Consider the following 220,549-nt stretch of genomic DNA (forward strand, 5'->3'; position numbering starts at 1 on the left):
AACCTCCCGATAAAAATACACTTTATCTAGTCCTTGGCCTATATCCTAATCTGACCTTGGTGCAGGTCATGTTATTCTTCACATTACCATCTCTGGTAAACACACATTATATCAAATAAAAACATGTTTTTTGTCATATGTACAGGATACACAATGTGTAAACAGTACATTGAAACGGTTACTTGCGTAGTAGCAGTATCAAAAACAGAAAGTGTCCAGATAAAAATATTGTAGAATTATTAGATTACGCTTACCCGACACACTTGACTAAATTGATAGGTCATGTGAAGGAAATGCTATAACCACCCCTCAGCCACATCTAGCTAAGTGGATGGGTCGCTATTGTCTAGACGTACAGCTAACAGAACGCTTTAACTAGCAATGAAAATGACTTTCTGACCATATTACAAATTTATAATATCTGAAAATGTAGCTAGACTCTTTCCCTTATACTTGGATGAACGCTTCACTGCAGACTGGAACCATTTAACTCAGTTTTGTTTGTAGCTACATCTTGTTTGGACAGTATTGTGTCAAGTCACTCCGGTTCACACTGACTGGGGTGCACAGAAAGTAGCCCATCACTTTTTCCAACTGATCTGTCAGTAGCACCTGCTAAATTCAGGGCATCAATGTTGTTGAGAAAAGTAGCAAAACTTGTGTACTTCTCGATGGCTAACGTTATATCTTTCAAAAACGGCGCGGTAGAAAGGACTATCAACACATACTGAGCAGCTCACGTTATAGACATAAGCATGCTACATGGCCGACCAATCCAAACTCATCTCCCGGTATGTTTATCCATTATCTCAGCCAATCATGGCTAGCGGAAAGGTTCCTTTTCCATGGCTAAACCAACTAGGCTCGTAATTTAACAATTTTATTCTCACTTATGGATGGATACAAATTTGTTATTAAGGCACATGAGAATTGACATGTTCCAGAAGGAATTTCTAGCAAAAAAACACATTTAGATTTTTTTTAAATGATGTTTACGTCCAAATACCTCTCCTGTGAAGTAGTGACGTGCGACATACGCCTAGTTTCCTAAAACGAGTCACATTGACGTAATCATCACCAAAGAACCAGTCACCTGATACACTTACCGTAACATTTCACTCAATAGCTAAACTTCAACCTTGTCTTCTGCTCTCGGAACACGGACATGGTAGGAGTAACTATCTAAAAAAATTAAAAACAGGACAGGCTAAAGCCAAGGTTGAAGTTTAGCTCAGCTATTGAGTGAAATGTTAAGGTAAGTGTATCTGGTGACTGATTCCAATGTCCGTGTTCTGAGAGCAGAAGACAAGACATATAATAGCATGCTGTCATTTTAAATGCAATTCAATACGCTACTACGATTTTCGATTGCATCCTGGTTGTTTTGTATCCCATGGCATGGAAAATGAAGTTCACTTTGGGGTTATGGGTCCTCTTAGCAGTAATTGTCAGTCTATTATTGGCTCACAAAGACATACAGTTTTTCACGGTGTTATATTAATGGAAATCTATATACTATTTTCTTCTTTAGACCACATTATGGGAAACCATGAGTGTGCATGTAAGAGTCAATATTAATTTAACCTGGAACATAACTCACACATTAGTTTTACCGTTCCAACCAGTGTGAACTGGATTTAATTTGACTCTCTTCCAGTGCATGTGGTGTGTATTACCAACTTGGGCATGTCCTGCAGCATAGCGTCTCTTAAAGCAACGATCAAATGTAATTATAGTATGAACCTTTCATTCTGGACTTTATATTCACACCGATTTGACTGCGTTTCAAATGTAAATGAAATCACATGAGTCTGAGATCATCGCGTTTTGGTAATAAAAAGATACAGATGATCAAAACCAATGTTGTTGTTACCTTCTCTCTCTCTCTCTGTCTCATTGTGCCCTTAGGATCGTGGTTTCTGTACTCCAACCAACGGTTGTTCTGCTCTGTTTCATTTGGTTTAATAGCTGCTGTCATTGGCCTTGCTATATGAGTCCAGGAGGGTCCAGATGCGTACAATAAATAACAATAGCATGTCTAACATCTAGCAAATACCCAAAAACTATTCTGACTGGAATAGGTTGGCAAGCAAGCATTTGCCCATTTATTCATTTCAACATGATTCAAGCTCTGTGGAATTGGTTGTTGATCATTGCTAGACAACCATTTTCAGGTCTTGCCAAAGATGTTCAAGCGGATTTAAGTCAAAACTCGGGCCACTCAGGAACATTCACTGTCGTCTTGGTCAACAACTCTCGTATATATTTGGCCTTGTGTTTCAGTTTCTTGTCTTGCTGAAAGATGAATTCATCTCCCAGCGTCTGGTGGAAAGCAAACTGAACAAGGTTTTCCTCAGGGATTTTGCCTTTGCTTAGCTCCATTCCGTTTCAACGCCCCAGTCCTTAACGATTACAAGGTTTGCCATAACATGATGCAGCCACCACTATGCTTGACGATATGAATAGTGGTACTCAGTAATGTGTTGTATTGGATTTGCGCCAATCATGACACTTTGTATTCAGGACAAGAAGTAAATTGCTTTACCACATTTTTTGCAGTATTACTTTAGTTCCTTGTTTCAAACAGGATGCATGTTTTGGAATATTTTTTATTCTGTGCAGGCTTCCTTATTTTCACTCAGTGTCAGTTAGGTTAGTATTGTGGCGTAACTACAATGTTGTTGATCCATCCTTAGCTTTCTCCTATCACCGCAATTAAACGCTGTAACTGTTATGAAGTCACCATCGGCCTCATGTTGAAATCCTTGGGCGGTTTCCTTCCTTTCCAGCAACTGAGTTAGGAAGGACACCTGTATCTTTGTAGTGACTGGGTATAGTGATACACCATCCAAAGTGTAATTAATAACTTCACCATGCTCAAAGGGATATTCAATGTCGGCTTATTTATTTATTTACCCTTCTACCGATAGGGTGCCCTACTTTGCGTGAGCATTGGTAAACCTCCCTGGTCTTTGTGGTTGAATCTGTGTTTGAAATTCACCGCTCGACTGAGGGACCTTACTAGGGCTGTGGCGGTCACAAAATTTTGTCAGCCGGTGATTGTCAAGCAAATAACTGTCGGTCTCACGGTAATTGACCGTTAATTAACCAACACATTTAGCATTGCCTGGCTTCCACACAATCCACTGATGCAGACATTTGGAAAAAGTCTAATAAATCCATGTAATATAGCCTACACCTTCACAATAAATCCATTGTTTATTTTAGACAGATCTAAAGAAGCATGACATGAAGAAAATGTCATTTATTTCAGAAGAAAAGAATAGCATACTCTGAGTTGTCCTTATGTTAGGTCCTGATGTGGCTATGCCAAATGCCTGTGGGATACACTTGTTCATTTAGCAGACAAGATTTGCTTAGAATCGCATGGCATTAATTTATATTATTTTATAGTATGAAGAATACAATTGAACAAAGCTGAAAATATATATATATATATTCTTCAAACGATTTGAGGGAGTGCGCCCATGCGGCTATTCTGCGTTGAGCGCTTAACAAAGAAGTAGGTACTCCTATAAGCTAAATGTAGAGTTATTAAATGTTATTTTAGTTGTTCTACAAATGCTGGGCTATATGTTTTGTAATACATTGTAAGGCTGGGTGACGAGACCCTAATGATGATTTGAAAAAAGTAGCTTGAAAGGCATTTTGTTTTTTGCGCAGGCTGTACACTTGAATAGTCTCTCATTCACAATTTGACAAGCACTTGATAATGCCTTGAATTTCACGGCAGCATCCCCTTTGTGGCCGTAATGCACCCTAAAAAATTCCATGCCTTTAGCGGCCTGGACTGCTGAGTTGTGCCCTTCTCCTTGAGTGGTGTGCAATCCGAAGTGCCTCTCACTTACATGGCTCTCCATCACATGATCAGGTATTTCTCACAGGCTACAAGTGAAGACCGACCCATCGGGGACACGACTGTGAGTATGCTTATTCAATTCCGGGGTGCATATTGATGATATTGTAAGAACTGTCCAAATTTACTTTTCGTCAGCCAACAAGATGATTAGGCCTAACGAACAGCAAAAGCACTAGCCTATGTCAATCTACTAAAAACTATTAGGCTATTTCTTCACATTATAAGCACAGCAATGCGCACATGGCAGTATCAAATCAAATGTATTTGTCACATACACATGGTTAGCAGATGTTAATGCAAGTGTAGCAAAATGCTTGTCCTTCTAGTTCCGACCATGCAGTAATATCTAACAAGTAATATAACCTAACAATTCCACAACAGCTACCTTATACACACAAGTGTAAAGGAATTAATACGAATATGTACATAAAAATATATAAATGAGTGATGGCCGAACGGCATAGGCAAGGTGCAGTAGATGGTATAGAGTACAGTATATACATATGAGATGAGTAATGTAGGGTATGAGAACATTATATAAAGTGGCATTTTTTAAAGTGGCTAGTGATACATTTAATTACATCAAGATGGCAAGATCCAGTAGATGGTATAGCATACAGTATATTCATATGAGATGAGTAATGTAGGGTAAGTAAACATTATATAACATAAAGTGGCTAGTGATAAATTGATTACATACATTTTTCCATTATTAAAGTGGCTGGAGTTGAGTCAGTATGTTGGCAGCAGCCACTCAATGTTAGTGATGGCTGTTTAACAGTCTGATGGCCTTGAGATAGAAGCTGTTTTTCAGTCTCTCGGTCCCCGCTTTGATCCACCTGTACTGACCTCGCCTTCTGGATGATAGCGGGGTGAACAGGCAGTGGCTCCGGTGGTTGTTGTCCCTGATGATCTTATTGGCCTTGCTGTGACATCGGGTGGTGTAGGTGTCCTGGAGGGCAGGTAGTTTGCACCCGGTGATGCGTTGTGCAGACCTCACTACCCTCTGGAGAGCCTTCCGGTTATGGGTGGAGCAGCTGCCGTACCAGGCGGTGATACAGCCCAACAGGATGCTCTCGATTGTGCATCTGTAAAAGTTTGTGAGTGTTTTTGGTGACAAGCCTAATTTCTTCAGCCTCCTGAGGTTGAAGAGGCGCTGCTGCGCCTTCTTCACAACACTGTCTGTGTTGGTGGGCCATTTCAGTTTGTCCGTGATGTGTACCGGAGGAACTTAAAACTCTCCACCCTCTCCACTACTGTCCCGTCAATGTAGATAGGGGGCTGCTCCCTCTGCTGTTTCTCCTCATCTCCTTTGTTTTGTTGACATTGAGTGTGAGTTTATTTTCCTGACACCACACTCCGAGGGCCCTCACCTCCTCCCTGTAGGCCGTCTCGTCTTTGTTGGTAATCAAGCCTACCACTATAGTGTTGTCTGCAAACTTGATGATTGAGTTGGAGGCATTCATGGCTACGCAGCCGTGGGTGAACAGGGAGTACAGGAGAGGGCTGAGAACGCACGCTTGTGGGGACCCAGTGTTGAGTAGCGGGGTGGAGATGTTATTACCTACCCTCACCACCTGGGGGAGGCCCGTCAGGAAGTCCAGGACCCAGTTGCACAGGGCGGGGTCGAGACCCAGGGTCTCGAGCTTAATGACGAGTTTGGAGGGCCCTATGGCGTTAAATGCTGAGCTGTAGTCGATGAACAGCATCCTCACATAGGTATTCCTCTTGTCCAGATGGGTTAGGGCTGAGTGCAGTGTGATGGCGATTGCGTCGTCTGTGGACCTATTGGCGCGGTAAGCAAATTGGAGTGGGTCTAGGGTGTCAGGTAGGGTGGAGGTGATATGGTCATTGACTAGTCTCTCAAAGCACTTCATTATGACGGAAGTGAGTACTACAGGGCGGTAGTCATTTAGCTCAGTTACCTTAGCTTTCTTGGGAACAGGAACAATGGTGGCCCTCTTGAAGCATGTGGGGACAGGAGACGGATAAGGATTGATTGAATATGTCTGTAAACACACCAGCCAGCTGGTCTGCGCATGCTCTGATGACACGGCCGGGGATGCCGTCTGGACCTGCAGCCTTGCGAGGGTTAACACGTTTAAATGTTTTATTCACTTTGACTACAGTGAAGGAGAGCCCGCAGGTTTTGGTAGCGGGCCGTTTTTCTTTTGTAGTCCGTGATTGACTGTAGACCCTGCCACATACCTCTCGTGTCTGAGCCGTTGAATTGCGACTCCACTTTGTCTTTGTACTGACACTTAGCTTGTTTGATTGCCTTGCGGAGGGAATAGCTACACTGTTTGTATTCGGTCATGTTTCCGGTCACCTTGCCCTGATTACAAGCAGTGGTTCAAGAGTTCAGTTTTGCGCGAATGCTGCCATCAATCCATGGTTTCTGGTTGGAGAATGTTTTAATAGACGCTGTGGGTACAACATCACCAATGCACTTGTTAATAAACTCACACACCGAATCAGCATATTCATCAATGTTGTTGTTCTCCGCAATGCGGAACATATCCCAGTTCACGTGATCGAAGCAATCTTGAAGCGCAGAATCCGATTGGACGGACCAGCATTGAACAGACCTGAGCACGGGAGCTTCCTGTTTTAGTCTCTGTCTATAGGCTCGGAGCAACAAAACGGAGACGTGGTCAGCTTTTCCGAAGGGAGAGCGGGGGAGGGCCATATATGCGTCGCAGAAGTTAGAATAACAGTGGTCTAGGGCCCTGGTAGCACAGCCCTGGTAGCACAATCGATATGCTGATAGAATTTGGGGAGCCTTGTTTTCAGATTAACCTTGTTAAAATCCCCGGCTACAATAAATGCAGCCTCAGGATATGTGGTTTCCAGTTTACATATGAAGTTCTTTCAGGGCCGTCGATGTGTCTGCTTAGGGGGGAATATACACAACTGTGATTATGATCGAAGAAAATTCTCTTGGTAGATAACGCGGTCGGCATTTGATTGTGAGGAATTTTAAGTCAGGTGAACAAAAGGACTTGAATTCCTGTATGTTGTTATGATCACACCACGTCTCGTTAATCATAAGGCATACCCCCCCCCCCCCCCCCCCCCCCCCCCCCGCCCCTTTTCTTACCAGAGAGATGCTTGTTTCTGTCTGCGCAATGCGTGAAGAAACCAGGTGGCTGTACCGACTCAGATAGCATTTCTCAAGTTAGCCATGTTTCTGTGAAACAAAGAACGTTACAGTCTCGGATGTCTCTCTGGAATGCTACCCTTGCTCGGATTTCGTCTACCTTGTTGTCAAGAGACTGAACATTGGGAGCGGTGCGCGATGTGCCCGCCTATGGAGCCTGACCAGAAGACCGCTCCGTCTGCCCCTTCTTCTACGGTGTCGTTGTTTTGGGTCGCCGGCTGGCATCTGATCCATTGTCCTGGGTGGTAGGCCAAACAGAGGATCCGCTTCGAGAAAGTCGTATTCCTGGTCGTAATGTTGGTGAGTTGACGTTGCTCTTATATCCAATTCCTCCCGACTGTATGTAATAAAACCTAAGATTACCTGGGGTAACAATGTAAGAAATAACACATAAAAAACAAAATACTGCATAGTTTCCTAGGAACGCGAAGCGAGGCGGCCATCTCTAAGCTTGAATGTTCCATTAGCGGGAAAACACAATTTTCAAAAGTGACTGCAAATGTGATTATGTATGTAATGGTTTTATTATAAAGGTGCATTTTTATGGTGAAAATGATCTTCCCCAATCTTGAAACTCACACGCTGCTTATGTATGCCAGTAAGGATCAGACCCTTTTTTTCAATTTTGGCCTAAAATGACATACCCAAATCTAACTGCCTGTAGCTCAGGACCTGAAGCAAGGATATGCATATTATTGATAACATTTGAAAGGAAACAATTTTAAGTTTGTGTAAATGTGAAATTAATGTAGGAGAATATAACACATTAGATCTGGTAAAAGACAATACAAAGAAAAAAATAGCGTTTTTCTTTTGTGTACCATCATCTTTGAAATGCAAGAGAAAGGCCATAGTGTATTATACTGATCCAATGAACCATTGCATATCTGTTCAAAATTTGTATCAGGACTGCCCAAATGTGTCTAATTGGTTTATTAATTCATTTTCAAGTAATTGTGCACTGTCCTCAAACAATAGTATGGTATTTTTCACTGTAATAGCTACTGTAAATTGGACAGTGCAGTTAGATGAACAATCATTTAAGCTTTCTGCCCATATCAGATATGTTTATGCCCTGGGAAATGTTCTTGTTACATACAACCTCATGCTAATCACATTAGCTCAACTGTTCCGCGTGGGGGGGATCCTGTAGAGGTTAAGAAGTTATTTGGCCACTTGATACAAATGGGATAGGCTACATGAGATGTGCAACTATGATTAGAAAAAGTTGCAAAATGAAGACAGTTTCTTATGCTGGGCATCCATTCATAAGTGATACTATATAATTCACAAGTGATAGGCTAATATTGTCACCCCTCAGACTATTCTTGATTTAATCTTTACATATACCAAAACATATGTGTGTGACATTTGTTTTGATTTAGTATGGAGGATGCTTTTCCTGTGGTTCATTGTCATGCCTGTCAGGTAGGCTGTATACTCCTGTTGTAAAGCTAAACAATGTGCTTAATATTAGGAAAGTTGAGAAATAAATATAGTATTCCTAGTTTATAGAAAGCTGATGGGATCCTCCTCTTTTTAGTAAAGGCCATCACTCTGTTTTCTCGCGCAATTACATAGCCTATAGAAATGTTGCGCAACTTGAGCTCATGGCCTCTCATGGAGTGTTTGATTAGATTTTTGCTTACATTTGCACTGATGTCAGAGTGATTAGAGGGACAATAGAGTGCTGAGTACCAGGCAGTTAGCACGTTTGGTAGGCTACTAATGACCATCAGCAGCATCAGAGCTTGGAGAAGCCTAATTACCGTGACTAAACGGTCACATGGAATTTGACTGCCTTCATGACTCGTGACCGCCAGTGTGGCAGTAATGCTGTCACTGCAACAGCCCTAGACCTTACCGATAATTGTATGTGTGGGGTATAGTGATGAGGTAGTCATTCAAAAATCATGTTAAACACTATTATTGCACTCAGTGAGTCCATGCAACATATTATGTGACTTGGTAGGCACATTTTTAGTCCTGAACGTATTTAAGCTAGCCATAACAAAAGGGTTGAATACTTCTTGACTTATTTCAGCTTTTCATTTTTTATTAATTTGTAACTTTGACAAAAAAAATCTAAATGGAATCCATTTTAAATGCAGGCTGTAACACAACAACATGTGAAAAAAGTCAAGAGGTGAATACTTTCTGAAGGTGCTGTATATTAATAAAATATCAGACCACCTTGGTTGGTGACAGGAGGTGTTTAGCTTCATGTATTGTAATATTGCGTTCTTTGTCTTTGCTTTATATGAAGTGTGCGTGGGTTGGAAACAGGGAAGGGAAATGGGTTGAAAGCATTGAGCAATTTCTGACTCCTCTCCCATCATGAACAATGAGGTCTCTTCTCCGCTCATAACAAATTACATAACTTCTTTGCCAATTTCACGAAGCCAGGGCTTTCTGACTGGAAATGCCAGAGTTATCACCTAATGACAGGGACCACATTTATATTCAGTCCAGTTATCCACCCTTCTAAACTGTATACTGTGTATTGTACTGTTGTAAATCCACATACAGTATTCAAACTCCAGCTGTTCTGCTTGGTATAGGGCACATACCAAATGGCATAAGGCTTAGACCATAGGCTCTGGTCAAAAGTAGTGCACTATGTACACTGTACATTTTTGCTTTTTCAAGTGACTGAACTTTTGATTTCAGGTCCTCTCAACTTAAACCTTTAAAGATATCATCAGCTGAACTATACGTTTTATGTTGGATGAACTATGAAACATATTAGATGTTTGCTAAACTTTGGAAATTATGTTGTTATTAACAGATGGCTGATATTCTAATTTGTTTGAGACAAGTGTGTTGATGTTGTATCTTTGAATCCTTTCCAGTTTCAGCCATGATCCAATTAATTGACCAGACAGTGTTTAAAAAATAATAACCACAGAACAGAAAATCATGTACAACAATCTCACTAATTGTTTAAACAAATCCATATACTTTTTTGCTATATCTGGTTAAATTAAGTCTATTTTAGACTCCGAAATATGTGTTTTAATTGGAAACTGGCCCCTGACAAGTAAATTGACAAATATAAAGTAGAATACAACTTGCCAAAAGGCACACTGGGAAATGAGTCAATGAGACGCATTTATTTTCTATCCAAAACAGTATTTTAAGTTGGGGGTCTCAGCAAACGTAACTTGTGTGATCAACTCCGCTATTTATGTTGCAAAGGCATGCTTACATTTAACATTTAACAAAACTCATTGGGTTAGAGTATTCGATATCAACTCCAATGGCTTAGGTTTATGATGGAAAATGCCCCCTTATCCACTGATGGGTCATAGCGTCACAGGATCGATCACAGTTTCATCACTGGCTCTGTTTTATTGTTATTCTGTTTACCAGTCCGGCTGCTACACACGCACACTTTTGTTGTGATAGTCATCCTATCGTTCCCCGTGTCTATAAAAAGGTCTATTGATCAGCCTCTGCTGAGTTTAAAGTGTAATTTAGCCTGTCTGTGTGCCTGCCTGTCTCTCTGTCCCTCCTGACTGTATTTCCATTCATGACCCACTGTAGACTGCCAACATTCCATTCAGGTACTGCCAAGCCAATAACCTCAAGGGTATATATATATTTATCCCTCCCTCCCTCCCTCCCTCTCTCCCTCCCTCCCTCCCTCCCTAACAATTACAAAAACACATCAGCTCAGCCATTTCTCACCTGATGGTTGATGGTGTTTGGATTTATTTTGACCCAGTGGCATTTGACCTATAACAAAACAACACAAACAACAGACCCCCCCCCCCCCCCCCCCCTCTTCACCTACCTACCAGCTGACTGGGAATGTGCAGCCATCAGGCTTTTCCCCCAAGCTCCTTTCTCCCTATCTGCCTTTTCTTTGTGCTGCGCAGCCGTGTCAGTCATTCAGTCAGTCTCTGGAAGCGTGGATATTATTCAATGTGCTGAATAGGAGAGAGGAGTACTGCTAGAACCGTGCTGCAGCCAGACCAGCATGCAAAGCCATTGTCCGCTTGTTGATGCCACTTCATGAAGCAACAGGAGTCAGCCTTTTAAAACATTTTTTTTAACAGGTCTATTGTTGTTCCAATTATGTTGGTGATGGAGTGAAACTAAAGGTCATTGTTTTATGTATGCCCAAGGGACTTGTCTACTGAAAGCGATTTCAAAACCCCAGGAGCGGATTCGAAATGATAACCTTAAAGAATTGGCTGCGTAGTACTTTTTGTTGGCACAATATAGAGGAACACAGTTGAGTTTATCATCGCTGCGATAGTATAACTGTATGAATGGCTTGAGAGTGGCCTGGGTGGTCGAGCGATCTAAGTCTCTGCCTCTGAAGCACATGTACAAAGCAAATCAACGTTTGTTTGTCACGTGCACAGGATACAGCAGGTGTCAACATGTATAGTGAAACGCTTGGTTGCATGCTCCTCAACAACACAGTAATACTAAGTCATATAAAAGAAATCGAGAAATAAGAGGACACACGTACTGCAATGCCCCACTGTGTACCGCAACGTATCGCTGCCAGCATGGTTTCGAATCCGTCCCACTGTTCATTCAGCACACTCCGATCTTTCCCCTCTATCTGGCACAAATTACTTGAGGTTTGCAAACAACAACCATCAGAGAGACACATGTGGTGTGTTGTCTTCAACCATTCTAGGCTGAAGACCTGTTGCCACTCAGTACAGTACTGTTGTCACTGTGTTCAGAGTGAGTTTTATTGGCGCTCCCATTGTCTCCAAGAGAGCACAAGGAATATAAAACTGAACGCATGGCCTGGTTTCCATCAGTCCATTTAAACACTACTTTTAACTGCCTCCAACAATGGACTATAAAGGTTAATCTTTCAAATAAGAAAATCAAATAAAAAATGGTATTTGTCACATACGCCGAATACAACAGGTGTAGACTTCACCGTAAAATACTTACTTACAAGCCGTTTCCCAACGATGCAGAGTTAAAAAGTGCAAACATGTAGCTAAATAGGAAATAGGAACACAATAAAATAGCACTAATGAGGCTATGTACAAGGAGTACCGGTACCGAGTCGATGGCGGCGGAAGAAATGGCAGTTCCTCCGACACATTGAAGCGCCAAGTCTAGGACCAAAAGGCTTCTCAACAGCTTTTCCCCCCAAGCCATAAGACTCCTGAACAGCTCATCAAATGGCTACCCGGACCATGCAATGTGTCCCGCCACTCCCCCCCCCCAACCCCTCTTTTACGCTGCTGCTACTCTCTGTTTATCATCTATACTTTAACTAATCCTACATGTACATATTACCTCAAATAGCCAGACTAACCTGTCACCCGCACATTGACTCTGTACCGGTACCACCTGTATATAGCCTTGTTACTGTTATTTTTGACTGTTCATTTATTTATTTACTTATCTATTGCTTACCTGATATCTATTTTTTACTTAAAAACTGCACTGTTGGTTAAGGGCTTGTAAGGTCTACCTGTTGTATTCAGCGCACGTGACAAACTTTGATTTGATTTGCAGGGGTACAAGGTCATTGAGGTAATATATACATGTAGGTAGGGGTAAAAGGGATTAGGCAATCTAGGTAAATAATAATCAGAGTAGCAGCAGTGAATGTGAAGAGTGTGAAAGTGTATCTATGTGTAAGTGTGTGCGTAATTTCACCCACTTTTGCTTCATGGACTCTGAAAGGTGTCGAAAGCATTCCACAGGGATGCTGGCACATGTTGACTTCCGATGCTTCCCACAGTTGTGTCAGGTCGGCTGGACGTCCTTTGGGTGCTGGACCATTCTTGATAAACAGGGGAACTGTTGAATGGGGAAAAACCGAGCAGCATTGCAGTTCTTGACACACTCAAACCAGTGTGCCTGCACCTACTAACATACCCCGTTCAAAGGTACTTACATTTTTTTGTCTTGCCCATTCACCCTCTGAATGGCACACATACACAATCCATGTCTCAATTTTCTCAAGGCTCAAACATCTTTCTTTAACCTGTTTCCTCTCCTTCATCTACGCTGATTGAAATGGGTTTAACAGGTGACATCAATAAGGGATCAAAGACAGACCAGGTGAACGCTATGTCCCTCGAACTCAACTCTGGACCTCGAAGTCAGTGCCACTGCATTTTTCATTGTTCCCCTTTAATCAGGGACTGATTTAAACATGACATAAGGGGTGTGCAATTAATAATCAGATAGAACAGAAAACCAGCAGGTTCCGGACCTCGTAGGGTGGGTGTTGAGTACCTTTGGTCTATGTCATGGAAAGAGCAGGCGTTTCTCATGTTTTCTATACTCAGCATTTGTAGTGTGTGGATGTGTGTGTAAGTGTGTGTTCGTGTGTGTTGGAGTGTCAGTGTAGTATGTGGGAGTGTGTGGGAAGAGTCCAGTTAGTGTGCATAGAGCCAGTTAAAAACAAAAGGGTCAATGCAAATAGTCCGGGTAGCCATTTGATTAACTGTTCAGCAGTCTTATGGCTTGGGGGGACAATTTTTAGGGCCTTCTTCTGACACCGCCTGGTATAGAGGTCCTGGATGGCAGGGAGCTCAGCCCAAGGGTCCTTAGCTTAGTGATGAGCTTGGAGGGCACTATGGTGTTGAACGCTGAGCTGTAGTCAATGAACATTCTCGCGTAGGTCTTCCAGGGTTTGAGTTTTTTTGGAGTCGCATAACTCATATGGGCAAAATTGTAGTGGGTAATTTGGTGATTTGGGTTTCTTGAGGAACGTGGTATTAGACCAGACAGTACTCCAGGTAATATCTACTGCGGGTATATCTTTGTTCCATTTAGAATAGATTGGTAATGGTAATACGTCGGTTTGAGTAGGAATATGCAGTGCCAGTCAAAAGTTTGGACACACCTACTCATTCCATTTATTTATTTTTATTTGTACCACTGTAGAATAATAGTTAAGACATCAAAACTATGAAATACCACATGGAATGTAGTAACCAAAAAAGTGTTAAACAAGTCAAAATATATTTGAGATTTGAGATTCTTCAAAATAGCCACCCTTTGCCTTGATGAGAGCTTTAAACACGTTTCGCATTCTCTCAACCAGCTTCATGAGGTAGTGACCTGGAATGCATTTCAAATAACAGGTGTGATTTGTTAAAAGTCCATTTGTGAATTTCTTTCCTTCTTCGTGCGTTTGAGACAATCAGTTGTGTTCTGACAAGGTAGGGGTGGTATACAGAAGATTTCCCTATTAGGTAAAATACCAAGTCCATATTATGGCAAAAACAGGTAAGTCAATCTGGAAAATTTCAAGAACTTTGAACGATTCTTCAAGTAGAGATGCAAAAACCATCAAGCGCTATGGTAAATCTGGCTCTCATGAGGACCGCCACAAGAAAGGAAGACACAGAGCTGCAGACTCTGCTGCAGAGGATAAGTTTATTAGAGTTAACTGCACCTCAAATTGCAGCCCAAATAAATGCTTCACAGAGTTCAGGTAACAGACACATCTCAACATCAACTGTTCAGAGGAAACTATGTGAATCAGGCCTTCATGGTCGAATTGCTTCAAAGAAACCACTACTAAAGGACACCAATAATAAGAAGAGACTACCTTGGTTCAAGAAACACGAGCAATGGACATTAGACCAGTGGAAATCTGTCCTTTGGTCCAAATTTGAGATTCTTGGTTCCAACCGCCGTGTCTTTGTGATTACACAGAGCAGGTGAACGGATGATCTCCGCATGTGTGGTTCCCTCTGTGAAGCATGGAGGAGAAGGCGTGATGGTGCGAGGGTGCTTTGCTGGTGACACTGTCTGTGATTTATTTAAAATTCAAGGCACACTTGACCAGCATGGCTACCACAGCATTCTGCAGCAATACGCCATCCCATATGGATTGCGCTTAGTGGAACTATCATTTGTTTTTCAACAGGACAATGACCCAACACACCTCCAGGCTGTGTAAGGGCTATCTGACCAAGAAGAGTGATGGAGTGCTGCATCAGATGACCTGGCCTCCACATTCACCCAACCCCAACCCAATTAAGATGGTTGGAGATGAGGTGGACCGCAGAGTGAAGGAAAAGCAGACAAGTGCTCAGCATATGTGGGAACTCCTTCAAGACTGTTGGAAAAGCATTCCTTATGAATCTGGTTGAGAGAATGCCAAGAGTGCGCAAAACTGTCATCAAGGCGTGGCTACTTTGAAGAATCTAAAATATATTTTGATTTGTTTAACACTTTTTTGCTTACTACATGATTGCATATGTGTTACTTCATATTTTTGATGTCTTCACTATTATTCTAAAAAGTAGAAAATAGTAAAAAATAAAGAAAAACCATTGATTGACTAGGCATTTCCAAACTTTTGACTGGTACTGTATATCATTTGACTGGTACTGTATATCAAATTATGTGGATATATTGAAGCAACATCTCAAGACATCAATCTGGAAATTTAAAGCTTGGTCGCAAACTGTTTTTCTAAATGGACAATGATCCCAAGCATACCGTCAAAGTTGTGACAAAATGGCTTAAGGACAACAAAGTCAAGGTATTGGAGTGGCCATCACAAAGCCCTGACCTCAATCCTATTGAAAATTTGTGGGCAGAACTGAAAAAGCGTGTGCGAGCAAGGAGGCCTACAAACCTGATTCAGTTATACCAGCTCTATCAGGAGGAATGGGCCAAAATTCACCCAACTTATTGTGGGAAGCTTGTGGAAGGCTCCTCGAAGTTTTTGGTCCAAGTTAAACAATTTAAAGGCACTGCTACCAAATACTAATTGAGTGTATGTAAACTTCTGACCCACTGGGAATGTGATGAAAGAAATAAAAGCTGAAATAAATCATTCTCTTCTCTTCTCTTAAAATGAAGTGGTGATCCTAACTGACCTAAGACAGGGACTTTTTACTAGGATTAAATGTCAGGAATTGTGAAAAACTGAGTTTAAATGTATTTGGCTAAAATGTATGGAAACTTCCGACTTCAACTGTAGTTATTACTATTGGGTTGTAGGGGACAGGGAGGTATTTCTCATCAATTCATTGAGCGGTAATAGTGAGGATTTGGCCCAATTCATTTAATTTTTTAAAGTTGTAAAAAAATTTAAGAAGGAGAGGTAGAGAACGAGGAACGGCCCAAATATATAATACAATATCATCTGTATAAAGGAAGATATGATGGTCAGAGTTGTGAGCAGTGATTGGAACGTGTGGACTGAGCTAGGGGTTCTGAAACTAAAGCAAAGAGTAAGCTTGCTGAGAGGACATCCTTGCCTTGTCCCTTTGGCAATCACTTCCTGACAGAACTTCTCTTGACAAGAAATCCTCTATGGATTGATCCATCTATGAAAGGATGTGTGATTTAACTTTCTTTCTTTTTTACCTGCTCGAAAGACAATGAAGTCAATGGAAGATGTGTGTTTTGTTTCGTCAATTTAAAACCACTCACAGATAGGGCTTGCAAATGGCAGGCCCTTTTTCCCAAGTGAACCACAATGCGTCTGAAGCTTCCATCTCCACCCAAGCCGGCCGAATGATAGACTCCCAACTTGGCAAAAATTCCCCATAGTAAAATGGAAAAGCTAATGATGGGCAGGCGACGGTGAAACGGAAAGAAAAAGACAGAGCTGACCTTGTTCTCATTTGTGGCTAACCGCCATTAGCATGTTTGACTTTTGCTGCTGTTGCTGTGACACTTCCACACAGTCAGGATCCGCATCCCAAATGGCACCGTCTTCCCTGAATAGAGCACTACTTTTGACCAGAGCCCACTGCGGCCACTATTTTGGGAACAGGGTGCCGTTTGGAACATAACCCCAATGTTCTTCTTCAAGTAAGGAGCCAAGCATCATAAATGCTATGTCGAAACGAATCGCTGACACTCACCAAGTACGACGCATTTCCAAACAATAAACAGACTCTGGAAAATGAACACTTACCGCTGGGCTCAAACCCAGTAGGCCTTAATGTTGTTGAAAACCTGAAATAATTTTGTTGGGATGCTCATGGATCCCGCCTGAAGGCCACCCTGAGGTGGAGGAGGAAGAAACGTAGAGAGTTTGGGTGTTACAAGAATATCTTTTTTTCTGTTTAATTACATTTCTTCTCCCTTTATATATGTATTTCAAAGATGGCCCCGATAAATGTTCCCACCGGGCAGAAGTTTATGGAATAAGTCACTGATCTCTCTGATGTCAGAGACAAGGAGAGAGAGCAACTAGGTTACTGAGGATGGAGAATAAGAAAGGAGAAAGAGGAAGGCCAGTGTCATGATACAGAACGTGAGAAATCGAGAGGAAGAGGTAGACAACGACAGACAAAGGGGTTTTCTGACCTTGCCACACTGAGGTGGAGAGAGAAGGGCAGCAGGGTTATGATAAAGGAAGCGAGAGACAGAAGAGAGGAAGAGAAGGAACAAATGGAAGGACAGGGAGTTCCTGACCTAACCACACTACTCTTCCTTCTGCCTTCTGTGTTCTGTGGAACACAACACAATGATTAGGGCGAACAACAGAGCGACTGTGACCGTTGTCTCAACCGTCAGTGTGATGATTTAACTGCTTGAAAAGAGAAGTGATTTACAAAGTGAGAAGAAAAAGGAGCGAAGCTCAGCAGCAGGGAGATATAGTGCCTTAAGGTTGAGCAGGCAGGCAGGCGTCTTGGCACCAAGCGTTGGCCTGGGCAACCACATTGACAAGGCCTAATTCCCATTATAGGCAGGCTACTGAGTGAAGTCACTCCCGGTATTAAAAAACACAATTTGATCTCATTCAACTTTAAAGCCTAAATGAGTCAATGTACAGTACAAATTACAAATGTTCATCCATAGGCAATGGATGAACAATGATCTTAATGCTGAAGATGGTATTTTTGTTTTTGGGGAAAATCAAGCCAGTACTGTTGATGTATGGCTCTGAGTTGCTCCTAGGTAGATATATGATCAGTTTCCTCTCCCCAATCCTAACCTCAACTATTAGTGGGGAAAATGCTAAACTGACCCAAGGTCAGCATCTAGGGGCAACTTCACACTAACAAATTGAAATGTACTGATATGCAGCGGAGAGGCCAGGGGCATCAGTGCACATGAAAAAACAGTGAAGACGCAGCTCAAAAAATCTCCGCTGTTCATCTTGTTTAGGGATAATACCAATTATAACTGCGCAAAAGCCCTGAGATTTGAATGTTTCATTCCATTTGGATCAGTTGTGGGTCTACTCTACAGTTTAGAAGGTCTAGAAAGACACCTTAGCAGGCCAGTCTGAATCTATTTTTACTTCTGATACTGAGATGCTTTCTGTTGCAGATTATCATTCTCCCAAGTCGTCCTATCATTTATTAACTTGGCCAAATATGCTCCCGGCATTCCCAGTTATTTAGGAAAGCTTAACACGTGCTCTGCCTCCTCCCCAATCTAAGAAGCTATTCCTCACACACCAAGAACCTAACGCTTCAATGTAGTCAAAATGTGTTACCTTTTGATATGTGGCATAAACACTACCAGTCACAATGTTTTATTCTGATTAAGCTACGTCAAAAGTCTCCTGTAGGCATGTCCCCTCATACTACTCTGGTGGTAGAGCATTTTGGTGTCTGTATCTCTGTAATGCATCTGTATCTCTGTAATGCGCCTGTATCTCTGTAATGCGCCTGTATCTCTGTAATGCGCCTGTATCTCTGTAATGCGCCTGTATCTCTGTAATGCATCTGTATCTCTGTAATGCGCCTGTATCTCTGTAATACGCCTGTATCTCTATAATGCGCCTGTATCTCTGTAATGCGCCTGTATCTCTGTAAAGCGCCTGTATCTCTGTAATGCATCTGTATCTCTGTAATGCGTCTGTATCTCTGTAATGCGTCTGTATCTCTGTAATGCGTCTGTATCTACGTAATTGTATATGTATTTATGTAAAAATATAGGGACTTCAATGGAAATAAGCCCCCAACTTTATTGTGAAGTCTTTGTACTGTATATATGTATTTTGTTTACTGACAAATAAAATCAATCAATCCAAACTGTGCAGAGGCCATTTGATGAATGGAAAGAGACATCTGTTACAAAACACCAACAAGTTTAATGACATTCGGAGATTGTCAAGCCAAGCATTCGCTACTGGGTAAGCCTACAAAGTAGGGAGGGGTGTGTTTTCTGTTTGTGGAGATTGACGTAGTCTATTTATTGTGGCGTTGAAAACGCAAACCATGATATTGAAGTGCCCGAAGTCGGTATGTTTTGTTTATTGGTGGCGTGGTGCATTGGCACAGAAACCTGTTGGCGGACAATTCGTACACTTCATATATTTTACATAATTATTAATATGGCATAAAAATGTTGAAATGTCTGATTCACCCTCATTATCTACAGCCGGCTCTGATCGTGGTGTAATGAAACAGATAGGGAGAGTGAGCTCGTCTGTGGTGGTCGGCGAACCCTCAACCTTCTGGCCCATAGCCCTGCCGTTGCATCTACTGTGCCGCAAAGTCGATAGCAACGTTAATAAACGCATGGTTTTTGTATTTGTATTTATTAAGGATCCCCATTAGCTGAGGTCCGGGCAAAATTAAGGCAGTTAAATACATTTAAAAATATGGCATGACATTACAGTGGTTGCTCAACTAAAAAATGTGCGATTATGCTGCGGGACTGAGAGGTCATTTTGGGGTTTAGTACGGTACCCTGCGTCACTACTTCATTGCTACAGACCAGCGCAATGGGGAGTTAGAACACTGATTATGCTTTTCGGTCCCAAGGCGCTACTGTGTCTCTAAAAATACACTTATTTTTTTGTTACTACTCGTCAGTTTTACTTACTAAAACTGTTGTTATACTAAGGTTTTTATTCTAAGAGAAACTTAGACTACAATTAGGGTGTACATTTCATAACACTTTTCACAATACATTACGTGTGTTCCCTCAAGCCACGACTCTACTACAACATATTTACAGTACAGAATCCATATGTACGTGTGTGTTAGCATGTATAAAAATAAGGTCGCTACAGTTATTTATATTTGTGGTCGTAAACATTATTTTCACTTAATTCCATGAATGGGGAGGGTTTACAATTTATTTTACAGTAAGGAGAGGTTCGTGAAAATATTTTTTTATGTTGAGGAAGGGGGTGCATTGAGTTGTTTACGGGAAAGTATTCAGACCCCTTCCCTTTTTCCACATTTTGTTACGTTACAGCCCTATTCTAAAATGTATTAAATAAATGTTTTCCCTTTTCAATCGACACACAATTCCCCATTGTGACTAAGCGAATGAATTAAATTTGCAATTGTATTAAATATTAAAAACAGAAATGCCTTATTTACATAAGTGTTCAGACCTTTTGCTATGAGACTCGAAATGCAGCTCAGGTGCTTCCTGTTTCCATTGATCATCCTTGAGATGTTTTTACAACTTGATTGGAGTCATGATTGGACATGATTTGGAAAGGCACAAACCTGTCAATATAAGGTCCCACAGTTGACAGTGCATGTCAGAGCAAGAACCAAGCCATGAGGTTGAAGGAATTGTCCGTAGAGCTCTGAGACAGGATTGTGTTGAGGCACAGATCTGGGAAAGGGTACCAAAACAGTTCTGCAGCATTGATGGTCCCCAAGAATACAGTGGCCTCCATCATTCTTCAAATGGGAGAAGTTTGGAACCAAGACTATTGCTAGAGCAATCGGGGGAGAAGGCCTTGGTCAGGGGTGACCAAGAACCCGATGGTCAGTCTGACAGAACTCTGGAGTTCCTCTGTGGAGATGGGAGAACCTTCCAGAAGGACAACCATCTCTGCAGCACTCCACCAATCAGGTCTTTATGGTAGAGTGGCCAGACGGAAGCCACTCTTCACTAAAAGGCACATGACAGCCCGCTTGGACATTGCCAAAAGGCCCCTAAAGGACTCTCAGACCATAAGAAACAAGATTATCTGGTCTGATGAAACCAAGATTGAACTCTTTGGCCTGAATGCCAAGCGTCACGTCTGGAGGAAACCTGGCACCATCCCTATGGTGAAGCATGGTGGAGGCGACATCATGCTGTGGGAATGTTTTTCATCGGCAGGGACTGGGCGATTTGTTCAATTGGGGGGGGGGGGGGGGGTGAAAACCCTGTCAAACTGCAGCAACCTAATACCTGTTCTATGAATTATATTTAGACTAGATTAGGAAGGGGATTTCCTCTACCCAGACACAGAGACAACAAATGATAAGCATTACAGGGCTGAGCTTGCTTTATGAATGTTTGCATCGTGCAGGCCTATGTAACTGTAGGCCTTTTAAAAAATGCTACTCACATCTGTCAGCACTATTGTGTTGATTGATTAATTCCAGTTAATCATTTTGGATTGAAAACGTGTAGGCAGCCTAGCCAGCCCAATTTGGAATATAAACCAACTTTGATTACATTCACATGTTCTCCTGACACACAGATGGACTCTAAATACATGACGTTACCAACTAGTTACCCTGGCAATAGGCTGTATTAATCTGCTCTTAATAGTAGCCTACAGCTGATCAGACTGAAAAATGGTCTTGTTTTCATCCCATACAGCATGTTAAATCTCAAATTTTAAGGTGTAGCTTAGGCCGCTGCAACATTTATGTAGTGAGGTTTTGCTTGTGTCTGTCCGTAGTGATCATGTGTTATCATCATTGCTGAATAATTACAGGAGGAAAGTGGAAATGCTACTTGAGCGTTCGCCCCCAAAAAAATGCGCTGCATCAACCTCTCTCTTTAATCTAACTTTTAATGGATGATGCGATGGAAGCTATCAAATCATTCTGAATTGATTTCGACATCCCAAAAAAGACAGTCGAAAGTTCCATATGTTCAGCAAGTAAAGCATCGTAACGTGCAACTACCGCTTCAAGCTCCTTGTAGTAGCACTTGTTAGCGGAAGTTTCCCTCTCGTCGTGTACTCTAAAAGCCAATTCTTGCATGCCCAAAAATGCGGTGGTGTTTATAAGCCGCTTGAAGACATCCCTGTTCCTTCTTACTCTCTCATTGTGTTTCGTAGTTTGAATACGCAGACCTTCGTCATGATCGATGCGGCTTTTTCCCAGAAGCTTGAATCTGATGTGGGCATTTACATGCTCCCTGCTTTTGTTTTGCAGTTTAGCTGAACGATTGATGTTCTTCAGGTCACTGTACCCCCAAGGCTCAGATTTTATAAAAAGCAGGCAAGGCCAGCAATACAGGCGGCTTGATGAAAGGCTTCCTGTTAACCAGCTATAATTTTGATACCAATTGGTATTGAACACCCTCACCTTTTCATCCTTCTTCATGAAACTGATATCAGGCAGAGGTCGACCCTTGGTTTTAATTTGTTCCTTTTCCGTGTACACCAGAGAATGAAAGTGTTCTTAACACAAACTCTCTCATAATGCTCTGCGGCACAACCCCAATACAACGCACTAGGTCCGTTCTCTGATCCTAATCCTATGATTGGATGGACAACATGTCAGTCCATACTGAAAAAGCTTTGATTGGTTGAAGGGGGTACTCCGGAAGTGGTCATAATTACTATGTAGGTCTATGGAAGGTGGTGAGACCTACAAGCCTCTTAGGTTTGTATTGAAGTCAATGTACCCAGAGGAGGACAGAAGCTAGCTGTCCTTCGGCTACACCATGGTGCTACCCCAGAAAGTGCTGTTGAAGGTACTATACCTTCATTGCAAAACAGTGTGTTTTAATAAATTATTTGGTGACATATTAATATATTTAGTATCGTTTTATTTAACAAGGATAACTTTTTTAATGTTTCATTATTTTTATTTTTATTACATTTCACTGAGGAGAATGGTCCTCCCCTTCCTCTTCTGAGGAGCCTCCAATGTTGGGTGTAGATTGATGAGGAAAAAAACTATTTAATCAATTTTAGAATAAGCCTGTAACATAACAAAAGTCAAGGGGTCTGAATACTTTCCGAATGCACTGTATGCATTTCAAAACTGTGCGAGAGAGGATCTGAAAGCAAACTGGTCAGGACCTCTGAGGCGACCTCATAGTCTGATGGTAAAAACATTGTCACAGAGAAGTGAAAGAAATTCCCCTCAACAACATCCTCAAAACCGTTTCCTCAGATCCCCATTTCAAGTCCAGGCGGCACTCGAGCAATAGTTTGAGCCCATGCTCAGGGCAGAACAGAAAGCACACTGTATAACACATTACAAAACAAGTCAGACACAAGGAAAGAGTCCATACCAAGGTGTACCCATTGTCTCACAAAGCATGGCAAGGTACATTTCTCAAAGCTAAAGTGAGATTCATGCACCACTTCCCTCAGCTCTGGGACACTTAGCTGTCACAGACACTTACAGAACCTGGCACAGATCATGAGCTCCATTCACTTAATGCAGCGTTATGCCTTGCAGAGATAAATCCCGTGAGCACTGCTGCACTTGCTTTGTTGGCAGCCACTCAGTCTGTGTATACCTGGTGAGCAGCACAGTTAGATGTGGGAGTGACTGTTAGCCTATTCGTGGGTGCTTTTATATATATATAAAAAGTGGATTTTACCAAAAAGTGGAAAAGAGAATAATAATATATTGTTTCTAATGATGTCAACTTTATTTCTCAACTCCTAATATTTTGCTAATTACACTCACTGGAGTATCTGACACAGGCTTTGATAAAAAAAATATATATATATAATAAAGATTTTTTAAAACAATATAAAAAAAATAATTAAAGGGCAACAATAAAACAACAGTAACGAGGCTATATACAGAGGATACCGGTACAGAGTCAATGAGCAGGTTAGTAGAGGTAATTGAGGTGATATGTACACTACTGTTCAAAAGTTTGGGGTCACTTAGAAATGTCCTTGTTTTTGAAAGGTGTTTTTTTTTTTTGTCCATTAAAATAACATGTTGGAAATGACTATTGTAGCTGGAAATGACAGATTTTTTTAATGGAATATCTACATAGGTGTACAGAGGCCATTATCAGCAACCATCACTTCTGTGTTCCAAAGGCAGGTTGTGTTAGCTAATCCAAGTTTATCATTTTAAAAGGCTAATTTATCATTAGAAAACCCTTTTGTAATTATGTTAACACAGCTGAAAACGGTTGTTCTGAGATTTATATTAGTTGAGTATCTGGAGCGTCAGCATTTGTGGGTTCGATTACAGGCTCAAAATGGCTAGAAACAAATAACTTTCTTCTGAAACTCGTCAGTCTATTCTTGTTCTGAGAAATGAAGGCTATTTCATGCGAGAAATTGCCAAGAAACTGAAGATCTCGTACAACGCTGTGTACTACTCCCTTCACAGAACAACGCAAACTGGCTCTAACCAGAATAGAAAGAGGAGTGGGAGGCCCTGGTGCACAACTGAGCAAGAGGACAAGTACATTAGAGTGTCTAGTTTGAGAAACAGACGCCTCACAAGTCCTCAACTGGCAGCTTCATTAAATAGTACCCGCAAAACACAACTCTCAACGTCAACAGTGAAGAGGCGACTCCGGGATGCTTGCCTTCTAAGCAGAGTTCCTCTGTCCAGTGTCTGTTCTTTTGCCCATCTTAATAATTTATTTTTATTGGCCAGTCTGAGATATGGCTTTTTCTTTGCAACTTTACCTAGAGGTCCAGTTTTCAGCTGTGCTAACATAATTGCAAAAGGGTTTTCTAATGATCAATTAGTGCCTTGACACCAAGGAAATTGAAGCTCTCAACCTGCTCCACTTCATACCCGTCGATGAGAATGGGGGCATGCACGAACCTCTTTTTCCTGTGGTCCACGATCATCTCCGTTGTCTTGATCACATTGAGGGAGATGTTGCTATCATGGCACCACACAGCCAGGTTTCTGACCTCCTCCCTATTGGGGAGGAGGTCAAAATAATTAAAAACTATACACCAAATCTATTCATTTTAAAATGATTAGTTCTCCTTGCCATTATCATTCACCTGATGATAAGACAATACATTATTGGGGGTCCCTGGGTCACCATTTTGCCTGAGAGGGGGACCCTCTGCAAGAAAAGGCTGAAGACCTCTGCTATACAACAAGAAAATATAAAATATTCCACTTTACAACTGTGGCCAAATGACTGATATGCAGAGCTTTGAAAGGGTGTGGGGGGGAATCATGACCTGCCTAAAATTACCCCTTTATGACCAGAAAATGAGTTGTTCATCATCAAGCTTTTCCATAACTGCGGTAGCCTACAGTCGCACAGCCCTCTGAATTCCCTTGGGGGAAATGTCTTAATTGGAAATATTCTGTGGTCCAACTTGTTTTTCCTGAACAGCGGAGCCAAGTACACGGGGAGAAAAAGACGGTGAGTTCTAAGACATGGAGCGCTGTCATTTTAGACCAAACGGAGCCGTCTGGCAAAGGCACCAAACAGGACTTTCCAACCCTGCTGCCAGACAAGTTACTGTAATAACGGTTGCCAGTTATTTAAAAGGTTAAACGACAAAACTCCTCAGGAGGAATACAACCTTGTCCCTTGATCACAGCACAACTCCTGCTGAGATTGAAACAAGTCCTGCTGAGACTAAGGGTGTCTTAATATGGACACGTATGCACGTCTACATTGTATGTTGATCTGTATTGTTACCTTGAAATAGTAGCCTAAGTGTTATTAAATGATTTCATTATGATTTATTGGAAGATAATGATAACGCCTACAGTCCCTATTTTTCCTGACCTTCTTGGGGAAATTGGCCAGTCGTTCCCCAAAAGAGGGCGCCATTACCGTCCAATCAAGCGCTAAGAAGGTCCTACTTGTACCACCCATCAGCAGAGGGACGCATGGTTGGCTATATCTTGACTGTAATTACAAAATATTTTCACACAAGTCTCGTGCAAATAATAAATGCATACTAGTATTTTTAGGAAAAGACAGAAATATTAGACAATTCAATATCAGACATTAGCATAAGTCATTAGGAGCGCGCAAAGTGAGCGCACAAGCAGTTTATGACCGATAAGTAAAGCGTGTTTTCAACAGATTTTATGGTTGATTGTTAAAAAAAAAGTTGAATGAAAGAAACTGCCTTAGAGTGTGATATGTCCCTGTTGTGTGTCACAAAAAAGGCCATTACTATGCAGTTATTGGTGGATACCATATTCCAGAATAGAGAATACGCGCATCAACTGCGAGTCTGGCACGGCATTGTTGTGGGACTGGTGGTTTGCACTGACTGTCAAAAGCAAAACACTATATTGGTGGTGGTGAATTGGTGTGACGAGGGAGCGGGGGCAGCTCACCATCCTCTCTGAGAACGCAACTCACATTACACCTCCTCTTTCCCGGGTAGGAATGAGACCTATGTTTGCGGAGCTGGGATGACCTCAATATTTTGAACCGTGTTGCTTGTTTTAGTGGTGGCTATGGTCCTCTCTCACTCACTCACACACACATACACACACAAACAAAACACCACACATCATATTTGCCGTTTGTAAACCAGCGAACAGCGCAGACAGGTTTTTCTCTGCAAAAGGCTGTCTTGCAGACTACACTCGAGAAGAGTTACGGAGTGGAGTCTACGTTTTGGACACCCTACGACTTTGGTGTATAGAAAATACATTCTAAAAAGAGGAGCAGTGCAATCAGTCGTGAATCTCGGATATGTCGGGGGTGAAAATATTCAACCTTGTTGTTGGAGTTGTTTTAGTTTTGCAGTCTCTTGGAAATGCGTTTCAAGTGCCTGGAGGGGACCTGACAAACGGTAAGACCTCACACTACCTAATATTTGCATCATGAAGACCTCTCCATATTTGGAGAGACAATGATCAAATAAAACACTATGCATAATGTCCTGTCGAGAAACGTTTACATTGCTTTATTTATTATTGCCAAGTGCGTTGTGGTGTAATATGGTTCAATATGGTGCCATTTTTTTCACTATAGCTCTAATGGTGTACAACAATGAAACGAGGTTATTTGTAGACGCTTTTACTCTATATTTTACTGTCTTTAAGATTGCCAGAAAATGTTTTGTATGGTAAAGACCAACTTATATGATCACCTAGACTATATAGTTTTGATTAATGCTGTGATATTGCGATTTACAAAAAATCTAACCATCCGCATCCATGACCACCAGAAATAATGTCCATGTTTTTTTTATCACGTTGTAAATGGGTTATAAAGATTTGTGTGGTTGATGAGATTCGTGGCGTGCGTCCGTGTGTGTGTGCTGCGCGCGTCCGCGTTTGAAGACTGCTGTTATTGAATGTGTGCAAGCTATTGTTCTCTGCTATTTTTATTTCAGTGATCGATCCAGCTGTTATATAGGCTATGTCAGAGACTTTATTAGTCTTACTATAAAAATGAGCACAGCACAGCCTATGTCCCAACGTGCTGTCATACTTATTTATATAATAGTATATTGTAAGAAGTGTTGAACTTGTTTTTTTTCTTCTCGTTTTTCATGATCACATTTAATGTTTTAAATGTATTAGATGTGATTCATGAAGGGCTCGATGAATATAGCCATCTAGGGTAGGATTTTTGAAAATCAAATAAAAACGTTTTACATTGTGGTATCCTATAAAATCCAACAACCTGCAGTCTTTGGCCCAACTATCATGTTCACAAAATCCTTCAATAAATGATTGTCTCCATGATAGGAAATAGCAATAGGGTTTTGGCAGTGGTGCACCCCTCGAACCATCTGAGTTTAAGTGACTGGAGTGCACTTTAAGACTGGTCCCAGATAAGACCAGGCCCTGGCAGTGGTAGTGCTGTCTGGGGGGACGACGACGACTGGCCTTTCCTCTTGTGCTTCTCCATTGTTCCTCAAGCAAGGTGGGAGGTCAATGGCATCAGATTTCCATTACACAAAGTAATCAGTGCAGCTTTTTATTATTTCTATTACAGCATATTGGATGACTGTCATTCGTATTCCATTCACCCAGTTCAATGTAAAAGTGATAGGTTTAGGCTACTACATGATATTCAAAATGTCCCTATACCCATCATGAGGTTGCTACAACCTAGCCAATGAATGAAAGTTTACAACGTAAGTGCACACAGGTTGAGAGAAAAATTTGAGGTTACAGACAGTGACACATTCAATGCCGCCTTGCACACTCTTGCCATCTAGCTGATATAGGGTGTAATCATTAGTCCAACAGTTGCAAACGAGAGTTTCTATTGGACAAATTCAGGTATGTTCATTCCCGTTTTGTTCCATTTGCTTCCGTTTAAGAAACGTTTTTCAACAGAATCTGTGGAATTAATACACCGTTGATCACGTGTAAACACAGTTCACTTTCATAGCAACCACGTTGTATTCCTTCTCGCATCTATGCACTCTCCTCCTCTCACCTTGTCCCTTTGCTTCTGGACTTCAATGCACAACACATCAGGTGAAAAAACCTTTCCAAGCCAAAACATATCATAACCGCCACACATAGCCTACATCGTTGTCACCATATTAGCTAAAGTAACGTCATAGTCAACATAGCTAATAGAACTAATACAATCATGCAGTAACGTTACAGTTTACAGTGAGTAAGCAGTTACACCAGTGGGCCCAGGTGGCAATAAATTAGTAAAACCAAAAGCTTACCATGACTTGGAAGAGTTCCAGTATTGTGTTGGATAGTCATAGCCAGCTAGCTAACATAGCATCCCTCTGTTTGAGCAGGTTGTTTGAGTACGCTAAACTAGCTAACTGCATTTGCTAGCTAAGTAAGTGATACTGAAATTGAAAAAAAAATGACAATCTCTTTCGACCTCTATTTCTCTCTTGCTTCTCCTTCATTTTGGAGGAAATTAATTTGATCAAAACTGCTCTTTCTCTCTCTTTCAGTTAACTACTCACCACATTTGCACTGCAGTGCTAGTAAGCTGTAGCTTATTCTTTCAGTACTAGATTCATTTCCTGACCCTCGGTGGACAACATGTCAGTTCATGCTGCAAGAGCTCTGATAGGTTGGAGGACGTCCTCTTGAAGTTGTTAATTACTGTGTAAGTCTATGGAAGGAGTTGAGAACCACGAGCCTCCTAGGCTTTGTATTGAATTCAATGTACGCAGAGGAGGACAGAAGCTAGCTGTCCTCCAGCTACAACATGGTGCTACCATACAGAGTGCTGTTGAGGCTACTGTAGACCTTCATTGCAAAATAGTGTGTTTTAATCAATTATTTGGTGACGTGAGTATATTTGTTTTATCTAAAAAAGGATAACCTTTTGAATGTTTTAAACATTTTATTTTCATGAAATTCACTGAGGAGGATGGTCCTCCACTTCCTCCTCTGAGGAGCCTCCACTGCAAGTCATTGAATTACCTACTCCTTGAAATTTGTTGTCTAAAAAAAATATACATATATTGCTCAAAACATTTGATCCTTTAGTGTGTGGTCTCAAACCCAAACCCTAGGCAACACAGGGGAAAGGGGCTGATTTCAATGATTGACTTGGCATAGAGGAACTATGTCAATACTTTATCCACTTGATTAAAATACAAAATAGCTAGCAAGACGGAGATCACAGAGGTCATTTTTAATGAGTGAACTTCGCAAGTGGCTAGTTTACACCAACTACCTTACCTAAAACCACTGCAAAGGTTTTGCCTGCAAACTTGTTTTGAATCATGACGTTCTGCCTCGTGATTTGTTCGCAGATTTACATTTTTTCTCATTGACGAAGTTCCTCTATCCCAAAAGAGTCGCAGTGTTGCCTAGGGTTGGGGTTTCAAGACTATTTAGTGTGTGTACTTTACTATATTTATACTTGGGATATCATTTAACAGTAAAAGTTCAAACCTCACTGGAGGACGTCTGTTGTGGAGTGTAGAGAGATAAGATGTGCGGGTATTTAAGCTTTATGGGAGAGTTGCTCTTTCCTCTAAGTTTACCTAGAACAACCTGTACCAGTCTCCACTTCCAAAGTTCAACAACCACGCACTTTTAATCAATAACCATCATTTAGAGTATCAAGTATTGGTATTCCTGAAGGAGATGCACATCTTTACATTGAGTGAGGAAACTTGATAATCCACACTCTCCAGCATGGGTTCTAGTGGACAAGGTCATACTGTCCACCAGGGCCCTAGTGGGTGAGTCCACCTAGGGAAGACTACAATCTCCATAGGCCTCTAGTGGATGTATAGAAAAGGTGGACTGTAATCAGGGTTTGACTGGTGCAGAGTTCAAAGTGCCACCATGGCTCATTGATAAGATGCAGATGAAATGAGGTCAGGAGATGAAGCAGGAATCTATAGGGGGGTTTATTGCACAGACATATGAGCACATGGGGAAAGGTTGCAGGATAACGTTGTCGTTTACTAGAGAAATTCCGGAGGGAGATAAACACATGTTAACACACAAGCACGACTGACAAGTGCAACAGGGATAAATAACACATGGATCTTACTATACATGGACTGACAGGAAATGAAAAGGATCTTTATATGAACATTTATACATGTTCTTCAATAATGGAAAGTACTCACTTGTCAGTCGCACACCACATGGAAAGGAAAACATAAGCTGGCTGCCCCCATGTATTCACCAGTAGGAACAAGGAAGAACGGAGCAAAAAAACTGTTGCTAATTAAATAGTCAATGGTGCTAATGAACAATGGAGACAGGTGAAGGCAGTGGCAAGGGAGGTGCGGGAAAACCAGAGGTGTGTTGAATTTGCTTGAACGTTTGCCACTTGGTGGAACGGTTTGTACTAAACGACACGTTTCTCCAAAATGTACGTTCCTGAACAGATTCTGAGGTACGTTTGCTCCCATTTGGTGAGTGTGGCGAGGTGTGGCTTGAAACAATGAGTGATGTATTTAAAGGGCAGTAGCCATGCTGACAGCGTTCCCCAACCCACAACCCAATCCCTCCCCCATTTTCAACTGGTTGTGTAGTACGGCATCGTTTCCGTTCATTTCAACACAGCCCATGAGCCTTTGTAACAGGGAAGACTCCAATCTCCACAGGGCTCTAGTGGTTGAGTGCACACTCTCAAGTTCACTTATTGAGAAGCATGCAACTGGGGAACCTTATGCCAACACTGGTTCTGTTTACAGACATGCTCCTGTTTCCCAGAGACTATTAATTGCTGCCAGGGAAATTTCATCACATATCGGATAGTGGTTGGAGAAATGTATGGTTCCTGACAGCGACAGTAAACTAAAGCCGCCTCTGTGTGTCTGTGGGCATTTGTGGAGAGCTCTTCTGAATGTGTGTCTTTATTTGAGAGAGAAAAACTACTATTAGTATGTGATTGTTTGAAATGTACGTGCACACACACAGCTTTGTTTTCGTGAAATTTCAGTGTGAAAATGTTTGACCATTCAAAATCATATTTTCCCTAACCGCTAAAATGTAACCCTTAACCTAACCCTAACCCCAAAAACCCTAACCCTAAACCCAACCTTTAACCCTAAACCTAACCCTAACCCTAACCTTTACCAAAAACCCTAAACCTAACCCTTAAGCTTAAAATAGCATTTGAACAAATTCAGGACCTGAAAAAAGTTATTGTTTTCCTACCTTATCAGGACATTCGGGTGAATGAATTGTTAAGACATTGTGGTCCTGATAATGTAGGAAAACAAGTACTCACACACACATACACATACACATACACACACACACATACATACACACACACACATACACACACACACACACACACACACACACACACACACACACACACACACAAGCACACACAAGCACACACAATAGATGTTGTGTTGTCTTTACTGCGCTATTCACCATGTCAGGTACTTTGTCTTGGTATATGGAGCCAATCAATCTCCTTGGGTCAGCCAGTGTTGCATGTGGATCATCTGACATTAGATCCTTGTTAGAATAATCAGGAGCTCACGTTCTATCTGGAGAACTCAGGATCTGGGCCTTTCAGAGATAAGGCGTGGATTAAAGTGTCACCCTGAGGTTATAGAATCAAATAATTAACACGCCATCGATTCCAACCACTACCCGTTTTTCCTCGAATGCAGCAAAGTTTTCTAACCTCAACAGTTACTAGCAAACACATGGAAAGGGATCTATCTGTCAACCTCTAAAAGGCTGGGAGAAATTCACAACTTCAGAGATCTTTCCAGGTGCTTCTCTCTCTGCCTCTGTTCTATATAGGGCGTTATTTTTAGAGTAGCTATCCAGTGAGGTGCATCCCATGTCAGAGCATTGACTGACCATATTTTACATTGTATGGCAGGGGATTTCAACTGGGGATCTGTAGCCCCCTAGGGGTCCGCTGAGTTACTGCAGGGAGTCCGCAAAAAAATATCGCTAGCAACAACAGAATAAACTAATGTTGAATTACATACCTACGGTAGAAAAAAAGATGTCAACTTTATTTTTCAACTACACACCATGGAGCCAATTACACTCACTGGAATATCTAACATAGGCTTTGAAAAAGCACATGTGAATAGGCTACCAATGCGGCATGTGCCTATGGCTGCTTGTAAGCTTTCTACACTTGGACATACAGTGCCTTGCAAAAGTATTCATCCCCTTTGGCGTTTTTCCTATTTTGTTGCAATACAACCTGTAATTTAAATGGATTATTATTTGGATTTCATGTAATGGACATCCACAAAATAGTCCAAATTGGTGAAGTTAAATTAAAAAAAAACGGCAAAGTGTGCATGCATATGTATTCACTCCCTTTGCTATGAAGCCCCTAAATAAGATCTGGTGCAACCAATTACCTTCAGAAGTCACATAATTAGTTAAATAAAGTCCACCTGTGTGCAATCTAAGTGTCACATGATCTTTCACATGATCTCAGTATATATACGCCTGTTCTGAAAGGCCCCAGAGTCTGCAACACCACTAAGCAAGGGGCACCACCAAGCAAGGGGCACCACCAAGCAAGCGGCACCATGAATACCAAGGAGCTCTCCAAACAGGTCAGGGACAAAGTTGTGGAGAAGTACCGATCAGGGTTGGGTTATAAAAAAAATATCTGAAACTTTGAACATCTCACGGAGCACAATTAAATCCATTATTAAAAAATGGAAAGAATGTGGCACCACAACAAACCTGCAAAGAGAGGGCTGCCCACCAAAACTCACAGACCAGGCAAGGAGGGAATTAATCAGAGGCAACAAAGAGACCAAAGATAACCCTGAAGGAGCTACAAAGCTTCACAGTGGAGATTGGAGTATCTGTCCATAGGACCACTTTAAGCTGTACAATCCACAGATCTGGGCATTATGAAAGAGTGGCCAGAAAAAAGCCATTGCTTAAAGAAAAAAATAAGGAAACGCGTTTGAAGGTACTCAGATGAGACAAAAATGTAGCTTTTTGGCCATCAAGGAAAACGCTATGTCTGGCGCAAGCCCTACACCTCTCATCACCCCGAGAATAACATCCCCACAGTGAAGCATGCTGGTGGCAGCATCATGCTGTGGGGATGTTTTCATCGACAGGGACTGGGAAACTGGTCAGGATTGAAGGAATGATGGATGGCACTAAGTACAGGGAGATTCTTAAGGGAAACCTGTTTCAGTCTTCCAGAGATTTGAGACTGGGACTAAGGTTCACGATCCAGCAGTGACCCTAAGCATACTGCTAAAGCAACACTCGAGTGGTTTAAGGGGAAACATTTAAATGTCTTGGAATGGCCTAGTCAAAGCCCAGACCTCAATCCAATTGAGAATCTGCATCTTGAAAGTGGTAGGCATGTTGTGTAAATCAAATGATACAAACCCCCCCAAAAAATCTATTTTAATTCCAGGTTGTAAGGCAACAAAAATGCCAAGGGGGTGAATACTTTTGCAAGCCACTGTACATTTTTGCTATCACATGGCTAACCATCATTTAACCAGCTAAACAGCTGCTATTAGCGATAATGTGTTTGAAATAACCTTTCTAGCCAGTGCTGCGTTCACGTGCTTGTCGAAACCTGGACACTGCCGACTTGCTAACTGGTGTATAACTTCAACCAGTCGGAGATGTCATGGTTTCCTAGTTCCGACTAGCAATTGAACACGGCATAGGAGGCTATGTTAGAGTTTACACTTTCAATTATAATGTGGGGAGGTCAAAATAATTCAAAACAATCTACCAAATCTATTCATTTTAGAATGTTGATAACTTATCCTTGCCATTATCATTTACCTGATTATTAGACAAGACGTGCATTTATTTATTTTTTGCTAATATATGATGGGGGTCCCTGGGTTGCTAGTTTGCCTGGGACAGGGTCCCTGGGCAAGAACAGGTTGAAGACCCCTGTTTTATGGTGCGTAGAGTCTTTCTCCTTCCCTAGATAGTACATTAATAATAGACAGGGAGGTAAAAGACAAGAAATACGATAATGAGCATCAGCCGTGCACAGTAGATCACCTGCTGGGTGTTGATGAACGGTGGTGATTCAACATGTAGAATCATTGGAAAATTCATAGAAAATGATGGCCGATGATCTGTGGTCAGGGGCGATAGGACGGCCACCCGCTGCTTTAAACTGTCCGTCGGTGCAGTCTGTTTTGTCTCTATGGCTTTCCAATCTGAAGTTCACTGGTATCTGGGACCTTGTTGTGTACAAATCACGTGGAGACTTACTCACACACTCTGGTTCTGTCATTAGCCAGCATCCACAGCAGCAGAGGACAGGGAAAATAAACACATTTTATTGGCTACAGCCACACACGCACAGCAACACACACACACACACACACACACACACACACACACACACACACACACACACGCACGCGCACACTTCCTCTCATAGTTATCAGTGAGAGGAGCTGTGGCTTACATCTGGACGGCATTAGATGACCCCATGGGCTTAACACATTTCTTTGAAACATTCCCACTCATCCTCATAGCCATGTGATGTGATGCCTGTGGGGATGCCAGTGGCACGCTCACACTGATCAAAACAGAACGCGGAGGTATGATTTTGGGGTTAATTCTCACTCTGGTTCCCTCTCAGAGAGAGATAGTGTAGGCCACTTCAGTGTGTGCTGCTCGCTAACTATGTGGTCTGATTTAAATGCCTGCGTTGAGGACTGTCAATGTGCTAAGATTGGGGTTGTTTGTGGAATGCCATGTGGAAGTGGAGTGCTCTGTTGTATGGGATTCAGGGACAGTGTTGTTCAGTGCTGCGTTGTGCTATGCAGAGTTGAATGGGTTCTCAGTTAGCGAGTGACTTAACCATGACAGGCAGTTATCCACGACACTAGTTCTGGGACCCCTGCTTCTCATCCATCATAGTGCCACAGGCTGCCTCCGTTCTCACACACACACACACTGATACACACACTGACACACACTGACACAGACACACACAGATACAAGCCACACTTGTACGCACTCAGACACAGAGTTGATGCAGTGGTTTCTTAGCAGCGCCACACATAACCTTCAAAAAGCTAATACAGTTTTGACCTTCACGGCTAATACAGTCTATCGAACTTTTCTGGCGAGGTGTCTTCGGTGTCTTACTGGCAAAACTGGTCACAAAAGAGCTCTTTCTGTCTGTTCTGAAAGAAAATTATGTTGAGTCAGAAAGAGGAGAAGTGCGGGAAGTTTATAAGCCTTCTCGGAAGGAATTTCTCTCTCTTTCTCTCTCTCTCTCTCTGTCTCTCACTGCACATTCTCTATCTGGTCATAATGAACCAGGATGAGTGCCAAATGGCATCATATTCCCTATGCAGTGTACTACTTTTAACCAGGGCCAATAGGGCTGTTTGGGCAATTTGTGACTCAAGTCCAGTCGCTTTATTGGCTCTCTGAAGCTTCCATGAATGGGCGGACGGACGGGGGTGGGGTGGTTGGAGCCGAGGAATGGCTGGTGTGGGTCATTGTCTTTCTTTGCTCTATATATGGTGTCAAGCCCTTTATGCCACACAGGACCTCGAACGGTGCGGTCCCATACCGCAACAGGGCAACACCAGGCTCTCGCGTTGGTCACACCTCAGACCCTGTCATCTCGGGTCCACCCCTTCTCTCCGTGAAGAACCCGTCTGGATGTAGGGGGGTAGGGGACATGGGGTAGAGCACATGGGGTAGATCTTTAAGGGTAGAGCCAGAGAGAGAGAGAGGGGCGAGAGGTGCTCAATAGGTACAGAGACAAAGTAAAGAAGGCAGTGGTTAAGGAAACCCGGTGCAGATAAGCTGCTCTTTATGTACAGCTATTGTCTTCCGTGCCGTTTCCAGTCTCTTTCATGTCCGTCTCTGCCCTTTGTCTCACACAGTCATTTTCTTAGCCTTTTCTTAGAATTACAGTAATCACTCTCAGTGGGGCATGTTTTGTGCTTTAATCTTGTGTTTATTAGATAAATGTAAGCACTTAAGACTGGATTGGGTTGATTAGGCCCCCTATAAAATGTTGAGAAAGCAGGAATTGGTGGATTGAAGGATTGGTGTTGGCTATAAGTGACTTTTATTGAATAAACTGGATCTGAATGGGCTTAACTGAGTGCTCTCTCTGTTAATAGAACTGAATGGTTAGAATTCAATTCGCCATGCATGATAAACCTTTTGATAAACAGCCCAGCAGGAAAGGCTTATCATAGTCTATGACAACTGATCTCAGACCAGCCACCGAAACGGAGATGAATCCACAGGTAGAGCCTTATCTGTCGCCTGGCTGTCCCAGCAGCTGTACAATGCTTCCTTTGGCTCAGCTGGATAGTCTTAACAAGAAAGATAAATGTGTTTCTGAGATGGAAGGATTTTCACCAGGCTTTATTCGCATGCAGGGCAGATGTGAGTGTGGGATGACAAAGGAGGAGAGGAGATTTGGGGAGAGTGCACTCCCTTACCTCTCCCCCACACTCTGCTTTCTTTCCTGAGCATGCAATGGTACTAGTGTAGAGGGGTGATAGTGTGGAGTGAGTTAGGGATGGTAGTATGTAAGACCACATGGTAAAAGGGCATGGGCTATAAAGGGAAGTATGTTGCACCTGTATAGGCAGTACCTGAACACATCAGTCGTCCTGTCGGAGGAAAGACTTCTCCAAAAATGACACTTTTCCCGGAATTTTGGGGAAAAACATAATTTGAACCTACATTAATGAAGCGTTAGGAGCAACGTTGGATACGTTTCCTTGGTCCTACAGTCATTACATTGTCCGAGTACATAAAGGGGAGTGGGTAGTTCTTCAGACAGTGATACAGCGTTGCTTTGATCTTAGCTAAAGCAACATCTTAAAGCAGCCAGCCAGTCACAGAGAGATTAAGGAGCATGGCTCTGAAACATGATACACTTCAGCAAGTATAACACATATCCCCGAGTTAAACTAAGAGTCAGCTCAGCAGACTACTGGTTCTTACAAGAGCAGAGAGAGCAGCTTGCTGCCTCAGAGGAACTGTCTGCCTGTGTAACGGTATATCAGCCTGTGTTGTGTTGTCTACTTTGTATACTCCGTGTTAGTGGTCCCAGGTGGGTAGCGTCAGTTAGCACGCCGCCTCAATGAGGTAATGCATACAAAACGTATACTCACTCACGTATACTCATGACTGTTATTTGCTTTGGATAAAAGCGTTTGCCTGATGGCATATTATACAGTACCAGTCAAAAGTTTGGACACAAACTCATTCAAGGGTTTTTCTTTAGTTGTACTATTTTCTACATTGTAGAATAATAGTGAAGACATCACAACTATGAAACTATAACACATATGAAATCATGTAGTAACTAAACAAAGTGTTAAACAAGACAAATTAGAGATGCTTCAAAGTAGCCACCCTTTGCCTTGATGACAGCTTTGCACACTCTTGGCATTCTCTCAACCAGAGGTAGTCACCTGGAATGCATTTCAATTAACAGGTGTTAATTGAAATTTCTTGAAGTTCTTGAAATTTTCTTCAAGTGCAGTCGTAAAAACCATCAATCGCTATGATGAAACTGGCTCTTGAGGAACGCCATAAGTTCATTAGAGTTAACTGCACCTCAGATTGCAGTCCAAATAAATGCTTCACAGAGTTCAAGTAACAGACACGTCTCAACTTCAAGTGTTCAGAGGAGACTGCGTGAATCAGGCCTTCATGGTCGAATTGCTGCAAAGAAACCACTACTGAAGGACACCAAGAAGAAGAAGAGACTTGCTTGGGCCAAGAAACAAGAGCAATGGACATTAGACCGGTGGAAATCTGTCCTTTGGTCTGATGAGTCCAAATTTGAGATATTTGTTTCCAACCACCGTGTCTTTGTGAAACGCAGAATAGGTTAACGAATCATCTCTGCATGTGTGGTTCCCACTGTGAAGCATGGAGGAGCATGGCTAAAACAGCATGGCTATCACAGCATTCTGTAGCGATACGCCTCCCATCTGGTTTACATTTGGTGGGACTCTCATGTTTATCAGGACAATGACTCAACACACCTCCAGGCTGTGTAAGTGCTATTTGACCAAGAAGGAGAATGGTGGAGTGCTGCATCAGATCACCTGGCCTCCACAATCACCTGACCTCAACCCAATTGAGATGGTTTGGGATGAGTTGGACCGCAGAGTGAAGGAAAACAGACAACAATTGCGCAGCATATGTGGCAACTCCTTCAAGACTGTTGGAAAAGCATTCCAGATGAAGCTGGTTGAGAGAATGCCAAGAGTGTGCAAAGCTGTCATCAAGGCAAAGAGTGGCTACTGAAGAATTTAAAATCTGAAACATATTTTGATTTGTTTAACACTTTTTATGGTTACTACTGTATTCCTTATGTGTAATTACATAGTTTTGATGTCTTCACTATTATTCTACAATGTCAAAAATAGTAAGAATAAAGAAAAACTCTTGAATGAGTAAGTGTGTCCAAACTTTTGACTGGTACTGTCAATTTATCTTTTTATTAATGTTGTGGAACATAGATGGGACGCCGGGTTGTTTGTTTGGGACGGACCCCGTGGAGAGGGAAACCGAAAACGTCCTGTTAAGTGTGTGTCTGTGTATTTGTGTGCGTGTATGTGTGTGTGTATGTGTGTCTGTCTGTTTGTCTGTCTTTTCTCTCTCACTTTGTGTATGTGTGCGTTTCTGTATGTGCATATGTACACCACTCTCTCTCTCTCTCTCTCCATCTATTTTGTGTGTGTTTAGTGTTGACAGTTGTACACCACTCTCTCTCTCCATCTCCCTCTCTCGTGCTCCGTTTTGTGTGTGTTGTGTTGACAGTTATATACCGCTCTCTCTCTGTCTCTGTATTTCTCTCTTTCTCTCTCTCTCATAATTCAATTCAGTTCCATTCAAAGGGGCTTTATTGGCATGGGAAACATGTGTTTACATTTCGAAAGCAAGTGACTCTGTCTCTCTAACTATCTCTCTCTTTGTGTGTTTGGTGTGTGTGTTGAGTGTTGATAGTCATGGGAGAGTGTGGAGTGTTGAATAACCGCTCTGGGTGTTTCATGAAGGAGGGCCAGGGCCTTCAGGGGCCTTTCAGTGTGCCCAGGCATGCTGAACGGAACACAAAGGGCCAGGGAAGGACCATCTCACCACGGCATGTCAGCAGGCTTCATTTCCCCAGCCCAGCGGGAGCAGTGGCTCCCCTTTGTACCAGACCAAGCTGTGTCACTATCTGGGGATAACAACATGCTGCTCTACATGTCTTTGTAGCATGTGTGTGTGTGTGTGTGCGTGCGTGTAAGAGACAGAGTATTTAGGTGTGTGTTTGGTGTTGTCATTCTCTCAAAGTTTTATTTTCCTCTCTCTCTCTCTTCTCTTCTCCAGCACTTAATAGCCTTTTCTGTAAAGTTCAACAGAAACCTCTCTCCTGATCCACTGCCAACTGTATCCTGATCTGTTATTTGAGTTTTAATATCAAACTCGAAATGATAATCATCAGTTATTTTCATATCTCATTTTTTTATTTTTTTTCCCTTTGCTGTAATATGACATGAAACCTGCCAGGAATAATAATTCAGTGTAAAGGTAGAAAGGTTTCCAACAAAGTTCCAAGGGTATTCCGCTTGCCAGCTTCTCACTTAGAGTTGTTCTACTGTTGATGCTGCTCTGTACTCAGCAATATTAGTGGTAAAGATGTTTTGAACTGTCTGCAAGTCCAAGCAGAACTATGGGATTGCTCCGTTCTGAGAGCAACAACACCAGTCGTTGTTTCTGTGCCTGGAAAGAGGCTGTGTTGCTGGCCAAATGTCTCTCCCTCTCCCAAACAAACTCATCCTTACAACCAGCAAACATGCCATGTGGCAATAACAGTCAATGAATGTGTCTTGGGTTAAAAGAAAATCATTCACACTACCACAAGTACATTTTTGGGGGTCAGAAATGGGGAGGACAGATGCTGAAATCAAAGTCATGTTTTTGTGAACTACCACCTCTGTCAGCAAATGGGTAAATATGGTCTCTCTCTATAACTTTTAAGACATTTTCCTTACGGATAACAAGGACGATTCCCATAGTCAGTTAGCTTTGAGATGATATTTCATTGTCATATGGGTGTTTACTGTATGGGTGTAATTTTGGTCGTCGTCAGATTCTCCATTCACAGAGATGGGCGGGTGCTCCTCTTCATGTCATTTGTGTTAAATTGATTTGATGGAGTACTAGATGCAGCAGAAAATAAATGAGCTCCGATTTAGTGTCTGCCTGCCTCTGGGGGAGAACTGAGAAAGTGTGTCGCCTGTCGTGTGTGTGGGAAAGCAAGAGGAAAACGTTTGTTTGGTCATTTGTTTGTGCATACTGTATACTGCGGGCTAAATGACTAGATGGATTACGAGCGCAGCTCTGCTTGTAGGGGCTCCAAAGTTAGGCTTGGAGTTTTCCCTAGTCACAGGGCTAGAAAAAAACTCCTGTCCCTAAAAGTGTGATAGTTTCACTGGTGATCTACTTAGTGGTTGTTGTTTTGGTGTAGGCCAGCAGATCAGGAGATACTTAGTGCTCTGAGGAGCTGCCTGGAAAGGGTTCAAGGACTCTCCCATCAGCCAACAGTGTTTGTTTGAGCGAATGCTCACTGCCTGGCGCTTCTGATCTGTCCTGATGTTTCCCAGCTGTTGGGACCCTGCCCCTGTCTAAATGGGTCTCAAATGGCACCCTAGTCCCTATACTACTTTGGACCATGACCCATAGGGAATGGGATGCCATTTGGGACATGGTCTGTCGGCAGAGAACTCATCCCTCCCTCCCCACAATCCACAGGATGTGTGTTTCTCTTGGACTCTCACTCAAACCAAATATCTACTCTGGGATTCTTACTTAGCCTAATGATCATTAACTTAATGATTAGAAATATTTACACAATGTAGAGGAGTGATCAACCTCTGGCGGACATTATGACACCATGGCAAAAAAAAGAAAAATTAAGCAAAAAAAACTTCCCTGGGAGTCTTTCGTTAACACGATGACTGTGATTGTTTACCTGAGTCGCATTCGAAAAAGGAAAATGACCGTTTCTTATTATATAAGTTCAGGCTAGAGAGCTGCATTGCACCTGCGTGTCCCGACAGAAAGTATTGGGTCACCGTCAGTATATTTCAAGCACCTCTTTGTCGCACTAATCACACACGCTCATAGGATAATTATGCTGCAAGTTCAGTAGCCTTCCTCTCTTCTCTTGGGTGTGCGAGAGAAAATATGCTTCTGCGTGGTGCCAATGAAATAGCCTGTAGGCTATATGCATGATCAGAGAAGCATACACAGTTGTCTTTCCATGTTAATTAACTTCCTAAATATTATAGGCAATAGTTTAGGCTCCGACATCGACTGGAAATAAATATTGATAACACGTTTATTTTTTCTCTGCCTGCAAGATTGTGCAAGATTATTTCGAAACGGTTGTCTTATCTGTTTTGAGGGCAATTTGCATTATCGTTTGCATTAAAAACACCTCTGTTGAAATATTCATAAACTCTAATAGCCTAATCCTTGATGATTTATGTTCAGTATCCTATCTTTCTTCTCTTTTGCTGGGCGTGCGAGATCAAGTGCGCCTGTATGTGTAGTGTCAACTAAATAGCCTGTAGACTAGGATATATGGGCGGAGAAACACCGTGCAGTTGTCTTTAACTCCCCAAATGTGATAGGCTTTAGTTTAGACTCTGACATTGACTGGACGTGAATATATTTTACTCTGCTTGCAAATCGTCCTGCTCCTAAAAATTATACAAAATGTAGCTCAAGTCAGATAAGTGTCCACTCTCCTCCTATTTCCTGGCCCAACTCCACTCTGTTTCAAACTATGTCTACCCTATTGGCAGATGTAGGCCAATAATATCTATGGCCTAACATAATGGGTAAGAAAAATTCTGGGACCGGGGCTGCAAAGTAAACTACACATCTAAAATAACATTGCGGGACTGCGGTTGGGTTCGGAACCAGTTCCGATGGGTGTCGGACAAGAAGTCAGCGGAAACTGTCGGGCGCAGTATGAAAAGAAGCGGGGCGGGACGATTAAATCAGTCCCGTGCAGACCTCTAGTTCAGACATTCCCTCCCTGTCTCAGTCCGTTTCCTTCCGTTTGGTGCCTAATGTACAGTGGGGCAAAAAAAGTATTTAGTCAGCCACCAATTGTGCAAGTTCTCCCATCTAAAAAAGATGAGAGAGGCCTGTCATTTTCATCACAGGTACACTTCAACTATGACAGACAAAATGAGAAAAAAAATCCAGAAAATCACATTGTAGGATTTTTTATGAATTTATTTGCACATTATGGAGGAAAATAAGTATTTGGTCACCTACAAACAAGCAAGATTTCTGGCTCTCACAGACCTGTAACTTCTTCTTTAAGAGGCTCCTCTGTCCTCCACTCGTTACCTGTATTAATGGCACCTGTTTGAACTTGTTATCAGTATAAAAGACACCTGTCCACAACCTTAAACAGTCACACTCCAAACTCCACTATGGCCAAGACCAAAGAGCTGTCAAAGGATACCATAAACAAAATTGTAGACCTGCACCAGGCTGGGAAGACTGAATCTGCAATAGGTAAGCAGCTTGGTTTGAAGAAATCAACTGTGGGAGCAATTATTAGGAAATGGAAAACATACAAGACCACTGATAATCTCCCTCGATCTCTGGCTCCACGCAAGATCTCACCCCGTGGGGTCAAAATGATCACAAGAACGGTTAGCAAAAATTCCAGAACCACACGGACCTAGTAAATGACCTGCAGAGAGCTGGGACCAAAGTAACAAAGCCTACCATCAGTAACACACTACGCCGCCAGGGACTCAAATCCTGCAGTGCCAGATGTGTCCCCCTGCTTAAGCCAGTACATGCCCAGGCCCATCTGAAGTTTGCTAGAGAGCATTTGGATGATCCAGAAGAAGATTGGGAGAATGTCATATGGTCAGATGAAACCAAAATATAATTTTTTGGTAAAAACTCAACTCGTCGTGTTTGGAGGACAAAGAATGCTGAGTTACATCCAAAGAACACCATACCTACTGTGAAGCATGGGGGTGGAAACATCATGCTTTGGGGCTGTTTTTCTGCAAAGGGACCAGGACGACTGATCCGTGTAAAGGAAAGAATGAATGAGGCCATATATCGTGAGATTTTGAGTGAAAACCTCCTTCCATCAGCAAGGGCATTGAAGATGAAACGTGGCTGGGTCTTTCAGCATGACAATGATCCCAAATACACTGCCCGGGCAACGAAGGAGTGGCTTCGTAAGAAGCATTTCAATGTCCTGGAGTGGCCTAGCCAGTCTCCAGATCTCAACCCCATAGAAAATCTTTGGAGGGAGTTGAAAGTCTGTGTTGCCCAGCAATAGCCCCAAAACATCACTGCTCTAGAGGAGATTTGCATGGAGGAATGGGCCAAAATACCAGCAACAGTGTGTGAAAACCTAGTGAAGACTAACAAAAAACGTTTGACCTCTGTCATTGCCAACAAAGGGTATATAACAAAGTATTGAGATAAACTTTTGTTATTGACCAAATACTGATTTTCACCAAGATTTGCAAATAAATTCATAAAAAAATCCTACAATGTGATTTTCTTGATTTTTTTCCCCTCATTTTGTCTGTCATAGTTGAAGTGTACCTATGATGAAAATTACAGGCCTCTCTCATCTTTTTAAGTGGAGAACTTGCACAATTGGTGGCTGACTAAATACTTTTTTGCCCCACTGTATACGACCCGGATAAACCATGCATGTGGAATGCTGATGAAGATGTATGACAAGGATGGGAATCTCAACAACAGGAGTTTCTGGTAAAGGCTGTGTGGTTGCTGCCAAGTGCTCTCAGGCTCACGCCTCTTCTTACTGGCTGCCTGGGAGGCTTCCTGGAGCTCAACTCCGACACAGAGTCTTATTTTTAGGCTTTGTACTGTAAAGGTAGGTGTGTGCATGTGACTGGTAGTGACTGGCAGGAAGCTCTGCCCAGGTAACCGGAGACTTTCTCAGTGAGGCCTGTGTTAATCCTGTGGAATGCCCCGTGGCGTTTCTGAGAGTTAATTGTGTTCTGTGGAGAGATCATTTGTCCCCATTGGCACCCTACTTCCTTCATAGTAAAGTACTTTTGACCAGAGCCCATAAAGTGCCAGTTGGGACGTAGATTGGGTGCCATTTGGGACGCAAATTTGTACAGTCTGAGTTGAACAAACAACACCCCTCTTGAGCCATAGGTGTGGTAGAGTTTACACATGACTCAGAGGTCCACACTATTTCAATTGCACAGGAACACTAAATCAAAGTTTGTGGTGGAGTGAAGACATTTCATAATGAATTGGCTGGTCTGAATGAGAAACATTGGTTGTGAAAACATGGGTTGTTTTTCCTCGCAGCTAGCACCTTTATTTGCCTCAGGTTTTTGATGTTTTCAGCAATTGCCTTGGGCATGTGCTGTTGAATATTGGAAGGAGGATGTTCAAAGGCCGCTTTTGTGGTTTCCCTTTGCTTAACGTTTATTTAACCAGGTAAAACGAGCTGAATAGTATGCCTGGGTCTGTAGAGCTGTTCAAGGTTAGTGTATTTTCTAAGCAAGATACAGTTGAAGTCGGAAGTTCACAATTCCTGACATTTAATCCTAGTAAAAATGTCTTGTTTTTAGGCCAGTTAGGATCACCACTTTATTTGAAGAATGTGAAATGTCAGAATAAGAGTAGAGAGAATGATTTGTTTCATTCATCACATTACCAGTGGGTCAGACGTTTACATACACTCAATTAGTATTTGGTAGTGTTGCCTTTAAATGGTTTAACTTGGGGTCAAACGTTTTGGGTAGCCTTCCACAAGATTCCCACAATAAGTTGGGTCAATTTTGGCTCATTCCTCCTGACAGAGCTGGTGTAACTGAGTCAGGTTTGTAGGCCTCCTTGCTCGCACACGCTTTTTCAGTTCTGCCCACAAATTTTCTATAAGATTGAGGTCAGGGCTTTGTGATGGCCACTCCAATACCTTGACTTTGTTGGCCTTAAGCCATTTTGCCACAACTTTGGAAGTATGCTTGGGGTCATTGTCCATTTGGAAGACCAATTTGCGACCAAGCTTTAACTTTCTGACTGATGTCTTGAGATGTTGCTCCAATATATCCACATAATTTTCCTGCTTCATGATGCCATCTATTTTGTCCCCATGTGCAGTTGCAAACAGCAGTCTGGCTTTTTTATGGTGGTTTTGGAGCAGTGGCTTCTTCCTTGCTGAGCGGCCTTTCAGGTTATGTCGATACTGTGGATATAGAAACTTTTGTATCTGTTTCCTCCAGCATCTTCACAAGGTCTTTTGCTGTTGTTCTGGGATTGATTTGCACTTTTTGCACCAAAGTACGTTCATCTCTAGGAGACAGAATGCGTTTCCTTTCTGAGCAGTATGATGGATGCGTGGTCCCATGGTGTTTATACTTGCGTACTATTGTTTGTACAGATGAACGTGGTACCTTCAGGCATTTGGAGATTGCTCCAATGATGAACCAGACTTGTGGAGGTCTACAATTTTGTTTCTGAGGTCTTGGCTGATTTATGTCAAGCAAAGAGGCACTGAGTTTCAACTTAGTGTATGTAAACTTCTGACCCACTGGAATTGTGATACAGTGAATTATAAGTGAAATAATCTGTCTGTAAACAATTGTTGGAAAAATGACTTGTGTCATGCACAAAGTAGATGTCCTAACCAACTTGCCAAAACTATAGTTTGTTAACAAGACATTTGTGGAGTGGTTGGAAAACAAGTTTTATCGACTCCAACCTAAGTGTATGTAAACTTCCGACTTCAACTGTAAATGAAGAGGAGGTCACAGGACTAACCCTGTGTGCTAGGTCTTCATATGCATAGTGCACAACATGGGGAATCGGGTCCCATTTGTGACACACACTATGGGTCAGTTGTAATGTCCCTCTGGTCTGGTGTATATTTCAAGTGGTTTTGATGAGTGGGAAGTTCTCAGGTGGTGGTGAGCCACACTAATCTCATTCACAATACTCCTAATTGACTCTGATTAACTGTCTTTTGTCTACCTGGACCCCGGATGACACTAATTGCGATAGAGAGCAAATGAATCCTGGCAGATTAATTACGAATTCATTAGTCATGCCATTACACACCAGTAATTGATGCGCCCTCCTCCAATGAAGGGGCCACGACAGGTTGTAGACGTGACGTCACTCAACCATCAGTGCTGACTGGTCCGTGGGCGGTGAGGGGAAGAGGGCGTGGCTGGTGGGCAGAGATATCGGAGGACAGGCTCACCGTAAAGGCTGGAACAGAATACATGGAACAGCATCAAACACAAAGATGTGGTCTCCTTGTTTTTGATACCGTTTCCTTCAATCTGTAATCTTTTCCAGCCATTATTATTAGCCGTCGTCCCTCCCTCATCCACACCAGCCTCTATGATCTATGGGGACAGAGGATGACTCGTCTCTTAAAACATCCAGTTCCTGCTGAGCCTAGGGGGGTGTCTGGATGGAGATATTGATGAAGTGTCAGCCTGACTCTCTCCCTCTTGGGTTCTCTCCCTTCTGATAGCACTGCCGGGCAAAGTAGCGAAGGTGCCAATGCAATGTGCATTATCACGGCTCTGGCGTTGTGAGCTGCTAACCAAACTCCGTCTCGGCGCCTTTTATTCATGCAATAAATAAAGGTTTGTGGGGGATTTAATCCAAGATCTGTCGGTCTATCAATTTATCCTCTGTTTAAATCTTTTTGGCCCTAGCTTTGTAGGGCTGCCAGTAGGCCTATCAGAGGCGCCGGTCAAACATTAAGTGTCCAATCCAAAGAACTGTCTGCTCCTTGATGCATGCTGTACAAGTCTCGTCTATTGACTTTGGCTGAATATATCGACCAACCGATGAGGAGAAACGACATACATTTCTTGTTTGGCATTCTTTTTTGCCTTTCCCAGTAAGGGAAGTGTATGCTTTCTAAGCAAATGAGTGATTCTCTGATAACAACAAAATCCCCACTGTAGATGCTATTTCCCTTTTTCTGGATGAGATGTAAAAAATGTCCGCATGCAGAGAAGTCATTTTCCTGGCAACATTTTCCTCTGTGAGTTGTTGTGGAGATGAGACCAAACAGAGCCTGGAGAGAAATACAGATGCCGAAGGAACGACTGTTTTATTGTCTGCACATTATTTCTGGAAGTAATTAGGATTCAACAAACTAAATAGATGGATGAACACACAGAGCTTATTAAAAGGTCAGTCTCCCTCACTCGGATGGCATTGACTGACTCTCTCTGTGTGTGTGTGTGTGTGTGTGTGTGTGAGAGAGAGAGAATATTGAGTAGTCACTCTACACGGAGACATCCACAGCTGCCAAATATTGACGATGTTTCTCCTAACAGGTAAACTGATGGCACAGATGAGTTATTAGGGGATAATTCTTGAGAGAGCGATAGAAAGAGATGGATAAAGATGAGGGGGAGAAGACAGATGGTGAATGAAAGAGAGAAGAGAGCGATAGAGAGAGAGAGAGAGAGAGAGAGAGGGAGAAAGTATTTTCCTACTAGCACTGACTGCTGATAACTACTTTGAGGGAAAATGTATGTGTGGTACGTGGTTGTCTCACCCAGCTATCTTAAGATGAATGTTCCAATTTCAGTCGCTCTGGATAAGAGCATCTGCTAACTGACAAAAATGTATGTATTATTTATTTTCCTATATTTTCCTATATGCACTGCTGCTAACTATACTGAACAAAAATATACAATGCAACATGCAGCAATTTCAAAGAGTTTAGTGAGTTACAGGAAATCAGTCAGTATCTAGTGTGACCACCATTTGCCTCATGAAGCGTGACACATCTCCTTCGCATGGAGTTGTTCAGGCTGTTGGTTGTGGCCTGTGGAATGTTGTCTCACCCCTCTTCAATGGCTGTGCGAAGTTGCTGGATATTGGCATGAACTGGAACACGCTGTCGTTCACGTTGATCCAGAGCATCCCAAACATGCTGATTGGGTGACAGCTTACCAGAATTGTGTACAGATCCTTGCGAAATGGGCTATGCATTATCATGCTGAAACATGAGGTGAAGGTAGCGGGTGAATGGCACAACAATGGGCCTCAGGATCATTTCATGGTATCTCTCTGCATTCAAATTGCCATCGATAAAATACAATTGTGCATATTGTCCTTAGCTTATGTCTGCCCATATCATAACTCCCCTGCCACCAGTGGGCACTCTGTTCACAACGTTGACATCAGCAAACCGATTCCACACACAACGCCATCCACATGGTCTGCGGTTGTGAGGCCAGTTGGATGTACTGCCAAATTCTCTAAAACAACATTGGAGGTGGCTTATGGTAGAGATATGAACATTACATTCTCTGCCAACAGCTCTGGTGGACATACCTGCAGTCAGCATGCGAATCGCACACTCCCTCAACTTGAGACATCTGTAGCATTGTGTTGTGTGACAAAACTGCACATTTTAGTGTGGCCTTTTATTGTTCACAGCACAAGGTGTACCTGTGTAATGATCATGCTGTTTAATCAGCACCCTACAGTGCATTCGGTAAGTATTCAGACCCCTTTCTCCACATTTTGTTACGTTACAGCCTTATTCTAAAATGTATTCAATTGTGTTTGTTTTATCATCAATCTACACACAATACTCCATAATGACAGAGCAAAAAAAGGTTTTTGGAAATGTTTGCAAATGTATAAAAAAATGTACTGAAATATCACATTTACATAAGTATTCAGACCCTTTACTGAGTACTTTGTTGATGCACCTTTGGCAATGATTACAGCCTCGATTCTTCTTGGTTATGACACTACAAGCTTGGCACACCTGTATTTGAGAAGTTTATCCTATTCTTCCCTTCAGATCCTCTCAAGCTCTGTCAGGTTGAATGGGGAGCGTCGCTGCACAGCTATTTTCAGGTCTCTCCAGAGATGTTCGATCGGGTTCAAGTCCGGGCTTTGGCTGGGCCACTCAAGGACATTCAGAGACTTGTCCCGAAGCCCCTCCTGCATTGTCTTGGCTGTGTTCTTAGGGTTGTTGTCCTGTTAGAAGGTGAACCTTCGCCCCAGTCTGAGGTCTTGAGCGCTCTGGAGCAGGTTTTCATCAAGGATCTCTCTGTACTTTGCTCCGTTCATCTTTCCCTCGATCCTGACTAGTCTCCCAGTCCCTGCCGCTGAAAAACATCCCCACAGCATGATGCTGCCACCACCATGCTTCACCGTAGGGAGGTTGCCAGGTTTCCTCCAGACATGACGCTTGGCATTGAGGCCAAAGAGTTCAATCTTGGTTTCATCAGACCAGAAAATATTTTCTCATGGTCTGATAGTCCTTTAGGGGCCTTTTGGCAAACTCGAAGCGGGCTGTCATGATTTTTACAGAGGAGTGGCGTCCTTCTGGCCACTACCATAAAGGCCTGATAGTTTTCTTCTGGAAGGTTCTCCCGTCTCCACAGAGGAGCTCTGTCAGAGTGACCATCGGGTTCTAGGTCAACTCCCTGACCAAGGCCCTTCTCCCCTGATTGCTCTAGGAAGACTCTTGGTGGGTCCAAACTTCTCCCATTTTAAGAATGATGGAGGCCACTTGGTTCTTGGAAACCTTCAAAGCTGCAGAAATGTTTTGGTACCCTTCGGACAATTCCTTCGACCTCATGGCTTCACTTTTGCTCTGACATGCATTGTCAACTGTGGAACCTTCTATACACAGGTGTGTGCCTTTCCAAATCATGTCCAATCAATTTAATTTACTACTCCAATCAAGTTGTAGAAAAATGTCACGGATGATCAATGGAAACAGGATGCACCTGAGCTCAATTTTTGAGTCTCATAGCAATGGGTCTGAATACAGTTGCAAATATTTCTAAACCTGTTTTGTTTCGTCATTATAGGGTATTGTGTGTAGATTGATGAGGAAAAACATTTATTTAGTCCATTTTAGAATAAGGCTGTAATGGATTTTTTTGCTGTTGAAATAGTCAAGGGGTCTGAATACTTTCCGAAGGCGCTGTATATTCCCTATATGGTGCACTACTTTTGACCACTATGTCAGGAATAGGGTGCCATTTGGGATGGGGCCCTCAGTAATATATGACCTTGTGACACCTCTGATTCCATCTGTATGATCGTAGACGAGGGGGCCATTGTGTCACTGTCAGAGTTCTGCTTTGCACATACAAAATGAACCATTCTGCAACAGTCACTTGTAATCCTTACATCAGTATTTCCATATAGAGACAAGCGTCGTATTAGTGCACACATGTTTCTCAACGGAAAATGAAAACTCCAATGTCTTATTGGACACATTCAGGTAGTCCCTCATTTCGGCCCAACTGGTTCCATTTAATTTGTAGTGAAAACGATCAAGTTCAACCATGGATATAAATCAACTTCCTTCAGCCCTCACATCTGCAGTGAAACCCATGGGGTGCCCAGCCAGCCTTAGAATCATTCCTCCACAGACCAGAGTGTACGCAGTTCCGTTCCTTGGCTCTCCACTCTGTCTGAATGTGATTAGTTAGCCCTAGTTCTGTTTCCCCAGTTTCCTGCCTTAACGTTCAGGTGTCACATGTGATTAGAAGGAAGCTCTTAATGATTGGCCAATCTTGCTGTTTTCTCTGGACCGACTGGGCCAATGCGATGTGTGTGAGGTTGGTCGAGTATATGGCTGGCTGGGGATGTGAGTGTGGCTGGCTGGCTGGCTGGCTGGCTGGCTGGCTGGCTGGCTGGCTGGCTGGGGATTTGAATGTGGTTGGTTGGGTGGATGACTGGCTGGCTGGCTGGGGATGTGAGTGTGGTTGGTTGGGTGGATGACTGGCTGGCTGACTGGGGATGTGAGTGTGGTTGGGTGGATGGCTGGCTGGCTGGGGATGTGAGTGTGGTTGGTTGGGTGGATGGCTGGCTGGCTGGCTGGGGGATGTGAGTGTGGTTGGTTGGGTGGATGGCTGGCTGGGGATGTGAGTGTGGTTGGTTGGGTGGATGGCTGGCTGGGGATGTGAGTGTGGTTGGTTGGGTGGATGGCTGACTGGCTGGCTGGGGATGTGTGTTTGGTTGGTTGGGTGGATGGCTGGCTGGCTGGCTGGGGGATGTGAGTGTGGTTGGTTGGGTGGATGGATGGATGGCTGGGGATGTGAGTGTGGTTGGGTGGATGGATGGATGGCTGGGGATGTGAGTGTGGTTGGTTGGGTGGCTGGCTGGCTGGCTGGGGATGTGAGTGTGGTTGGTTGGGTGGATGGATGGTTGGCTGGCTGGCTGGGGATGTGAGTGTGGATGGTTGGGTGAATGGCTGGCTAGCTGGCTGGGGATGTGAGCGTGGTTGGTTGGGTGGATGACTGGCTGGCTGGCTGGGGATGTGAGTGTGGTTGGTTGGGTGGATGGCTGGCTGGCTGGGGATGTGAGTGTGGTTGGTTGGGTGGATGGCTGGCTGGCTGGCTGGCTGGGGATGTGAGTGCAGTTGAGTGCAATCAGTTTCTCACATCATATCACAACTCTCCATTTAGCCTTCCAGATAACTGTGGAGTAAGAAAGACAGACCTTGAGACAACTAAATCACCCATTTTCAGTCAGAGTAGGGTTGCAAAATCCTGTTAACTTTCCCAAAATGCTCAGTTTGAAGATTCCCATAATCAGAAGGGAATGAGCAGGAAATCTGTCCATCAACCAGGATTTTAGGAAAACCTGGAGATTTTGGGAAAATTCTTGGAATTATTTAACCCTGTTGTGGAGTCCATCTATAGGAGAATGGATCAGTATTCGAGCATGCAGGTGTCATAGTGTGTACAGGTGTGTCACCGGAGCTGGCTAAGGGGCTTTTATGGGATATTATTCACTGTGTTAGACACAGTGTTGTGCGTGACTCGGCAAGTGTTCCGGAGATTTGCACGCCGTTAAACACTGCTCTACTGCTCTCCTTCAGTGTCTGGCAGAAACAGACTGGCCATAGGGCAGTTTGGGCAATATCCAGATGGGCTGGTCTATCTTTAGCCCAGTGGGCTTGTCTTATTTGAGGGTTTGCGCAGAATTATAATTATTTGGCTAAAAATGGGCCGGTATGTTAGAAATGCCCTGGTAGATTTCTGTTCCCAATCTGTCCCTGGTTTCTGTGACCGTGTTAATTTGGCAGCTATTTAATGTTTAGTTTCAGTCTTAGTTTTAGTGGTAAAATACCTTTTAGTCTTAGTCACCTTTTTAATCATTTAATTTAATTAATTGTTGAAATGGAACAGTCATCTCGGTCATGTTGTCAACAAGGCATCATAATCAATCGTTCAGAATCAATCGTTCAGAATCTCTTTTGCATAAAATACTCTGTTTGAATTTTCAAACTGGTTTTCATTGGGAAAGCAGATAAAGGCTTTTTATTAAAAGCAATTACTCTTGTATGTGAAAACACAGAATCCTACTCATTACTACACGTGCTTAATCTACGTCACTTTTGAGTGGCAGGTAGTCTAGCGGTTAGAGCATTGGGCCAGTAACCGAAAGGTCATTGGTTTGAATATCCGAGCTGACAAGGTGAAAAATCTTTATTGATTCATTTTTTTTTCAAATGCAATCAATGTTCACCCGGGGCATTGATGGAACGCCCTCATTTCTACGTTCATAGGGGTCAAATACTAACCAATATTGAAATGTATTAATAATCAGCCATAGGAGCTTGGACAAAAACATGACCGAACAGCAGAAGATTTACATAATCATTGCAGGCATAGAACACAATCTAACAATTAGTAGATTTAAAGGGGCAATCTGGGATTCTAGTCCTTTATGGATTTAACAGTAAATCATTTGTGTTGTTCTCTAATGGTTATGAACATGTTGTATGTTTGGAGATGAAGTGACCAAAGAATGCTTTTTTTCCTGCTGTAACCACAAGGCTCGGGGTTTAGGGTCAGCCGAACCCATAAAGGGTCATCCTTCCCCCACAGTCAGAGGCTGCATCCCAAATGGCACAGTATTTCCTAGAAAGTGCACACATTTTGACCAGGCTCTGGTTAAAACATTTTTTTAAGTGATATGTGTATATGTGTGTCACATGATTTGTTAAAACGTGTTCATGAATAGATTTTTTGTTTTACGTGTGATTTTTTTTTCAAGTTAGATAAAATAAAGCTTTTTTCAGTGCAGTTTAGTTAACCGTCTTAGTGCATCTCAAATGGCACCCTACCATATACAGTGCCTTGCGAAAGTATTCGGCCCCCTTGAACTTTGCAACCTTTTGCCACATTTCAGGCTTCAAACATAAATATATAAAACTGTATTTTTACAGGGGCTGAATAATTTTGCACGCCCAATTTTTCAGTTTTTGATTTGTTAAAAAAGTTTGAAATATCCAATAAATGTCGTTCCACTTCATGATTGTGTCCCACTTGTTGTTGATTCTTCACAAAAAATAGTTTTATATCTTTATGTTTGAAGCCTGAAATGTGGCAAAAGGTCGCAAAGTTCAAGGGGGCCGAATACTTTCGCAAGGCACTGTATAGTGCACTACTTTTGACCAGAGCCCTGTCAAAAGAAGTGCACTATATAGGGAATAGGGTGATATTTGGGACGCCAGATGTATGTACACACACTTTGAGGTAAGCAAGGCTTTTTGTGTGCAGAGCCATAAAGCAACATGTGATAGCTGGAAGTAGATAGCAGGGAGAGTATGGTCAGCCATTCCGTCTGTTACTGCCTCCCTGTTACAGTTATGACCTGATCTGGTGGTTTTAGATCATTGCAGGGTTGCTGTGACCCCTGTCTCTGGTGTTTGTTCCCAGCTAGCACATAACGTTCTGAGAACCATATGCTTCTTAGAGCTTGGTGAGAGCCATGTTTTTCTATGGTTATTTTTGCATAAAACCTTCCCAAAACTTTCTGGGAATGGTGCATGATAGTTTCTTAGCTTAGAAACAAAAAAAACAAAAGAAATCTTGGTATTTCATTCCTTTAACAGAGGGTTTCCTAAAAGATCAATCATTGTTACATGTAACAGTTCTCCAACTGTTTTGACATTGGGAATGTTCTCAAATAGTTTGAAGAACATTAAGAAATATTGTTCTTCTATGGGAATTTCGGTACTTCAGCATAATGTTTCCTCATGGTTCTGATTTTAAAGTAATGTTCTCAAATTGTTCTGAGAACATTGAGAAACAACGTTCTTCTGTGAGAATTTCAATACTTCCATAGAACGTTCCACACAAGTTCCCATGTGGTTCTATTTAATGTCATATTTTTACTATTCTTGGAACATAAAAAAAAGATGTGACTTAACCTTTTCACACGTACCAACAAACAGGTGTGATCATTCTACAGTAGTCCCAATCAAACCGGTGTGATTAGAACGCTTATTTAGAATGGCCAGTTTCGAATGATGCAACAATCAGCATTTGAGCTGGCCACACTCTTTTTTTCAGAAACATTTTGCACAAACACAGTCCATACAAAGTTGTCCAGAATGTGAGCAGTTTATTTTTGGATGCAATGTTCAGACATTCACAGAAGTATCTACAGCATAACACAATCATCCCAAACCGGAAAAAATGTAGGCTACATTTGTCCTAGCGCTAACTGAAGAAAGATTGACCTAACACAAGCGGTTATAACTCTCGGCTGACAAACTGCAATATGAATTAGCTAATAGCAATTACTATTTATAATTAATCACAATACGGATGAGCTCAACGTTGATCGAAATAATTGAGTAAAACTTTCTAGAAATCGAAAGTAATCGACGATGGGTAGTTTCTGCACACCCCCGTGCTTTTTTCTCTCACAGAAACCGAAGATAAGAGAAGACAAGATGAGTTTGGTCTGTTTATAGTATGCATGTTGAAGGGGGTGTGTCATCTACCGTCGTTCACATCCCACCATTCACTTCTGGAAGTTCTCCAAAAAATGAGTGAACCCTTACTCACCTCATTTTGTTATAACATCTTTGGTCCGACAGACGATTACGTGACACCCAGAATGCATTGCATGTCAACAAACATGGCTCAGACACACAGCTGGAATTAGCTTAGCTCATCTTAATCAGTACAACCTTCAAACAAGTATTTTACACACATAATATATGCCCATTACAATCTATGCAAGAATCAGAATGCATGATTTGTCTCTAGAACTTGAGAACGTGAGTAAAACAGTAAATATATCAATAATTACCACACAAAACATTTTCTGATAGTGATTTATTGAAACAAGTGGCGCGTGCCGGCAGTCAATCACGTAAACTCTCACTCCCACTCTGAGCCACTCAGTGTTGGTTATTTATGTATGTAGCTAGTGAGATAAGCTGTAGCATTAGCAATGTCTTTCAAATGGAGACAAATCACAAATGCGGAAATTCTGGAGATTTTTAAAATTCTGACAAGTCTGAGATTCTGACAGTGAGGAGCTGCCCCCTAACCTTGTAGCCATTGAGAACCCTGAATCTGAGGACCTCTTGTCCACTGACAAAGTTCTGGTTCCCTTTGAAGATGCTGGTGGTGATGGAGGTAGACTGACAGTGGATGAAGAACAGGGGTTCTGTGGTAGCTGGAAGGCCGCCAGCCATTTCACCCCTCCTGGCCCTGCTGTTTGCTTTGATGAGTCCCAGTCTGGAGGGCAACGCCCCTTGCCATTTCCATCGGAGGCAGAGTGCTTCAAGTTGTTTCTGACAGAGGAGCTGGTGGGAGACATAGTAGAGGAGACCAATCGCTATGCCTTGGAGCTACAGGAGAAGAGAGAAACTCGCTAAATGGGTGACAACCACAATTAGTGAAATGTATACCTTCCTGGTGACAGTCCTTCTCATGGGGATAGTAAAGAAGAACTCCCTAAGAGAATACTGGAGCACAGATCCTATGTTTGCAACTTCCTTCTTTGCCACCCTCTTTTCCCAATACAATTTCCTAGTTCTGCTGCGATGCCTGCATTTCGTCAACAGTGCTACTGCCATCCTAAATGTCCCGTTGTACAAAATAAGAAATGTTCTTACCAGCCTGGCATCAGTATTTGGTCGGGTCTTTGTGCCATACAAGGACCTATGCATTGATGAGTCCCTGATGTTATGGAAAGGTAGGCTGGCGTTCCGTCAATATATTCCCTCCAAAAGGCACAGGTTTGGAGTGAAGTTCTTTATAATGTGTGACGTGAAGACAGAATTTGTCCAGGACATTATAGTTTACACAGGGTTCACCACTGACATCCAACATTACGAGGGGCTTGGGGTGTCAGGGTCCGTGCTGATGACCATGCTGGCTCCTCATCTCGGCAAGGGACACTCTTTGTATGTCGACAGTTGTTACAGCAGTCCCACACTCCTCCAGCATCTGCTCTCCAACAGCACAGGTGCCTGTGGCACATTCAGGTCAAACAGGAAGGGGATGCCGGCATTCAGATGCAGGAAGATGCAGAGAGGGGAGGTGGAGTTCAAGGAGAACGGTCAACAGCTGGCAGTATAGTGGCATGACAAACGAGATGTCCATAACCTCTCCCCTGTCCATACAGCAACCATGTCAGCCACAGGGAAGGTGGACCACCTGACGGGAGAGTTAAAGATCAAACCAGACTGCGTGCTTGACTATAACCTCAAAAAGGGGGAAGTGGATAAGGCGGACATGATAAACAGCTTTGTGGAATGCACTCGGAAAACGACCAAGTGGTATAAGAAGATATTTTTCCATCTGATCGACACTGCTCCCCGTAATGGCCACATAGTTCACCGCCAACTAACAGGTTAGATGATAACTGAAAAATGTATTTTTTTGTAATTGGACATACAGTTCCCACAGAAACTATTATAACGTAAAAAGGCACTTACTTTGAGAGAAACACAGCCTGGATTTGAACCAGGGTGTCTGTAGTGACGCCTCTAGCACCGAGACGCTGTGCCTTAGACAGCTGCACCACTAGGGCGCAATTAGCATTGTTTACAGAGCTAATGGGAGAATGTAGCTAGCTACATTAGCTCGATTCAATATAACACCATAAAGGTTATGAAATGAGTAACGTTACCTCGCGTGTCTGCCGTTATAAGGAATATGCACAAATATATTATGCTCCATACATAGTGAGCTACAGTAGAAATTACATAACATGACATACAGAAATTATTATAACGCAATACGGCACTTTGATATAAACGCACACATTTCCAAAGTTATTATTGGTAACGAAAACAACAATGACTGCGATGTGGGCAACAGGCGGAAAATGTGAACATGTGTGTGCAGATCCTGTTCTGATGGGAGATGCGCAAATGTCTGCAGACTTGAACTGCACAAACAATTGGGAATTGCTTGGGGAATTTTGTCCGGGTCAAAAATGTCAAAAAATATATATTGTCTACTAAAGTAAAAAAGGACTACTTTTATGTGAATGAATGAGGAGGTGGAACACACCTCAATTCAAACTGTTCTTAGAGAATGATCCGCAGCGCAGATGAAATGTACTGTTGCGTAACAATCACATTGTAAATGGAGAGAATATTCACGCTGGGGGTGACTGTCTCACGCATGAAAAGGTTAAGCAATGTTCTCAGAACATTCAGAGGTGTCTGTTCTTGCCAATATTCTGGGAATGTTCAAAGAAATGTAATTGTACACATTAACATCAATAAGCTCTAAATTCCATTCTCTGAACATGAAGAAAATGTTCCATAAAAAAAATCACAACTTTAGTAACGGTCAGAGAACATTTATTTAAAAACATATGCATTCCGTTCTCTGCAGCAACAAAACCCTCTATCATCTATCTTGTTAAGCGTATTGGCCGCGCCCACTAATTAGCCACACCTGATCTTAATGAGCTCATGTTTCCTTTGAAATGAGGTCTGTTCAAATTGACTGCAATGAACAGCTTTGAATGTGTAAAAAAACATAGCATGCTAGCTCCATGCTGGTGGCACAGTGGACTAATTTAGTGGATAGAAAATAGAAGATCATAGGTTCTGATACCATGTTACAATAAAAAATAAATTAATTTGCATGATTAATGCCTAAGGAATTTAATTTCCATGTGTCCTATTTTTTTTTTCAATGAATGCAAAATAAGCTAGCAGTGTTATTAATAGCAGGGGTGGTTTCAAATGTGGGGGGTGCCATATATTGTTTTATCTAGTCGGATAAACACTCCAAAACAGCCTACCCGACCGCTCAGAGGTGTCTGCATGGTCCTAAAGCACATGGCTCATTTTGTATCACATTCCAATTATAAAACATGCCAGGACGAAAATGCAATTTCAGAATGTCCCCAGTGAAAGTTGCACCCCTGATTAAAAGTATTATTTAAGAAAGTTATTTAAAAACCTACAAATAACCTATTATTTCCATTCTGGGAGCGTTAATAAAACCTCACAGAAAATAACCAGGTTTTCATAGAACCTCCCTGCAACCCATTTTTTTTCTTCTTCCCAGAACAGGCAAAATGTTTACACACACACACACACAGTGGATAAGTCTCCCTGGTCAAGCAGCCAAAGCCAGCCTTTGTTGGAATCTCACCAATCTGTTGACAAACTGTGAGAGAATGCCACATCCCGCTGAGTCCATAATTGCAGCCAGTTCGTCACTCTCCAAACAAAACTGAACATGGTCAATAAGAAAGCAGCAATGCCTTCCCGGGAACGTTACAGTTCGAGACGCTAGTTAACGAATGAACATTATGTGCTTTAGGAAAACAGTCGAGAACAGGTTAGATAGGAACATATAAAAGTACCTTTGGTTATTCACTGCATTGTTTAAACAGGAAGATCTAATATAATAAGCAGATGCTTTTATCCAACGCTACTTACAGCTATACATTTCCCCAGCAAGAATCAAATAGTCCTGGTGTTGCCAGTGCCATGCTCTACCAACTGAGCCACACAGGACCATACTCAATCATACTGACACATCACTGTGCTTCCCTCCACTGTGAAACAGCAGGAAATGGGCCCTGTCCATATTTGCATTGTCGATCGAATAACACATAGATTTTCTCAAGTCATGACTCGTTGACTCGGTTAATTAAACTGAAACGTAAAGCTCTGCTGTTTCCACCATTGCTAATTAATGTCCCAAACACAGAAATATATATTTCCAGTTTCACATCGTTAAATTAAACAAGACGTTGAGCATGCTTCGAACTGACATCAAGTTGACTCAAGTCGAGCAGAACAAGTATGAGACAGACAGACAGACACACAGAGAGAAGCAGAAGTTGACAATCACTCCAGCAGCTTAACAAAAGGCCCACTATACCCTCTGTTAGGCAGCTGTGTGGGGCTGGACTGTGGGGCTGTAATTCTCAGGTGAGGCCATCCTGGGGATACAGGCTGGGACTTGCTAGCTACTTCAGCTCAGAGAGACAAAAACAACAGCAGCCACAAAGAGCACAGCTGTAAAGAGGGGCCAGTGGAGGCTGCTGAGGGGAGAACGGCTCATAATAATGCCCGGAACGGAGCAAATGGAATGGAATCAAACACCTGGAAACCATGTGTTTGATGTATTTGATACCGTTCCACTGATTCCGCTCCAGCCATTACCACAAGCCCGTTCTCCCCAATTATGGGTGCCATCAACCTCCTGTGGTATATGCATGATGTGCACAAGGGCAAGGGGGGACATGATACACGTCAGAGATGTGCTAACACAGTCTTATCGGGCTTATCGAAGCCTGAGTACTAAAGCCGCGTTGACATGTGTTTGTTTATTTTCTACCCATTGTGAAGTTGTGTCAACACAGCAGTTAAAATTAGCCAGCTCACCATGTGTTGTTAGTATTGATCCGTCTAATAAGAGTATTGATCCAATTCAAACCTATGTTTGACCCCTGGAGAGGATGTGTTGGAGGCCTTCGCACACTTCAAGACTGATGGCACCATTCGTCCTCCGCCGGAGCGCAGTCTATTGCGTTGATGGAATCTTTAATAGAAATAGACAGTCAGGAGAACAAATATTGCCGGGGAGGCTTTTGAATCCGCGAGGCTAGAATGCAAATGGGGTTGTAATTCTTCCTCTGCCAGAATATCCTCTTCAGAGCATGCGCTCGCCTTCTCTTCTGTTTCATTCCGCTCTCCAAGAAAAGGTAAGCACTCTGATTAGAGAGGGATGTGGAAACTAGAAAGATGGATGTTCCTTGGCACCCACACAACCCCCCCCCCCCCCCCAGGCCTGATGGGAATAATGTGTGTGCCATATCGGCTCCATGCCTCCGGGCTCTCTTCCATCGGCTCCACTGCCCTGGCTCTGCCCGTTCTGGGCTCCATTGATCAAACTCACAGGCCTCTCAGACACAGCCATGGCTGCCAGCCTCAACCAGCCAGGAGAGAAGAGGAGGGAAGGAAAGGTAGTGGTACCACTTAAAGGAGCTAGTAGAATAACTCTTCCCCTCTCCTCCACTCTGGCCTTGCACAACTACAGCATGGCGGAAGGGAGACATTGAGAGGTAAATGCATACAGACAACACCAGAGGAAGACTGGAGTATATGAATAAAACATAACAAGACTGAGAATACTGTAGTAGCAACAGCAGTGCTGTTTGCAGACAAAATCCCTGACATTCTCCCCTTTCCAAAATTGTAAAACAGACTGCGAAACGGAAAATTTTGGGGAAAAACAGTGACAATTCAACATAACCCCCCTCTTGTGGTAGTGTATAGCAAATAAGGCACCAAATCCAGCCCAATATGTCACTGCAGACGCTCAATATAAATGGCCTTGTCCCGACAATGTGCCTCTGCCACCAGTAGGTTCTGATGGAAAAGGGAGAAAATAAATTGGAGGTATGAGGGAAGCCACAGGGGAGATAAGACTTGGGACTGGGCTGTATGGCAGTATCTTGCAGCAAGCAAGAGAAAGATACCTGAAGCTTCAAACACCAGCCAGGAAGAGATGGAGAGAAAGAGAGAGCTACCTGAAGCCCCAGGGGATTTTACAGGCTTCTCCTCTAGCCTGCCTTCCTCTCGGTCTCTGGGGAGAAAGCAGGTTAGCGTTTTTCGTCATGAATCTTGTTTTGGAGGCAGCTCTGCAGGATTTTAAACCTAACCCTAACTTTAACCCTAACTTTAACCACACTGCTAACCTTTTTGCCTAACCCTAACCTTAAATTGAGATCAAAAAGCCCATTTTTGTTTCATATTTTAGTTCAGCCTCAGGGACAAGACTCCTCCCAATAAACGTCAACCTGTAAAGAGAACAAGGAGAGAGAGAGACAGCTGTGGACGGCTTTACAGACCGCAAATATCAGTCGGAAACAGAGGAAAGCTGTAGAAATTGTCTTTGCTCCTTCTACACCTTCTGTAAGGCAGCTAGGACTGATATGTAGGCTGGATCTCAAATGGCACCCTAATCGCTATATTCGTTAATATTAACCCTATATACTCTGCTGCTACAACTATTATTATTATTGTTATTATTATTTATCCTGCTGCCGAGTCAATTTTAACCCTGCCTACTTGTACATATCTACCTCTACCACCACATTATGTTATTGGTACTGACCTTGTATATAGCGTAAATTCATGTGTGTTTTACTCTCGTTTGTTTTTATTTATATATATCTTGACCTGGTATTGATTCCGTGCTCTTTGAAATCATATTCTGGATGTCCTATTTTCTTACCTTTAGATATTGAATACTGCATTGTTTTGGAAGAGCGTGTGAGTAAGCCTTTCGCTGTACTGTTTACACCTGTTGTATCCTGTGCAAGCGACAAATAAACTCTGCTTTGATATTCCCAATGTAGTGCACTAATTTTGAGCTGAGCCCATATAGGGAATATGGTGCCATTTGTGAACGGCACAGTCCTTCTTTATAAAGAGACCAATAGGGGAAGGGTAGCCAATCAAAGGATAGTCCTTCTCTGTCAGTCTTTTGTGTCGATATAGCAACTCAGATGCTTCCTTAGATTGATAGCTAATTCCAAAGTAACTTCTCAAAGTAGCTGCCTTCAAAACAGAAGGACAAATGAAAAGTATGTTATGATTTATCAACTGATTATAGAATAAGCATACCATTATAGGCTGGCAAGGAACGCAACTACTGTCGGAGAGACTCTCAATCTTTAGATTTACAACAAATGGACAAAAGTTGGGCAATAATTAAAAGTGAGTTCACACAGATTTCCTATCAAGTCAAACAAATGTGTTTTTTCCTGCAAACATTTACATTTCAGTTCCTCCTGGTTATTGCCTTGAATTTTAGCCCATAAACACGAAGGAAAATCAATAAGGGAAGCAGTTCAGGGTTCTTTGCGGCATGAGAAAATGGCATAATACACCCACACTTGTGAGAAAGAGCCAACATAACAGTACCGAGTATTCAAACAACACGTGTCATCCTCAAGAGCAAGAATAGACACATAGATGCAGCCACAGACATTTCATTTGCATCAAAGAGGAAATTGAGAATGTTTAATTTAATGTTACACATCCTGCAGCAAACTCTGGTAATTGGTGTTTCTCTAAGAAGCGGAGGAACAGGTCTTTTTAAACCTGTTACCTGTCAGCTCAAAGACACGTGGGAAATCAGAGCTGCCGGGAGGAAAGTGGAAACAGAAGCCATAGGGTTGGATAAAAGGGTCATCTTTGCAACTTTGCTTTAATGGCTTCTTCAAGGTTATTATATCTATTGTGCCCTCTATCCAACTCTATGGGCAGGAGCACACCTCTTGACATGACAGTAGCGACTTTGTGACCGCATGGGCAGCACCATTGAGGGCTATCAGCATTTTCCGGGCTCTATTCAATCAGATCCGCTTTAGCCAACATCCGCATTGCGGTTGTTTTGGCCATGTCGGAGGAGCTCCTGGCATTATAGCTAAAGTGGACATTGCCATTGGCTGCACGGAGTCATATTAACAGAAATCCAATGCAGCATCGTTTCCAAGTTAATCTACAACTTAATTAGGATGATAGAAATCCTCATTGTTTAGTTTTCTATATACAGGAAGTATTAATATCCCTTGACTTTTTCCACATTTGGTTGTGTTACAGCCTGAATTTAAAACATATTACTTTGAGATGTTGTGTCACTGATCTACGAACAGTACCCCACAATGTCAAAGTGAAATTTTGTTTTTAGAAATTTAGAAATTAATAAAAAATGTAAAGCTGAAATGTCTTGTTTCAATAATTATTCAACCCCTTTGTCATGGCAAGAGCCTAAATACGTTCAGGAGTAACAATGTGTTTAACAAGTCACAGAATAAGTTGCACGGACTCACTCTGTGTGCAATAGTGGTTAACATATATATTTTAAATGATTACCCCTTCTATTTACCCCACACATACAATTATCTGTAAGGTCCCTCAGTAGAGTAGTGAATTTCACACAGATTAAACCACAAAGACCATGGAGTTTTTCCAATGACTCGTAAAGAAGGGCACCTATTGGTAAATGTGTAAAGATAAATATAGCAGATACTGAACATCCCTTTGAGCATGGTAAAGTTATTAATTACACCCAGTCACTACAAAGATACAGGCGTCCTTCCTGACTCAGTTGTCAAAGAGGAAGGAAACCGCTCAGTGAATACACCACGAGACCAATAGTGATTTTAAAAACGTTTAATGGCTGTGATAGGAGATAACTGAGGACGGATCAACAACAGTGAAAAGAAGGACGTCGGTACAGAATCAAAAATATTCCAAAGCTTGCATCCTGTTTGCAATAAGGCACAAAAGTAAATTTTAAAAAAAATTCCAAAGAAAATACATTTTGGTCCTGAAAACAAAGCATTATATTTGGGGCAAATCCAACACAACACATCACAATTCTTCATATTTTCAAGCATGGTGGTGGCTGCATCATGTTATGGATATGCTCGTCATTGACAAGGACAATGGAGTTTTTCTTTAGGATAAAAATAAACGGAATAGAGTTAAGGACAGGCATAATCCTAGAGGAAAACCTGGTTCAGTCTGCTTTCCACCAGACACTGGGAGACAAATTCACCTTTCAGCAGGACAATAACCAAAAACTCAAGGCCAAATATATGCTGGAGTTGCTTACCAAGATGACATTGAATGTTACTGAGTGGCAAAGTGACAGTTTTGACTTAAATTGGCTTGAAAATCTATGGCACAACATGAAAATGGCTGTCTAGCAAGGATCAACAAACAACTTGACAGAACTTGAAGAGTTTAAAAAAGAGTAATGGGCAAATATTGTACAATCCAGGTTAGCAAAGCTCTTAGAGACTTACCAAGAAAGACGGCTGTAATCGCTGCAAAGATGATTTTAACATCTAACACTCAGGGGGTTGAATACTTATCTAATCAAAATACTGTATATTAGTGTTATTTTTCATTAATCGTTAAAAAATTCTCTCTTCCACTTTGTGTAGATCATTGATAAAATATATATTTTAATCTCAATTTGTACTGCAGGGTCTGAATACCTTTTGAAGGCACTGTAGCGTACAATTTCTCGTTCTGAACTTCTAACACGAGTGGGGCGAGCATGGCTTGATTGGCGCAAAAGCAGCTGCTCACCGATTTGAAGTTCCACCTCCGACCCACCAAAACATTCGCTAAGCGGGTATCTGTTATCGCCGGTTAGCGATTGATCTGATTGAATCTAGGCCTAAAGTAGTCAATCTCTTCATCTTCTACTTCAATAAGTTATTCTATTTGTTGTATCCAACTATCCAACTCTATGGCCGGAAGCAAACCTCTGGTCTGTAATAGCAGGTGAGGAGGGCACATGACCAGACTTGGGTTGTATAGATTACATGGTCTATCACCTTTTAAAGGGAGTGTGGCTGTGAGTCTGTCTGTCACCGCGGTTTCCTGTGTCTTCTCCAAACAACTTTGTGGGCTCAGGAAGTGTGTCATGCTGAACTCATTGACACACCTGCAGTGTTCCCATTTTCTAGGCTGCTATATGAGTATCCCACCAAACATGTACAACTCTACTGTTAACCATTGGGATAAATGCTAAATGGTGTCTCAAATGTCACCATACAGTATATAGAGAACAGGGTGCCATTTAAATCGCAGCCTATATCTAAATACTGTCTCCACCATTCCTAATGTAAAACTATACTCATGGTCACCTAAGATCCTATAAGCAGACAGTCCTTCCCTAGTGTATGACAGCTGCTGCCATCTCCCCAACCAGCTGGTTGGGCATCAGGGGCTGCGTCTCAAATGGCACGAAAGTAGTGCACTATAAAGGCAATAGGGTGCCATTTGAGACGCAGAAAGTGTTTCCACAATGGACTACTTTTCATTTAATCGACTGTGTCATTCAGGCTATGACAGAAATGAGGGTCTCTTAGAGACTGTGGGTCTGGTGTGCTTATCAGTGTGTGTGTGTGTGTGTGTGGTTTTTGTGTGTGTCAGTGTGGGCGTGTGCTGTTGGTTGCCTGTGTGGGCCTGGGGTAACAGTTGCCACACAGACACACATACACACACACACACACAGCCTAATTTGTCATTAAAGCCTATTAGTGTGTTGTTATTATTAACTTGACTCCAATTATTCAGTTGAGTTGGCTCCAAGTTGAAATTATTTTTTGGCTTTGAAATTGCTGTAATATTATTCAACAAAAAACACATTATTTACACCATTAATGAGAGAAAGGCTGCATGAATTAACACTTAACAAACAAGTCTGTGTCCTAAATGGCACCTTATTCCCGATATATAGTGCACTACTTTTGACCATGGACCATTGACGCCTGGTGAAAAGCAGTGCACTATATAGGGAATATGGTGCCATTTGGGATGCAGACAAGGCTCCGCAGGGCTTGTGAAAGAACAACTTGGACAGAAAATGACTCACAAAAACCTTTATATCTGCGGGAGAGGAGGAGAGAAGCAGAAGAGAGAGCGAGAGAGACAGTGAGACATCCCAACAAAACTTCAGTGTGTTTAAAGCTCAGGGTGCGTGACAACCAAATACTGTGGTGAGAGAGAGAGAGAAAGGGGAGAGGGGGAGAAGAGAGAGAGATACTTTTGACTTTGTCTTTCTTTAAATGCCACATTCTCATTTCATTAAAACATCACCCCCCCCCCCCCCCCCCCCTTAAAAAACAAATATCCCCTGTACTGCATACCCCATGATACAAAACAACACCACACATAACAACAACCAAAACCTCACCACTTTTACAACCGTAAATCCAAAACATCTTCATCAGCTATACAGACACAATTTTATCATTTTATAGAACACAAATTCCACCCTAAGGCGCGCAGAGACCATCCCATTAAATAATAGTAAAGGGTCTGTTGTCCCCCACCTTTGACTCTATTCCTCTTTGTTAGCCAAATAGCCAACTTTTCCTAAGCTAACAGAAAATTCAACAACATACATTTGGTCTTTTCCTTATTTGAATTCCTGTACCCCATTATAAACATCCCAAAAGTAAATTCCACCCCCAACCTCTCCCACAGACATTCCAACAGAGACCGTAATGGCATTAACCTGGCGCACACAGAGAACACATGAATCACAGTTTCACTCATGACACAGAAAGGACATACCTGTCCGACTCCCAGGTCGACTCCCAGGTAGAACCCTCCACTGGAGGTCCCCTGACCTCATTGGTACTGGGGGTTTGTAAAGCCCCCTCCATCTAAAACCCAGCATACTTTCTGTCCCAAATACCCCCTGCCACTGATGTGCCTTCACTCCTGTTAGGCTTCTAATGTTCCTTAACTTAATGCAGAGGTTGTAGAGGGCTTTACCTCCCACCCCCTCAAACTCCCCCAGGCTCGGAGTGTTAAAATCAAACAAGTCCTAGACCCCCTTGCCAGTCCCCAGTCTCTGCCTTCACCTGAAGTGGCGGAAACATTGGTGGCCCCTCCCCCTTTGGCTGCTCAAACACCCCCCCTTACTGGCTCAGACAGTGCCTCCTGGACCTCCTCCAGGAATCTCTCCAGCAACCTAAGATATGTTAGTCCTGTTTGTTGTGCTCGGACTTCTGGGGTTTTTCACCCCTCCTCTCCCAGCAGTCGCAGGTCACCCAGCCTTAGTAAACCCACTGCCATCAGTCGCCTCTGCAGGATGGCCGACTGAACCGATCTCAAAGGGATGGCTGGGTTGTGGAAGATAGGCTCCTCCCACACACACAGTCCAGGCTCCACATCCCCTTCTCGCGTGGGCCTTAATAGCTGCCAGGCACTCAGCACCGTAGAGTAAAAATCTAAAAGACCTGCTGCATCTCCAGCTTCATGAGGAACAGCTGCCGGTCCAACCCTAATCCACCAGCTCTCCTCAGCAGCGCGCATGCTGGTTCCCTCCAGCCGACATCAGTATGGTACAGCAGTCTCTGCACTGCCTTTAGTCGGAATGCAGCCACCTTGCTCTCCAGTTCCACCAGACCCTGTCCTCCTTCATGTACTGACATGTACAACACTGCCGCCCTCAGCCATTGATGAAAATCCACCAGCTTGCGTTTTAGGTCTGCAAGCAGACCGGCGGGGGGGTTGAGGACAGCCAGTTTATGCCACAGGGAAGATGCCACCAGGTTGTTGATTTCAGCACCCTCCCTCTATATGACACCTGGGACAAGAGCCACCTCCACCTGGCCAGTCTTGACACCACTGCCTGTGACAGCCCCTCCCAGTTCTTCCTGACCCACCACTCCGAGCCTGAATGAGGCTCCTCCCCATTTCTGTCTTTCGCAAAATCCATTGTACAGTTCTAGTCCCTGCCGACCACCAGCGTCTCCTCATGCGCTACCTCTGAGAGTTTCTGCCTAAGCCACTCAAATAGAAGCCCCCTCTCTCTCTCCCTGTTAGGCGCTGTTTTAAGCCCTTCACAACCCCACTGCAAACCCCTTGGAAGCAGAGGGGGCCCAATCCCTCCATACCCCACATAACAGAGCTTTGCTCTTACCTCAGTTCACTTTAGCTGACGATGCGCCCTCGAACACCTTCAGACTAGTCTCTAGTGCCTGCATATCCTGTCCTTCCTTGACCATCACAGAAACGTAATCTGCATATGCTGACACTGCTATGCCTGTCAACATCCCCATTCCTGTCCAGCACACTCTCTGCAGTCTCCCGTGTAGCAGGCGCAAGAAAGGCTCAACGGCTAGTGTATATAACTGCCCCGATAGAGGGCACCCTTGTCTAATGTCCTTCTTCACCCAGACTTTGCCTACTGAGCCCCCCTCCCACCTTGACCATACAATGATGATCCAGCATACAACATCTTCACACAGGCCAAAAACCTTTCCCCAAACACAGACATCACATTAAACAGATACCCATGGCTCACTCTATCAAAAGCCTTCTCTTGATCTAGAGAGACCAGTCCAAAGTTCACATTACAACCTCTCGACAAGTCCAACATGTCCCTGATTAAGAACAAGTTGTCCGTGATTGAGCATCCGGGTACACAATATGTCTGGCCCTTGTGTACTATAGAGTCCAGATTGGTCTTCAGTCTGTTAGAGAGGACTTTGGCAAATATATTGTAGTCCGCACAGAGGCCTTCAGTTCTTAAGTTCATACAAGTCCCCTTTTTTGGACAGGAGAGTCAGGGCCGCCGGACGGCAGATCATCGGCAACTCTCCTACCCTGACGAACTCACGCAACACGCAAAAGAAGTCCAGTCCTATTATTTCCCAGAATTTTTTATAAATCTCCACTGGGAGTCCATCGACCCCCGGTGCACGGCCGGGGGACATCTGGGTTACGGCCTCTGCCAGTTCATGAGACAACAGAGGAATGTCCATTTCATCCCTCTGTGCCAGAGAGAGCTTAGCTCTCTCAGAGTACCTAGCTCTTACAAATGATCCCTTTGCTTTAACCTGGAAAAAACTGCCCAGGTCCCTACGTAATTCAGCTAAATTAGCCTACATTGCACCACCATCTCTACCTCCTTCTCAATCATTTTTTTTTGTTTACATTTTATTTCACCTTTATTTAACCAGGTAGGCTAGTTGAGAACAAGTTCTCATTTACAACTGCGACCTGGCCAAGATAAAGCATAGCAGTGTGAACAGACATCAACACAGAGTTACACATGGAGTAAACAATAAACAAGTCAATAACACAGTAGAAAAATAAAAACATTTTTTTTAAGAGTCTATACATTGTGTGCAAAAGGTATGAGGAGGTAGACGAATAATTACAATTTAGCAGATTAACACTGGAGTGATAAATGATCAGATGGTCATGTGCAGGTAGAGATACTGGTGTGCAAAAGAGCAGAAAAGTAAATTAATAAAAACAGAATGGGGATGAGGTAGGTAAATTGGGTGGGCTATTTACCGATGGACTATGTACAGCTGCAGCGATTGGTTAGCTGCTCAGATAGCAGATGTTTAAAGTTGGTGAGGGAGATAAAAGTCTCCAACTTCAACAATTTTTGCAATTCGTTCCAGTCACAGGCAGGAGAGAACTGGAAGGAAAGGCGGCCAAATGAGGTGTTGGCTTTAGGGATGATCAGTGAGATACACCTGCTGGAGCGCGTGCTACGGGTGCGTGTTGCCATCGTGACCAGTGAACTGAGATAAGGCGGAGCTTTACCTAGCATGGACTTGTAGATGACCTGGAGCCAGTGGGTAGCGAGTGCCAGCCGACTAGAGCATACAGGTCGCAGTGGTGGGTGGTATAAGGTGCTTTATTAACAAAGCGGATGGCACTGTGATAAACTGCATCCAGTTTGCTGAGTAGAGTATAGGAAGCCATTTTGTAGATGACATCACCGAAGTCGAGGATCGGTAGGATAGTCAGTTTTACTAGGGTAAGTTTGGCGGCGTGAGTGAGGGAGGCTTTGTTGTGAAATAGAAAGCCGATTCTAGATTTGATTTTGGATTGGAGATGTTTGATATGAGTCTGGAAGGAGAGTTTACAGTCTAGCCAGACACCTAGGTACTTATAGATGTCCACATATTCTAGGTCGGAACATTCAGGGTGGTGATGCTAGTCGGGCGTGCGGGTGCAGGCAGCGAACAGTTGAAAAGCATGCATTTGTTTTTATTAGCGTTTAAGAGCAGTTGGAGGCCACGGAAGGAGTGTTGTATGACATTGAAGCTCGTTTGGAGGTTAGATAGCACAGTGTCCAAGGAAGGGCCAGAGCTATACAGAATGGTGTCTGTGTAGAGGTGGATCAGGGAATCGCCCGCAGCAAGGGCAACATCATTGATATATACAGAGAAAAGAGTCGGCCCGAGAATTGAACCCTGTGGCACCCCCATAGAGACTGCCAGAGGACCGGACAACATGCCCTCTGATTTGACACACTGAACTCTGTCTGCAAAGTAGTTGGAGAACCAGGCAAGGCAGTCATTAAAAAACCGAGGCTACTGATTCTGCCGATATGAATATGGTGATTGACAGAGTCGAAAGCCTTGGCCAGGTCGATGAAGACTGCTGCACAGTACTGTCTTTTATCGATGGCGGTTATGATATCGTTTAGTACCTATAGCGTGGCTGAGGTGCACCCGTGACCGGCTCGGAAACCAGATTGCACAGCGGAGAAGGTACGGTGGGATTCGAGATGGTCAGTGATCTGTTTATTGACTTGGCTTTCGAAGACCTTAGATAGGCAGGGCAGGATGGATATAGTTCTGTAACAGTTTGGGTCCAGGGTGTCTCCCCCTTTGAAGAGGGGGATGACCGCGGCAGCTTTCCAGTCCTTGGGGATCTCAGACGATATGAAAGAGAGGTTGAACAGGCTGGTAATAGGGGTTGCGACAATGACGGGGGATAGTTTCAGAAATAGAGAGTCCAGATTGTCAAGCCCAGCTTATTTGTACGGGTCCAGGTTTTGCAGCTCTTTCAGAACATCTGCTATCTGGATTTGGGTAAAGGAGAAGCTGGGGAGGCTTGGGCAAGTAGCTGCGGGGGGGGATGGAGCTGTTGGCCGAGGTTGGAGTAGCGAGGAGGAAGGCATGGCCAGCCGTTGAGAAATGCTTGTTGAAGTTTTCGATTATCATGGATTTATCGGTGGTGACCGTGTTACCTAGCCTCAGTGCAGTCGGCAGCTGGGAGGAGGTGCTCTTGTTCTCCATGGACTTTACAGTGTCCCAGAACTTTTTGCAGTTAGAGCTACAGGATGCAAATTTCTGCTTGAAAAAGCTGGCCTTTGCTTTCCTGACTGACTGCGTGTATTGGTTCCTGACTTCCCTGAACAGTTGCATATCGCAGGGGACTATTCAATGCTATTGCAGTCCGCCACAGAATGTTTTTGTGCTGGTCAAGGGCAGTCAGGTCTGGAGTGAACCAGGGGCTATATCTGTTCTTAGTTCTGCATTTTTTGAACGGAGCATGCTTATCTAAGATGGTGAGGAAGTTACTTTTAAAGAATGACCAGGCGTCCTCAACTGACGGGATGAGGTCAATATCCTTCCAGGATTCCCGGGCCAGGTCGATTAGAAAGGCCTGCTCGCAGAAGTGTTTTAGGGAGCATTTGACAGTGATTATGGGTGGTCATTTGACTGCGGACCCATAGCGGATACTGGGCGTGGTAGAATGACTCCCCCCCCCTTGACCTCACTAGAGCTTGTACCCTCACATTGTCTACGGCCTTTATGTGGATATGAAAGCTCTTATGCCCCAAATCCCCACACTCAAAGCACCGTAGACTATCTGTGCTGGCAAACCCTGCATAGAGCCTCTCCCCATGCCTCGCTTTAAAATGCACATTTAGCTGTTGCTCATTGTTATTCAAAAACATGAATACTTGCTTCTGGAATTAAACATGCTTAACGGCATCTGCCTGAAAACCTGCCGACAGTACACAAACCTCGCTAGAAAACCGACTCAGTTCTTTCCGGATTTGATCAGCCGTAATAAACGGAGGCAAATTAGCGATTACCACTCTAATCGAAGGACTCGACTGGAGAAATCGGCACCAACACATTCTTTACAAATATTCCGCTAGCAATCAACCTACCCACCAAATTTACTCTTTTCATTTTCACAACCACTGCTTTGTTCATTCTAGATGCGGAATGTATAAATTCACATCCTACCTGTTTGCCGACGGCGAGCAGAACCTCTTTCACCGTAATTCCATTCTCAGGAACACATCTGAATCCATGCCGTAACGACAGCTTCTCCTCCGCCCTAGGCTGCGAAGCCATCGTGCACACTACACCTTCCAAACCCCAGGAAACTAACACTCTGTTCACTTCCTCCCTAACTTAAAAAAAAGTAACAGCGGGTACCGCTAAATTAACAGTGTGTTTAACCCTCCACCATAGAATTAAAAAAAAGAAAACACAAAGAAAGAAATTCAAGAAAACCTCTTCTCAACTACACACAGCCTCTCAACTACCAAACACTCCCAGCATGCACTGAGAGAGAGAGGTGTAAGACAGGAAGGCAGGGACAACATCTTGCTGACAAACAGGAGAATGGCTGTGCAGTTACAACTCCAGATAAGAATCACATAATCTCCACAGAATCTCTTTTAAGGCTGCCTGTAAACCCCAGCCTATCCTCTCCAACACGGCAGCGAGGTGAGTGTATTCCCCAATACACTCTCCTATGCTTACTAGCGCGGGCGAGACTATCGTATCATCAGCAGTGGTGTAAAGAACTTAAGTATAAATACTTTAAAGTAGTTCTTAAGTAGTTTTTTGGGGTATCTGTACTTTACTATTTACACTACCGTTCAAAAGTTTGGAATCACTTAGAAATGTCCATTTAGAATAACATCAAATTGATCAGAAATACAGTGTAGACACTGTTAATGTGGTAAATGACTATTGTAGCTGGAAACAGCTGATTTTCTAATGGAATATCTACATAGGCGTACAGAGGCCCATTATCAGCAACCGTCACTCCAGTGTTCCAATTGCACATTGTGTTAGCTAATCCAAGTTTATCATTTTAAAAGGCTAATTGATCATTAGAAAACCCTTTTGCAATTATGTTAGCATAGCTGAAAACTGTTGTTCTGATTTTAAAGAAGCAATATAACTGCCCTTCTTTAGACCAGTTGAGTATCTGGAGCATCAGCATTTGTGGGTTTGATTACAGGCTCAAAATGGCTAGAAACAAAGCATTTTCTTCTGAAACTCTAAATTCTTGTTCTGAGGAAAGGCTAATCCATGCGAGCAATTGCCAAGAAACTGAAGATCTCGTACAACGCTGTGTACTACTCCCTTCACAGAACAGCGCAAACTGGCTCTAACCAGAATAGAAAGAGTAGTGGGAGGCCCCTGTGCACAACTGAGCAAAATGATAAGTACATTAGAGTGTCCAGTTTGAGTAACAGATGTCTCACAAGTCCTCAACTGGCAGCTTCATTAAATAGTACCCACAAAATACCAGTCTCAATTTCAACAGTGAAGAGGCGACTCCGGGATGCTGGCCTTCTAGGCAGAGTATTAAAGAAAAAGCCATATCTCAGACTGGCCAATAACAAGTAAATATTAAGATGGGCAAAAGAACACAGACACTGGACAGAGGAACTCTGCCTAGAAGGCCAGCATCCCGGAGTCGCCTCTTCACTGTTGCCGTTGAGACTAGTGTTTTGCGGGTACTACTTGTGAGTTGTCTGTTTCTCAAAATAAAAAATAAAATTAATTCCATTCCGCACCCCCAAGAACCCCCCAATGCACCAACAACCAAGAGAATGAAAATGAAAAGACAGAAGAAAACAGCAAACAACAATGCAAAATAAAAACTGTATAATAATACATTTAAAACAAAGGACATCAAGGACAACTAAAATCATAACAGCAATGCCAACTGTAGATGTTTGTGTGCATATCTGGCACTATTACATGTATGTGTGTGTTCTTGTATGTGTTTATTTGAATGAGAGTGTGTGTATATGCGTGTACAAACACCTGCACAGCATCAGGCATCAGCATCTTTGACCATCATTCTATCTCCCACACAGCAACTCCACTCCCACTTGTCTCCAATTCCACATACCAACCCTCAGCTTCCCTCAGCCCATCCCATTTATCTCTGCTGGCCACAACACATATCTTTCAACTATGCTATGATGTTTAACGTACAATTTCAATCTATCTAATCGAATAGAATCCACAGATTGCGAGTTGAAGATAAATATTTTACTAAGAGTATTAGTATATTAATAATTGACTGACCCGGTCTCTCCAGATCTCCTAACAGTACTATTTCTAGGGTCGATTTTAGATCAATGCTATGCATTTTCAGCCATTACTGAACCTGAGACCAGAAACAGGCACAGTTAAGGGCAATACCAAAATAAATGGCCTATTGATTCTGTATCCCCACAACAAAATCTGCAGAGCTTTGGTGATTTTATGCCCCAAATATTCAACATTTTGTTGGTGGTAAGAATTCTACATAATAATTTTAGCTGAAAAGCGCAAAGTCTTGAATCTTGCATTGTTTTATATGTCAACTCATACACCCTGTACCATGGAATCGGTACATAAAAAATCTCTGCCCAACAATTTTGGAATCTGTATGGCACAGTTGTCAACATCCTGGTCCTCAAATGAAACTGGTATACTTTCCTATTTATGCTATTTTTATTCCTCCGCCAGTTTTGATCCTTTATATTGGGCAGTCAGACAAGTTCCCTACCTCCTCTCGCTGCCACCTGCCTCCTCCATTTTTGGGGTCATGCTGTAATCAATTGGTTGTACTCTTGGATTGAGCAGACCTTTCCGTACAATTCTGAAAGCTCCATGAAGGACATAACTCTACCATTCCAATTTACAATATAATTTAAGAACAAAATACCCTTTTCAAACATCTTTCCCATAAATACAGGCATTTTATCAACCAGCACATTTGAGTTCAGCCATAATATTTGTTGTAATATTTGTTCTATCTTTTCAGGGGGATGAAATTGAAATTGTAGCTAGCTTTGCAATGCTTATTTGAAAAAAAGAGATGCTTTGAAAAAGTATAATCTTCAATTAATCGAAAATGAGACATGGCAATCTGCACAAAGGCAAAAAGGCCATTTTTAAACAATGGATGAGCTTTTCTTAGTAATCTACTTGAGAACCATATGGGTTCAACTAAAACTTTTGAATGAGTGAAGCTTTTAGAGAGAGGTTTAGTGCTTTTATATTTAATGATCTCAACCCACCCAATTCATATTCATTATATAGATAGGCCTGTTTTATTTTGTCTGGTTTAGCGTCCCAGATAAAGCAGAATATTTTTTGCTCATATGATTTGTAAAAATTAATAATTAGGAGTAGGCAGCCCAATAAGTGAGTAAACTAAGATATGACTAAGGAGTTAATCAGGGCAATTTTTCCATAAATAGGCCTCTCCATGGTTGCAGGATCTTGTCTATTTTTACAAGTTTTCTATTGAAATTCATTGTGGAGAGCTTATTTATATCTTTTGTGATATGAATACCGAGTATGTCTACTTCACCATCAGCCTATTTTATAGGTAAACTGCAGGGTAATGTAAACATTGTATTTTTTAAGGATCCAATACGTAATATTGTACACTTATCATAATTAGGTTTTAGTCCAGAGAGTACAGAAAAGTTATCTAGATCTTCAATGAGACATTGCAAGGATCTAGCTTGCAGACTTAATATAAATTTTGAGTCATCGGCATACATGGACACCTTTGTTTTTAAGCCTTAGATTTCTAATCCTCTAATGTTGTTATTGGATATGATTTCAATCGCTAGCATTCCAATGGCCATAACAAATATATTTGGTGACATTGGACACCCTTGTTTAACTCCTCTTGACAATTCAAAACTCTCTGAGAAGTAGCCGTTATTTACTATTTTACACCTGGGGTTGCTATACATTATTTTTACCTATTTTATAAGAGAATTACCAAAATTGAAAAAAATCCAGGCATTTATAAATAAAATCCAGTCTTTATCAAATGCCTTTTCAAAATCCGCTATAAATACAATTCCTGGCTTCTCATATGTTTCATGATGTTCTATTATTTCTAGTAGTTGTTGTATATTATCTCCAATGTATCGTCCATGTAAAAAACCTGTCTGATCAAGATGAACAATACCTGGTGAAACCCTTTTAATTCTGAGTGCTATGCATTTTACTAGTATTTTTGCATCAAGACATTGAAGTGTAAGGAGGCTCCAGTTTTTTAGATAGACTGGGTCTTTATATTTGCCAACTGGGTCTTGTTTTAATAACAGACAAATCAGACCTTCCTGCTGAGTACCTGACAGACTACCATTTCTATAGGAATAGTTAAAACAATCTAACAATGGAGCTTTTCGTATATCAAAAAATTATTGAAATGCAGTTGAAGTCGGAAGTTTACATACACTTAGGTTGGAGTCATTAAAACTCATTTTCAACCACTCCACAAATTTCTTGTTAAGAAACTATAGTTTTGGCAAGTCGGTTAGGACATTACTTTGTGCATGACACAAGTCATTTTTCCATCAATTGTTTACAGACAGATTATTTCACTTATAATTATTTCACTTATAATTTGTATCACAATTCCAGTTGGTCAGAAGTGTACATACACTAAGTTGACTGTGCCTTTAAACAGCTTGGAAAATTCCAGAAAATTATGTCATGGCTTTAGAAGCTTCTGATAGGCTAATTGACATAATTTAAGTCAATTGGAGGTGTACCTATGGATGTATTTGAAGGCCTACCTTCAAACGCAATGCCTCTTTGCTTGACATCATGGGAAAATCAAAAGAAATCAGCCAGAAAAAGAATTGTAGACCTCTGGTCATCCTTGGGAGCAATTTCCAAATGCCTTAAGGTACCACGTTCATCTGTACAAAAAATAGTACACAAGTATAAACACCATGGGACCATGCAGCCATCATACCGCTCAGGAAGGAGACGCGTTCTGTCTCCTAGAGATGAACGTACTTTGGTGCGAAAAGTGAAAATCACTCCCAGAACAACAGCAAAGGACCTTGTGAAGATTCTGGAGGAAACAGGTACAAAAGTATCTATACCCACAGTAAAACGAGTCCTATATCGACATAGCCTGAAAGGCCGTTCAGCAAGGAAGAAGCCACTGCTCCAAAATCGCCATAAAAAAGCCAGACTACGGTTTGCAACTGCACATGGGGACAAAGATCATACTATTTAGAGAAATGTCCTCTGGTCTGATGAAACAAAAGTAGAACTGTTTGGCCATAATGACCATCGTTATGTTTGGAGGAAAAAGGGGGAGGCTTGCAAGCAGAAGAACACCATCCCAACTGTGAAGCACAGGGGTGGCAGCATCACGTTGTGGGTGTGCTTTGCTGCAGGAGGGACTGGTGCACTTCACTAAATAGATGGCATCATGAAGCAGGAAAATTATGTGGATATATTGAAGCAACATCTCAAGACATCAGTCAGAAAGTTAAAGCTTGGTTGCAAATGGGTCTTCCAAATGGACATAGACCCCAAGCAAACTTCCAAAGTTGTGGCAAAATGGCTTAAGGACAACAAAGTCAAGGTATTGAAGTGTCCATCACAAAGCCCTGAGCTCAACCCTATATAAAATTTGTGGACAGAACTGAAAAAGCATGTGCGAGCAAGGAGGCCTACAAACCTGACTCAGTTACACCAGCTCTGTCAGGAGGAATGGGCCAAAATTCACCCAACTTATTGTGGGAATCTTGTGGATTTTACCGTTTGACCCAATTGAAACAATTTGAAGTTAATGCTACCAAATACTAATTCAGTGTATGTAAACTTCTGTCAGACTGGGAATGTGATGAAAGAAATAAAAGCTGAAATAAATCATTCTCTCTACTGTTATTCTGACATTTCACATTCTTAAAATAAAGTGTGATCCTAACTGACCTAAAACAGGTAATTCTTACTAGGATTAAATGTCAGGAATTGTGAAAAACTGAGTTTTAATGTATTTGGCTAAGGTGTATTTGGCCAAGCTTCCTGATGCTAAGTGTACATAATGCAATGCTAGGCTATCGATAAACTTACACAAACCCTTCGGATTGCTTTCGCTGTAAAGCATAATTTCAAAATCTGAGACGACAGGTGGTTTAACTTCTTGATCCTACTTGAGACGCAGATGTCTCAACTAGGCACCTGGAAATGCAAATGCGCTACGCTAAATGCTAAATGTACTCGTTAAAACTCAAACGTTCATCAAAATACACATGCAGGGTATAGAATTAAAGCTACACTCGTTGTGAATCTAGCCAACAAGTCAGATTTTTAAAATGCTTTTCGGCGAAAGCAGGAGAAGCTATTATCTGATAGCATGCAACACCCCAAAATGCCTGAATGCGACGTAAACAAAAGATTTAGCGTAGCCGGCGCTACACAAAACGCAGAAATAAAATATAAAACATTCATTACCTTTGACGAGCTTCTTTCTTGGCACTCCTATATGCCCCATAAACATCACTATTGGGTCTTTTTTTCGATTAAATCGGTCCATATATACCCAAAATAGCCATCTATGGAAGCTGTGTAATTCAGAAAAAAACATTGTTTTAAAACGCAGCGTCATTTTTTTAAATTAAAAAAGTTGACGATAAACTTTCACAAAACACTTCGAAATACTTTTGTAATCCAACTTTAGGTATTAGTAAACGTTTATAATCTATCAAAATGATCACGGGGCGATGTGTATTCAATAGCTCCTCGTCTTCAAATCAATGGCTGAAAATGTGCACTTCAAAACATCCTGGCGGAGACCGGAAGAAATGGAATCCAGTTAGTTGGATTTACCAACAAAAAACTCCCCGGATAATGACGACAATGGCGACATCGTGTGGAATCTGTAGGAATTGCATGCAGGTCCATAATTAATTTTGTCCCCTTTTAACAATTCATGAAAGTGACGCATGGATATTATTTTTAGCTTTCAGTGAGCAGTTTTTCTTGCGCTTTTCGATGAAATACACGATCTGTTATAGTCACAGCCGTGATTTAACCAGTTTTAGAAACTTCAGAGTGTTTTCTATCCACACATACTAATCATATGCATATACTATATTCCTGGCATGAGTAGCAGGACGCTGAAAAGTTGCGCGATTTTTAACAGAATGTTCGAAAAAGGAGGGGGTAGGATGAAGAGGTTTAACAAAAGGCTAAGCTGTGTTTTGCAATATTGCACTTGTGATTTCATGAATATGAATATTTTTTTGTAATATTATTTGACTTTTGCGCTATGCTATTCAGCGGTTGCTGACGAAAATGATCCCGCAACAGGGATGGGTAGCGTCAAGAAGTTAAAGGCACTGTCAACTTAGTGTATCTGCTCTTCTGACCCACTGGAATGGGGATACAGATTCATAAAGATTATTTTTATATCCAAAAACCTCCTTTTGGTTGGCGCGTTTTGTTGAGTACTCGTGCAAGTCAAGACGGGCAGATGAAAATTCCAAATAGTATCCGTAAAGTTTGTAGAAACATGTCAAACGTTTTTTTATAATCAATCCTCAGGTTGTTTTTACAATAAATAATCGTTAATATTTCAACCGGACGGTAGCTATTTCAATAGGAGAGAGAGAGAAAAGGTCTGCTCCAAGCTGCTGATTTCAGCATGATGAACTCTGGGGGGGACACAGCTATCCACTGACGCGATGTGATCATTCAGGCTAATTTTTCTGAATAAAAGCCTGAAACTATGTCTAAAGACTGTTCACGCCATGTGGAAGCCATAGGGAAAGGAATCTGGTTGCTATCCCTTTAAATGGAGGGAAGGCATGCAATGGAACAGGTAGGTTTCAGAAAAACAGCACTTCCTTGTTGTATTTTCCTCAGGTTTTCGCCTGCAATATCAGTTCTGTTATACTCACAGACGATATTAAACTTTAGAGTTTAGAGTGTTTTCTATCCTAATATGCCATATTCTAGCTTCTGGGCCTGAGAAATAGGCAGTTTCATTTGGGTCCGTTTTTCATCCAAACATCAAAATACTGCACCCTAGTCTCAAGAGGTTTAACAAGAAATGTGTGGAGTGGTTGAAAAACGAGTTTTAATGACTCCAACCTAAGTGTATGTAAACCTCCGACTTCAACTGAATATCCATTCAAATGATGCCAGCTGATTCATGATGTAGACTGGCTGAGAAACGCTGCCTGCCTCTCTCTCTCGTCCCTACTCCCAACCCCTACACGTTCATCACTATGGGACAGTTGCAGATCGAATTTGAATATTGAAACAATGTTGCACATGTCAGACAGACAGTAAGATTTATACCAATCTCCACTGTTGAAAACTGAATGTTAATCTAAAAGAAATGTGAGATGATGTCTAGATGCTTTTTATAGTGGAGATCAAGTTTATAAATTGCTGGGCTGGGCTGATGAGACAGTGGATTGCGCAGTCAGATGGAACAGAGTAAATAGGCTTTTTAACGTCATAGATTTAGCCGGTGGTAACTTGTGGAATAGACACCAGCTGGAATGCGCTTCTAACCAATCAGCATTAAGGATTAGAACCACCCGTTGTATAAAAGTTCATATATATATAAATATATCATCGAAACAATTGTGAATCTCATGTACTGTACCTATGTTTCAGACGTCAGGGTAAGGCCCAGATGCAGACAGTTCGAATAACAGACGTTCATTTATAAAACAGGGGCAGGCAAACGACAGGTCAAGGGCAGGCAGAGATCGGTAGTCCAGGGCAGAGTCCGTAAGGTACAGAGTGGCAGGCAGGTTCAGAGTCAGGGCAGGCAGAGGTCAGTAATCCAGGGCAGTAGCAAGGTACAGAACGGCATGCAGGCTCAGGGTCATGGCAGGCAGAATGATCAAAACCAGGATGACTACAAAACAGGCCCTCAAGAAAACAGGAGTACGAAAAACACGCTGGTATGCTTGACGAGATACAGTAAGACGAACTGGCAACAGGCAGAGAACACAGGTATAAATGCACAGGGGAAAACGGGGGGGTGGAGACGAGCACAAAGACAGGTGAAACAGATCATGGTGTGACACTATTTTCTCTCCAAGAGCATAAATTAAGACCTATTAGTGAACATTTAGTCAGTTCTGGGAACACATTTTTTGTTTTACTATGGTTCCGTGAATGTAAATTCTAGGTTATTTTGAGTTTTTTTAATAACTTCCTTAAAAATGTCACTGAATATTTTAATTAGACTATTAATAAAAACACTAGCTTATTTTGGATTAACTTTTTTGAACTCCAAGCACAGATAGGACATTAATTTGCTTAGGCATTAATCATGCAAACATGAGTCCACCTGGTGGAAATGTTTTGCTGAAGTATTGACATTCCCACAGGAGAACGTTGTTTCTTAACGCTCTCTGAACTATTCGAGAACCAGTTGGAGAACGTTCCTAGAACTTGACCAAAAATGTAATTAATTGCAACCATGTTCAAACTTGTAGGAAACGTTCTGTTAAAGTAATGAAATACCAAGAAAAATAACATTATTTTGTCAAGTTCCTTAAATGTGCTGAGAATATTCCAAAGCCAAGCAACTATCCTGCACCATTCCCAGATTGTTGTGGGAAGGTGGTATGCAAAAGAATCATAGGACAACACTTTCACCAAGCTCTAGAATCATAGGATTCTTAGAACATTATGTGCTAGCTGGGAGAGGTCTGTGACAGACAAGGTCATAATATCACGTCAATCACCCTGCAATCTGTTTTAGCGCCGGCATCTAGCGAGACGGACGTGGTGTCAGGGGAGCTGAGGCCCCCTTTATTACCTGCCTTTCAGCGGGATTGTGCTCTCATATCAGGCTCCATGTGTCGCCTGTCATGTCCAGGCAGGGGCCTGTCACTGTGAATCTGCCATAGGACACACACACACACACACACACACACTGGGCCTGGGAAGAAGAGGTGGTGAGAGGGGTGTAAGGGGCTGTGTCATCGGCCCTGTGACATCAGCTCCACTGATTTAGCACCTGGTGGTACATACAGTAAAATATAGCTAGTCATAACCCAGCTAGCACATTTGGTTCCTTGGAAGTTGTGGGAACGTATGTTTTTGGTTTAACATCGGTTGTGGGAACTTATCTCATCACCTCAAATTATCAAAATATTGTCTCAACTTAATTAAACAGATTATGAGTATTTCATTAATAGAATTGTGACCAGGCTTCTGTGTGAAAATTAAACAGATCACCCACTTGCACCAAGAGAGAAAAACCTATCAAAAGAATCAATTCTTTTGACTGGGAAAAAGGAAGAGACAACCCTGAATAAATGTTGTGGGATTTAAGAGGCAAAATCCTTGCTTGATCCAGGATATTCCCCTAGCTGTAAGCTTGGTATTAGATGGCTTTCTGTGTCTGTCTGTCACTCTGGGTTAGCTACTGAGAGCTCCACGGCTTAGATGGAAGCTGTCTAATTAAGGCAGCTCAACCCTGGGTTTGTATATTCTATAATGCTGCTTTGTGATGGTGTTACAACCCAGCAGGAATGAACGGCAGAGAATGCAAATATGGCTACATTTTGGGGGGTTTGAGACACTTTTTTACACATAACGATTGTAAATCTATATATTTTCAGGAAAATGAACTGCCCTTCACTTCTATGGTGGATAGACCCTTCAGCTATTTAGCAGACGTCTTGTATATCTCATTGACTTCTGAGGGTCTTTGGTAGGGACAGATAGAGGCTCTCTGATGCTGATGGATTAACAGCCAGACTGAAGACAGGCCCAAGGCCCTCACTGTGCCTCTTTACCCCCTCAGAGAGAGAGAAACCACTGGCAATACACACAGAGTCAATCAATCACCAGATACACAGACATGCACTCACACATTTGCACACATTCACACATGCATGCACGTACACACACACACACACACACACGCACAAACACACACACAAACAAATATAGATAGACTTAGTTAAAGGGTCTCTGGCACAAGCAAGGTCCCCCTATACACACTGTTTGGCTGCAGACACTCTTCTTAAGAGATTGCCATTAAATTGACGGCAGTGTATTTAGACCAAAGCACCAACCTTGATCGATGTGATTGAAATGACCCTAATTTCCTTGAGAGAGAGAGAGAATGTTGTTAATGACCAAACAACAAACCAATGTTCATTTTCATTCCCAAAAAGTGGAGTTATCTGATATACCAGTATAACATTAAATCAAACTCTTTTTTTATAGACATATTTTTTTTTACCCCTTTTTCATGGTATCCAATTGGTGGTTACAGTCCTGTCCCATCGCTGCAACTCCCATACGGACTAAGGAGAGGCGAAGATCGAGAGCCGTGCATCCTCCGAAACACAACCCAACCCAACCAAGCCGCACTGCTTCTTGACACAATGCCCGCTTAACCCGGAAGCCAGCCGCACCAATGTGTCGCAGGAAACACCGTACACCTGGCGAACGTGTCAGCGTGCACTGCACCCGGCCACAGGTGTTGCTAGTGCGCAATGGGACAAGGACATCCCTGCCGGCCAAACCCTCCCCTAACCCAGACGATGCTGGGCCAATTGTGCGCCGCCCCATGGGTCTCCCGGTCGCGGCCGGCTGCGACACAGCCTAGACTCAAACCAGGATCTCTAGTGGCACAGCTAGCAATGCAATGCAGTGTGTTAGACCACTACGCCACTCGGGAGGCCTAAATCAAACTCAATGGTTTCCTGACACTGGATGGTAATGAAAAGGGTGAGCTAATGATCCTGTTCCAAATCCTGTACTGTAGAGACGTGGGAACTGAGTCCATCTTTGGTTCTCAGGTAGACAGAATCTGTCCCTACCTGCTCTCTTACTGTAATGATCCTTGTCTTAGTTACCATAACTTCTCACAGTGATGGGAAAGAAGAAATATTGTACATGTGCGCGCGCACACACACACACACACACACACACACACACACACACACACACACACACACACACACACACACACACATACACACACAAACATTGGTTTCAGTATCCAAGTGGGGACCAAAAAATGTATTCCCATTCAAAATCCTATTTTTCCTTAACCTTAACCTGACCGTCACCGTAACCCTAACCTTAACCCTAACCCCAATTTCTCAGCACTTTATCAATAATTGTCTGCCTCCTGTTGAACTGTTATGGGCGACCCCTCTGAGCTCTCGGCCTTTCATGTTCTCCCTTCCTCTCCAGACTGGTCGAATGTACAATATAGAAACATGGCAGAAAGTTGCAAAAGGCCCGTGCAACCCAAGGTTTAATACCAGCATGAACAGAAACCCTCTTAAACGTAACCCCTCACCTTAAACCTAACCCCTAAGCCTAAAATAGGATATTTCATTTTGGGGACCTACGTTTTTTCTTGTTTCACTATGCATATGAGGACTTTTGCTACCCAAAAGGATAGTATAGTTAGACCACACACACACACAAAGCTTAGGGGATGAAGGGACTAGTACTGAAGTGAAGTGGCGTGTCTGAGTGGAGCTCAGGGCTTTTTGCACGTCCTAACCTAGTCCATTCACTGCCACTACAGCTCTGACTTTAAATATAGGTGTTAGCAGAGACGTACGAGGGAGCAATATATGCGAAGAGAAGAGTGGGAGAAGAGATTGAGGTTTGCTCAGATGAGAGTGCTTTAATAATGTGAAACGTGTTAAATATTCCAAGACAATGTTTCTCATGCTTTTTCTGCAGTGAATAACAAACATACTCTTATACATACACTGGGAGAAAAACACACACACACATACACTCTCACACAGCACTCTGTCCTGTACGCTATCACTCAATCTAGCGAAATATGACCCACTCCATGGCTGGCAGACAAGAATGTGGAATTCCACATGTCCTCTGTCACTCACACCATACAGTAATATTAGGCAGTAATTCACTTTCCTTTGTTGTTCTCTCCGGCTCTTCCCTCTTTCTCTCTTTCCTTATCTTTCTCTATTTTTCACGTTCTCCCTCTCCATGTCTTCTCTGTGTGTGTGTTGTGTGTGTTTGTTTGTTACAGTAAGTACAGTGTGTTCTGTACAATGCATAAGCTGACCAGTCTTTGAGTAAAGAGAACCACTGACTATATCATGAAAGCCACAGTGGTGAGAGCAGACTCACTGGTGGTTAGAGTTTGTGTTTGTGACCGTGTGTTTGGGGTTTGTGATCCTGTATTTTGGGTTTGTGACCCTGTGATTGAGGTTTGTAACCCTGTGATTGAGGTTTGTGACTGTATTTGTGACTAGGGGCCTTTGCTCAGGAAACTCCAAGTAATTACCAAGTTTCACATACTCCCCATAAAGGATTCTGGTGATAAACTGAATGGATTCGTCTTTAAAGTAAGGCCATCTTTCAATGACTGCATTATTGATCTGTTCCTACCCTTGTTGAATATGGATCTGTAAGGTGTATACCCGAGTGAGAGAAATCTGCTTCAGATGTCACAAATTGAAAGAGATTTCATTTAATTTGGACCTTGTGCTAAACCAGAATGTTACCCTCCACACACACACACACACACACACACACACACACACACACACACACACACACACACACACACACACACACACACTCTCTGACAGACCTCTTCATTGGATCAGTTTCCCCGAGCACTGTGGAACAGAGTGTGAACGCAACATTAGTCTTGAGCTAATTAATCTCCCCCAGCTCTCGCGTGAATGTAATTAACGCTTTGGATGGGTGCAGATTGGTGTTATTATTTATGGCCCGTTTTTCTCGCCTCTTTCTTCCGCTCGGCCTGTGGCACACACTTTTATTACGACAGACCCGACCATGTTACAAGGCTATTGGGAGCACTTTTTTCCACTTTAATATTTTTTATATGGTCTGCATAATCGAATGTCACTCTTGACACATGCTGTATGTTGTCCATGACAGTATTCTGTTCCTACCCTGTTTGAATATAAATCTGTCGTGCATGTTCCTGAGTGAACTAGGTTGCATTAGGTTAAGTCCCAAATGGCAACCTATTTCCTATGTTGTGCACTGCTTTTGACCAGGGTCCGGAAGGGGGCCTTGATGACTTTGTGCTGTGGATTTCTGTGCTGTGGAGTTGTGCATTTTGCTGTGACCCCCCGGATAATGTGATACAGTATTGGACACATTGTCGATTCCGGAAGTCTCTTTGCGTCCTATTTGCAGTCTCACCCCGTAGCTCAGCAGATGCTTGTAATGCGGAGACTTCATCTCGAAAGATGGGACTAATTGTTGACAAAACAACCATGTCTGCAGCAATCGTGTGGGCATGACATAGTCAGACAGGATGACAGGATGTACCAAGCGGTGACTGTCATAGAGATGATTTGCATTCAGGTTGAGAGTGTTTTATCCCTTGTCTACCCTACTTTAACAGCACAGGGATCACTTCAGCCAGTGTGTGTGTGCCGTTGTGCTTTTATGTGCGTGTGGGTTTCATAGATTTCAAAAGAAGAACAGGTAGCCAGCCCACCACTCTACACTCTGGGTGTTTGGTAGACCCAACTGCTGTCTTGCCGGCGTTGGGTCACTTAGTTGGGTTGTTTTCTCTTAAAATGAAGACGGCTTATTGATGCTGGGTGCTAGGTTATTGGTGCTGGGTTATTGGGATATTCCCCAGTGGGTCAGACCAGATGACTGGAAGCATAGTTTAGTAGGGGTGTGGCTTTCAGATAGTTATTTTTAGCCACCCATTAGAGTAAATGTCATTCCTCTTCATCTCTTCTTTTGTATCGTTATCATATGTTAAGGTTGAACATTGACATTTTTGAACATTCAATGACAATTACATAATTGTATAAATTCCCTAAAAGCCTATGTAAATCCTGTTGTTGGGATACAAGATGGCGTTATAACTTATTATAATATGTAATATATAATCTTAATATTATAGAGGAATGTGTAAAAATAAATAAGGACAACTTGAATTTGCTGTACATAAACTTGCTGTATGGAATTACATTTACTCTCATGGGTGGCCAATAAGATCTATCTGAAAGCCACACCCCCAGTAAGCCACGCCTCCTGAAAATAACCTAAGGATTACATAAAAAAAGACAGAGCTGCGAGGTCAACCCAGCATGAGAGTAGAAAATACCCAACTGATGTTTAAATGAACCCATGTTTGGGTAATCCCAACAACCCAACTTGTTATTCATGCAACCCAACTGGCTGTGTCAAAATAACCAAGCGTGTGTTCTGTCCAATATTTCCCCAGTGCTGGGTTACCAAATAACCCAAACAGGGTTGTTTTTAACCCAGCATTTCTTAGAGTGTAAATGATGACTGTAGCGTGGTCACTAGGAATGTCTCCCAAAAGGCACCCTAGTCCCTATATAGTCCACTACTATTTCCTATTCCTTATGGGCCCTGGTCAAACGTAGTTCACTAAATAGGGGATAAGGTATCATTTGGGACTTCGTGAGAATGCATCTTTTTTCAGTGTCTCAGCAGCACTGAACAGGTGCTGTTTGTCCCCGGAGGACTACTAATCTGTCCATGTCAGCTCTATGGGGTAAAAACAAGTCTATGTTTTAGGGTAGAAAATAGTCAAGGAACATGTTGGAACAGGTAGAGAACACAGCATGCGTTCTTCTGTATAATTACGATGTCTGAAGGGAGCCATGTCTGGCCCAACTGTGTTATTGTTAATGTTCCTCTTTTGTCTCCACACTTTTGTGGAACAGACAAATCGTAGGTGTCTACAGCACAAAACAATTATCCTCTCAAAACTAAACTATGACTAAAATTAACTATAATCAACAGTTAAACGCTGCAATCACTTTCTGCACAAAAAGATGAGTTCTAACTGATTAAATGAATTGAGAGTTGATTGTGAAGAGTGTTATCAGAGAGAGTGCAGAGGACGTCTGTGAAGGAGCGGTGACAGTCCCTGTCCCTCATATTTGAGATCAGGCCTAGAGAGGGACAGCCATCTTCACTAAAACTCTAGTAACTCATCGGTCAGATCTTCCCTCTGCCTTGGCTTATCTGTCCACAGCCTCTGTTTAGATTGAACATGGCTGCTAAATATCCTCCTGGAAGGTTTTTCTATGAATGAGTCCCATATTGCACCCTATTCCCTATATAGGGCACTACATATTAAGGTAATAAGGTGCTATTTTGGACGCACGCTATGTTTTCCCTCAGTTTTCTTCTCTCGTTGTTTCCCTCTCTCTGTATATGTGCATCCATGCCCCTGCCCTTGCACTTGGGTGACCCTGTACGTCTTCACGTGAGAGGTTCTGCTCTGACTTGTGGGAGAGCATCAGGTCTCCTCTGTCTGTCTGCCAGCCCATCTGGCCAATGTCAAACATACCCTGTGGGAATATCTGGGACAAGGAGAGTTCAAGTTCTCTTTTGACAGAGCGAAGGCCATTTTCGCAGTTTGCCTCTGTCATTGATTGACAGAAAATATGAGTAGTGTACATTTTTCCTTCCGCCTCACCCCACCTCACTCTTTAAAAAAAAAAGAAAACCTCCAAATAGTTACCCAGTGCTTTTATCTTCTATATAATGATGTAGCTTTATCTAGTATTCATTTGATTTCTACCCAGCAGAAGCGGAGTTTCTGTACTATATGCCGCCCTGTTATTTCTGATGTGTTTTATGGATTTTTTTCCACTGTAGTATAGTGTTGATCTTGTGAATCAATATTGTGGACGAGCGACAGTAGACCGACCAATGTGGAGAGTTAGACTTCAGAACCCAAACTCATAGAGGAATATTTCCAACCCTTCTGTCACTCTCTTCTCCCTCATCACTTATCCCCTCTCAGTTAGACAGAAAAGCTTGGTCTTCCTTATCTTTTTTGGGGGCATTTTCTCCATCTTTCTCTCTAGCCCTCGTTCCCCTCTCTCTCACTCCCTCATCGAGGGACAACCTCACTGTTTTTTGTCTTCTTCGAGAGATCAATTAAGATTAATAAATCAAGTAGGTTTTTTGAAAACTCAAGCATGTGAACCAGCTCCACTCACCCGCTCACCCGTTGTGCTCAGAAACGTTAAAGAGGAACAAAGGGGGGAGAGAAAGGTAGGGGATTGTCGTTTGCAGTGCCATTTACTTTTTACATCATCATCTTTTCTGACTTTTCTGGCTCAAGGCTGAAGTTATTTGCTGACCTTTCCAAGGCTCCCAGCTGTGTCTGTGGATGATGACAGAGTACTCCTGCCAACACCACTCACTGAATGATCACTAATGAGGGGAACCCGCCGGCACGATTGCAGAAATAATTGTCATTTTACTCCCATTGAATGGGATTCATACTAATTGAAGCATGCTTATTTCACATTGTGTACATCCAACTACGTGGGATTTATCTAAGTGTTCCCCTTTTGTTGTTTTATTCAGCCTCACGTCATAAAGGAGGCTACATGTCCAGGGTTTGTGTGCATACCCGAGGGCCCCAGTTGGTCCCAGGGAGATATCTTCATGTGCTTGGGGACGTGGTGTACTGGATGTACCTAAAACTCAGTGAAGTTTCATTTTGACTTCATTTCACCAGGAAGATAGCTGTGGGGGATTCCAGGGGGAGACACCCTTGGGTTTTCTGAACTCAATGGGACTTCCTGGTAACCTGGTCAAGCAGATTGACTGCTGCGTTCACAAGATCAGGCTTGGTTTCACAAGGCTAACTTCCTGGTGAAATAAAGTCAAAATGATACGTCACTGAGGTACATCCACTACATCCCCAGAAGGTTATTTATGAACTCAGTGTCTTATATGATCTCTATGGCTTTTGATCATTATTTATACATGTCAACTCCAGAACAACCACTTGACCCCTCAGTCTCTCGGCCCTGCCTCATTAAGGTGGCTATACAGTGGCTTGTGAAAGTATTCACCCCCTCTTGGCATTTTTCCTATTTTGTGGCCTTACAACCTGGAATTAAAATGAATTTCTGGGGGGGTTTGTATAATTTGACTTACACAACCTGCCGACCATTTTGAAGATGCAATTTTTTTTTTGTGAAACAAAAGACAAAAAAACGGAAAACTGGAGCATGCATAACTATTCAACCCCCAAAGCCAATACTTTGTAGAGCCACCTTTTGCAAAAATTACAGCTGCAAGTCTCTTGGGGTATGTCTCTTTAAGCTTTGCACATCTAGCCACTGGGATGTTTGCCCATTCTTCAAGGCAAAACTGCCTCAGCTCCTTCAAGTTGGATGGGCTCCGCTGGTGTACAGCAATCTTTAAGTCATACCACAGATTCTCAATTGGATTGAGGTCTGGGCTTTGACTAGGCCATTCCAAGACATTTATATGTTTGCCCTTAAACCACTCAACTGTTGCGTTAGCGGTATGCTTAGGGTCATGGTCCTGCTGGAACGTGAACCTCCGTCCCAGTATAAAATCTCTGAAAGACTAAAACAGATTTCCTTCAAGAATTTCCCTGTATTAAGCGCCATCCACCATTCCTTCAATTCTGACCAGTTTCCCCGTCTCTGCCGATGAAAACATCCCCACAGCATGATGCTGCCACCACCATGCTTCACTGGGGATGATGTTCTTGGGGTCATGAGAGGTGTTGGGTTTGCGCCAGACATAGCATTTTCCTTGAAGGCCAAAAAGCTCAATTTTCGTCTCATCTGACCAGAGCACCTTCTTCCATATGTTTGGGGAGTCTCCCACATGCCTTTTGGCGAACACCAAACGTGGTTGGATATTTTTTTCTTTAAGAAATTGCTTTTTTTCTGGCCACTCTTCCATAAAGCCCAGCTCTGTGGAGTGTACAGTTTAAAGTGGTCTTATGGACAGAGTATCTGTTTCATTGAACCACTTCATTTTTTTATAACCACACCCTGATCTGTACTTCTCCACAACTTTGTTCCTGACCTGTTTGGAGAGCTTCATGGTGCCCCTTGCTTAGTGGTGTTGCAGACTCTGGGGCCTTTCAGAACAGGTGTATATATACTGAGAGCTTGTGACAGATCATGTGACACTTAGATTGCACACAGGTGGACTTTATTTAACTAATTATGTGACTTCTGAAGGTAATTGGTTGCACCAGATCTTATTTAGGGGCTTCATAGCAAAGGGGGGGAATACATATGCATGCACCACTTTGCCTTTAAAAAAATATGTATATACTTTTTTGAAACCAGTAATTTTTTTCATTTCCCTTCACCGTTTTTACTATTTTGTGTATGTCCCTTCCATGAAATCCAAATAAAAATCTATTTAAATTACAGGTTGTAATGCAACAAAATAGGAAAAATGCCAATTGGGAAGAATACTTTTGCAAGGCACTGTATGTCCAGGGTTTCTGTGCATACCTGAGGGCCCCAGTTTATCTCCATGTGCTTGGAAAGGGCTCCTGCTACATTGATGGAGCTGCTTTCAAGGTGGAAAAGAGTACTCTGACATCCTCAAAAAGAGACAGTCAGAGCCAAAAAGAGTCCCTCCAACATGTATGCACGCACATTTTGTTTTACTATCCTTGTGGGGACCAAACAATTGATTCCCATTCAAAATCCTATTTTCCCTAACCCCTAGTCCTAAACTTAGCCCTAACTCCTAACCCTAATTGTAACCCTACACTTAACCCCAAAGCCTATAATTTTCCTTGTGGGCACACACATGCAGCACGCATGCACACACACACACGCACGCATGCACGCACGCACGCACACACACACACACACACCATTCCTCTCTCCTGTATGGGCGAACCCTTTTACGGAAGTGTCCTGTCAGTGCCATTGAGTCAGGTAGACAACCAGAGAAAGGGGAAAACCAGCGGGACCCTAATACACAGGAAGTGACTGAAAAGAAGGGTTGCACCAAGATTTCATGATCTCCTAAATGTCCTTAAAAGCGTTAGGTGAAACCGAATTACAGTTCTCCTGGCGTTTGTGGATTAGTCGTGTTGACAGGCGTGCGTCGGGCGAACAGATTCAGTCTTGAGAGTCACAGCAAAGGTTTGCAGGGCATTCAGGGGGAGTAAAAGAGGAACAGAGGGGGAAGAGTTTCTCTCACACAAAGCTGAAGGAACTCACACATCCATGTAGAAGCCTCGTCCTACTACGAACTTATTCGGGGTGTTCCTCAGGGGTCTGTACTTTCCCCTCTAAAATGACTAACACAGACCATGGAGTCTCTCCTTGACAATGAGAGAGTTCACTGGCCCTGAACCAGTTGGGAGAAGTATAAACCATTACAGAGAGAGTGATCAACAGACACCAGTGCAGGTGTTTTTTATTCCCAGTGACTCAGAGAAAGATATTCCATGAAAAGCACAGCACATGTTAAGGGTCTCTATTTTCCAGTCATCATGTGTTCCGAATTATTCTCTTTTGCCAACTTTCCACCATATGTATTGAAGTTTCTAAAAAAGATCCTTTGGAGGGTGAAAGACAATGTATGTGTTCCTGGAATGTTTTCTGTAGGTTCCCCTTGAATTGAAATATACAGTGTTTTTTGACAGGGCATCTTGCAGGCATACATTTTCTCGGTGTGGGGGAATATGCGTGCTTGGCTACACGGGCAGTGTTAGACACCTAAGAACAACAGCATTGATATCTGAATAGTAATTAGCAGCATGCTACATACTCCAAACAGACATAGCTGCCTAGACTTCATAATGAGAAGAGCTCACTGGGGGGTGGTGGTGAGAGGGGCCTCAAGGATTCTGTTTGGGACTCTGTCTGCGTCAGTCAACTTTGTTATGTTTTAGCCTTGTGATCAGCATCCAAATGTGTTTAATTAAAGAACTTCTGGAAATATTCGTCCAAACTTTATTGATAGACTCTTAGAATGACCTTTGGTTTAAAAGGATAAAGATTAGCTGTTGCAGAGAAAGTGTGGTCTACTGATAGAGAGTATGGTTTCATACGTGTGGTCTAGTGATTCACATTATTTAGCAGACACGCTAATCCAGAGTGATTTACAGGAGCAATTTGGATTAAGTGCCTTGCTCAAGGGCACATGGACAGTTTGTCAGCTTGGTGATTCAAACCAGCAACCTTTTTGTTAATGTGCCCAACGCTCTTTAACCGCTAGGCTACCTGCCTCCACTGATGAAAGGCATTGTCTGTGATGTCAATATATACAGTTTATTTAAGTCAGTAGAACATTAAGAGTACAGCACATTGGACTTCGTGAAGTGTCATCAGCATTAACTTTAGAATTATTGCAGTTCTTCCTGCAAGTGTGTGTGTGTGTGTGTGTGTGTGTGTGTGTGTGTGTGTGTGTGTGTGTGTGTGTGTGTGTGTGTGTGTGTGAGAGTTAGTTAGTTAGTTAGTCTCCCTGGTCTCATCCGTGCAGCAGCTGGTCTCTGAGCTGTTTACTTTGCGGATGCTCATTACAGAGTGAAACTGTCAGCCTCCACTTTGGGCGCATTAGCATGTTAAGCCTCTCCACTCCACTCTCACCTCCCTAGTCCTGCTCTCATGGTGAACACTTCTGGTCTATCTGGGGCCCAGAGAGAGAGAGAGCGGAGGACGGAGGGGAGGGAGGATGAGGCGAGAGAGAGTGGGGGGGAGCCGTTTGTAGTTTGTTTTTACAACTAACCTCATTAGTATAGCTGGAATGATATTAACGGTCAGGCAGGCAGGCTTTGAACTAATGTCAGTTTGTGTATGAGTCTGGGGGAAAAAATGTAAGTGGGAAAGTGATTAAAAGGATAAACTTGTGCCAGGCAGGCTCTAGGACACACTGTCTGAAGTGATGATCTGCCTGGTGTCACGAGTGTGTGTTTTTGCATGCATTTCTGTGTGCGTTAGAGGTCTTTGCAGATCCACCTGTACCCGTATACCCGAGACCTGATCCGGATAATGTCACGGATCTGGGTTGGATCTGATATGATTGTCACGGGTCTCGGGTACAGTATGTGTAATTTTAACTGACTTGTCCCTAAGGGCTAGTGCATTTCCGTGTGTGACTCCTGCAGTAGAGAAAGAGAGAGAAAAATGGTATGATAATAGGCTACAACAACCAATAGCCAACAGGTAGGCAGGCTGCTACTTAATTTTCTGAATGGAGATGTTATTTGTGACTGTAAGATCAGAAAGTGCATGCACTGCAGCCTCAGTTAGTCTAGGTAGCTAACATTAGCTAGCTTAACTAGGTTCTTGTCCCGGTTTGATGCAGACAGGCAGTCCAAGACAGGTACTACGCAATCATATTTGAGGATAAATGACCTAGCCATGGCAGCTATTAGACTATTAGGCTTGCTTGCTGTCTCTCCTATCTCTCTCCCTCCCTCCTCCCTGCTCCCCATGTCACTCGGTCACAGTATGGTCCATCCCTCCTCCCTGCTCCCCATGTCACTCGCTCACAGTATGGTCCCTCCCTCCTCCCTGCTCCCCATGTCACTCGCTCACAGTATGGTCCCTCCCTCCTCCCTGCTCCCCATGTCACTCGCTCACAGTATGGTCCCTCCCCTGACTGCTCCCCATGTCACTCACTCACAGTATGGTCCCTCCCCTGCCTGCTCCCCATGTCACTCGCTCACAGTATGGTCCCTCCCCTGCCTGCTCCCCATGTCACTCGTTCACAGTATGGTCCCTCCCCTGCCTGCTCCCCATGTCACTTGCTCACAGTATGGTCCCTCCCTCCTCCCTGCTCCCCATGTCACTCGCTCACAGTATGGTCCCTCCCCTGCCTGCTCCCCATGTCACTCGTTCACAGTATGGTCATTCCCTCCTCCCTGCTCCCCATGTCACTCGCTCACAGTATGGTCCCTCCCTCCTCCCTGCTCCCCATGTCACTCGCTCACAGTATGGTCCCTCCCCTGCCTGCTCCCCATGTCACTCACTCACAGTATGGTCCCTCCCCTGCCTGCTCCCCATGTCACTCGCTCACAGTATGGTCCCTCCCCTGCCTGCTCCCCATGTCACTCGTTCACAGTATGGTCCCTCCCCTGCCTGCTCCCCATGTCACTCCCTCACAGTATGGTCCCTCCCCTGCCTGCTCCCCATGTCACTCGTTCACAGTATGGTCCCTCCCCTGCCTGCTCCCCATGTCACTCGTTCACAGTATGGTCCCTCCCCTGCCTGCTCCCCATATCACTCGCTCACAGTATGGTCCCTCCCCTGCCTGCTCCCCATGTCACTCGCTCACAGTATGGTCCCTCCCCTGCCTACTCCCCATGTCACTCGTTCACAGTATGGTCCCTCCCCTGCCTGCTCCCCATGTCACTCGCTCACAGTATGGTCCCTCCCCTCCCTCCTCCCCATGTCACTCGTTCACAGTATGGTCCCTCCCCTGCCTGCTCCCCATGTCACTTGCTCACAGTATGGTCCCTCCCTCCTCCCTGCTCCCCATGTCACTTGCTCACAGTATGGTCCCTCCCTCCTCCCTGCTCCCCATGTCACTCGCTCACAGTATGGTCCCTCCCTCCTCCCTCCTCCCCATGTCACTTGCTCACAGTATGGTCCCTCCCTCCTCCCTCCTCCCCATGTCACTCGCTCACAGTATGGTCCCTCCCTCCTCCCTGGTCCCCATGTCACTTGCTCACAGTATGGTTCCTCCCTCCTCTCTGCTCCCCATGTCATTCGCTCACAGTATGGTCCCTCCCCTGCCTGCTCCCCATGTCACTTGCTCACAGTATGGTCCCTCCCTCCTCCCTGCTCCCCATGTCACTCGCTCACAGTATGGTCCCTCCCCTGCCTGCTCCCCATGTCACTCGTTCACAGTATGGTCATTCCCTCCTCCCTGCTCCCCATGTCACTCGCTCACAGTATGGTCCCTCCCTCCTCCCTGCTCCCCATGTCACTCGCTCACAGTATGGTGCCTCCCCTGCCTGCTCCCCATGTCACTCACTCACAGTATGGTCCCTCCCCTGCCTGCTCCCCATGTCACTCGCTCACAGTATGGTCCCTCCCCTGCCTGCTCCCCATGTCACTCGTTCACAGTATGGTCCCTCCCCTGCCTGCTCCCCATGTCACTCCCTCACAGTATGGTCCCTCCCCTGCCTGCTCCCCATGTCACTCGTTCACAGTATGGTCCCTCCCCTGCCTGCTCCCCATGTCACTCGTTCACAGTATGGTCCCTCCCCTGCCTGCTCCCCATGTCACTCGCTCACAGTATGGTCCCTCCCCTGCCTGCTCCCCATGTCACTCGCTCACAGTATGGTCCCTCCCCTGCCTACTCCCCATGTCACTCGTTCACAGTATGGTCCCTCCCCTGCCTGCTCCCCATGTCACTCGCTCACAGTATGGTCCCTCCCCTCCCTCCTCCCCATGTCACTCGCTCACAGTATGGTCCCTCCCCTGCCTGCTCCCCATGTCACTTGCTCACAGTATGGTCCCTCCCTCCTCCCTGCTCCCCATGTCACTTGCTCACAGTATGGTCCCTCCCTCCTCCCTGCTCCCCATGTCACTCGCTCACAGTATGGTCCCTCCCTCCTCCCTCCTCCCCATGTCACTTGCTCACAGTATGGTCCCTCCCTCCTCCCTCCTCCCCATGTCACTCGCTCACAGTATGGTCCCTCCCTCCTCCCTGCTCCCCATGTCACTTGCTCACAGTATGGTTCCTCCCTCCTCTCTGCTCCCCATGTCATTCGCTCACAGTATGGTCCCTCCCCTGCCTGCTCCCCATGTCACTTGCTCACAATATGGTCCCTCCCTCCTCCCTCCTCCCCATGTCACTTGTTCACAGTATGGTCCCGCCCTCCTCCCTCCTCCCCATGTCACTTGCTCACAGTATGGTTCCTCCCTCCTCCCTGCTCCCCATGTCACTCGCTCACAGTATGGTCCCTCCCCTGCCTGCTCCACATGTCACTTGCTCACAGTATGGTCCCTCCCTCCTCCCTCCTCCCCATGTCACTTGCTCACAGTATGGTCATTCCCTCCTCCCTGCTCCCCATGTCACTTGCTCACAGTATGGTTCCTCCCTCCTCCCTGCTCCCCATGTCACTCGCTCACAGTATGGTCCCTCCCTCCTCCCTGCTCCCCATGTCACTCGCTCACAGTATGGTCCCTCCCTCCTCCCTCCTCCCCATGTCACTCGCTCACAGTATGGTCCCTCCCTCCTCCCTGCTCCCCATTTCACTCGCTCACAGTATGGTTCCTCCCTCCTCCCTCCTCCCTGCTCCCCATGTCACTCGCTCACAGTATGGTTCCTCCCTCCTCCCTGCTCCCCATGTCACTCGCTCACAGTATGGTCCCTCCCTCCTCCCTCCTCCCCATGTCACTTGTTCACAGTATGGTCCCGCCCTCCTCCCTCCTCCCCATGTCACTTGCTCACAGTATGGTTCCTCCCTCCTCCCTGCTCCCCATGTCACTCGCTCACAGTATGGTCCCTCCCCTGCCTGCTCCACATGTCACTTGCTCACAGTATGGTCCCTCCCTCCTCCCTCCTCCCCATGTCACTTGCTCACAGTATGGTCATTCCCTCCTCCCTGCTCCCCATGTCACTTGCTCACAGTATGGTTCCTCCCTCCTCCCTGCTCCCCATGTCACTCGCTCACAGTATGGTCCCTCCCTCCTCCCTGCTCCCCATGTCACTCGCTCACAGTATGGTCCCTCCCTCCTCCCTCCTCCCCATGTCACTCGCTCACAGTATGGTCCCTCCCTCCTCCCTGCTCCCCATTTCACTCGCTCACAGTATGGTTCCTCCCTCCTCCCTCCTCCCTGCTCCCCATGTCACTCGCTCACAGTATGGTTCCTCCCTCCTCCCTGCTCCCCATGTCACTCGCTCACAGTATGGTCCCTCCCTCCTCCCTCCTCCCCATGTCACTCGCTCACAGTATGGTTCCTCCCTCCTCCCTGCTCTCCATGTCACTCGCTCACAGTATGGTCCCTCCCTCCTCCCTCCTCCCCATGTCACTTGCTCACAGTATGGTTCCTCCCTCCTCCCTGCTCCCCATGTCATTCGCTCACAGTATGGTTCCTCCCCTGCCTGCTTGAGCAGAACCGCTCTCCCTCTTCTCACACTGTATCAGCTCCGGTTAATAAAGTAGCTAAAAAACATATTTTTCCACTGCTTTCCTCCCTCAGGTTGGATCAGACCGGGTCTGGACCCGAACAGGTTTATACAGAACGGGTCTAGTTGTCCCCGGGTCCGTTCGGAACGGGTCTCTATATGATTTGTATTTATTTATTTATTTATGCATATTGGGTCTAGGTGGGAAAGCCCCAGGTCCATTTTAGGACGGGTCCAACTATTTGGGTCCGTGAGGCGTGTGTGTGTGTGTGTCTGTGTCTGTGTCCTGTCCTCACTGTGACCTGATCAGAGTTTATCCTGGTCAGCTCACATGGCCAGAAAAAACTCTTGGCCCTAGGTAGGCTAGGTATGACTATGGGCCGCTGGTATGTCTTAAATTTGCTGGGTCACTGCCTCAATGCTATTCTGCATGTGTTTCATCCAAAGTAGTATAATTTCTCCCTAAAGCAATGAAGAATAGTCCACTGAGACAGTGATTTATGAGAGTGGCAGAAGATTAATGACCAGACCAGAGTTTTGGCTCCATCACTGGACCACTGCCTTTTTGACCATAAAAATATTATTGTTCTATGTAATTATGCTGCTAGGATCCACTGATGTACAATATAGCCCGTTTCTCATTTCAGTTTAACTACTTAAAATGGTCAGTAGTTGAGAATGTCTTGGCTTACAAATTATATTGAGGAGAGAACAGAATTATTGAGCTAATAAAGGAGTTATATTGTGATCACCTTTTACATTTTTGAGGAATGGAAAATATTGGTATGATAAAAAATGACTCATGACTTTTAAATTGATCTATTCCTAAATCATAACATGTTTACATTATTGCTTTATTTCTCTTAGAATAAAGTGTAACCTATGTCACTGCAACTAAAAACAGCCTATTCCTCCTATACTGTACCGCTTTTACTCATCTCCCCTCTTCCTCTTTATCTGTGCTCCCCAGGGGTCTCCTACTCCTACCTGCAGGGGCAGCCGCTGGCTGAGGAGGACGTGGCAGTGGATGTGAAGTTGTACAGTCACCGGTGGAGGAGGTGGCTGTCCCCAGAACAACCACGTAACATGGACAATAACAGGGCCAGCCAGGACCAGGATCAGCAGGACCAAGACCAGAGTCAAGACCAGCCTGAGGGGAACTTCCCAGGCCTGCTCTCAGCAGAGGACAGCCAGGACACTGACAACAGCTCCCAGATAGAGGTACATTTACACCAACAGTGTTTCCCCTACCATTACTCAGCAGGATACAAAGGAGGGATCCACTTCTTACCTCTGTTGCCCACTGTAAAAACATTATATTTTCTTAAGTGGTTTGATATTTGCAGTGGTGAAAAAGTACTCAATTGTCATACTTGAATAAAAGTACAGATACCTTAATAGAAAATAACTCAAGTAAAAGTGAAAGACACCCAGTGAAATATTACTTGAGTAAAAGTTTCAAAGTACTTGGTTTAAAACATACTTGGGTATCAAAAGTAAATGGAATTGCTAAAATTAAGTATCAAATGTAAAATGATAAATCATTTCAAATTCCTTATATTAAGCAAACCAGACGACGGCACATTTTTTTTATACACTCAGACATCATTTACAAATGAAGCATTTGTGTTTAGTGAGCCTGTCAAATCAGAGGCAGTAGGGATGACCAGGGATGTTCTCTTAAAGTGTGTGAATTGGACCATTTTCTAGTCCTGCTAAGCATTCAAAATGTAACAAATACTTTTGGGTGTCAGGGAAAATATATAAAAAGTTAAAGTACATTATTTTCTTTAGGAGTGTAGTGAAGAGTACAGATACCCCCCAAAAACGACTTAAGTAGTACTTTAAAGTATTTTAAATTAAGTACTTTACACCACTGGATATTTGTAGCACCAAACCTGTTTACCATGAACTAGTGCGTGTTGGTAATTTTTTCTGGGTAAGACCTATTATTGGATTCCTGGATTCCTGTCATTGTTGTTGAGCTCCTCATACTTTCCTTTGTTTGCTGAAGAGCGGAGGCTTACCAGAACTCTGTTACTTCAGGGGGCTTGGTGTTCCGCCAAGGAGAAACTATTTAGGGGAAACACTTGGGCCCACAGAGTGAACACCCCAGATAACCCTCTGAGACAGGGAGGGAGAATGTCTGGATTTACCTGTGAGGTTTCTATTAGAATATGAACAGAGCCTAAACTGCATTAGTTCCTCAATCCTCTTTAATCTACAACTACAATATTCCTGGGCAACTCTCTGAGGAGAAAAAGTAGACAACCCGAGAACAGAGTGATTAGATGAAAATCAGGACTAGGGGACCTTTTGGCGGATTAATACTTAATATCAAATTAAAGCTCAGCACACCCCTAGGTAGTCATTCATCATAACTTGCTGTGTGTGGACTGAGGGTGAGTCACCTTAAAGTACCCCAGAAAGAGACCAGAACAACAGGTTATTAAAACCTCTCTGGGATCTGTGAGACGGTAGCGTCCCACTTGACCAAAAGCCAGAGAAAATGCAGAGCGCCAAATTCAAATAAATTCCTATAAAAATCAGACTTTCATGAAATCACACATGTAAGATACCAAATTAAAGCTACACGTGTTGTGAATCCAACCAATATGTCAGATTTCAAAAGGCTTTTCGGGGGAAGCAAACGATGCTATTATCTGAGGATAGCACCTCCATAAACAAAAGAGAGAAAACATTTCAACCCTGCAGGCGCGACACAAAACACAGAAATAAAAATATAAATCATGCCTTACCTTTGACGAGCTTCTTCTGTTGGCATTCCAATATGTCCCATAAACATCACAAATGGTCCTTTTGTTCGATTAATTCCATCCATATATATTCAAAATGTCAATTTATTTGGAGCGTTTGATCCAGAAAAACACCGGTTCCAACTTGCGCAACGTGTGTAACGGTTTTCTTGGGCTGAAGGAGAGGCGGACCAAAATGCAGCGTGGTGGTTATTCATGGTTCTTTAATGAAGAAAACTATACATGAATAAACTAACAAAACAATAAACGTGCGAAAACCTAAACAGCCTATCTGGTGACAACAAACACAAAGACAGGAACAATCACCCACAACCTAACAAAAACCCCAAGACAAAACACACCACATACAAAACCCATGTCACACCCTGGCCTGACCAAATTAATAAAGAAAACACAAAATACTAAGACCAGGGCGTGACAGAACCCCCCCCCCCCCCCCAAGGTGCGGACTCCCGACCGCACAACTAAACCCATAGGGGAGGGTCCGGGTGGGCGTCTGTCCATGGTGGCGGCTCCGGCGCGGGACGTGGACCCCACTCCAACAAAGTCTTAGTCCCTTTGCCTTGCGTCCTTAGATAGGCGATCCTCGCCGCCGACCTTGGCCTAGTAGTCCTCACCAAGGGCCCCACTGGACTGAGGGGCAGCTCGGGACTGAGGTAGCTCGGGACTGAGGGGTAGCTTGGGACTGAGGCGTAGCTCAGCACTGAGGGGTAGCTCAGCACTGAGAGGAAGCTCAGCACTGAGAGGAAGCTCAGCACTGAGAGGAAGCTCAGGCAGGTAGTTGGCTCTGGCAGATCCTGGCTGGCTGGCAGTTCTGGCAGATCCTGGCTGACTGGCAGTTCTGGCAGATCCTGGCTGACTGGCGGATCCTGGCTGAAAGGCGGATCCTGGCTGAATAGCGGATCCTGGCTGAATAGCGGATCTGGAAGATCCTGGCTGACTGGCAGCTCTGGCTGCTCCATGCTGACTGGCAACTCTGGCTGCTCCATGCTGACTGGCAGCTCTGGCTGCTCCATGCTGACTAGCTGCTCTGGCTGCTCCATGCTGACTGGCTGCTCCATGCTGACTGGCGACTCTGGCTGCTCCATGCTGACTGGGGGCTCTGGCTGCTCCATTCTGACTGGCGGCTCTGTCTGCTCCATGCTGACTGGCGGCTCTGGCTGCTCCATGCTGACTGGCGGCTCTGGCTGCTCCATGCTGACTGGCGTTTCTTGCTGCTCCATGCTGACTGGCGTTTCTTGCTGCTCCATGCTGACTGGCGGCTCTGGCTGCTCCATGCTGACTGGCGGCTCTGGCTGCTCCATGCAGACTGGCAGCTCTGGCGGCTCCTTGCAGACTGGCAGCTCTGGACAGGCGGGAGACTCCGGCAGCGCTGTAGAAGCGGAAGGCTCTGGCAGCGCTAAACAGGCGGGAGACTCCGGCAGCGCAGTAGAGGCGGAAGGCTCTGGCAGCGCTGGACAGGCGAGGCGCACTGTAGGCCTGATGCGTGGTGCTGGCACTGGTGGTACTGGGTCGAGAACACGCACAGGAAGCCTGGTGCGGGGAGCTGCCACCGGAGGGCTGATGCGTGGAGGTGGTACTGGATAGACCGGACCGTGCAGGCGCACTGGAGCTCTTGAGCACCGAGCCTGCCCAACCTTACCTGGTTGAATGCTCCCGGTCGCCCTGCCAGTGCGGCGAGGTGAAATAGCCCGCACTGGGCTATGCAGGCGAACCGGGGACACCGAGTGCAAGGCTGGTGCCATGTAAGCCAGCCCAAGGAGACGCACTGGGGACCAGATGCGTAGAGCCGGCTTCATGGCACTTGGCTCGATGCTCACTGTAGCCCGGCCGATACGCGGAGCTGGAATGTACCGCACCGGGCTATGCACCCGCACTGGAGACACCGTGCGCACCACAGCATAACACGGTACCTGCTCGGTCTCTCTAGCCCCCCGGTAAGCACAGGAAGTTTGCGCAGGTCTCCTACCTGGCGTAGCCATACTCCCTGTGAGACCCCCCCCCCCCCAATACATTTTTGGGGCTGACTCTCGGGCTTCCATCCGCGTCGCCGTGCTGCCTCCTCATACCAGCGCCTCTCCGCTTTCGCCGCCTCCAGTTCTTCTTTGGGGCGGCGATATTCTCCAGGCTGAGCCCAGGGTCCTTCTCCGTCCAATTCATCCTCCCATGTCCATTCCTCTCGCTGCTCCTGCTGCCGTTTCTCCTGCTGCACCTTGGGGCGGTGACACTCCCCTGGCTTTGCCCAGGGTCCTCTCCCGTCGAGGATTTCTTTCCAAGTCCAGAAGTCCTTATTACGCTGCTCCTGCTGCTGCCCGTTACCACGCCGCTTGGTCCTGTTGTGGTGGGTGATTCTGATTCAAAATGCAGCGTGGTGGTTATTCATGGTTCTTTAATGAAGAAAACTATACATGAATAAACTAACAAAACAATAAACGTGCGAAAACCTAAACAGCCTATCTGGTGACAACAAACACAAAGACAGGAACAATCACCCACGACCTAACAAAAACCCCAAGACAAAACACACCACATACAAAACCCATGTCACACCCTGGCCTGACCAAATTAATAAAGAAAACACAAAATACTAAGACCAGGGCGTGACAACGTGACTACAAAATATCTCAAAAGTTACCTGTAAACTTTGCCAAAACATTTCAAACTACTTTTGTAATAAAACTTTAGGTATTTTTAAAAGTAAATAATCGATACAATTGAAGACGGAATGATCTGTGTTCAATACAGGAAGAAAACAAACTGAAGCATGCTTTCTGGTCATGCACCTCTATCAAACAGTACACATGAAGTGACCCTCGTTCAAGATGGCCGTACTTCTTCATTACACAAGGGAATAACCTCAACCAATTTCTAAAGACATCCAGTGGAAGCGGTAGGAACTGCAAGTAAGTCCCTTAGAAATGTATTCCCAATGAAAACTCATTGAAAAGAGGGTGACCTCAAAAAAACAATCTGAATGGTTTGTCCTCTGGGTTTTGCCTGCTACATAACTTCTGTTATACTCACAGACATGATTCAAACAGTTTTAGAAACCTCAGAGTGTTTTCTATCCAAATCTACTAATGATATGCATATCCGATGAGTAACAGGCAGTTGAATTTGGGCATGCTTTTCATCCATAATTCCAAATGCTGCCCCCTATCCTAGAGAAGTTTTAAAGGGTAATTCCACCACGTTTTATATTTACAGTGCCTTCAGAAAGTATTCACACCGCTTGACCTTTTCAAAATAAACTGACGTTGAATATCCCTTTAGGCATGGTGAAGTTATTAAGTACACTTTGGATGGTGCATCAATACACCCAGTCCCTATAAAGATACCGTTTCCAGAGAGGAAGGAAACTCAAGGATTTCACCATGATGACTTGGTGACCATGGTGACTTTAAAAAGGTTACAGAGTTTAATGGCTGTGATAGGAGAAAACTGAGGATGGATCAACAATATTGTAGTTACTCCACAATACTAACATAAATGACAGAGTGAAAAGACGGAAGCCTGGACAGTATACAAAATATTCTAAAAACATGCAAGCCAGTTTGCAAGGCACTAAAGTAAACTGCAAACAAATTGGCAAAGAAATTAACTTTATGTCTTGAATAAAAAGCGTTTTTTAGGATAAAAAGAAACGGAATAGAGTAAAGCACAGCAAAATCCTAGAGGAAAACCTGGTTCAGTCTGCTTTCCAACAGAAACTGGGAGACAAATTACCCAGAAAGACTCACAGCTGTAATCGCTGCCAAAGGTGATTATAACATGTATTAACTCAGGGCTGTAAATACTTATGTAAATATGATATTTCGGTATTTCATTTTCAAAACATTTGCAAAAACATTTCTAAAAACATGTTTTCACTTTGTCATTATGAGGTATTTTGTGTAGATGGGTGAGAAAAAACATATATTTAATCAATGAGTTCAGGCTGTAACACAACAAAATGTGGAATAGGTCAAGGGGTGTGAACACTTTCTGAAGGCACTGTATTATCTTCAGCACCATACAGTGTCTACATGAAAGCAACAAGTTTTTATGGTCATAAAAAAATGGCATCGTGAAACTGCATTGAAAGGTAAAAACTGCAATGTGTTTCTAGCCAGGGACAATGCATTTCCCTGCTCCCTCCATCACCTTGAATCTCATAGCCTTAGAAAATCACTGTTTTCTACATAATTATGTTTTTTCATATCTTTTTAAGTACATAATGCAGAAATGTGCTGTTTTCTCAGAGACACTGGTATGATGCTAGACGTAATGATTATGAGGTTGAAAAGTGGTTGTATTCCCCCTTAACTTTGACCTCCTTCTCGACAGTCACAAGGCAATAGACCAGCCGGAGATTAATTTCTGGCTCTTGGTCTGTGTGTCACTGTGTCCCTTTGTAAATGAAAGGCAAGGACCCAGGTCCCTTGTTATTGTGCCTACTAGCCAAGCTCACCATTGCAGCCTAGCGCTCAGGCATTTAGTCATAACGATGGCGGCGGTGCGTCTGGTCCAGACTGATCGTTAAGTCTCTTTGTGACTTCAATCATCTCAGGTCTGCAGCCCGAGCGGCGCTCTGTGTGATAACAGAAGATGTTTTGATCTTCACCTAAACACACACATACACACACATGTGGTCACCCAAACACACACACACTCACGCACACATACAAACACATGCGTGCTAACACACACATGCACAAACATACACACCATGTGCGCCCACACACACACCACCAGGCGCGTAACTTGCCGGGGGGACAGGGGGTCATTACCTCCTCAATATTAGAAACAGGTAAGGTTTACTCTGAAGAGCCAGGCAACTACTGTCTTTATGTGGCTTTTCACCACAGTGCTACTCAGTTCCTCATTTTATGATTGGATACCACTGCCGCTAAATACGCTTTGGTTTGTGCCCGGTCCCCACTCGCACTCTGCACTCTCTCTTTCTCTTTGTGGCATTTGCTGAGGAGAGGTAGCTATATTCACAGCACTCCAATGTGTAAATATTTGGAACATTTTAAACGAGTGAAAGGTCATGAACATTTCATGATTGTATTGCTATGTTGTTATGTAACTAGTGTACTACTGGTGATGAGATATTGTGTAAAAATAGTTTTATACCAAGTGATGCAATGCTCATTTGGCTAGGCTAACGTTAGCCTACCTAGCACCAATGCTAGCACCGTATCTAGATATTTTCCTTTTCAACTACAGTTTCAGATGAGCAGCACTCATTGAGTCAGTGTTCACCCTAGTGAAAAAGTAGCTAGTGCCCTTAATGGAGGTGCACAACAACACCAAAGAGTAGAAAAGTGCAGGACAAAATATTTTTTTGTTGTTACAGAGAACTGTAAGTAAAGGAATGAATGTCTACATAGCTAGCTAACTACACTGTACATTTCATAATAGACTGGAACTATGTAATCAGACAGCTAGCAATAACTGTACATATTGCCAGGTAAAAAATAATTTAGCTAATAAAAGCACCATTGAATTCATGTTAATAAGCTAACCCCATCATTGTTAAGGTCAGCCATTCTTGTCATATGATAATGGTATTTGGTCATATGATCATGGCAGGGTGGAAAAACCGAAAATGGAGAGAGCACACCACCCATGTTGAGGCAGGGAGAGGACGAACAGGTCATCAAGTGGGAATTTAAGTTAAAAAGCACTATCAGTTCAACTGATCATTTTTGCTCACTGTAGCCCAAGTACTATAACAAAACAGTTGTTGCCTACATTCTGATTTAATTTGGTTGTCATGGCAAGGGTTAGAGACAGTCAGTGGAGAGAGCGAGAGAGACAACACCGCCCATGTTGATGCAGAGAGAGGACGAACAGGTCATCAGGTGAGAATTTGAAATGTAGTAGTGAGGAAACAATGGTGAAGTCGGAAGTTTACATATACCTCAGTTTTTCACAATTCCTGACATTTAATCCTCGTAAAAATTCCCTGTTTTAGGTCAGTTAGGATCACCACTGTATTTTAAGAATGTGAAATGTCAGAATAATAATAGGGAGAATGATTTATTTCAGCTTTTATTTCTTTCATCACATTCCCAGTGGGTCAGAAGTTTGCATACACTCAATTAGTATTTGGTAGCATTGCCTTTAAATTGTTTAACTTGGGTCAAACGTTTCGGGTAGTCTACCACAAGCTTCCCACAATTTTGTCCCATTCCTCCTGACAGAGCTGGTGTAACTGAATCAGGTTTGTAGGCCTCCTTGCTTGTACACGCTTTTTCAGTTCTGCCCACACATTTTCTATAGGGCTGAGCTCAGGGCTTGGTGGTGGCCACTCCAATACCTTGACTTTGCTGTCCTGAAGCCATTTTGCCACAACTTTGGAAGTTTGCTTGTGGTCAATGTCCATTTGAAAGACCCTTTGCGACCAAGCTTTAACTTCCTGACTGATGTCTTGAGATGTTTCATCAATATATCCACATAATTTTCCTATCTCATGATGCCATCTATTTTGTGAAGTGCACCAGTCCCTCCTGCAGCAAAGCACACCCACAACATGATGCTGCCATCCCCATGCTTCATAGTTGGGATGGTGTTCTTCTGCTTGCAAGCCTCCCCCTTTTTCCTCCAAACATAATGATGGTCATTATGGCCAAACAGTTCTATTTTTGTTTCATCAGACCAGAGGACATTTCTCCAAAAAGTACAATCTTTGTCCCCATGTGCAGTTGCAAACCGTAGTCTGGCTTTTTTATGGTGGTTTTGGAGCTGTGGCTTCTTCTTTGCTGAGCGGCCTTTCAGGCTATATCGATACTACTCTTTTTACTGTGGCTATAGATACTTTTGTACCTGTTTCCTCCAGCATCTTCACAAGGTCCTTTGCCGTTGTTCTGGGATTGATTTGCACTTTTCGTACCAAAGTACGTTCATCTCTAGGAGACAGAACGCGTCTCCTTCCTGAACGGCATGACGGCTGTGTGGTTCCATGGTTTTTATACTTGCTTACTGTTGTTTGTACAGATGAACGTGGTACCTTCAGGCTTTTGGAAATTGCTCCCAAGGATGAAACAGACTTCTGGAGGTCTACAATATTTTTTCTGAGGTCTTTGCTGATTTCTTTTGATGTCAAGCAAAGAGGCACTGAGTTTGAAGGTAGGCCTTGAAATACATCCACAGGCACACCACCTCAATTGACTCAAATTATGTCAATTAGTCTATCAGAAGCTTCTAAAGCCATGATATTATTTTCTGGAATGTTCCAGGCTGTTTAAAGGCACAGTCAACTTAGTGTTTGTAAACTTTTGACCAAGCTGGGAGTGTGATACAGTGAATTGTACGTGAAATAATCTGTCTGTAAACAATTGTTGGAAAAATGACTTGTGTCATGCACAAAGTAGATGTCCTAACTGACTTACCAAAACTATAGTTTGTTAAAACCTCTTTGTGCTGCAATCCCATTAACGGGATGATATGACAACAGCCAGTGAAAGTGCAGGGCGCCAAATTAAAAACAACAGAAATATCATAATTAAAATTCCTCAAACATACATGTGTATCTTATACCGTTTTAAAGATAACCTTGTTGTTAATCCCACCACAGTGTCCGATTTCAAATATGCTTTTCAGCGAAAGCACCACAAAGGATTATGTTAGGTCACCACCAAGCCACAGAAAAAACACAGCCATTTTTCCAGCCAAAGATAGGAGTCACAAAAAGCACAAATAGAGATAAAATGAATCACTAACCTTTGATGATCTTCATCTGATGACACTCATCGGATTTCATGTTACACAATGCATGTTTGTTTTGTTTGATAAAGTTCATATTTATATTAAAAAAATCTGAGTTTACATTGGCGCGTTACATTCACTAGTTCCAAAAACATCCAGTGATTTTGCATAGCCACATCGATTAAACAGAAATACTTATCATAAATGTAGATGATAATACAGGTTATACACATGGAATTATAGATATACCTCTCCTTAATGCAACAGCTGTGTCAGATTTCCAAAAAACGTTACGGAAACGCAAACCATGCAATAATCTGAGACAGCGCTCAGAACAATAGTTAAATTAGCCGCCATGTTGGAGTCAACAGAAACCAGAAATTACATGATAAATATTCCCTTACCTTTGATTATTTTCATCAGAATGCACTCCCAGGAATCCCAGGTCCACAATAAATGCCTGATTTGTTTGATAATGTCCGTTATTTATGTCCAATTAGCTACTATTGTTAGCGTGTTTGGTAAACCTATCCAAACAATGGTGCTGGTCGACCATATCTTCGGACAAAAACTTCAAAAAGTTATATTACAGGTCGAAGAAACATTACAAACTAAGTACAGAATCAATCATTAGGATGTTTTATCATAAATCTTCAATAAAGTTTCCAACCGGAGAATTCCTTTGTGTCTTGAGGAGGAACGGAACGCAGTGTCGTGTCTTTGGCTATGCCGGATTAAGTGATATGACATGCTATTCTATAAAATAATTTCTCCGTCATTAATATTACCTGATTGAGCTAATCATGTAAATGTAATTAACTAGAGAGTCGGGCACTACAAAATAATATTTAAAGAGCTGTTATCTTCCGAATAAACTCTTAAAGACCTAGTAATATTTTACATCAATTGCAGTCAACATTAATCGTCATCTTAATTCAGTCTCATCTGAAAGTTGTAAATTCTTGGTTATCTGCACGAACCCTGGCTAACAAGTTGAACCAGCAATACAAAATTGGGTTTAATTATTTATTTACTAAATACCTAACTAATCACACAGAATTACACATACACATAATTAAATCATAAGTTGATTACAAATTACGTCATAAAGGAAAACGTCCCTAGCAGGCGGGAAAGATATGACAGCTTGTTACACAAAAGAAAAGGGGCTGGGTGAAAGTGAAAGAGCGGGAAGACTGAGAAACAAAGGGCGAAGCTGTGCTACCGTAAATACAGTATCTTATGCATTCTAAATTACCGCCCATTTGGAAAAGGAAAATGCAATAAATATTTACTCTGAGCTGCGCTTCGGTAGGTTGGTGGTAGATGGAAGGCCGTGTTGCCCAACCGAGTCCTTTGTCCCTTGAAGAATGTCTCTGCTGGTAAATTGAATACGTTGTCGTAACGTCGTTGTGTGGTAGACGGGATACTCTGTTCCTTCCTAACCCTCGTTTGCAGCGGCTGTTGCCAACTCACTTCTGTAGTGAATAAGAGTTCAAAGTTCATACCATTCACAACCAAAGCTCACACTGATGTTGGCTTCGTTCTGTAGTTATTATCTGAACCATTCTGACATCGGACCGTCGTGCTCACGTCCTCGGAACAGATAGTTACATTGTTGTCAAGGGCTTATATAGGAAGGGAGAGGAGAGCGTGTTTGAAAAGTTTTATAGCCCATGTCCCTTCACAGGGGCAGGACACTGATTTGAGCAGAGCCCTATCTTGTGAAAACCAACATCTCACATTTTAGAAGCTAAAATCACATTTCATCCCATCACAAATAATTTCATATTCAAACATTTAAATTGAACAACAATTCCATGTGAATCCGATAACTCTCATGTGTAGACTTTCCACTGTAGAGTTTATGTAATCTGATCATTGATGAGAATGTCTCAGATGACAACCGAACTGACATCATATTCAATATGTTCCATTGGTCGGATTACCAGAATATAGTTAATTTCCCCCCACCTTCTGATGTTCCCAGAATCTCTATGTTAACCAAGGGTTTTGCAAATGTAACATCAGTAGGGTAGAGAGAGAGGAAAAGGGGGGAAAGAGGTATTTATGACTGTCATAAACTTACCCCCCAGGCCAATGTCATGACAGCAGGAAGATATCATGTGGTATGCACGTGACCCGGGAAATGGCTGACTGCCAGTAATCTGACTCATTCCCCTCTTATTCAGTCCCACAACACAGTAGAAGCCTCATTAAAATTTCTATAGATGGTTGACATCTAGTGGAAGCCCTGGGAAGTGAATCTTCATTCATATCCCAATGGGATTTCAATAGGGAATGGGTTGAAAATATACCAACCTCAGATTTCTCACTTCCTGTTTGGATTTCTTCTCAGGTTTTTGCCTGCCATAGGAGTTCTGTTATGCTCACATACATCATTCAAACAGTTTTAGAAACTTCAGAGTGTTTTCTATCCAATACTAATAATAATATGCGTATATTAGCAACTGAGACTGAGGAGCAGGCTGTTTACTCTGGGCACCTTTCATCCAAGCTACTCAATAGTGCCCCTGCAGCCATAAGAAGTTAATTAACAAGAGATTTGTGGAGTGGTTGAAAAACAAGTTTTAATGACTTCGACCTAAGTGTATGTAAACTTCCAACTTCAACTGAAAGTGTGGCCCTAAAACATGCCTTGTAGCTGTATTATTGTTTAAGTTTAGTCATATTTTGCCAATAGAATGACCCTTCGATTTTGGCTATAGAAAGTAAAACCATGTTTGTTGTCATCATTTGTGTAACATAGTTTCTTGCCCCCCCCCCCCCCCCCCCAGCCAGACAGTCACTCACAAAGTATACCACCAATCGCTGTCCATGGTGCTGAAATTGCAACATGTGTATGCGGCTGCATCTCTTGAATCGATGAAAGGATTTCTATGGACCCAGGGCATAGCTTTTCTTCAGCTTATGGATAAATGTTTACTGGTAGGCCTATTTGGTCGTCATTTTCTCAGGTTAAGCCTAACATTTCACAAAGCTATACACGGTGTCTCATTGCTGGCATTTTTAGACTACCAGTAATAATGTAATTCGTTTTTCAGTAATTACAGTTGGAAATTCAAATATTGCAGAATGCCAAATACATTTTCGATACAACAGAATACTAGCCAGCTACCAATAGATGTTTTAGAATACAGCTGTCCTCGTTGCCCTGTATTCATTCATCACAATATTGGTTTTGAACGTTATTTTTGGACTGAGCATTCTGCTCAATAAATCATCAATGAGTGCTGATGAAGATTTAATCAAAAGTGCATTACCTCTGGCTTGGAAATACAATGACATTCAAAATTAAGCAAGTAATTATTAGGAAAACCTTTTGTCATCATTTTGATGTCACCAGATTGACTTTTAGATGCAGTATAAAGTTAGCTAGCGAGCTAAGATTGAGTGGAGGCCACCGGATTTTAGCTAGCTAATGTTAGCAATGCTAGCTATCGTTGACAAACTAATGACAACATTGCATTCTGTCTAAAGTCAATTTGACCACATGATAATGCTGGCAAAGTTATTTGCTACTAAATATTTGCCTACTAAATATTTTCCTACTTTAGCAATGTCATCATATTTCCAGGCACTATAGTGTAATTTAGATGAAACAGTAGTTAGCCTAGTTCCAGAATGACTGGGCTTATCATCCCTTTAGGGCACCACTACGGCGCTGTTGGTAGCGGGTTGCTTGAGACCATTCATAACAATGACATGACCGAGTGACGGAGGTGCAACCTATGAATAGGCTACCTGAACCTGCACGACATGAGCCGTCCTCACGCTGACATCTCCCAGCTTGGATAGAAAGTTGTTGATACTAGGGATGGTTTCATAATGTGGTGTACTATCTATAGCTATATTCTGTCTTTAGCTGTGATTTAGGTTATATTTATAGACTGTATACATTAAATCAGGCCTAAATGAAATTAGATACAACTTGAGAGACTCCTCTAGTCTCCTTAAGTCCTCCTTTTTTGTGTGAAAATGTTTTCACCACGGCCTGTAGGTCCAGGTTGCGGACCCGACTGTTTCCTATACTGAGTATTTTTGCCAAACCAGACAGTCTTTCCTGAGACAACCACTTTTTTTGTTCAAGCCCTCAACGACTGTTGTCTGCTAAATATGATAATCTACTTGCATCTGACAATTTATTGGCTGTCCAGTATCCAGACGACCAGTCCCCAGAGCTTCCTATACAGTTCATCTCTTTCCATAATGTGTTGAAGCCGGCAATTAAGGAGAATGAGAGGCTCAATTAAAGGTGTTGCAGAACTGCTGTATTTGAAGCACGTCTCGTTTCTGCCCAGTTTCCCTGATGTTGCTAAGGCAATCTGTCACATTCTGACCTTAGTTCCTTTGTTATGTCTTTGTTTTAGTTTGGTCAGGGTGTGAGTTGGGGTAGGTAGTCTATGTTCCTTTTTCTATGTTGTGTTTATGTGTTCGGCCTGGTATGGTTCTCAATCAGAGGCAGGTGTCGGTCGTTGTCTCTGATTGAGAATCATACTTAGGTAGCCTTTTCCCATCTGTGTTTTGTGGGTGATTATTTTCTGTTCAGTGTTTTTTCATTCACCGTACAGGACTGTTCGCTTGTCGTTTTTGTTGTTTTGTTAAGTGTTAAGTTATTTTATAAAAAATATGGACACTTACTACGCTGCGCATGGGTCCTCCTCTCCTCATTCCAATGACGATCGTTACACAATCGAGCTGTTTTTACCATACATGTAACTGTCGCTTCAGTGGAGAGATCAGTTTCTACACTAAAGTTCATAAAGAACTACCTAAGAAGCATTAGGCTCTTGGTCTGATATGAGCTTTTGAACACCTGAGTAAGCACCAATCATTGTACTGGTGCTGTCGTAGCCTTGACCATGCCCGATCTCCCCCTTATACTTTCAATCAGTTAAATGTTTTATTTTTCAAGACCTGGGGCACTTTTTCAGTCACATTCCTGAAGTGGCATTCCTGAAGAAAAAAACACTTAGATTCCTAGTACATATAGGGTAAAAAAAAAATGAATGAATTACTTTTTGGAGGGTTAAAATGATTTATTACATAAAAAATAATAGACATCGGTGACAGGCGCATGGGCCCCCAAAGCTCGTGGGGCCTCCCCACCTTACGCGGGCTTCGGGGGTGTCTGGTACACCAGTGGTTGTCCTGTTTATCATATGATGCAAAATACATCATGGGGGTTGATTTCTGTATTTTGAAAGTTATATATCTTGAAAACCTGATTGCTGACAAGCAAAACATTTTGGGACTAAAGGTCATCTCAGTTAAAAGACAATTTCTTTCAGGTGTGGTACAAAGTGTGGGAATGAACTAACATTAAACCCATTGGGTGCAATGCAATCAAGATTTGATATTGATTGTGTGACCAATTCCTCATTCATTGTGACGAATAGCAAACCGCTGAACCAGTCAGTACATGTTGTCCTTAATCATGGCTTGGGAGTTGGGAAAGCTTGGCAGCCATGTGTTTGTTGTGGTGTTGTGTTGAGGGGTGATATTGCTGGAGCATTGTGAATGTGGTGCGGGATGATTGTCCCAATGATGCCATGTTAAATTCCACATGGCTTTATCAAAGACTAGGGCACCTCCATCAGTACTAAGCAGCAGCATGTCAACAAACAGACACAAGTCTCAGTATTAATTTGTGAATTGGGAGGTGCCGGAACAAAAAGTGAGCCTGAGAGGGGGGGGGGGGGGGGGGGGTGATCTGGGGAGCTCTGATAATAAAGCATTGCTTGCATATCATCACATTTGTGTCATGGCATAGAGCAGAAGAGTCACTTACAGAAGTTGCACAAATGGGGCATTTCATAGAATTCTATGTCATTTTACATGACGTAAGACATTGGCATAATCTTTTTTAATGCCTCGCTCAAAACAACTGGGAACTCAGGGAAAAAAATTTGCTCCGACTGAATCCAACTCGGAATTCCAAGTGGGGAACTCTGGCCTCTTTCTAGAGCTCCGACTTTCGAACCTGAAGATCACTGACGCCATGATTCGACCTTGTTTTTCCCCCCAGAGTTCCCAGTTGTCTTGAAAGCACCTTAATACCGCACAAATAATTTAAATGACAGGCTACTTTGACACCAGACAAACTGAGAATCTGAGATCAAATGAAAACGACCTTGTCTTGAATCCATCAATAGTCTAGGTGTGGGGAGACACATATTATATACTACAATATGAGGAGTAAATTATAGTCCTCAAATTGACAACGATGCATAGCTCACTAGCTGGTGATGGCCTATGTGCCTGTGCCAGAAGCCTGTCTCTCTATTCTTTTATTTTGTTAATCAATATTTGGAAGTTGATCAAATATTTTGGTAACCTACAGCTGGCAGATTAGAGTCTTTTCAGCAGGAGCCATTTGCTTTCCACCCTGTGTTTTCCCGCGATTGTAGGCTGTTTAAAATATTGTGGAAGGCCAGTTTTTTTTCTGCGTGCTGTTTGCTCACCTACATATTTGCTGCGCGTTCCCGACTGTAGGCTATGCCTAGTTATTGGGCTACACTCCACAGCTAGGCTATTTAAAAAAAAAAATCTATTTATCCTTTGTGGCAAAATGTTTGGCGTTCTCATGGTGTATTAGGCTCTTCTGAATGATTTCATTACTTTCTGAACAGAGAGCACTTTGGTAAACTTTGGTAAATGTATTTCAATTCATTAGGCGTGCGGCAGCATCTCCAGAATCCTATGATTCTATAAGGAAATAAATTATGACGTGCAATGCTAGAGATATGAGAGTTGCAGGCTCATGTCTATCAGAGGGAGAGTGATAATAAAAAGTGAATCTCATTCTGTAGTAAATAAGGGGGGGGGGGGGGGGGGGGGGGGGGGGGCAGGAGAATTAACGAAGAGGCAACTCGAATGAACTTGGATCACATTCAAATTTTTACATTGCAAAAAGTGAACATTCTTTTTCATTCCACGAGGGGGATCGGATCTGGCCAAATATGTTCTGGAACGAAACAGTCCAAATGGATCTGGCTCCAATTAAACACTGAATGTAATACAATTTACTGGATGTTGGATTATGTCTTAGTGCTACACCCCTTTACTTTATTTCAACATATAAACTTCTTCCACTACCAAGATTACCCTTTCTAGTTCTATACTGTCAGAGTTTCCCCTATATTCATTTAGCAACTGCCACTCCAAAAAATACGATTACAAATATAGAATAATAATTAAATGGATGGTTAAACGTTTTCAGTGACAGAATCGCACTCTAAACTCTAGATACTCTCAGGCAGACCAGTGCTGGGCAGAAGGAAGGAGGAAAGGTGTCAGCAGCCTCTTATTAGTCTGGGGATGTGAATATAAAAAGACTAGCCTTTGTCCTGAAGACATTGATGCATATTGGAAGGGGGAGGTGGGGCAAAGGGATGGCGGTGGTGCAGGCAGCTTGACAGGGGAAATGACGGGGCATTGGTGCTAATAGCCACCGCTGACACACACAACGCAATAGCAATTTAGAGGCGCTCCTCTTGGCCTCGGAGACACAATTCTACACATTTTGCCATAGGGCAGAGAGAATTTTACAATTTTAAAAGCAATTCCCTGCAAATCTAGTGGGGAGAACAAGTATTTGATACACTGCCGATTTTGCAGGTTTTCCTACTTACAAAGCATGTAGAAGTCTGTAATTTGTATCATAGGTACACTTCAACTGTGAGAGACGGAATCTAAAACAAAAATCCAGAAAATCACATTGTATGATTTTTAAGTAATTCATTTGCATTTTATTGCATGACATAAGTATTTGATCACCTACCAACCAGTAAGAATTCCGGCTCTCACAGACCTGTTAGTTTTTCTTTAAGAAGCCCTCCTTTTCTCCACTCATTACCTTTATTAACTGCACCTGTTTGAACTCGTTTCCTGTATAAAAGACACCTGTCCACACACTCAATCAAACAGACTCCAACCTCTCCACAATGGCCAAGACCAGAGAGCTGTGTAAGGACATCAGGGATATAATTGTAGACCTGCACAAGGCTGGGATGGGCTACAGGACAATAGGCAAGCAGCTTGGTGAGAAGGCAACAAGTGTTGGCGCAATTATTAGAAAATGGAAGAAGTTCAAGATGACGGTCAATCACCCCCTCGGTCTGGGGCTCCATGCAAGATCTCACCTCGTGGGGCATCAATGATCATGAGGAAGGTGAGGGATCAGCCCAGAACTACACGGCAGGACCTGGTCAATGACCTGAAGAGAGCTGGGACCACAGTCTCAAAGAAAACCATTAGTAACATACTACGCCATCATGGATTAAAATCCTGCAGCGCACGCAAGGTCCCCTTGCTCAAGCCAGCGCATGTCCAGGCCCATCTGAAGTATGATCCAGAGGAGGAATGGGAGAATGTAATATGATCTGATGAGACAAAAATAGAGCTTTTTGGTCTAAACTCCACTCGCCGTGTTTGGAGGAAGAAGGATGAGTACAACCCCAAGAAAACCATCCTAACTGTGAAGCATGGAGGTGGAAACATCTTTCTTTGGGGATGCTTTTCTGCAAAGGGGACAGGACAACTGCACCGTATTGAGGGGAGGATGGATGGGGCCATGTATCACGAGATCTTGGCCAACAACCTCCTTCCCTCAGTAAGAGCATTGAAGATGAGTCGTGGCTGGGTCTTCCAGCATGACAATGACCCGAAACACACAGCCAGGGCAACTAAGGAGTGGCTCCGTAAGAAGCATCTCAAGGTCCTGGAGTGGCCTAGCCAGTCTCCAGACCTGAACCCAATAGAAAATCTTTGGAGGGAGCTGAAAGTCCGTATTGCCCAGCGACAGCCCCAAAACCTGAAGGATCTGGAGGAGGTCTGTATGGAGGAGTGGACCAAAATCCCTGCTGCAGTGTGTGCAAACCTGGTCAAGAACTACAGGAAACATATGATCTCTGTAATTGCAAACAAAGGTTTCTGTACCTAATATTAAGTTCTGCTTTTCTGATGTATCAAATACTTATGTCACGCAATAAAATGCAAATTAATTACTTAAAAATCATACAATGTGATTTTCTGGATTTTTGTTTTAGATTCCATCTCTCACAGTTGAAGTGTACCTATGATATAAATTACAGACCTCGACATGCTTTGTAAGTAGGAAAACCTGCAAAATCGGAGGGGTATCAAATACTTGTTCTCCCCACTGTGTATATATTTTAGCTTTAGAGATAATTTCCAGCATTTATTCTACACATTTTGCCATGGGGCTGAGCGAAAATGTGCAGTTGTAAAGCTAATTTCCTGAAATTCGACACATTTTTCCATGGCTTATGTCGTGTTCTTATGCCGTCTGAGTGACTCATATATTATAACAAAATCCCTGGTTGTCCCACGCTATGGCATTTTAGGGTCTCCCTGACTGTGTTTTTTTTATTTAGGTGATTGTTAGTTTTTAAAGATATTTTCTCTGGTTTTAGTCGTTTTAAGTTTAAACTGAAAACGTTTTACCATCCCTACAATTGTTTTTATCATCTGGAGAGGCGGCAATGTCAGGCATATGTGTATAGGTGGCAGGGAAGTCAGGCGCAGGAGAGTCAAACGGAGTGTAAAATGGAGTCTTTTAATAATGTCATAAAAACATGCTCCATAACACTAAACAGGAAAAGAACATAAACAAATATGGGTACGAAGACCCGTCGCGCACCTATACAACAAAAACACTACACTGACAATAAACAATCTCTGACAAAGACATGAGGGGAAACAGAGGGTTAAATACACAACAGGTAATGAATGGGATTGAAAACAGGTGTGTGGGAAGACAAGACAAAACCAATGGAAAATGAAAAATGGATCGATGATGGCTAGAAGACCGGTGACGTCGAACGCCGAGCACCGCCCGAACAAGGAGAGGCAACGACACAGGGGAAACACTGACAGTATAGAACTAGAATTAGAAAGCGTCATTTTTGGGATGAACACGTGTGCTTGCTTTGGCTGTCCAAAGTATTTTATGAAAGTGGAAAAAGTTTATACGTTTAAATAAACTAAAGGAGTCGGGGCACTAAAGACATAATCCAACATCGAGTAAGTGGTATTATATTTATACTGAGACTAGTCCGTGTGTCTGTTTGTTGACATGCTGCTGCTTAGTACTGATGAGATGATCCAGTCTTTGATAAAGCCATGTGGAATTTAACATGGTGTCATCACGACATGCACCACATTCACCTCGTTAACAACTCTACAGAAATATCAACAGTCAACACAACACCACAACAAAATAACTGAGAATGTATTTCAGGATTATTTGTGAACTACTTCATTGCATTTAATTCTTTCTTTTTAAATATTTTTTTCAAGTATAACTTATTTCAATGGAATGCTGTCTTGCATACAGTCGGTTTGTTACACTAAGAAATGTGTCACTGAAATGAAGTGTTAAATTAGTTTATCTCTAGCATTCTTTGTTGTGCACCCAAACTTCCTGACGAGCAGGGTTGAGGGTCAATCAAATTTAAATTCAGTCAATTCCAAAAACAAAATGCATTCCAAATGCAATTATCCTCAATGCTTCTCTGAAAAATGTGGAATTAGAATTTCAGTTTACTTCCTGAATTGACTGAATTTAAAAATGGAATTGATTGACTCCAACCCTGCTGAGCAGTTCATGTTGTAGGCGTGACAACATCTATGCATCTGTTTTTGTTCAACGGAGAAGAATATATTAACGAGAGTAAGCTTTCTTGGTTTTTGTTGATGCTTCTATTCAAATGCAGTGGGGTTTAAGTAAAAAAAACATCTTACAAGAGAGGTTTGAATGTTTAAAGATGCTACCAAATTGGTTTCAACCAAATGTAAACTGTCATTGATTTTTAGACGATGCAAAATAGTTAGCCTATTATTCAAATCCTAAGAGAAACACCGACTGTTATGTAATGTCTTACTGGCATAAAACCCAGGTCGAACTATTGAAACTATACAGCCTCCTTCCTACCTGTCATGTTGCCTAGTCTGAATTGACTGTATGTGTACGTTGGCCAAATAAATCAAAGATTGTAAATCTGCTCATTGAAGTGTTCATGTTTTTACCAAGGTTTTACCTAGACTCTTTTATGTTGGCTGCTGGGGGAGTTGCTGCTATTTGATGTGCTTCTACACCTGCATTGCTTGCTGTTTGGGTTTTTAGGCTGGGTTTCTGTAAAGCACTTTGAGATATCAGCTGATGTAAGAAGGGCTATATAAATAACTTTGATTTGACGTCTGTCCAGCCAGGGTCATATTAATTCATGCACATCATAGCAACAACAACAAAAAAGTGGGGTAAACGAGCATTTCTTTTTGGAGGAATTCATTTAGGGGGCCCTTCCCATTTTCGCTTGCTTTCTGAACACGACCCTGGTCTGTGCTGTCTGTCTGATTGCTCAGGAGTATCCCAGGGGAGCGATACATTATTACATTCTTCATTTCTGTTTAGTTGGGAGTAGAGAGAGCGGGAAAATAATTGACTCAGCTCTGAACATTTCAATTGCTTCATTTGATTTCCATCAAATATTCAGTTGCAGAACAATGCTTTAGTGGGACCCTTTCACAGTACCTTTATTAAAAGATTACCTGGGAGAGATGTTTTTCTAAATGTATATATATCTTACTTCACTATATGACAGTACCAGGAAATAGCTTCAATCGTGCTGATTTGTGCCAGTACAACCAGATAGTTGACTGCAGTGCTTGGCACTGTTATTGCTCTCCAAACTGAACCTGCAGTGTTTTTGATCTCAGCCGGTGTCGTCTGCCTTGATCTTAGCCTGCCTCTCTCACTGTCCCACCTGGAGTGTGTCTCTCTGCCAGGGCTGAGGCTGAGATTAACATCATACTTCCCTCTACTGTTGTTTGTAGCCTAGCAGTGATAGCACATTTTTGCTATCAGCCTCCAATACAGCTCTCATCTCAAGCACTGGAAGCCTATATCTTGAGAGGAGGCAGGTTGCCAATATCTTTTTAGTTTTATTGTTTGGGACAGTCTCATGAAGTTCAGACAGGAACAAGTCTATGTGTCAGCCTAAAAGCTGCTAGCTGAGTAGGCTCCTAACCACATGTTTATCTGGTGCACAGAGAGACCTGCAACCACAGAACACTAGAGCTCTTCAATAACAACACACCTCTGTATGTGTGTGGGTGTAGACCCAAGGTTAGGCAAATTTGATGGGGGTAGGGGCAACAAAAAATGTAAACTCATCAGGGGCCGTAGTGGCTCGTGGGTCTGTGTACCTGCATCCATAACCCCACATGCAGTTAGAGCCGGCCCTAGCCTTTTAGGGGCCCTAAGCAATACCATTATTTTTTATTGTGGCCCTCCTTTTGACAAAGAAGAGACCATTTCAGTTTTCGATTTAATTTCCTGCAATTCTACACATTTTGCCATGGGGCATAGAGAAAATATTGTAGTTTTAAAGCATGTTTGCTGCAATTCTACACATTTTGCCATGGGGCATAGAGAAAATATTGTAGTTTTAAAGCATGTTTGCTGCAATTCTACACATTTTGCCATGGGGCATAGAGAAAATATTGTAGTTTTAAAGCATGTTTGCTGCAATTCTACACATTTTGCCATGGGGCATAGAGAAAATATTGTAGTTTTAAAGCATGTTTGCTGCAATTCTACACATTTTGCCATGGGGCATAGAGAAAATATTGTAGTTTTAAAACATGTTTGCTGCAATTCTACACATTTTGCCATGGGGCATAGAGAAAATATTGTAGTTTTAAAGCATGTTTGCTGCAATTCTACACATTTTGCCATGGGGTGGAGAGAAGATTTAGCAATTGTATAACTATAACTAACTTTACTAATTTTGCCATAGGGTGGAGACAAATATTTGCAGTTTTTAAATATGAAATCTGATTATCAATTGGGGCACCCCGGTCGGTAATTCAACCATGATTACTACAAGTTTAGATAGTTGGTCGCTAGACTAACTTACTAATCAAAATTTGACTGACATGGCCGCCAGTTGCCCATGCCTGGTGTAGACCATAGACCATAGAGGCTGCTTTCAAGAGAACACCTCCTTGTCACATTCTCTTGAGCTATAAAGCTATAAAACAGTAAAATTGTCCTCCCATCTAGGGGTTGTGCCAGGGGGCAATGAAATTCAAATTGCAAATCTCACTCCAAGCTTTCTTCAACAGTTGGCATTTTACAGGCTCATAAGTCTGCCTTTGGTTGCAACAGCTTGAGTTCATTGTTAAAACAAGAAAACAAAAGTTTCAAAACGCAAGCGTGACTTTTCTATCCATGTGTTTCACAATTTCATGTTTACTGTTGTGCTATTTCGTTACTCCTGTTTGCGTCGCACCTGGATGACGTGTTCAAAGCACCAATACTGATTTGTTAGTGAGCAGGTGCAGCACACCTCAGCTCCATGCAATGCAATGCTGTTGGATTTCACCACACACTCCACTAATGCTGCTCCAATGGGCAGGGGATGATGCAGAGTGATAAATAATGGATATAATGGATCAGAGACATTGTCAGCCGACGCGAGAGTGAGCGACACACACGAGTATTGCTTTCTTTGTAAAGCGCTGAAGTGTGCGTATGTGCGTGCCAGTGTGCATACCTACGTGTGTGTGTGAATGTGTGTGTGCATTGTAGGATGGATAGAGGGACGCACAGAGTAGGGAGAGAGCCATTAAAAAGGTATGAGATGACAGATGTTTGTTTTTCTACTGTATTGTTTGTATTCAGTAACACTGATGTGATTGATGCTCCAGTGTGACAGTATACCTATTTACCCAATTAAACCAGCAAACTCTCTCTCTTTCTCTCTCTGTAGTCTGAGCTAAGTGATTAAACCCACAGGTAGATGTCGGGCCTGGAAATAGTTTTCTAACCTCTTATTTTTGTTTACAGGAAGTGCTAGGAACAATCTCATTGCACTACAATACATCTGTTTGGCAGAATCTCTTAAGAGATGACAGAGACATTTTGAAATGAAAAACATTGGCATAAAGATACTCAGGCATCACCGTAACGCAATGTTGATGCAGTAGCTTGAATAAATGACTCCTACATGAAATTGAAAAGTGAATTGGAAATTGTTTGGTTCACGGAATGCCACTCATACAGCAAACTGTATGTGGGTTTATTATTTGTCTGTTTAATGGCATTCTCGGGGGGAAACTAGTATGACAACAGCCAGCTGGCCCCCTCTCACCTCCAAGGAGTTCCTCCCCGCCTTCCTGCTCTTCCTCCTCTCCAAAGACGGGCGGAAATAGCCAACACATCCTGTGCTGATTAGTAGGAAACATATCAAGGGTCTAGCGGTTCTCGTTTTTCTTTGTTTTATAACCTCCAAAACTAATCTGCTGAGTAAGCCTGACTGGCTGCTACAGCGTGCTTGTTTTCTTAACAAGCTTTGTCTGCACCCGCGGCTCCCAAATGCGAGAAAAAAAACACGCCTTTGGTAATGTGTGTTTTAAGGTCGACCAATTAATACAAAGCAATATCCCATCTGCTGTGCCTAGCTTCAATTAAGAGGTTTATTATGTATTAATCCCACCAGGGCTACGTATACCCAGAACACGCTCTATTCTATTCTACACTCTGAGGTTATACAGTATCTGACATTTTTGTCAAAAATGAGTGGGTTCTATCTGCAATCCAATCACAAACGTAAGCAAATACGGACGGACCAATCAGAACACGTTTTTGCCATCTCCCTCTAAGTATCGTCTAGACTAGTCTAGCCAGCAAAAGTGGCACACAAGCAAAAAAACACTGTCAGAAATCTTCAAGTAAGGGATGTTGTCACATCGTTGATCTGTGATGACAGTAATTCGTCTGATGACCATAATACATTTATTCATGCATTTGATGATGTGTTCGGACTCTATCCTGGTAAATAAAAAATCTAATAATGATTTATGTATTCAGATATTTATTCACATTTGCGCAGATATAACCTTATAGTCCCAATGTCACGACTCTAGTATTACAGCATGGGACGTGTTGAGGCCCACACATCTTCCACATTACTGTCCCCCAAGGGGAATAATATGATGTGCTTATTCTTAATATGAGTTGTTATGTTTGTTTAATCCATGTAGTGTTTGTCTCACAGCTCTTTGACTAGCCCAACACGCACGCGCACACACAAACAGGTACACACACACACACAGAATCAAAAACACAAGCACACACACGTGAGAGAGAACATGCACGCACACATGTACACAAATTCATGCGTGCACTCACACACACAGCAATGTTCAGATTATCAGAGGAAGCACAAAGCACAGCGTGTCCTACTCATCAGTCTGATAGAGGTCAGTTGAAAGCCTCCTCTCCCTCTCCAAGCAAGTAAACAATTGAGCAACTTCCAAAGCTGCTGAATATTATTGGTTTTCAACCCACAATAACAAAGTGGAGATTCAGCACATTTGCAGACTAAGACGTTATCTTTGTTTGGCATGCCTGCTGACTTTTGGGGAGAGCGGTATCTTTGTAAATAACATTTCACCTGTCTTTAGTACAAAGAATCTACTTAATGTAAGTCCCAAATGGCACCCTATTCCCTAGATATTGCACTACTGTTGAGCAGGGCCCATAGGGAATATGGAACTATTTGGGACTTATCCCATCTGTTTACAAACTTGGCTTTGTTGAATTGGCCTTACTAAAATGCCATGCAAGCTTTTTAGTTATTAGATAGAACTATTGTTTTGTAACTGAATGTTTTTTTCTATCTTATACTGTATATATAGTCCATTCGGAAAGTACTCAGACCACTTGACTTTTTCCACATTTTGTTTTGTTCCACCTTATTCTGAAATTAATTAAATAGTTTTTTCCCCTCATCAATTCTTTATTTATTTCACCTTTATAACTTCTTGAAGCTAGGGGGCACTAATTTTAAGTTTGGAAAAATAACGTTCCCAAAATAAACGGCCTATTTCTCAGGACCAGATGCTAGAATATGCAGATAATTGACAGCTTAGGATAGAAAAAACTCTAAAGTTTCCAAAACTGTAAAAACAGTGTCTGTGAGTATAACAGAACTGATTTTGCAGGCGAAAGCCTGAGAAAAATCCAATCAGGAAGTGACTCTTATTTTGAAACCCCTGTGTTTCTATGTATCCCTATTGCCCATTGAAAGGGATATCAACCAGATTCCCTTTTCTATGGCTTCCCTAAGGTGTCAACATCCTTTAGACATAGTTTCAGGCTTTTATTTTGAAAAATTAGCGTGAACGACCACATTGCGTAACTGGACAGGTGAGGGCTCTCAGAGTGATTTGTGCGCAAAAGAGAGAGGCGGCCATAGTTACTCCCGGTCCTAGTGAAAAGCCAACTGTCCCGGTTGATATATTATCGAATAGATATTTGAAAAACACCTTGAGGATTGATTATAAAAAACATTTGACATGTTTCTGTGTACATTATGCGTTGTCGTGACCGCTCTTTCCAGTGGATTCCTGGGCATAACGCACCAAACTACCGGAGGTATCCGTCTCCTCCCTCCAGATTCTCCCGCCAGTCCAGAGGCGCCACTCACTCCAGACTCGACCATCAGTCCAGTGGCGTCCTTTAGTCCGGGGTTGGTGGTGAGGGTTCCCGCTCAAGAGACATTACTTAAGTGGGCCGAGTCAGAAGTGGAGCGGGGTCCACGTCCCACACCAGAACCGCCACCACGGAGTAATGCCCACCCAGACCCTCTCGTATCGGTTTAGGTTGGCGGCCGGGAGCCCGCACCTTTGGGGTGGCGGAGGGATACTGTCACGCCCTGACCTTAGTTATCTTTGTTTTCTTTATTATTTTGGTTAGGTCAGGGTGTGACAAGGGGTGGTTTGTTGTGTTTTTGTCCTGTCTAGGGCTTTTGTATGTCTATGTATTAGTTGCCTGTGTCTGCACTTATTCTATATAGCTTCACGTTCGTTTTGTTGTTTTTGTAAGTTTGTTGAAGTGTTCTTCGTTTCATTAAAATAGAAGATGTATTCACATCACGCTGCGCCTTGGTCCCATCGCTATAACGAACGTGACAACAGCCTTGATTCTTCTTGGGTATGTTGGAAGATGAACCTTCCCCCAGTCTGAGGTCCTGAGTGCTCTGGAGCAGGTTTTCATCAAGGATCTCTCTGTACTTTGCTCCATTCATCTTTCCCTCAACCCTTACTAGTCTCCCAGTCCCTGTTGCTGAAAAACATCCCCACAGCATAATGCTGCCACCACCATGCTTCACCGTGGGGATGATGCCAAGTTTTATCCAGACATGACGTTTGGCATTCAGGCCAAAGAGTTCAATCTTGGTTTCATCAGACCAGAGAATCTTGTTTCTCATAGTCTGAGAGTCTTCCGGTGCCTCTTGGCAAACTCCAAGTGGGCTGTCGTGCCTTTTACTGAGGAGTGGATTCTGTCTGGCCACTCTACAATAAAGGCCTGATTGACGGTGTGCTGCAGAGATGGTTGACCTTCTGGAAGGTTCTCCCATCTCCAAAGAGGAATTCTGTAGCTCTGTCAGAGTAACCATTTGGTTCTTGGTCACCTCCCTGACCAAGGCCCTTCACCTCCGATTTCTCTGTGTAGCCGGGCGGCCAGCTCCAGGTGGTTCCAAACCTCTTCCAGTTAAAAATGATGGAGGCCACTGTGTTCTTGGGGACCTTCAATGTTGCAGAAATGTTTTGGTACCCTTCCCAAGATCTGTGCCTCGACACAATGTCTCCGAGCTCTACGGACAATTCCTTCGATCTCAAGGCTTGTTTTTTGCTCTAACATAAAATTAAATTGTATTAGTCACATGCGCCGAATAAAACAGGTGTAGACCTTGCAGTGAAATGCTTGCTTACGAGTCCCTAACCAACAATGCAGTTTAAAATAAATATGAATAAGAATAAGAAATAAAAGTAACAAATAATTAAAGAGCAGCAATAATATACAGGGAGGTCCCGGTATAGAGTCAATGTATGGGGGCACCGGTTAGTTGAGGTAACATGTACATGTAGATAGAGTTATTAAAGTGACTATGCATAGATAACAACAACAGAGAGTAGCAGCTATGTAAAAGAGAAGGGGGGCAACGCAAATAGTCTGGGTGGCCATTTGATTAGATGTTTAGGAGTCTTATGGCTTGGGTGTAGAAGCTGTTTAGAAGCCTCTTGGACCTAGACTTGCTGTGCGGTAGCAGAGAAAACAGTCCATGACTAGGGTGGCTGAAGTCTTTGACAATTTTTCGGGCCTTCCCCTGACACTTCCTGGTATAGAGGTCCTGGATGGCAGGAAGCTTGGCCCCAGCGATGTACTGGGCCGTACGCACTATCCTCTGTAGTGCCTTGCGGTTGAGGTGAGCCATGACCAGCCTTTCAAAGCACTTCATGGCTACAGACGAGAGTGCTACGGGTCGGTAGTAATTTAGGCAGGTTACCTTAATGTTCTTGGGCACAGGGACTATGGTGGTCTGCTTGAAACATGTTGGTATTAGACTCGGACAGGGAGAGGTTGAAAATGTCAGTGAAGACACTTGCAAGTTGGTCAGCGCATGCACGCAGTACACATCCTGGTAATCCATCTGCTCTTGCGGCCTTGTGAATGTTGACCTGTTTAAAGGTCTTACTCACATTGACTGCGGGGAGCGTGATGTGAGTCATCGGGAACAGGTGGTTGTCTCATGCATGTTTCAGTGTTATTTACCTCAAAGCGAGCATAGAAGTAGTTTAGCTCGTCTGGTAGGCTCACGTCACTGCGCAGCTCTCGGCTGTGCTTCCCTTTGTAGTCTGTAATGGTTTGCAAGCCCTGCCACATCCGACGAGCATCAGAGACAGGGTAGTACGATTCAATCTTAGTCCTGTATTGATGCTTTGCCTGTTTGATGGTTCATTGGAGGGCATAGCGGGATTTCTTATAAGCTTCCGGGTTAGAGTCCCGCTCCTTGAAGGCGGCAGCTCTAGCCTTTTGCTCAGTGTGGATGTTGCCTGTAATCCATGGCTTCTGGTTGGGGTATGTACGTGCGGTCACTGTGGGGACGGCGTCATCGATACACTTATTGATGACGCCAATGACTGCTGTGGGGTACCCCTCAATGCAATCATAGGAATCCCGGAACATATTCCAGTCTATGCTAGCAAAACAGTCCTGTAGCTTAACATCTGCTGCATCTGACCACGTTTTTATTGATCGAGTCACTGGTGCTTCCTGCTTTAATTTTAGCTTGTAAGCAGGAATCAGGAGGATAGATGTATGGTCAGATTTGTCAAATGGAGAGCTTTGTATGCGTCTCTGTGTGCAGAGTAAATGTGGTCCAGAGTTTTTTCCCCTCTGGTTGCACATTTAACATGCTGATAGAAATTTGGTAATACGGATTTAGGTTTCCCTGCATTAAAGTCTCCGGGCACTACGAGGTCCACCTATGGGTGAGCGTTTTCCTGTTTGCTTATGGTGGAATACAGCTAATTCAGTCAGTCTTGGTGCCATTATCAGTCTGTGGTGGTATATACAGTGGGGAGAACAAGTATTTGATACACTGCCGATTTTGCAGGTTTTCCTACTTACAAAGCATGTAGAGGTCTGTAATTTTTATCATAGGTACACTTCAACTGTGAGAGACTAGCCTTTGTCCTGAAGACATTGATGCATATTGGAAGGGGGAGGTGGGGCAAAGGGATGGCGGTGGTGCAGGCAGCTTGACAGGGGAAATGACGGGGCATTGGTGCTAATAGCCACCGCCGACACACACAACGCAATAGCAATTTAGAGGTGCTCCTCTTGGCCTCGGAGACACAATTCTACACATTTTGCCATAGGGCAGAGAGAATTTTACCATTTTAAAAGGAATTCCCTGCAAATCTACTATATACAGTGGGGAGAACAAGTATTTGATACACTGCCGATTTTGCAGGTTTTCCTACTTACAAAGCATGTAGAGGTCTGTAATTTTTATCATAGGTACACTTCAACTGTGAGAGACGGAATCTAAAACAAAAATCCAGAAAATCACATTGTATGATTTTTAAATAATTAATTTGCATTTTATTGCATGACATAAGTATTTGATCACCTACCAACCAGTAAGAATTCCGGCTCTCACAGACCTGTTAGTTTTTCTTTAAGAAGCCCTCCAGTTCCCCACTCATTACTTGTATTAACTGCACCTGTTTGAACTCGTTACCTGTATAAAAGACACCTGTCCACACACTCAATCAAACAGACTCCAACCTCTCCACAATGACCAGGACCAGAGAGCTGTGTAAGGACATCAGGGATACAATTGTATACCTTCACAAGGCTGGGATGGGCTACAGGACAATAGGCAAGCAGCTTGGTGAGAAGGCAACAACTGTTGGCGCAATTATTAGAAAATGGAAGAAGTTCAAGATGACGGTTAATCACCCTCGGTCTGGGGCTCCATGCAAGATCTCACCTCGTGGGGCATCAATGACCATGAGGAAGGTGAGGGATCAGCCCAGAACTACACGGCAGGACCTGGGCAATGGCCTGAAGAGAGCTGGGACCACAGTCTCAAAGAAAACCATTAGTAACACACTACGCCGTCATGGATTAAAATCCTGCAGCGCATGCAAGGTCCCCCTGCTCAAGCCAGCGCATGTCCAGGCCTGTCTGAAGTTTGCCAAAATGGGAGAAGGTAATGTGGTCTGATGAGACAAAAATAGAGCTTTTTGGTCTAAACTCCACTCGCCGTGTTTGGAGGAAGAAGAAGGATGAGTACAACCTCAAGAACACCATCCTAACTGTGAAGCATGAAGGTGGAAACATAATTCTTTGGGGATGCTTTTCTGCAAAGGGGACAGGACGACTGCACCGTATTGAGGGGGGGATGGATGGGGCCATGTATCGCGAGATCTTGGCCAACAACTTCCTTCCCTCAGTAAGAGCATTGAAGATGGGTTGTGGCTGGGTCTTCCAGCATGACAACGACCCGAAACACACAGCCAGGGCAACTAAGGAGTGGCTCCGTAAGAAGCATCTCAAGGTCCTGGAGTGGCCTAGCCAGTCTCCAGACCTGAACCCAATAGAAGATCTTTGGAGGGAGCTGAAAGTCCGTATTGCCCAGCGACAGCCCCGAAACCTGAAGGATCTGGAGGAGGTCTGTATGGAGGAGTGGGCCAAAATCCCTGCTGCAGTGTGTGCAAACCTGGTCAAGAACTACAGGAAACGTATGATCTCTGTAATTGCAAACAAAGCTTTCTGTACCAAATATTAAGTTCTGCTTTTCTGATGTATCAAATACTTATGTTATGCAATAAAATACAAATTAATTACTTAAAAATCATACAATGTGATTTTCTGGATTTTTTTGTTTTAGATTCCGTCTCTCACAGTTGAAGTGTACCTATGATGAAAATGACAGACCTCTACATGCTTTGTGAGTAGGAAACACTGTTGATTTAGCAGGTTATCAAATACTTGTTCTCCCTACTGTAGACAGCTACGAAAAATACAGATGAATACTCTCTAGGTAGATCGTGTGATCTACAGCTTATCATGAAATACTCTCCCTCAGATGAGCAAAACCTTGAGACTTCCTTAGATATCGTGCACCAGCTGTTATTTACAAAAATACATAGTCCGTCGCCCCTTGTCTTACTAGACATATCTGTTCTATCCTGCCGATACAGAGTATAGCCAGCCAGCTGTATGTTGATAATGTCGTCGTTCAGCCACGACTCCATGAAGCATAAGATATTCCAGTTTTGAATGTCCCGTTGGTAGTTTAATCTTCCGCGTAGGTCATGTAGTTTATTTTCCAAAGATTGCACGTTTGCTAGCAGAATGGAAGGAAGTGGGGGTTTATTCGATCGCCTATGAATTCTCAGAAGGTAGCCAGCCCTTTGGCCCCTAATTCTCTGCCTTCTCTTCACGCAAATGACGGGGATCTGGGCATGTTCCCGGGAAAGCGGTATATCATTCACGTCGGGCTCTTCAGACTCGCTAAAGGGAAAAAAGGATTCTGCCAGTTCGTGGTGAGTAATCACAGTTCTGATGTCCAGAAGTTATTTTCGGTCATAAGAGACGGCAGCAGCAACATTATGTACAAAATAAGTTACAAACAATGCAAAAAAAAAAAAAAAAATTGTTAAAAATACGTAAAACATCAGCCTTGTTCTCCAGCGCCATGCACTTTCAACTGTGGGTCCTTAATGTCATGTCCAATCAATTGAAGTTACCACGGGTGGATTCTAATAAAGTTGTAGAAACTGGATGATCAATGGAAACAGGATGCACCTGAGCTCAATTTTGAGTCTCATACTTTATTTTTTATACATTTGCTTCAGATGTACCATATTATACATGTCTTGAATCAGGTTTAACACTCCTATTTGTATTAGTGCGTTACAAGATGCCCAGATCAGAGAGAAGATGTCCCATTAAAAAAACATTCTACCAGCTGTTAGTTGTTGTCCCAAATGGCACCCAGTCCCATATATAATGCACTACTTTTAACCAGAGCCCTATGGGCCCTCGTCAAAAGTATTGCCCTATGTAGATAATAGGTGCCATTTGGGACGCAGGCAGAGATAGGGGTGCAGCTCAGGGCGTTCGGCTTACTCCATACAGGAAACAGTAAAACCAGTCGTGTGGCATCCACATTGCTCGTAAAAGCCCTCATGAATGTGTCTGCTAAAAAACATGACTTTTGCACTCCATTAGCCTATAAGCCAGGCTTTTACGGGCGCAGGATGTCATGCTTTCTGGCTTTCTTAATTTGATTAGCAGCCATTATGACCACTTCAGATGCTGACAGGGCCCAAATGGAACACATGAAGAAGAATGAAGAAGCATGCATAAGCCTACAGTACTGATAAGATTGTGCCTGATGGCTGACGTTTTACATGTTCCTAACCAACTGTGCTATTTGTTAGTTTTTTTTGTGTTGTTTGTAACTTATTTTTAAACTTATTTTGTACATAATGTTGCTGCTACCATTGCTTATGACCAAAAATAACTTAATTTGTGTGAAGAAAAGACAGAGGAAAAGAAGAGGGCACAACAAAACCTTTTCCCCCTCAGGAGACTGAAAAGATTTGGATTGGGTCCCCAGATCCTAAAAAGTTCTACAGCTACACCATCGAGAGCATCCTGACAGGTTGCATCACCGCCTGGCATGCCAACTGCTCGGCATTTGACCGTAGGCGATACAGAGGGTAGTACATCACTGGGGCCAAGCTTCCTGCCATCCAGGACCAATAGGCGGTGTCAGAGGAAAGCCCATAAAATTGTCAGAGACTCCAGTCACCCAAGTCATAGGCTGTTTTTTAAATGTATTTTATTTTTATTTCACCTTTATTTAATCAGGTAGGCCAGTTGAGAACAAGTTCTCATTTACAACTGTGACTTGGCCAAGGTAAAGCAAAGCAGTGCGACAAAAACAACAACACAGAGTTACACATAAACAAACGTACAGTCAATAACACAATAGAAAATCTATGTATAGTGTGTGCAAATGTACAAGAGTAAGGCAATAAATTGGCCATGGAGGCAAAATAATTACAATTTAGCATTAACACTGGAGTGATAGATGTGCAGATGATGATGTGCAAGTAGAGATACTGGGGAGGAAGATGATAAGTAACAATATGGGGATGAGGTAGTTGGGTGTGCTATTTACAGATTGGCTGTGTACAGGTACAGTGATCTGTAAGCTGCTCTGACAGCTGATGCTTAAAGTTAGAGAGGGAGATATAAGACTCCAGCTTCAGTGATTTTTGCAATCCGTTCCGTGTCATTGGCAGCAGAGAACTGGAAGGAAAGGAGGCCAAAGGAAGTGTTGGCTTTGGGGGTGATCAGTGAAATATACCTGCTGGAGCGTGTGCTATGGGTGGGTGTTGCCATGGTGACCAGTGAGCTGAGATAGGTTTTTACCCAGCATAGACTTATAGATGACCTGGAGCCAGTGGGTTTGGCGACGAATATGTAGTGAGGGCCAGCCAACGAAAGCATACAGGTCGCAGTGGTGGGTAGAATATGGGGCTTTGGTGACAAAACGGATGGCACTGTGGTAGACTGCATAGACTACATAGACTACATCCAGTTTGCTGAGTAGAGTGTTGGAGGCTAATTTGTAAATTTGTAAATGACATCGCCAAAGTCAAGGATCGGTAGGATAGTTTTACGAGGGTATGTTTGTCAGCATGAGTGAAGGAGGATTTGTTGCGAAATAGGAAGATTTGGATTTAATTTAAGGTGGACCAGAGAATCACCAGCAGCAAGAGCGACATCATTGATATATACAGAGAAAATAGTCAGCACGAGAATTGAACCCTGTGGCACCCCCATAGAGACTGCCAGAGGTCTGGACAACAGGCCCTCCGATTTGACACGTTGAACTCTATCTGAGAAGTAGTTGGTGAACCAGGCGAGGCAGTCATTTGAGAAGCCAAGGCTATTGAGTCTGTCGATAAGAATGCGGTGATTGACAGAGTCGAAAGCCTTGTCCAAGTCGATGAAGACGGCTGCACAGTACTGTCTTTTATCGATGGCGGTTATGATATCATTTAGGACTTTGAGCTTCGCTGAGGTGGATGTCATGTATTGTCATGTTGTGTCTTTCTGTCCTTTCCTTTCACCCTGTCTCCCTCTGCTGGTCGTACTAGGTTACCGTTTCTGTCCCTCTTTCCCCCAGCTGTTCCTTGTCTTCTCTGACTACCTCATTCACCCCTTTTCCCACCTGTTCCCTTTTTCCCTCTGATTAGGTCCCTATATCTCTCTCTGTTTCTGCTCCTGTCTTTGTCGGATTCTTGTTTGTGTGTCTCATGCCTGAACCAGACTATCATCGTGTTTGCTGCAACCTTGTCCTGTCCTGTCGGAATCTACCTGTCCATCTGAGCCCACGTGTGTTCATCATTAAAGAAACTCTGTTTGTTAATTCGCTTTTGGGTCCTCATTCACGCACCTGACAGAAGAATCCGACCAAGAATGGACCCAGCGACTTCGGATCCTCTCCACTCAGCCGTCGAGATCCAGGGAGTGATGCTAGGCAGACACGAGCAGGAATTGTCTGCTGCTCGACATGCCATTGAGACCCTGGCCACCCAAGTCTCCAACCTCACAGAACAGGTTCACCATCTCCGCCTCGATCCACCGGCCACTTCCAGGGCTTTCGAATCTCCGGAGCCCAGAATCAATAACCCGCCGTGTTACTCTGGGGAGCCCACTGAATGCCGCTCGTTCCTCACCCAGTGTGATATTGTGTTTTCTCTCCAGCCCAACACTTACGCCAGGAGCACTGCTCGTGTCGCCTACGTCATATCTCTCCTTACTGGACGGGTTCGTGAGTGGGGCACGGCAATCTGGGAGGCAAGGGCTGAGTGTACTAACCAGTATCAGGACTTTAAGGAGGAGATGATACGGGTTTTTGATCGATCTGTTTTTGGGGAGGAGGCTTCCAGGGCCCTGTCTTCCCTATGTCAAGGCAATCGATCCATAACAGACTACTCTATTGAGTTTCGCACTCTTGCTGCCTCCAGTGGCTGGAACGAGCCGGCTTTGCTCGCTCGTCTTCTGGAGGGTCTCCGCGCAGAGGTAAAGGATGAGATTCTCTCCCGGGAGGTTCCTTCCAGCGTGGATTCCTTGATTGAACTCGCTATTCGCATTGAGCGACGGGTTGATCTTCGTCACCGAGCTCGTGGAAAGGAGCTCGCGTTCTCCGTTGCCCCCCTCTCCGCATCACTACCATCTTCCTCTGCCGGCTCGGGAGCTGAGCCTATGCAGCTGGGAGGTATCCGCATCTCGACTAAGGAGAGGGAACGGAGAATCACCAACCGCCTCTGTCTCTATTGCGGTTCTGCTGGTCATTTTGTCACTTCATGTCCAGTAAAAGCCAGAGCTCATCAGTAAGCGGAGGGCTACTGGTGAGCGCTACTACTCCTGTCTCTCCTTCAAGATCCTGCACTACCTTGTCGGTCCATCTACGCTGGACCGGTTCGTCAGCTTCCTGCAGTGCCTTAATAGACTCTGGGGCGGAGGGCTGTTTTATGGACGAGACCTGGGCTCGGGAACATGACATTCCTCTCAGACAGTTAAGGGAGTCCACGGCCTTGTTCGCCCTGGATGGTAGTCCTCTCCCCAGGATTCAGCGTGAGACGCTACCTTTAACCCTCACTGTTTCTGGTAATCATAGCGAAACCATTTCTTTTTTAATTTTTCGTTCACCTTTTACACCTGTTGTTTTGGGCCATCCCTGGCTAGTTTGTCATAATCCTTCCATTAATTGGTCTAGTAATTCTATCCTCTCCTGGAACGTCTCTTGTCATGTGAAATGTTTAATGTCTGCTATCCCTCCTGTTTCCTCTGTCTCTTCTTCACAGGAGGAGCCTGGTGATTTGACAGGGGTGCCGGAGGAATATCACGATCTGCGCACGGTGTTCAGTCGGTCCAGGGCCACCTCTCTTCCTCCACACCGGTCGTATGATTGTAGTATTGATCTCCTTCCGGGAACCACTCCCCCCCGGGGTAGACTATACTCTCTGTCGGCTCCCGAACGTAAGGCTCTCGAGGATTATTTGTCTGTAGCTCTTGACGCCGGTACCATAGTCCCCTCCTCCTCTCCCGCCGGAGCGGGGGTTTTTTTTGTCAAGAAGAAGGACGGGTCTCTGCGCCCCTGCATAGATTATCGAGGGCTGAATGACATAACAGTGAAGAATCGTTATCCGCTTCCTCTTATGTCTTCAGCCTTCGAGATCCTGCAGGGAGCCAGGTTTTTCACTAAGTTGGACCTTCGTAACGCTTACCATCTCGTGCGCATCAGGGAGGGGGACGAGTGGAAGACGGCGTTTAACACTCCGTTAGGGCACTTTGAATACCGGGTTATTCCTTTCGGCCTCGCTAACGCTCCAGCTGTCTTTCAGGCATTAGTCAATGATGTCCTGAGAGACATGCTGAACATCTTTGTTTTCGTTTACCTTGACGATATCCTGATTTTTTCACCGTCACTCCAGATTCATGTTCAGCACGTTCGACGTGTCCTCCAGCGCCTTTTAGAGAATTGTCTTTTTGTGAAGGCTGAGAAGTGCACTTTTCATGCCTCCTCCGTCACATTTCTCGGTTCTGTTATTTCCGCTGAAGGCATTAAGATGGATCCCGCTAAGGTCCAAGCTGTCATTGATTGGCCCGCCCCTAAGTCACGCGTCGAGCTGCAGCGCTTTCTCGGCTTCGCGAACTTCTATCGTCGTTTCATCCGTAATTTCGGTCAGGTGGCAGCTCCTCTCACAGCCCTTACTTCTGTCAAGACGTGCTTTAAGTGGTCCGTTTCCGCCCAGGGAGCTTTTGATCTCCTCAAGAATCGTTTTACATCCGCTCCTATCCTTGTTACACCTGACGTCTCTAGACAGTTCGTTGTCGAGGTTGACGCGTCAGAGGTGGGCGTGGGAGCCATTCTTTCTCAGCGCTCCCCCTCTGACGACAAGGTCCACCCATGCGCGTATTTTTCTCATCGCCTGTCGCCGTCGGAACGTAACTATGATGTGGGAAACCGCAAACTGCTCGCCATCCGGTTAGCCCTAGGCGAATGGCGACAGTGGTTGGAGGGGGCGACCGTTCCTTTTGTCGTTTGGACTGACCATAGGAACCTTGAGTACATCCGTTCTGCCAAACGACTTAATGCGCGTCAGGCGCGTTGGGCGCTGTTTTTCGCTCGTTTCGAGTTCGTGATTTCTTATCGTCCGGGCTCTAAGAACACCAAGCCTGATGCTTTATCTCGTCTCTTCAGTTCTTCAGTAGCCTCCACTGACCCCGAGGGGATTCTCCCTGAGGGGCGTGTTGTCGGGTTGACTGTCTGGGGAATTGAGAGGCAGGTAAAGCAAGCGCTCACTCACACTCCCTCGCCGCGCGCTTGTCCTAGGAACCTTCTTTTCGTTCCCGTTCCTACTCGTCTGGCCGTTCTTCAGTGGGCTCACTCTGCCAAGTTAGCCGGCCACCCTGGCGTTCGGGGTACGCTTGCTTCCATTCGCCAGCGTTTTTGGTGGCCCACCCGGGAGCATGACACGCGTCGTTTCGTGGCTGCTTGTTCGGTCTGCGCGCAGACTAAGTCCGGTAACTCCCCTCCTGCCGGCCGTCTCAGGCCGCTTCCCATTCCCTCTTGACCGTGGTCTCACATCGCCTTAGATTTTGTCACCGGACTGCCTTCGTCAGCGGGGAAGACTGTTATTCTTACGGTTGTCGATAGGTTCTCTAAGGCGGCTCATTTCATTCCCCTTGCTAAGCTTCCTTCTGCTAAAGAGACGGCACAAATCATCATCGAGAATGTTTTCAGAATTCATGGCCTTCCGTCAGACGTCGTTTCGGACAGAGGTCCGCAATTCACGTCTCAATTTTGGAGGGAGTTTTGCCGTTTGATTGGGGCTTCCGTCAGTCTCTCTTCCGGCTTTCACCCCCAGTCTAACGGTCAAGCAGAACGGGCCAATCAGACTATTGGTCGCATCTTACGCAGTCTTTCTTTTCGCAACCCTGCGTCTTGGTCAGAACAGCTCCCCTGGGCAGAATACGCCCACAACTCGCTTCCTTCGTCTGCGACCGGGCTATCTCCTTTTCAGAGTAGCCTCGGGTACCAGCCTCCGCTGTTCTCATCTCAGTTCGCCGAGTCCAGCGTCCCCTCCGCTCAGGCTTTTGTCCAACGTTGCGAGCGCACCTGGAAGAGGGTCAGGTCTGCACTTTGCCGTTATAGGACGCAGACTGTGAGGGCTGCTAATAAGCGTAGAACTAAGAGTCCTAGATATTGTCGCGGTCAGAGAGTTTGGCTCTCCACTCAGAACCTTCCCCTTAAGACGGCTTCTCGCAAGTTGACCCCGCGGTTCATTGGTCCGTTCCGTATTTCTCGGGTCATTAATCCTGTCGCAGTTCGACTTCTTCTTCCGCGATACCTTCGTCGCGTCCACCCGGTCTTCCATGTCTCCTGTATCAAGCCCGTTCTTCGCGCCCCCGCTCGTCTTCCCCCCCCCCCCCCCCCCCCCATCCTTGTCGAGGGCGCACCCATCTACAGGGTCCGTAGGATTTTGGACATGCGTCCTCTGGGCCGTGGTCACCAGTACCTCGTAGATTGGGAGGGGTACGGTCCTGAGGAGAGGAGTTGGGTTCCCTCTCGGGACGTGCTGGACCGTGCGCTGATCGAGGATTTCCTCCGTTGCCGCCAGGTTTCCTCCTCGAGTGCGCCAGGAGGCGCTCGGTGAGTGGGGGGGTACTGTCATGTATTGTCATGTTGTGTCTTTCTGTCCTTTCCTTTCACCCTGTCTCCCTCTGCTGGTCGTACTAGGTTACCGTTTCTGTCCCTCTTTCCCCCAGCTGTTCCTTGTCTTCTCTGACTACCTCATTCACCCCTTTTCCCACCTGTTCCCTTTTTCCCTCTGATTAGGTCCCTATATCTCTCTCTGTTTCTGCTCCTGTCTTTGTCGGATTCTTGTTTGTGTGTCTCATGCCTGAACCAGACTATCATCGTGTTTGCTGCAACCTTGTCCTGTCCTGTCGGAATCTACCTGTCCATCTGAGCCCACGTGTGTTCATCATTAAAGAAACTCTGTTTGTTAATTCGCTTTTGGGTCCTCATTCACGCACCTGACAGTGGACCCCTGACTAGCTCAGAAACCAGATTGCATCGTGGAGAAGGTACAGTGGGAAAGTTGCTGAAGGGGGTTCTGAGATGTTGGCCAGGGTAGGGGTAGCCAGGTGGAAAGCATGGCCAGCCGTAGAAAAATGCTTATTGAAATGATCGTAGATTTATTGGTGGTGACAATGTTTCCTATCCACAGTGCAGTGGGCAGCTGGGAGGAGGTGATCTTATTCTCCAAGGACTTTACAGTGTCCCAAAACTTTTTGGAATTAGTGCTACAGGATGCAAATGTCTGTTGTAAATGTCAAATGTCTGGTGTAAAGGTTCAGAGCTTGCGATAGGAATCCAGAGATGTGGTAGAGAAAAAGCAGTCCAATATGCTTGCTCTGGGTTGATATCAAGCAGGGCTGTTGTCCGAGTTAACGGTGATGACCGCTAGCAATGGCTAACTGACTGCTAGCTAGTAGCTAGTTAGCCGGCTAGCTTCTGATGCGGGTTCCGGTTCTAAAGTGTAAAAAATAGCAGGACCGTACCACATTGGGTGAGGCGGGTTGCAGGAGAGTATGTTCAGTCCGATGGAAATTGAGATTTAAAAAAAAAGTATATATATATATATATATATATATGGCGTAGCATCTGTTTGTCTTGTCCCATGTGTATATATTTTTCTTCATATATGTATACGCCATCTTGGATACGCCAATGCTTTCTATGCTACCGCACGGCAAGTGGTACCAGCGCTCCAAGTCTAGGACCAAAAGGCTCCTTAACAGCTCCTTAACCCCCAATCCATAAAACTGCTGAACATTTATTTTTTACTTTAATTTATTTGGTACATAAACTCTTCTTGAACTGCACTGTTGGTTAAGGGCTTGTAAGTAAGCATTTCACGGTGAGGTCTACACTTGTTGTCTTTGTGTGTGTACTCAAATCATATGTCAACACACACGTACACTGTTTTCATAACACCTGTCATCAACATTTTTACAAGTATATTATACAATGGATATCAAAACAGTTCTATAGGTTTAACTCAATTACTATGAATGGTAGTCATATATTTAACTGTAACTGTTATCATTTCAGACTAGTCTTCCATGCTTTTGCAGTTCATTTTGAAGCCAAGGGATTATTTATCTCGAGAGACAGAGAGATGTTTCTGTCTGGCTAGAAAACGTCCCACGTAAAGCTGACTCAATGTACATGAAGGAGCAGAGGCTCTATTTTAGTAAATCATTCGGAGCACAGGGTTACATCCACCCTCATTCAATAATATCACTCCCTGCCTAACAACGTTTTGATGGCCTTTCATAAATCTCAAGCTACGAACCACAGCTCTTGTCTTAGTATATTAATATCGACAAATGGTCACTTATTGAATCAGTGCTTTTGTTTCGTTCCAATATAGGAACATCTATAGGCTGTCTGTAACGGGACACTCCAAATAAAGTGGAACTAACCAGTGTTTTTGTTTTGTGTCCAATAGGAGGACACAGATCACAACTACTACACATCAAAGACCTACGGCCCCACGGACCCCATCAGCAAGGACTTGTGGGTAAACGTTGACCAGATGGACAAGGAGAAGGTGAAGATCCATGGCATTTTGTCCAACACTCACAGGCAAGCTGCGGTAAGACAACCTTCCTCTCAGATTCTGATTATGTGGAAAAATGGAGATACCTGGAATGACTTGGGATGATTTGATATGAAATAGACTCATAATGACTTTCAACTGGACAGACTCTGCAGCGGGAGCTGCACCCTGCAGCAGTAGGGTGAAGTTTCTGTAGACAATGATCTTGGGTCAGTGATCTTGAGCCAACTAATGGTTAAGGTTAGGATTGGGGGAGGGGAAGCTGATCCTAGATCTGCAACTAGGGAAAAATTCACTACCTCTGCTTTGGGCTTTGTATCAGGTCCTTGTACAGTCAGGAGACAGAGAACAGGGTGGCATGAAGGAGGGAGGAGGGAAGGAGGGAGGATGGGGGTAAACAATGAAACAATGTCCCGTCCACAATGAGTAAAGACACAAAATGGAGTGGTGCATTGTGTATTCTTCCCTTCAGTCACTGGATAATGGATTAAGCCATACAAACTGGGGCAAGGCTTCCCTTTTAATTGGAGAGGGTTATGGAGAGTGCAGCTTTCCTTATTCTTCCATAGTGAATGAACCGAGCAAGTGGTATTGGGAAGTTCTCAGCGTATGTCCCAAATGGCACCCTATTCCCTACATAGTGCACTACTTTTGACCTCTGGGCCCTGGTCAAAAGTAATGCACTACATAGGGAAAAGGGCGTCATTTGCGACGTACGCTTAGACTGTGTCCAGAGAATCAATATGTTGGATGCTGGACATGAATACCCAAAGTGAATGGTCATTGAAGCAGGAGAGAAGAAGAGAGGGAGAGAAACAGACCACACTGACCGCGACATCACATCAGACACAAGCCATTTGACCTGGGGATAGTAGTGCCAGCCAGCCCAGCCAGCTGTACCAAACCCCATTCAGCCAAACTGACAAGGACCTTCGCTGAGCAGGGCATACGCAGAGGATGCATCCCTTTGCACACTATTTCCCAAGTAGTGCTCTTTGACCTGAGTAGCGCACTATATAGGATAGGATGCCGTTTGTGACACCACCCCCAGAGATTACCATAAGGAGACTAGTGGGCCAGAAATGTGACTTCCGTGTTTAACAACGTGTCTTAGAAGGAGGAGAAGGAAGTCTCACTGTTAGCAGTGTTGATTTCTGGCACCGCGTTGTGCCAGCCCCAGTGTGTTGGAATACCCACAGAACATAATCAGCCAATGGAATCGTAAAACAAGCAAATTCATCAAAATAAAGCGTAGGAGCTAAGCTGTTGAACGACTGTGTTTAGTCATGGTAATTGACTGTGGTTGGCCGCAGCATTAGTCCCCCTGGCCTAATCCTGGATTATGTTGCCATGTTTACCATGGAGTTATCCACCCTATTCCCTATAAACAGTCCTATGGGCCCTGGACAAAAGTAGTGAATCAATAGAAATATAGAAATATAATATAAATACACTGTAGTCAGCTCATTAAGTTTTTTTTTTACTTGTTATCAAACTCATTTTTCAGTAATTGGTCGGGAACATTTTGGTACTAATCTTGTTTTGCACATAAATGAGTGTGCACATTGCGTTTCACTCTGTGAGCTCATTGGAAAAAGCATGTTCTTTTATGTTCAAGCTCTAGGAAGGGTGTGTAAAGAATGTTTTATAAAAATGTATGAACTCAGAAATGTTTTGGTTTCCATAACCACAGCATTGTATTTTATCCTGGGAGATGTATGTTTGCTTAAAAACAAATCATAACGTGGCTTGTGGTAAAATGAATAGTCAGCTACCCTAGCTAACTGAGAAAGGTTGAGCAGAAGAATGTTCTTTCTCTGTCTGAGACTGAAGTTTTATCCTAATGTCTTTTTCAGTCTTATCTTACGTCTTTTTGGAGCTCTCTTTCTGACCCGGGTCTTGTGTTTTTTTTTTTCCCCCTTCGTGCAGAGAGTCAATCTATCCTTCGATTTCCCCTTTTATGGACATTTCCTGCGTGATCTCACCGTGGCAACTGGTGGTAAGTGAACAACCTCTTCCTGAGTTAATGTTGTCGTGATTGAGGGAGATCGAATGAATGCCAGCAAAAGTGAAATGGTGTGTGTCGGTGCATGCGTGCGCGCGTGTTTGTTTATTTATTTTTATTAAAATGTTATTTCACCTTTATTTAACCAGGTAGGCTAGTTGAGAACAAGTTCTCATTTGCAACTGCGACCTGGCCAAGATAAAGCGTAGCAATTCGACACATGCAACAACACAGAGTTACACATGGAATAAACAAAACATAGTCAATAATACAGTAGAAAAAAAGAATATATACAGTGAGCGCAAATGAGGTAAGATACGGGTGTAATAGGCAATAAGGGAGTAATAGGCAATAAGGGAGTAATAGGCAATAAGGGAGTAATAGGCAATAAGGGAGTAATAGGCAATAAGGGAGTAATAGGCAATAAGGGAGTAATAGGCAATAAGGGAGTAATAGGCAATAAGGGAGTAATAGGCAATAAATAGGCCATGGTGGTGAAGTAATTACAATATAGCAATTACACACTGGAATGGTAGATGTGCAGAAGATGAATGTGCAAGTAGAGATACTGGGGTGCAAAGGAGCAAGATAAATAAATAAATACAGTATGGGGATGAGGTAGGTAGATAGATGGGCTGTTTACAGATGGGCTATTTACAGGTGCAGTGATCTGTGAGCTGCTCTGACAGCTGCTGCTTAAAGCTAGTGAGGGTGATATGAGTCTCCAGCTTCAGAGATGTTTGTAGTTCGTTCCAGTCATTGGCAGCAGAGAACTGGAAGGAAAGGCGACCAAAGGAAGAATTGGCTTTGGGGGTGACCAGTGAGATATACCTGCTGGAGCGCGTGCTACGAGTGGGTGCTGCTATGGTGTACAGTGAGCTGAGATAAGGCAGGGCTTTACCTAGCAGAGACTTGTAGATAACCTGTAGCCAGTGGGTTTGGCGATGAGTATGAAGGAGTGATATAATAACCCATTGATATACATGTGCTTGACTTTTATTTGGTAGCAGTCTGAATTATCATTGCAATTCTACATGGCATATTATAAACTGGGTGGCTCGAGCCCTGAATGATGATTGCTTGAAAGCCGTGGTATATCAGACCTTGGAAACCAGTTTATAATAGCAATAAGGCACCTCGGGTTTTGTGGTATATAACCAATATACCACGGCTAAGGTCTGTATCCACTCCACATTGCGTTTTACTTAAGAACAGCCCTTAGCTGTGTTATATTGGCCATATACCGCACCCCCCCTGGCCTCATTGCTTAATTATACAGCCATTGCTTTATTGCTCCAGGGTTTAGAAGAGTTTGTAATGAGATTAGAGAAATCATTGCTGGTGTACAGAAGCATTTAGTGTGTGTGTGTGTGTGTGCGTGGGTGCATGCATGTGTGTACATGTTCTCTCTCGCGTGTGTGTGCTTGTGTTTTTGATTCTGTTTGTTTGTACCTGTGTGTGTGTGTGTGTGTGTGTGTGTGTGTGTGTGTGTGTGTGTGTGTGTGTGTGTGTGTGTGTGTGATTGATATCTGAATGCTGAGAAGTGTAAAGGGTCAAACAGAAGGTTATTTATCTCGTCTCGTCACAGTCTGTCGACTGCCAGGCCAGCCAAACAAATTGAGCTTTGAAAACTCTCATCTGGCACAGACCGCAGTACAAAACCACTAACAGCCCTCAGCACAAGTCTTCCAGGCAGCCAGTTAGAATGGTACAAAACCACTTACAACACTCAGCACCAGTGGCCAGTCTGCTAGACCTGGAGAAAACCACCACCACTCCCAGTACCCAACACTCAGCAATACCAGCCGGTCCTGGAATACGTCCCAAGTGGCTCCCTATTCCCTACATAGTGCACTACTTTAGATCAGGGCTCTGGTCAAACGGAGTGCACTGTATAGGGAATAGGGTGCCATTTGGGATGCAGATTGTGTTGGAGAGAGAACCAGACCAGAATATGGATTTGGAAAAGGACCTGCACTGCCAAGTGCTGGAATAATAATACATTGATATCCATGTGAAATAAGAGTGATATAATAACCCATTGATATACATGTGAAATAGGAGTGATATAATAACCCATTGATATACATGTGAAATAGGAGTGATATAATAACCCATTGATATACATGTGAAATAGGAGTGATATAATAACCCATTGATATACATGTGAAATAGGAGTGATATAATAACCCATTGATATACATGTGAAATAAGAGTGATATAATAACCCATTGATATACATGTGAAATAGGAGTGATATAATAACCCATTGATATACATGTGAAATAGGAGTGATATAATAACCCATTGATATACATGTGAAATAGGAGTGATATAATAACCCATTGATATACAGTACATGTGAAATAGGAGTGATATAATAACCCATTGATATACATGTGAAATAGGAGTGATATAATAACCCATTGATATACATGTGAAATAGGAGTGATATAATAACCCATTGATATACATGTGAAATAGGAGTGATATGACAGTATGAATATTAAGAAGAAAATAATACAATTATGACAACGCTTCCTGCTTTCTGTATCTGTGGGTGTGGGGTGTGTTTGTTTGTGTAATGGACCAGAGCAAGTCAGACACATTACAAAAGAGGCGAGTGTGTTAGTAAATGTTCCAACAGCACTAGGGAGGTGAAGGAAGGAGGAAGGGGAGGTGTAGGAAGGAGGAGGAGAAGAAAGGAGGGCAAGGGAGGAGGAGGAGGAGTATTTTCCACCGAGACTGAGGGTGAAACCACAACGTCTTCAGTGGCTATTATCACATCAAGGAGTCATGCTTTAACCGTACCCAACTATTCCAGCAATGTATGCTGACATTAGACTGTAATCATAATGGAAGAAAATAAATCACAATCGCCATTATCATCATGCGAATATATATTTTTCCTGATTTCTTAAAGACTATTACTGGACAAGGTGAATGTTCTTCCCTAGCTATAGTATATCTCACTACCTCAGAGCTATCCTGTAAAGCATGGAGCTTCCAGAACAGTGTTGCAGTCATGAGAGATGAATAGGTGTGTGTCCCAAATGGAACCCTGTTCCCAACTAAGTGCACTACTTTTGACTACTTTTGACCAGAGCCCATAGGTTTCTGGTCAAAAGTAGTGCACCATATAGGGAATATGTTGCCATTTGGGATGCTGGAAAATGCTGTTAGCAGCTAGCAGCCACCCCACAGTAGATAAAGAGTCCCTGCATTTCTCCAGAGAGACACGGAGTGATGGAGAAGAGGGGAGTAGGAACGGCTATCAGCTAACCGCAGGCTCCAGGACTCTGCCTCTGTAAATCCCTGTTCACACACCTCCATTTCAGTGTCTTACCCCTCCCTTCATCCCTCTATCATCCTCTTTTCCTCCCTCCCTCCTTCCTCTCCTCCCCCTCCCAGCTCATGTATCCATTTTGCTGGCCGTTCCACCCCTCCAGCTCCTGCTCCAACCTTCCGTTCCTCCATTGGAATTGTGTTACCCTCCTGTGAGCTAGAGAGACAGTGTGGGATGGTGTGGGTCTAAGGCTGGAGACATATGGCCCTGCATGCAGCCAGGAAGGGGATGGGACAGGAACAATACTAAGCTGTCCATATTAGGACAGCCACAGTCTGAGCAGTAGTCCTATTATGGACACCGCACATCAACTGAGTGTAGAAAACATTATGAACACCTGCTCATTCCATGACAGACCATCCAGGTGAAAGCTATGATCCCTTATTGATGTCACTTGTTAAATCCACTTTCAGTCAGTGTAGATGAAGGGGAGGAGACGGGTTAAAGAGTCCTTGTGAAGCCTTGAGACAATTGAGACATGGATTGTGTATGTGTGCCATTCAGAGGATGAATGGGCAAGACAAGATTTTCAAGGGCCTTTGAATGGGGTATGGTATTAGGTGCCTGGCACAACGGTTTGGAGCAGGGACTGCAGGGTTTCCTGTGTGTATCAAGAATGATCCACCACCCAAAGGACATCCAGCTAACTAGACCTAACTGTGGTGAAGCATTGGAGTACACATGAGCCAGCATCCCTGTGGAACGCTTTCGACACCTCGTAGAGTCCATGCCCCGACGAGTTGAGAGCTTTTCTATGGGGAAATTAGGAAGGCGTTCTGAATGCTTTGCACACTCAGTGTGTAGAGTTGAGTTGAGACGTGTCTCAGCCACACTGAGAATAGGGGTCAACACAGAGGTCAGGCACGTTTACAGACAAGTCACATAGCACATGATCAAACGAAGTGGTGTCCTGACATGGTGTTGCTTCAACACTTAGAAATGGATCACCTAATAACAGAAGTCACACAAGAAGTGTTGTTGTGACGTGAAGTGTTGTTAGTGCTGCTGGAGCCAAATGTAGAGAAGTGTTTAGAGGGTAGGAGGTTGTAGCGCTTAGAGACCGGTCTTATCGGTCCCAAGCGGCACCCTATTCCCTACCTGGTCAGAAGTAGTGCACTATATAATAGAGTGCCAATAGAGTGCCATTTGGGACACAGGGTGTCAGGGTGTGGGACATCTGTGATCTGATCCCTCCGTAACCCCAGCTGTCATAGACAGTCAGGGTAGAAACCCAGCAGTGTGATGTCTTAACTGGCCCAGAACTGGCCCCCTGTCAAAACGCTGAAACAGACACACACACACGCACATACACATCACCCTCAGCTCCAGATTCCACCATACACACATGCATTGGGTTCAGCGGCTCAGTATTTCTCCAGGCACGCTATGGTTGTAGGCTTTGGTTGCATCACAAATAGCATCCTATTCCCTTTTTAGTGATGGGCCCTGGTCAAAAGTAATGCACTATAAAGGGAATAGTTTGCCATTTGGGACACATACTTTATTTTAAGGGAGGATAACCACCGGGCTGACGTGTGTGCACTCCTAGAACAAGAGGTAGGGTTCTTCAGTTGGTGGTTCCCCATAGAACCCTCTGTAACGGTTCTACCAATAACCCTTTATCATCCAAATCAAATCAAATTTTATTTGTCACATGCGCCGAATACAACAGGTATAGTGTAACGGCTTTCTTCCTGGGAAGGAGAGGCGGACCAAAACGCAGCGTGGTTAGGGTTAAACATCTTTAATAAAGACGAATACCGAGAAAACACTACAAATATACAAAACAATAAATGTGAAAACCGAAAACAGTCATGTGTGGTGAAAGAAACACAGACACGGAAATAACCACCCACAAATCCCAACACAAAACAGGCTACCTAAATATGTTTCCAATCAGAGACAATGACTAACACCTGCCTCTGATTGAGAACAATATCAGGCCAAACATAGAAACAGACAAATCAGACACACAACATAGAATGACCACCCAGCTCACGTCCTGACCAACACTAAAACAAGGAAAACACACAAGAACTATGGTCAGAACGTGACATATAGTAGACCTTACCGTGAAATGCTTACTTACAAGCCCTTGACCAACAATGCAGTTCAAGAAATAGTTAAGAAAATATTTACCTAATAAACTAAAGAAAAAAAATAATTTAAAAAAAAAGTAAGACAAAAAAAAATGACATAACAATAACTAGGCTACATACAGGGGGTACCGGTATTTGTAAAGTGACTATGCATAGATAATAAACAGCGAGTAGCAGCAGTGTAAAAACAATCCAAAGGTTCTTCCTTAAACCCTCTATGAAGGGTTCTACTGAGAACCCTTTTACCTTTGAAAGGTTCTTCCTAGAATCCTCTATGAACACTTCCACCAACCTTATTAGCCTTTAAAATGAAACTCTGACAATACATTACATACACTACTGTTCTAAAGTTTTAGAACACCTACTCATTCAAGGGTTTTTCTTGTATCTTCACTACTATTCTACAATGTAGAAAATAGTCCCAAACAAAGAAAAACCTTTGAAGGAGTAGGTGTATATGATAAGGCCTTTCTTTGAGAGCTTAGTTTATACCCTAGGTCAGTGTTGTTAGGAAACTCCTGGTTTACATTCCACATCAGGCCTGCAAGTCACATTATGCTTGGCTTGCAAAGTGATGTGTAATGCATATTGGAATCCAGCCAGTGTGAGGATATTCAACGATTTGAACTTTTAATCACCTGGAACGTGCGTTGAGAACGACTGCCAAGGTGGGGAAGATTCATTAATGAGACTGCCTTAATCATCTAAAGTGGAACAACCATTGCAGTAACAGGTGCAATAAATCCAAGTAACAGATTGGATTATGTTAGAAACATTTATGTTATTTATATTTGAGTAGCATACCATGAATTAATCAATCAATGTACATGCAAAAACACAGATATTAATAGATGCAATTGTGAAAATCAACCTACAATAGAGCATTCTGGGAAATATGACAATGATGGGTGTGGTTTTGATTGTGTCATTTTGACTCTGTGTAGAGTAAAACAATCACACTTGACTCTGGTTATTAATACCAACAGACAACACTGGGGTTCTTGTATACCACTGAGTGTTAAGTTAATTTAAAACACTAAAAATTTAAATCAAGACAGAAATAATGGCAAAGATATCATCTTATATCAGCGAAAAGACTGGCCACCCCTCATAGCCTGGTTCCTCTCTAGGTTTCTTCCTAGGTTTTGACCTTTCTAGGGAGTTTTTCCTAGCCACTGTGCTTCTACACCTGCATTGCTTGCTGTTTGGGGTTTTAGGCTGGGTTTCTGTACAGCACTTTGAGATATCAGCTGATGTACGAAGGGCTATATAAATACATTTGATTTGATTTGAACTGTGTTAGTACTGTTATTTGAAATGATTAAGGGAATATCAGATACTGTACATGCACAAATGTTCCATATAGGTACAGTTTAAAACATTCCCACGCCTATCTTTTTAAACTTGACTTTGATTACTCAAACTCTGAGGTAAACACTAATGCTCAGGCACTATTTCAATTAAATAAAAAATTACAATTAAAACATTTATTTAGATTCAGAAGGGTTCTATGTAGAACCCGTCTTGCCTTCCAAAGAATCTTCGAGGAACCCTACTTCCTAATACGGTTCTTAGGATGTTAAAGGTTCTAGGTAGAACCATTTTCCTTACAAATAACTTTTGTCTTCCAAAAAGTGTTCTTCAGATGAAAACAGTTATTGGTAGAAGCCTATCCCTCTGCAAAGAACCATTTTAGAACATTTTTTTATAAGTGTGGAATGCAGTGGAATAACAAGGCAGCCAATAAACACACACACACACACACACGCAACCTATATCTTCTAGCCACACACAAGCACTTGCACACTAACAGGCAAACAGATGAAGTAGAGAGAAGGAGACAGACACGGGGAGGAAGCCGAGAGACACAAGGTGGTCACTCCGTATGGAGACAGCAGTTTGTCCAGTTGTTTCTCCTCTCTTCCTGTGAGCCTATGCTAACAAAGGCTTTCTCTATGTGTCTGATAAGCCTCAGTCATTATGATTACACAGACAAAATGAGGGCAGCCTCTCCCTTAATTGAAGAGATGTTTTTCTCGGCCGCTGTTTGTGAGATAAGGTAATGGCCAGACACGCAGCAGACGCTCAAGGCGAATACGGAGAGATAGAAAGAGTGTGTGTGTGTGTGTGTGTGTGTGCACGTGCAGGCGTGTCTTCCTCCTATGCTGGCTGCTCCTATGAAGTCTCTCCAGAACTTAACAAAGCCTCAGTATGGAAAAACAATTGGGTTGTTTGGACAAAATGTTTAATAAAGTAGAGTGCTTGGTCAAGACGTTCTGGTAATGCCCATTCCTGTTTTTCCTCTATATACAGAACAGTACTCCCTGATACCAGAACATGTAAACAAAGGTGGAACTAGAAATGGAACAACATCTCTTATCCCTCTCCCTATCCGTCTCCGTCTCTGTGTTTCTCTCTCTCTCTCTCTCTCTCTCTCTCTCTCTCTCTCTCTCTCTCTCCCCCTCTCTCTCTCTCTCTCTCTCTCTCTCCCCCTCTCTTGCTCACCAGCTCCAGCCCCACACACTCACCCCTTTTTCTCTTTCTCTCATTCCCTGCTGTTCTTACTCCTACTGTCCAGTCCCCCAACCGTCCTGAAAGTGACGGCCATAATGAATTTGACAGCCTGCTCTATTGAATGGCTCTCTCTCTCTGGGTGTCTGCTCTTAAGTGTATTGTGAGACTGTCGTATTTTCCCCGGGCTGTCGGTTTAATGTTTTTGTGTTTGCAATAGATTTTTAGGAAAAGCCTCTCTCCTCATACTCCACAGTGTGTTGAGAGAGAGCGAGAGAGAGAGAGAGAACATTTGAAATGACTTAATTATTTTGGAACTTTTGTGAGTGTAATGTTTACTGTTCATTTTTGCTTATTATCTACATTGCTTTGGCAATGTTAACATATGTTTCCCATGCCAGTAAAGCCATTGAACTGAATTGAGAGAGAGAGAGAGAGAGAGAGAGAGAGAGAGAGAGAGAGAGAGAGAGAGAGAGAGAGAGAGAGAGAGAGAGAGAGAGAGAGAGAGAGAGAGAGAGAGAGAGAGAGAGAGAGAGAGAGAGAGAGAGAGAGAGAGAGAGAGAGAGAGAGAGAGAGAGAGAGAGAGAGAGAGAGAGAGAGAGAGAGAGAGAGAGAGAGAGAGAGAGAGAGAGAGAGAGAGAGAGAGAGAAGCCCCAAACCTCCATCCTCTTATTACAATTTTTCTCAATTGCTAAAACACTAAAACCCATTGGCTGAACAAAGTTCTCAGTTGCCTGGACTCATTTAGCTAATTATGCAGTCTGTTGTCAATACCTTAAACCATTTCACATGGTTAAACACAATTTGCAGATCTCACTTAGACTTTTCAGCAAAACTCTAAACACATTCTCATTCTCAAAACACATTCTGCACTCTAATGCACATGTCATCCATACTGGTAAACACAAGTGGCAACAATCAAATACAAATAGAGAAGACATATCATTGATTGAACACAACTGCTCAAAATTGATTTAACCTGTTTCAAATGCTGCGACACAACCAATATAAGCCAGTTCAGAGAGCAAACAGGTTGTTGAAGGTGGGAAGGAGAAAGTCTGAGAATGGATACTGTAGTACAGTGCATTGTAGGCTGTATACTGTACAATGGACAAATTGTATGGCCCTGAACATTGTGCTTTCCATTTATTAACAGTACTGACTGCTCAATAGATTTTGACTGGTTGCAGGTTCATATCAACAAAGAACAAGAATTACAGTATCACAGAGACAAATGACACGTTTGTGAGATGCAGGGTCCTGTACTGTAAAAATAGGGGTACAAGGAGGAGGAAGAACAAAAACCAAAATTGCAAAGAGCAAAGCAGAGTAGTAATTTGTGATCAATTTTGAACTACTATGATAGAGCAATGTTTTCGTTCATCAAAAGACAATGACGAAAAAATATGAATATTTTTTTAGATAAAAAATGTGATTCTCCCTGAAAATGTTATGTTTTGAACAATGTGTTTTCTATTTTTCTGTGTATTGTTTACTGACTGCGTGAGAGTGTATATAATTTTGATCACTTTGTTTATGAGCAGTGTTTGATTTTGAACACAGGTAAACCTGTTTTGAGGCAAATGTTTTATTTTGCAAGAGGAGTCAGAGGTTATGTAAATAGTGCTTGAAGATTAGGTTTTGTATTTAATGTTTTCAGGAAATGGAGCAAGGTTTCAGAAATGGTGTTTTAGCAATTGAGAAAAACTGTAAATGTCTCTCCCTCCCTCCCCCATGTTTACCTAGTAGACCGACAGGTAGGCTTACTGTAGTCACTCAACTCCCCCTCCTCCTTCTATCCTCCTGTTCTCCTGTATCTCCACAGCTCTGTGCTCTGCTGACTGCACTGGGTGGGGGTACACACGTGTACAAACACACACACACATCTGGATGGGGGCTGCACTTGACTGTGCGGCCCTTAAGGACAGGATTGATTTCTCACTGGGAGGGGCCGTGTTCTTGGCCTCTGTCGTAATGTGTTGTTTTCTTTACAGCCCGTCTGCTGTTGGTGAAGACATATGGTGACACGAACTGGCAGTGAAATGGCTGCAGCTATGAATTACCTTTTGAAGAACACCCCCTCCAATTTTTTTTTCGCGCTTTTTCTTGCTGAACAAAAGTTTCAGCCAGATGCGTTCATCCGAAGCAACTTACAGCCATGTGTGCATGCGTTTAACGTATGGGTGGTCACAGGAATCAAACCCACCGTGCTCTACCAACTGAGCAACAAAGGACAACTTATTTTCGATTGATGTCCTCTCTGATGGAGCTGTATTTAGACGATGCGAGTAAACACACACACTCTCACACACACACACACACACACACACACACACACACACACACACACTGTGGAAAAGCTGAGTGAGAAAGCAGCAGGCGTACCTTTTCGCCAGCCTTCTAACTGTCTCTAATGGCTGAAGAAGAAACAGACCTCTGTGACTCTAACCTGTCATACAAACACCACCTTGTTGTGCGACTGAACAGAGTGGAAGCCCTTAACAAAGTCCTTATTGTCACTGACTGTGTGTGCGTGCGTTCGTGCGCGTGTGTGTGCGTGCGTGCCTGCGTGTACGGTTTGAGACTGACAGGCAGAGAGGGAAGCTTCGCCAGGGAACATGACTGAGAAACTCCATTATATGATGAGTGGAATTTACTCCGCTAAATCAGCATTTCCTCTTTGAAGCCCTTCAGGTTTTATTGTATGTAATATAATTAGCTAATTAATCAGCAGGACCAAGCAGCTGATGCAGGTGGGGGGTTAGGAGGCCAGTGGCTGGGGGGTCAGCGGGGATATGATGGACCATTTTTGTAAACGTGTGGAAAGATGAACAGACATGCATCTTGACTTGCTGAAGTTCGGTGGTTTATTGGACTGCACCTGGCCCGAAAGGGGGCAGCACCTGTCTGACCTTGATATGTGAGAGCGAGAGAGACCTTGAATGAGTGGAATATAATAGTAGGCCCTCAGTCGTTTACATGCTGACTTGTTGCGTGGTGGCGACTGTCGTATATAATGAGTACTATCTGCTCTGTGTTACTTCCTCAGGGTTCATCTACACGGGTGATGTGGTCCACAGGATGCTGACGGCCACCCAGTACATCGCCCCCCTCATGGCCAACTTTGATCCCAGTGTCTCCAGGAACTCAACCGTCATCTACTTTGACAATGGTACGTGGCATTCAGTCCCTAGTTTTTCTGTGCTCTGTCCTTAAGATATTAGCAACTCCAGCTACAAGATCCCACGTCTGACAGAAGTGCGTAACTTGCAAGATGCAAAGCTGAGACCCATGGCTCTCAAAGGCATGCTGGAGCACATGACGAACTGCGCCAGAAGCACAGACTATTGGTGGGAAAAGGAAAACCTAATAATGGGCTCTTTCAAAAACAGGTCAATCTTATGGTTGGAATCATTGGCCTCCATGGCAAATCTCCCCAAATCAGTGTCTGCCTCCCAAATGGCACCCTATATCCTATTTCGGGGATAGGGTGTCATTTAGGACGCAGCTAGTGACTGACCAGCTGAATGACCTTTTCCAGTGGACCTTTTCCATCATGGGTTAGGCAGTGTGGCAGCTGATCGATACCCAGCCTAGATGCTCTTTACCAGTCCATCCATCAGGCAGTGGCCTGCCAAGGCTGCATGTAGACGGGAACCTCAGCCTTGCCTCTCTACCTCATACACATCCAATTAAAACCTGATTCATCTACTTTAAATGTAGCCCCCCATGGGAACCCACTGACAGCCTCTCTTTCGCACTTTAAGAAGTATTCAACGTTGTAAGAAGTTGTGTCTATGTGTTTTCAACATTTTCGAGCCCTATGCAGTCATCGTCCCCCTGCCGACTAGTACACTATTCCCAGTGTGTCGAGAGAGATTTTTTTTTGCCTAACTTTCTGCAGCATATAAGCCATTTTAGGGAAAAACAAGGCCAGCTTGTGCAGTGCACTCATTCTCACCCAGTGTGTATTTTTAGAAGAGGGAGCCCCAGATAGCACGGCTGCTTTCTCCCTGAACTCAATGCATTTTAAGTAGGCTCCGGACTTCTATTAGGCTTACCTTTTATAGCGCTGACTGGTGGAACTCACACGGCCAACAAGGAGTAGCCACACTACTCTCTTTTCCCTCCTCCAATCTACCTATACCTCTGTCTACCTCTACACGTCCTCAATTGCCCCCTCTCTCCCTCCCTCCTTCCCCACCCAAAACAGAATCCAAGCAGAGTAGCGTTCCCAGCCCCCAGTACACTGTTCTAGCCAGGACCCATTCTCAGTCAGATAGAGAGAGTATTCAGAACAGACAGGGTTACTGTGACAACCGCTGGCTTGCATCCCAAATGGCACCCTATTCCCTATACAGTGCACCACGTTTGACCAGGGCACATAGGGCACCCCAATTTCCCATAGAGGGAATAGGGTGCCATTTGGGACGCGGCCACTGACATGCCCTGCCTCGATTCCTGTCCTCTCTACATCAAGCATGCGGCCCCATGCCCCGGCCAGGTCATCGAGGATCCTGTAGCATCAGCCTCATGCATAAGCCTTCTGGAGGCCAGGTGTGGATATTATGGGGTTTCCTGTAGCACTACAGCTGCAGTACTCCTAGCTGTCAGCAGAGAAACGAAATCCCCACTTTACTTTGGACGGGAGAGAGGTTCAGGCTGTGTGATGGAAAAATTGATTACTTATGTTAACAAACCTTTATTGCTCTGGCTCCTGGCCAAATGACTGTCTGGCTGCATGGGAGAGCAAAGGCATCACTTTCACATCCAAAGGCTCTCCAAAGTCCACACTAAATCAAAACAGCATGGGGAGGAACGTGAGGTTTGCACCCAGGGTAGGGATGTGCGTGGTTATTTGAATATCTGAACGGGATGTTAGTGTTCAAATACATTTTTGGAGAGAAAACAGGCCTCTTTTAACCAGATTGCTTTTTCTAAATTAAATGACAATATCCATGTCACATTGTTATATACAAGGATATACCATGACATTTCAAATGATTCACTGAATAAAATAACAAACTTTTCAGTGTAGTTTTTGACATGCACGTGCGCCCCACCAAAAGACCGGTAGCCTTCACCTGTCTTGTTGTTTATGTTGTCCAATCAGAGCGGCAAAGAGGCTCAATGTGTAGCAAATGGCGTGAGAGTTCACTAACGTAATGCAACGATGGAACAAAAAACAAACAAACAAGCTCTAAAAGTTAGCGTGAAGGCTACAATGAGCAACCAACAGGTAGGCTGTTTTATCTGAATGGGGTTGGGGAGAAAGCGCAGCATGTGTCTTCAATCAGCCTCGCTACTCCAGTCAAGACAGGCACTGTTATGTGGGATGATGAATAACGTTGTGGCTGCTACAAGTTAGCTAGTCTTGGCTGTAGCCGAGTTGCCTTGGCGTCTCTCTCTCTCGCTCTAGCTCCCTCTGCTCGCTACACACACCGCCCCATATAACCTCTGCAGGCACAGCTGCAGCAATAGAGCGCCAGCCTCTACCACGCGCAGCAGTGCTCAGGTTAAAAATGTGCGTTTAAAAAAAACACGAATGTATTGCGAAAATACTGATATCCGACAACAACAAAAAAGGATACTATTTGAATATTGAAATGATTTCAACCCACCCCGCCACACACACACCCATCCAGTGCAGAGTACTTCATGTGAGCTTCCTCCTGATTCTTCAAAAATAATGAAATGTGTCCTGTATGTTGCAAGGAGTTTTGTTAACTGGAATATAAACTCAGCAAAAAAAGAAACGTCCCTTTTTTCAGGACCCTGTCTTTCAAATATAAGTCGTATGAATCCAAATAACTTAACAGATCTTCATTGTAAAGGGTTTAAACATCGTTTCCGTGCTTGTTCAATGAAGCATAAACAATTAATGAACGTGCACCTGTGGAACGGTTGTTAAGACACTAACAGCTTACACACGGTAGGCAATTAAGGTCACAGTTATGAAACCGTAGGACACTAAAGAGGCCTTTCTACTGACTCTGAAAATCACCAAAAGAAAGATGCCCAGGGTCCCTGCTCATCTGTGTGAACGTGCCTTAGGCATGCTACAGACGTGGCCAGGACAAAAAATTGTAATGTCCGTACTGTGAGACGCCTAAGACAGCGCTACAGGGAGACAGGATGGACAGCTGATCGTCCTCGCAATGGCAGACCATGTGTAACAACACCTGCAAAGGATCGGTACATCCGAACATCACACCTGCGGGACAGGTACAGGATGGCAACAACAACTGCCCGAGGTACACCAGGAACGCACAATCCCTACATCAGTGCTCAGACTGTCCAAAATAGGCTGAGAGAGGCTTGTAGGCCTATTGTAAGGCAGCTCCTCACCATACCTCACCGCCAACAACATCTTCTATGGGCACAAACCCACCGTCGCTGGACCCGACAGGACTGGCAAAAAGTTTTCTTCACTGATGAGACGTGGTTTTGTCTCACCAGGGGTGATGGTCGGATTCACGTTTATCGTCGAAGGAATGAGCGTTACACCGAGGCCTGTAGTCTGGAGCGGGATCGATTTGGAGGTGGAGGGTCCATCATGGTCTGGGGCGGTGTGTCACAGAATCATCTGACTGAGCTTGTTGTCATTGCAGGCAATCTCAACGCTGTGTGTTACAGGGAAGACTTCCTCCTCCCTCATGTGGTACCCTTCCTGCAGGCTCATCCTAACATGACCCTCCAGCAACCAGCCATATTGCTCATTCTGTGCGTGATTTCCTGCAAGACAGGAATGTCAGTTTTATGCCATGGCCAGCGAAGAGCCCAGATCTCAATCCCATTGAGCACGTCTGCGACTTGTTGGATTGGAGGGTGAGGGCTAGGGCCGTTCCCCCCAGAAATGTCCGGGAACCTTGGTGGAAGTGTGGGGTAACATCTCACCGCAAGAACTGGCAATTCTGGTGCAGTCCATGAGGAGATGCACTGCAGTACTTAATGCAGCTGGTGGCCACACCAGATACTGACTGCTACTTTTGACTTTGACCCCCCTTTGTCCAGGGGCACATTATTCAATTTCTGTTAGTCACATGTCTGTGGAACTTGTTCAGTTTATGTCTGTTGTTGAATCTAATGTTCATACAAATATTTGCACGTTAAGTTTGCTGAAAATAAACGCAGTTGACAGTGAGAGGACGCTTCTTTTTTTTGCTGAGTTTACTAGGCTTACATGTATCTTTTATAATCTGAGAAGGTGAGACTGTGGTATCAGAGAAGACACGTCACAACTCATTTTGGCTACACTGGGTGCCTCCGGAAATGTTTGAAACTTAAGGAACCTTGCCTCCTCTGGGTTTTGCTCTCCAAATTCGTATCTAATAGAAATCTATGTAGTTCTCTGTTGTCATGTGTAGTTATATATCAGGGGTGGGTAATCATTTTGTCTCAAAGGGCCACATTGGGATTTCAAAATTCAGGGGGCTGCATAGACTTCTTTGGGGACAGATTTTGTTATAGGTCCATTATAATTTCTGTTTTAAACCCCTAGGATTCCCACACCTGTTATGTATGTTATGTATGGTTCTGTATGGTCCTGTGTGGTTATACTGTATGTGGTTCTATATTATTTTGTATGGTCATGTGTGGTTCTATGTGGTTCTAAGTGGTTTTGTGTGGAACTGTGTGTTTATATGTAGTTCTGTGTGGCCCTGTGTGGTTATACAGTGTGTTGTTCTGTGTGGTACTGTGTTGTTCTAAGTAAGTTATATCTAGTTCTAAGTGGTTCTTTGTGGTTTTGCATGGTCCTGTGTGGTTATGAGGTCCTGTTTGGTTGTCTAAGGTTCTGACAGTCTCCCTCTCTCCCTCTCTCCCTTCCTCTCATCCAGGCACTGCTCTGGTAGTCCAGTGGGACCATGTCCACCTGCAGGACAGCTACAACCTGGGCAGCTTCACCTTCCAGGCCACACTGCACAGTGACGGCAGGATCGTCTTCGCCTACAAAGAGGTGTCTCTCTCTCTCTCTCTCTCTCTCTCTCTCTCTCTCTCTCTCTCTCTCTCTCACACTCTCTCTCTGTTGCTCCCTATCTAGGCTATATGTCCCTCCCCTCTGCCTCTTTCTCTCTCTTTCTCTATTTCTGCTACTCTTAGTCCCTCTCTCACTGTCTCTCTTTATTTCTCTCGCTGCTCCTCCCTCCAGCTATCTCCCATAGATGGGTGGATTGCTTAGCGACAAAACCCGATCTGTGCGCAACCCTTGAGGAAAACAGAAGGGATTAGTTTAGAATCAAGGGATTGTTGACAACATGCACACTTTATTTCCTCTCCAAATGTTCATTGAGAACATAAATACATTTGCACAATGAGTATTTGTTGTCTCTCTCAAATATGTCATTACCATTGTTGGCTAGCTAGATAGCGATAATTAGCTTAACAAGACATGGTATCAAGAACAAGATAAAAACCAGCTGAAACGAGCCACCTACGATTCCCCCCACATGGCAGCTTCTTGTCATTGTTGCTAGCTATCTGAGCTTTCAGAATGGTAACAGCACACGGCCTCTGCAATGCTCGCGCATCATTTCCGTGACGTTGTCAGCTGACCCAGCTATAGAGGTGTAGGAGTGACATTACGTCACACCCAGCTCGTGAGGGGCAGGGAATTCTTCACACTCACAGCTCTCTCTCTCTCTCTCTCTCTCTCTCTCTCTCTCTCTCTCTCTGTTTCCGTTTCTCTCTCTCTGTTTCAATCTCTCTCGCTCTCTCATTCCTCACCCTCTCTTCCCTGTGGCGACGGAGCACTTATTACATTCTCTCCGTGATTGAGTTGATAAATAAAGCTCTGTGCTCTCCAACCTCTGTTCTCAATCAGGGCATGACGCGACATATCTCTTTCTCTCTCTCTCTCTTTCTCTCCGTTCCAATCAGGGAGTACTTTTCTCTAAACACTCACCTCATCCACCTTCATGTAAAGACGTAAAGGGGACTGCTGTGTTCACTTCACTTTCACCACACAATAAAAGTGTGTCTCTCCAAGGATCTCTACATTCTCAAGTTTGAGCCCGCCAGACTTGTTTTGTGGAATTATTAATTGGATTTTCTGGGGAGATGAGTTGATTGTACGCTCTTTGTTCTTGCCAGTAAGTGAAGTCCCATTGTCTGTAGGCTTGCGTCACAAAATGGCACCCTATTCCCTACATAGTGCCGGCCCTGGTCAAAAGAAGTGCACTATAAACGGTATAGGGTGTCATTTGGGACACATTTACCCCAGCGTTCCATCAGCATCAGAAACTGTTAGGCCTCAGCCTGGTTTGGTCTGTTTTCAGGCGGCTCAGTTAGATAGACAGGTGTGGCGGCTGGTGATTGATGCCCCTCCTCTCCTCTCTCTTCCAGATCCCCATCGAGGTGGCTCAGATCAGCTCTGTCAATCACCCGGTGAAGGTGGGCCTCTCCGATGCCTTTGTGGTGGTCCACAGGATCCAACAGATTCCCAGTGAGTCACCATGATGCAGAGAGTGCTGCGTTACTGCACGCACGCACACACACGACTCCCTGCGTCGCTACATACACATAAACCATCATAAACCACATCCAACACACATACACACGACTCCCTATATCACTACATACACATAAACCATCATAAACCACATCCCACACACACACACACACGACTCCCTACATTGCTACATACACATTAACCATCATAAACCACATCCCACACACACACACAACTCCCTGCGTCGCTACATACACATAAACCATCATAAACCACATCCCACACACACACACAACTCCCTGCGTCACTACATACACATAAACCATCATAAACCACATCCCACACACACACACGACTCCCTGCATCGCTACATACACATAAACCACATCACACACACACACGACTCCCTGCATTGCTACATACACATAAACCACATCACACACACACACACACACGACTCCCTGCATCGCTACATAAACATAAACCACATCACACACACACACACACACACACACGACTCCCTGCATCGCTACATACACATAAACCACATCACACACACACGACTCCCTGCATCGCTACATACACATAAACCACATCACACACACACACACATGCACGCACACCTTTTACCACTCACACATCACGTACACACATACCACATTACACCTTTTACTCCACACACACCATCAAACATCACTTCAGTTTTTTACTGTGTATATACCATCACATACCACCTCATACTGCATGACACCAAAGGATGGGCAGTGGATACATACAGTAAGCCAATCACATGACCGGTACAAGTTTTTTTTCCCCTCTCAGAACTCCTCCCTTGTGGGGCTGGAATACGGTGAAGTTGCCCGTAGACCAGGGGTGGGCAACTACGGCCCGCGGGCCGCATTCGGGAATTTTAAAGGATATAATATTTTGAGTTTAAAAAAAACACTCCAGGCCACAGCCAACATTAGATTGGACCGATATATATTGGACCTAAAATACCTGCCCCATTTCTGGCCCGCAAATTGATTTTGATGAACAAATACGTTTAAAAAAAAAAGTCTGTGCTGCCTTTTGTTGTATTCAAAATCCCCAAATTCCCCCCTGCCCTATATGCTGATCTTGGTTCAGTTCTGCATTTCTCCCACTGGGGGAAGGGAAGTTGGTCCTAGATCTGAACCTCACGCCAAAGCGGCATGAGTTCAACCTTTTGTTGTGGCCTCTCAAACGGCAGAATGGGAATGATTACATGGGCGCGGTCCAGAATTGTCTCTTTGCATGACGTTCCTTCCAATTGAGGGCCATTAAAGTTAAAAGAAAGTTGAGCAAAGAGGAGAAAGTCAACCTTTTCATCCACTGCTAGACCCTCTCTGGGGCTTTCATTTCATTTTCAAGTCTGCGAAAATCATTCATTTAATTGCTTGTTGATGATATGTTCATAGGACTTGGCTTTTGAAGAATGTACAGTATTTGTTTCACGTAGCGTTTTATAGCTTGTTATTTATAACATTTCAACGTTGTCTGGAATTATTAAATCATGGGTAAGAAGTACCTCTGCTCAGAAAACTTTAAAGACTCCCCGTTGGAACCCCATTGCCTACATAGTGCACTACTTTTTATTTTACCAAAGCCCTATGGGCACTACTACAATAGGGGGCCATTTGGAACAAAGCCACTGTGGTCAGTAATAAAGGGTTTAGGTGTTATAATGGGGAGTTCAAACCTGCTGCTCAGCTGTTCTGTGAGTGTTGTGCTTCTGTGGTTGTTGATTATTTCTACTTTTCTGAAAACTGTGGGTTCAGCTGTGCTCTTGTAACTGTAGCCACAGTAGCTCTCCCACAACACTCTTGTTGGTACTATATAGCCCTCAAACTCAACTCTGGACCTCGAAGCCAGTTCCACTGTGTTTTTTCATTGTTCCCCTCTAATCAGGAACTCATTTAGACCTGGGACACCAGGTGGGTACAATTAATTATCAGGTAGAACAGAAAACGAGCAGGCTCCGGACTTCGTAGGGTAAGAGTTGAATACCCCTGCTATAGAGGGTTCTCGGGCTTCCAAAGGACTTGTGTTAAATACTACCCTCTTTGATGCAGTCTTTCTAACGTTCAGCTCAGCTGGATGAAAACCGTCTGCTCAGCTGCATCCCAAATGGCACCCTATTCCCTATGGGACCTTGTCAAAGGTAATGCAGTATATAGGGAATAGGGTGACATTTGCGATGTGGGGTGGGGGAGGGGCTGAAGAGTATTTATCTCCGCTCTGCTGAGGAGTATTTTTCTCTGCTCATACAAGAGTAATAAAGGCCTAGTTTCTTTCTTTTAATTATTATAATAATAATTGTTTTAATCAGGAGGTGCTGCCGCACCCTCAGCACCCCTACTTCAAACTTAATCCTTAACTTACCCAATGAATGCCTAAACTTAAGTTTAACCCTATCCCTAACTTTAACCCTAACGTTAACCATTCAGAATTAACGCCTACACTTTTTTTGGACTGACAACGAAGATACGGCACCAGATGGTGTCTTTTAAACTTCAAGCCATGGCGTAATTCTGTTGCTGCAGCTATGCCATTTTATTTGGAGATTCGGTTGCAAAGTTCTGTCTGTTCTAGCCTGAAAGACTGTAAAATGCTGAGCCAGCTTCCTCACAAACTTTTACTGGGTTCACTTCTTTATTTATTTTGGTTTAATGGACAATACAGCCCAAACAGTAGTACTGTACTCCCTCTGAAGTAAACTATTGGTTTCCTGTATGAGAGGCCTCTCCTTTGGAAGTGTAATATCCTGAAAACATACATTTTATCATATATTTCATATACCTAGTGAATGGTGGCGAATGTGGTATCTCTAGAGAGGAGAGAAATAGGCAGGTTGGTGGATGAACATGGAGAAGGTGATATTTGGGCAGAGAGCAGACACCCATGTCTGTCTGTCTGTCTGGAGAGAAAGGTCAGGATTAGCGTCTTGGGTCTTCAGTCGGTCAAAAGGGCAGGACAATCTCTCTCTCTCAATGTGTCTCAGCCGCTGCTGTTTAGTAGGCAAAGCATGTTGCCAATGCACCCATTTCAGGATATACAGTACCAATGTTAGCTACTGGTTCGTCAACATGTTATGCCGTGCAGTGCTCTGAAAAGGCTGGATTTGGTTGTTTATAACTGATGATTCTTAATTAAAAGGGAATTGTAGGAAGGTTTATGCCTCATGATTTTTGATCACTATAACTCTCCTTGATGTGGCAGAGCTTGCGAACTATCACGGATTACAAAGGGAAACCTAGCTGCCCAATTACACGAGCGTTCCAGACGAGCTAAATGCCTTCTATGCTCACTTCGAGCCAAGCAACACTGAACCATGTGTAAGAGCACCAGCTGTTCCAGACGACTGTGTGATCACGCTCTCCGTAGCCAATGTGAGGAAGACTTTTTAAACAGGTTAACATTCACAAGGCTGCAGGGCCAGATTAATTACCAGGATGCGTGCTCAGAGTCTGCGCTGACCAGCTGGCAAGTGTCTTCACTGAATTTTCAACCTCTCCCTGACCCAATCTATAATACATAAATATTTTGAGCAGACCACCACACTCCCTGTGCCCAATGACTATCGCCCTGTAGCACTCACATCTTTAGCCATGAAATACTTTCAAAGGCTGGTCATGACTCACACTTATCACCATCATCCCAGACACCCTGGGCCCACTCCAATTTGCATACTGCCCCACAGATCTACAGATGACGCAATCTCTATTACACTCCACACTGCCATTTCCCACTTGGACAAAGGGACACCAACGTGAGAATGCTGTTCACTGACTACAGCTCAGCGTGGTAGGTGGTAGGCCTGATCACCGACGACGATGATACATTCTATAGGGAGGAGGTTAGAGACCTGGCAGTGTGGTGCCAGGACAACAATCTCTCTCTTAACATCAGCAAAACAAAAGAGCTGATCGTGAACTACAGGAAATGGGGGGCCGAGCACACCCCCTTCAACATTGATGGGGTTGTAGTGGAGACGGTCGAGAGCTTCAAGTTCCTCGGTCTCCAAATCTCTAAGGACCTATCAGGGTCCAAAACACAAGCACAGTCATGAAGAGGGCACGACAACACCTTTTCACATGGGCCCTCAGTTCTTTAAAAAAGTTATACAGCTGCACCATTGAGATCATCTTGACAGGCTGCGTCACCCCTTTGTATAGAAACTGCTCGGCACCCGACCGCAAGGTTCTACAGAGGGTAGTGCGTATAGCCCAGTACATCACTGGTGCCGAGCTCCCTGTCATCCAGGACCTCTATACCAGGCGGTTTCAGAGGAAGGCCCTAAAAAAGGCTCCAGCCACCCAAGTCACAGACTTTTCTCTCTGCTACCGCACGACAAGTGTTACCAATGCACTAAATCTGGAACCAACAGGACCCTGAACAGCTTCTACCTCCAAGCCATGAGACTTCTAAAGAGTTAATTAAATAATTAATCAAGTAGCCAGACTATCTGCATTGATCCTTTTTGCGCTCACTTTCATGACTGATCACTTACTCTTCTGCTCTTGTTGACAATATGTCACTTTATTCCTAGTTTATTTCTACCTCAATGACCTCGTACCCCTGCACATTGACTCAGTATTGGTAGCTCTTGTATATAGCCTAGTTATCGTTATTCATTTTTTTAATCTATTATTACTTTTATTATTACATTTTGTACTTTTCTATTATTTCTCTATTTTCTTTCTCTCTGCATTGTTGGGAAGGTCCCGTAACTAAGTATTTCACTGTTAGTTCACACCTGTTGCTTGTGATGAATACAAATGTTTTGATTTGGTTCATTGTGGATATGAGACAACAGTAAAAGCCCTAACAATCTTGAGAACACACACACACACACCCTGATCTGGTCCCCCTGGACAGCAGGTAGAATGGATCCTTCTGCAGTATTGATTGCACTGGCCCAGGGTTCCACCCAGCTCGGAAACTCAGACTGTGTCAGATGGCTGGACTACTTTTGATCTGATTTCCTGCTGTGTAATCCCAATCCGTACAGCTGTGTGAAACTCGTTTTTCATTCTCCTGGAAGAATAGAATGTCTTTTGAAATGTAGATCAACCTTTTAAGGACCGGTTGTTCTTTTAGGCACATCTGCTGATACTTGCAGTGTTAACGACTGTACATGAAAATGGTATTTGACGTTATCTCTCGTATTCTAATATGTTCATGTATTTAGACTAGAATGATTGCTTAGTGGCTTTAAGCTCCAAGCATCAGAGCGTACCAAACCTTATTCCTTTAAATAGTGCACTACTTGAGTGGGCTCTGGTCAAAAGTACTGCACCTTATTAGGGAATAGGGTGCCATTTGGGAAGAGCCCAGGCAGCTGAAGGGCTGAGTGTTCAGTGTACAGGAGTGAACTCATGTCGAGTCAATAAGTGTCTCTGCTGCCAATTACCGGCCTGAGCACACACAGCCGGGAGGCTTCCTCTAACCCACCTCTTTAGCCACGTTCACGCTTCATTTGTGAAATGAAACATTTTACCATGCTAGCTAGCTCTTTCCAGGCCACGGCGTTTGGGCCTGGCCTGTGCTGCACTGGCAGCAGCAGAGGGAGGATTTGCCGACATCCCATGGACAGGCGAGATAATTACCAGGTCAGGTGCTAGAGGCCTGGAGGACCGCTGGTCTTCCTGTGTTAAAACTTTTAAACCCAGGCTTTTATTTAGCCACCCCCCGGGCTGGGCAGCCAGATGCACGGACAGCCAGACTCCCAGTCACCTCAATGCATTATTCTGATGATGTTTTCAATGCCAGAAGCGCCTCCGTCCTTAATGCCTGCCTGAGTTTATTCTTGTGCTAATTCACCATGGTCAATGTACAATAGCAGGCCCAGGATTAGCTCACCTCATTGTTATACGGGCAGAGGAGGAGGTCAGCTTGACATCCTTGTGTGTATTCATCATATCCATTCATATTGTGATATTGCTGAATTTCCGTGTCCAATGTCCAATGAACAGTGATTGCAAAGATGTTGGGGAGGAGATCGTGGAAATAATTTGCTCGAAGCAAGAGAGCTTGCCGTGTGGTGGTAAGGATTCCGAATGAACGAGTTGATGTGAAAGCTGCATGATTGTTATCTTGATGGCAGGAAACACACTTGTATGGAATTGCAGCTTTTTATACCCCACCGGGAATAGGAGTAGAACAGGGATCTAACCTCACAGTCAGGGTCATGTGTGATATTCTGTTTCTGCCCAGTGATTATCATTATTAATATCACAGGGCTGTTGGAACAGTGTGAGTAATGAAAGTCTGCCCGCCTATTCATTCTATTTCTCCTTCCAGCAGAGTCGGACTCCACTGTGACACAGGTACAAGGGCTACTGGCAAACAAAGCACGATTCAGAATTTGGATTCCCTTCTTCCTTCATTGACTTTTAACACATTGCACAAGGTTCCCACGTCACATTTCCGATGATTCTCATCCAACCTTCAGGGGTGAATGAATAAGAAACCATTTCCTTGGCTGGACCCATCTTAGGTGCGTACCAGACCAGTAGCCTATTTTCCATTGTATTTTGGGGAGGTATTGGGCCAGCGCATAATTTTGCATGCGCGTGCTTATAATTAGATGATGGCCTAATTGACCCTTGTGTGCATAATTGATGACACACTTCTACAAAGCTCCTTTTGTTTGATGGTATTGGAGCAGGACAACTAAATCCTCATTACCGCTTTTGATGCTCAGGCTGAGACTGTATTTGCTGTGAGTTACAGCTTCCTACCTCCCAGACCCGCTGTTTCCCCTAGGTGCAGATCTAAGATCAGCTTCCCCTCCCTAATCCTAACCTTCACTAGTAGAGGGGAAATGCTAAACTGACCCGAGATCCAACTACCTCTCACGGTCTCGTCAGAATTAGACATTCATCCATGTTTCTCAAACGTCAAATGTAAAAGTTGTGGCAAACGTAACATTTTAAAGTGTTTAAGGTCAAGGTAAGGGTTAAGGTTTGGGATAGGCTTAAAACAAACATCTCTTGCTGGAATCGAACATGCAATATTTGGAATCAGAGGCAGATGCTTACGCCCCAGCAAAACCAAAACCTACTTGAAGGTAACAGCGCTTACTGTTGTCCCGAGTGGCCGTTTTCCACGTCATCTCCCGACGTCCTCAGACATGGTTGGATGTCGAATACTCACTTGTGTCACGGGTGTCCTGGCATCCAAGATCAGCGTCTGAGAGCAACTTCACCCTACACCCCCAGACTCATCCACCTCCAGAGGAAACCCGAGGCAGGCGACCGGGTCTGGATAGCCTGTCCACAGAGCAGCACCCCCAGACTCATCCACCTCCAGAGGAAACCAGAGGCAGGCGACCGGGTCTGGATAGCCTGTCCACAGAGCAGCACCACCCTACACCCCCAGACTCATCCACCTCCAGAGGGAACCCGAGGCAGGCGACCGGGTCTGGATAGCCTGTCCACAGAGCAGCACCACCAGGCAGGCAGAGAGAGAGCGAGAGACCTCCCCCCTCCTCTGGCCCCTCAATGCTAACATTGGACTTGATCATCCTAATGCCTGGGGCTAGAGGAAGCCAGCCATAGGGGAGGGTAGAAGGTGGGTGTGATGGGTTTCAGGGTCAAGTCAGCTAATACTGTACAATATGCCTTGGTCAGATGTTTTTGGTGCCAAAACCAAACATGTTTTGAATGTGATTTTCACACATTCTAATGTCTCTATAGTACTGTTTTCTCACCTGTATTAGAAGAATGAATACTCATAGGCTGCGTCTCAGGTGGCACTCTATCTTCTATATACAGTTGAAGTCAGAAGTTTACATACACCTTAGTCAACTACATTTAAACTCAGTTTTTCACAATTCCTGACATTTAATCCTAGTAAAAATAGCCTTCCACCAGCTTCCCACAATAAGTTGGGTGAATTTTGGCCCATTCCTCCTGACAGAGCTGGTGTCACTGAATCAGGTTTGTAGGCCTCTTTGCTCGCACATGTTCTTTCAGTTCTGCCCACAAGTTTGCTATAGGCTTGAGGTCAGGGCTTTGTGATGGCCACTCTGATACCTTGACGTTGTTGTCCTTTGAGCCATTTTTCCACAGCTTTGGTCATTGTCCATTTGGAAGTCCCATTTGCGACCAAGCTTTAACTTCTTGACTGATGTCTTGAGCTGTTGCTTCAATATATCCACGTAATTCCTTCCTCATGTTTCCGTCTATTTTGTGAAGTGCACCAGTCCCCCCTGCAGAAAATCACCCCCACAACATGATGCTGCCACCCCCGTGCTTCACGATTGGGATGGTGTTCTTCGGCTTGCAAGCCTCCCCCTTTTTCCTCCAAACATAACAATGGTCAATATGGCGAAACAGTTATATTTTTCTTTCATCAGACCGGAGGACATTTCTCCAAAAAGCACGATCTTTGTCCCCATGTGCAGTTGCAAACCGTAGTCTGTCTTTTTTATGGCGATTTTGGAGCAGTGGCTTCTTCCTTGCTGAGCGGCCTTTCATGTTATGTCGATATAGGACTCGTTTTACTGGGGATATAGATACTTGTGTACCTGTTTCCTCCAGCATTTTCACAAGGTTCTTTGCTGTTGTTCTGGGTTTGATTTGCCCTTTTCGCACCAAAGTACGTTCATCTCTAGGAGACAGAACGTGTCTCCTTCCTGAGCGGTATGACCGCTACGTGGTCCCATGGTGTTTATACTTGCGTACTATTGTTTGTACAGTTGATCCAATTGATTCAAATGATGTATTTTTTGCCTATCAGAAGCTTCTAAAGCCATGACATCTTTTTCTGGAATTTTCTGACCCACTGGAATTGTGATACAGTGAATTATAAGTGAAATAATCTGTCTGTAAACAATTGTTGGAAAATTACTTGTGTCATGCACAAAGTACATGTCCTCACCGACTTGCCAAAATTAACAAGAAATTGTGTGGAGTTTTAATGACTCCAACCTAAGTGTATGTAAACTTCCGACTTCAACTGTAGTGCAGTGCTTTTGACCGGGGGGGGGGGGTGCGCGAAACGATAACTATCAGGTAGTGCTGAGCGATTAGTGCTTTTTGAAGTTGGTTCAGTTTCGGTTTGATTATTTAAAAAATAATCATGTTTTGGAATGGATCATGGTCATTAATTACCACATTTTCTGCACTATTCTTTTTAAAATATTTTATTTTATTTATCCCCACTTTCGTGGTATCCAATTGGTAGTTACAGTCTTGTCCCATCGCTGCAACTCCCATACGGACTCAGGAGAGGCGAAGATCGAGAGCCATGCGTCCACCAAAACACAACCCTACCAAGCCTCACTGCTTCTTGACACAACGCCAACTTAACCAAGAAGCCAGCCCCACCACTGTGTTGGTGGAAACACCGTACCCCTGGCGAACGTGTCAGCGTGCACTGTGCCCGGCCTGCCACAGGACTCACTAGTGTGCGATGGGACAAGGACATCCCTGCAGGCCTAACCCTCCCCAATTGTGCGCCGCCCCATGGGTCTCCCGGTCGCGGCCGGCTGCGACCATGCCTGGACTCAAACCCAGAATCTCTAGTGGCACAGCTAGCCTTAGACCACTGCTCCACTCGGGAGGCTTTCTGCGCTAAACTATGTAGAATATTGACCTGTTGAAAACTATAACTCCCTACTACATTGCACAGTTCGAGCTTGATCTGATTTATCTCTACAGAAATTCTAATAATTGAACCGATGTCAGTCAATTAGTTGTTTAAAAACAGAAAAGTAACAGAAAAGTTGGTTATTCGCTCAGCACGATTATTAGGCTAATAGTGGGGTCCTCATGGAAAAACTGGGCTGGTGTGGGGGCCTCGAGGAATCGGCCCTGAAATGCCAGAGACGATTTCTGGTCCCAGTCTGCCGCTGCGGTATCTGGATCCACAGTTGTACACAACAGAATAATGGCTTTGCTCTTAGATGAAAACTCATCCAAGCAGGCAAAATGTGTTCATTTGATATTGGTCAATTATGTATGAGTGTATACAATAAGTGTATATAATGAATGGGGCTCGCTAGCAGTCAAACTCATTGCTGCATATGTTCCACAGCCATGGTGCTGTTTATTGAATTTCAATTTTCTATCTCATTGCTCAAGCAAGTGTGTGCATTATAGAAAATGCAATGTGTCGACCAATGTCATACGGGCTACGTTAAATAATTACTCTCGCTGATGTACATAAACGTCCCATTGTATTCCAGGCTTTTCAGTCACATTAACTTGAATTAAGCATTTAAACACACCAGGAAAATGACTGGAATGAAGGAATTAACTAGCAGAGCTTTTACGTTTAGGAGATCACAGTGGCAGAGCTATGCCTTTTCATTTGAATTGAATTAGGATCTACAGTATAATATATCATATTATAATCCTTTCTGTCTGCATAGTTTAGTGCAGCGCCGGGGGGGAAATGCATGGACTGCAAAACCAACTGGGCCATTTTACACTAAGATTGAAAAAGCAACTTATTATTGGGGGACGACTGAGAGTCAATGGTGGATCAAATCAAACTCTACATTTTACCTATCCTGGTCCTGGTGACTGCTGCAGCAGATTATCTTAGTCACTGGGCGAGCATCCCAAATGGCACCCTATTCCTTACATAGTGCACTATGTTTGACCAGGTTCCCATTGACCAGAGCCCTATGGGCCCTAGTCAAATGTAGTGCACTATATAGGGAATAGGGTGTCATTTGGGATGCTACCTGGAGGAACTGGGGGATTTGAACAGGGATATCACCTCTAGTGGGACATTTCTGCCCACCCCTTTGCCAAGTAGCAGGCTTTCTGATAAAGAGAGAGTGAGAGAGAGAACTAAATGAATGCTCTTCTCTCTTCCCATATGGCCTGATTCAGCCTCTCTGTTCTCTTATTCTCTCTCGCTCTCCTCCTCGGGAACCACTTGTCCTAGTTTTAGCTCTCCGAGGAAGATTTGTGACCGTTTTCTCTCTCGCTCTTTCCTTCCCTCCCTCTCTTTCCCTTTCTCTCACTCACTCCATTCAGATGTTCGTAGGAGAACGATCTATGAGTACCATCGCGTGGAGCTGACGAAGACCAAAATCACCAACTCCACAGCAGTGGAAATGATGCCTTTACCGAGTAAGATGGATTCCTTTGATAGACGTGGCTCATGATATGATATATGATAATGACAACACAAGTAGGCCCCCATGAACTAGCCTAGGTTCTAGATAAAGTAATAGGTGAAACATAGAGCTAGTAGATGTCGAGCTAATAGACTTTCCTTCAGGCTGTATCCCATCATTTCAGGGACACCTGTGAATCAGAACTCTAACTACAACATTCTAGCTATGGATTTCTATGTTGGTGTTTTGACAATTGGTATGAATGTATCAAGGGTCTCAGAGTTGGTGTTCTAATTTACGATCAGTTTAGACTTTAATATCTAAATTAATAAGATTGCATGGACATGGGAGACCTGATCCTAGATCAGCACTTCTATTCTGAGATGCTTAATTTAATATATTGTTTTGCATTATCAACTACAACAATCTAGCAATCTATATATAGATTTCTATATTGTGTTTTGACTGAGTCAGTAGACGTGTGTGTTGTGACGTGTGTGTGTGTTGTGACGTGTGTGTGTCTTGTTCCCTCCATAGCATGTCTCCAGTTCACCAGCTGTGGCAGCTGCATCTCCTCCCAGATCAACTTCAACTGCAGCTGGTGCCACCGCCTTCGCAGGTCAGACACCCCTCTATACCCCTCACTGTATGTCTTTGTCTGCACCCTAAATGCCACCCTACAATCTATGTGCTCTGATCAAACGTAGTGCACTATATAGGGAATTAGGTGCCATTTGGGACGGAGACCATCTTTGTCTCTTTTCCATCCAACACTCTACCTTTCTGTTCTCCCCTCCATCTCCATCGCTCGCTCAGTCTCCCTATCTTTCTTCTCCCTCCTTTAAATGTTGCTATTAGTTCCAGTCACTCAGCACCTCTCTTAGCTAGCCATTGAGTGTGAGGTGTATGTATAGACATGTGGCTATCACATGGAGACAGACCCTCCCCTATTCCCTCTGCTCAGTGGTTTGTGTCCCAAATGGCACCTTATTCCCTGTACAGTGCACCCGTTTTAAATAGAGCCCTGGACCCTTGTTAAAAGTTGTGCCCTGTATACTGTAAATAGGGAATAGGGTGCAATTTGGGAGGGTGCCAGTGAGTTCCCGGTGATGTTCAGTCGTTTTTCCTTATTGATGGCGCAAAGGAAAGACAGAGAAGGAAATAACAACAGAGGGAGAGAATATGAGATCCGACCCATTACTCTTGTTTTTTTGCGAAATCGAGAATCCCCCTCTCTCGCACCGACTCTCTCGCTCTCTCTCTCTCCGCTCTTCTCTTTCTCTCCTTTCCCCTTGACCATTTGTCTTTCTATCTTTCACACCCTGGCACAAAAAGGTAAATATTTGAGACGGTGCAGAATGTTATTGCACAGATGGGATATTACCTGCCTGTTGTGAGATGTGAATGATTTGGACAGCGCTGTTGGAGCATTGGTTTCAGCGTTGGATCGCAGCGTTTGGGTTCAGAAGACAGGGAGGCATAAATTAACCGTGAAGCAGAGAATGTGTTCCAGGCGGCAGGGTAGCCTAGTGGTTAGAGCGTTGGACTAGTGACCGGAAGGTTGCAAGTTCAAACCCCCGAGCCGGGGCAGTTAACCCACTGTTCCTAGGCCGTCATTGAAAATAAGAATTTGTTCTTAACTGACTTGCCTGGTTAAATAAAGGTAAAATTAAATTATCCATTTTGAGGTTTGTAAAAGTCCAAGTTAAAAAGCCATCAGTATTCAAGTGCACTGAAAGCTTTTGGGCCTCAGTTCTTGGAAAATGTCTGTTGGATTTATGTCTCTACACGTTGTCCACGTCCCAAATGGCAGCCTACTATTCCCATGTGGACACTGGTCAAAAGTAGTGTACTATATTGGAAAAAGGGTACCGCTAGGGAAGAAGTCTTTTAGTGGCTTGTGCATCCATAATGAAACGACCCCATAGTTACACACCGGGGCCACTGGGCTTTGTGAGGTCACTAAAGGTCAGGGTTTAGCATTCTCCTTCTCTGTCTCCTCTTGGTCTCCTCTCTCCAACCAACTTAGAAAATAATAATACAATCCCGTGTGCATAAAGTTGATGTATTGGTGGCTCTGGGAATCAACCCCATAATCCTGGCATTGCAAGCACAATGCTCTACCAATTTAGCCATACAGGATCACAGCTGACAATGTATCTATATTCTGTGCCCTCCAGAAGAAGACTAATTCTACTGCCTGTGCATCGAACTAAACTCCCTTTACGTGCATCACTTCAGCAGTTTATTAGAGCTGCGATGACACACTATACGCCTGAATTATAATGATCTAATTACGCTGCATTTTAATGAGATTTAAATGCGTGCGTGCTGCATCACACCGTTAGGGCTCGCTCCCGTCCTTTGTGTCCTTCAACAACAAACTTCCCTTGAAAAGTCAAATGAATGCACAGTTTAAACCAGCTAATTGAAATGCATTGCAGCATTGTTGGGCAGTAGGTTAATGAAAGGAAGACGCCTGTGATTTAAGAGCGTGGCCGTAATGAACCCTCGCTCTTTCTCGCTCTACCTCTCTCTACCTCTCTCTCTACCTCTCTCTTTCTCTCTCTCTCTCTCTACCTCTCTCTCTCTCTACCTCTCTCTCTACCTCTCTCTTTCTCTCTCTCTCTTTCTCTCTCTCTCTACCTCTCTCTCTACCTCTCTCTACCTCTCTCTCTCTCTCGCTCTCTACCTCTCTCTCTACCTCTCTCTCTCTCTCTCTCTCTACCTCTCTCTCTACCTATCTCTCTCTTCTTCTCTCTATCACTCTCTACCTCTCTCTCTCTACCTCTACCTCTCTCTATACCTCTCTCTCTCTCTCTCTCTCTCTCTCTCTACCTCTCTCTCTACCTATCTCTCTCTTCTTCTCTCTCTCACTCTCTACCTCTCTCTCTCTACCTCTACCTCTCTCTATACCTCTCTCTCTCTCTCTCTCTCTCTTTACCTCTCTCTACCTCTCTCTCTACCTCTCTCTTCTTCTCTCCCTCTCTCTCTACCTCTCTCTCTCTACCTCTCTCTACCTCTCTCTCTCTGCCTCTCTCTCTGCCTCTCTATTTACCTCTCTCTTTACCTCTCTCTCTCTACACCCTACCTCTCTCTACCTCTCTCTCTCTACCTCTCTCTCTCTACCACTCTCTCTCTCTACCTCTCTCTCTCTTTACCCCTCGCCCTCTCTCTCTGTGATGTGTAAGAACCTGCTGGTTGGGTACCTGCTCTCCCATGTGTTTCAGGCTAAATCAGCTCATTGGGTCCCTCTGGTTTATGTAATCTGGGCGCTGGGCTGGGTTGGAAAATTAAAAGCGGGTTGGAGCTAATAAAGCATGCTAGGCATCCCTATGGACCAGCGACTTGCCGTGGTTACCAATACTGCCGAGCGCTCATTTGGTGAGAAAGAGACAATTTGTTTACTCAAAAACACAGCTGTGTGTGTGCATCATGAATGTACTATCAAAATGACTGCTGCCACATCAAATTTCAAAGAGATCTTGCGCTTGAATAAGATGCGGTAACTCTGCGTACTTCATTCAATCACATTGCGTGTGTGTGGAGATGGATTGAGTGTCGTGCCAAGAGTGTAATGATGGTTTCAACATTCCTACACACTGATAAGCTTAACGTTCGCTATGTAGACCCAGTGAGCTTTAGTAACCCTCAAACTTCTGGTAGTAAATCCATATAATGTCAAGAAATATGGCCCATTGGTTTGAGATAGACTAAATATCTTTGAATGCACCCGCAATGTAACCGAGACCAATGAGTCTTTTAAACCCAATAAAGAAATGCATCCTCTCTGCCATGAAAGAGGGGGGAGAAAACGACAAGACCGTACAGAAACCTTTTCCCCATGTGTATTCATTTATATTCAAATGAGGCAGCTCAACCCATTTATAATTAGCGGTGTGGTGGCTGAGGAGGATGTTGGAAGGAAGGTTTGGAATGCATCCCAAATGGCACCCTATTCCCTATATAGTGTGCTACTTTTGACCCGGGCCCATAGGGGACTAGGGTGCCATTTGGGATGTTGGATGGCATTGAGGTAAAACCTAAAGGAGAAAGGATCCGTGTTGGATCCTGTGTTGCAGTAATATCCTTGGCCTGTCTCGGTCTCCCTCTCCCTCTCTCGCTCCGCTTCTCCCGCAAAAACGAAGGGGAAAAGAGGTGAAGGAATCTGTCTCGGGCTGATTGGACAGATGAGGTGGAATTTTTCAGGCAACAATACGGTGAAATCCGGGCAGTGTGGGCTGATTAGACAGCAGAGGGAGATGGGAATGGACTCCTCTTCTTCGTCCACACGGAGAGCCTTACCACAGTCACCAGGACTAATGGGAGTTATAGGACCTGATGGGAATAAGGATGGAGAATGGAGGTTAATGCGGCCTGTCTGTAAGGTAGTGGTGGCTAGTAGGCGGAGATATCCGAAGACAGGCTCATTGTAGTGGCTGGACTGGAATAAATGTAACGGTATGAAACACATGGAAACCATACCGTCCCATATTGCATTCCAGCTACTATGATTAGCCCGTCATTTGATATCCCCACCCACCAGCCACCACTGCTCCATGTAGAGAAGTAGAGGGGTGGATTGTTCGTGGGTCTTGCTGCATTGTTAGCGGGTTAGGTGTTTGTGAGGTGCATGTCATTGGTTGAGCATTTGTTTACCACCTACGCCATTGGGGATATGATTGCAAAGCTTTCTGTCTTGGACTTCAGTGGACTGTTTGAGCCAGACAGACAAAATCAAAAAATATACTAGAGAGAGAGAGAAAGATGGAGAACAAACCATCCCTCTGTGTCAAAGCAAGAAAACATGTTCCTCAAAATTCAGTGAATGTAACATTGAAATGTAAGCAAGGGCTTACAGAAGAAAGAGAAGAGAAGAAAAGAGAGAGGGATAAGGAGGGGGGGAGTATGAAGGTTCGCCTGGGGGTCAGTATCTTCACTCATTATGATCTGTGAACAAGAGGAAGAATGAGCAGTTGCCCTCGATCAAAGGCTAGCCCACAGAGTTTATGAGTCGCCTCTGGGTTGGGAGGCATTACCCATTCCCCCTCACACCTTTCACCCCTCTCTCCCTCTTCCAGTTTCCCCTCACCCCCTACATCAACCCCTGAACTCTGAACTTCCTCTTCACAACCCCCCCCCCCCCCATATTCAAATAATCATGGCCTTTTCCCCCTTTGAATTTATTTTGGACACCCAGACGGAGATTATTATAGTGGATTATTATATACATTATAGTGGATTATTTGAAACATGTTTGGTTTCATGTAACATCTGCAGGTCTACTGAGCTGGATGGCACCACGTATACATGTTGCTATAATTGACGTTTTAGAGATGTATTCATGCCATCTTTGATTGTGGTTTAGCCCTCTTAGTGATGTCTTGTGTTCATGTTCCTAAGACAATCGTCTCCTCTGGTTTCAGGTGTTCCAGTGGGTTTGACCGCCATCGGCAGGACTGGGTGGATAACAGCTGTCCTGATGAGGTGAATATCGTCGTGGCTGATGGAAAGGAGTGAGTGGGGTTATGGTGGAATGTGTGCGTGCATGTGTATCTGCTGTAAGGTGTTTTTTTGTGTGTGACTGCCAGGATGATGGATGCCCTGGTCTGCTATGTGCAGGGGGAAAGGCGATGACCCAGTTACTCCTTTCACATCTTCTGCTCTTACACACACACACATGCCTGACGAAGAGGGCCCTTGTATTCTGTCTTGCAGACCAAGGACAAAAGCTGTGATATCATCAACACCACACAACTCTATCCGTTCACCACCACGTTAGTTGCCAAGACAACAGGCCGGAGCAGAGGAGAGACCACCACAGCCGGAGCCTCTTTGTCTACGTCCCTCTCCCCGACCAGCGTCCCCACTGAAGGTAAGACAACTAACGTACGCCCCAAAGCAGACAACTCCAACTAGTGTCTGAATACTGGTATGACACGACCAGACGTTTTTTCTTCTTCTGGTCCAGTCAAAATGTTCAGGAAAAACTGGGTTGTGTTCAGTTAGTTTTCTTCAGTTTTGTGCTATCTGAACTTGTCCAATGAGAAACACTCGTTTTCATTTTCATTTGCAAAATGTTTTATTACAGTGTATCTTAATGAACACAACCCTGGCCCTGCCTTTGAACTGAAGGGTAGGCTAATACACAGAAGTCTTGATGGATGTGCTGTATGATGTTAAGTAAAACAAAGTACACAGTACCTTTCCTGTGTAGGTACAGGTACTTCATTACAAATGATGTACTGTATTCTTTATCTACAATATGTTCTGCTTTTTTTGTAATTTCTTTGGTAATATAACTATCCGGATAGTTTTCCTTGAGCACCAAATGCACTCCAGATGGCAACAAATGATGCAAGGCATGCCAGCTGTGTTTTACACAACTAAACAATGTAGATTGAATTAGGACAACATCTCTAAAATCTTAGAGATGCATCCACACAGAAACATATTAGTGTTCAGTCCTTTTGGCTGGTTATTCATCTTTTATGACAAGTAAATTATAATCATTTTTATACTGGCTTTTTATTGATTGATTTGTTGCTGATAAATATCTTCAATCATCAGGCAAGTGCTGCCTGCAACCCCAGCAAGCAGGGACAGATGGCTGGAATAGATGGCCACTCTAAAACAGGGTTTCTCAGCCTCTGTCCCAGGGGCCAAGCATGTCCATCCTGAGTTCATGATTAGTCACACTGCAGTAGTCATCTCAAAGATATCAGACACAAATCCCTCCTGGAGAAAAAATAACCCTGGGTCCTTCTGCTGATGTCAGGAGAAATTCTGAAACTCTGAAGGTGTCCTTTTGAGTTTGTTTACCTTCCTTTCCCTCCCTCCCTCCCCCAGAGATACTGGAGCTACTTAAATACTGATTATCAAATAACACCCTATTCCCTATGTAGTGCACTACTTTTGACAAGGGCCCATAGGGCTCTGGTCAAAAGTTGTGCACTATGTAGGGAATAGGGTTCCATTTGGGATGCTCACAAAGACTGAATTGACTACAGATATGTTCCTTTCCCTGTTATTAACTTTCAAGCCTGGTATGTATTGAAACAAACAGCTAATTCATCTTTATCAGCTTGACATATTACCCACACACACAGTACTGACTTGAATAGGCATCTAGAATTCACCTTTGCCATTCATCATCCCAATGAAAAGTCATATGTTCAACTTAATGTCCCTGTCACTATGTGTACAATCACATTATGCACTTTAATCATGACTAAACGCCTATGCGGAGTGAGTTTTCTACCCAGTAACTGGCACATCCCGGGGTTGATAATTGACCAACGTGTAAGGATGGGTTGGGATGCCTGGGAGATACACAAAGCCTACACTGTGCTAATGGACAACTCATAATCTCAAATATCCACTCTTGTTAACACCCAAGAGAAAGGGGTGTAGCCAGCTAACTGTGGAATCCATTGCAATATGTAACAGAGTGTATTTCTGTCAAATCAAATCAAATTTTATTTGTCATATGCGCCGAATACAACAGGGAACCTTACGGGGAGGGGAAATGCTTACTTATGAGCCCCTAACCAACAATGCAGTTTTTTAAAAAGAGCAGCAGTAAAATAACAATAGCGAGACTATATACAGGGGGGTACCGGTACAGAGTCAATGTGATGAGGCACTGGTTAGTTGAGGTAATTGAATTGAGGTAATGATTACATGTAGGTTGAGTTATTAAAGTGACTATGCATAGATAATAACAGAGAGTAGCAGCGGTGTAAAAGAGGGGGAGGGGGTGCAAATAGTCTGGGTAGCCATTTGATGTTCAGGAGTCTTATGTCTTGGGGGTAGAAGCCTCTTGGACCTAGACTTGGTGCTCCGGTACCACTGCCGTGTGGTAGCAGGGAGAACTGTCCTTGACTGTCCTGGAGTCCTTGACAGTTTTTAGGGCCTTCCTCTTACACCGCCTGGTATAGAGGTCCTGGATGTCAGGAAACTTGGCCCCAGCGATGTACTGGGCCGTACGCACTACCCTCTGTAGTGCCTTGCTGTCGGCGGCCGAGCAGTTGCCATACCAGGCAGTGATGCAACAAGTCAGGATGCTCTCGATGGTGCAGCTGTATAATTATCCTTTTGAGGATCTGCGGACCCATGCCAAATATTTTCTGTCTCCTGAGGGGGAATAGGTTTGGTTGTGCCCTCTTCACAATTGTCTTGGCGTGCTTGGACAATGTTAGTTTGTTGGTGATGTAGACACCAAGGAACTTGAAGCTCTTAACCTGCCCCACTACAGCCCAGTCGATGAGAATGGAGGCATGCTCGGTCCTCCTTTTCCTGTAGTCCACAATCATCTCCACAATCACTTTGAGGGAGAGGTTGTTATCCTTGCACCACATGGCCAAGTCTCTGACCTCCTCCCTATATGCTGTCTTGTCGTTGTTGGTGATCAGGCCTACCACTTGTGTCATCGGCAAACTTGGAGTCGTGCCTGGCCATGCAGTCATGAGTGAACAAGGAGTACAGGAGGGTACTGAGCACGCACCCCTGAAGGGCCCCTGTGTTGAGGATCAGTGTGGCAGATGTGTTGTTACCTAGCCTTATCACCTGGGGACGGCCCGTCAGGAAGGCCAGGATCCAGTTGCAGAGGGAGGTGTTTAGTCCCAGGGTCCTTAGCTTATTGATGAGCTTTTCAGGGCACTATGGTGTTGAACACTGAGCTGTAGTCAATGAATAGCATTCTCACATAGGTGTTATTTTTGTCCAGGTGGGAAAGGGTAGTGTGGAGTGCAATAGAGATTGCATCATCTGTGGATCTGTTAGGGTGGTATGCAAATTGAAGTAGGTCTAGGGTGTCTGGGATGATGGTGATAAGTGTGAGCCATGACCAGCCTTTCAAAGCACTTCATGGCTACAGACCTGAGTGCTACGGGTCAGTAGTCATTTAGGCAGGTTACCTTAGTGTTCTTGGGCACAGGGACTAAGGTGGTATTACAGACTCCGAAAGGGAGAGTTTGAAAATGTCAGTGAAGACACTTGCCAGTTGGTCAGCACATGCTCGCAGTACACGTCCTGGTAATCCGTCTGACCCTGTGGCCTTGTGAATGTTGACCTGTTGAAAGGTGTTACTCACCGGCTGTGGAGAGCATGATCACAGTCTTCCGGAACAGCTGGTGCTCTCATGCATGTTTTAGTGTTATTTGCCTCGAAGCGAGCATAGAAGTAGTTTAGCTCGTGTCACTGGGCAGCTCTCAGCTGTGCTTCCCTTTGTAGTCTGTAATGGTTTGCAAGCCCTGCCACATCCGACGAGCGTCAGAGCCGGTCTAGTATGATTCAATCTTAGTCCTGTATTGACGCTTTGCCTGTTTGATGGTTTGTCGGAGGGCATAGCGGAATTTCTTATAAGCTTCCGGGTTAGAGTCCCACTCCTTGAAAGCGTCAGTTCTAGCCTATAGCTCAGTGCGTATTTTGCCTGTAATTCATGGCTTCTGGTTGGGGTATGTACGTTATGGATGATGCGAATTTTCGCAGCTTTTTGTTAAAAATCGCGCAACATTTCAAAGTCCTGCTACCCATGCCAGGAATATAGTATATGCATATGATAAGTATGTGTGGATAGAAAACACTGGTTAAATCGGGTCTGTGGCTATAACAGAACGTGTTTAGGAGTAAAAATCCCTGGTAAAACTGTTTACCAAAAACAAAACAAAAAATATTTGTCCGCCATTCAATGAATTGTTTAAGACGAGAGAAAATATATGCGAACACCCTGTAAACGCCTACAGCTTCCCTGTAAACGCCTAACGCCTACAGACGATGTCACCATTGCTATCAATATCAGAATCATTTATCCTTGGTTACAACACGAATAGACCCCTCCCTTCTTGAGGCGCACCACAGTATGTTGTGAAACTGAAAAAATGGACGATGTTTTCCAGACTTGCTGCTATCGAATACAGATCGCCCCGTGATCAATTTGATACATCATTAACGTTTATTAATACCTAAAGTTGGTTTAGAAACGTCGTTTGAAGTGATTTGTAAAAGTTTATAGGCGACTTTTGTAATTTTAAAAAGTGACGTTGCGTCTTGTAAATGGACTTTTTGCAGCATCAGACTGGCCTTCAGCAAATGACTTTTTGGGTATACAATGACGGATTTAATCGGGAAAAAGACCCAATTGTGATGTTTATGGGACATATAGGAGTGCCAACAAAGAAGCTCGTCCAAGGTAATGAATGTTTTATATTTTATTTCTGCGTTTTGGGTAGCGCCGGCTACCGCAAAATCTGTTGTTTACGTGTCGTGCTGGTATTTTGGGGGGTGCATGCTATCAGATAATAGCTTCTCATGCTTTCGCCGAAAAGCATTTTACAAATCTGACTTGGTGGCTAGATTCACAACGAGTGCAGCTTTAATTCAGTACCTTGCATGTGTATTTTTATGAAAGTTTGAGATTTAACGAGTACTAAGTAAAGTACTATAGGTGGCGCTCTGAAATTTCCGCTGAGTGGTCCCTGTACAGGGACCACCTCCATAAATGTTCTTGGGCACAGGGACTATGGTGGTTTGCTTAAAACATGTTGGTTTTACAGACTCGGACAGTGAGATGTCCGTGCTGGCAAATGTCAGTGAAGACACTTGCCAGCGTGTGCTCGCAGTACACATCCTGGTAATCCGTCTGGCCCTGCGGCCTTGTGAATGTTGACCTGTTTAAAGGTCTTACTCACATCGGCTGCGGAGAGCGCTTTGCCTGTTTGATGGTTTGTCGGAGGGCATAGCAGGATTTCTTATAAGCTTCCGGGTTAGAATTCCGCTCCTTGAAAGCGGCAGGTCTAGCCTTTAGCTCATTGCGGATGTTGCCTGTAATCCATGGCTTCTGACAGAATACAACTCATGCCAGCATCAGTCTGTAGTGGTGTGTATACAGCTACGAAAAAGACAGATAAACTCTCTAGGTAGATAGTGTGATCTACAGCTTATCATGAGATACTCTACCTCAGGCAAGCAACACTTCCTTAGATATCGTGCACCAGCTGTTATTTACAAAAATACATAGTCTGCCGCCCCTTGTCTTACCAGACAAAGCTGCCAATACAGCGTATAACCAGCCAGCTGTATGTTGATAGTGTCGTCCTTCAGCCACGACTCCGTGAAGTATAAGATATTTCAGTTTTGAATGTCCCGTTGGTAGTTAAATCTTCCGCGTAGATCATTGATTTGATTTTCCAAAGATTGCACGTTCGCTAGAAGAATGGAAGGAAGTGGGGGTTTATTCAATCGCCTACGAATTCTCAGAAGGCAGCCTGCCCTCCAGACCCTTTTTGTCCGCCTTCTCTTCACGCAAATGACAGGGATCTGGGCCTGTTCCCGGGAAAGTAGTGTGTCATTCACATTGGACTCTGCTAGTTCATGGGGAGTAATCGCAGTTCTGATGTCCAGAATATATTTTCGGTCATAAGAGACGGTTACAGCAACATTATGTGCAAAATAAGTTTTAAAATAAGTTACAAACAAAAAACAAATTGGTTAGGAACACACAAAACGTCATCCTTCATCTCCGACGCCATCTTTATTCATCTTATTAATGCGTGCAGACGACGGATTATGTTTTATAGGAATGCATCACTGTATGAATCTGCGACCACAATGAGGGAGGTTAGCTAGATTGATAAAACGAGGGAAGTGAAGTGGAATTGTGAAGTGGAATGGAATGGGCAGAATAATTGAGTACGCCCTCAGACATTAATAATAGTTCATATGGTAAGGTGCTCTTTGGTTTCCCAGGCTTGTAGAATTGATGGGGAAATGGAGTCTAAACCTGTAGGATAAAGGCAGACTCAATTTCTTGTTTTTGCAGAGTGGTGTTTAACGGTGTCTTAGGCAGTGGTTGGAATGGTGAGTTAACGTATGATTTCTGGTTCCTGTTCTGTAGAACTGGTGCCCGGTGGTTCTGGGTTAAATGGGTCTGGATCCAGCTCCAGTATGTGGTGATCTCTAAAGCGGATGCCTATGGTTTTGGCTCTGAGTACTACCCACTACACAAACATCAATGGCATCCAGCTCCACTTTTCTGACTTCTAAATTACAAATTGTAGGATTTACTTTTTCATTCTCCTAATCTCTGTCTTACATTCAGTGTTTCAGTCCTTGGCCTTTTCTCTTTTATACTTCCAATTCTCTTCTTGGTAGAGATTGCAGGGAAATGCCAATTTCTCTCAGCCAATGTTAAACGGGCAATCTGGGGTTAGAAAAACAGCAAAGCTCGTGAGGCATTAATAAATTATATTCTTCAAAAGTCAAAACATTTACGTACCTATACCAGTTTGCCCCTTTAAGACCTTCACTCAGTGAGGTGGATGAGGTGATGATATGACCACAGATGGCTTGAACGCTGGAGAGAGGTGGAAAGGAGTGTGAGAGAGATCCAGCTGAGAGGCAAAACAAACCCCAGCGATGTGTGGGTGTGTCAGCATGAAAAAAAGTTGGGGGTTCTGTGTGACACACAGAGACCCTCACACTTCCTGACACGCACAGAGGATCAGTTTCCCCCCTCCGACCCAGTTCTCTCAGCTTGTGTGCTTGGCGGTTCAGAGGCACGTGCTACTAGGGGAGGGGGGGAGGGAGCGAGTGAGGGAGACCTCTGTTACTAGGAGGTGTGAGAACCCATCACTTCCCTCTCCTGTTCCCAATCACCCCCCTTTCTCCTTCTTCTCCCCTTCCCTCCCTCTCTTACTGCTATCACTGGCACGGGATTGGTCATTGACTTTGATTCCCTGCCTTGCCCTCATACACCTTATCGCATAGGCCGTGACATTTCTTAGACTAGGAAATGTTTGCAGGCATTAAATTATCTTTGATCTTGGAAATGTAAATGAAAAAAAGCCTTTGAAATAGATTTACTCAGTTGAGACCCCTTTTCAAGGCTCTTTCTAGTTTTGATATGGTGGAATAGCACGCATAGCGTTTCACAGGCTCATGTATATGGCACATTAGCATAATGTGGATCCTATGAGGTGTGTAAATTCATATCACCCCTCTCTCAGAGAAGTGGGTCACAGTGAATTTACATGTTTCATAGTTGCTTAACCCCAGACTGCATCTTAGCTGTTGAATTATGCATGGGAGAAGCATTTTATCCAAAACATTCATTTTCATTGCAAATTAAGTGTAGAAAATGAACTTTTAACCCAAGATTATCCGGTGATTATAATCATAATGGTAATTATAAGATTAGAATGCTAAAAAAAAGGACATTTGCTATAAACCTGTGTAATAATAGTCAGTGATGATTATTTCAGAATATTTGATTGACATTCTTCACCAGTGTTAAGATCAATAGTTGTTGTTGTTGGCAGGCAGGCAGCTCTCTGCTATATAATAGACATAGGGACTCTATATGTAAATCTACGGCTGTAAGGATAACATAAATCACAGACAAACATTTTTCTGACCCTCTATACCTCCTTCATTTCTCTGTTTCTGTCTCTCCCTCTATCTCTCTCTCTTTTCCACAGATGACACCAAGATTGCTCTGCATCTCAAAGACAATGGAGGTAAGCCTCTCTTTTCCTTCCTAGATCCTTGGACTGTTGACAGTTGTGTTTCTCTGTACTGCTGCATGTTGGGTAGAGTATATGGGGGTCTGTTTACAAGGCTGCGGTCTGTGTATTTATGGCTGACAGATTGCTTGCCCCAGAAAGCAGATCGCTTTTTGATTTCTGGGGAGGACAGGCCAAGGGAAGGAGCGGCTCATTGAAGCACCTCATCCAGAGGCTGATTGAAATGGCTCTGTACCAAGCTTCTGGATGGGACTGATCAATCATGGTGTCTAAAATCTCAATTTAATACATTTTAAATTCACGGTACAACACAACAAAATGTGGAAAAAGTCAATGTGTGTGAATACTTTCTGGAGGCACTGTAGTTGTGTCCCAAATGGCATCCTATTCCCTATAGTGGACTACATTTGACCAGGGCCCATAGTAAGTTTGCCATTTGGGACACAGGGGTATTCACACCTCTTGACTTTTTCGACATTTTGTGGTGTTACAGCCTGAATTTAAAATGGAATAAATTGAGATTTTGTGTCACTGGCCTACACACAATACCCCATAATGTCAAAGTGGAAATTAAAAATGTTATGTTGTTAAAAATTATGTCTTCAGTCAATAAGTATTCAACCCCTTTGTTTTGGCAAGCCTAAATAAGTTTAGGAGTAAAACGCTGCTTAACAAGTCACATAAGTTGCATGGACCCATTCTGTGTGTAATAATAGTGTTTAACATGATTTTTGAATGACTACCTCATCTCTGTACCCCACACATACAATTATCTGTAAGGTCCCTTAGTCGAGCATTGAATTTCAAACACAGATTCAACCGCAAAGACCAGTGAGGTTTTCCAATGCCTCGCAAAGAAGGGCACCTATTGGTAGATGGGTAAAAAAAAGTGCATATCCTTTTGGGCATGGTGAAGTTATTAATTACACTTTGGATGGTGTATCAACACACCCAGTCACTACAAAGATACAGGCGTATCTGTAGAGGAAGGAAACCACTCAGGGATTTCACCATGAGGCCAATGGCGACTTTAAAACAGTTACAGGGTTTAATGGCTGTGATAGGAGAAAACTGAGGATGGATCAACAACATTGTAGTTTCTCCACAATACTAACCTAATTGACATAGGGAAAAGAAGAAAGCCTGTACATAATACAAATATTCAAAAAGTGTTTGCAATAAGGCACTAAAGTAAAACTGCTAAAGAATTGGCAAAGAAATCAACTTTATGTCCGGAATACAAAGTATTATGTTTGGGGCAAATCCAAAACAATCACTGAGTGCCACTCTTCATATTTTCAAGCATAGTGGTGACTGCATCATGTTATGGGTATGCTTGTCATCGGCAACTATTTGTGAGTTTTAGAGAAAACAGCTTAGCACAGGCAAAATCCTACAAGAAAACCTGTTTTTGTCTGCTCTCCAACAGACACTGGGAGACAAATTCACTTTCAGCATGACAATAACCTAAAACGCAAGGCCAAATATACACTGGAGTTGCTTACCAAGACGACGTTGAATGTTCCTGAGTGGCCTAGTTACAGTTTTGACTTAGATCGACTTGAAAATCTATGGAAAGATTTGAAAATGGCTGTCTAGGAAGGATCAACAACCAACTTTACAGAGCTTGAAGAAATATTGTACAATCCAGGTGTGCAAAGCTCTTAGAGACTTACTCAGAAAGATTCACAGCTGTAATCGCTGTAATCGCTGCCAAAGGTGATTCTAACATGTATTGACTCAGGGGGATTTATTAGTGTTTTATTTTTCAACAGAATCGGTCTTCTTTTCGATATACAGATGTTTGATTTAGTTTATTTGGAATTTTCCTAATGGATCATTTTCCTAATGGACAATTCCACATTGAATACTGCATGGTGATGGATTACGGCCACACCATCTGTTTGGTGAGTAGGGATGAAATTATTCCAAGACTGCAGCTCGTTGTTGGAACACATATTTCCCTACTTCAATCATCCAGTCCATTTTGAATTTGTGATAATACTGTCCTCCTTTGGCAAGGAATGTAGCTCATGTATCCCATCAGTTAGATACATTTTATACGCATGTATTTCTGTAGGCCTAATGGGAGCTTATGCGCGCACTCGGGATGCTTGTGTAGAGGGAGCGGTGTTGTTAGACAATGTCATGTTTTGAATGTTTTGACAGTTTAAATGTTCTCAATATTTGGCTTTGGAATTTCAACAAACAAAAAAAATTGTAATCCCTGGAATCATTTCAAGGTCATATTTCGTAATGCATTTAATGTTTTTAAAACATTCTAAACTGAAATCCAAAACGATGATAGTTTCTTAAAAACCCAACCGAATCAGAACAGACCTCAAAAAGCACTAAATGCTCAGCAATAGACACAGCCTATGTGGGTGCTAGGGAGGCAGGAAAGGGAGGATGAGGGGAAGGTGTTCAAGAACATGGACACGTAGGATAGAGCTTCATAGTTGCCTTAATGTTGAATTAACTCTCTCTCAGAGTGTTGGTGTAACAGGACATAAAACTGAGGTGCATTGTGAATGTCAGCAAGTTCCTGAGACCACTGCTCTCAAAACTGGTGCGTTAACCACAATTCAAACATCATTAATTTGCCCTTGTTGCCTCCACTTTGAAAAATGTATTGTTTTAATGGGGATCCTCCACAAATGAACTCAATGTCAGCAGGAATTTCAGGGGGGTTCCAGTGAGGGGGATTTCAATAGAGGCAGAGGTGGTCAACAATCTCCCTCACATTTCCATTTAAACTTATACAGGTATTATACATAACCGGTATTTGGTCCCCTCTGCACTCTGCTACCTGCACACATCAACACAGATCTATTTAAAAAAATATAAAAACGTTTTCTGCTGTTTAGCTTTACCCACATTGTGTTTAGTTTGTGTGTGTGTGTGCGTCTTTGAGTGTGAGAGAGTGACATTTGAATTCCAAAATGAGTCCCGACTCTATCACTTCCAGAGTGAAGCACTCAAATATTTAATTTCCTGCTGGAGAGGAATTGGAAATCTCTTATCGTCCTTTCATTGCCCAAACATTGCCTATCTCACTTGCTGACTTGTGGCACAGCCTCTTCCCAGAAACCTGGGGTATCAGCCAGACGAGAGGACATCTCCGCATTCACAGGATTCGTCTCAAATGACACACTTTTTCTTGTGTAGTGCACTACTTTTGACCAGAGCTCATAGGGCTCTGGTCAAAAGTAGTGCACTATGTAGGGAATAGGGTGCTATTTGGGATGCATTCACTGTGTGGGAAGCGTGCTGGGAAGGGATTTGGGCTTAAGGTGAAAGCCAAAAGGGAGGGAACGAGCCAATGTGATCATCTTGAGAACGTACTGAATCCACAAACAGCCAAAGGCTGCTGCAGCGCCAAACCACACCATGTTGTCTTGAGGTGAACAGTGTGCATGTGAGAGATTACAACCACAAACCAGTCTCACGTACACAGTATCCAAGCCATGCGTCTGCAACATGGAGAGGGTGTCTAAAGTAATGATAGCTGTGGCCACCAGTGGAGGATGCTGAGGGAAGGACGGCCCATAATATAGGCTGGAATGGAGCGAATGGTATGGCATCCAACACATGGAAACAGCATAATTCCGCTCCAGCCACTACCACATGGCCGTCCTCCGCAATTAAGGTGCCACCAACCTCCTGTGGTGGCCGCAGGTTTAGCACACATCTTCACTCTTAGGAAAAAGAAGGTGCTATCTAGAACCAAAAAGGGTTATTTGGCTGTCCCCATAGGAAAACCTTTTGAATAGGTTCCAGGTGGAACCCTTTTGGTTTCAGGTAGAACCCTTTTTAGCTCCATGTAGAACCCTTTCCACAGAGCGATCTACATGAAACCCAAAACGGTTTTACCTGGAACCAAAAAGGGTACCTGGAACAGTGGCGGTCGGTGCCGTTCACTATACCCATCATGAGGTTGCTACATCCTATGAATCAAAGTTTACAAGTCGAGAGAAATTTGTGTAGTCAAGGTGACAGACGTTGACATATTCAATACCTCCTTACAAACTCTTGCCTGCATCTAGCTGATCTAGGGTGTAATCATTAGTTTCTATTGGACAAATTCCGGTATGTTTATCCCCGTTTTGTTCCATTTGCTTCTCTATAAGAAAGGTTTTTCAACAGAATCGGCAGAATGAATACACCCCTGATCTCACACACAAACACAGTTCACTTTCATAGCATCCACATACAAACAGTATGATCCCTTTGATCGTTGTATTATTCCTTCTCGCATCTACACTCGCTCTTCCTCTGACCCTTGTGGACTTCAGTGCACAACACATCAGCTGTCTGTGACCAGGCACAAAAAAACTACTTTCTAAGCCAAACCTTAATATGATAACTGCTAACCTCTACACACAGCCTACATCGTTGTCACCATATTAGCATACGTCATAGTCTAGTAAACAGAGCTACTTCAACTAACGTGTTAGTAAACCTACTACAATCATGCAGTACAGTGTACATTCAGCAAGCAGTTTAGCAGTTACACCAGTGGGTCCCGGTGGCAATGCATTTATAAAACCAAAAGCTTACCTTGATTTGGAAGAGTTCCAGTGTTGGATAGCCATAGCCAGCTAGCTAACATAGCATCCCTCTCTGTTTGGGCTGGGTGTTTGAATAGGCTAAACTTAACTGCATCTGGCTTAAAGGCCTTTGACACAACCTCTATCTTCCCCCAATGTCATCTACACTCACTATCTGTTCAATAAAATCTGAAAATACCAACAACAACAACAAATTTAAGCAATGCTAGCTGTGTATTTAGTATTTCATATTTAGTGCATCTCATCCACTCTACATTGTACCCATCATCTCTCTGCATCGTGTCCTAGCTTTGGGCTTGTTTTTAGTGTAATTTCTATCAGATCCATTAGTGTGTGTCCTTTAACCTTGGGAAACATGGAGCATGGCAGAAAACGCTAAGGCGATTAGCCGCGGCTAAGTGATAAGATACGGGACAATAGGGATGTACCATACTGTCTCACAGCAGAGGCAACTCTAAGAGGACAGGACACTCCTTATCCTCCATTTAAAATCAGGATGAGAAATAGGCTCTTTCTCCCTTTGAATCTAGCAGAATGATTCAGGCTGCGTCACCAACGGCACCCGATTCCCTATGTAGCGCATTACTTTTGACTTGAGCCGTATGGAAAAGGGTGCCATTTGGGATACAACCTCAGTATATGTGCTGATTAGCCTTGCTAGACACATTAGCCAGGTGAGAGGATGGCTGTGGCCCTGTGACACTGTATTGTCAGTAATATGGTGCTAAAAGGGATAGCGTGGTCTGGGTCCACACGGTCATTCAATTCATCTTCTATCTCCAAGCGCTAATGTGTTTTTATTGCTGTCTGAAGGCTCAGTAAGCAGGTTAATGTAGTAAGAGTGTTTATGAGGAGGACACAGCGTGATGGATCATACTGAGATGGTTCAATGTTGGACTCCATCTATGTCAGCCATGACCCCCACAGTCCCATTCATGTGGCTGTGTCATGACGTGACTTTGCTTCATTAGACTGAATAAACAATGAACTAAGACCGTGTACATGTCCACCTTTCAAGGCCATGCAAGCAGTAGCAGAAGAATATTCACCCATTTCTCATGATTGAGACACTGAGACTACTAGTGGAGGCTGGTGCGAGGAGGACGGCTCATATAATGGTTGGAATGGACTAAATTGAATGGTATCATTAAATGTATTCCTTTCCAGACAGTACTGATGTACAGTTGAAGTCGGAAGTTTACATACACTTAGGTTGGAGTCATTAAAACTTGTTTTTCAACCACTCCACAAATTTCTTGTTAACAAACTATAGTTTTGGAAAGTCGGTTAGGACATCTACTTTGTGCATGACACAAGTCATTTTTCCAACAATTGTTTACAGACAGATTATTTAACTTGTAATTCACTGTATCACAATTCTAGTGGGTCAGAAGTTTATGTACTCTAAATTGACTGTGCCTTTAAACAGCTTGGAAAATTCCAGAAAACTATGTCATGGCTTTAGAAGCTTCTGATACAAGATCAGATATATCTTATACCTATCAATATAGGTACAAAAGTATCTATATCCACAGTAAAACGAGTCCTATATCGACATAATCTGAAAGGCCGCTCAGCAAGGAAGAAGCCACTGCTCCAAAACTGCCATAAAAAAGCCAGACTACGGTTTGTAACTGCACATGGGGACAAAGATCGTACTTTTTGGAGAAATGTCCTCCGGTCTGATGAAACAAAAATAGAACTGTTTGGCCATAATGACCATCATTATGTTTGGAGGAAAAAGGGGGAGGCTTGCAAGCCGAAGAACACCATCCCAACCATGAAGCACGGGTGTGGCAGCATCATGTTGTGGGGGTGCTTTGCTGTAGGAGGGACTGGTGCACTTCACTAAATAGATGCCATCATGAGGCAGGAAAATTATGTGGATATATTGCAGCAACATCTCAAGACATCAGTCAAGAAGAAAAAGCTTGGTCGCAAATGGGCCTTCCAAATGGACAATGACCCCAAGCATACTTCCAAAGGACAACAAAGTCAAGGTATTGGAGTGGCCATCACAAAGCACTGACCTCAATCCTATAGAAAATTTGTGGGCAGAGCTGAAAAAGCGTGTGCGAGCAAGGAGGCCTACAAACCTGACTCAGTTACACCAGCTCTGTCACCAGCTCTGTGGGAAGCCTGAAACGTTTGACCCAAGTTAAACAATTTAAAGGTAATGCTACCAAATACTAATTGAGTGTATGTAAACTTCTGTCCCACTGGGAATGTAATGAAAGAAATGAAAGCTGTAATAAATAATTCTCTCAACTATTATTCTGACATTTCACATTCTTAAAATAAAGTGTTGATCCTAACTGACCTAAGACAGGGAATGTCTATTCAGATTAAACATCAGGAATTGTGAAAAACTGAGTTTAAATGTAGTTGGCTAAGGTGTATGTAAACTTCCGACTTCAACTGTACTTCGATTTAAAATGCCACCACTTATAACTATGTTTTTCAGGCTATTGTTTTGCCAGCTTTCAGCTTTGTGAACCAATGTGGATAATATGTAGATGTATACACACCACTGTCTCTGCAACCCAAGTGGCTTAGATGTGCCTCCCCATACGAAAATGTGAAGTTAATGTGATAACATATGACAACATGGGGACACAAAATTTCAACATGCGATAACATGAAACAGCATCAAATCTAATTTTATTTGTCACATGCACCTAATAGAACATTCACCTTACAGTGAAATGCTTACTTACAAGCCCTTAATCAACCATGCAGTTTCAAGAAAAAGTGTTGAGAAAGTATTAACTAAAATAAACTGAGGTAAATCAATTTCAATAACACAAAAATAAATACATATTATAAAAAAAAGTTTTTTTTAAATTACCTAATTTGAGATTTGAACTTCCAACCTCTTGGTTGCTAGGTACCTGATGTTCCTGCTGCGCCCCCAAGACTGTGGACATAATGGCGATTGACTATACATATATTGCCAAGAATACTTTTTAACACTTTTCTTATAATATACTTGAAGGTGTTATTTCTATAAAATTACAGTATGCTGCTGTATTCCGATTTCGATAAGGCCTAGATTCAATCAGTTCAAGTGTTAAACGGCGATAGCCGACAACCGCATAACTAATGTTTTTGGCGGTGTCAGAAGTGGAACTTCATTGGAGCTGTCAAATCGTTGTGATTGTTGTCACGAAGCTACACCCTTCCCACTGGCGTTAGAAGTTCCGAATGGGAAAGGGAAGGCTAAATAGAAATAATGACGCTTAAATTAAAAATCATTCGACAAAATAATGAGGATTTCTATCAGCCGAATCGAGGTGTAGATTACTTCTCACGTTCCAGTATTCAAACTTGTGAACAAGGCTGCATGGGATTTCTCTTAATGCGACTCCGTGCTGCCAATGACTATGTCCACTTTAGGTATAACGCCGGGAGCTGCTTGTGAATTGAACAGCTTGAACGCAGCTCCACCTCCGACACGTCAAAACATCAGCTATGTGGGTGGCGGCTGTAGACAACATGCAACATTACTTGCTAATTGGCAGCATACTGTAGTACCGGCAGTTTATCAGAATATTGCACGGGTAGCTTTCAACAAGCTCTTGTTTTTTTTTGTTATCCCAGTTAATGTGTTCTGTTCCTAAACAGTATGTTTCTACACGGTCAGTACTCAAGTCTTGTTAACGGCTGACATAAGTGCATGTGATATTAAAGCGCCATACAGTATTTATTTTATAGCTAGTCACAATGTCATTGTAATATTCACTTCCCTGCCTGCCATCAGGCCAGGAAGTGTGACAGATTAGCTAGAATAAGTTACTGTGAAATTGGCAATAACTGACTTGCAGCCAGTTGATAGTAAGTTATTGAAAATGTAACATTAACTTTCTGTGAACCAGCTGCTATGAAGCTACTGGTAAATGCACAGTAACATCTGAACAGTGCAGTTCTTGACACAAGTTCATACAAAGACTGCAGAACTGACAGTGTCAAAACAGGCGCTCACCTTATATCAACATAACAATTCCACTGACGGTTGCCACAATACAACATATTTTACACCAGAAATGCTAATGAGCCCAAGCCAGCACATCAACTCCACCTATATTTCAAAGTGCAGTAATGATTGTACCTTATATTGCATATATTGTGTAGAAACATATGCTAGATTATCCGCACATGCACTCTAAAAGGTACCGAGCAGTACAATGTGAATTCAAATGTGTACTTCTGAAGGTGCCTTACGTGTGTGCACCTTTTTAATATGTTTGTAAATCAGGGAACATTGTATTGTAACCACACTCTTATTTTTGAGAGTGTTTGGATATATGTTCTTGGTAACAAATTAGTACCTGGTGGCACTGCTGAGAGATGAATGCACTCCATGGCAGTTCAAATCCTGAGAGCATTGTGTGTTTAAAAAGCCGCGTAAAAGTGTACCATAACGACACATTTTTGCTTTCATATTTCACGTGACATTTGTTCCAAAAACAAGTTCCCCTCTCACTCTGAGCTCTGGGTGCACAACGGATCTGCTAACACTTCAGACTAACAGCCTAGGCACTACTGTGGAGTAGCTGCCTCCAACAGTGTAAGGATTGGCAGTTTGACTCTGTACTCTTCTCCCAAACACAGACAAATTGCCTTCCAGGGAAGAAAAAGAGAAAAGGGGCATTCCAGCTCTAGTTTCACTTTTGGTGGTGGTGTTGTTTTTTGGGCCCCAGTTTTGGTTTTATGAAGTAGTTGAGAGGGAATTAGATTTTTTGTTGTTGTTGCCAAATGGATCATCTCTGCTAAGGAGAAGGGTATGTCCCCCTATGAGGGACTGATGAAGGATTTTCCCAATTCATTGTAACACAGTGGATAAGACATTTTGTACAGAGAGGTTATGTTATAGTTGGGTCCAAATCTTTGTGCTCTGAGACAAAGAGCTCAAACAAACACAGAGACGCACGCACGCACGCACACAAACACACACAATAAAAGTCCCAATCCCAAGCATAGCTACGTTATGGGGGACCAGGAACCAGCTTCCCACTATCCAGGGGACCAGGAACCATCGGCCTGAGGAGAGAAACATGAAAAGGTGAGATCCGGTAGTTAGTGGGAAGCAGTAACCTATAAGGGAGGGTTGACCTTAAATGGCCCCACAAACTCGTGCTGCAGAGATGGTTGTATTTCTGAAGGTTTTCCCATCTCCACAGAAGAACTCTAAAGTTCTGTCAGAGTGACCATCACCACCAGTTCTAAGTCACCTTCCTGACCAAAATCCTTCTCCCCCGATTGCTCTGTTTGGCCGGGCGGCCAGCTCTAGGAAGAGTCTTGGTGGTTCCCAACCTCTTCCATTTAAGAATGATAGATGCCACTATGTTCTTGGGGACCTTCAATGCTGCAGAATTTTTTTTGGTACCCACACAATCCTGTCTCGGAGCTCTACTGTCCTTCGACCTCATGGCTGGGTTTTTGCTCTGACATGCAATGTCAACTGTGGGACCTTATATAGACAGGTCTGTGTCTTTCCGAATCATGTCCAATCAATTGAATTTACCACAGCTGGACTCCAATCAAGTTGTTGAAACATCTCAAGGATGATCAATGGAAATAGGATGCACCTGAGCTCAATTTCAAGTCTCTTGCAAAGGGTCTGAATACTTATGTAATTAATGTATTTCTGTTTTCATTAGGGGGTATTGTGTGTAGATTGACGAGGATTATTCCATTTTAGAATAAGGCAATAACCTAACAAAATGTGAAAAAAGGGAAGGGATCTAAATAATTTCTGAATGCAATGTATACATTTATATTTAGTTAATTTAGCAGATGGTCTTATCACACTATAGTGCCATCAGCCTTCTGGTACCAATGCAGGGTCAAATGGGGCCACAAAATTGGGAACCGTTAGAATTTTTTTAAATATAAGTTATAGCTCTCAAAAGTATGTTGTTACATAATATATTGGAGCTTAGTTTAGCCCAGTGTAATACAAATGACAAAATACATATTTCAAATGCATTGAATGGGATGTTAATTGCTTAACTAACTCAGGAACCACACCTGTGTGGAAGCACCTGCTTTCAATATACTTTGTATCCCTCATTTACTCACTTGTTTCCATTATTTTGGCAGTTACCTGTATGTAAATCCACTTTGACAGGCCATGTTTTAGCAAACAGGTTTGATTAGCACTCTGGACCTCCCTGTTTTCCTGTGTGATGATGGAGATCAATAAGGCATTGAGCCAGGAGAGGAGGGAGCTGCCTGGGGCACTGGTGGGTGGCTGGTCACTAATTAAACCAAGAAAGAGAATAGAAAAGTAAACAAAATAAATATACAAGCACAATAAATAAATAGACCCAGAAAGGAATGCTGCCATAAATCTGTAGGAGCTGAGAGAAAAAAAAAGCTGTGAGGGTCATCACTTCATTAGCTCACTCCTGCTATGATCAATGGGCCAGCCTCCAGTGGGGCTCACACACAATCACACGCACGCGCGCGCGCGCACGCATGCACGCACACACACACACACACACACAGACACAAACACACACATCAGTGGGAATCAAACATGATGAGAATATAGAACAGGGTGTTCCAATGTTATCTTATTATCAGGCTTTCAGCTTTGATTGACAGAGGGCAGGTTTCAATTGACTAGTAGTAGTAGAAGTAGTATTGGTAGTTCAAACTTAAAAGATGCAATATGTCACTTTTTGGGTGACCCGTAAAAATTCACATAGAAATATGAGTTATAGAGCTGCCATTCTCATAGAAAGCAAGTCTAAGAAGCGGGAGATCTATTCTATGTGCGCTATTTCTATGCCTTCTGTCCTTAAGTTTTATTTTTGCATCTTTAACTTTCGGTTTTGTACACCAGCTTCAAACAGCTGAAAATACTGAGGTGTCAGTTAGTGATTCATAACTGGCAACCCAGTTTGGACAGGTTTGACTCTGTCTCGTCCCACAGACTTGAAGATGACACATTCACATTCATTTATGGCTCTCCGTAGGACAGTCAATCATTATGGAGTCTCCTCTCCACACACCCACCTTATCAAACTGGACTGTCATTACTGAAGAGTGTCTGATAACTCTCAATATCTCCGTCCATTTTCTCCCATCCAATAACACCATGTGCTAACCTTGGTTTGGGATTATCTGCACCTTTCGCCGCACCTGCTACAACAACTCTAAATCAGTGTACACAACCACTAAACTTAGATTTTATATCTCATGCCTCTGCTGAAGCACGCTGCTCATGAATAGCTAAACAGGCTAAGCCACAACGATGCTAATCTCCTCCTTCAATACACACGCACGCACACACACACACACACATATACACCGTATCTGCTGCTGAAGGCTGAGCTAGATCCGGAACCTTCCGTGAATGGTTGGAGGAGAATTGTTACCAGAGTTGTTATGATTAGGCTGTAAATGCTGAACAAGGCATTTACAGTATACAATAATAATTTCAGCATCATATCATTTGTTCAAATTAACTTTTAATCACAAGCGTCAGGCCTGTTTATGAAGAGTGAGGCCCTACAGTGACAAGAAACAGAGACGAGCAGCATCCATGAGTGATGAGTGTCCCCTACTGTTGAATAGGAAAAATGCAGTGAAAGTGTGTGTTCAATCTCTAAGCACCTGGTAGACGGATTGTGCCAATTGTTTGTGCATGGGTGCGTGTGCGGGTGGCTGTGTCTTGAGTGTTTGGGTCTGTGTGTTCAAGAGAGAGATTCTAAAGGGTGTTTTGGCTGTGTTTCTCCAGCGATGCCAAAGGAGAGTTCTGCAGAGCGGAAGGGCACACACCCCCTGCACACTGGACTGATCCTGGGCATCCTCATGGTCATGCTCATCATGGCTGCCACAGTCCTGGTCACCGTCTACATCTACCATCACCCCACCTCGGCCGCAAGCCTATTCTTCATCGAGGTGAGTCTTAGCACTATCACTACTCTATGAGAGGCTACTAGCAGCTCAATGCACATTTGCGATTCCCTGCAGAAGACCGGGGTTCAATCCCTGTGAAGGGAGCACCCGTCTCACGATATCTCCTCTTCACCTATCTCCCACGGCTTCTCATCTGTGTGTCCCTAAAGCATAAAACATATCAAAGAAGAGTGACTCTCCATCCACTCTTCCCCCAAAAATAAAAAGTTAATGTACAAAGACGGGTATTGCTTTGACTTCTCAAAAGTCCAAAGTATCCACTAGATTTAAAAGTCCCTTTGGTCTGGAGTGTCTATATGTTGGTCAGATATGTGACCTGAAGTACCTGAAGTACTGAAGAACAGCAGGCCGACACCCATGCTAGCCTGAGGGTAGTCTCTCTCTCTCTCGCTCTGCCTGTCAGGTTTGAATATGATGTGTGCTTTCCTAATCTACCCCAGCAGATACTTAATTCCCAGGTCAGGATATATGTCAGCCAACAACCAGATGCCCCGTATGTGTCCCAAATTGCACTACCTTTGACCAAGGTCCATAGGGCTCTTTTAAAAAATAGTGCACTTTATGGAGGATAGTGTGCCCCTTGGGATACAGCCCCGCCAAAAACACACTGTAAAGGATAGCACACTTCATAGTTTTTCACTTTATCCATTTCTCCAACTCATAAAAATGCATGATTGCTTTCACAGGGTGCAGGCTTGGTTCTTTGTTGATAAATGCCTACGAATGCTTCGACAAGGAAATGGTTTCGGTTTCATTTGTACGGTTTGGAAACTGTAATGAGACGGATTGATGTTTAAACATCTAGAGAAAATAAACGACAAACGCATAATCTTCAAGGTCAATAGCGCACCATGAGCCAATCCCTCGAACAAGGAACAATTTCCCTGAGAGAATTCAAATGCTTTCATCGCTCACCGAGTGGTTTAGTACATGGTATATATTAAACGGGCGAGTATCAATTCATCTCATTCAATACATCGGCTTCAATCATGCATGCCTAAGATACCTCAGATATTATTTCTCGCCGTCTGTGATACAATGTACCTTGCTTATTACTAACGCGATCTATCATAATTCAAATGAGAAGGGCAAGCTAGCTACTGACAGCTCAGCTGACACAGGACGTAGCACAGTGGCCTAACCCTGGGCACAGGCCAGTGGCATTGCTAACCTTTGGTCTTTAACCCTAGTCTGAGACCTCAATGACCCTCATGACCTCTAACATGTTTATATACGGTCCTCTAAGGCCGGGTGGACACTACACAACTGTCAAAATCCTTACATCGCTGAGCCTTTCACATTAAACGGGTGTCTTTCGTGTCGTTTTTTTGTCTTGCCAACATAGTGGTGCGCACACTCAAACGATCTGGTGGGGTGTCACACACAACAAGATTCTTGGTCGTGAGGATTCTCCGTACCACCACATTGTCTTGCAAAACAATGACGTGATAAGATTGTTAATGTAGCTAGAACAAGCTGTGGCTCAAAGCAGCCTCATAAGTTTTCAGTCAGACATTTACGCTTGCCATGCAGAGTTGACATTTCTATCCAACATTTTGAATTGAATAACATTAAATGTGATCTTCAGAGCGGTAACGATTTGACACTTTGGCTTTGGTTAAAGGCAAGTACAAATGCATACTGGTAGTCATCGCTCCTGCTCGAGAGTTATATTCTGGGTGATGCGAAACAATGTCATCTGGCTTCTTCTCTAGCGAGCTCTCATTGGCAATTGCTGATCATTGTTCTCAAAACTTGTTGTTGCATATCTCACACTACAAGAGCTTTGCAGATTTTGTGCCGATAAAATTAAACATGTTTGAAAATGTCTGGGACAGCAAAAAGACATGATCGGTAGCCTCAGACTCTGTCTCTGACCCGCTCACATTAAGCAAGCGTCGGTGACAGCTGCACACCCCGAGTGGGCAACAACATGGGGATTTTGTCTCCGATCTCAAAAAAAATGTAATTGGGGCTAAAATCTTGTACTGTACACCCGGCTTAACCTGTGACCCCTTTCCCCTTCTCCAGAGACGTCCCAGCAGGTGGCCGGCCATGAAGTTCCGCCGAGGGTCCGGTCACCCGGCCTATGCGGAGGTGGAGCCCGTGGGCCAGGAGAAAGAGGGCTTCATCGAGTCTGAGCAGTGCTAAAGGGCATCCCCCCCACCACACACACACACACACCCCGCCGTGTCGCTCTCCCCCCTCCCGTATTGCCCCCCTTGCGCCCGCTCCACAGGGACTGACACACCAGTATTGCCCCAGAAACAGGCCTTCCGAATCTGCCATACCCATGGCGACTGATTGACGCTGGTCTCTTGTTTTGTTGATTAAAACACTCACTGTCAAGATTGTAAACTTAAATTAGAAAATTGTGGAGGTGTTAATTTGAAAACCCCACACTCTTGCTGGTTGTTGAAGAGTGGGCCTTGTGTTTGGTGGACTACCATGGTGGACTACCATCTTCAACCCTAGCTTGTCCAACAGAGAGCTGATCTGAGAGCTTAGGGAGGGTCACTGCCAGAGGGACTGTGCTGTAGGTAAACCTTGAAAACGGATCTCAAGTCAGCTCTTCGTCCAAGTCCTCAAAGTCTCACACTCGTGCTGGTTGAAGTGACTGACTGACTGACTTGTTGGGGACAGAGGGAAAGTAGCCACGTTTATACCTGGTGCTAACATGCGTCCTTTGTCCTGATCTTGTCCACATTTTGATCGTGCCAACATTTTAAGACGTGTAGATGATTAAAAGACACATTGTGATCGGATTGTGATCAGATCTTCCTGACCACCTCCGGAGGTAGTCAAGCACGCATTGTGTCTGGATATCGATTGAGTGTAAACAGATGTGGATGGTCAAACCATTTAAATCATCATAATACCGGCCTTTAAAACAATTTACAGGTATCAAAATTGACTTAGGGGCTTCAGTAACTGTCTTAAAACAAATCATCCATATTATTTTAAAGAATATCTGTCAAATAATTTGCATACAGGGAGGCATGAGCTAATCTGGTCACAATGCGGGCACAGTGGACGGATAAGAGACACATTTTAATACTATGTGTGGAGGCGAAAAAACCTTGATCGGATAGTGATTGGATCATATTGATCAGATCACGAAACTCACATGTTAGCACAAGGTGTAAACTAGGCTATTGAGTGGGTTGTACAGAGTAACTGTGATGCATTGGGGGAGTAGGTGGAATTATACAATATATTTTTCAGAAACAATACTGAGTATGTGAACAGAGATCTCGACTTTAAATGTTGGTGAGGTTATATAGACTTTACATCCTTTTGGGATTTTGCAAATGTACTTTTTTCGTATTTTGTTTCTGTTGCTTTTTTTACTTGGGTTTTCTCATAATCAGTGTGGGGGGGGTTTGTCTTGCTTCCCACTACCACAATAAGGCTTCTTTACCATAGCTTTTACTCCATAGTGTGGTTCAATAGTGTGATATGCTCTTGCTACTGCCACTCATCCCACCAAGGAGTAGCAGTCTGCAAGTCTGGAAATGTTCAGTTCTGTCTCTTTTGTTCAGCTCTGGCATCTCTTTTTTTTCTCATTTTGTCAAAGATTGTGTGGTTTTTGCTTACTGAGAGAACCTCTGTTTTCCACGATGGGGTGATGGGCACACTCTTCTCTTCTCATTGGTTTGATTGCTCCCTTATTAACATACTGTATGTTGTTGTTATTTTTTTTACAGTGATTTCAGTACTGCCGTGCCATTATTTCCTTGACTGGAGTCTGCTCAAACATTTTTTGCACAAAAGGTTTTTCCATGCACATATATCTTTAGTTCATTTGACTTGTGGTACTAATGCAAAATTGCAAGACAGGCGCTTGTGACTGTGTGTGGTTGTGTGTATGCATGGTCTATATGTGAGTGATTGAGTGTTTGTGTGCGTGTTGTGTTTGTGTGATTAGATATCCACCTGCTTGAAGGTGGGTCAGTTTGAGCTGGTTCTGTGTAATTGATGCTGATTGGTTGACCTGAGGTACATTAACAAGATGTTATGAGACGCGTTGGCGATACATTAAAAAACGTACCTGGCATGAGTTTGCCTGGGTTTTGAATTGTGGTATACAGTGTGGTTTTCAATAGCAGTTTGACCTGCTGCTGTTTCAACCTGAAGAAGAATCTAAATTGTACAGGACTGGAGGATTCGTGTTATATGGAGTGAGATATCTGCCGAAACGTTAAACAAACGTAATGTTAGAGTCAAAAATGCATTTTTTTTTAGGAAATCTCTAACCTCCATACTGTTCCAAGTCAATATGAATGGCTGACTAGTACATGTCATTTAACCCTAGCATAGCAATGTATATACATGGGCCTACACCTTTGTAGATTGACTCTCAAAACATTTGCAGATTCGGGTTATTAATGAAAAAGCATACATATGATATATTATATGACTATTTTGTTTTTCTTTTTGAGTGGCCTTCTCAATTATGATTATTTTTTTCAAATGTGAATGAATGTGTCAATCATTGCATAACTGCTGTTGCTGGTCGATTATAACGGACAAGGCTTTCATACATTGATCAAATCAAACAAAATTCTGATTTGTATACTGTACCAAGACTGACCGAACAAATACAATGAAATGTATTTCACCATCATTTGTAGATTGAGCTGGGAAATATGCCTTGGGTTACAATGGTACATACACACGGTACTATTTAGAATTACAAATAAATAGATTATACAAAATATATATATCTCAAATGTGCAATATAACATTCATCAAACTTCATTATGCATTTTTTAATTTTTTTTTAAATGTAGTGATAATGATTGGGAATTATTTAGCGTTACATCATTGATGATTAATTAATCCCCCATTGCACTGAGACCAAAGACCCATCCCAATGTTTATTTTGTCAACATACTACGGCGTTCTCTACCGTGGAGACCTCTGTGTCCCATGTTCACAATCTCTCACTTCATTCCCCACCAAGTCCAAATCTATCTCGCCCCTTGACGTTGAATCAAACCACTATTTTCATATTGCACTCCCACTTTGAGCACACCACCACAGGCCTACATTCAACTCAAAACACACGCAGAGACATAGGCACACACACACACACACACACGCGCAAATGCTCGTATAGGATGATGAATCAGCTGCGCCAGAACTCAACACAACTCCATTCATAACAAGTCCATCTACAGAGGTGGAGTTACTGAGCACAGCAACCATCTACTGAACATTACGCTTATTTTCCAAAACAGTGTTAAAGAGTCGATGGGCTGGGGGGGTGAGGGGGGGGCACACGTGACTACCCTCACAGATTTTCCATGCCTACAGCCAAATACCATAGTCCCAAATGCTTCCCTATTCCCTACAAAGTGCACTAGACAGGGAATAGGGTGCCATTTGGGACGCAGACACTGCTTTGAGATTTGCTCAGTCTTCCCTTGTGGAGAAATGCTGTGTTGTTTGAGCTCTCTGGGACATCTGCTTGTTCTGCTGCCACCTAAAACTGCAAATGTTTTTATAACCACTCAAACGTATGTCTCAAATGGCATTCTATCCCCTATTTAGTGCACTACTTTGGACCAGGACCCATAGGGCTCTAGTGAAAAGCAGTGTACTTTAAGGGAATAGGTTGGCATTTGGGACGCAGGCGAAGTGGCCCGAGGATAGAGCTGATAGAGGGGTTTGAGTTTTGTAAACAAACTTGGAGGATGAAGTGGGGGGCATTCAGTAGGCCTAAGTGTTCAGTCTGCGTTAGACAGTGATTGCAACACTTTCAAACTAGTTGTTTGGGAGAAGAAAGCATATTCAAGTCACTCCAGTAATCACTGAATGGCCTGATTGCTTTCAACCAACATTCTCATAACATGCTTTTTAGAATAAGAAAAGCAACATTTTCTGCGTTTAGACAGGCAGACCAATTCTGATCTTTTTTCCACTAATTGGTCTAATGACTTAAAACGAACAATGTAGCTCATACAGGTACAAGTCTTGTTCCACGGTGATTGCCTGAACTCAAAATGGAGGACGGAGGAAGCTGTGACCCTATGTTTTGTTTTCCGATCTCATTACAAAACTCTTTAGGACATGACAACAAGAGACTCAAAAATCACACAGTACCCTAGCTGTCTGTAATTTCTGTAACTACTGTCATTTTGATTACATTTGAAATAAAGAATGTTGTTTAAATCTTGTTTTCCACTTTTCTGTTCACCTCAAATGTCCGACTTAGTAGTTACTGTTGTGACATTGGGGAATTGTACACTACAAGTATAAGTCATCATTAATACCTAAGTAGCAACACAAAAGAGACAGCCCTGGTGACCATGCTGTGCTGCCCCTCTCGGTCAGTCTCTTATCCTCCCCCCGGTGAGTTCTGTGTTTCCCTTCCCTCCAGCAGAGTCCCTCGTGGTTTCCTTTGAAGGCTGTTGGTCCGTCCTGCTGTGTGAGCAGTGGTGTAAAGTACTTAAGGACAAATACTTTGAAGTACTACTTAAGTCGTTTTGGGGGGTATCTGTACTTTACAATTTCTATTTTGGACAACTTTTACTTTTCTTGGTTCCTAAAGAAAATAATGTACTTTTTTGCGCCATACACTTTCCCTGACACCCAAAAGTACTCATTACATTTTGAATGCTTAACAGGACAGGAAAATAGTCCAATTTACGCACTTATCAAGACAACATATGGTCATTCCTTCTGCCTCTGATCTGGCGGACTCACTGAAGAAAAATGCTTTGTTTGTAAATGATATCTTGAGTGTTGGAGTGTGCTCCTGCTTATCGATACATTAAAAATGAAAGACAATTGTGCCGTCTGGTTTGCTTAATATAAGTCATTTGAAATGATTTATACTTTTTACTTTTGACACTTAAGTATATTTTAGCAATTGCATTTACTTTTGATACTTAAGTATATATAAAATCAAATACTTTTGACTTTTACTCAAGTAGTATTTTACTGGGTGACTTTCACTTTTACTTGAGTCTTTTTCTATTAAGGTATCTTTTACTTTTACTCAAGTATGAGAATTGGGTACTTTTTCCACCACTGTGTGTGTATGTGTGAGTGCTGCTGATAGCTCTCCATCGCTGAGGAGGAAACAGCAAGAAGAGTGTTTTCTTCAGTGGAGCGCTAGGGTAGCCAGTATTTTTCAAGGCTTGATTACAAAAAAAAGAGGAAAGGATGTTTGGGTAAAGTTGGGTCGTCTGCTGGGTTTAGCCTCTACATCAATGTGTTTCTCAAAGCAATTCAGCCAGAGCAGTGGCCACAATCTCTCCTGAAATTGAGTTTTCGATGAAGGTTAAGAGGAAATATTGTGGTGGTATCTCATTCAAATGCCAAGCGTGGTATAAATGATTGAGTTTCAAAAACCCCTCTAGCCGCTGCAAAACTCCTATCCAACCCAAAATCACTGTTGAATCTTTTAATCCCTGCTGTTGGGGATAAATAAATGAATAGCGCACACAGAGTGAGGCGAGAGACAGACACAGGATGCTTGTATTAAACCGTATTATTCTGTACCCCCAAGCCACTAGACCCACTAACAGATATGTTTAATTTAAATATGACACCAAAAACTTCAGTTGGTATAATCCAAGATCCATTTAAAGTTTTCCGTCTCTTGAGAGGCTGTTTAGTGGCTGTGCTCAGTTTTGTGTGCATATACAGAGGATTGCAATTAGACAATTAGAAGCCGGGGGATAATGCCTTTTTGAAGCTGACACACAAATGCAAATGGATGACTCTCTTCCCCTCAAACAACACGTGAAGACAGCAGAACTGTCTACAGTCTTTACACAACAGAAGCCTGTCGGGTTATTTCAAAAAAACAATGTACCTCTAACGCAGGCAGATTTCATTCAAGTTTCAGATGAGCTCGGCAGCTCTGCGTCTGACAGCTGGGCTTCACACGACGCAGCAGCATGAGTGTCTGCCTGGATGTGTCTCACAGAGGTTGGGATTCTGACTTTGTAAACAAGTGTGTGTGTGTGTGTGTGTGTGTGTGTGTGTGTGTGTGTGTGTGTGTGTGTGTGTGTGTGTGTGTGTGTGTGTGTGTGTGTGTGTGTGTGTGTGTGTGTGTGTGTGTGTGTGTGTGGTGTGTGTGAGTAAACAGGTGTGTTTGGGAATGAATTGAAAGCAGGTTTCATGGAACAGATGTTGAGAATTGAGGGGCTCTTTTGACTGGCTGGGGAAGTCACTGCTGCTGGACTTGTTTATTTGAAACGTTTGTGTGTTTTTTAGGGATCAGCACTACAGCGATCCCTGTAGAAAACAGAATAGAATAGCCATTGTAAAGAAAAAGTCACCAATCCAGAAAAAGCCCCCTTTAAGGAATACTCATATCCGGACTGTCACCAGAGCCTGCTTCGCCAAACACTACCGCTGGGGGAAAACACTAAAACAAGAGTAACACTGCAAAAAGGTACAGAGACATGCAGAAGAAAGCTCCAGGGACTCCATCTGAAGCACCAACAACATTTCTACATTACTCTATACCCCACCTCAGGTGGGCCACTTGAGGTGAGGACAGGGGTGAAGAGGGCATGTAGGGAATGGAGAGGTGCACTGCCGACTGTCAAGAGGATTCCTCTATACTGTCAGTGGTTTGTAGTGGTGTCAGAGGGCAGTCCAACAATGTACTATAATTTATTATAAACTGGGTGGTTCGAGCTCTGAATGATTATTGACTGACAGCCGTGGTATATCAGACCGTATACCACGAGTATGACAAAACATATTTGTATTACTCTAATTACGTTGGTAACCTGTTTATAATATCAATAAGGCATCTCGGGGGGTTTGTGGTATATGGCCAATATACCACGGCTAAGGGCTGTATCCAGGCACTCGTCGTGCATAAGAACAGCCATTAGCCGTGGTATATTGGCCATATACCACACCTCCTCGGGATTTCTTGCGTAATTATACATATATTACAGTATTGTTATAGTATATTAAACAACATGTCCATGAGCATAATAATATGGTAAAACCCTGGCAAACACCCATCTAATATTAATACCATAGCATTATTTTTGTAGGTTTTGTCAACTGAATGCTGGGTTTTATAAGTACAAACATGATGTCTTATTGCCATCTAGTGGTGCAACCTTTTCATAGAGTACAGGTCCACTTGGAATAGGATGCAATTGAGTTCACATGATAGTCTTCCATGTTGAGAAAAAAAACACTATAGACCAGCATAAATTGCAAGCTGGTCGGATGCTGGTCATTGTGTTCAATGTGTTTTCACTGGTGAACAGCCTTCGTTGTTTTCATTGGTAGTCCAGCCTTCATTGTGTTTTTGCTCATTGTTGCTGGCGATCAGGCTTTCGTTGTGTTTTCGCTGGTGATGGTGTTTTCCTTAAGTACATTTAGTAGAAAAAGTAGCAAGCCAGTGAGTCTGGGCTGGGTGGGCCTGGGGGTGATTGCCCCCTGCATATTTTTTTTTGCAAAACAAGCTATTTTGGTGACCTCTGGTACATTCTAATGCCTTGATTCCATGCAAAATACACAGATAGATTATTGAATACTTTAACGAGTGTACTTCCCAGATTGGTGAGTTTAGTTTTGGAATTGATTAGAGAGACATGACTTTGCAATAAAAAGGTAATTGTTAGTTGTTTTGGATATTGTCTAGGTCTATAAGTTCAGGACAGTTTTGAAACCTTTCTTCTCTTGAGATTCAAGTCATATTCCGAGTTTAACTGCAAGATATGAATTACCATAATTATTTTTCTTCTTCAAATGATGTATTTTATTGGCTCTGCTGCTGTGGACACTTAGGGTAAGGAAACCAATGTGTCATTACGTAATTTGGGTCAACTATCCATTTAATAGTTTGGCCTGTCAATCAATCACTGTGGATGGGATTGTCAGGGGAGGGGGCAAGATGTTTGCAGTGGCAATTTTAACATGTAAATGTTGGTGGGGCAAACTCATTTTTAATGCATGCCAGCAAAGCCACTACACAACATAACACTAAACAAAACATGAATTGCGCTATAACGGTGACAAACGGTGCCCACAAAGAGGTGTCACTACAGTCCCTGGTTCGAATCCATACTGAATCACATCCGGCCGTGATTAGGAGTCCCATATGGCGGCGCACAATTGGCCCATCGTCGTCAGGGTTTGGCCGGGGTAGGCTGTCATTATAAAGAAAAATTTGTTCTTCACTGACTTGCCTAGTTAACTAAAGGTTAAATTTAAAATATATTTTTAAAAGGTTTCATTTCAGCACCATGGAGTGAATCCTTACAACCGCTACACCTCAGCAGAGCCTCATCTGGCAGCGAAAAAGTTTATTCAGCCTCATTTGCTGCCTTTTGAAAAACCATAGCTGATATGGCTGACTTGCTTAAATAAATATGGTTTCTACTGACTCAGGGATTTGGGTAACTCAGTAAAACGTGCATAGAGAGAGAGAGAGAGACGCAACTTACCATTTGAAGTATTTTAGTAGACCTATGTGGTCAGAAAGTAAGGAAAATATACTGAACAAAAATATAAACGCAACATGTAGTGTTGGTCCCATTTTTTAAATAAAAGATCCCCAATATTTCCATATGCACAAAAAGCTTATTTCTCTCAAATGTTTTTCACTAATTTGTTTACATCCCTGTTAGTGAGAGCATTTCTCCTCTGCCAAGATAATTAATCCACCTGACAGGTGTGGCATATCAAGAAACTGATTAAACAGCATGAACATTACACAGGTGGACCTTGTGCTGGGGGCAATAAAAAGGCCACTCTAAAATGTGCACTTTTGTCACACAACACAATGCCACAGATGTCTCAAGTTGTGAGGGAGCATGCAATTGGCATGCTGTGCAGCAGGAATGTCCACCAAAGCTTAATGTTCATTTCTCTACCATAAGCCGCCTCCAACTTCGTTTTTGAGAATTTGGTAGTATGTCCAAACGGCCTCACAACTGCAGACCACGTGTAACCACACCAACCCAGGACCTCTACATCAGGCTTCTTCAACTGCGGCATCGTCTGATATCTGTCTGTAATAAAGCCCTTTTGTGGGGAAAAACTTGTTCTTATTGGCTGGGTCTGGCTCCCAGACCCATCCATGGCTGCACCCCTGCACAGTCATGTGAAATCCATAGATTAGAGCCTAATGCATTTATTTCAATTCACTGATTTCCTTATATGAACTGTAAATCAGCTAAATCCTTGAAAGTGTTGCATGTTGCGTTTATATTTTTGTTCAGTATATTTTCCCAGCCGGAGCTCGTTTTTTTCTAAGTCCCCAGTTGTCTCGAACGCACCGAAGTCGGAGATTTCCCAGGTCCGAGTTCTGAAGTCATGCTGGATTGAAAGCATGGCCAATGTATCCAACCTTTTCTGGCCCATGGTGTTGCGTGTGAATGTTTATCCTTTTAAGCTTGGAAAAGAGATCCTTTCAGACAGATGCTTTAAATCCTTAAACCCAGACTTGGACCACACACTCTCTCCAACGAATAGCTGGCAGTTGAAGCAAAATACTGATTCCTTCCAAACCACTCATTGTTGCATTTGCAATTTCTTACTTGTTGTGTATTGTTTATGTCCAATGGCTGATGAGCACTGATATGTTTTATCTATGCTTTCTCTTTATATGACAAGGTTTGCAAAGGATTTGCCGGTAGATGGTCAATGTGATTCATGATGATGACTGCTTGTCTAGCTAGCTAGCTAAGATTTTGAAAGTATGATGTTGACAAGATCAGTCCAATCAAAGCCACGGTAGATATAGCATGATTTGACATAATTTTATCTGTGGCTAATGACCTTGAGCCTTCTTGGACGGGCGCTTCTAATGTAAATCTATGGCAGCACCCATGGCAGCACCTGTATACGACTTTATTAACTCAAAGATATATTTTTTTACATTGTTTGCAAACTGTAACACGAAGGGATGTCAAAATAACATGCAAAATAGGCTAATTATAATTTATATGTACAATGAAGTCGGAAATGTACATACACCTTCGCCAAATACATTTAAACTCAGTTTTTCACAATTCCTGACATTTAATCCTCGTAAAAAAATCCCTGTCTTAGGTCAGTTAGGATCACCACTTTATTTTAAGAATGTGAAACGTCCAAATAATAGTAGAGAGAATTCTTTATTTCAGCTTTTATTTCTTTCATCACATTTCCAGTGGCTCATAAGCCATTTTGCCACAATTTTGGAAGTATGCTTGGGGTCATTATCCATTTGGAAGACCATTTGCGACCAAGCTTTAACTTCCTGACTGATGTCTTGAGATGTTGCTTCAATATATCCACATCATTTTCCTCCCTCATGGTGCCATCTATTTTGTGAAGTGCACCAGTCCCTCCTGCAGCAATGCACCTCCACAACATGATGCTGCCACCCCGTGCTTTTGTACCTGTTTCCTCCAGCATCTTCACGAGGTCCTTTGCTGTTGTTCTGGGATTGATTTGCACTTTTCGCACCAAAGTACATTTGTCTCTAGGAGACAGAACGTGTCTCCTTCCTGAGCGGTATGACGGCTGCGTGGTACCATGGTGTTTATACATGTGTACTATTGTTTGTACAGATGAATGTGGTACCTTCAGCCGTTTGGAAATTGCTCCCAAGGATAAACCAGACTTGTGGAGGTCTACAATTATTTTTCTGATGTCTTGGCTGATTTTGATTTTCCCATGATGTCAAGCAAAGAGGCACTGAGTTTGAAGGTAGGCCTTCAAATACATCCACAGGTACACCTCCAATTGACTCAAATTATGTCAATTACCCTATCAGAAGCTTCTAAAGCCATGACATCATTTTCTGGAATTTTCCAAGCTGTTTAAAGGCAGAGTCAACTTAGTGTATGTAAACTTCTGACCCACTGGAATTGTGATACAGTGAATTATAAGTGAAATAATCTGTCTGTAAATAATTGTTGGAAAATTGACTTGTGTCATGCACAAAGTAGATGTCCTAACCGACTTGCCAAAACTATAGTTTGTTAACAAGACATTTGTGGAGTGGTTGAAAAACAAGTTTTAATGACTCCAACCTAAGTGTATCTAAACTTCCGACTTTAACTGCACATACAGTCACTGTGGGGACGACGTTGTCGATGCACTTATTGATGAAGCTGATGACTGAGGTGGTGTACTCCTCAATGCCATTGGATGAATCCCGGAACATATTCCAGTCTGTGCTAGCAAAACAGTCCTGTAGTGTAGCATCCACGTCATCTGACCACTTCCGTGTTGAGCGAGTCACTGGCACTTCCTGCTTAAGTTTTTGCCTGTAAGCAGGAATCAGGAGGATATAATTATGGTCAAATTTGCCAAATGGAGGGTGGGGGAGAGCTTTGTATGCATCTCTGTGTGTGGAGTAAAGGTGGTATAAGATTTTTTCCCCCTGGTTGCACATGTGACATACTGGTAAAAATGTGGTAAAACTGATTTAAGTTTGCCTGCATTAAAGTCCCTGGCCACTAGGAGCGCCACTTCTGGGTAAGCACTTTCTTCTTCGCTTATGGCCTTATAGAGTTGGTTGAGAGCAGTCTTAATGCCAGCTTTTGTCTGTGGTGGTATATAGACAGCTACGAATAATATAGATGAGAACTCTCTTTGTAGAGAGTGAAGAGAAAAGATCATTTGGCCTCATTAAACTTTATAAAAACAGTGTTAGGCTATTTTCTGGCAAATGGTGCCATTATTATGTGCCAGATGTTAAGACTAGCCTACAAACCATTATAAATGGCCTATTTGCGATATTGACTTGTCATTTCAATAGGCATAGGCTAGGCCTACTGACTCAAATCTGGGTTTATGATTTTAATTAAACTGTGCCATGATTTGGGAAACGAGGCGGTCTTCTGGTCAGACTCCGGAGACGGGCACATCGTGCACCACTCCCTAGCATCCTTCTCGCCAATGTCCAGTCTCTTGACAACAAGGTTGATGAAATCCGAGCAAGGGTAGCATTCCAGAGGGACATCAGAGACTGTAACGTTCTTTGCTTCACGGAAACATGGCTCACTGGAGAGACTCTATCGGGGGCGGTGCAGCCAGCCAGTTTCTCCACGCATCGCGCCGACAGAAACAAACATCTTTCTGGTAAGAAGAGGGGCGGGGGCGTATTCCTTATGACTAACGAGACATGGTGTGATGAAAGAAACATACAGGAACTCAAATCCTTCTGTTCACCTGATTTAGAATTCCTCACAATCAAATGTAGACCGCATTATCTACCAAGAGAATTCTCTTCGATTATAATCACAGCCGTATATATCCCCCCCCAAGCAGACACATCGATGGCTCTGAACAAACTTTATTTGACTCTTTGCAAACTGGAATCCATTTATCCGGAGGCTGCATTCATTGTTGCTGGGGATTTTAACAAGGCTAATCTGAAAACAAGACTCCCAAAATTGTATCAGCATATCGATTGCGCAACCAGGGGTGGAAAAATCTTGGATCATTGTTACTCTAACTTCCGCGACGCATAGAAGGCCCTGCCCCGCCCTCCTTTCGGAAAAGCTGACCACGACTCCATTTTGTTGATCCCTGCCTACAGACAGCAACTAAAACAAGAGGCTCCCACGCTGAGGTCTGTCCAACGCTGGTCCGACCAAGCTGACTCCACACTCCAAGACTGCTTCCATCACGTGGACTGGGACATGTTTCGTATTGCGTCAGATAACAATATTGACGAATACGCTGATTCGGTGTGCGAGTTCATTAGAACGTGCGTTGAAGATGTCGTTCCCATAGCAACGATTAAAACATTCCCTAACCAGAAACCGTGGATTGATGGCAGCATTCGCGTGAAACTGAAAGCGCGAACCACTGCTTTTAATCAGGGCAAGGTGACTGGTAACATGACCGAATTCAAACAGTGCAGCTATTCCCTCTGCAAGGCTATCATACAAGCTAAGCGTCAGTACAGAGACAAAGTAGAATCTCAATTCAACGGCTCAGACACAAGAGGCATGTGGCAGGGTCTACAGTCAATCACGGACTACAGGAAGAAATCCAGCCCAGTCACGGACCAGGATGTCCTACTCCCAGGCAGACTAAATAACTTTTTTGCCCGCTTTGAGGACAATGCAGTGCCACTGACACGGCCTGCAACGAAAACATGCGGACTCTCCTTCACTGCAGCCGAGGTGAGTAAGACATTTAAACGTGTTAACCCTCGCAAGGCTTCAAGCCCAGACGGCATCCCCAGCTGCACCCTCAGAGCATGCGCAGACCAGCTGGCCGGTGTGTTTACGGACATATTCAATCAATCCCTATACCAGTCTGCTGTTCCCACATGCTTCAAGAGGGCCACCATTGTTCCTGTTCCCAAGAAAGCTAAGGTAACTGAGCTAAATGACTACCGCCCCGTAGCACTCACTTCCGTCATCATGAAGTGCTTTGAGAGACTAGTCAAGGACCATATCACCTCCACCCTACCCTCCACCCTAGACCCACTCCAATTTGCTTACCGCCCAAATAGGTCCACAGACGATGCAATCTCAACCACACTGCACACTGCCCTAACCCATCTGGACAAGAGGAATACCTATGTGAGAATGCTGTTCATCGACTACAGCTCGGCATTCAACACCATAGTACCCCCCAAGCTCGTCATCAAGCTCGAGACCCTGGGTCTCGACCCCGCCCTGTGCAACTGGGTACTGGACTTCCTGACGGGCCGCCCCCAGGTGGTGAGGGTAGGCAACAACATCTCCACCCCGCTGATCCTCAACACTGGGGCCCCACAAGGGTGCGTTCTGAGCCCTCTCCTGTACTCCCTGTTCACCCACGACTGCGTGGCCACGCACGCCTCCAACTCAATCATCAAGTTTGAGGACGACACAACAGTGGTAGGCTTGATTACCAACAACGACGAGACGGCCTACAGGGAGGAGGTGAGGGCCCTCGGAGTGTGGTGTCAGGAAAATAACCTCACACTCAACGTCAACAAAACTAAGGAGATGATTGTGGACTTCAGGAAACACCCCCCTATCCACATCGATGGAACAGTAGTGGAGAGGGTAGCAAGTTTTAAGTTCCTCGGCATACACATCACAGACAAACTGAATTGGTCCACTCACACAGACAGCATCGTGAAGAAGGCGCAGCAGCGCCTCTTCAACCTCAGGAGGCTGAAGAAATTTGGTTTGTCACCAAAAGCACTCAAACTTCTACAGATGCACAATCGAGAGCATCCTGGCGGGCTGTATCACCGCCTGGTACGGCAACTGCTCCGCCCACAACCGTAAGGCTCTCCAGAGGGTAGTGAGGTCTGCACAACGCATCACCGGGGGCAAACTACCTGCCCTCCAGGACACCTACACCACCCGATGTTACAGGAAGGCCATAAAGATCATCAAGGACATCAACCACCCGAGCCACTGCCTGTTCACCCCGCTATCATCCAGAAGGCGAGGTCAGTACAGGTGCATCAAAGTTGGGACCGAGAGACTGAAAAACAGCTTCTATCTCAAGGCCATCAGACTGTTAAACAGCCACCACTAACATTGAGTGGCTGCTGCCAACACACTGACACTGACACTGACTCAACTCCAGCCACTTTAATAATGGGAATTGATGGGAAATTATGTAAATATATCACTAGCCACTTTAAACAATGCTACCTTATATAATGTTACTTACCCTACATTATTCATCTCATATGCATACGTATATACTGTACTCTATATCATCGACTGCATCCTTATGTAATACATGTATCACTAGCCACTTTAACTATGCCACTTTGTTTACATACTCACCTCATGTATATACTGTACTCGATACCATCTACTGTATCCTGCCTATGCTGCTCTGTACCATCACTCATTCATATATCCTTATGTACATATTCTTTATCCCCTTACACTGTGTATAAGACAGTAGTTTTGGAATTGTTAGTTAGATTACTTGTTGGTTATTACTGCATTGTCGGAACTAGAAGCACAAGCATTTCGCTACATTCGCATTAACATCTGCTAACCATGTGTATGTGACAAATAACATTTGATTTGATTTAGATGCAGGTAGCATATAGCCCCTGTTAGACCTATATGTAGTTTTAGCCTAAAGTAGCCTAGGCAAGATGTAAATCAATTATTTAGCAGCTTTCTTAGTTTAAATTGATAGACAAATTCATTTAACATAAACAGCGAGGTGATTTCGAGGTAAGAAGTGCTTCCGTTGCCCAATAACCTGCTGGAATAGGCTACTGAGGATGGTGTTGTAATTTCAATCCCTGAATCAAATATGAATAATAAATTATGGATATGACCTGAATGCTTGTCAACCAACAGCCAGTGTTTTTTATTTGTTTTTACCTGTAGCCTAATCTTGTGTCATGCACAAAGTAGATGAAGAAATTACATTTGATTTGATCTGACTGACTGTTACCTTCAATCCAATGCAACAATAGCAATAGCTGGTCAGCAATTGCAATAGAACTGTGACCATGGTCACAATTATTGATTAAACCAAACAAGGCCATTAATAATTGCATAATAACACAAGGCTTACAACAACAATAAACTAAAGTTATAGGCTTTATGTTAAATTTGTTTGCCAGCTAATGGTAGGCTACACAAGTGGCACAAATTGATTTGACTCCCGTGATATTGTCAATTCAACATGCTATTAGTGTCAAATTGTAGGCTACAGTAGCCTACATAGGCATATAAATGAATAAGGTAATTGATGGCCAACATATGCAAATGTATCATTCTCCACATTTAATGTCAGTTTCTTTGTGGACTTTTCCCCATAACAGAAGCACGCAAATTCTCTCCCCGCAACGATCGAGATCCAAGGACTGAGCATGCGTGAATCCCTTGGCTTGATATGGCGAATGTATCTATCTAATGCGCTGTAGAGCCGTCGTTTTCCCGAGCTTTGTCACAGTTATTTGTTGATGCGCATCAGTTCCAACGCTGTGATATGTTTTAAGGGAAAAGTTTGGAAATAGGTGTCTCCATAACGACAACCAAAATAGCCTACCTACAACTGGTAACAAAAAAAATGTCACGAGGTGCGCACGTGCTTCTGTCTGCAGCCCCCCCCCCCCCCCCCCCCCCATTGAATCTCCAGTTTAAATATTGGAATTGATCAGTTCGCACTTCAGTGTGTTTTGGAGAGAAATAGTGCAGAAATCCATATGGTTACCTTAAAAACAACTTCTCATGTGTCAGCCTGCCTGTTGATTTTGGCAGTATCTCTAATGAATCATTATTTACTTCAATAACAGCTCAATCACTGACACACACCCTATTGACTGATACACCAAGGACTCCACTTAAACGGGACAACCTATACATGGAAAAAGATCCTTAGTAAAATGTTGAATCAAAACCAGGCTTTGAACTTGGTAGTCCACACATTGATCAGGATATAGCCATCTTGAAACAACACTCAATCAGCCGTGTCGGTCTCAATTTGTCTTTCTGTGATTCCTCAAATCTCCTTGCCTTCTTAACCATATTGGAGGAGAAGGTCCATGGTCCCTCCCCTCTGAGCTTCTTTTCCAATGGGTTTTGAGCAGGAGGTGAGAGCATACAAGGTCATAGCATACAACAACTGAGGAAAGATCAATTGAGATTTTGCCTTCGGGTATGTAAGGACTTGACAAAAACACTGGAGGTCAAAGGTTCACATACATTCCAGCAAAACATACTTTATTTGGATACTTTAGGAAAGATAGAATTGTCTACTACGGCAATAGACAAAATATAGAAATCATAGTTCTCACGCAAACAAAACAGCATCAATTATAAAGGGAAAGAAAAGGCTACTCTAGTTGCACCGACTAGAGATGACACCTACCTCGTCTCCCTTTGATAAATCATTCAACCAGCGGTAACTCGAAACAGAACTTTAAAGATATTTCTGTGCTGATACTTTGCTCGACTCAGAACCCTTACAGCACATGTGCCTTCCCGTAAGTGGAGCTAACAGAATAATATGTAACATCAATGCGTATCATCAGTATGGAGATGTGAAAGGGTTTGTATATATTATCAACATGGAAAGAAATACGTATTATACCCACCACTTGATGTGAGTTTGTGCTAGTACCTACCAGTAGCTAGTATTGGTTGTCAGAATATGAAGAAATTAAGAATAAAAGACCTACAGTATATAATAATATACAATTATAATATGATGACAATAATGATATGATAAGAGACATACTTGTACTCACAGTGTTAAGCCTATCGCAACGCTATCAACATGGGCCATGTTGCAATTCTACATCATGTTTCATTTCTAACCAATCTGAATAATTAAGTGACCCTACTTAGAGTGTTATGGAAGCATATAACTGCCAAAGTTATGTATAAAAATGAAACGCAATGTGTCATTAATTTATCATTACACAATTACATTTAAAATTACATTTCAGTAGCTATACGCTTGCATAGAAGGTTGGGTTTATTACATGTGGATTTTGTATATTTATGTAACATTTCACAACCATGAACAAAACCCAGACATAGATATTTGGATTCTCTACTAGTAGAGTAAAACAGTACCTGCACTTCAAGTGCTTGATAAAACATTGTCTAAAATGCCAATTTAGGTTTGGTCACAACTGGGTAACTTTTCCACACACAATTTCCCTGAACAACATTTTCGCAGACAATTATTTAACATTTTCAAATCTAGTAGTGCAATTGTAGAGAATACCTGTCCAGGGCTCTACACTAACATGTTTTACAATGAGCACATGTGCTCCTAAATAGAAAAATGTAGGAGTTTTAAGAGTGTTCCATGCTCAACCAATTACAATTTAACCTGAAATATTTGAGTCACTTAGGCGATGTTCAGCTGCCTCTTTAACAGGAGGGCCTTCACCGTTGTAACGGAGCGACTCACATGTCTGTCTGTGAGAGATTATATTTTCTGACGTGTCTGTTCGCTAGCAGTTGAGCAAACTCTTAACATAAACATTTTAAAAACCTAGAGAGTGAACAAAACGATGTACACTGCCAAGAAACACGAGGACAAAGTCACACTTTAGTAGACTTTCGGGTAAATTCGACCAACTTCTATGCCAGTGCGCTTCTTAACAATGTATCGTTCAGCACTTCCCTCAGTGCGCACAGCCCACCCAGGCACCGTTGCTGCTCGAGGTGGGATAGCTATATGGATTTCATAGTTCTTTGTTTTGTTTCATAAAGGTAGCTAATCACACAAACAAATACTTTGAAAATGTCTACAGCAGTTATTTTCTGGGGCAATAAATCACAAGTAGCACATGTGCTCATACTTGATCAACACATCTATTTTTAGATGCATATGAGAGTAAAATGGTTGCTCTGTAGAGCTCTGCTGTCTAGTATGTACTGTAAATACTTGGTTAAGAAGTATCATAGGGACTTCCCTGTCTCTTTCCCAGCCTCAGAGAGACTTGTCTCGTACCGTAGTTTTCCCATTATCCTCCCTTCATGGAACAAAGGATAGGCCTTCCATCTACCCTAGCTCTAACCACTAGGCAGGTAGCCTATACTAGGCCCTCGCTCTAACCACTAGGCAGGTAGCAGGTAGCCTAGTGGTTAGTGGCAAGATCGAATCCCCGAGTTGACAAGTTCAAAATCTGTCGCTCTGCCCCTGAACAAGGCAGTTAACCCACTGTTCCTAGGCCGTCATTGAAAATAAGAATTGGTTCTTAACTGCCATGTCTAGTTAAATAAAGGTCAAATTAAAAAAATACCATCTGAAGTCAGATGGTATTTCATTTCTTTCATCATCCTGTATGAATGTCTGGGATTTTTTTCTTGGTCATATTTATTTTTTAAATTTCATGTGCAAACTAAAAATCTGACCCCCAAATAGATACATTTCATCAGAGCTGTCATAGGTGGGAGGGAACAGTCTCAAACAGCATAATGTTGGCCTACATCCAGTTACAGATAATATCGCTCACACTGATATAAATTAAAAAATATATCTTAAAACTCTAAAATAATCCGGGTCTGTAGTCATAAATTGTCTCAGAGTACGAGTGCTGATCTAGGATTAGGTCGTCCCTCACTGGTCTCGTTCATTATGATCTAGAAAGGCAAACTGATTCTAGATCAACACTGAGACAATGTGTGAATACAGGCCTTGAGGTTAAGGGTGATGTATGGATGTAGATCCGGCAGCTCTTAAAAATCGGTACTGTGGTGGCTCACCATCTCTCCTTTAGTCAGTCAGTCAGTCAGTCAATCCACCGAATCTGAAAATGGACACATAACAGATGCAATATAATTGGAAGAAACGTCATTGTCAAGTCTATGTGAAAATATCTAGGCTAGTTAATAGCAGTATTGATATTACTGGAGAGGAATATTGCCCTGTCCTGGACAATCCTAACGAATTGAGAGAATAGTTATAGGAAAAAAAATGAAGGAAGAAATGTTAAAAAGGGTTGAGGGGAGAGGTAGTGAGACTAATTCCACACTACATGGTACATGACTACTACATGAGTAATTCAAATACAGTTACCATAAGTGGAATAATACAACTGTAATGCAAGTTCACATGTTTTGGAGTGAAGAGCAAAGATTATACAGTTCACCCGGTCTGAGGTTCAGCCTATGAGACTGCTGTTTCCTGGTACCAGACTATGTCTGAGTTGTCAGTAAAGCTGTCACTCACTGTGGGGCGGGTCCACGTCCAGTTTGGCCAATCCTACAGCAGAGTTCACTTTGGGCCTTGCCCCAAGCTCCCGGTTCTGGTTCTGGTTTTGGTCCAGATGTTTCTTCTCCTCCACCTCCTCTGGGTTATAGATGCCCTCCTCCGCCACCACCTTCTCTATCTTCTCCATGAGCCGCCTCAGTTGGGGGTGCTCCCCAAATATGCAGTTATTGATGACAAAGTATCTCCTCTTGCACTTTTCCAACACCCACTGCAGATCCTTCCCCTCCCGCTTGATGTGTCTCTCGATGGACATGTTCCTCAGTACCTCAGCCCAAGTGAACACAAGGATAGTATGCCTCCACACGCTCTCCCCAAACAGGGCCAGGTGCTCCTCGATGCGGCCCCGGTCCACCTCAGTAAACATGCCCACGGGGATGACAAGCAGGAAGGCGTGGGGGCCAGGGGGACCACACATAGAGGCGCCCCGTACCATCTCCTGCTGGTAGAGGAGAGGCGTTGTCTGGGCTGAGAACCAGCCCGGCGTGTCTATCACTGTCACCTGGCGCCCCTCCACCTCAGTCTGACGCTTGACACAGAACTCGGCTGCCCGTTCTAGGCGGAACTCCTCGCGGCCCAGGATGGTGTTGCCTGTGAGGCTCTTCCCAGGCCACCTCCAGCCCAACAGCACCAGCCGCAGTTCAGATAAACGGTTGGCTTCCCGGGCTGCGGCCGCCAGCCTCTTCTCCTCCTCCTCTGGGTCAGGCACATCCTCTCCTGAGGGTACACATATCACAAGTCATTAGCAAGGACTTTTTAGCTAATACTGTTTCCGCAGTTTATTTAACGCACACCTGGGGAGTATTTTTCTCCGCTAATACAGGAGTAATTAAGATTAGTTCACTCATGTTGTGGAATTAATTAATTTATCAGGGGGTGCGGCAGCATCTTCGGCACCCCTACTTCCCGCGGCCATGGATTATTTATTATTTAGTTAGTTAGCGGTGCATAATTCTTATCAACTTCAAATCCCTTATTGAAAATTATATAAAGCCAGTTTAGAACCAAATCATATAGCCTACCCTACGCATGAGCATTGTCTATGAGGAGAGCGGACAGCTAGTAATCACTTTGACTTTCATTCGTTAGTCCGTGCCAACAAAAAAATCCAGCCAGTTAATCTCGTGTGTGGTTATTTATGGTTGAAACCGGAGTCTTTCTATGTGTCATCAGCCAAATTAGTAAACTATAAAGTTAACGTGTCACATTCGGATCAGAGTTAAACTGGCTAACCTAGCTACCTAGCTGTTAGCATTCCGTAAACTATCGATAACCGGCTTTTAATCGGTTTTGTTCGATTAGTTGTATCGATTGACTTGAGACACCGTTTATATTTTGAGACCCACCTGTTGATTGAACTTGTTTCTCTGATTCCATGCCGGTGCTTCGTTATTCTATAATTGTATTCCGCAATTAATCCGCTGGAGAAGGATTTCCTGCTTGGTTGACATACGGCGCGGGACTATACATTTTAGCAGGACGTGTGTGCGTGAAACTTGTGTTATGGTGCCCCCTTGGAACCTCCTGCGGACAGTGCAGCCTTCCTCGATTAGTTTTTTGTACAGTGGAGGTTTGTGGCTTGTGCGGGCCCTCACAGGTATTTGACCAACTATTGCATTCCCAAATTACTCCCTTGGACAGTGGTCACATTACTGGAGCAAATTGCAGTAAAAAAAATACAACTTCCTGAAAATTACAACAAAAAACGGAGTAATTTTATTTTGTTAAAATCTTCAACATCCTTCATATTTACAAAAATGATATTTCTGTAAAACTCCAACTCTAAAAGTAATATTCATAGCATAGTGCTTCACTCATATTCTTTAATTCACTAACACTTATGTTTTTCAAACCCAGCACCTTTTACAAAGTGAAGTAGCCTACTGATAAGGGACATACAGTACAGTGCCTATTGAAAGTCTACACGTTTTGCTGCCTTCAAATTAAATACAACATTAGGATAAAAGTAGATGTTCACAACCTACTCCACAATTATAGAAATTTTAAAAATGTGTTGATTGTGTATGTCTTCACACAAGTGTATAATCTTATGTATAATGATTCACAGCTGAAATTTATCTTAGAACAACATTTATCCATTGTTTTTGTCAAAATTACTCAAGCTCAGTAAATTTGGTTGGGAGTCATTGATGGAGAGCAATATTCAAACCTTGACTGATTTTCAAGCAGATTTAACTCAGTCTAAGACTGGACCATTCAGGAACACTTAACGCCTATAGGAAGGCCATTACGGTCCGTCTTTGGCATCAAGATTTGTGAAATTTTCCCGCTGAAAAATAAAACGATCCCAGGGTTAGGAATTCAGAAGCCCATGGCAGGGTTTCCTCTAACTTTTATCTCCTTTCATATTTCTTTTGATCTTGCCAAACTTCCCAGGCTGCCGGTAACAAGCATTCTCATAACATGATGCGTCTACCACAATACTGAAACAATTAAGACATTTCACTTTTGAAAATGTGGAGTTGGTTGTGTAGATTGTTAGGAAAAAAAATGTCCAGTTGATTCCCTTTTTAGATTTAAAGGGATAGTTCACCCAAATGACACATTGGTTTCCTTACCCTGTAAGGCTAAGCAGTCTATGGAACAGGTATGAGAGCAATCCTTGCATTTGCTTTATTTCCTTGGCACTGTTACCAAATGTGAACATTTTAGCATTTGTGGCACAAAACCTATTCAAGTCATAGTACCGATATTAGCATTTTTTTTACATACCATGAACAAATCATACAAAAGCATCTACAATTGATTGTGAATCAGTCACTTATACACTGAACAATAATATAAAATGCAACATGTAAAGTGTTGGTACCATGTTTCTTGAGCTGAAATAAAAAGATACCAGAAATGTTCCAGATGCACAAAAAAAAAAAAACTTACATTTTGTGCACATCCCTGTTAGTGAGCATTTTTCCTTTGCAAAGCTAATCCATGCACCTGACAGGTGTGGCATATCAAGAAGCT

At 43.4% G+C, this 220,549-nt stretch overlaps 2 protein-coding genes across 2 annotated transcripts; one reads left to right on the plus strand and one right to left on the minus strand.

Moving 5' to 3' along the window:
* Positions 1-25,835: 25,835 nt before the first annotated feature.
* plxdc2 (plexin domain containing 2) lies at positions 25,836-202,096 on the plus strand. The gene is made up of 14 exons (XM_021562992.2): positions 25,836-26,661; positions 98,754-99,004; positions 139,276-139,422; positions 141,316-141,385; positions 152,397-152,519; positions 157,186-157,304; positions 158,690-158,789; positions 169,814-169,909; positions 170,434-170,515; positions 175,323-175,383; positions 175,615-175,771; positions 183,375-183,413; positions 195,738-195,901; positions 197,951-202,096. Exons 1-14 carry the CDS (start codon positions 26,562-26,564, stop codon positions 198,068-198,070), a joined length of 1,629 nt encoding a protein of 542 aa, XP_021418667.1. The 5' UTR covers positions 25,836-26,561; the 3' UTR covers positions 198,071-202,096.
* Positions 202,097-214,533: 12,437 nt separating this feature from the next.
* gimap4 (GTPase IMAP family member 4) lies at positions 214,534-219,073 on the minus strand. Its single transcript, XM_021562993.2, has 3 exons — positions 218,914-219,073; positions 217,529-218,284; positions 214,534-217,106 (listed from the first exon to the last, which is right to left on the minus strand). The coding sequence occupies exons 1-3, from the start codon at positions 218,942-218,944 to the stop codon at positions 217,093-217,095; spliced, it is 801 nt and encodes a 266-aa protein (XP_021418668.1). The 5' UTR covers positions 218,945-219,073; the 3' UTR covers positions 214,534-217,092.
* Positions 219,074-220,549: the final 1,476 nt, after the last annotated feature.

This window comes from Oncorhynchus mykiss, chromosome 15 (genome assembly GCF_013265735.2).
Source record: "Oncorhynchus mykiss isolate Arlee chromosome 15, USDA_OmykA_1.1, whole genome shotgun sequence".
NCBI lineage: Eukaryota > Metazoa > Chordata > Actinopteri > Salmoniformes > Salmonidae > Oncorhynchus > Oncorhynchus mykiss.

Coding starts and splice junctions, on each gene's coding strand:
- plxdc2 (XM_021562992.2), top strand. CDS start 26,562: ATGTCGGGGGTGAAAATATTCAACCTTGTTGTTGGAGTTGTTTTAGTT. Junction 170,516..175,322: donor TGGTGCCACCGCCTTCGCAG/GTCAGACACCCC, acceptor CTCTGGTTTCAG/GTGTTCCAGTGGGTTTGACC. Junction 183,414..195,737: donor GCATCTCAAAGACAATGGAG/GTAAGCCTCTCT, acceptor GTGTTTCTCCAG/CGATGCCAAAGGAGAGTTCT.
- gimap4 (XM_021562993.2), bottom strand. CDS start 218,944: ATGGAATCAGAGAAACAAGTTCAATCAACAG. Junction 218,285..218,913: donor GAAACAAGTTCAATCAACAG/GTGGGTCTCAAA, acceptor GTGTACCCTCAG/GAGAGGATGTGCCTGACCCA.